The sequence below is a fragment of the Apus apus genome, chromosome 2 (genome assembly GCF_020740795.1).
Source record: "Apus apus isolate bApuApu2 chromosome 2, bApuApu2.pri.cur, whole genome shotgun sequence".
NCBI lineage: Eukaryota > Metazoa > Chordata > Aves > Apodiformes > Apodidae > Apus > Apus apus.
Window position 1 is genome coordinate 22,398,223 of NC_067283.1, and position 288,358 is coordinate 22,686,580.

At 39.7% G+C, this 288,358-nt stretch overlaps 3 protein-coding genes across 4 annotated transcripts; 1 reads left to right on the forward strand and 2 right to left on the reverse strand.

Annotated features, from left to right (window-relative positions):
- Positions 1–695: 695 nt before the first annotated feature.
- Positions 696–133,155, forward strand: ADAM22 (ADAM metallopeptidase domain 22). Its single transcript, XM_051611446.1, has 31 exons — positions 696–730; positions 16,495–16,571; positions 60,714–60,780; positions 72,844–72,926; positions 77,380–77,443; positions 78,073–78,142; positions 82,454–82,524; positions 83,759–83,833; positions 85,841–85,912; positions 86,918–87,084; positions 88,966–89,050; positions 89,503–89,593; positions 91,336–91,387; positions 93,201–93,300; positions 96,192–96,263; positions 96,798–96,890; positions 99,038–99,118; positions 99,346–99,396; positions 99,672–99,735; positions 100,267–100,372; positions 101,397–101,513; positions 102,219–102,387; positions 103,336–103,444; positions 104,410–104,500; positions 105,897–105,914; positions 108,787–108,894; positions 111,807–111,907; positions 112,464–112,530; positions 117,689–117,775; positions 125,307–125,430; positions 125,940–133,155. The coding sequence occupies exons 5-31, from the start codon at positions 77,384–77,386 to the stop codon at positions 125,958–125,960; spliced, it is 2,322 nt and encodes a 773-aa protein (XP_051467406.1). The 5' UTR covers positions 696–730; positions 16,495–16,571; positions 60,714–60,780; positions 72,844–72,926; positions 77,380–77,383; the 3' UTR covers positions 125,961–133,155.
- A 2,267-nt stretch (positions 133,156–135,422) lies between these two features.
- SRI (sorcin) lies at positions 135,423–143,922 on the reverse strand. Of its 2 annotated transcripts, none has more exons than XM_051611593.1 (8): positions 143,597–143,922; positions 142,311–142,394; positions 139,038–139,107; positions 138,241–138,284; positions 137,076–137,223; positions 136,802–136,915; positions 136,319–136,377; positions 135,423–135,681 (listed from the first exon to the last, which is right to left on the reverse strand). In XM_051611593.1, exons 1-8 carry the CDS (start codon positions 143,645–143,647, stop codon positions 135,655–135,657), a joined length of 597 nt encoding a protein of 198 aa, XP_051467553.1. In that variant the 5' UTR covers positions 143,648–143,922; the 3' UTR covers positions 135,423–135,654. The 2 variants fall into 2 exon arrangements, with proteins under 2 accessions (XP_051467553.1, XP_051467554.1); XM_051611594.1 differs by lacking the exon at positions 143,597–143,922 and adding an exon at positions 139,711–139,884 and having other exon boundaries at positions 142,311–142,388.
- Positions 143,923–159,997: 16,075 nt separating this feature from the next.
- On the reverse strand, positions 159,998–177,881 carry STEAP4 (STEAP4 metalloreductase). The gene is made up of 5 exons (XM_051610933.1): positions 177,794–177,881; positions 163,936–164,391; positions 162,159–162,686; positions 161,382–161,546; positions 159,998–160,384 (listed from the first exon to the last, which is right to left on the reverse strand). The coding sequence occupies exons 2-5, from the start codon at positions 164,389–164,391 to the stop codon at positions 160,115–160,117; spliced, it is 1,419 nt and encodes a 472-aa protein (XP_051466893.1). The 5' UTR covers positions 177,794–177,881; the 3' UTR covers positions 159,998–160,114.
- Between the last annotated feature and the right edge of the window lie 110,477 nt (positions 177,882–288,358).

Genomic DNA, 288,358 nt, shown 5'->3' on the forward strand with positions numbered 1-288,358 from the left:
CCGGCGGGACGGGCTGGCAGGGCAGCGGGGCTTCCCTTCGCGCGGGGCGGTGCGGTGCGGCAGCGGGGCTGCCCCCCGCGGCGGGGGCGGCTGCGGGCACTGCGGCACTGCCCTGCCTCCGGGGCTTCCCTCCGCGCTCGCACCCGTCCTTCAAGCCCTGGCAAACGACTACATTTCCCAGCACTTCCCTCTTCCAAGCGGGCTCTGCGGGGAGCCTCGCCAGCTCTCGCCATCTCCTTCCCTCGCAGGGGGCTCGGCGGGGCGGAGCTCGGCATCCCCGGCCCCGCGGCAGCCGCGGCCCCGCAGCCCCCCCGTGCAGGCGCGGAGCCGCCGGCGGAAGCCGGGGCAGCAGACGGCGGCGAGCGGGGCGGCGGGCAGCGTCATGCGGGCTGCCGCCTGCCTCCTCTGCCTGGCGCTCTGCGCCCTGCCCGCTGCCCCAGGTGAGCTCGGGGCGGGGGCGGCGGTGGGAAGGGGGGGGATGCTGCGCCCAGGGCCGCTGCGGGGCCCCGTGGAAACGGAGCGGCCGCTGCAGCCTGCGGGCCGGGGCACAGCCGGGTGACGGGTGCCTCTCCCCTGCCCAGCAGGCGCCGGGCCGGCAGCGGGGCGGCGGGGCGAGAGCCGCTTCGCGGAGCGAGAGAGCATCAGGCCCGTGCGGCTGGTCTCCGGCAGCGGCGGGGCGCGGTGGCCGGCGCTGAGCACGCGGGTGCGGAGCGGCGCGGAGCGGACACAGGTAGGCGGCGGGGGCCGGGGTGGGGGGGGGCGGGCGGTTGCGGGCAGCCCCCGGCACCTGCCGCCGCGGCCTGGCAGCCCCGGCGGGCACGGGGGGTCGAGGGGCCCCCTCCCCAAACCCGGCAGAGGCGGCGGTGCCGTGTCCAGCCCCCCCAGGTGCGTTCCTGCTGCTGGCAGGAGAACGCGTGTTGGCCAGCGCTGCTCCGCGAGACGCGCGTCTTCTTCTCCCGGAGGAGCGTGAGGAGCGGTCCTACTGCAGCAGCGCTCAGACGAGTTAAAATGGTCCCGGTGCCTGGAAATTCCCTCCCCCGGGCGCCCGCGGGGGCTCCGGGCAGGCAGAGCCACAAAATGAAAGTTGCGGAGCCTTTGCGACAGCTGGAGTTGGTCGAAACGCTGCAGCTTCGTTCCAGTTTCTGGCTCAAGCGTGGGCAGGGTGTGTGTGTGTGTCCTGTGGGGTCGGGGGTGTTTTTAAAAATAGCAATTGGAAATCGGAAGGGAATTGCTCGGAATATAACATGAACTTAGCACAGCAATTTAACGTACACGTTACTACCCAAAGTGGGGTATGTTTTCAGATTTCAGTCACGTGAAGACTGATCCCTATAGATTTTAACAAATAGCTACTCTAATTTATAGTCGAACACAGTGATTTCAATTTTGATTGCTAAGCGTCATATCCTGAGATGGTGAATGGCTGTTACATCTGAAGGGAAAACACCGAGTCTGTGCTGACAGAGAACATAAAAACTGCATTTGAGGTAACTGCTGATATCCAGAATGAGTTGCAGGCCTCTCTTTCCTCCTTTCCCAATTGACTACTGTGCATTTAAGAAACAAGGTAGCTGAAAAAATTGTCTCCAATTTATTATTCTTCTTCGTCCATAAAGTATAAGCACTGACAGCTTGCAATATTTTTGTGTAATTAAATAATAAATAGTGTCTCCATAGCATATTTATTTGTCCCTGACTGTAACTTCTACATAAAGATTTTTCAGATGCAAAGGCAAATTGACAGTACACTAAAGCAGGATTAAAAAATTCTAAAATGAGGGCTTTGCTTAAAAAAGAAAAAAAAATGCTCTCAGCATTTCAGGATTCTTTGAAGACCATTGGACACTCATAAGCTCCAACACTTTATGACACGTCTGCTTAAAAAGTAGCAATGTTTGTGTTTTGATCTAGTGTTAGGATTCAAATACTGGCTTTACAGAGCAAACTGTTAATTAAAGTTGTGTTTTTTTTTTTCTCTGAATGTCTCAACTTTGATTCACCAAATTTTACGCTCATTAAAAATTTCCAAGTGATCCTCTGTTAATTAAGTTGTTAGTGTTGTTACTCCAAGCAGAAACAAGTAACGCTAGGGGGTTAAAAAGGGTTAAATGCATTCATTGCACAACAGTTTCCACCCTAAACTGAGTTTACATGTGTAAAGCTCTGTCTGCAGCTACAACCTTTCCCCTTCATCACAAAATTTCCCTCTGCTTCTTAAAGTACCCACAGCCTCTCCCATGGTTTCTGGTGGTTGATAGCCCACTGAAGGATGCTGTAGCTGGCAGGGATTTGGAGGAAGAAAATTAGGGAGCAAAAGCAGAGCAAACGAAGTGGAGCAGTACCCATTTTCAGTGTTTCTCTTACAGGGCATGGTTACATCCTAATTGCAGGATACTGCATCCCTTGCCTGGAGATCTGAGTCAGGTTGGCAATGATGGACTGGCAACGTGACTGTCTTTGCTTAACTGAAGTTTTATAGAAGCTGCATTTAGGAAGGTATTTTTGCAGTAATAGTGTTAACAGTTGCAGTTGAGTAATTTAATATCCTGACTCTTAAGTTCTAGCATCCCATAAAAACCCAACACTCTCATCTCTGCTAGAATGCTTATTGGAGGTAAGGACTTGCTGAGTTAACTTGTATGGTTGCTTTTGGGTGGCTGAGAAAAGTCACATGAAGTGTAAAGATGCAAAGTGCTGGGTCCTGGGTCTTCATGCATGAAGAGACACCCATGCCTGAGAGTGAACAGTCCAAGCTCTGAGGCATGCAAATGGTAGGGGAACAGAGGTCCACTCTCCATCAGTAAAATTTTCATATATATTAGTTAGTTTTATGATTAAATATGCCTTGGCTGTCTCCATGTCCCATTCTATCCATTGCTAGGGGGTCTTTGGGACAGCTGTGTATCAGAGTTAGAAAACTGGTCTTGAATAGAGATTTCAAATCTAAGCTAATGGACTTGTGGATTAGTTTAGGGAGGATGCTCCTTGGAGGAAGCTGAAGCATTCAAGAAGAATCTCTGATGGCTGAAGGACAAGCAGCTCTATCTAGAAGAGCAAAGATACCTGAATGGGATGGTGCAGTCTGGGGACTAGGAAACAAGGCTGCAGCTGTTGAATAGATGTAAAACTCTGTAATTGTGTTTTGAATTGGATAAAGATAAAAGGAGAGAGAGAGAGAGAGAAGCTGGAGAGAAGGAAGTCACATTAAATCGGATTGGATTCCTTTAATTCCTGGATGAAAGCTTTAGCTGCAGAAAGGGCAGAAGTCATACTTTTTTTTTTTTTTTATTGCACAAAGGGAAATGAAGATGGTTGTTTAGGGGAAAGCAAAAGCAAAGCATGGGTTTTGCAGATCAGGAGTTTCAGAACAGGCTTGGAATGGAGTTGAGCCAGAGGAGCGTAATGCAAGAAAAGGAAGTGAAAGAAGGGAACTTGAAGGGGAAAATGATGGTTGGCAGGTTTCTAAAAAATGTGTGGGTTTTTCAGCATTTGTTGAGGTTTTTCTCTATAAATGTCCTTTGTTTTGTTTGTTTGTTGAGGTTTTTTTGCGTCATTGCCATAACTATGGAGTGACTTCTCTACATGTGCACTTTACTCTTAAACAGTAAAAGAAATAGTCTCTGTACTAATCCTAGAAACCCAGAATGTAATTGCTTAAGAAGCAAAATGTGCTCACAGTTGTAGTTGTCCAAGATTGCTGGACTTCAGAGCACAGCACAAAGCAAATGTTGCAGGCTATTCTATAATCGTGTCATTAATGCTGTAATGTAGAGTATATAGTGGACATTGGAGAATTCACATGACTTTGTGTTTCTGCTTTTAATTCTGCTGCAAAATAGAGTCACTGCCAGTATCTGTGATATTCCTGTATTTCAATTTCTCTGTTCCCCAAAGGGGTCCTGTTAGCAGCTGCACAGCACTTAGTCTAAAGAGTAGTCAAGATAAGATATATCTGAGAATATGCTAATACTAATATTATCAGTAATGCAATCCAGGATCTTAGCAATGGACACGTAATTTACTGTTGGATAAATAAGGCCATTAGAAGATGGAAGTCCTCTATGGCAGGGCCATTCAGTGAAGGCTAAGCTAAGATTTTTGTGTTTAAAGAAAAGAAAGTTTCTACTGTGATAATTTATAAGGAACCTTTTAGGTTCATACCTTGAGCTGTATTTTGGTGTTGTAAGAAGCATATGGGAAATCCCAAGTTCAAGAAACTTTCCTGTAGTCAGTACTGGGCAGGCGTGTTCTTAATTAGGATGTGGCAATCTGTAAGCATTCCTCCCCACCACCTGTATTTGTTCTTCCACCAGTGAAGGAGAGGAAAACAAACTACAAAGTATACCTTTACAAACTTGAACCTGATTGGAGGACTTTTTTCTTAATAATTTTCAATAGATCAAATATTCTGGTTGTGGAGATGAGATTAATTTTCTAGCTGGAGATTAGTGTACCAGACCTCTACATGCCTTCACCCAATAGATAGCTTCCTTCAACCCTGAGTATAATCTACTAGCGACCTTGGTCTCATCTGGAGACGGCCAGTCAATGCCAGCAGAAAAGGGCCCCAAATCTTGATGTCAGTACTTTGTGGTCATGCTAATAGGTCTGCACACACAATCCAAGGGACAACACTGAATTCTTTGTGACCAAATTATACAATTCCATACACCAATTTGGAAGCATGGCTTTCAGATTTCTTAAGTAACTTCTTATCGCTAATCATCAGTTGCAGGGAAGCTCTGGTCTGTCATACTAAGCTAGCATAGCTCTGCTTCCACTTGGAGTTGAAACCTTCATTAGTTATTCAGGTTTTTCCTTGTCTTTGCTATTGGACTCTGACTTCTTCGCCTCTCACTCCAGTCTTCGAATAGGATATCCCTGTTCTTTGCAGGAGCTGCTTTGTTTAGAACATTCTTGCTTTCAGTTCTGATGCTGTCAATTTCTGTTGGTATTATTAAGTTCCCATGTTGGGTAGCTTAAGCAATGAGAGAGTGTCATGAGAAGTATTCAATTAAAAAAAATATTTTCTGCCCACTTAATTAAATAACTGCTGGCTCTTGGAGAAACTTGGACACAATTTTCAATCATCCTATCACAAAAGCCAAGAGGGAGAAGGCTAAGTTGGGACTGAGGCTGGAGTGAGAAAGAACATGCATTTGGCTTGCTGCCAGATTTGGTTTTCTTTCTGCCTAGTTGCCTCTTCTCTCTCTTTTCTTAGGCATTAGGCAAAATGTGTGTGATACTTTACTGTATGCAGTTCTGCACTAAGGAGAAGGTACTTCACAAACCTAGCAATATTTTATGAATATGTGAATGACAGTTAAAATAACAATACTCTTGATGCAGTGCAGGTCCGGCCTTTCTGAAGAAGAAAAAAAGTGCTGAAGGCCAGACTTTGTTATAGATTGCAGCATGCTACAAGGACATTGAGAGTGCCCTTTGATTTCTGATGGAGGAACGGCTTTCAGATGCCTCTTTTTATAAAATACTCATATGTCCCAAGCGTGTTTTGGTATTTTATAGGCAAAGAATATTTCAAACTTCTAGTTTTTCCTGCTTTGCAAGCTCATTTCAGGGAAGGTCTTTCCCTACTTGATAACTTATTATGACAGTAAATGAAAATGGCACAAAAATACTCTGGCAAAAAACCTCTGGTAGCTGCTGCGTCAGAGTTTATATTGCAGAAATAATGCATCAGGATCCAGATTTTGAGAGGTGATTAGAAGACATGGGTGTCTTCAAAAATCTTAGTCTGAGTAAAAGGGCTGCATGGGAAGTCTCTATTTTGTGGTATCTTCTTTTGCTTGTGCCATAGCACAGCTGAAAAGAGATGTTTCAAAAGCTATAGCTTCATGTCATAACACAGGCTTGTTATATACAGCCATGAAGGATCTTAAAGGCTCAGAGGTAACAATCCTTATAGAAAGTGTTTATCCCAACATATGCTTGTTGCTGTGATCAGTGTAGTAACTGCAAGGTCTGATTGAGAAGTCCTTTCTGGCTATGGTAATCCATATATCTGTATTCATTCCTGATCTATGTTGATGCTGCTGTGAGCAGGATCAAACTGAACATTTTTTCTGCCACTGTTTCACTGAGGATGCTTGTTTTGGGACCTCTGTTGTGGCTAATGATCTGCTATAGCACATGATGCAGAAGCATGTTGTATTCAAAATAGTGTCTTGATAAAGTTTTCTCAGATTTACCACAGTTGTGGAGAAACTACATATTGAGTTAAGATTCACTCTAAAATGTTTGTCACAAGAGCATTATGGTTGTATGTATTACACCGTCAAGGTAGATCTGGTATTATATTATACTTCTGGTACTCCAGGTCCCTTTTGTTGTCTTCTCAATAATCATATCAGTGTTTAAGTAACTTTCAAAGCTAACAACTGTTCATAGGGCTCTGCTTGTTAAAACATTAGTGCAGTTATCCTGTCAAACACTGCTTAAAGGTCAATCAAACTGTGTAAAACCTCCAAAAGCCTAATAAGGTTTGACTGTCTAAATGGTGGGTCCATTTGGCTAGTGCTGTCTCAGTGCCTTTCTCTTCTCAAATCAGCTCTGCTGAGGTTTGTGATTCTTCCGTTTTACCGTGGCCAGTGCTCGCCAGGTTGCTCTCCTTTGAGAGGATGCAGATCTTTGTCTTTGGCTTCCATGGGTTTGAGCCAAAGCTGCTTCTCCTCTCTGGTAGACTGCCCTTCTGCTTCAAGGGAAGAGGCTCACTGGGTTGTTTTTAGATGATCTGGCTACTAGCCCAGGTCCATGTCTGCTCTCTGAGTCTGGGTAACTGTGGATGTGAAGTCCAGTACTGTCAGGGGATCAAGCCTACTGCTCTTGGACACAGGACTGTGGTGTCTTCCTGTGCAATATCTTTTTCTTATTCATCTACTGATATAGCTCAGTTTTTTGGCCCCTAAATAATATTCTTTTCAGCATTGTTTTTTCTAGAAACAGTGTAATTGTTGGTGCCTTGCATCTTAACCATAACTGCTATATTTAACATCTTCAGAAATCACTGTGACTCCCATCCTGGCTCTCTTCTCTCTCATTTTGACTTATTTATTTTATTCTACATAACATTTGTTACAATTATCTGTAGAAGACTTTCAGACAAGACAAGAAAGCCTTCTGAGCCCTTCTATTCATCCTCTTCCCTTTGGCTTGCCAGTGGCCTCCTGGGTAGCGTATGGATATGCTGTGCTGAGGACATGTCTTTTAAAGTGCGTAAGGGATCACTAAGGCCTGTCAGATGAAGTTTTGCTCTTTAGAGCGGCAGATGCTTCCTGGTAGTACTCCTCTGGAGCCGTTGCAGTATTTGCATTAATCTGAGAAGGAGAAGTCATGGCTGTGGGATGAACTGTGCATCAGCAGCTGTGCTGAGCCACAGCCAAGCATGGAACCACATCTCTGTCCTCAAATGGAGGCATGTTCAGTGCAGAGAAGAGCCTTCCATTAGGAAGATTACATCTGTGCAAGCTTTTTAATACTTTAGTGGGATGACTGTGGGAGGGAAGGCTCATGTTTTTTTCCCAGAAGCTTTATTGTGTGAGCGCTGAGCAGCAAAAGTGGCTGAAGGAACTGCATGGGAGTGTTGAGCACATGGATGGGTTGGGTTCTGCCAAGCTGTGGTGTGCACTTCCATGATGGGAGGTGGCTGGCTGGGTAAGTTCAAGTGTAAAGCCAACATAACTTGAAATTAAATACAGGATTTTGTAGAAATCAAAGAAAGTGCAAATGATGTAAAGCTGTTTAAGTGCTGAGTCAATAGGAGTCCAACTTGAAAATTTTATTCAGATAAAGCTAAGAAGCATGGTATTCCTGCTTGGCACTTGCCATCAAACAGTGAAATTTGGTGATTCCTCTGGTAATTTGACTAGCTCTTTTTAATACATATTTTTTTTTTTAATTAAATGAGTGTTAACAGACCAGAAAACTGTAGCAACTTACAATGCTTTGGAAAAAGCATAATCCAGCATGTAATATTAACACAAGGTTTAGAAAGAAATTGTGTGGATAAATGCATTTTAATGGTGCCTAGATTCTGAAAGTGTGATATATGTGAATGTGGAGGCTAGAGTCCTGACTTGCAAGCTCAAGAATTGCCCAGAAGAACAGCAGTATGTAGGAACACGGTCTGTTCCAGAAATGTCTCCTGGGAGTATTTCAGCTCCTGAAATAATGTTGAAATGAAAAAAAAAATCCATCAGCTGTTTCAGAAAACATATTCAGAAAACATTCAGAAAACAGTGAAAATGTTGATTAATTTTGATCTCCTGGCCTGTATCAAGAGGAAAAGGAGTTTTGAACTTCGCTTTTCTCTCACTTTTCAACTTTAAACTTGATACTTGGATGTAGAGGTTGAGTCACATTTAAAAAGTATCATCTGTGGAGTTGATTGAGCAATGTATGGTGCTGACAAAATGTTAGTAAACTTTCTGCTGCTGCCTGAGAACTGTTTATGGGAAAAGTTAGGCCTGTTGGTAGGCTCCAGGCATCAGGGAGTGCTTGTTAGTTTCAGCGGGAAGAGCTAATCTTTTGGTAAGCTTTCTTCTGATTACAAACTGAGCAGAAGACCAGTTGAAGGTGTTGGGAATGTATCATTGTGTTGCTGAAAAATGTTTTGGTCACCAATACTTTTGTATTTACAAAGAAAGGTGGTGTGCACTATTTTTATTACTTTTGAATGCTTTATTTGTAATGTAAAAGTGGTGTTAATGGAGGATTTTTGCAGACTGCTCTGGTAGTGGAACTGTTGTTTCTAAGCCTACAAGAGAAAAGGAGTCCTTTCTCTAAATGTTATTGGTTCCTTTCAGAGCTTGGAAAACAAGCAGCTAAAAATGACCTCAAGCACCATCTGCTCTGGTGAGGGATATGCCTTCACTCCTCTTGACTGTGAGATCCATCGAGTTTTCCCTCTTGCCTAAATGGTGTCCTTGACACAATAGTCCTTTCTGTAGTTGAATGATACAGTGATCTGGATGGTTTCATCCTCAGGTGCTGCCTGCAGCGCAGGTGGCTGCCCTTGTTTTGCGGTTCTGCCCTGGCAGATGCGCGGTGCCTCGGTTGAGGGGGTATTTCATTGGAGAGAGCTTTTCCTTGTTTCAGTCCTTTCCTTGGAACTCATGCTTCTTCACGAGGAAGTAAGCTCAGGGTGTAGTTGCACAGTCAAGCTCTGTACTATTGAGTGAGATACAGATGGAACATGTTGCTTTGCTGCTGTTGTATCTGGTGTTGCTCTTCGTGTTGTTCCTGACCCTCTGAAACCTACAGTTGCTGTGGGGGACAATGGAAACTGTGGTGTCCCTGTGTCACAGGGTGAGTCCCTGCTCTGCTCCCTGTCTTGGTTTTAGGAGTGTGATCTTAAACAGGCATAAAAGTTTTTGCATGAATTATGGCAGGAAAACTTTCTGAACATTACAAGCGTTCATTCATGACTTTCCTTTGTTTCCTATTTGTAATCCAGTACTTTATTAATCACCCTTATAACAACCTATTTTATCATACTTTTCCTAGCCATTAGTCTTAAATGAAGAACCTTGTCAAATGTGTTTAAAAGCATGACTTTGAGCAGTTACCAATTTTTCTCTTTTTGTTTCAATAGTGATGTATTTGAGACCTCTAGGATGTTAGTTAGATGTAACCTTTTATACGTGAATCTTTGTGGCTTTCCTTTCAGAAAAAGGAAAGAAAAAAAAGGTTATGTTTTCTCAAAAACTCTTGCTGTTCTTCCTTTCACTGAGGTATGAAGATTTTTACAACAGAAGTTAGAGTAATTAGTCTCATAGGAGATCTAAAGTTGTAACTAAAATTTTCTTGAAGTCAAATTAATGTCCTCTATGCATAGAAGCACAGAGAGCATAAGGTCTGTTACCACGGGGTTTTTCTGGTGTTGGAAACAAGTATTGGATTGCCTCATGGGAAGCAGCATCTTGCCCATTCAGTTAGTTGAATTTGTCCCTTTAGGTCTGTGAGATCAAATGATAGATCGTGCTAAATTTACTACCAGTGATAGCCTGATAGTTTTCCTGCCTTCATTGCTCCATCATTTAACCTTGGGTGAATTCTCAAGAAAGATGAAACAGAAGAGATGAAGGAGAGCAAGAAGAGGTTTTCAGGAGAAAATAATTATTATTTTTTCTTAGTCAGTTTGTTGTAACTGTTCAAAGATGCTCATGGTGTTGAAGTGCCAGGCAAAGGTCTAGGACCGGATGTGTGAGCTCAGCATCACACTTCTGCAAGACTTCAGGAGGATCCCTGCTGCTGTCCAGGCATTGGATCTGCAGTAGTGACGTCTGTGTAATACACTGCATTGGTTTCTGCTCAGGACTGCTTTTTCTTGGTGCTGTTCCCCTCAACCATAGTTCTGGGGATGTCTTTACCATATTTAGTAAACTCAAACAGCCTCAGATTTCAAGCCCACAGATAAATAATAAAAGATAATTTATTGAAAATAATAATTACTGGCATTTTAGAGGTACAAGTAGTCCTTGCTTCTGACCCTGATTTCATTGGTACTATGATGTTTATGCAGAGAAAAGCTATTTTAGGTTATGTTTACAGCATTGTCAAGTTCTGGTAAAACCCCACTGAAGTGAACTGGGAACGGTACCATGCTCTGGCTGATGGTGTTTAACTCTCCTTCTGCCCCACCCTTATTTGGCATGAAGAACAGATATGTCATCCAGGCTAGAAAAATGAACACAGGCCTCTTAAAATCTTTTCTTATTTCTAGCTTTTCCTTGAAATAAATTACTTATTTAGAGTAAACAAACTAATAAAGAAAAAAAAGAGGCAGCTGTATCAGCTTTTTCATTAAATAATGATTCTATTCTGCAGTTTTTTCATTCAATAACCCACCCCCCAAAAAAAAAAAGCCCTGTAGATACTTAGATTTATTCAGTGAATAAAAAGAGAGAGATTATATGAAGAATGACAAATAATGGTGATTGGTGTCGTAAATGAGTGACTAAATATTTAGAGAATGCTAGGGAAAGTAAAAAAGAGATTTTTCAATTCTGTAATGTGCTGCGATATGTGTATCCAGTTCAGTGACACTGAAATTTTGATTAAAATTAGATATTTGCAAATGGCAATAGAGAAGACCTGAGGAAATAATGTTGCATTTATATTTTATTGCATATTTTTATAAAAAGATTATTTGGCTTGGAGATATTTGTGTTATTAGACCCAGGCTTATTTCTGGATTTTGTCTCTGAGCAAAGTTGTTGGCTTTTTTTTTTTCCCTCTTCCCAGTACAAGCAAAAAATTAAGTTTCTGAACAAATTTCTTACTTTACTTACAGCAACAATATGCTGCATAACTCTGAATTTATTGCAATGCAACTGAGGCTGAAAATTGTCCTTTTATAATGTGTACGTGTGCTAATTTGCACTGTATTCCTCTACTGTAGCATGAATTTAAGTGTCCTGATTGTTTTCAAAACCACAATTAAAGTTCTTTTTAGGTAAAATGCTTAGTGTGTTTTTCATTAATGCATTTATTTTGATTTTCCATGGATTTATTTGTGTCATTACTGAACTTAAGAAAACAGTAATTTCTTACACACTTAAAGGATTGTTTACAAGCTGAGGTTTCTGTTCTGCTATTAAATATAGGGGGGAAATTAAATTTGTATCTAAGGAATCTATTATTTTGTAAATGTAACTGACTCCCAGAATGTTTGCTATAAAACCTCATATCAAACCTTGTTCTTAAGAGTTGTGAAGCATAGCTTTTAAGGTCTCTTCCTGTAACACTCTGTATTTTCTGTCTTGATTCTCACATTTGATCAGAATCTTTTAATTAGAAACCACAGTGCTATATGTAGTAGTAAATTTAAAACTCTCCACATCAAAGGACAAGCATATAAATAGTTTTTTGTCATTTTTTTTTTTTTTTAAAGACATTCTTCTCTTCTGGTAGAAATTGTTATATCTTCCAGCAAAACTTATTAAAAAGCATCTAAGTGCTTTATGAATAATACTTCAGAAGTAAGAAACTTGTATTGTGATGAATTGCATATTATACCACAATGTATTTTTTATTCTTTTTTTCCCTTATTTTAATGAAGAAAAATACCAGCCAGCATCTTACTGTGCTGCTTTCAGCATCTAATTATACACAATGTGGGGAAAATTTCAAAAATCTTAATTGTCAAATTTCTTGTTAGTTTGATTATTAAAGAATGTGCATAGCTTGTAAATGTTTTACTGGTGATTAAAATATTTGACCTATTTCAAATTAAAATCTTCCAAACATTTAAGGTGATCTACAATACAGTGCAATGGGGCTCAGCATTGATCTGCATTGATAGGCATTGGTTGTAGCCTAGGTAGGTGTGTTCCCTTGGCAGATGCTTGTTCTTCAGGGCCAGTTTCTGGAGAAAGCTGATCCCCAGCAGGGGTACTGAAGGCTCTATATCAGAAATCATAATTTTTTGTTGCATTTCTTTGTAATAATAAGTAGTCATACTTGGAACTGATTGCCCGTCTCCTCTGTTACTGCAGTGGTGCCTGAGGCACGAAGCGGGTGATTTAAAATAATTGGTATCGCATCTCTCTTGGTTTGGCAGCAAGGGTTGCATACCACTTGTTTTTCTAGGATTCAAGCTTTTAATATTTGTTTTTAGGTAAAATGTCTTTGTGCTCAGTGATTCGAAATAATCCTTTCCACCCCATTTATTTTTTATTCCCTTCAGACATTCGCTGAGATGCTTAAACTTCGCAATCTTTGACAAAAGTTAGCTCTCGCATAGTTTCATTAGATGCGTGGGATGCTTAGTATTTTCTGTGGGGAGCTTGCAAGGTAGTACTCATTAAGTGCCACTAGAAATTGTGTCTGAAAGTACTGCAGCCAATTTCAGAGTTGTTATTGATATTTTCCTGCTTCGGTTGGAATGACATTAAATTTTCAGAACTTTTTGATTGTGTTGGAGTCACAGCGCTGTACTCTTCCATTAAGTTGGTATATTCTCCTTTTCTGGCTCTTGTTCATGTTCCTCATTGAGTGCATCTCTCCTGGTCACCAAGAACTCCCCTTTTATGACTCAATTGTCAGCCATCGAGTGTCATGCCTAGAGTTGTTGAAAAGCCTTGAATTTTATGAGAAACTTCTTTGGTTTGAGAACTGAATAGCATAATTGTTTGTCTTGCTTTGGTGGGTTAGAGGAGCCTTTTCAGGTGTCTTGTTACTTCTGCTTCAGTCAGGTGGTATAGATAGAATAAAAATACTTCTTTCGTTTCTTTGGGTGCTTTTATTGGCATGTGTAGGACTGCAAGCTTCCTTTGCAGCTGGCCATTTTACCTATTAACTGAGCAGGCAGGTAGATGTTCTTAAAAAATGCAAAGTCAAGACTTCTAAAAATCCTTTTCTTTGTTTTGTGATTCTTAACCAGGTTTTCAGAATAATTGTTATCCTAAAAATGTACTGGCTTTCACTCTTAAGGTGCAGTTTTTTGTTACTCTGAATGAGATCTGTTGGCAGTCATTGTAAGGGGAATCTGTCTTCTCTTTGTTCTCTCTTGCATGTCCCCTCCAGCGTCTTTCCATCATATCTACTCATGGTGTGATTGTATAGTTTATTTGGATGAGCTTGTTTGTCTGGTAGAAAACGTATCCACACGTAATGGTTAATATTCTGATGCTGATCTGACTTTCTGGGTAGTCACGTGAGCAAATGAGAGAGAGCAGAGGGAAACACATGGATGGAGAAGAACTGTCTGTTTTTGACAGCAGCCCACAGTATGTAGTGTTGTGGTGTTTTACAACCACATATCAGGGTTGAAGGAAGGGCTGTAGTTTCTGGAAAGGACTCAGTCTGTCTGGCTATCCAAAACATGCATCTTGATATCTGAGTAGATTTGAGATTCATTTGAGATATGCTTGATTGCACTTGAGCTTTAACTTAAAGGTGAGCTTCCTGGGTTTGCACCACTGGTCTTGGGGATGGTTACATCTGTGTAATGTTTTTCATCTTAATTTATTAGTAGGCATTTTCTCCCTTAAATCCATGTTAACAGCTTCTGTCAGGGAATAACTGTAATCCGGTGTCACCTCAGAAATACATTAGCCTTGTAATTGTTTATCTTAGAGACATGTTCAAGGGAGGAAATTTCCCAGACCAAATCAATATGATGCGATATACCTAGCAATTAAAAGCAAAACCAAACCAAAAAACCCTCGCCATTTTTGCACTTACAGCAAATGAGGTGAAGACACTTAAAGATAAAGGCTGTGTTCAGTATATGTACATTTTGAAATTTAAGTTAGGCTGTTTCTGTTCTTCTTACTAATGAATTCTCTTTTGGTACCAGCATGTGGTCGTATAGAAGACTTGGTTATACTGTGTACACAGAGCTAGACCGTGGCATATGTAGCTGTGTTGTTAACAAAACAGAAATAATAAAGTATTCTAGGAAGTACTTTTCATTTAATAATATAATGATGAAAAGCAAACAGCTGGGCTGCCGTTTTACCCCTTTGATCAGAAGGTGGTGGTTGCAGTGCAGATCGGTAAATGAAAATTTGTTACGACAAAGCTAGTGTTGGCCCCTATTACCATACTCAGTTTTTGGCTTCCCACATCCTCTTTGTGAGCAGCAGCCTAAAAATTCGCAACTAGCAAGAGAAGATACTATTTAACAATCATTCAAAGTAAACTCTGCGGCCTGAAAGTTGGAAAGGAAATGCAAATGCTAACATGATTATTTGTTGATGGTTATTTTTCCTGTATTTGCGGATATGCTGCAGGCCAGAAACAGCTACATGGTTGCCCTACGTGTAGGTGGCTGTGTATGCTGTGGATTTTCATCCAGAAATTACAAGAACTACTGGTCTGTGGCCTGTGTTACAAAGCAGGTTGGGTATAATGGGGATAGCTGAAAGGATATCTGACTCAATGAATTGAATCTATTGAGAGGCCTTCTAAGAAGCTTTCCAGGCAACACTCCATCCTGCTAAATGGTAATTTATATATCTGGAATTTCTCATCATGCAATTTAGCATGCACATTCACTGTGATGGCACAGCTAGGCATTTTTATAAACTCAGCCTGAGCATCCTCTAATAAGAGAAGCTGTCTTGACTTTTTTTTTTTTTAAGGAATCAAATGTTTGTAAATATGTATTTATAGTTGTTGTTTTATTGTTGTTGTTTTAATTAATGTTCATGCTTATAAATGTAGACATAAAATTCCCATTGTGTTGTAGAACAACTCAAAAATGTAATAAACAAAGAAGTCATGATTCCCTCAACTTCCCATTTCTTTATTGCTGTTCCTTTCCAGGGGAACTGGTATTCTCCACTCTTCTGGATTTAATGCCTATTGAAAGCCTGCCAGTAGTTTCAGAGAGAGTGAATTGGATGATTCACATTATCCCACGCTGTCCTGTGTTTCCCAGAGTTTCCAATAAATCATTTGTTACAGTTGTACTGTCCTGTATTGTATTTATTTAGAGAAGTGTAGTTTAGAGTTGTAAGTGGTTCTTCAGTGTTTCTTCTTAGATTCCTCTGTCTACATGTTTCAAATCTTAATGTGCAGATTTCAATGGAAAGAAAATAAGAACAAAGTTGAAACTGCTCCAAAATGTCTGAAGTAGCTTTTCTCATTAATTAGCTAAATAACATGGCTGTTTGGTTTCTTGAGAGTTTTCAGGTCTAGAAAACCCTCTTTTCACTGGATAGCTGCGTATTTTCTTCCACTACCACCAGCCTAAATGTTCTATTTCTGGCAGATCATGAGTTACAAAGTATGCCTATGTTTGCTCTGTGTATGACTGAATGAAAGCAATTAGTTGAGGGAAAATACATGTCAAAGAAGAAAAGAAAGGAAGGGAAGAGATGTTTCTCTAGCACCCATTTTTCTTTGGTTTGAGGGACTGCTCGGGGGTCAGAGTTTTGGGAGCCTCTTGGAGAGGATGGGTTACAGGGTAATGAGTCAGAGCTTTACAGAAAATGCATCTAATCAGATTTTAGTGCATTGCTATCACCTCACTATATGGGCTTAAATGAGAGTCTGTCTGATTAAGCAGTTTGTCAGGTAATGTTGGTGAGATTTGTGAGTGTATGCTGGTCTGACCAAGCCAGTAACGTCCCAGCTTTTCTCCACTGTTCTGTATCCAGAGTCAGGTTAAGGAACAAGTATCCCATAAGCCGTGGGGAAGTCTTCCATTTTCCTTTGCTCAAGGTTTTGCCCAGGATGAAATTTTGAAGATAAGAGCTGTTCCCTATGGTGTGGATGGGTTAAGATGGAAGGCAGAGCCTCTTTCAATCACAGGTGGTGTTACTGGAAATTTCTGAGTAAGCCTGGCAGATTCAGGAAACAGATCTTTTACTCATTATCATACATGGCTTTGTCCATTTCAATGCAATTGTATTTGGTTAATGGCATGTTATTACTTGGTAAATATATTTACTTTCTGCATTCACAAACCTGTCTGATACATTTTGTTGTGGCTGAGTACTGATTCCAGTCTTTTCGATATTGCAGTCTACCCACATTGCTCGAGCCAGCTTCCAAGTTGATGCTTTTGGATCATCTTTCATTCTAGATGTGACGCTAAACCAGTAAGTAATGACTGTATCTTACTTTACATTTGTTCAAGACTTGTTGCCAGTGAAATGTCATTTTTCAATGGAGGTTTTAGAGGCTGTATTATAGCACAAATTCTATTTCTAGGTATTGAGCTAATCTGTAGTGGTATGTTTGAAGTTCTTTTGCTGTCTTCTCAAGGACCACTATAAGCTTCGATATTTCCATTGTTACTCCTTACTAGCTACTGCAGTGTAACTAACATTTTAGAGTTATAATTTGATTTGCCATCTTTCAGTTTACCATAATGGCAAGTTACTAGTCACGCAGAGCCTCCTTGCATATTAAAAGATGGAGTTGCTGAAAACTAGCAGTTAGCATTTTAATAACCAATTGTAAAGTACTGGAGGTACTACAGATAATCCTCAAAAAGGAATGAGATACATAGTTGTGAATGAAGTTTCTTCAGATGTGTTTACAGTCTTTTGGGAACAGAGAAGCATTATAAGGCAGTAGCACACTGTGAACTTCAGTCTTCAAGGAGAGATTGAACAGTAGTAAATTTAAAGTGAAATCTGTTATGTGGCTTTCAGTAATGAGGTTTTGAAGTAGCCATTTAGCACAGCTGTTTTAAAGTAGGAGTTGCTTTGCTTTTCTGCTCTGAAGTGAAAAGAGGGTAAATAATATAGTAAATGTAAATGCTTTGTTAAGTAATTCAGTGCTTGATAATTGAACATGTTGCATGGTTCCATGTAAGAGTTTGTGCTCAATTGCTTTAAGTTTTTCTGCTGTAAAGATGAACTGTTCAGGTTGCAATGGGAGCCATTCAAATTTCATTTTCTTTCACTTGTAAACACATTTTAAACAATGGCCGTTTCTTTATGTGCACTGACATTAGCTAAAAATCATATGTGAATCCTTGTTGGCTACAGACTGCAGAGATGAGCTTCTGGAAAGAGATGGAAAGAGGCTGGTTTAGAAGTACGATTTTATAACAAAAGAATTAAAAAAGAATTCTAGAGGAAAAATTTCCTGCTGAAAAGCACTGCATCCACAACATGGAAGCATTTGTTGGAAATAGCAGTTTTTAAACCTTACTGAGAGTAGGTTGCAGAAACCTGTTTTTATTTTGGGTGGCAGGTTAACAGTGTGGTCACAGTTGGTTTTTGAAAGGTCAGGATTTAGCTGGCAGTATGAATTTCAGGTCATCTTAATAAAAGTAAACCCATTTACCAATGGTATATGAAAAGACAAGTTAAGGAGGTAATTTTATGAACGGAAACAATTCTATGTAGGTCAGTTTTTTTTTGTTTATGCATGTGTCCATATGCACACAAGCACATACATTTAAAATTTTATTAGAGCTGGATTCTGTTTTTATGTGATTCTTTTGTTGTGTTTAATGACCTTAGACCAGTATTTGTATGAGTAACACTGTCAAAATGTGTTGTTCTTAAGAACGTCAGAATACAACGTAATATGAACTTTTACTAAGGAGCTATGCTTTTTATGAAGTGGAAAAAATTCTATCACAAGTTATACAAAATGAAAACAAGGAAGACTGCAAGGAAAATAAGATATCTGGCTTCTGTAATGATATTTACATCAATATTTATACTGCTTCTGAAACAGCATTTGCAGATCATCAAATAAAAAGAGAGCCAAGAGTATCAGAGCAACGTTTAAGATGTATTCTTAATTATTATTCCTGTGAACAAATATGTTCTGTTCAGAAAGCTGTATAAACTTTTCTTCTCTTGGTATTCTTACTCTCCATATTATATTCTGTAGGTATTTTCTGAAGGTTCTGAGAGCATAGCACTGGTTTTTTTTTGAGCCACAGTAGCCTTGTAATTGAAAAGTAGTTGAATGCTTGAAAGGAGCAAGGTTCAAGATTTTCATTTTCCTCTGGAAAAAATATCAGCTTCCTATTTATAACTGAATCTTTGCGAATATCAGAAGCACACTGAAGGAGGTCTCTATGGTAAAATGAGCTTTTATGCATAATATACATTTGAGGAATGTTAAAGGAAGTGTGGGGGACAGAGAGGGGGGAAAAATAATTTAAATACATAGGTTGTCAGAAAGGAGGGACTCATCCTGCCTTTGTCAGTCGCCTGTTTTTAATGTGTGTGACTTGTACATATGAGTATATCTGAGCTTCATCTCTAGTTACAGTGTCAGTGGTGGACAGTCACGGAGAAAATATGAATTCTTCCATATGGTTTCCCAGCTTATGGAGAAAAAAAATATAAAAAATAAAATTACAGTACCAAACAGAGTGCTTTAAAAAAATTGTAAACCAAAATATTCCCCTGCTCCCTAATGTTTGTCTGCAAATTAATTTTCTTTGTTTGCTGCTTTCTTTGTGGGCATTATTTTCTCTCTCTTCTTCAAATCGGTCTTTTTACCTGACAACCAGTTTCTCTGTCTCCTCCACTGCATTTGCCTTTGTCTGTTATACATCTATGATGTACCTATTTGTATTTCATATTCTGTTGTGTCTGTATATTTTCCGTATCTGTTCTTACTTAGTTCTCTGAAGAGTCACACATATGTTTCTCTTCCCATCAGAAATAATTGTCCACTCTGCCATTTTCATAGATACTACACAACTTTCTTGGTTTTCTTGCAACGTGTCGTGGTAACTTTTTGAACACTGACAGTTGAGGCTGGCAGAAATATTTGTGGTCTCCTACTTGTCACTCTTCTCCCATTACCTGTTATCATCTGTTTTATCTCTTCACTTCACCAAAAGAGATGCTACTAGAGATGGTACTATAGAATCTGGGTGTTAGCTGAAGCAACTTTCCTACTCCCTTCCTCTGCCATCTCTCACAACAGTGGCTGTGACCAAAGGCTGATCTGTTCAATGAAACAAGCTGGGAAGATACAGGAGGTGGGCAGGGAAATAAAAAAAGCTTATCACCTTACTCTGACATTCCGTATATGAGGAAGACTGAAGCCCAGGATGGGATGTTCTGCCAGTTGTGGATGCAAGTGAGAGGAAGGAAAAAAAATACTTCTAGCTGGCTTTATAGTGTGGCAGTTTAATTCAACATTGAAATCTGCATGCTTTCTTCTTGCTCATTTTGGATCTCAACCAATCTTGATTGCCATGTTCACGTTAAATGCAGATGTGAGATACACTGAAACATTACCTTGAATTAAGATAATAACAAAAACTAATAAAAAATGGATATAATTGCAATGTAGTTTCATTATTTCCAGTGTTGCCATTTCCTCCACATACATCACCATTCTTTCTCTTCCTTTTTTTCCCCTGAGTTGCACAGTGTCTCTACAACAAAGTTTTTTATAAGATACAGTGTTTATTTTCTAACTTTATTTTTGCCTGCTCAACTGGCAAAAATACCAAGGAGCGTTCAGATGGAATCAGCTGTTTTTTTTAAAAGATTCAATCCCTTAGGAAAAGGTTCAGTCCCTTAGGAGAAGGTTAGGGGTGCATTAGTTGCATGTGTGTTTTTATGAATCCACAGCCTCGGTGTCCTTGTGCGCTTAGAGCTGCCCTGGTGGAGCTGTGCTGGGTGTTTGGCTGCAGTACCACCCTGGGGGAGCTGTGTTGGGTGTTTGCCTGCAGTACCACCCTGGTGGAGCTGTGCTGGGTGTTTGCCTGTAGTACCACCCTGGTGGAGCTGTGTTGGGTGGGCTGCGTGGGCGGCTGCTGTTCTGCTGTTCGTGGCCTTCCCTCCTCCTTCAGCTGCCTCCAGCTCTGGCCCTCAACCCTGAGCTGTGCAGGGGCTGCAGAGCAATTAATTGTATCTGTTTTATTTATTTTTTAATCCCTTCCCTTGAAGTTTTTAATGCTGTGATGGCATCTGTGGCTCAGCAAGCGGCTGTTTCTTCTTTTGTGAAGAGTGTTTCTTTTTAGATGTAGCCACATGACCATTTGCACTCTCATCTTGGGTTGCAGTTACGTGATTTAACAGCAGAGCTCACCAGGAAATATGGGACATGCTTCCAAAAGCCTCTTTGAGGCCCTTTTGCTCCTGAAGAACATGTGCATCTTTCTGAAGGGACTTGGGCCAGAGCATGCTCATCTACACATGAGGCAGGAAAGACCTAATGGCGTAATGACCCAAAGCAAGCTGTGATCATGGGGTTGCATTGGGAAGGAGCATGCTGCAAGGTGTTTTATCAGAAAAACTACAGTATCTGTGCTTGTCTGGTGTGCAGGTAGGCTCTGCTATAGGGTGACCACCCCACTTTCACTTTGTGGTGGCCACAATGAGCATGAAAGATGATCAGGGCCCTTCCTAGATGTAGCATCATCCTTCATATTAGAGCTCTAGTGTCTCCCGTCACGGAGATGATCAGAGAGCCTTTCTTGAGCCTGAATCTGAATTGTGGTCACTTCTGAGGTGTGGTGTGGACACCAGGTGCCTTTCTGAGGAGACTCTTGGCCTTCAGAAAGCTCCCTGGAGAATTTGGTCACTGGAGCATGCCCTGGCTCCTCATTCTATACAAGAAGAGCCCTCCCTACTCATGGCTTTTTTTATGAGAGTGGACACATTGATAACCTGAAATCCTCAAGTTCGTGTTGATGGGGAAGTGCTCTGAAGGGTGACAAGCACAAATAAGGATTTCAAGCTTATATTCAGCACTTCAGGACTGCTCTGCCCTTAATGGTGATACTGCCACTAGGATGGAGCATAATTGCCACCTGCTTTCTCTTGCAACACAAATTTAATTCCTCTGGTCCATGTCTTAGTGGAAAATAATGTGTAAAGAAGTAGTAGGCTGGGCAAGATGTGCTCAGAAACCTTGCCCCTGTAGAAAGCTCACACATCTTCTGTTCCTATTGAGTGTCTGACCAACCGTGTCCTGGAGGAGTGCCAACACTGTAGAAATCTATGGTCATGATAATCAGTGTTGTTCAGAAGTCTGAAAGGTTTAAAATGAGTCAGTTTTCATAAACTCTGCGATCACTCTGTTCTCTATGTAGAAAATAAATGCCCTCTTCTCTTAGTTTATCAAAAGGTAGGTAAAACCACTGAAGCTTCTTTAGAAAATATTGGTAGGTGTTTTGTATATTTCAGTCTTAATTTACATGATTTCTGGTTAGTGGAACTGGAAGGTTCCTGACACTCCAGAAGTTAATTATTTTACCTTGCCACTGCATGGTTTTTGCAGCTTCTGCTGACAATGATACAGACATTCCTCATGCCTTGTGAGGAATGTTTATTAGGAATGTCTTTTAACTAGAGTTTTGCAATCCTTACAGAGTCAAATCATAAACTTTTATCAAAAAGTCCTGAAAACAGAAGCAAAATTAAAGGCAGCTTGATAGACAAATGCCAGCTTTTCATAAGACAAACTGCTGAAACCTTGCCTGTAATTTCTCTTGGCAAATGGTCTCCAGCACTAATATCAATGTGTCATGTAAGCTGTAAATGAAAAACATATTCCTAAATTTGCTCTAAATTGTAAACATGTGGCTGTGTGGAATTCAAAAGGATCAGCTTCCAGACATGGTTTTAAAAAAATGTTGTTACGCTGTTTGTGACTATTGTAGTTTCTGGTCAGTCTTTCTCCCATATTTCTCCGTGAGTCTCGCGCTCCTCGTCACCCGCAGGATGGGTGTGTGGTGGGGGGGCCTCTGCGTGGTGCAGTGGGACTGGTGGGGCTGTGCTGATGGGCACGAGAGGACCTGTTTGCCATTCCTGCTCTGAAAGTACTCTGTGCTTTATCATCTTTGTTACTCTTGCAATGATGTCTGGTAACTGGATGTGGTGATAGTTACATCAAACCTGAGGAGGGGCAGTTCTTGCCTTAAGTTGTTTTGGGTCGCTCTGAAGTCCAAGTCAATCCCCTACTAGTTATTTTAAGGAATGCCTTGGCATACACATACATTTCCAGGGAAGAAGATTCCACAACCTTTTTGAGCATGCCGTGTGCATGCAGGCTGAGGAGCTCTGCTTGGGTACAATCACATTTTGATAATTGTTTCTTGCTTAAAATAATGCCTTCTTTTTTTTTTTTTTTTTCACCATAGAATGTTACAGACTGGGTTCATGTCTTCTGAATGAGGTACTGAACCATGTTCTGTACTATTTTTTAATTATTTTTAAAGTGATGTGAACTTTTTAAGCTCTGTGAATGGAACCCCAGCTGACCCAACAGGATTGTTCTTTCACAACCCCATTTTGCAAAGTCGTTCTCTCCCCTTCCCAGTCTGAGATGGAAAAATTAGTATGGTTATAATTGCAAACCAGACTTAAGAAACACTTTGTCCCTGATATTGTTGCTTAATTTCAGTGGTTGATTTTATTATCTCGGAGGCAATTATTCTGCACCTCCATTGTGTTAACATACTCTGCTAGCAACATAGTTTGTATGAACTGTTTTTGAATGGCTTATTTTTTTCTCTAATGAAAAAATATCAGTTCTACACAGTTGTCTGCTAACTAATTCTGTTTGGTCTAAAAGGCAAAGAAAGGTAAGATAAGAATTCAGGGTTTTACTAGTGTGTCACTAAACGTATCCTAAGGCTAGGGAGAATGCCTGGGAAAATGCAGTTAGGCCTGTAGCAGCATCACTGAGAGTTCCTGCCTTTTGTGGGGTTTCTTTTCAGTTTTGTGTTGAAGAAATATGGGAGTAAATAATTTACTAAAATGTAAATTGAGTAGTTAATTACCCTCATTGATAAAAGTCTGGACATAAGTCTTAGACTGAAGAAGCCCTGTAGCACTGAGTTTTCTTCCCACCTTGATGTATATAGCATGTCAGCCTTCTTTTTGTTACAAAATAGGTTGAGTTCTTGGATCTTTGATAAAATGACATCTCTTTAAGTCCTTGAATACTTTCTGTGACATTTTGCCGATCTCCCCAGTTTATCAGTATCCTTGCTGACTTACAGACTCAGAACTGCATTTTGGCAGTGTTGCATATAAAGGTAGCATAGCTTTCCCATTTCTAATTGATATACCTCTTTACATAGTTACTAAATTATTTTTCTTTCTTCTTCCTCTTTTTTTATTTTTTGTTTTATTTTTTTTAAATCTTCCTTCTTCCAAGCTTGGAATTGACTGTTTGGTAAATATGAGCTATGTTCTTTAATCTTATATCATCACTATTACTATTATTGAATTTGTAATCCTGTACAAGAAAAGCATCAGCTTACTTTTACAAGAAAAATTTTCCAAAATCCTATGTTGATTATTAGTAAGTTTATGACCTTTCTTTAACTTGTTTTGTATAATGCTCCTGTATGTTTAAGACTTCTTTTGGAAAGGGTAAATTGCTTTTGATAGCTTCATTACATTTTTTTTTAATATTATAATTTAGTTTTAGGTTAACATATTTCTGTTATGATTATTATTCTAGTACTGTCAATACATTTTTTGTTGATTTAGAACCAGCTACTGGTGAAGGTTGTTGAAATCAAGTCACGTTTGCTACTGACATGAGTTGGATGAAGATACTGAAAGTTGAAATGATGTCTGTGAAATTCTTGCAAGTGCTTAAATTGTGTTCTGGTTAAAATGAGAGCAAAAAAGGTAATTTGTTTAATTCATCTATTATTTCCAAGTGTGTCACTGTAAGGTAGTTCTAATCACTTGCAACAGAATTCCCCTGATGTTTTTGAAACACCACTTAAAGCTCAGTGTTTCATGACTTCTATGAAAAATAGTATTTGAAAACATTTACATGTGTATAGAAAATCTGTGCTTCTTCTCATAAAATAGTTTCCTATCACTTTAAAAAAAGTTTTTCAAAAGGTAAGTCCTTTTTTTTTCCTCTTAATGGATGTACAAAATCATATTTTACTGCTTTTAGGCAATTGCATTCATTGGAGACAATATTTGTTGGTTTATATTAGTGTATTTAAAACATATGGGATGATCAGCACTGAGTAAATTGCCTTTATCTGGTCTGAATTTTTATGACACAAAAATAATTATTGAAAATGTATTAATGTGTATTTGTGACTGTGCATGTAGGAAGAAAATGATTAATTATTCTGGAGAGATAATATCATCCTATTACTATAATGGGTTTTCTTTCGTGATTATACTCCTTAGATTACTGGATCAATTAGGAGATATACATTTTACACACAAAAATAGAGAGATAACCTCATGTACAGATCACTCATATGCTATATTTAGCATCTTCTTTAAAGTAAAATGGCTTAAACTAGGAAAAGAATCAAGTTGCTTAATATATTTCAGTGCCTATGAATTTCTCTTCTAAGTATTGAATATCTTGAAATGACAGTAACTTTAACCTTAGCCATTATGAAAGATTCAAAAGAAAAAAATCAATCATATTTTTTATTTAGTCTTTACAAAGAGACTATGATAATTAAAGTGTAATTTCTGGATTTACTGTTGAAATGGAACTATATCCTCATATACAACATTAGTTTGGGCACCAGAGTTTTTACTTGAATGTTTGGATTGTATATACCTTACTGTCACTTCTGTAAATAGAAAACAAATCACTGACCTTTCCAGCTATTACTATGTTATGGTTTAACAGCTGGAATAATATTTGTGTTTACAAAAGCACCAGCAGCCATACAAGTTGGTCTAATAAAAGTGATTATCTTTTTTTACTTACTTTCTGTCACTTAGATTCTCAGACCACTGTGGCTACCACACTACTACTGTCCAATTAATATTTACATATAAGTACTAGTCAGAATAAGACATGAAGAGGATATTAAAAAGGAAAATGCATGAAGTGGGATTTGAATAGCAGGTATTTTCTATGCTGTCCTTTGTAGGGCATCTCCCGTGTGAGTCAGCAGCCTTCCTGCTGATACAGTTCCCTTCATATGTTTTTCCCTGTGTTGTTCAACTGCTCTGCTCTGTTTTTTCCTTTCTCCTTGAGAACTCCTCTGGCATTGTGACCTTCTGTATGTGTGCATGAAAACCAGCACTTACAGAAACAGGAAGTGCCATGGGCCTTTTAGCTTGGGCTCAAATACTTTCCTCAGCTAAGCAGTGAAATTAACTGGAATCCCCTTTTCTAGACAAGCAGTCAAGTGATGCATGGAGCTAGGAATGAGAATATGGAGGATGAAAATAGTAGAAATTATTAGGCTTTCTGGGAGGAATTGGAGGACCTAATGGATGGCTGAATAGCCATCAGCATACAAACTCACGGTCCTTAATTCTGAAAGGAATGAGGAATAGGTTATTCAGCCCTTTTCTCCTCAGGATAGTGGTTCTACTTAAGAAATGTGGTTTTAATCCATAGATTGCATCAACAGGCAGTATTAAAGCAGTATGTTGTTAACATATGGAACATCTTACCCAGCAAATAAAAGCGCTCATCTTGTGCACACAAAGTCAATTATATCATAGACTCATAGAATGGTTTGGATTGGAAGGGGCCTTTAAAAGCCATCTACTCCAGTCCCCCATGAAATTAGCAGGGACATCTTCAACCAGGTCAGGTTGCTCAGAGCCCCATCCAACCTGACCCCAGTGTTTCCAGGGATGGGGCATCTACCACCTCTCTGGATAACTTGTTCTAGTGTTTTACCACCTCATTGTAAAAAAATAAAAGAAAAAAAAGTTCCTTATATTTAGTCTAAACCTACCCTCTTGCAGTTTAAAACTGTTATCCCTTGTCGTATTGCAACAGGCCCTGCTAAACAGTTTGTCCTCGTCTTTCTTACAGGCTCCTTTTAAGTATTGAAAAGGCTGATACAAGTTTTCCTCAGAGTTTTCTCTTCTCCAGGCTGAACAACCCCAACTCTCTCAGCCTTTCTTCATAGGAGAGAGACGTTCTCCAGCCCTCTGATAATTTTTGTGGCCCTCCTCTGAACCCACTCCAACAGGTCCATGAGGACTCCAGAGCTGGATGCATTACTCCAGGTGGGGTCTCACCAGCACAGAGTAGAGGGGCAGAATCACCTCCCTTGGCATGCTTGTCATGCTTCTTTGGATGGAGCCCAAGATACTGTTGGCCTTCTGGGCTGTGAATGCAAATCACCAGCTCATGTCCAGCTTTTTATCTAACAAATCAAAGCAACGGTCTTGTTTGCTTTCTTTGCGGTACCTATTCCAGATACAAGGTGCTACCTGTGAAGTCGATGGCCGTTTGTTTCTGCGATGATGTGAGATTTATGTAGCATTTTTAATTGCATTTTGCTAATAACATTCAAGATGGGTGTGCTCGTATTTCCTCCCTCAGCGGCTGGAAACGGACTTCTTGTAGCAGATTTTGTGTGGTGTGTAGTCTTTAATGTAATTGTTTCCACTTGGTTGGCACCTGCTACTGGGTAAAACCTCATTTACAGACAATTTTGTCATCACAGTTTGTGCACAAAGTATGTTTCCTTGAAGAAAACCACAAGCAAACCAAATTCTGCACTTTTATTTGAAAGGCTTCGCACACATTGTTCCGATTCTCTTCTGTCTGTGTTAGCATGAGAAGCTCACTGTAATGACCTCTCCCTATGGGGAGACTCCTTTCCTTTTCCAAAACATGTGGAAAAAATGAGATTTTCAAACCCTAGAGCACCTATTAGCAAATGCAAATCTGGTAGGAAACTATTTATCCTGCACATAGCCCTCTTTCCCTTTCATCAGGGGTAGTGTGTCCAAGGAAGCCAGACACATCCCTCATCCTTTGGGATTTGTGTCCCATCCCACTTGTACCACCTTGTGGCACCCTGGGCTGAGTCAGGCTCATTGCCTTTTATCAGAGGGTATCCCCCATGGGTTAAAAGTTATTTTTGATAGAGGAGTATCCTACTGGCAAACCTTTCACTTCTTGCATAGAACTCAAAGATACTCTGAATCTGTTGATGTTCTGTAGATCAGGGTTGGCTTGGCTACTGCCTGATACTCTTAATTCAAACAGCTGGACTTTTCTGATAGATTACTGGCCTTCGGACTTTACAGTCTGTGATTCAGTGTTACTGTGATTTTTCTGTAATGCACCATCTAATTCCCTGTTGTTTTTTTTTTCAATGATATGATAATTATATTTTCCTTTTAATCTTATGATTTGAACAGAACTCATTATCTCTCAAATTCTTCACATATCTAATTGCTTCCTATTTAGTTATAGTTCTTTATTGTTCAAGTTCTGTTATGAAATAGTAGTAGATGAATCAAGCAATAAAAGATACCTTATTTATACTATTAATCGAATAGGGCATTAAAATCTGTTTTATGGAAATACGGAGCAATTTACATTGCACAAATATATTAAGAAGTTGTTTCATGAAATGTACTATCAGATAATCCTGAGAAAAGTACTGAGACATGCTTATTGTATGTTACTGAAAATAACTTCTTTTTTACCCCCTTTTCTGTTTCTTTTCAAGTGTTTTAACCAAGGAGAATGCTTGTCTTACCATAAAATACAAACAAATTAATGTAGCCCACAAAAGTTTCCTTTATCAATTGACTGGAGGACTGGTTGTATGATAATAGTTCTATTTCTTAAAAAAAAAAAAAAGACAAAACAGTGTTAGAGAGTATTTATCATGTGTCCTCAATCTGTTCCATTTACTTTATTTCTGCCATCCCAAAGGAAATAAAATGCTGTCATTTGGTGTGATACAGAGTGAGATGAAGGAGAAGAATAATCTTTTACTTTTATTAAAGATGACCTACAAAGAGATACTTCTTCTAAACTGGGATTCTGCCCTTTTTTGAGATGTAAAAGGTCAATTGAAAAAAAACACACATTTTTTTTACTCTTGATCATTCTTTCCTCCTTTCATCAAATAAATAAACCAGCTTAAAATCCAGCCTAAAAGGCTAAAAAGTAAAGCTAAAAGTAAGGCTAAAAGTAGCCAAGATTATTTTTATCCAGTGTTACTTTGTATCAGATATAAATGTACAAATGTATAAATGTACAGGAAGAGTTACAAATGTACAGTATGTACTCATTCCTAAAGTGAAATCCCTCCTGATGACATACTGAAGATTGGCTTCAATATCAAAGATGTGAGAGTTGCATCAGGACAAAACTGAAGCATTCATGGCCAAAGGGTGTGACAGATTTTAAACCTCTGGTTGAGTGTTATCCAATATACCGTAGTGACAGTTCTGAAATTCTAAATCATTTTAGAGGTTACTTAATACATCATTTTAAAAGAAAAAAAAAAAAAAAATCACCCTGTGTTTTTGAAGATTGTAAATTTTTGGTATCTTTTGGTCCTGCCTGAATCAGCCAGTCAAAAAAGCATATATTAAATATTTTTCCCTCTAGAAAGCAGTTTAGTTAGAGCAAAACTGTGCCTTTTCTCACTGTGAAGGTGGTACTGGTTGTGGCACCCATTCAGCCTTCATTTCACAGAACAGCCTTGGTGGCGACAGTAAAATTATAATTTTCTCACTGCTTATTATTGCTCTTATAGTCAGTCACACTTTCCATTTGATCTGTCAAATTTTAATAGTAGTCAATGAAGTTATGCTGAGAGAAAAGGAGAAAAAATGAAGTTGATGTAGTGTTTCTATAATGGAATTATGCATGTTTTCAGAGCAAAGAGGTAAGAAAATTCAGAAGCATCTCCACTTCCTAAAGGGATGGCTATTTCTAAATACCATGGATGGGACAAGAATATTTTTGTTGTGTTGACACCTGTTTTAGCATCACCTCTGTGTTTACATATTTATAAGAAGCAATTGAATTATCCCATTGACTTTAGGGACAGAAATCAATCCAAAGGTGTCGAATTATCAATGCATTTCTCCATATGCCAGTTCCTAGAAATTACCCAAGGAATGAATTTGGTTTATTTTACTTCACTGCAGTAAGTTGCTCAACAGAAAGTGGAAATTGCACAACGGGAAACTGCAGAGAAACAGCAAGATCAAGCTGAATATGATACTGTAAAGAAGCTGCCAAGTCTAGCTAAAGGGATTAATATAAATACATTTACAGTGTTAATGAAAAATGATGGCTGGAGCTCTTCATTTGCATATGCACAGCCTTTGCTTTGGTGTAAAGTTAGAGGTTTTCTTTTGTCTTTCTCTGTTTGGAAGAGTTGTTAAATCTTACATAGGATGTATTTTCTGGGTTAGCTTGCTGATCTTTAGCCTGTACTTATCCATAATCATTCTTTGATCTTCATTTCTTTTTTGGTATAAGAGGATGTAATTCTCTTTGGTCGTTTGCCAGAACATCAGTGCTAATGGATTTCTGGTGCGCTAGGAATTTTACAATAGGAACAGATATAATAACGTTCCAATGGTCTGCAAATATGTGATGTGTTGCCACTTGAGTTAGGCAGCTACGCTGCATTCATGCTTTCCTCTTCACTTTGCCTGTCACCTTAGATAGACTGTGGGCATTCAATAGGTGCAATTCATCACTTCTTATTGAAGGTGTTTATTTTTCATATTTGGTGTAATGACTGAAATAATTTTACAGCTGGGATTCTGAAAGACTAAGTGCCGATAGTAATGAATTTCTGCCATTCTCCTGATGACCAGATTCTTGCATGTGTTTTTTTGGGTTTTGAGCTGTAAAGGTCATTTGATTTCACTTTCATTCTAGTCCTGCACCATCTGGACAGCAGAAATGGAGCACTTCAGCCCCAAGCATACAGGTTTGCTGGCTGATTCCATTTCTGCCCTTCCCATCAAAGTCTGATTTAAGTTAGCCTGGTAAGGTCTTAACCATGTTTGAATGCAGATCTTCGGATACTGTGTATTGGATTTCACATGATCAGTTGCTGCTTGTCACTAATAATTCCTGCTTCATTTATCCCACATATTCACAGTGGATTGTTTCACCAGTATAAAAACTGAAATGTAACCTGTGGGTTTACCTGAAGGACTAAAGATAAGCCTTTCTTTATGATGATGTTTCTAACAAATTATTGGACATTTCACATCAAGTCTCTGTCAGGGTTTACACCCCCAAGCTTTACAGATAAAGCTATTGGTATCAGATTTCAAGGACAGAGTATGAAAGACTGTTGGTGGTAGATGTCTGAAAATAAACAGATGACACTAAGGGTGGGAGGGGTGGTATAATTTTAATCTTTTGCAGTATTGATGCCAATGAAAATATGGTGAGATAATAAACTTGCTCTACTAGAAGTGAATCTTCTGGGTTTGGGGTAGCATTCATCTCTGTACTCAGACACTTACTGTGATCTTCTCACTGATCTGATCTTCCTGAGGGCTGCAGTACTTTTCTGCAGACTGAATACAAATGGGTGCTGAGACATATTCCTCTTCTTCCCTACATGAGGCGTGTTGACCCATTTCAACAATATTTTTCTCTTTCCTGGAGATCTACAGATACTTTGCTTTTGGTCTTTTCTGGGGTGAGAAGAGAGTATTCAGAAGAAAAGGAGAGCATGACCCATATCCATGCCTTTCTCCTGTCAAAGCTGGTAGGATTGTCCCCTCTGCCCAGCCTCTCCCTGGAGAAGCAGCTGTACGATTAGGCTAGAGAGGGGTGGATTAGACCTCGGAGAGTTGGAAATGCATAGCAGCACAAAACTAGTGTCCTGGAGACCTCCTTTGTAATGGCACCCAGTGACTTTGGTATCATGTATGTTGATAATTGAAATACTGCCTGTAACAATGGCATGGGAACAGTGGGGAAGAAAGTGAAGAAGTATAACTTTATCAGTCTTTGGAATTGCTTCATCTTTCTGGGTTTTAGACTTGAAAATTTCATTTGCATTTTCAGAACTTGCAGCTACATGCTAGTGTATAGCATAGCAGAGTCTTAACTATAATAGTAAAGTTTTGGATAACTCAGTTCATAAATATCCCTATGCCAATGCAGGGCTGAATGCTGAGTGGTAGATACTGAGCTTTAAAGGCAGATTTCACTGATGAACTGTTGCATTTCTTCCTAAATGACCTGTTAATTTATTTAATGTAACTTTTTTCTTTGTAAACTTACTCAGGCTCTTTTTCCTAGATGGACTCATCACTGAAATATAGTAACAAGATTTTGTCATTAACTGTTTGAAAAGTTCTATTTTCTTTTCCTCCCTTCATGCCTCATACAAACATTCACTAAATCAAGGTTTTCATGTAAGTACAAACAAGGGAGAAAACTTGACTGAATATCTCCTTAAGCTGCAATGCAAGTGAAATACCAAGGGATACCAAGCAGTCACTGCTTTTACTGACTTTTTAAAAGGACTTTGTGCAGAAAATGATCTTTCATTTAAAACAAACAAACAAACAAAACACAACAAAATTTAGGTAGTCTATTGATACATATTTATCTTTGAATCATATTGATAGTGTTCATGTTGGTCCATGCTGTAATGCCAATGGACAGTTGTACTATTAGCTAATTGTATAGTTCAGTTGGAATAAAGATGGGCTGTCAGACAATCCAAAGAAATGTGTATTATATGACAATTCTCCACAAATAGCACAGTTAAATGTATTACTATCTTTACTAACCTCCTCTGTTCTGTTTTTAATAAACATGAGTATATACACAAACACATACATGCCTGTATATACACACACACACACATACACACACACACACGTACACATGGGTATTTCTGCCCTCTCTCTTTATAGGTAGGTTTGGAATTAAGACTTTCAGTAATTCTTGCATGGGTCCTGTTGCTAATAGCAGCAGAGAAAGACTTATTTATGATAGAAGTGTCTAGACATTGTCTGGGTGTGCAGACAACAGAGAAATGCAGGTAATGCAAATTCTAGTCTTGGCCTCTCATATGAGAAATGTACTTGACCACCTACCTCCTAGCAGGATTCTTTCAAATTTCCTGCTTTCCATTTCTGTCCCACCCTCCACCCCAAATGAACAGATTGAACATGAGGCACTTTGGCACTTCAGATGAATGAAATCTTTAATACTTTTATTGCTTTTGCAGATAAATTCTAAAGGGTGGTTATTTCTTTGCTTTTATTTTGGTTTCAGTTATTGCACCTTGGTTATCATGTAAATAATTCCTGAGTGCAACTCATATTTCTCATTAAATGTACTTGAGAAAAACAAGGTAATTGCTGTCATGCAATTGCAAAACCTGTCATGAGAAGGGACTTGGCTTTAACTACATTGGTTTAGGACAACATGACTGCGATTTCTTTAAAAAATTATTCTCTCTGCTCCTCTTCTGTCATGCATAAATTATAGCAGCAACATGCTGACACTTTACTGTGCCAGCCGAAATAAGAAGAGTATTTAAGCTGACCTTCAACAAGGAAAAAATGTGGATGTTTTCAGTGGTTTTGGTATATCAAAAGCAACCTTAAACTGTTGTCAGAATCATTTGCAAGTCACTGTAAATCACGGTGGATATAATCCCTTCAACCCATGTTGTTGATAACACGAGTTCCTTCCTGTTTGTACTGGGAGAAGGAGAACTACCGTGGTGCTACCTAGTTGATGGTGCAGGACTCGGGGGAATGGCTGGGGAATGAGCAAGTCATGATTTGTTCTCTATACTTTTGGCCTATTATTCCTTCAATATTTCTAGACAGAAATCTTCTTGTGAATTCAGACAGCATAAAGATGTATTTATACTCTTGTGTGGTGTCAGTTGTGTCACCCCAGCAAAACAAGGAGAAGATGTTAATAGAATTTCACAGAGGCTATGGCAAACTAAATTATGCTCCTGCACTTGGACAACTGCTGCCTTTCAGTTCTGCTTTATCCAAAGCTAATAGCTAGTTTTCAGTTACGCATTTCATATTCTCCCTATTTAGACTTGTGTAGAGCGTAACAAAAATGCTATATGTCAAATTTTGCCCTTGGATGAACATCAGTAGTTCTGGTTGACTTCAGCAGGAGCTGCAGGCAAACATCCTAAAAAAAGAACTTGGCCTCGGATCTAATATCCCTTTTGCTGCATCCTATACTCCAGGAATGTGTATTTCCCTGTTTTTGAAGTACAGCAGTTACCAGCATTGTTACAAGTCTCTTTCAGTTGTCCTTGGTAAGCCAAACTGAAGGAGCTAAATACTATATGGGAACAAGAGGCCAGTGTTTGAGCACCTTTGAGATCCCAGACCCTGAGATCAGCTGCCACCTAACCAAAGCATTTAGGGTTGTGTAAGTGTGCATGGACAGTTAACACCGTAACCAGAGCAGAATGATCCTAAACACCAGCTGTCTGTAAAAACTGCTGTTGATATGCTTACTGGAATAGTGTGTTTGGTATAATTTTTAAGCTGCATTTTTATGCATTGTTGATGTATTATAACTATGTAGTCACATTTTCCCTCTGTTTTCTGAAGGTAGCTAACAACCTGGCTAAACAATAGAGCCCAGAGGGTGGTGATCAATGGTGCGGAGTCCAGCTGGAGACCTGTAACTAATGGAGTTCCCCAGGGGTCAGTGCGGGGTCCGGTCCTGTTCAACATCTTCATCAACAACCTGGATGAGGGGACAGAGTGTATTCTCAGCAAGTTTGCTGACAGTATGAAAATGGAAGGATTTGCTGATTCACTGGAAGACTGTGCAGCCATCCAGCAGGATTTGGACAGACTGGAAAGCTGGGCAAAGATGAACCTAATAAGAATAGGTGTAGAGTCCTGCACCTGGGGAGGAATAGCACCATGGACCAGTACAGATTAGGAGCTGACCTGTTAGAAAGCAGCTCTGTGGAGAAGGAGTCCACCTTGGAGTCCTGGTGGACAACAAGTTATCCATGGGACAGCAATGTGCCCTTGTGGCCAAGAAGGCCACTGGTATCCTGGGGTGAATTAAGAAGAGTGTGTCTAGCAGCTCGAGGGAGGTTCTCCTCCCACTCTGTTCTGCCTTAGTGAGTCCACACTCAGATAACTGTGTCCAGTTCTGGGCTCCCCAGTTCAAGAGGGAGAGGGATTTACTTGAGAGAGTCCAACAGTGGGCTACGAGGATGATTAAGGGACTGGAACACCTGAAAGGCTGAGAGATCTGGAGCTGTTTAGTCTAGAGAAGAGAAGACTGAGAGGGGATCTTATTAATGTTTACTAATATCTGAAAGGTGGGTGTCAAGAAGAAGGGGCCAGTCTCTTTTCAGTGGTGCTCTGTGATAGGACAAGGGGCAACGGACACAAACTGGAACACAGGAAGTTCCACCTCAAAATGAGGAAAAACTTTACTGTAAGGGTGACAGAGCACTGGAACAGGCTGCCCAGAGATGTTGTGAAGTCTCCTTCTCTGGAGACTTTCACGACCTGTCTGGAAATGTTTCTGTGTGACCTGCCCTAGGTGGTCCTGCTGCAGCAGGGGGGTTGGACTCCATGATCTCCAGAGGTCCCTTCCAACCCCTACCATTCTATGATCCTATGAACTTTTGCTATGGATTACTATTGTTACTTAAGGGAAGAGGCAGAATACCAGGATGGGGGAGGCATGTCTCAGCTGTCAGCAATGGAGCTGGCAGAGGAGTGTATCAGAAATCAAGAGTCCCTTCCCCTCCTCTTAGATCAGATGACAACCAAGATGTTCCAATTAACTACAAAGGAGCCACAAGATGAAGTAATTTAAATCGCCAGTCAAAGAGTAGGCTAGAAGAGGGAATAATCAATATATAGAGAAATCACCTGGACAACTAAAAGGCTGAAGCTGCATTAGGTACTTCCCAATAAGTACTGATAATAATTTTATGCTGTTACAAGTGGGTAAAGCTGCTTGCTGGTCAAGTGGGAAAACTGCTGTCAGTAAACTGAAGCTTGAGTAAGAAATGTTTCTGTGTTTCTACAAGTTTCCCCATTTCATGGGAAGGAGAATACCCAGTACCTGATGTAGGGTTTGGACCAAATTTTGTGCCTTAGCTGGGAGCCCAGAGTACCTGGTTGCAGATTTGCCTTTCAGGCATGATAGTTGTTTAGTGTATATATAGCAAAACAAAAGCTTTGCAAAAGCCCAGTTTATAGAACATTGTCAGGGGATGTGAGAAATCTGATTTGAGGTTTCTTCTGCAAATCAGCCCAAGTAGGGATTTTTAAAACAGGTCTGCTAGTTGACGTGTTTCCTTATGTGGCTGTTACTGTGTGAGCATTGATATTGGGTAGATGCTAAACTGAGATAGAGAAATGCTTCAGTAATCTGTGCCAACTGTTTGGGGAAAAGGTTGGTGTCAGCGTCAGAAGAACAAAGATTTGCTGGTATAGAGACTTAAGAAAAGTAATGTTAAATTAGTGGGTGTGAAAAGATAAACTCCTGCATATGAATTGCTGTTTTTTGCCTTACGGATACTTCAGATATGTGTTGAAATAATTGCCGTTATGTCCCTCAGCTTCTTTATGGCAAATTTATTTAAAATTGTATTTGCACTTGGAAAGAATGAACTGTCTTCATGCAGGAGGCACAGGGATCTGAGTAACCAGAGGGGTTTTTAGTCTTACCATAAACCTTTGTGGAAAGTTTACCACCTTTTAATGTGGTTTTCCTAATTTATAAATTTGCCTGCTTTTCTTCTCTTTTCAGTGTGTTCCTTCTCTTGGAATTAATTCCAGCCATGACTTTTCGCTTTTGATGACTTTCACCTCTGTTTTTTCTTCCCATTTAAAGTCTTCTGTGTTCCACCAATTGCCAGTTGTGATTAATGATTTTTTTCTTTTCCCCCAATTATTGTTTTGGAGTATTTTTGCACATGTATTTACAGTGTTGTCTTAGTGTGTTTTATAGGACTGATGTCTCTTATCTTTTCAAAACAAGAATAACATTGTTTCTTATCTCTTAGAATTACACAGCTTTTAATGCTGCTGGTTTTTTGGGTGTCTTCACTGCAGACTTATCAGCAGTACCTTCCTTCAGCGACCCAAAATCAATTTGCAGATACCATGTGGTATCTGCTGCACTACAGGGTTATTGTACATGTGCAATAACCCTGTACAGATCTGTATCTGTACAGATAGTACTCCTGTAACATTCTGCTGCAATACTGCAGATCATATTTCTGTATTCAAAAGGAGAGATTTCAAGGTGACCATATAGTAGGTATATTTACACAAAAAGATTGTGTTTTCTCTTGTGTCCTTAGCCACTGTTAAATTGAGAAGCCCTGTGGTGTTTTCACTGCACACTCTCGCAATTACTTATACTGCTTCCCACAGTTTGGGGGGGTGCCTTCTATAACAAGGAGATGATTTCTACAACTAATGCCCTGTTATTTAAGGGGGATAGGTGCCATGCTCACAAACTGGTGTAAGGAAAGGGCTCTTTAGGACTCTCCTCGATGCATAAACATCAAGTCATTATCTAAGCAGCAGCCCCAATGATTTAATCCTCACCACCCCTCTTGAATTGCCCCAGGTTCTTTGTCAGGAGCTTTATACTGATGGTGGGGGTTTCTTTCTCGGCAGTCTTGGGTTCATTTGGGGTTATTTTTGTATGTTTTCAAACTGCTAGAACACTCATTATTTTTACAGTGATTGCTTTGCTTTGTTATGCCTTTACTATATAGGGTATCACCCTTACAGTTTCTCCCTATTACTCTATACCTGAGGACAGGACTAGCTATCCTGTGTTGCATTTTGAGGCATGTGGACAACATGTTATACTTTAAACAATGCAAGCTATCCTGTCACGCCTCTCCTCCCCGCCCCCCCCCTTTTTTTTTTTACCTCATTGGTCATAAACATTCACAGACATCGTTTAATGTGGTGTCTTTAAAACCAGAGCACAGCTGAAGTCTGGAAAAATGTTTTGGATTAAAATTAGCTTTTGTATGCTTGAGTTAGTTTCTCTTGCAGTGTGGAACAGTATTGTAGTTCTGATGCGTACATAGTTCCTACATGAAGATTGCTCTTTCCTTGTTGTAGAGCTCAGCAATGCTACTTTTATAAACAGAAGATTGTTAAGTATTTCCAGGCTTGTCTTCTTCTGGATTTCAATTTACAGATGAAATAAAGAGTCAGGATCATTGCTGATTTTAGATTGGCTTCAGATGCTTCTAATTCCTTCCTGATGCCTCAGGATGTTAATATTCTGGTCCCATATATTTATTTTTTTTTGTCTCAACTACTTGAGGAGGGCCTGGTGCTTGCCCCAAGTAGTTAAGTTATACACTGTATATTCATTTAGTGTGTGCAAAAGCTTCCTCTGAGTTTGAGCTGCCTTGATAGCCCACCCACCCTGCATGTCTAGTGGTTGTTTGCAGTTGAAGGAAAAAGCAAAGGTGATCCAGCAGCTAGAAACACCTCTGAGGCTGGACAGTCTCCTGATCTACCACCTGCCTCACTTAGTGTCTTGGGCAAATCCCTTTGTCCTGCTGTAACTCAGCTCCTGTCTGTCAAGCAGGATAATAGATGATCTGTAACTTGAAAGGGCGTTGCAGGCTTTAGCATATGAAAGAGTTTAAGGTGCTCACCTAAATAGGTGAACTCAGATCATGAGGGCTGAACACAGAACTTCCAAACCCAAAGGCTTTATCTGTATATATCTATATATCTATATCACAGGACCTGTAGCGGTAGTAATTTGCTGTCTGAATAGTGCACAAAGACTTGTAATAAGCACCCTCAGGAATGAGCTATGCTGAGATACTTTGATGGTGAGAATGGGGGGGCATATGTCAAAGACAGTTACTAAATTGAAAAGAAAACGGGAGAAAGCTGTGATGTCTTGCATGCTGAAACAATCCATGGGAGAAGCACTGTGGCTTTCAGCTCACTGCTTTTCCCGTTTTCCCTTTGAGGGTTAGAGCTATTTTTAAACTCAGTATCTTTTAAATAATGCATAAGTTAACAATAGAGACTTATAGTACTGGAAAAAAACCACACGAATGAGCTAAAAAAAAACCAGAAAAGCCTACCCAGGCTGCTTCCAGGAGGGCCTCTGGGAGGAGCAGAGCATGTTTGTCTGTTCAATTTCACAGAATCACAGAATGCTTGGTGTTGGAAGGGACCTTAAAGATCATCGAGTTCCAACCCCTCTGCATGGGCAGGGACACCTTCCACTAGAACAGGCTACTCAGAGCCCCATCAAACCTGCCCTTGAACACCTCCAGGGATGGAACCCCCACAAAATTTTCAGGTGTCTTTTGTGAAATTCCTTTTTTAGAGCAAATCTCCTGTCTTTGAACTGAGTTTTTTCATTTTTATAGCACCTTCCCAATCAAAACAACTGACTAAACACTGCTGAGAGAGGTATGTCTCTTTGTGGGCCATATGTTTTGACATAGCACAGCCCAGTTTGGTTGTGGGAATACCTTAGCATCTTTACGTGTCAGGAGAGGTGTCAGGCAAACCATTCTCATCTGGGAACAATATGCATGAGTGGTTCAGCTGAGCTGTTCAACTGCAGCCAGTCTTGTTTTTCCAAGCAGTGCATCTTCTATGGTCCGTGTGCTCCACGGCTGTCCCATAACAGGCAGCCAAGCCACAACAGCTCATGTATGTATGTGAACATGTAAGACCTGAAACACTAAATGGCTGCCCCCAAAAAAATGCTTTGCAGGATTGGTTATGTGGAAATGGCTTTTGCAGCCTGTTTCCAGTGGCCACACTTTGTGTCTGTAGCTGGCACGTGTTAATGGAGAAGGATCAAGGGAAAGTGGTGGCTGGGAATGTTGTCACTGCCAGACCAATTTATCTGGCCCTGATTGCTCTGAGAAAAAACAAGGTTGCAGGGACTGAGCTGCTGGGCAGATGAATTACCCTGGCAGCTTGCAGATTTGTAACCTCTGCAGTCATGAGCACATCGTAAGGCACAGAAGCCTGTGCGTGCTTCTGAACCGTGCCAGCAGGCAGAAACTGCAAAACTGATTTAAGTTCTTTTCAGGTGTTAACCTCACAGTGTTGCTGGGCCTGAGCCGGAGGACTGCAACCACTCTGCTCTGCCCAGCAGTGACACAAGCGGTGAATTTAGAGATGGAGCAGGACTCTGAAATTAAGAATGTCATGGGGAAATTGGGTCTGTTGCATTTTTCATGTCATCTAGATCTAGTTTAGCTAAGTGAAGGAAAGGGAGAACATCTGTTTTCAGTAATCTCTGTTTGCCTTTACTTCCTAAAAACTGAACTCTAATGATCTTAAGGGGAAAAGAGAGAGAAGCACAGAATATTTAGAGATCTAGAATAAATAATGTAATTTTATTCCCTTTCACTTGTGTCAAATGCTTTTATACGATCGTGTAGACAGCAATAAATATTCATGTGGATGGAAGATGGCACTTTTTTTCCCCGAGTACATTTGGAAATAATTTGCAGTCTGGTTGTCTGAAAAATTACAGTTCTGTGCTGGTTTTCAGACACATTATTTTAATACTTTGTGAGATATTTTGGGTGAAATGGTTGGCTAACTGGAACTGTTTAATTTTAAGAATTCTCTTTTCTCTCTTCTTTAAAGAATCTGTAATATAGAGGATATTTACTATTTATTTTCTTCAGAAGAGAAAAGTTACTAGTGAATGTCTGTTACTGAGACATTAATGTGTTACAGTGTTTAAAGAAATAAATGGTCTACCAATATGTTAGCCATAGGACAGTAACTGACACAAGATAAAAATAATTATCAACCTGATACCAACACAGAAAATGCTTGTAAAGGTAACAGTTGTAATATCTTTTTCTGTCACTGCATTGAATTTGAACTGGGTTTTTGGGCTGTTGATTGACAGTGATGAAAATATGTGGTATCTGGTTAATTTGCAGAAATTAAATACCAAATGATGTGTGTAGTTTTCCAGGATGTTGCTCATGATTTAGTGTCATGGGGAGAGCTGTAAGTTTTGGGATAAATCTGTGTGGAGAGCTGGAGAAGATATTATTTGATTTACATATTAACAATAGGGTATAATTAAAATTGCTGTGTCACTTACAGTGTGCTTTGTAAAGGTTGTGAATAAGGAATCGATTTGACTTCAACCTGCAAAATATGTAGTGGTATTGCACATGTGCACCTCCGCTGAGCAGTACCCATGTGCACTGCTGTGTGTGCTTGGGCACTGCAGACAGGCAGTGTAGGGGGGGTTTCTCCTTTTAGAGTCTCCCAAGGGTGCATGTCTTTCTTCATGTTGCAGGCCTAAGGACATAAAAGGTGGTGCATGCCTCCCGCTGCGCCTCTCATCCATCTTTGGCAGAGGACCACGTTTTAGGATGCCCATATGGTATGCAGATGTTCCCACAACCTCTTCTTTCCCTCCCCCAACCCTTTTCTTGCCATGTTGGAGTCTTTCAGACAGTTGCACAGTCCTTTCCTCCATCTTCAGACTTCTTGCTACAGGTGAAGTGATGCACAACAGTACTCTGGCCTGTGTACTGAAGTGACACTCCAATTTGGCTTTTCCAGGTTCCCTGGCTTCAAGTGAAGCACTAAAGGCTGCTTATGGGAACTGCATCTCCAGGTTATTTGCTATTTGTAAGATTTTATTCATTTTCTGACCCAGAAAGATCCTTTAGACCAACCTTCAAATTTACCTTATGGAGAAATCCTTGCCCTCAGTTTCTAGTCCCAGAATGTGAAGACAGCACAAAAGCTGGAAGAACATGGATGCCTTAATGCTTGGAAAGGTCTTCCCCAAGAAAGAAAACTGTCCCTGGTGTCTTTGGGAAGGCTTTTTCACTCTTGCTTCCTAGACTCATAGACCTTGCAGCCTCATGGCAGCTGTGTCCATTTTAAGGAACCTTCTCCCTGAGGGCATGGTAAATGGAACAAAACTGTGTATCTGAGCAGACCACGCTGGTGATGAGCTGTGCCCCAGCTGTACTTAATCTGCTAGGAGAGAGTTAATGTGGCACCTCACACCTGCTGCTTCTGCTTTCTTCAGTGGTGCTGCCCTGCAATGACTCTCTGAGCTGGGGGGGATTTAATATACATGGAATGTAATTGCCTAGCCATTCCCTTTTTGCTTATGCCACGTTATTTTCAAAGTTATTTATTTTAATTTAGATTAAAATAAAATACACTGTTGATGTATTTATTTTTTAAATGGAAAGCATTCTGATCCTTGAAGATCTCAGAGGTACAAATCCATCTCAGAGTCCTGGCCAGCTCTGGTCAGGTCATGGTAGAAATCTTCCATCTGGAAGACAAATGTTTACATTTTCAGCAATTTCTGTTGAAATTCTGTCTTAACTGGTTTTTGGAGTTGTGTGAACTGTTCTGAACTTCTAAAGTAGGCTTGCCAGTGATAAACTGTGTTCTCGTCAAAACTAAAAAGAAAAAATTCTGTAAAGATAAGATGGGTTTCCATTAGAAAAATAATGTGTGTTTGCCAAAATCTTACCTATTTCATCAGCTTTTCTGACAAAACCAACAACAAGAAAGAAGTTTGGGGTATTTCTTGCCTTTATTTATTTATTTATTTATTTATTTATTTATTTTGCTGATGGATGAGTGACAGTGGGAAGAAAAGAAAACAAAAATATTACTTAAAAATATTGCAAAAGCTTTGAAGTCATGGCTTTTTAAAAAAGCAACAAAACCCACAACATTTAAAACATTTTCTCAAATTTTCTTTTAACAAATAGGTGTACATTGGTGCTTCTTATTCGTTTGGTTCTATCCTTTTCTCTTCCTTGATCTCCCTGGACGAAATACTGCATTCTGTGTTTCATTCATTATCTGGTGTGTTGCTATTACCCAGTCACTGACTTTTCTTCAGTCATAGTGGAGGGTTCTTTGCTGCATAGCTCTGGAAAGCTTGAGTATGAAACAAGAGTGTTATTGTGCTTTTGGAAATTATATTTTGCAAGTCTGGGATAGTAACTCATGTTTTTTCCATGTCCTTTTATAAACCCCTATCAATAGTACTGCTAAAATACGTGTTTGTATCCTGAGTAAATTGCTAGGGCTCAAGTGGCCAAGCAGCAAAGAATAATTGCTTATTCTGAGTTATTTTCTAATGCTTTAAACAAGTTGCTCATTTGGAAAAGATTAATAAGATTCTATTTTGGTCTGTTTCTCTTATTTCAGTATTTTTGAAAATTAAAAAAGGAATTGCTTGGGGGAGAAAACCTATTTGGAAAAAAAGGTTAATACACGCTTTCTCGTTAGACCAACAGATCTGGTATTTGTATGTTGAATTGCCACTAGTGAACGGAAGCTGTCCTGCCAAAAGTGTAAATCATGTGTGCTATTTATGGTTTATTTATGGCATGACAAAGATAGTAATGAAGAAGAGCTTTCTGAGTTTTCACTGTATGGTACTTCTAAAACTTCAGAAAATTCACCGGGAAATGAAAGAAAAGGGCTTCAGGGGTACAAAATTACAATACTTAGAAATATGGCTTGGGCATACTGTGGGTAAAAGCCTTTAAATGCTTGGACTGTGTTTAGCTATCAGGGAGGGAGAATGATTAGATAGCCTAGGAGGCTTCCTTTGGCTTCAGGCCATACGTGGGTCAGGGTGGCTCTGGGAGAAGTTGGGAACGGTAAGCCTTGAAGCACGTGAGGGCTTTGCCCTCTCTCTGCTCCTGCCTTTTGCAGTGTTAGTCTATTTGCAGTTCTACACCTGTTGTCACCTTTTCTGAGGTGATGGTGTGATAGTATAAATAATACTTCATTCTTTCACGATTGGACTTGATGATCTTGAAGGTCTTTTCTAACCTTAATGATTCTATGATTCTATTCTATGATTTTATTTCTGTTAAGTGCGAGGCTGGGGGCTTTCTTCCTTGCTGCTGAAGGAGTAATTCCCATGCTCTACCGCACACCAGTGCTTTCAAGTAGCAAATCTAAGTCTACATTTTCTGAATATGTGTCACCTTCCATTTCATTTTCTGTGAATGAAGATAAAGCACATACATGGACTGGGGCATGGATACGCATCTGTGCATACAGACCCATTCTTGAAATTAAGCTGGCAGGAGTGGTGTCTCTTCTCAAAGGGCTTAGTTCTTCCAGGGACTGAATGCCCTTCCAGTCATTTAAATGGGAATTGGGCTCCTGCACTTTCTGCATGGTCAGGTTGCAAGGACTGAAGTACAAACTTTATGTCTCAGAACAATACCATCATCCTATGTATAAAGGAAATTTCTTAAGCGATATCTGGAATAGCTCTTCTTCAGCTCCTGCTTTTCATTTACCTAATTCTATGATGAAAACATTTCCTCTCTTCACCTTAATGTCCTTAATGTGTGCTTCCTGCTGATATTATATATTAATTCTGAAAATGCATTATTTAACTCTAAAGAGCATTTAAGGCTGCAAGCTGTAAAAAAGTGTAATAGCTTATGAAAGGATGCTTGAGCTAAGGAAAAAATACGTCTACTCTACTTTTAATTTATTTAAATCAATGTTAATTTTATACTATTTGTATGCATGGATTAAGACTTTGTAGAGAATGCATTGTTGCATTTCAGGAGTTTGCTGGTATTTCTGATGTTAAATTGAGCTCAATTTGAGGAGATTTTAAATGCAAATATTTCAATACAAAATAAAAAGCCCACATATATTTGGATAGTTTCTTGGTTATTTTTCATGTCTGCCACAAGGCTGTAGGCTGTACTGTACCAAAATGAAATGAGCTTTGCAAATGCTGGAATTCTTTGTGAGAAATTTGTCTACACCCCAGAGACTGTGCACCTTAGTGAAGAGAAAAACAATTGTATTTAGAAATGGATTCTGTGCTGTTAAAAATTGTTTCCCTTTAAATATTTAATAGGAAAATGTAAGGTCAGTAGATGTTAATGATGACAGGCACTCCTTGTAATGCAGAAGTGGTAGCAGATCTTTGGTCTGCAGTTGTAACCCAAAATACTAACCTGTTGTGAGCTCCATGTCAGGTGATGATACAGATGTTGGAAGAGCTGGAATCCAGCTGTTCTGCAGTGCATCACCCATTGGGTTTAACCATGTTTTTCCATAAAGTAAGTTTTCATGAAATTTGGATGTATTTCCAGGATTGCCATCCACATTGTTCTGAATGTTTTAATGCTTACATATTTTTGGCCAAAAATACCAGTCTCGATTCATATTCTATTATTTAAATAGAAATTATTTTCAGAAGTGGTGCATATTAATACCTTCTGCTTTGTTAATGGATATCATGAATGCTTAGCAGTTCAGAGTATCTCATGTGGATTCTTGAGAGAAAATGTCAATTTGGGAAAAAATCACAGAATCACAGAATTGCTGGGGTTGGAAGGGACCTCCAGAGATCATCTAGTCCAACTCTCCCACTGACGTAGGATAACCTAGAGCACTGTACACAGGACTGTATCCAGGCGAGTTTTGAATATCTCCAGAGATTCCACAACCTCCCTGGGCAGCCTGTTCCAGTGCTCTGTCACCCTCACTGTAAAGAAGTTTTTCCTCATATTTAAATGGAACTTCCTGTGTTCCAGTTTGTACTCATTGCCTCTTGTTCTGACACTGGGAACTACTGAGAGGAAAACTGATAGTAGGGAAGGGAGGTGAAAACTGATAGTAGTTCCAGGAGACTTGAAGCGAAGCCTATCTCAGATATGCTGCATTTTTTAGTTAATCTTGTCTTTGCTTCCCTTGGTCCAGTGAATCCCCTTTATGGCATAGAGTGGAAATGATGAAATTGATGCCAACCCAGGAATAGCCTGAAGAGCAATGATTAGGGTATACATCTTATAGATATTCCACTTAAATGTGTTGATCTGAATCAAGCAAATCAGGACTTTGCATGTGAGTGTACAGAGTTGTGTAGGTCTTTGGTTGTATGGAGATGTGATTTGAAAAAAAGATTTTGTTTAAGCTGTTAAATTTCTCATTAAAGTTTCACTCTGGAAAAGCTGTACAGTTTTTTTTGGTGAAAAGCCATTTGTTGGAAACTCCTGACCAGCACTACTTAAATATATGTTTTCAGGGCATGTGAGGTGTCTGAGACATCTTGCTATATGCTCTAATTCTCTTAATGGCTGTGCAGTGGCCTTTCTACCTCCACATAGCACTGGCCTGTAAGCAAAACAAATGTAAATGGAAAATGCATTTATTCCTGTTAAAGCACTCCTTACATTTAGGCACTTTACTTTCCAATTATCTTTTCTGTAAGGGTATACGTATTTCTTATTATGGCAATCAGTGTTTGAGATTACATCACCTCTCCCCAAACACTCATAGCTGTATATGGAATCGATTAGCTTGTTAGGAAATACACATCAATGTATAAATCTTTGCAACTCAAGAAATAGCTATATGTATTTTTCTAACTTTCAGTTTAATACTACTCTCCAAATTTTAAGGGAGGATGCTGCAGATATCAGTCATACCAGTAGTGTTTAGCAGATGTACTGAAACTATTCCCATGAAAAACATTACAGGATTAATTAATTAGTAGCATCATTTAAATACGTCTGTCTCTAGTTTTGTGAGGGGGAAAAAAGAAGTCTGGATTATATATATATATATAAAAAATAATTATGTATATTTTATATATGTATTTATATACTTTTATGTATATAACCCTCTAAGCCTTATAACTTAAAAACCACTAGCATCCTTGGAGGTTATTTAGCTTTAATTTATAGTTTAACTCAGCATTCAATTCTACAATATTGTGTGAAGTTTTTGGAAGGTTTTTCTTGTTCTGCAAGTCAAATTAACCTCCCTGATGATTGTTCAAGTGCATTGCTCTGTCGAACTTGAGTCTTAGATCCAGTTTTTATTATAAGTAACACATGACATGTTAGCAGGATTAGTTTTAGAAACATAAATAATTTAGCCTATTGAGCAAGATTCTGGAAATAAGTAGTAAGGAGGATAACAGGGATAGCTTTATACATTTTTATACTGTAGAGGGGAATACAAACTTGAATGTGTGCTTGTCAGTGTGAACTGTAGGCATAAGCAGTAGTGACATTTATCTAAATTAATATTTGCAAAACCACACATGATGTTCCCTAAGAACAGATCAGCACTTTTTAAAGTGAAAGGCTCTCAAACCCTCCTCTGAGGTGCTGGTTTGTGTTCCCAGGGGTGTTCCCATCTGATTTTCAAGCGTGATGCACAGAGACACCTAAATTAGGAGGCTGATCTTCAGGATATCTGTAGCCAGGAGGGAGAGTGTGGACTCCTGCAGAGGGTGGTCAGGGCAGGAGGCTGGTAGGAGGGCAATGTCTTGCCTTCTCTCCACTGAGTGTGCAGAGGGCGATCTCACAGTGACCAGCCTCCCAGTTTGCATGTACCATTTTGCGGTGGCTCAGCAGAGAGAAGAAGGGGGGGATGATTTTCTTGTATCTTTAAAATGTTCTTCTATAACTTTGCTTAGCTGCAGGGGTTCCTCTAGGACACCAGGTTAGCTCAGGATGAGGGCAAGTGAGGAGCTGGAGTGGTTCTCTTGTTGAAACAGTGACAGCAGATCACTGAGATGCCAAGCAAACATGACATGAGATTTGAAAGTAGGTTTCTTGTAGGAGTGCTTGGTCAAATTAAAACACATAATTCACTGAATAAAAATTTTAATTAGAGGCAGCTCTACACTCAGATGAAGATCATAGCTAGAGTCATTTGCATATATGACTGTGTCCCTGGATGATGGAATGGCTTTAGAGATGCTGGGTATGCTCCCAGCTGCAGACCCTATCAGCCAGCTGTGTTTCACATCTCAGTTCTGGGTGCATGGATGGACCCTTGGATGGACAAACAACAGGAGTGCAAGACGGATGGTGGCACTCAGAAGTGATGCTGAGCTCTCTATTCCCTATTCCCTATTCCCTTTATCTAGTAACAGTGGCACTTTCAGCTATTGGAGGCTTTATGATGAAGTGCAGTGTGAAAGGAGCCATTCAGGGTAACAGTCAAAGGCTCTGAGGGTGAATATGTTCTACTGTGTGCTCTTTAGGGTAGTTATTTTATTCTTCCAAGGCCTTCTGCCACACTTGCTATATAGCATTTAAAAGGCTCTGCAGCTGTTCAGCAGCTTTAGACCTTCCTTTTTTCTTTTGAAGAAGCATCTGGCTATGCAGTGAAAATTACCTTTTTATCTCAGTTATATTCAGCTGTTTGGAGAGACATTGACTTGAAGCCCTTTGGAGGAAAACAAGGGAGATGCTAGAATGACAGAGTATGTTCCTGCTCTCTTCTGCATCTGCTAGAGTTGCTCTCATGCTAGCATCTTTTAACTCCTCCTGCAAGATGCACTTTGCACTGTCACTGTAGTGCTTTCCTGTGCCATGTTTAAAACCTAACTGTTCAATGCCAGGTAGTAGCCCAATCGCAAAGAATACCCTTCTTTGAGTCCTACAAATCTGAGATGACAGGTGCTCAGCCTGACCTACAGAAAATATGACAGTCCTGGAAAAAACCCACAAAATGGAACAGGTAAGTAATCTCTGAATTAAGAGCTTAGTCCTTTGAAAAGTGATAGGATGCAAGCTCAAGTATGAAGATCCTCTTTCATCCTGCAGAGAATATTTCATGATAAAAATAGATAAGATTAATAGATAATAATAAATAAGATACGTAGAAATCTAGTCTCATTTTATAAATGGATGTATAATGTTTCTATCTATAGTCACATTATGACTGGAAGATGAGAGGCTACAGGAAAAGAGAAGATAGTTATAAAGATTTGCATTATGACAAGAAGAAAATTTTGAATCTTTGCTGGCACCATAAGCAAGCTTTCTGGAGATCTAAGCAGATGGTGATTCAGATTTAAGACCTTATGGGAAGAATGCAGTATACTTGGGTCTGCTTTGACCCTGGCACTTTTTCCATCCTGGGATACATATCTTTTGAAATTTAAGCCATTGCTTGGGTGGCAGCACAAGAGGTTGCAGGTGGTTTATTTTTGAGCATGGCTGAATAAAAGATGTCACATTCTGAAAATATCTGTTAGCACATTAGACACATCAGCAGGCATGCAGGCTAAAGCAATTTGGTTTGTGTTTTTAATAGAGTGAGAGAGAGCATACAGTCTGCTGCTTTCTAATCATAAGAATTTTGAGCTAGAATTCTCCAAACAGATAATTCTGCAAACAAGGCAATGGATTGGTCCCGATGTAGGAGAGAATGGAGGGGAAAGATGAGAATAAAGGGATGGAAAAAGCTGTGGTAAAGAAGCAAGTGAAGACAAATAAGCAAATTGGATGTGTAATGCACAGTGTGTGACAGATGCCACCCAGGGATGTAAAATATAATCTATCAAATTTATATGTATAGATAACATATAGAGGATCCCTGTCAGATATATGTATGCATAAAATAAATGAATGGTAGCAGCAGAGCACCAGTCAAATGCGAACTTCTACCAATGCTGGAAGAGTGAGCAAGATACAAAACTTAAGATTTTGTTTATAATTTTTATGAATCAATGCACCACGTTAGGTGGATGTATGAGATGTTAGTAATGCCATAGATTTCATCCTATGGCATTTTTAAAAATCACTTAAAAACCAGCTATAGTGTATCTTCCACCATTGTAACAGAATTTGTCTTTGAGAGGAAGTGTGAAGATGCAGTTTTGTACTTAGAGGAGTTAAGCTGATGTTGGAATAGGAGGGATGTGATACTTATGATAGGAAAAGGGGGAAATATTCAAACTCTGCAGGTGTCTTCTTGTAGGACTGTCATTATGAGTTCATCATAGTATTATTCATGCAGCAGCAGACAGAAAACTGTCAAAGCTGCATTTTCAGAAATGAATCTGCCTGGTCTGTGTAGTTACAGATGTGGAGCAGTCTCTGCAATGGGTGCAGATAGCAGAGTGCTGCTGACCACTGTTACTCTGTACAGCTATTGCAGTGTATGAACTGTGGATACGAACCATGTATTTAAAAGCAATCCTGTGGCAATATATGGAAAGGAGTTTGCATCCTATAAGCATTAATGTATTTTCTCTGAGTTTCAAGAAATGGCTTTGGATAGAAAGGTAATTTTAAAATATAAAATTATTGTGTAATTGTTACCCTAAGGAGCAGTGGCAGCAATAATCACAAAAGAAGTGAAACTGCATCATACCAGTGGTCCATCTGTCCTGGGCAATGCTGTGAAACAGCACATGGGCTGGGCCACTTTCAGGGTACTTTCCACTCACTCCCCCCATATCCATAGCTGCTTGATTAAAGACACCAGAAGGCACATCCCTGTGTGTGCATTTTAGCATCTGTTTATGAACCCATTGTCCATGACTTTAGTCCCTTTCTGGAATACCTTCTGATACCATGTGCCTGTATACCTCCTGTGGCAACATACTGCAGAGAGACATAGTGCTTTCTTGATCTGTTTTAAATGGGTATTATAATTTCTTCAAGTGCTTCCTTATTTTACTAATATGGAAGTAGGTGTTATGACAGCCTTGTGTTAATTCTGTCTGTGGCCCACATGATGTTGTAAACCTCTGTCATTTTACCCCACCCATGCACCATGCTCTATTTTCCAAACTGAAGAGCCTTTTGAGTTGAGAGAGGATGATTTACTGGGAGGTAACAGGCAGGGAGGCGAAGTAACCTGCTGGGTCATCAGCAATGCCAGAGCTGTCTGGCAGGCCAGACATATCTGACTTGGAACAGCATTAGGAAATGGATTTTTTTCTTTCTTTGAAGCTAGCTGTTCTCTTGATGCTAAATGAAGATTGATGATTGTAAGTTTGGGGAGCTGTGATAATTCCTTGGACTGTGGCTAAGTGATTGGTGTCATCTCAGAATTTGGCTCCTGAGATTTCAGTGGTTAAGGGATTCTTGTCTTCCCACTATTCATTAATTTTTAAGATAAGTAATGAATTTTATTTCACAAAGCTTTGTGTCAATCGTCATATGTGAATGTTCTGTGAGAGTTGGCCAGTAATGAAGACTGCTTCTTCAAGAGATTCCTTTTCTTGTCTCCCTTAACTGTGCATTTGGATTTGTTTGCATGGTTTCAGACTGAAACCTTACTCATCGCAAATGTGCGACCTTTGACTTCTGATCCACGATTCAGTGCTATTAAAATGCAGCTTCTTTATCAAAGTAGAGAGATTACAGAGTGCCACAGTGTGTACCTGTAACTTCAGTTTCTTGCACTGTAATTTGTCTGTCATTGTAGATATTTTTCACAATCATGACATATTTTTCCTTAGTACCTCTACCAGGAACAGGATTTTTTCAGTATCTTTGTAGTTTCAAACTCATTTCTATCTTCTTGAAATTCTAGAAGGTTGTCTCCATCAGAATAATTTATAGAAATTCATTAGTTCTTAGATTTAAGCTCTACTATCTTTTGAACTAAAACTATTTTCAAGTATACCCTTTTCTAAAGTTCACATGTTTTGTGAACAAAAAGTAGTGGTAACCATTTTTTTTTCTGATCTCATTTCTGAAATGTCAGGTACTTTAACAGTTGGTGCATTAATGAGATGAACAATAAAAACAAACTTCTGCATAACTTTTCAATCCATATATGCTAATATTTTCTAATTATATAAAACCACACACTGTTTAAATTAAATTGCTCTTCTTGGTCATTACTGTATTAAAAATTATTGGGGTATGAGCAACATTTCATATTTCAGGATAAAATGGAAGTTTGGAAGTTTTAACAGTAGGGAACTGTGAGTGTAAGGGGATGATGGTCTTAAGTGCTTACAAAAAAAGTGGCAGAACAGCAGGGGAAGCTTTGCTGTCATTAAGGATGCACATTTTAGGATGGATGTGTTCAGGGTTAGTGCCAAAGTGTAAATGTAACCTTGAAGAGATACTGACTCCTTTGCTGGTCTTTCTTGGCATCACGCAGATCCGGGAAGCAGCAGCATGGAAATGCTGGTTGGTAAGAAGGGGGTGATGGGCTGGGGAATAAAGGAGGAGTAGAAATGTGGCTAGGGAGAAGGCACTTGAGGACAGAGGAGGTGGGTACAGTGATAGGGAGTTTGGAAGGAGATGATGAAACAGGCATGAGCTGAAGTAGATAAAAATCTGTCCTCTTTGTATTCCTATTTTATGCAGCTTAAGCTTATTTTATTTGTGTAGTCAGATGCTACTTGTTGCCAAAGTCTGGGAGTGAAGCAAGGCTATGCTGGCAATGAGATTGTTTGCTGGATAGTCCCAGTTTACCTGTTCCTGGGTTTGGAAGTGCTTATGTGCAAAGCAAGTGGTGATGCCTTGTCCTTTTGACAGGGATTTCCTGTGTGGCTCAGGAGAAGCATCCCCCAAATCTGTGCCTTCATCATTTGCTCTAGTGATTGTTACTCTTTGGGCACCCTATTGAGCAGGACACTTGGGATCAGCTCTGGAGAGCTTCAGGAGCTCCAGAGTTGTTCTGACTGCAACACAGGGCAGGACACATCTGAAATGAAAAATAAGTTGTGCTTCTACAATGTATGACTCTGTTAAGTCTTAAACTGGGCACTCAAGTAGACACTTCACAGCTTTCTTTTGTGTTTTGCAAATACTTTGAGAGAGCATAATGGAATTGCCCATGAGTACAAGAATAATTTTTAAATTTGCTCTAGGGCAAAATGATATAACATGTAAGCATTTAATTTTGCAGTTTTAAAATATAGTGTTTGTGGACAATACACAGATAGGAACAAAGAATTGGGTTGAAATGTTTTTGAAATCACAAGGAAGTTGGAAAGTAATGTTGCATATAGTATAAAATGACTATATGAAGAGGCATAATAAAAGCTAAGATTAGACTACAATAGTAGATTTAGGCAGGAAAATGTGTAGCCTGTGCCTCTCATGTGCTTGCATCTTCCCTTTATTATTAATTTACCATCTCTTCAAATACTAAAGTAACCTATGTTTATTCTGACTTTAAAGTAACAAGTGTATGAACAGAATGGCATTGAGGAAACTGTCGTGTAGTAGTGGTATGAACGTGGTCTAAAAATATCTGCTCATTTGAATAGGATTCCTCCTGAAATTTCTGTACGAAAAAGAAGTAATTGCCTGAAGATATACTGGTGTAAATTATTCATCAGCAAAAGCAGAGTGAGGTTTTATTGACACTTTCATTGCCATCAGTACTGTATGGAAAACTATGTAAGGAGCAGAGTAAGTGAAACTTGCCCAGGCTGCTTTCAACTCTGGCCATGAAAAGAGAAGTTTTGAGCTAGAAAAATCCCATTTCGTCATTCTGCCTGGCAGGAGCCTTGCAATCAGCTGCCATCTACTCTTTGTGCATGTTCAAGTCCTTAGTTTATCATTAAGGCATCTTAAATAGCATGGTCACCCCTTGGATTCTGGGAGGAATCTCTGTGTATGTGGGGTGCAGCTTCCTTGTTAGGGTATTATCTGAAAGAGAAAACTGTAATCACCCTCAGTCAGTTCATCATCAGCAGGATGAATTAACTGCTGTATTGAATTTGTGCCCTTTGCAGTGCTTATGCCACAAAATCATAGAATCACATGATTTAAAATGCTTTCTTAAAAATAATAATAAATCAGATGTTATTTACAAATGTCAGTGTTTGTATTAAAATGGTAACATTGATACAATAAATACTAACAATAATTTGGTTATATTTAAGTTGCAATAAAAACATAGAAACTGAAATGGTGATTTCAGAGTTGTTTTATGTTTGTCTTATTCTTACTTTTTTGGGGTAAAGAGCTATATTCAGATTTCCTTAAGACATAATAAAAAGAAATGTGATGATATGACTCAGTAAATTATTAGTTTATGTCTCTCTTCCTAGCTGCAAAACTTACATTTACGTTTTATAATTTAAATATCATTTTCATTGGAAAATACAGGCAGTATCTGCTTGTCATGATGTGCCACATTTACAGTACTTTCTCATAAAATTGCTTATGTTGTCATTTAGATAGAGGAGATGAAGATGAGACTGAATTGCAAAGGTTGAAAAGGATGGGCCAAAAAGTCCATGGCATAGTACCTGTCGATGGACAGTGGCACCAAAAAATGCCAGCTGGCAGTGAGAGCTGGAGGTACTTCAGGTGCAGTTCATGTGCAGAAGGCATGTCCAGCATCAGGATATGGCCACACCAGCCTGAGTGCTGGAACTACCACTGTTGATTTACAGGTTTTCCTTGCAGGTTTTCTCATGTCCTCTCTCCTGTTTTATGCCAGTAATAGGAACCATCTGTGTAATACAAATTTAGTGAAACTAAGCAAAAATGTCTTCAACCTGCTTAAGCCTTTCCCAGCAAGAAATGAAGCCAATCCAGTAAATCAAACATGCTGTTTGTAAGCTGGAGCTGCAAAACTTCATCTCATGCTGGAGGTGGAGGCCCTCTGCAGGGCTGCAGGGTTGCTCAGCAATTTGGTGTCTGCAGTAGGGCTCAGGGCAGTTGCTATTGTGCTCCGCAGGCAAATTAGCTATTAAGGGATAAAGAGACTAAGTGCATTTTTAAGTCAGATTACATTAGAGATTTAAGAGAGGACTCCTGGAGAAGAAAAAAATTGGGCAAATGTTAGTATTTGGAATAAACTTCATAAGACATTCAAGTTGTGTGTCATTGTCTGTTGCTGCAATGTGAAATTAAGCTCCAGGAGACGATTGAGATTGGGTGCAGCTCAGCATTTGTGTATAATCCTTAAGTGCTCAACCCATTCGTAAATCCCTAACTTATTTTTTGGGCAAAGTCTTAAGTAGTCAGTAGGAGTAGAAACATTTAGAAATTACCTTCTCCTTTCTCCCCTTCATATTGGCAGCAACAAGAACAGAAAAGCACAGTAAGAATATTTTTAAAAGGGGAGAAGCTTCAATGTGTGCAGACAAAAAAAGCTCAGTTTTTCCCCAGTGTTTTTTCCTTCCTCTAAGTAGGCAGTGTGAAAACTGCTGCTGTATCTTAGAGAAGCTACCTAATTCTGATTGATTAGTCCATTTGGCTAACTTAACAGATACAGTCATTAAATTAACTATCCACATAAAAAGAAATTCAGCAGTTCTTTTGAGGGGAAGAAGGGGATGAAAGTTTTAGAGCTGCGGCTATTAAAGCAGATAGATTCATGGAGTATGGAAATAGCTAATCCTCCCTGAAGTGCAAGGAAAGATCAGGAATGAGCAAAGAGAGGGTGTTTGGGTAGACATGAGGATAAAGGAGAATTAAAATTTCCTAGCTAGTCAGATACAGAAATCTGCCAGCTAAGTGGCTTTTTTTGAGTTTAACTTGCTGTATTTTTTAGTTAGCTCATGGCTGATCCTGGAATGTTTTAGAGCCATACTGTAATGCCAGGTAATGCTACTTGTCCATGTACTCCTACTTGGTGGCAAACAGAAACATTAGTTCTCTTCCCTCTCATCTATTTTCCCACTTTCTTGGTCCTTGTTTCATCATCATAATCAACCTGCCTTCTCTTCCCTGGTGTACAAGATGTGCTGTTCTAAGAAATTACTTTCATTCCTTCCATACCCGTTAGTCCTGTTAATAAAAGGAGTCTTTCAGCACTTTTCACTAAGCAACATGCTGGTAGTTTCCCACATTCTGCAATAATCTTCTGTATGAATCTGATTCCTTTTTCCCTTATTTTGAGGGGAGTTACTTCCTTTTACACAATTAAGTAATAATTCGGACCTTTCCAGGTTACTTGGTAGAGGATGTATACCACTTGGGGAAAAATCTGTCACTTGGTGGAAAGTTTCTTCATGTGCTTGGTACCCCGCAGTGCCCATTCCTTTTACTGCAGCCCTCTGAGCCGTGATGTTGTAGGAAGCTTCCTTCTCATAGTTTGCTCCTGCAATGTGAGTTAGTGTTAATTGTGCAGCTGATATGGCATCTTTTATCAGCGTCTCCATCATTTCACTGAACCTGTAATTTTCTCTTGAATGTCTCCATATGTCTGTTGACATCTTCCTACTGGCATTCGACCCATCCTGGCCTTTCTGCTGATTTCAGCTAGAACTCTGTCTTCCTTTTCAGTAATGTAGCTCAGCTCAGATCTCTCATTTGATGTCCTTGTCTAGCACTATATTTAATCTGAAATTTCAGGTGTACATAATGAAGAGTTGTGGAGACAGAAATAGGGGTGGACAGACAGAAGAAATAATAAATAATTTCCACAGTATCCAAGCATTTTAGCACTATACTTTTGAACTCCCTTTGTGTTTACCTTTCTTAAGTTTGTGTGTAGTCCCTAAAGAGGTCCCTATTGTGTCAGCTTTTTCTTCTGTAGCTTTTAGTTGTTCCGTCTTTACAGTCTCTTCAATCTGGAGAGTTAATTAGTGTTTTAAGAGCTGGTGGTGGGCATTTTCCCTCTCTTCTTGAAAATGAAAGTTTCTGTTTCATTTCCAGGGATATTTCCAAGTTTGTTATCAGTTCCATATGAAAATACGAGCCTGTTCCCTTTTCCAGGGTGTTCTGTGCACTCTCTTCTTTCAAATTGAAGTGCTCTATAATGTCTTGGGTTTTATCTTTTTCTTTTTTTCTTCTTAAAATGCTTGGCTTGTTCCGTACTTTTTCTCTTGACATCTCATTTTTTGTCCCTCTTTTTGCTTCCTGAATCAGCGTCTTTCTTCTGGGGAACCCATCTATTTCCAAAGCTCGTGTTTTCCTGGGTTCGCAGTCCTGGCTTTGGTTTTGTAATCTCCATATGCAAATGGTATGGTTAATTCAAGGTAGAATTTAAGCACAGGTACATGCATAATCTTGGATAAGGATATTTTTCTTAGTTGGGGCCCTATTCTGTAAGAAAATTCCCCTAGCCACATCCTCCTATGTGACAATTTCAGAGAGCGAGAAGAGCAGAGAGGAGCTTGCTCAGGTTTTGTGCTGGCTCTTTTGATATTGGGTCTGTATGGGATGGACTCATATGGTTGTGACTTCAGATAATGATCAAAAAAATGCTGCTGCTGTAAATAAAACTACATGATTTGTGTACATTTAAAAAATAGCAGAACTCTGAAAATGGAATTGCTATTATTATCATAACTGTTTTTTTCCTTGGAAAAGCCACAGATCACATGTGCTTCTTTCCTGTGAAATGTTTTATTTTTAGGTCATAACACAGGCAGATTTTTGTCATGCCTTTTCAAAGAATTTGTGTCAATGCCAGAGTGAATGTTTCTGAAAATCTCATTCTGCAGTACTGTCTTTTATAGCGTAAATGGTTTTTTCACTGTAATTTTATACATCCTTAGTATTTCAAAGAGTTTTTTTTTCACAATCTGTTGCTTTTTCACATTCAAAAACTACTACTTAAACTGATAAAGATGGCTGTTAGGATAGACTGGCAGGCAAGCTATTTAATCTTCACCATAGGAAAGGGTAGCACGATTTATGTTGAAATACATGTTATTTTAATGCTGAATGCTTTGTGTCTTATGTTGCTTAAATAATTTTCATTGTGTTTCACAAGTGTTTCATGATAGCTTTTGTTTGTTTGTTTTAAAGTAGTGGCTTTTATTAAAATTGCCCAGTTATGTGACTCACTGAAGATGAAACATTAATCCACTTAAGAGGTCATATCATGAGAGAAACGTGTCTTTTCGAATAGGTTTTTAAGACTGTGTATAATTGCTAGGTTGCAGATTAGTTTGTAATAGCACTGATTGCATTATTGGATCTGCAAGAGTTCTGGGTTTTTATGGTGTTTTCTGTGCAGTGAGTCATAATAATAATAATGAAGCATAACATGGCATCATTTGTGGATTTTTCTACTGATATTCCTGGATATATCATGCCTGCCATGTTACTTAGGGTAGGCTTTAAAATGTCTAAATTTTAGAGCTGTTGTCTGTTTAAGGTCTGGACTTGGTCCCTAGTTGCTGTGCAGCCTGGTGACTCCATGGCATTTCCCTTCCCGCTAGATGCATTTCTGGAACCGAGGCACCTGCGACAGACCTTGAGAGGCTGGGGAATGCCAGTGGCCCTTCTGTCCTGAAAGTAGGGACCAAGCAGGAGGATGAAATGGATGAACCTACTTAGGAATCACTCCCTTGGTCTACTTTGAAAGTAAACACAACTTGAACGACCTAGCTAGGTCCACCAGACAGGTGTCAAGTGGGAGAAAGGCAGCTGACTGACCCCTGGCAACCCAGGAGTTGGATGCCGAGGGACCCTACATAACCCCCAGAAGAAATGGGGCCTTCCCTGGGTTGAGGCAGAGCAGCCCAGGTCACATCAGAGAGGTGCATGGCCAACTGTCCTATCCCAGTGGCCCAAGGCAGATGCTGAAAGAGCAGAGCAGAGCAAGTGTGTATGAGACTTCCTCAGAGTCCTTTTCCAGGACTCGCAAGACTTCCTGAGTCAGATGCAATTTCTGTGCATTTGGCCTCAGTTTAGCCCTCAGTGTAGCCCCTCAATCCATTAACTTGTCCATTCCCACCCTGAACAAGCCTCCAGCATCTGTGCTTTCCTGTGGCAAGAGGCTCCATGTTGTAACTAGAGGTTGGGCCAGGAAAGGCCTGTTTTTATTAGTGTTGAGCTAAGTGGCCTATTCTGTTGCTTCCTAGTTTTTGCATTGTACAAGGCTGAGAATGATCAGTCTCTTTGTTTTCTCATGCCAGATGCAGTTTCCAGATCTTTGAGAACATAACATACGATATTCCAGAACACAGAAACATTAACACCAGTATCTTAAAAAGCAAATCCCTCCAAATGCAACTGTAAACTCCCTCTGAGAAATTCACTTTGTTTGATCTCTTTTGTACTGTACACTTACTTCAATACTTTCCTTTTGTACTCTCTCACATCTTCCTTGGCAAAAAAAACCTTTATGGCCATCAGATAAGGAGGATGACCTTAGTTTACTTGCGTCCCCCAGAAACAGCTGGAAGTAGTGCTCTAAGCTATAGAGGTGGCTTTAGTAAGCCCATGGAAGCATAGACATTTGCTGCAAGAAAGAGTAGTGAACGCTGAGAAACTATATAGGTAAACTACGCTAAACTAAATACAGTTTAAGAGAGCATCTGTCTAAATGTCTGTATCTGGAAAGGCATATTAGATGTTATAGGAGTCTTTGAGCTTCTCCCAGGTGGATGAGTCTCCTAAATATTTAATATTAACTTCTAAGAGAGGTTAGAGGATTGTAATCAGCAACTCAAACAACGGCATCTCTTTTAGGTGCTCCTCAGTCATGGGTCACTTGCAGGCTGCTGTACAAAGCATCAATATAGGTATATGGGTCTGGCTGGAATTAAGAGGAACCTGGGGACAGCTGGTCACCCCAGTTCTGCAGTGACTAAAGGAGTTGCTTGCCCTTTCTTCCTATTTATAGCTGCTCAGGTGTTTTCCCTCCCTTGCATCAGCTCTGGGGCTCATTCTACCTCTTCACAAGGGACTTGAATTACCTAATGCAGCAAAAACATGGGTTTGTTGAACCTTCCCAAGGGTACTTGGATGATTCGCAGGCACTGACACCAAGAGTATTTTGATGACTGTTAGTTCTGACACCAGGTATTTTGATGAGTGCTCATGCTGACACAACGTAGGTTCAATGCTTGCTGCTGAGGGGGCACTGAGACAGAAGCATTTAGCTGTGAACTCGCTGTGACTGAGGGGGGCCCCACCTCCATGGACAGTTGTCCATGGATGCTCCCATTCAGAAAGTTACCCCAATTTTTGTTGCCTCTGTCATTTGCAGTTAGATACAAACTTTTTTTTTTTTTTTTTTTATATCTGGTCTGAGTATATTTGAGGTTCTGCCAGCATCTTCTAAAGCCTAATTAGTTACCTCTACATCTTGGTGTATAAAACCTGATGCATTCAGATTCCCTCACAACTCATTTTTTTGCTAGACTTCAGGAGCCTTCCATTCCCTTATTATCTCAGGACCCTCTCTATGCTTCCTGGTAGTTGAACTTTCTAAGGAAAGCTGTCCAGAACCTGTTCGCAATATTGGAAAAGAAGTCTCCTTTGGACAGTGGTACTAATCTTACCTCAGTTTGACTGGAAATACATCTTCGTTGATGTATTCAGGGATGACAGTTGTGTTTTTCAGGAAGACACCCTATTGATCTGGCAACTACTTTTGCCAGAAACAAGTGTAGTCATGTCTCTCTCCCTTATAAACCAGGCCCTTCAAAACAACATAATAGAAATTCCCTCCAGCCCTTAAGTGCATAAATTTACTGTTTGTACAATTGAATTTGATCCTTTTTCTAATACCCAGTTTTGAAGATCATCCAGCTCTTTCCTGTGGGAGTTTTTAAAATCTTCCTTATGCCCCATGCTTTCCAACTTAGCTTTATCAGCATATCTCAATAGAGCGCTTCTGGGTTTTGTGCCTGGGTTATCAATGCAACTATCAAGCTGGCAGTTTGTAGGGCAGATGTGGAAGGATCCATACTACCAACCTTGTCCTGTTTGGGGCTTGCTCTGGGCAGTCATCAATGCCTACGTGGGCACGAGTCTGTGGCCCTGCTGCCTGTTTAGCCAGGGCTAAGCTCTGGAGAGTCGAATGGCTGCTGCCCCGCATGTGCTAGCCCGTCCTTGCCCTCTCACAGTGGGTAAGTTTGCCCCTAGTCTAAAGGTTTTTTTGATTCAGGCAGAAACATTCAGGTTTACTTCTTCTGCCAAGGTTGTTTGGGCTTGTTACCTTCTGTCCTGTCAGTCAGCATACCTGTTGCCATGTTGTCTTTACCAGTCTTTTCTAGTTTAATCATCCTTAGGTAGGACAGTATAAAATATTTATACAGATTTAATCTTGGTAAAACATTGTGAGCTTTGAAAATGTTTAGTGACATTTCCGATATAGTCAATTTGCCAGTCTAGAAAATAACTCCTGAGGGAGAGGATCTGACTGGTTTAGCATGAAGAGTCTCGATAAATACAGCATGCATTAAACTTATATATAATTGCCTAAGGTCTAGTTGATTTTCCCTGCAGTGTTTCTTCCAAAGCCTTGTGTACCTTGAGGCTGGGTTTGCCTTTGCCCAGAGCATTTTCCTCTGACATTGCTGAAGCTGCTGGGCTCTCGGGCAGAGCGAGGGAGAGGGACAGGCCAGAGAGATGCCTGCCCGGGAGCCCAAGGCCAGCGTGGCACCCGCTGCCTGGAGCTGCCCCTCAGCCTGTGTGTGTGCTCCTGTGCCCGGCAGCCTTGCCTGCCCGCTCAGTGTGAGCCTCAGTTCACCTGACATGGTCATTTCATCCTCATGCTGGTGTGTCATCAGGAGTCTGCTGGAGGCAGCTGCCATCTTCCCTCAGATACAGCCTGGTACAGGAGTGACCCTAACTGATTTCTCACCCTTCTGCCTTACTGTTTTCTTTTAGCAGCAAATGTCTACTGAATTTAAATAATTGTCAGTGGCTGTTTCTGAACTTTCTATGAAGAACTCCCTCCTCAGTTTGCCTTTTCCTACCTTCTAGTCTTAAAAATCAGTGTATCCCATGCACTGTGTAACTCCATCGGAGGTGGTTGTTTCGGTGGTTTTTATGAACATTTCAGGAAAAGTATCCTGCAGATTTTGCCCTTTTCAAATGTAAATGTTTAATCAGTGCTTGCTGAGAGGGAGTGCAAGAACAAATGCACAAAGTTTATGGTTCTTTTTTCTTCTTCTTGCAGTGACCTGCTGTCTTCTGAATATCTTGAAAGGCATATCGAGCAAGATGGGAAGACAGTAGAAGTTAAAGTAAGAATTTCCTTTTTATGCTTTGCTTTTTAAAATTTGCTTTTTCTTGAGAGATACCTGATTTTTCAGGTAATTTGCTTTACTCTTATGCGGCAAACGTTTCATGTCTTCTAATTTTTCAGCTTTTTAAAAAGACAAATACACTTTATTGGCAAATTTAGTGTATTAATGTTTGTATCAAATTGGTATCTATGAGAAATACATACGTGGTAGTTCTTTTTACAGTATGTATAATTTATGTTTGATGCCTATTGAAGAAAATGTTTCTGGTTTGGTAGCTAGTCTTTTCTCATTGTACTAAACCTCAAATTGGTTGTTTTTAATAAGCTTCTTTGTCAAGTTGGGAACAGCAAAATTTATTGTATAATATTTCCAGATACCTAATGACTATTACAGATTGTGGGTTTATTTCACTGGATGTTTCTTGGCATGATGGCTACAAGATCCTGTTGGTTGCAGTTGTCCCCTGTGAAATGTCCCACTGCCTTTGCAGGAGTGCTTTGTTATTTGCATGCAACATGGGAGAATTTTCTCAAGGAACTTTGTTTGTCAGACATCAGGTATAAAATGGCTGTAGATTACACAAAACGTGCATGAATGTAATATATATCGTCCATAATAGAAACTCTGAATTTGCCTATCAAGTAAAATTTTGTTAAAAGTTTGCATTTTATTGAAAAAAAAACAAACCCTCAGAAGTCTTTTATTAAATCTGAGGTCATCTAAATACCTTGAAACAAATATGTTAACATCTGCAGTGTGGAAGTGGAAATGGACAAAGTGATCCTTTTAGCCACTGAGTAGCTGAATCCTCTAGCTGCTCAGTAGCTACAGACAGGTGTTTCGTTAATTTATCCCTTTCTAGCATTTGCAAACTTGAAGTCTGCTTTCCTTTTACTCCCTGATAATTGCATATGTTATCAGACTGAGGCAAACACATACATGTTCCATTAAACTGTAAAGACTAATTGTTCAGTCAGCTGTGCTCTGCAGTCAAGAAGTCTTGACTCAAATTCAGAATATGAGTCAAAGCAGAAATAAAGATAATAGCTGATATGAATAAGAACAAACCAATCCATTTGTGTGACTCAAGGTATGTATGCAAGCTAGCTAAATTAATCTGTTTGAGTCTCATCACTGAAATAGGACAAATCTGTTTCTGATGAGTAAGCCTTAATCAAGCAAGGAACTGTTTGAAATCAGTGGCTCTTCTTGTGCAAGTACTGTTTAATTGCATGGGGAGGAGATGGGAGGATTGGGACTTTCAGAGGAACGCTGTCTGGGCAGAATATCTCCAAGTCTCCATTGTTCCAGGCATTATTCCACCTTCAGTTAGCTGCTGTGCAGGCTTGTGGTATATGTTTAGGGATGACTTCCACTGCCTTGCTTAGTACTCTTGAATCTGCTTTAAGCAGATAACCAGTGTTGCTATGTTGACCTTGATGCTCAAGGTGGATTGAATTGGCAGTGAAAGGATCATGAGGTTGCACTGCAAAGAATGGGTGTATTGCTGCTTGGGTGCATGTTTCCCTCTCCATGCTGCCTTCAACCTTGTGCACTTGCGGGCAGGGGCAAAGGGATGGTTGGGGCACATATGGGGACTCTACTGCACCCTCCTCACCCATTGCTCAAAACTCACTGAGTTTGGCAGGCAGCAGTCCTACAGAACTGTGCCAGGAAGGGGGATACTTGTTTTTCTCTTGTTTTACTGCAGCCAAGTGTTGGAGATTGGAGGAGAGGGAAGCAGCTTCTGTGACAAAATGTCCAGAAGAGTCTGTTGGCTGCAGTCATAGGCACATTTTCAGAAAAGTTAAGATATCAAAAGATTTTTGGAAGAGTGCAGGCTGCCAAGTACATTGTGATGCCAGACACTGAGTAAGGCTAATTTCGGTACCCAATAGCTGTTTAAAAATAAATCTGATTCCCTCTAACTAGCCAGTATTTTCCAGAGCACCTGTAAGTGCCCTGGAGAGCCCAGCTCACTGATCAAACAATTTCTGAAAAGCCCAACAGTATCTGTTTTGCATTTGAGAAACTGAACTCTGGTTTTAAATTTACACTTACAATTTACATTTACACTTACAAATGTTTTGAAATCTTAACTGCAAATACAAGAATTCTTCATGATGGTGATTTAGTACCTTCAGTTACTGTGGAAACTGTTTACCATAACCAGTAAATCCACCTTTAAGTTGTTACTTACAACACGCACCAGGCAAACCATAATTATTACACTAGATTTTACAGATTGTGCAGATTGCTTAGGTACTTATTTAAAAGTAGGTAGCGAAAGGGTGCAACTTATAAATAAATCACAAAATACCTGTCCTGCTACACAGCATATGCTTAAGCAGAAGCAGGAGGTATTTCAGAAAGGAGCTAGGCTTCTATCAGTTGCTTCAACACACTACTCTTCACCTACCTCTGTGCAATTTGTCTTTGTAGGCAGAAACAGAGGCGGCCTGGCAACAGCTCTCTTGCTGTTCTGGTGCAAGAATTGGTGACAGAGAGAAAATGTCCATCTGCCATCCACTGCCAGCTGCAGGCTTTGAGCAAGCCTGTTTATACAGCAAAAAGGCCTCCCTTTCTTGGCCTTCTTAGTGTTTCAGATACATGTATATTTCACCCTTGCATTTCTCAGTGCAGGAATACTGCATAAACATGCAAATTGTCAGTGCTGCTGTTGTGCCATCAGCAGTATGGGAGAAGACAGGCACTTTGAGTTGCTGGTGGAAGGCAGCTGGACGTACACTCAGCACTTTGGAAATGTTACGGGCATGAATGTGTCTGGGAAGCAGATTCCTGCCTTGTCTCATACTTTTGCCACTCCTCTCCCTCTCCATCCCTAGTAAAACTTTTTATGCTGTAAAATACCTAGAGGTCTTCTGCCATTACTTAAGATGCTTCAGGGAGGAGAAAGGGGCAGGGAAAAGGAGAAATGTTGCATTAGTTAAAACCACCACTTTGAAGGAACAAAAGGATTTTTATAGTGAGGAGAGGCTTCAGTTTAACACACCTTTTTATTAGACAAGACACTTGAATTACATTTGATTGCTGTGTAAATAATAACTTGGACTATGAAGGTGGAACATGTTACACATGTTTTGTAGGGTGCCAGCATTTAGCAGCTGCAGAAGAGAGGCTTGGCTGTGAGCTGTCCTTGTTCATTTGTCACATTTAGGCAGCACTGAAGACATTCTTACTAAACCAGTAGCAATGTGCAGTGCTTAAGAAAAGCAAAAGGAGGTAGATATTGTAATTATTTCAGTGTTTTCTTCCCCCTGCTTTACTTTAGATCATGTCTCTAAATGCTAGGAAAGCAGCAGTATTGGCCCAAATTCCTTCTGGTAGCAAAGAGAATAATCAATTAATAAGAAAGAGAAAAACCCTTCACACATTGCCTTTTCCTGATTGTATCAGTCCAAATCATCCTATGCTTAGAGCACATAAATACTCAACTTCTATATGCTTTATGTTTCTGCAGTATAGCTCTGTGTCCTTTTATCTCTCTCTTTCTCTTTTTTTGGGTTATCATTCTGTCACTGATGCTGTCAGTGAGATGAAAGACAAAAATCAGCTACAGTGCTGAGTAATTCACACTAGTGGATTTTTCTCCCTCAGAAGAAACAACTTATATGTATTCAGTGACATTTTCTTGTATAAAATGTTTTAGTTTTCCTCTTTGGAGAGTGTAAAAATAAATGTTTCTGCCTGTATTCCCTTAAACCATTGGACAATTCTGTGAGTTTTTAGAAGATCACTTTTTGAAAAAAATTAAGCAATGAAAATAATTCAGCTCTCATTCAGAGAACTTGCACAGGTAGAGTTGTAAATAAATGACATGATTTTTTGATGGCATGTTTAAATAAAACTACAAGCAACTATATTTCACAGGCAATCTTAACATTCTCAAGTGTGGTGGTGTAAACACAGTATCTGTATTATGGGCACAAAATTACAGGAGTGCTCTCAGCGTAAAAGAACATTGCTTTTTGCTTCTACTTTACAGCACGTTCATAATCGTGATAGAGTCAAACATAAATGGAGTAATATTAAATGCTAGATACTGTTTTCCTCCATTGCAGTGTTGATGGACAAGCTTTGGCCAAACTTTCCTTGTGGCTTAAGATTTTACTGCACTGAGCCATAGTGCTGGCCTGCATGGGGCTCAGCCTGGTGCCTTCCTTCCCCACTGCCTGTCACCCTTCCCTCGAGCTGGAGTGCCCCAGCATGGCCTTGTGCCCTGTGGTGCCTCTTGCACAGATGCTGTCGCTGCAGTTTAGGTAATGAAGGTTAATGGGCCAAGAGCATTTTAATGCTTTGTAGCAAAGCAGAGCCCCGAGTTTGCAAAAATAGTCATTATTTCCTCTTGTTACGTGTATTGTTTGGCTAGTAATGTGTGCGAAATGCCTGTTACTGAAGCTTATGGCTATTTTAATGCCTTTGCACAAGAGGGAAAAATTATTGTTGTTCATTGCCTTGCTGTGAATAAAGTTTTGACTTACATGTGCTGCGATGTGTCTTTGAGGGGCTTTTAAAGTGCTCTTTTTGGAAAATAATCTAGAAGGGAGAAAAAGATTTACATTTTGAAAAGTCAGAGATAGGTGGGGATGCCTGATGTGATGTTAAATTCCCTCCTTCAGATCTGGTCTGCTTGAGGAGTTAAGGTACAGTCCCTTGATGCAATGTCTGTCTGTCACATCTTAGTGCCTCTGTTTGATGAGGCCTTATTCTAAGTAGTATTTCAACATTTCACTGTATCACCACAGGTATGCACTGATCATAAGGCTACAGTAATTTGTGGTGCAGCCAGAATGAACACTGAGTCAGTGAGCAGGTCATTTTTATCATTTACTGGTATGTTTCTGGTCTTACAGCAAGGTACTTCCACCAGCATCTTCCAGTCTTAAAAGCAGTCACTCTCTGAGTTCTGTAGAAGAATCTTTCAATTTTATTTCAGATTTTGATAACTCACTGTTGTGTAACCAAAGAGGAAGGTGTTTCAGCTTGCCAGAAAAGCCCGTATGCTAAACAGGCTTTTCTGTGACGGATTACATTTTCTTCCTGAAAACTGGAGCACCAGTTCTGCTGGTGGGAAGGAATGAGAAGGAAGTGCAGGGAAGCTCTGGCTCTGCCCTGAGAGGCTGGAGCCCAGGGCTGGTGGGGAGCTGTGCGTTCATATACCTGGAACTTGCACAGCCTGGTGATGTTCCAAGCCCCTGGGGGAGAAAAGAAGCTGAAAAGGAACAAATCATAAGTAATGCAGGAATTATATATGCCTATTTTTGACAGGGCTTTTTCAGCTGTGTCTGGGGACTAGAGAGTCTGTTAGTACCAGAAAAATCACTCTCTTGCTCATTAGAGAGAAGATTTTGAATAAGGGTTCCCGTAATGTCGTCAGAGCTCCTCTTCCCTCCTCCCTCAACAGATCTCTGCTTGCCCCCTGGCAAATTATTAATAAATCTAGGCCATAATCTACTTTTTAGTGATAGCAATAAACTAGTCAAAGATGAGCTGACAGGGAGTCTGTGAGTCTGACAGAGTTTAGCAGGAAATTCCTGTAAGGTTATCTTCAACTGCTCGCGTCAATACTTTCATTCATGATTTAGATTTTAAAAAGTGTGTATATTAATGAAATTTGCTAGCACTACAGAAATGAGAACAATTACAGTGCACACAGAAGGATCAGATGGACAACTGGCTATCTTTGACAAATGCAGTAAATAAAAACAGGATGAAATTGGATAGAACCAATGTTAACTTTTTTCACTTAGGGAATAATTAGAGGTGGTTTTGCTATATAAAAGGAATTCATAAATTGAAAGTTCCACAAAAACAGGTAGATCAGAGTGTAGTAGGGGAGCAGGGTATGACTGTATGGTTCATACCTTAGAGGATGCTGCAATTGCAAAGAGAACTGGGGTCCCAAAATATACTGGTCAAATTACTTCCAGTTGATTTTGCCTAGAATTTGTGGGTTTTGGTTACTATGGACATTTTTTTCAGCAGTGTCATGCTGCCACACTATGTTGATGGCATTGAGGAGTATCTCATTTTCCTGTTTTAGCATTCTTTGAATTGTGGAAGCAATTCCCTTGGGCTTCAGTACCTCTGTGGGGTACCAGGGCAAAATAACCAGCCATTATATATAATGCATTTGCCTGACTAACAGTCATGAAGACTGGCACTTTTAATGTACATTTGCATTAACTTTTTGGTATCCCTGCAATTACTAGCCTATTTTCTACATGGATCCTGCTACTGAGGAGGAGGGAATTAAAAGTGGCATCTTTCAGTACCAGAAGTCCTTCCCAGGCCACATTTTTGAATATACCAGACTATAATGGAGCTCAGATTGTGACTCACATAGGATCTTGCAGGTTTAATTATCTTGTCTTCCTTTTCTTTGTGATGTAAAAAAATAAATCCAGTGTGTTTAGCTGGAGTAGTTCCTTGTAGGGGAAAAAATTGCCAGAAAGTGGAAGCCATGTAAGCTTAAATCCCATTGTGGATGTGTGTTCCAGGGATGAAGTCCTGGTTCTGCTGAAGTGAAAAGCTGGGTGACTTGTGACCATCGGGAGTCACCTCTTGAGTACTCTCTGCTGTGGCTTTCACACACCCAGAGTGCTTGAATTTGTGGGAAAGTCCTGCCAGACTTCGTGCTCCTCATGAGTTGTTTACCATGAGCTACATGATACAGCATACATAGGCAGAGTGGCATCAACCAAGGGTTCTGTAAACTCAGGCCCTGCAAAGACTGAGTATAGCTAAGAGAAATTAACCAATGCTACAGCATTAAAGAACATTAAATCCCTTTGTAGATGCTCTTACGAAAAAATAAAAGTATCTTTTTGGGTTTAACTTAATCCCTTTGAGGGGGAATTAAGCTAAGCAAACTGAAGCTGCTGTACTACTTGACTTACTTGATCTTGAATTCTGTAAATAGTTTTGCCTCAACACATCTGCTGTTCCCTATGGATACCAAACTTACACTGTATTGTATACAGTAGGTGAATGTTTCTAGACACAGTCTCAAGCTCTGTGAAGTCTCACTTTTAAGAGGTATTTCTGTTATTCAGAAATAATGATCCAATAAGGAAATCTGATTAGTATTTTTTCTCCATTTTACTTAGAACTTGTTCAGACAGATTGGAATCGATGTAGGTGTGTGCAAGCACCTCATCTTCTGTGTTGTGTTTATATTAATCTTGCACATCATGTGCTTGTAACTTGGCTTCAGACTTGGGGTTGGCTGATGAGCTAATGTGACAGATTATTATGGGTAGACTATAAACAGTTTTCATATAGTCAGTTAAAATGTTTCCTCCTTTTTCCCTGTGTAGGGGTATGCAGGAATGGGGCAAAATGCCTGTTATTAAAATGACACGTGTGCCATGACTCAGAGACATAAGGCACTGCTACAAGAGTGGGCTTAAAGACAACAGAGTAGGCAGGAAGAGGTAACCAACCCTGTTCTCCTTTGCCTCAGCTTCATCCAGCAGCTGATAATTAAAATAATTTTCTGTAACAGCAAAGTAAGGCAAGGGAGGTCAAGAGGCTGTTTCCCAAGCAGATGCCAAGGCAGCTTTCAGACCAGATGGCACCGCACTGGCATGAGTTCTCTGTCCACACCCTGCAGCCACGTACATGGAGCATCTTCTCTCATAGCTATTGGGCAGTAAACAGAAGCCTCATTTGGCCTCTGAACTGGGGAGCTGGGCTGAGAGCACAGGCCATCTGCTGAAAGTGCCTGCTACGAGTCGTGGCAGTTGGAGTTGCCTGTGTGCAGAATCCTGTCACGTACACATTGTCTATGTTTTTTAAGAGTACTGCCAGCAGTCTTTAAACATGGGCATTTTGTGGAGAAGCCCCAGAAGTGGTGATGTTTTATCCTAATTTTGGAATCTGTATTTCTGATTTTCGAATCTGAAATAGCGTTATAACCTAATGTCGCTACAGCATGTTGGCTCTCAGTTGTGTGAGTGCATGTGACACCTGTCCTCCTGCAAAGGGAGGGTACCATTCACATTTTCAGAACAGTGGGCTTTCCGGAGTCTACAGTACACTGTAGCTAAGTTCAGAGACCTACTCTGCAAAGAGGTGATGCCAGGGTCCCTAAAGTTGTTACTGAGCTGTGTAAGGGCTGAGCCCAGGGCTCTGCTGCAGGACAGCATAGCCCTGCCAGCTGGGCTGCCTTTGCTTAAGCATGTCAATTAAAAGAGATTCTCTCCATTCAGTTACACAGGTCAAAGTGCTGTTTTCACTATTCTATTTATAAATATAAACCCATCCATAACAAGTTTTGAAATTAGGAAGAAGTTCTTCACTGTGAGGCTGGTGAGACAGTGGGCCAGGTTGCCCAGGGAATTTGTGGATTTGAGCAACCTGATCTCTAGTGGGAGGTGTCCCTGCCCATGGCAGGTGGGTTGGAACTAGATGATCTTTAAGGCCCCTTCCAACCCAAACCGTTCTCAGATGCTATGATTCTAAGTTGTTTTCTGCCACAGAAGTGCATGGGAGGGTGTGCATTTTTTTTTCTCCTGTAGCTCTTTCCCATGCAGTCTTAGTTATCACTGGGTCAGAACTTGTGCAAGCATCAATAATTTGTAAATAGATCTAATTGATTACTAAGGAAGCAGCTTTAAAGCTAGTGGCCCCACAATGGGTAGTTCTATAAAAAGCTAATCATTATCTGGCACTTCAGAGAACAGTGGCAGGGTTGTTAGCTGATCTTTTGGGAGCTTTCTGCTGCAAGGAAAGAGAGAGCTATGTTATTGGGATCTGAACTAGACCAGCAATCTCCTTTCCTTTGGATTAATGAGTGTTAAAATAGGAATATGTAGCTTCTGGAATTGATTCATTTTAAGGTCGGTGCCTGAGTGTAGCATAGTTTCAATGGCTAGCACCTACCTCTCCTAATTGCAGACAATTGCTTACTTGAAGATCCGATGGGTGTTAGTTGAAAGCAGATAAATGTGCATCCTTAATTTTCCTCCCCTGGGAAGGTCATCGTGTCTCTGAGGTGAATAACAAACACTCTCAGTGTGTGGTCAGCAGATGCTTTCTTCACTGAGACTGCAGAGAAGAGTGAACCATTACCATCACTGACTGTCATGGCTGTTCTTTTGCTTATTTCCCTCCTTCATTAGGAATAACGATTAATGTGTTTTTTGTCTCTTTTGTGTTTACTCAGCAGCTGCTGCCTCTCTGGGCAGAGACAAACTACCTTAAAGGGTAGAAATGGGGACAGATTTTACTTGCATTTCTAACATCTCTGCCTTCTCATTTTTTGGTATCTTTGCTACGTTACCTGTCCAGAAGGGTTGCATGCTGGCTGGCTTGGAACTGTAGCAGGTCACAGGACAAGATTCAGGATTTTGCTAGAATTATCCAAATTAAGCATCAAGATAAAGTCATAAACTGACTACTGTCATAATGATTAGTTTGTTTTAATTGACCCTGGAGCTACTCTGGTTTGGGGTTTTGTGTGTGTGTTGGTTTTTGGTTGTGTTTTTTTACCCCCGTTGTTGGTGTTTGGGGGTTTCTTGGGGTCTCTTTTTTTATTTTTTTTTTGCTAGGATGCATTACATTTTTAGGTCTCCAAATCAACAGACTTGTTACTGAATATGTGTATGTTCTTTATTGTTCTTGGAAATCACTGCTAAGGCTGAGTTTTTGTGAAGGAAGGAGAACTTACTGAACCAAGGGAATGGCAAGTGCATGCCACAGGCATTGGAGGAAAACTAGCATTGTGCTAACCACAACGTGAACAGTTGCTATGTGCCTTGGGGAGGCAAGAATGTTGAACTTCTCTCTGCTGTAGCCTTGGACTGCCTTTGGAGGTGGTGGAAGCATGTGTGCATGTGTGTTTTGCAGGCTGGTGTCGCAGGCATTGTCACCGGGCTGACCTTGTCTCACGGGAGATGATTATTTAGCCTTATTTTCTCCCAGACTGGACACTGGCCAGGTTCAGTTCTAGAGCAGAAGGGGATACATGTCCTGCTCACGCTGATGACTGGCATGTCTTCATACTAAACCATTCCGCAGCAGCTGACAAAGGCCAGAGCGGAAGTTTGATTTGCTGAGATGGGCAGTTTATTGCCTGCTCTTGAGAGAGCAGAGAGAGGCTCTGATAGCCACAGGAGACCAAAAGCTCTTCACAAAGCACCCTTGATGCTCTGGACTGAACTGTTGTTTGTAATAGTGCCAATTTTAGCTTTTGGGAGAAGTCTTAATTTTCACCAGAATATTTTAAGGAAACAACAAAGATTTTTTTCCCAACTATTTCACTGCTACAGATGGCAATAAAGAAGAAACACAACTCCAGTCCTTCAGTGAGTGTTTCCAAGAGTAAAGTAGAAGAAGATGGTTGTAATTACTATGTTTAGTCTTTTGGTAGTCTTAAATCTCTCAAATACTGTGATTTGGCTGTAATACAGCGTATTTTATTACAGTACCTGCTGTAAAGGAGCTTTAGTACATGTCAAAACCAATAGGATTTCAGCCTCAGCTCTACAGGGAGTTAACGACAGTAAACTTCTTGTCCAAAATTACATGTGCTCTAAAGGAAACGTTGATATGTAGGGTCCCTTCAGTTGTCCTGACTGGTCCTGTACAGAACCAGTCCCAGACTTTGTAGCATTAAGTACTTCTGTCTTCACAAGTCTGTGAACTGTTGGAAACAGAAAGAATTTCTCCAGATAAGTTTTTGAAAAAGAACAATGATTTCCGGTGACTAGGTTGAGATCAGGTCTCATTCCCTGTGAGCGACCATGCTCTGACAAACAGGTTTCTGTACTTACTTAAGGAGAGCACCTCAAAACAGAGGCTCTCTCATACTTTGTAGTTGCTTTCAAAAATAGTTTGCATGTCTGGTAGAAAACACAAGAGGTTTCCTGATCAAAACACAAAACAACCAACATGTTATACCAGAAACCTTATGTACAAGAAACCTTTTGCCTGATGTTGATGAATATTTTTTTTCCATATATGAAAAAAAATAATCCAACAGCACTTAATGTCAGACATTGAAAATGACTGTGCTATGCATCATGACTGCTGGCTTCTGAAAAAGCAGTAGTTGTAATGCCTTTCCCTCCCTGCAGTAAATGGACATAAATATTCACATGGCTGGGTATATTATGCTAGGTAGATTATTCATACATTTGCTGGTAGGGAATAGAAACAGTACAAGTGTTAAGTCCTTTAACCAACAATACTGTAGTAATATGTATGACATAGCTGAATTTGGCAAGGCACTAATAATAAGTAAGTTCCTGTGCAAGGTAGAGTGGCAGTGAGAATTTAAGGGATGTTGTAATTGTTTTTCTAATTTTGCATACACGTATTGATACTGGGCGAGACTGAATATCTTCAGTGCATGTGCAGTAAGGCTTACTTTGCTATCAATGTGATTCTGTGAATCAAAGGGGGGGGGGAGAAATTTTTTGAGTAAGGTCTGCTGGTTTTTATTTGAAAGGTGTATATTTTATTTGCAGAAGAGGCAAATACTAATTTTCACAGTATTCCTTTAATGCTTACTGAAAGTTTCCATTAGTTTTGGAGCGCTAGTGAGCACTTATTATTTGTCCTCTTTTTAAATCAAGTATTATTATTATTTGGTATGCATACTTTTCTCCTCAGAAGTAGGAAATTGCCTTACCCTCAGAGAAGAATTCATCTTGTCTGATGTAGCAGTGTACAGATGAGGTGTTGGGTCTAAGTGCCCCATTTCCAACTTCTTTCCTAGTCAATGAAGAAAGGTGAGCACTTCTGGAGTAATTTGTATCTGAAATCTGTGTCAGGATGCTAGGGTTTTAACACTGTAAATACATCTATTCAGTGTACAGCATGATGGTGTTTGTCTAGGTACCAAACCATTGCTGAAGGGAGATGGGGTGAATACCCTTATGAATGATAGTCAATTCTTGGTGCCATGTCAGTGGGTTGGCAGTGGATTAATGAAAAAGCAGTGTTTGACAGTGTGTCAGTGGGTGTGTGTGTGGATGGAGTGTGATACTATGGGGCATCCTGTGGATTTACAGTGTCAATTTACAATTTCAGGGAGGAGAACATTGCTATTATCAGGGAGAAATTCGAGGAAATCCTGTCTCGTTTGTTGCCTTGTCAACATGCCATGGATTACAGTAAGTCTGCAGTTTTGTTTTTATTGGCCTTTGCTTATTAGTCTTTTAAGCAAAATAAAGCTGTTTATAGTAGAAGTGTTATTTATTTTCTTACTAGTGTGTCACCAATGTTAAGTACTCAACAATCTTTAGAAAAAATGGGTGTAATTTGAACCTTGCAAAAGTCTTGTTAGTTTGTTTTCAGAATTCACTGACACAGCATGGAAATTTCATTCTTTATCTTTTTTAAACTGAGGACATATGACAGTGACCAGACTTTAAGACAATTTATTGTAGAAAAAGAAGAGTAAAAGTAGCTGAAAACACCCTATACTTCAAGTATAAAAAACACTGGCAGTATTGCTGTGAACCATTTGGAAATTGTGTTATTTTCTTGTTGCTACAAGGGTGTATTTTATCTTTCTTTTCTACTCTTTTTGCAAAGGAAGGTGTCAGTTTAGACTTTATCTTGTGCTATCCATTTTCTTCACAGAATTGCTGTTCCTGAGCTGTGTGCATGGGTAATACCTTTGATAGTAAAATCTGATAGAAGGGATACAAAATTGTGCAGTAATATTTTTTTTAAGTACATTATTTAAGTGTTAATATAATTAAAGTGTCTGTCATCTGGAGGTTACATGGAGCTGTGTGTTGACTGTACAGCTTTTGGACCTACTAGTCAGATTTTCAGAGCAACCAAGTAACTTCAGTGTTTTCAATCTGGGAATTTCAGGTTCTCAGCACTTTTGATACTGAGATCAGCTTGAAAGGTGATGGCAGCAAGTGAGCCTGTGTGGAGATTACTTAAGCTTTGCCTTTGTCTGAAGAAGCAGGGTTCAGCTGATGGAAAGCTTCTTCAGCTTATTGTCTATCTCCCAACTACTCTGTAGTTTTGGTATCAGCCATATCAGTACACACATTTAAGTAGTGTCTGTCTTTTGTATTGATATATATTCTTTGTTAGGAAGGGGAAGAATGCATGCAGAAGACTTGCACTTACACAGCTGTGTTTATCTCAAGCTCAAGAAACCTGCATCTAGTTTCAGTATGGACAGTAAGCCTAAATATAGTAGCATCCTAATGCATCCTGAGCCACTGCAGGCTTCCATTAGCAGTGATCCATTACGTTTTGGCCCCTGCTAACTCCTAAGAGAAAAAGCAGAGAGGAAGGAAGTTTGTGTATGTCCTTTCCTGCCCTCCATTTGTGAGTTTGTTCTTAAGACTTACCCTTCTGCTCCTCTGTATTCTTCAATTTCCTGATAATTGTATTGGTCCCATTTAACACAGTTATGTGATGAAAGATGTATCGTTTCCCCTCCCCCTTTTTCTGATAGAATAACATTTCAGCATAGTTATCTTTCACACAAAATGCCATACAAAGGCTGGTAATTCCAGCATTAATATGAGAAAGTCACATTTTCTTGAGCTGTATGTAAACTCACATTCTCTGAACCTGCATTTCCATCATTACAGCTAGCTCCTCACCAGTCAATTTTAAATGCTAAGTAATTACTAGAAACTCACACCAACAATCAGAGCTCCTTATCTCCAACCACAGATTGGAGTGTCTTGCTGCAATAAGGGAGGCTGGGGAGAGGTATCTTCTAGTAAGATCGGCAGGGCAGGAGCTTTGCTTTCATGAATTTTAGGAAGTGCATAAGACAGAGCAGATACCTTTAATAGACTAGCAAGCTGCATGATCTTTAAAGTCCCTTCCAACACAAACCAATTCTATGGTTCTGTGATTCTATATTACCAAAGTTATCTCCAGTCTCTTCTCGTACTTATTAGCACCCCTAGGTCTTGGCCAGTATCAGCAGAAATTTTTATACATGTGAGGAAAAGGTTGTGGTTTTTAAATAATAAATTATAAGTTATTATTTTAGTAATGTCTATTGTCTGGTCTTCCTTTTATTAGTTGAATTAATCGAATCACTGGCTGACAGAATACTTAAAATTATGAATTTCTTCTCCTAATGACTCTGAAGAAAAGTGCAACCTTAATTCAGAGCTAGCCTTTTTTTTTCCTCTTCCCCCCCCCTCGTTTTCTCTGGGATATGCAGTAACCACAGTTTCCTGTGCGTTAACACAGAAACTTTGAATGCAAACCACGCTGGTTGCCGGGATATAAACAAGCCGTAGTCAGGCACGACTTGCAGTCCCGTGTTGAAGGCGCTGAGGGCTCGGTGGCCTGTGATTGTGCTGCCCACTGGTGGGGAGTAGAAAAATTGCTGTTATTGCCGCACATACACGACTACACGTTTGTTTGTTTGAAGAATAAACATGATCAAAATGCAGGCTTTTGAAATGGCCCGTATTTTGCTGTTGCGTTCTCTATAACACATTCGTAAGCGTGTGATTTCTTCACAGAGCATGGGACTACTGAAGTCAGTTGGAAAAGATCTGTGAATGCTTTGACTGAGCAAGTCAGAGCTGTAGGTCAGCTGTGACTATGGTCACTGTTATGTGACTTGATCAGAGGTCAGTGCTGCTGAGTGCATCTGACACACGAGAAGCCATTTGCTGATAGTCTTGCAGACTTAAGTAAAATTACAATTACGGGGAAGAAAGTTTTGCCTGATTAAGAGCTGCAGGATGTTCCCAAATATCATGTTATTGCCAGGCAAAGAAGCTTCAGCAAGTGCTAGAATATTCATATTAAGCTGTGTAGACAGTATTTATATCTGAAGAACAGGCATAGGTAATTTGAAAGGTGAAACAGGTTTTAATTGTGGATACACTCACAATGACACTTGGTGTATGTTTTACAGTCAGTAACTCAAGCTGCTTCTGTGAATGCCACATGGTTAACCCCTTATTAAGAGAAGTAAACTCATCAATAGCTGTAAGGGTTTGCAAGCTTAGTGTATGCTTACTGTTCTTAATAGTCAGGAAAATAATGACAGTATTTTACTGACTGCATCTGGTCCTGCGCAAAACCAAAATATGTTTTGCTGATTAAAGAAAAGAAGCTACATAAGAAAAAAACAAAACATCTAGTTTTGTTGTTTATGATTCTGCTGTGTTTTTTTTGACGCCTGAAAGTTTGCTCAAGCATAATCTAAATAAATAAATGATCTTGCTTTCATGCTGCTGTTGAGTACTACTATGTGCCAGCTTTGAACTTACAGCTCATATCTCTGGCTGAGATTAAAGCCCTTAGTAATGGCCCTTTGAAAAGGACATGCTAATGCAGTCTAATCCCAACCATGCATGTATGCCACTGCAATAAAGGCAAAATTATATATTAAAAAAAAAAGCTGATTTGATTGAAGATTAGAATGGTAGTCATGTAAGAAATGAATGCCCTTTGGTTTTATGTTCATATAGAGTAATGTCTGTATCCACACTTCCTTTTAAGGTGCAATTCAATGACACTTGTGCATCCTACATTATGTTAAAGACTAAACATCAGTGCACTCTTTACCTAAGTAAGTTTAAGATAACTCTTAATCCTTGCAGGAATGGACCTCACCTTTACTCTGCATTTGAGTGGTAATGCAAAAGCATGTGGTGTTACTGTCACAGACTATATTAATCCATTTACAAACCTTAACAGTTTGATGTGTTTTTTATTTAAGAGTTGAACTGTGTGTTGGAATTTAATATGGAAAATTGGTGATTGTGACTGGGCAAGCAAGGTGGCACATGTTCTGAGATACATAGCAGTGTGCTTATCATGAAAGACCTGCAGATTTCTGTGGTTTAGAAGATTTTATGCCATTAAGAAAGAGACCATTAGTGCCTTGCCAGAACTATCAGTACGGCAGAAGGCTTGGTCCTTTGTATCTATTTTCACCATAACACATTGGAAGCCTGTCAGATCGGGTTTCCTATCTCCTTGTAAGCAACATCATGTCATGTCATGTCCATATTGATATGATAATACCTATAGCTATTGATGTTTCCTGGGAATAGAATCTTAATTTAAAAAGAAGCACCATCTGTCATAACTAATATTGCTGAAATGCCCAAAACATTATGGCCTTGGTACTGGGTACTGTATGAAATTACTGAGGAAAGAGTTAATAAAACCAATAAAACCTAAAGATCAGTTCTATTAAGTAATATTTTTATTATGGGGAAAGCAGTGTGCATGTTCCAAATAAGCTTGTTCCTAAAGACAGGTCCCTTATTTATCTGTTGCAGGTAGATCTCTCTTGAATGGGAGCAAGGGCTCTGAACTGGATATTCAGTTGGCTAAATTAGCTGATGTCGGTGGTGTTTATATGTGTTGTAGAGAAGCTTTGGGGAAGAAAGATGAGTCTGTATCACCACAAGAGAGAGTATCTTTCTTTCTGAAGCAAAGAAACAAGATTGACTAAGAATTATGTTCAGTTCCTGAAACCATTTTTTTAACTACCTCATTTTTTAAGCATCTAAATTATTAAAATATATTAACTTCTTAAACTTACTTGATGTTACACTAGTGTTTGTTCATTAAATCATTATTTACATTTCCTGCTCTTAACAGTGGGATGTTCTATGATGGAAATCATACTTACCTGATTGAGCCGGATGAAAACTACACTTCAGATGTAAGTAAAACTTACAGTTGTTCTGCTGTGTTGTTTGTTGAATACATACATTTGTTGTTACAGGGTGTGTAAGGCTCTATGGCCAAGGTTATCCCATCATTCCCAACTCATTTACCTCATCTGTGAGTCCCCATCACCACAGACAAAAGTAGATCTCAAAAAATGAGTCAGTGGTATGCTGGTATGTGTGTAGTCTGTAACACTTGGATGCAGACCAGTGCAGCACCAGAGGGTGTTGAAGGTCTCATGGAGCCAGCAGAAGCCTGTGAGTACCCTGTCGTCCTCTCTGACACTTTCCACTCTGGATTTGTTACACCCCTGTCCTGGTTTGGCTTCAACTTCCTTCAGGAGCTCCCATGATGCTATCTTATGTTTCTTGAGCAGCTTTCTTAAACCCAGCTCTAAGTGTGCTCAGCCACTCCATTTGATGTACTTGGATATTAATTGCGGCATTAGCAATCACATCAGAGGAGGGAAAAGGAGAAAATTGTAGAGTAATGGTGCCTTGCAACTTGCATGTTCCCTTCTGTAGGTGTTGGATAACAAAGACCTTTGAAACTGTCTATTTAATGCTGGTGAAATTGATTAGTTTATCCAGGTTTAATACATGTAGTTATTTACTATTTCAGGATGACTTCCATTTCCACTCTGTTTACAAATCCAAGTTGTTTGAGTTTCCTTCGGATGACCTGTCACCTGGTATGATTTTTTAATGTTCAAGATTTATTGACTTGCTTTAGTATAAGGCCAAATTTGTTAATCATATTTGATAATCTTCTGATAGTATGTTGTTTATTCATATATCTCTTCTTTTTCTGATTAAATAAAAAAACACTGGAAAAAAATCTGAAGTGGTGAAAACACCCTGAGTCCAATGACCTCTCCTGACCTTCATGTTGTGAACTATTTCTCTACTAGACATGTCATGTGGTCTGTGGTCTGCAAGGTGTGCTAGTAGTTGTAGAGAGGAAAGCACTGAGGTAGCCTAAAGATGATGAAAATAAACCCCATATTGCCAGTGCTTAGTAACTCTTCATGGATCTTTTCTGTTTTGAGATCCAGAGTACGTACTATGGTGTGAGCATAAGTCTGGGAGGCAAGAACTTGCCAAATATCTTTGCTGTTTCCTGACTCTCATCTCCAGTCTGTTCAGCCTTTTTCACAGTGCTGGTTGTAGACCAGGTCATGTATTTCAGTACAGATGGATTTGGAGGCTAAGTGGTTTCAAATGCTTGTAGTGATGAATCCCCATGAATAGTTTATATAGTGTGTGGAGGGAGAAGAGTTTTGTTGTTTTGTTTTTTTTTTTTAAATGAGTTTTCGTCTGAGAAGTTGGCTTGTTAATTAAAGCAAAAATTGCAGTATTCATGACATATCCCCATTCTGTCAAGGATCTGCCAGTTTTGCATTTTCCTTCTCTACAAAATATATCCTAGATAAACAAAACTGTCCTTCACAGACACTATCATTTTGGTAGAAATCACATCTTGACTAAATTCTTCAGGAGAGTTACAGATATCCAGTCATCTTGTTGCAAACTATTTGTCCTGTGGTTAATAGTTGGATCTGGGATCTTACGGTGCTGGACACTGCACATGGATCCTTCCCTAGAGCACAGTGTGTGCAGGTTTGCTAGTTGTTTAGCCGTGTAGAATTGTTCAGAGAGCTAATCAGAAAAAAAACAGGGAAATTGCTACAACTGGGTAACCTTGATTTCAGTTCTGATGAGGTAATCTTTCTGAGTCTACACAAAACAGTATCCCAACTTGGTGCCTCACATCCTCCACTGATGATTGCCCAGGCAAAGTGGAGGATGCATTGGGGTGGAGGGGCAGCACAAAAGGCAGGGCAGGACACTGGCATCTATATCATGAAGCATGCACATGAACCTTAGACACATAACATGTTTACTCCCTGTACTTGCAGATATGGTAGTGTAATGAGAACAATTTATTGAACAACAGGCCAAATAATAAAATGCATCTTTTATCACACTTTCTTGTGGATATGTAATTTGAAAGGTTGGAAATAATGCAACCGCTGCTGAGTTAAAAATAAATTTTCAGTGTCAGGTTGTTAAAATAGGAGACTACCAGAGCTGGTACTTAGTAGCTATCTGTCAACTGTCTTATAAGGTTTCCTAATTGTGAAATTTTTCTGTCTTTGAATTGTCTGCCCCACCTTCTCCTATGTTTCTCATACATACTGTCCCACCAGTGTCCCTGTTTTACACTGCCTCTTCCCTGCCAGCCTGGAAAGTGCTGACTGTTGTCTTGACTTGTCTTTTTTTGTTTTCTTTAAACAATATTTGCAATTAATTGCTGATAGTATAGTTGTGATTGATTGATTTATTTTTTTTAAGTACTATAGCAGAATCATTATTAATAGTAGCAAGCACTCTGCTAGGTTATGTCATCAGTATTTCTTATATTCCTTACTGCTCTCAGAATTTATCAATTTGCCCAGCCTAAGGAGATCTTTGATGTCAAGATTTTCATCTAATCTTTAAAGGAGTCTGTGTATAAGCTAAGATTTGCACTCAGCACTGTGTTGGGAATGGACAGGATGTATAATCAGCTTCAATATTGATGTCAGAAAGGAAAAAAAAAAATCAAGGAATAGGGATTACTCAATATCAGTGATAGTAAAACCACACACTATTATACCACAGTTTGGTAACAATATACCTTTTACATTTTTTTGCTTCTTGGGTATTAAAAAAATAAAAGAAAAGAAAGCTATTGCAGGAAAGAATAGCACTGCACTTTGCAATGGTCTGATGAGGTAATGAGGACTTTAAATAAGGAAAGCTTGGATGGATGACTTGTCATGCTTAGAACATTTGACTTCATGATTTAGTAAACTGTATTTTTTCTCACAATTTGTACTGAAACATATAGTGCCCTGGCGTGGTCTTAGACAGCACTACATTATTGAAGGTGTTCTTTTTCAAATACTGCATGACAGATGTCCTTTTCTTTTGAGGCCACTTTGAATCCTCTCTATACAAGGTAATGTGGTCACATCAACATTTTCCTGAGGCTTTCTCAGCAATCTACATTTCCTGTGATTTTGCTGGTTATGTTGTTTTGCCAGAGGGTCCCTGGCTGGAAATGCACCCTTTGTGAATTCATCTAGCTTGTGAGTTATGTCGCAGCTTTAATGTGTGTTAATGTGTTAACATTAATGGCCCCCGTCAGTCCCCTCTAGAGATGGCTGACTGCCAGTGGGGAGGCAAAATGATCACATTTGCTTGTAAAGTTATCTGAGACCCTGCACACATATTGTAAATTATTATTTTGTCAGTGGAAATGTATTTTTGCCAGTTCCGTTAATGATGATGTAAAACTTAAAATGACAGGTCGGGAGCCAGTTGTGTGGCACTAGAACACGGATTAAATTAATCAACATATGTAAAGCATAATTTAAAAACAGTTTGTAAAAAAAAGGTCAAGATTTAGTTTCTCATCATTATGAGCTCTAGAGACTGCAGTCTTTAAGCAAAAACAGGAACCTTTGGATGTGATTTAATTTGTTAGGTCCTTTTTGTGAAGAAAATCCTGAAGTGCACTAATGTAACCATGAAAACATTTTTAAGCAAAGAGCCTATGAATGTCCAGTCCTCTCCATAAAAAGGTTTCTGCAAACTTGACATATCAAAATGGCAGTATAATCTCCAAGATTTCGCCAAGACAATACCAGTTAGTCATACTTTGCTTTCCTGATTTCTCTATCAGTAGCTAGCCAGTCCTGGTTAATATTAGCAGTTACACCTAGTATTTTTTGGTCAGTTTGTGTTTTAAGGTTTTGCTGATATAGCAGCCTTATCAAATTCCTGTCATAATGGTTTTTAATCCTATTGTTTGAACCTTGTGCAGAAATTGGACAGTTAATATACAGCAGGTGGGAGATGGAGTTGTGAGAAACTTTCGTGTCTCAATAGTGAATCTGAACTGTTTAGGATTTTGTAACACAACCAAAACTTGTGTACAGAGGTATGTGAAATGAAAGTCCTTTGGTTTACAAAGCTTCTATAGTACTGTATAATTCTCTGGATTACTGAATGCAGTTTTCACTTCCTGGAGACTGAAAGGATGTCCAAAGTTGCAGGAAACATAAAGGAGGCAAAGTAGTCAAGGGAAAAAGACGTTACAACCTAAGCAGCTGCAAAAAAAAATAATTTATGTGTCTCAAAGAAAAGTCTTATTTGGGTTATGTGAATAGTAAACATTTTTATGCAAGATAAGAAAATAGATTTCTGTTGTATAGGGAAAAGTGAGGCAGGGCCTGTGAGTCTAAAATTAAAGATAGAAAAATACTTCTTGGATATTTAAGAGGGTGAGAGCAACTATTGTCTTCTGCTTAGTTTAAAATGTGTTCCTTTCTGTGAGTGGCTAAAGTATGTTTGGTGAAAGGAATTTGGCAAAAGAATAAACTATTTGGTGCTTATAATTAATGGTTTAAGAAAGAGACAGCGGGATTAGCAGGGAGGAATATTGTATTGATAGCAAGTATTGCCAAAGTCTTACAAGGTTTCTCCCAACTCTAACATATTTTACTTTGTGAATATAATCGTCTTAAAGTATTAATTCTGCCTTCCGTGCTCTTCTTATTAATTTAGGTAGCTATTGCAAGAGCTCTGTGAATGTCTGATGCATTCCCGAAGATGTGATTTGCTCCATGGAAGCACTGTGTTAATAATATTACATGCCCAGTGCTGGTGAAGTTTTGGTGTAGAACATCTGCTGTGCTTTCTGAAGCGTGACACCCACAGATTATCTGTTTCAGCAGACTCAGATTTTCGCTAGTAGAGTCTTTAATAAGAACCCTGTAACTGGGCAACATCTGTAACATTTCCTCCTTTCTAGCTGAAAACATGAAAAAAAGGAGTTGTAATCTCATCTGCTGTGTGGGAGATTGCCATACTCCTGTCACGCAGCATCAGGGTCACTGATTGTTGGGCTATATTCTTGTAAACATTCAATGTATTTGCTTATGTTTTCTGCTTAGAGTTCTGGCAAATGAATACTACGTCACCAAAGTTTGTTGTAAAGCCAAGACACAAAAGACGTAAAAGGCAGGTATGTGCCAATGTGCTTGTTTGTAAGTCATATGCCATCAATTTTGTTTTGTGTCTGCTGGATTAATTTGTCCAGATGGACCATTGCTACTGCTGCTGGTTTGGCATAAGGTCTCAATATCAATAGAGCTGTTAAGAAAAGTGGTATCTAATGTTGATAAAACATTGTTGGGTTTTCTTGGACGTTGCCTGCCTGAAGAGTGCGAAATTGGAAATTAAAAAGTAGCTAAAATACTTTCTTTCATTTTGCATATAGAGTTTTATCAGAAACTCCCAACTAATGAGTAATTTACAAATATTTTTATACTTCAATGGTGACAAGTAGCTGCTTTGTCTCACTTGACTTTGATTTAAAGTAAGTATTTTAATCTGAGAGTTCATTTCCTGTTTATTAAAGTGGGGAGCCACTTAGTGCTGATGTTTGTACCCTGGAAAGACAGCAACAATTTGTTGGATTATAGGAATGGGGCTCAAATGATGGTACAAGTCAAAAGAAAGCCAGGTCTGCAAGACTGAGCAGTGTAGACAGAAAGGAACTGCTGAGGGCAGTGGGAGGGAAAGATGACTATAACATCTCTAACTAATGCAAGCCTTTCGAAGGCAAAAGAGAAGTGAGGAAGACGTTGCAGAAATCCCAGAAGTCATTCTTAAGGGTCTTATCAGGTGGTTTGTTACCTTTCTATAAACTAGCCATTACTGTGCATTTTCAAATCATGATGTATTAACTATCCTGGAAAACCCAGGAAAACAAGGATCCCATGAAGGAGCACAGTTGTAAATGTTTCTAAATGCAAAGTAAGCATAAAACAGAGGTGGGTACTGTGTTCACTGTGTAATTCGAGCAGTGTGTGAATAAATAATAGAATTGTTGGAGATTGTGAATGACAGATGCAGGAGAGGGACCCCTTTCTCTGTGGCAAAATAGAAAAAGCCATTTTTAGAGATACAGGCCCCACCATGATTCTCTTTCTTTAAAAAATCTTAAGCCTGGAATTTAATGAGTTGAAAGATGTGATTTCATTGTTTGAGGCCATGTGAATGTCCTGGTGGGGGTGAAAGAATTTTTAAAATTATGCAGCTGATCACCAGAAGTTTCATCAATATCTGTTACCAGAATTAAGACAACAGAAAAAATGTATGTGTGAGAAGTTTCGTTTCTGAAGCCCTCTTTTAGTTACCAGTTATACTCTCTCTATGCTTTGTTAGACCCTCTTACAGCTGTACTCTCTTTGTAGGCTCATCAGATTCCACATAGTGTTGAAGAGGAAACAAAGTACATTGAATTGATGATTGTAAATGATCATCTAATGGTAAGCCTGAGACACTTCACCATCTTAAGATTGTAATTAACATAAAATTGTCTTAGTAGCTCATAAAAGGATAGCAATAAAGAAAAACATATGGCCAGATAATTTCAGTATGCCCTTAAGAGAAGAGATTACAGTCTTGTTAACCATTGATGAAGTTGCTTCTGAATTTTGACAAGTTAATTTCACCAGGAATGCAGCCAGGCCTGACTATCAGAAAAAGGGTCATAATTAAAGGTTTGTGTTATAAAGCAACTAACATCAGTGTGACTTAAGCTGACTAGATTTTTTTTTATTTGTCCAGATCAGCATAGAAAAAATGATTTTGTTAAGCTTGTGTACCTTCTCTGGGATAATATAAATCAGCTTTTTAATGTAGTGGAAAGCAACATTATAAAGTATAGTGTATTAACAAAAAACTAGGCTCATTCAAGTGGTAAAACACACAGATTTATGTCAGTGATGATGATTAAGAGTTATTGAAAGGAGTATCAAAAGAAATGGTGAATTCTCTGTCACTTGCAGTCTTCCAATCCAGACAGTGTGTTTCTCGAAGATGTGGTGGTGCCAAACGCAGATGATAGGATTCAATCTTGAAGTAACTGGGTAGAGTTCAGAGGCCTGTGGTGCCACTATGACTGGTGACATTAATTGATTTTATGATCCTTTATTACTTTAAAATCAAAATGTGTCTATACAGTTTATCTGCCCTTTGTGTAATGTGCAGCTTCTCTCAAACTGGCAAAATTGAACATAAGACCATACAAGGGATGTGCCACTCACTGCCCTTTCAGCTGCTTGTCCAACCATTGCTTCCAGTTGAGAAATAAAGCTTTTAATACCCAAGTATTGAAATAGGCTTATAAATTACTACACTGAAAACATTTTCTCCATCATCTCTAAGCATCCTGAAGTTTGAGGTTTTAGTTGCAAATAGAGAATTGAGTAGTATACTTGTTTCAGTTCGTCCTTGTGCTTAATTTTCAATTTATTTTTGTAGCTTTTTTTATTTAATCCTTTCTGCTATTTTTAACTTCACAGTCTTGTCCTTCTGGATTTTTAGTAATAGTAATTGCCTAATTTTTAATGGGTTTTTTTCCCCTCATTTCTGCTTGCAAGGATGCCTTTCCCAGCTGCTGGGCACTTTCTGCCCACTAGAGATCTTAATTTCCAGAAAATATGGATAACTTTCCCTCCAAAATCAAGTGTCATAGGGCAAAAAATTGTTAAACTTTTCTGAAAATCTTGTCCCTTTTGTCCTAAGTTCTTCTAAGATGCTTGTGACTTTCATACCCATTATGATCATTATTGTGTTCATACCCATATGCCCACTGTTCAAGTGTTTTTTCCTGCAAATAGTACCTGGGCAGCTCTCTTCATTGTCATCTTTATAGCACAGCATTACAAATTTCAGAAAAGGTGCCCTTGTAGTCTGATTGCTGAAGTGATTTGAACCTGTTACTGTAGCATTAGGAAAGTGTGAAATAGTACATGAAGAAATTCAGAAGACCACTTAAAAGAGAGAATTGAAAAAAAAATAGGAAGTCTGATAGAATAAAACACAGATGAAGGCACTCTTGGGTTAACATCTCTACAGGAGTCTCAGCTATAGAAGCTGAGTTACTAATTTCTGTGTTGGCATTTGGAATTAACTTTAGAATTGTCCATAATAAAGATTATGAAGTGAGTAACAATATGTTCCTGTTCCTATAGCACTTTTCAGTAAAGATCTTAGACTACTTTCCAAACAGGAATGAATAGATCCTCACAACAGCTGTTATAAAGTGTATCAGTAATGAGCAATTTTCTACTATAGCTAATTAACTTTACATTCAGCACAGGAGACGAAACCTTGCACGGGGGTTTTAATGTTGATGTAGTTGCTTTTTACTTTGTGCTTGTTTGGAAATGGAGCGTATTTTTCTGAACTCTGTATGTGTTTGAACTCTGTAAATGTTTTTGTGGATACAAAAAACTCAAACACAGAACTCCTTGTGTTTTGTTTTGCAGTGTAAAAAGCACCGCTTGTCAGTCGGTCATACAAACAGTTATGCTAAATCGGTTGTGAACATGGCAGATCTAGTAAGTGTCACTCAACTCAATGTTCTTGTACCTGTGAGATGAGTCTCATGATTCTCCTGCTGATAGATGCTGTCAGTTTGTGGTATACCTACAAATCACATAGGTGAAGATCACAAATTTTCATCCAGAACCACAATCAGCTACCTATAAATCCGTTGTCTAACTTAAAGCATTAGAGGGTTTTTGTGGCTTTTAAAATATCCTTCCGGATCAGTCCCTTGAGTCTGAGTTTTAAAAAGCACCTTAGATATGACAGTTTTTAATTCAGGGACCCTATGTTGACAACCTGAAACCCAACATAATCTGAAATTGTAATGCACTAAAATTTCTCCAGAAAAAGTGCATTTGAATAAACAAGTTAGAATAGGGATATAGAGGTGGGTTATGTGGATTATATTTGTGATGCTGAATTGGATGAGCTGCTGGCTTTTGCAGCTCTCCCCAGAAAAGCATTACTAGAAAAAGAAAGCTTTGATTCCCACTGTTTAAAGTATTTGATGTGCAGTATTAAAATGTGGAGCATTATAAGGATGGCCCTTTTTACGTGAGTCAGCCAGCATGAGGTTAAATACTCCTGTAGAGGTGTATAACAGTGAAAACTGTTGTTTTATAGGTCACTGTTTGTATAAGAGAGCCCCTGTGTTTCCCTGGGGTGAGCTGGATGTTATGAAAGACCCACTGGTTCCAAATCTGTGAACTATTTTCAGTAGTAATTTTTCAAAAATCCCATCTCCCTTCTGTGCACCTCTGCCTGTGTAGGACCTGCAACGGATCTTTTTTGCAAGCAGAGAGAGTGATTGAGGAATTAGGCCTAACATGTAGATTTCACTTTGTTTTCATGTTTGTTGGTTGGTTTTAAGGGAGATAAAATAACCTGGAGAACCTAAAGTGTGCAAGAACAAGCTAAATAGTTATGTAAAAATGCAAGCTATTACACAACAAAGGATAAAACTCACCTTAATTCTGTTTGTCATAATGTATTTGTTCATTCTGTTAATGTACTAGATATATAAAGAACAACTTAACACCAGGATAGTATTGGTTGCCATGGAAACCTGGGCTACTGATAACAAGTTTGCCATATCTGAAAACCCCTTGGTGACCCTACGTGAGTTTATGAAATATAGGAGGGATTTTATCAGAGAGAAAAGTGACGCAGTTCACCTTTTTTCGTACGTAACCTTGTGTGATGTTTTATTATCGGGTTTCTTCTTTCCTTGGGGGTTGCTTATCTCAAGTGGCTGATGCATCTCCTTTCTTTCGTTTATGTAAACCACAATAATTCAGAAAATAATATTTCTGATGGGAAGGTGGGAAAAAGTTAATAGACAAACTGTCTGCCAGTGCAACTAGAAGTTTGAGTCTCATTTTAATTTGAATGTAATAAGCCTGAGCTGCATGCGCATATATTCTTGCTTATTCTGTGCAATTGCCTACTCTGCAAGCACAGCTGCCTGGAAAATGATGCAGGGTTCCATGTCTGAGGTTGGCTTCTTCAGCAGTAGAGCATGGACAGCCCTGTTGTATTATTTAAAAGCAGAACATTGGCTTTGAAACCAGTGAGGAGTCCTGCTTAAAAACCGGTATGGCCTGCTATCCTTTGTTTAATGACCTGCATGCTGCAGGGTTACTGAAGTGTTTCAGATCCTCAAAACAGTACATTCTCCAGAGAAATGTGCTATAAGAATAAGATAGGAGGAGTGTTATTTTCTATAAATCTCTTAATGGTTGACAAAATATATCTTCACAAATAGAGGAAAGGTTCATGGCTGGGATTTTTCATCCACATGAGACAGGCCAGCTGAATTGCTCTGCTGGAGTCCTTATCCCTCTCTGCTGACTTTTGTAGGAGCCTGTGTGAATAAACCTAACACCTCACTTTCACATGACTCCAGAAGGGTGCCAGAGTACCCAAGCCCAGTGTACACCCTCTCAGAATTATTGCATGTCCTTAATTAATGTCATTGACTTCTGCCATGAAGAGAGCTAGTAAGTATTGTTAAGTTGTGCTTGCAGATTTTGATTTCTCATGTTTCAATTCTTCAACTGTAAAATGGGAATCAGGTTTACTCACATCCTTCATGTATCTTTTCTGGTGATATTGTAAGGTCTGTGGGGGGAAGTCTAGTTCTTATCAATGCTTGTGGATGGGATAGGACAAGGAGGGCCCGTGGCTGGGAGTATAACTACCATTGTAATGCTAATTCCAGTGCTGTCCGTAACACTGTCACTCATGTTTGAGGTATTTCATTCACAGACCATTTAGAAATAGCGGTTTCTGAAATTGGATCTCTGAGTGAGACATGGCTAAGTTGGGAGGTGAGGTTGGCTGGTGTCATGGTACACTGATTGCAAATGAACTTCTGCCTTCAGCAGTTAGCCCAATGTATTGCTTCTTGGCATTTATCTGTTTTCCTTTGAAACAAATAATTTGCTGCAACTTGGGTGGGTAAGTACTCTGAATTGAAGCAGAGTATATTTGTCTGCAGCAACCAGCAGTCATTCACGCCGATGTGGTCAGCACCAAATAAATTATTAGATTTAGGCTCAGAGTGCGTCTGTCCTTTGGATGAGACTGACTGCAGTTCCAAGGAGTTTTCACCTACCTCTGCATCAGGGAGCCACTGATGCTTCTTCCTTTGAGTTTTGCTACATCGGCATTGCCCAGTCAAGTACATGTCTTTGTACTGGTCACCCATGCGATGGCAGTGTGGTGGCCTCTCCTACACTCCATCTGCAGCACGTGCCAGCAGAAGCCATGTGCTGCAGTAGTGTGTCAATGAACAAAAGACTGGTACAACTCTGCTGGTTTGGCAAAATAGTGCCTTTATGCTTTCTTGTATTAGATAGTCTGTGAGAGGTTAGTTTGTGAGTGGTTATCTGTTTTTTCCATTTTGTTTTTCTTAGTTTGCAGTGTAGTGGTGGCAGGCAGCAATTGCAAGTGCCAGTTTCTCATTTGAAAATCAGAAATTCAGTAAATAGTGGGATGATAGGTGCAAAACTCATGGGCTGAGCAGGGTAAACTTTTTTTTTTCTTTTCCTTCTCGTCAAAGGGGGAGTCGATTTCAGAGCAGTCGGAGTGGTGTAGCCCACACTGGTGGAATCTGCTCCCTGCTTAAAGGCGGAGGTGTGAATGAGGTAGGTGGGGATACTGGTATGAACAAAAAGTAACAGCAATTTATCTGCACAGAATTTATCAGTGCAGACGTGTTCCTCAAAATATCTTGCTGCTTCTTTGCTGGTGCAAAGTCTTAGTGCAGCTCTATAGAAGGGGTTTCTCAGTGAAGTATGAGGAGTGAATAAAGTCAACGATATGGATTCAAATACACTTTTCAGCAGATTCTGCAATATCCTGTCATTTATGCTTCCAGCCAGAATGGCAAGAAAGAAACAGACTCCCTCTTACTTAACTTGTCCATGAACCAGCCAGTTTTCCTCACTTGTCCATTATTTAGCTGCTCTGAAGTAAGAACTATAACACTGTTCATGGGATTTTTCCTTTTATTGCCTTGAAATGAGAAAAGCTTCACTTGTATATGAGATATCTGTATCTAACTGATTACTCTTCCTACCTTGTTTGTTTTTTTCAGTTTGGAAAGCCAGACTTAATGGCAGTTACTCTGGCACAGACCTTGGCCCAAAACATTGGCATTTTCTCAGACAGAAGAAAACTTGTAAGTGGTAAGTTTGTTTGCTTTTTCACTTTGTCTGATGAAAAAATCTTAAAAGGTGGAGGATCTTATCAGTGTCTCTTTGATATGTATTTTTTCCCCATGTTTCTCACAGTGTTGGATTTTTTTATTTTTTATTTTTTGGTAGCAACACTGAGCACTGAGAGACTGACATATAATTAATTTTCCTCTATTTAAGTGCTGTGATATCTGCCCATCCATAAGTGCTGGCAGCGCTGGTGTCACCATTTCATTAAAAATAAATCATAAAGGTGTCTGCCACTTCTTTTCATTTCAAGGAGAGTGATGTCACACCCACAGACTAGATGGCTACTGAATGGCCTCAGTAGCTCTATGCTACTGACATGTTCAATATTAATTTTCTAGCTGTGTATTATTTACCTGATATACGGGCAGTGTATAAGTGAAAATTATAATAGTGGTGATTCCCTTTCCTATGGCTGAGCAGAGGGGCAGGACATGGTTTTGGTGGGGAAGGAGGAGAATCACAGAATCATTTTGTTTGGAAAAGACCTTTAAGGACATCAAGTCCAACCATTAACCTAGCACGACCAAGTCCACCACTAAACCATGTTCCTGAGCACCACATCTACGTGTCTTTTAAATACCTCCAGTCATGGTGACTCCAACACTTTCCTGGGCAGCCTTTTCCAGTACCTGACGACCCTTTCAGTGAAGAAATTTTTCCTAACATTGAATCAAACCCTCCCCTGGCACAACTTGAGGCCATTTCCTCTTGTTATTTGGGAGAGAGACCACCTCACTACAACCTCCTTTCAGGTAGTTGTAGAGAGCTGTAGGTCTCCTCTCAGCCTCATTTTTTCCAGACTAAATATCCCCAGTTCTCTCAGCCACTCCTCGTAAGACTTGTGCTCCAGAGCCTTCACTAGCTTTGTTGCACTTCTTTGCAACTGTTGTGCAGAGCCTCATTTCCTTTTTAATTCTAGTTTTAAGATGAAAGCAACAAACAGATGTTCCTGTATTACAGTAAGGGAAATACAGAAAGAGAAAGATGAAAGTATGCGGGCAAAGCATGTGTACAGAAATAGACACATGACACATTTTTGAAAGTGGAGGGCTGAGACAAAGCAATTCCAGGCAGCCTGGCAGGGCTGAAAGGAAGGCTGCCCTCTGCCTGCTGGGCAGTTGCGTGGGGAAGGAAGGCAGGCAGAGAAGGAAGGGACAGCAGAGGAAGAAGCTGCTAGATCCTGCTGTACTGGCTTGTTTTCACAGCATTATATGTATTTTTCTTTGCATTATTGCTGGATGTTTGTTGGGGTTTTTTTTCAAGCAGTTTTCCCCAGTCATATTGGCATAGTAATAGAAGAGAACTTAAGAGTTACAAGAAGTGTTAAAATGACCTTTTTTTCACTCTGAAAATTTGGGAGTTAAATATCATGATATGGGGGAGACGGCATGGGAGCTGTCTCATGATTTGCAAGTGCTGGAGGCTGACACTGTAGTTTCCTCTAACTTCCCTTTAAGAGACGGAAATAAAAACAAGACATGTTTTCAAAACTCAAGAGATTGCATAGAGTTGTGTATAATTTTTTAAAGAAGGTTTGTCAGCGTGCATTGATACACTTAAAAAAAGATGTGCAATAAACCAGTAAATTATTCTTTTCAATTTGTATTTAAATATGAAATTGAATTAATTAACTCTGGTGTTTTTTATTATGAGAAATGTGTTATTTTGCACTCACGATGTGAATTTTTTGTTGTTGTTGACAGGTGAGTGTAAGTGTGAGGACACGTGGTCTGGATGCATAATGGGAGACACAGGGTAAGGCACTTTCACTGGAAGTCATGTCCATGCAATGACATAAAGGATAGGTGTGAACATGTTTGCCTTTCAGGGTTCAAAAAAATATTTTCTTTGAATAATTTTTCAGAAAGTAGGATATTAATTGTACAACATATATAGAAAAGACACTTTCAAAGAAGTGTGTGAATAAGTTGTGTTAGTGAGAGGACGTGAGGATTTTTAGTGACTGCTGGTTTAACTCCAAGCACAGGGCTCAACATCCAGGCTGGGTCATGCCATAGACGCAGAACCATGCTTAGCTTCTTTTCTCCTGTGTGTTTGCTGTTGAGCTGTGGGAGCAGACAATGACACATCCTAATTCTTGAAATCAAATTGCTTAAGTATGTAACATTTTCAGTTCTTCTGTTGGAACTTTTCATCTATATCTGTCACCTTTTATCCTCCAGCTTATGTAGTAATGTTAGAAAAACTGCGCTCATTGGATAGAGGTTGAGTATGCTTATATCCATGTATAACATTACTGGAGAGATTTTATCTAAAGATTAGTGAATCAGCAAATTTTTGCTACTAGATGAAATGTGATGCTTTGTAACATGTATTCAGACCTTAATTCTTCATATTACAGACGTGTCTTTTGTCACGTATATGAATTATAGTCTCCTGTTAAGATTTAGACAGTGCTTTTAAAATTAATTTCAAATTGGCTTGCAAATTTTCACAATTGCTTTGTGGTCAGAACAATATAGAGAAAAGAAGAGTATTTCATGGAAAGCTCTTTGGAAGTGAGAATGTGTGGCTTTTTCACCTTATCTACCTAAAAACGTACTAGGTAGAATTTATTTTTTAAAAAATTTTTGTATATTTAAAAGCCAATCTAAGAAGCATTATTGGTTCTTGTAAAAGTGATTCCTCTTTAAATTATTTATCTGAAATCCAAACCTTTCAAATGATTAGGTATACAAAAAAACCTTGTATTTGCCTACCTTTTTGATGAAGAATGGTGAATCCCACATTCTCTGTAGTCTTTAGACCTAAATTATAAGCCATAGAAATGGAAATGACCAATTATGTCGTGACAAGCCATCACTCCTGGCAATGCAGGATTATTGTGTTTAGCACTTCTGCTAATATTTTTTTATCCAGTTATGAGCTGCTTCAGGAAAATCCATAAGACTCTAAAATCTGCTTGAAGCATTAGTACTTTCATGACTAAGGACCTAAATATAAAGATCACTTAAGTTACTTTAGGAGAAATTCTTTCCCTGTGGAAAGGATCCATGCAAAGATTCTCTGGATCAGATTGGTTTTGGGTGGTGCACTGTGCCTTAGTTTGGCACTCTGTACTGGAATGACCTTTATTCAGTGGGGCATGTGAAAGAGGGAAGCCAAAATGTTATATAAAAATTCTATGGGGCAGAAGAGTAATTTTATCTAAGAGGGAAATGAACTATGTCTCCATCTTTGTCTCCTGTGGTATGTATGGGAAGAAATTAATATGTTTCTGAGATCAGGCCTGTTAGTGGAACATGTCATGTATGTGAGAACTACATGCTGTGTAATCTGATTTGTGATATTTGGCATGAAATAACTTAGTGAAGTGTTTTAGACCTCTCACTTTCCATGAGCTCTGTGTCATTGTTGAACCTTCTTTTTCACTTACTTAAATGATTTACAAATTAGACTGAGTTACAGCAGAGTAATTCTGATTCTGAACAATGTGGCTTTGTAATTTTTCTAAAGTATAACATATTTCTCCTCCTATTTTGAAAAAAAGAAAATATGATGCTAAAAGTACTTCAGAAAGTAACCCTGCCATCTTTTTCCTGTGCAGGTATTACCTTCCAAGCAAGTTCTCCAAATGTGATATTGAAGAGTATCATGAATTTTTAAACAACGGAGGGGGAGCCTGCCTTTTCAATAAACCAACCAAAGTAAGCATTACCTTATTATTGAGAATTTTTTCTATTCTATTTCTAACTTAGATGAAAGCAAGAATGAAAGTTCTGATGTTGGGGAAAAAAAACCCTATGATTTTGATAATTCTAATTCCAATTTCTAATTTTTCTGGTGACATATGAGTGAAAGTATCTGATTTTAGTTCACAGGTTGGAAATTATACTTAAATACATTTTTAGTAACTGATTTCATGTACAACAGAGTTCTCACAGGCTTTGATCTCTAACCATCCCTCCCACAATTCGTTCTAAATATTATAAATACAATATGTTGCTGAATTAACTTGCTGAGTTTTCAGATATCATTGTAAACTTTTTCACAGCTTGAATTCTAATTTACATTGAACCAATGTCTTTTGGTACAAATCCCTGGAAGCTGTCTGTCCCAAGACTTTTATTTCACATCTGTCCCAAGATGAGGGTGCAGCTCCTAGAGCACCACTGTGCAGCCCAGTGGCTTTGCAGTCACCAGGGGTTACAAGTAGTTGTGATATTCTCCCTGTTCAGAGAGGCAAAATTTTGACAGTGGCTCTCAGAACAGAGTTTGAAAACTGGGACCGGTTTTTCCGAAACTGGAGGAGGCAGAGCAGGAAAGAAAACCCTGAGGAGTAGGTCAGAGACACTAGGAGAGGTGGTGGCTGCTGGGTGCCCATCACACTCATCATTCCCCAGGTGCTGCCCACATGTTCCCCATCATTGTTCCCGGGATCTGTCATCCTCTGAAGCACATGTGTTGGGGGAGAAATGTGTCTGGTGAGAAGTGCTCCAATCATCTTAGTGCCGGGGTTAGCTCCTTCCAGGCCAGTGTAAGTGGCTCTGCACAACCGTGGCTTGTGCTGGGTAGTCCCCCAGATGGGGAAGGCTGGTGAATCCCTGTTGGATCCCCATCCTCAGTGCCACTGTACCTCGCTTCATTTAGCAGGTTACATTGCTTACCTAAAGGCTTGGGGGCGGGAGACCCACTTAAATGACTGACCCATCCCCTCCAAATTTGCCTCTGGTTTTAGTCATTATGTTCATTTATACATCTGTCACTTGGAAAAAAACAACTATGCTCATCTCAGTTTTAGTTGGCAACATTCACAGTTTTTTCTAATGACATGTGGAAATGTGAAAGTTGGATGTGGAAGCCAGAGCGATTTGGACTCATTTATGTGCTGTTGTTTGGGTTGATTTTAATTTATTGTCAATGGATGTCTGTCTAATTCACAAGACTGTCGAAGGCATATGCTTCCTAGCAAAGGTGGTGAAATACAAACTTACTTTTGCTTTCCAAGAAATATGAGATAAAGGAAAACTGATGTGACTAGGTGCAGTGCTTGACAGTGCTCCGGTGTGAGATGAGAAGTGATCCTGAAAATTAAATCACTCACTTGTAGAGCAGTTTGGGCATATGCTCTTTTCAAATGAATGGGTGGATTATATTACTTTTGGGGAAAAATGACCCAATTTGCTTGTCATGTTTATTTTTTTCTTCCATTACATATTTAGCTGTTCCTGTTGTACTGCAGCAAATTGGCCCAGTGTTTTAAGGCAGGACCTTCTGTTACTGCTGTCTAGTTGTCTGTATTGTGCAGCACACCTAGGGATACTGAAGAATTTTGGATGTCTGGGAGAACATAAAGGAAAGAAACTATTAACAACTCTTCAATAATTGTAAAAGATCGTTGCTTGCTTACATTTAATGTAATGATCTACATAAGCATTTCATGCTGCAGTGAAATTTCCTTCTGAATAGGAGGATCTAATAATAGCACATCAGCCTCAGGCTCCTTTGTGGCATAGAGAAGTAAGCAGGATGATGCTCCATCCTGTGGTTTTCTGGCAGAAAGGCAGCAACCAGAGAAAAATGCACTGTACTCCATGAGCAATGTGCAGATGGCTGTAAGCAGAGTGGTTTCTGGAATGATCCTAGTTTAATTGGATAACTTGGAGGACAATTTGCAAAATTCTAGTCTTGGTTACACACTTACATGCCTTCTTATTTATGTAACAAAAGTGCTCTTATGTTTCATTATGCCCAAAGAAAAAAAAAATATTTGTTTTTGAAAAATTACATCTAGAAATGTTAGGAAAACTGAAATGAAATTGGAAAAAACAGAGCATAGGTGTCCATTAAAAGATAGCATAGCATGAGTCCTGTGTGAAAAATGGTGAATTCATCTTTCCTCTGGGGAAGGAGAGTACGACTATAAATAATGTAGATTTAGATATTTTTAAGTTACAGTTCAGTGGGGAAGCTGAAGGAAAGGAGAGGAAACCTCACCAGCTATACTTTCTCATCTGCCTGTGACACATGCTTAGGGAAAACTGCTGAAAGTTCCCAATTGTGGTAGAAAAAAAGGGTAGGAAAAAGCACATAACTGCAACAAGAACTGGCAAACTCAGCCTTTCCCTGCGTTTCTGAGCCGCATGCTCCCAAAGGACAGTGTGGCTATTCCTGCTGAAGATATTACAGAGATGTCAGCTTGGGGGACCGCCCTCATCACTTGAATTCCAGAACAAAAGGAATTTTAACATCTATGATGATAATGAAAATGTCATCTTGTTCCAAATTTGTTCTTTTATTGTCATACCTTTTGGTTTTTATTGTGGCTTCTGCTCAAACTGAAAGTGCTGTAAAAATGGCAGTCTTACCTTGAAGACACCCTGTGACTCTACAGAATTGCTGATTAGATCACAACATTGTTCCTTCTCTCCCATTTTGTTTGAATTGCTTCTAGTCTGCTTCTTCCTGAGTTGCGAGATGCTTTTATATTGGTTGATGTGTTTGGAGTGCTAGCTAAAAAGACATGTTGCACAGAATAAATATGACAATGACTCCATTAGGAGAGGCCTGGTCTTTGATTTCTGCTTTTGCCCTTCAGCTTTTGGATCCTCCAGAATGTGGCAATGGCTTTGTGGAAGATGGAGAGGAGTGTGACTGTGGGACAATAGCGGTAAGTGCAATGTGCTCTAGCTTAGTAACTAGATTCTCCAGGACAGGGTGCTGCCCATCCCTGTTGCTGACATGAAGTGGAGGAAGACAGACAATGTTAAGGTCCTGCAGCAAGGGATTAATCTTTTCTTACCTTTTTCCATCACATTTAAACACAACGTGTGCCAGAGTTTTTTATTTTATCACCACATAAATTCTGAAGAGTAATAGCGATAGATACCTGTATAGAATCAGGCCTTGAAAGATGTTGAAGAAAGTATTTTCCTCTGTGGGAACATAACTCTGGTCAGTGCTAAAATGTCAGTATTTAATGATTGAAACGGTGAAGTTAGGAAAATTATTTCCTATTTTGCATAGCAAACAGCTGTGCTGGAGTGTCAAACTTGACAGTGCATGCTTTTTTCCCTGCCTTCAGGTGCCTAAAAGCCTGGTTAAAAATCCATTCAGGTAGCATGCTATGATGAGAAGTAATACGACAGCTTGAGGCTCACCTGCTTTTCCCATGTATTCTGTTATAAGTGTGTGTGTTCCCCAGGAGTGTGCCAGCGAAGGCGGAGAGTGCTGCAGTACGTGCACCCTGACGGCAGGTTCCCAGTGCAGCAACGGGCTTTGCTGTCGGAAGTGCCGGGTAAGGGCAGGGACCTTCACTGCATCCAGGTGGCTGCAGGCACCATAGCACATCTTTTTCCTTGCAAAACTTGTGTTTCCTTTTCTGAAATATTCTCTTTTAAAATTGGCTGAAAACTGGTTTATCTGAGGCTATTCTCTGTCTTTTAGTTTGGGTTTCTTGTGGAAGGGATTGTGATCAAATGCAGATGTGAATTTAAGCCCTCCAGTTTCAGACAAGTTTGAATCAGATTGAAGTTCGATGAGGTTTCGTTAGATGTCCTTGTTTAAACATGAACATCCTTAACCATGTTTTGCTCCCAGCACCTTACCTGTTGCTCTGTATTTGCCATGTGAGACTGGACAAATCGTACCACAGAGGCCCAAGAGAAGGCTATGATAAAAACACCCAGCAAACCCACAGCTAGCAGAATTGTTCAGAAGTGTTAATCTAAAAGACACCTGACTTCAGTTTAAGTTAGGTCTGTGTGTGTCTCCTTATGTTTGGACTGACCGAAATCCTGCTGAGTATAGGGAGTGAACCCTATATTAACTATAAGTTATTCTTCCTGATTCATCAATAAATAGTAAAAGGTGGTTTAGCCACATCTTTGCTGGAAAAGAGCCTAGCTAAATATAAGTTCAAATAGTTGTTTATACTCATTTAGTAATGATGATAGTTGTTATTAATGTTATTAAACTGTGGTGTACTATGTGTGTTATTTTTGTGTTCATCTTTGGGCATCTGATGGTTTAATTTCCTTAGGAGGAACATTAGTAATAACAGTGGACCACGTTCTTAACTTTGTGCTCATCCTACTGTTCAAAAAAGAAAAAGCACACTTTAAGCTGAAACTGATCACATTTCCCTGAGCACATTTATGTGTTTTTTTTTTTTTTTTTAAATATAAAAGATTAGCACATTGCCAGTGTGGGTGAATTTTTTTTCAAGTATCCAAGTCACATAGGCACCATATTAAAGACTCTTAGAAAAAAAAAAAAAAGCTTCTGTGTAACTACATTTTTTTTGCAAATGAGACAAGGGTTTGTCTACATACAGAGTGGTGAGGATGAGCCAGTGAAGACAAAAGCAGAATTTTGCTAAACACGTGTCCCTGGGAATGTAATCAGGTCAATGCAAAAAAACCGTATATAACAGTTCCCAAACTTGGGGTTACTTTTGCCTCTAATACCCTGCCTAAAAGCAGGAGTGAATGAGGGATTGCAAGCAAAACATGGTTTGTGTGCATTCCATCATCTGTAGTGTTTCTGACAATATGCCTGTCTGTCTGCATTTTTCCAGAGACTGACAGGGAAAGATAAGCTGAAAACTGAGAAAGTACCAGAGTTGAGCTCTTCCGCTGACGTGTGCCTGTTCACACTAGCTGTGGAGCTAGCAGTTCTCCTCCAAAAAAGTATGTGCATTCAGAACCAGAAAAAAAAGCATAGAGCTGTAAAATGAACAAGGCATCACAGAATGAACAAGCATATTAAGTCTAAGAAGCCTTTCAAGGAAAATAAGGGGTCTGCACTAATAATTGCCACTAATGGCATGTATCCCAGGCTTTACAGGTCTTGAAGACTGCACACAAGTCTTTAACCAAAATGCCTGTGTTAGGTCTCTGACATTTTTGGTTGTTCAGTATCTTGTCACTTAGAAAATGGTGTCAAACTGAATGGAATTCAGTACACTTATTAATAGTTTCTGTTCTACAATGGAGCATTGTAATAACCGTAGTGTTAATACCTAGAGCTTTGCCGTGTTCTTCATCTCTAGAAAGAAGATCAGGAGTACTCTCTGTGTTTTATAAAGAGTAAAATAGTCACAAAATGGCCCAGTGACCTGGTCTAGATAATGCTGCAAGCCACTGCATTATTGGTTTAATAGATGCCAGGGATCCTGTGTTCTGGGAGAGCACTTGTCCTGCTCAGCCCCACACTCAGTGCACTCAGGAAGGGATGCCTCAGAGAGTCATACCACTTGCACCACTAAATGGCTGGTGACTTGATAGGTGCAATGTCCAAACCAGGAAAGGAAAGTCTTCTCACTTGAGTCAGCACATTAAAATTTGCCATTTTTTATTTTATCTAAAACTCTTAGAAAGCATTGCATTTAAGGCATGGTATGGAGAAACCAAGACACTAATTTTCTGTCCTTTTTTTCCCCAGTTTGAACCTAAAGGAGTTTTGTGCCGAGAAGCAGTCAATGATTGTGATATTGCAGAGAACTGCACAGGAAATTCCAGTCAGGTGATTTTTTTGTCTTCTATCCAAGAGATAAAAAAAACACCTGTAATCTCTCAATCACTATGAATGTTGCCATTTTGTATAGGAAGGTATATAAAAATTGTGTTATAACTGGTCATACTGAAAAAAACAGCATAATATTGAAATAATTTTCAATATGACATTTGTTGTATGCTTTGCTTCCATGCTTATTTGATCTATGGTCTATTAGTTATTTTCTCTTTCTGTAGTGTTCTCCCAATATTCATAAAATGGATGGATATTCATGTGATAACAAGCAGGTAATTTGCATGCCAAATTATTTTACATATTTTCTGATTTTATAGAGTGATTTTTATAGATTTTGGTTTAAGATCTTTGGAAATCACCTGGCACAGTTCTGCTGACTTTCTTCAGTTTTGGGTGCTGGTTATGTTTTGGAGCTAAGTATTTAAATGAACAGAAAGTAGAATCACATAAATAGTTGCTTCAATAGAAAGCAGGTGAGAAATCTATATATTAAAAAAGTAAATATTTTGGAAAATCAGGTTACTTGAAACTTTTTCTGTCTTTCTAGGGTATTTGTTTTGGAGGAAGATGTAAAACCAGGGACCGGCAATGTAAATATATCTGGGGTGAAAGTGAGTGGATGTTACTGTTTCTAAGTTGGTTGTCATTCATGTGGCTTGAAAGATTATCTTAGCTGAGAAAAATAATGGAAGAGACATATTCATAACCATTAAAAATAGATAGGATTGTATGTCGCTCCCCCTCTTCCCTCCTCATTTTGTCTTTCCATCCACTTTTCCAGCTCTTTCTCTAGTGTTAGTTAACTTACTGGTTATTACTCTGAAGTCTTAGGTTTAACTTCTCATTAATAACCACCTAGGGAGCCTATACTCATGTTTATTGATTTATTTCAGTGTTTTCTGGATATTTTTGACCAGTAAACCCTGGTCAATCTGAAGATAATCTTAAAACAGTCCTGTGGTGCCAACAGAAAACTTCGCATTGACAACACTATTCAGAGTTCCACAGACCACCTGCAGACTATTGGTACTGCAGTTCACAGACTGGGAAGCTGTGCTTGCTTTGATTGTTCATTGCCATTTCCCAGGACCTGGCTTTTTGAAGTCTTCACCATCTTAAAAGATATTTGTTTCTTTCTCTAGAGGTGACAGCTGCTGACAGGTACTGCTATGAGAAGCTGAATATTGAAGGAACTGAGAAAGGAAACTGTGGAAGAGACAAGGACTCTTGGATACAGTGCAATAAACAGTAAGTTGGTCCCTTTAGAAAACAACTGTTATGAGATTTTTATCCCAGATCCAGATCTTTAGCTGGCACGAAGAGGCTCAAAAAGCCTCTGTACAGAGCAGACTTGTGCGGGCCTTAGTCCAGGAAATTCTGGAGGGAGAGGAATGTCAGCAGGAGATGATTTCTGTCAAGCGAGTACTATCTGAGCTGTGGGGGCACTTGGAGCAAAAATGGTCCTAGTACTCTTGTTGAGGCTTAGCAGTGCAGAGGAGAGTGGCGTGGTTTCGTGTCTCAGTGTGGTGTTCAGCTTTTATGCTGTGCCATTGCATTGATAAGTTGCATTCAGTTTTCATCTTATTGTAACCCTCCACATCTTTTCTTGCATGTTGCTTCCTAAACCATTGTTCCACATTCTGTATTTATGTAGTTGAGTATTTCTGCCTATTTCTGAAACTTTTGCCAGATGAGTTCTCCATTCTGTCAATGCCATTGAATTCTTATTCTGCATGTAGGTAGACTGATGTCCTTAGCAACCCTTTTGTGCAGATTTGATAACCTCTCTCTTGTTCATGAGTAAAAATATTAAGTAATGTGGGAGAGGCCAGACAGTGCACAAGTCTCCACATATGGGTTGTGAAATTCCTTCAATAGGTGAGTTGAATTTGATGGCTCTAGTTCCCTTGCATGAGTGTCATAGGAGAGTCAGTTTAAAGCCATCTATTGCTTCTCCTCTACAGGTCAGTTACTGTATCTTACTAGGATAATAAATCAGTTTGATGTGGTTTGTTCTTGACAGCTTCCTGCTTGCTATTACTCAAAGCTTTTTGATAATACATCTTAAAAGAGTCTATTTTCCCAATCTCAGCTCCAAGGAGAATAATTTTCTTGGGAAACAAAACATTATTTGTGGAAGTTACTGTCAGTGGGAGAAAAGCAAGGAGTAACAACCAGGTTCCAAAGCAAGTGAAGAAAAACACATTTCTTTGATTGTCCATTTTAATTGAATTTTCTTTTCAATTAGTATCTATTTATTCTCTCAATGCAGGGATGTACTTTGTGGATACCTTCTGTGCTCAAATATATCCAGTGTACCCAGACTTGGAGAACTTGATGGTGAAATCACATCGTCAATCTTGCAGTTTGGAAGAGTCTACAATTGCAGGTAATTGGATGTCCTGAAAACAGAACAGAGACAATCAGTATCCATCTTGCATGGAAAAGCAGCTTTCTTATTCCAAAGTGGAGAACAACTGTTTCCATTAAAATATTTTTCCTGTTAACACATAACCATTATTCTAGCTTAGCCTCTGTTAAGCTTCAGGAACTTGACTGCTTGTGGGGAGCACAGATGTTTTACAGTCCCCTCTGTGTAGCAATTCATTTTGCCTGTAGAGACATAATGCTCTTCTCTGGCCTCTTGATTTTACATTCTTTAGTGTTTGTGAAGTACTTAATGTACTCAAAATACTTAGACATATGCCTGCACTGCCAGAGCTAACTGGCAGCTTATTATGTTGCCATATGTTAACTGAATCCCAATTATAGACCTGGTGTGTTCTGATAGCTTCACACAGCTGTAAGATGGAACAAAGTCTTACACAATTAAACTCAATGTTTTATCCAACACTAGCTCTTACGCAGGAAAAATGGTCTGTGGTTTCACCATTATGTGTGTTTGATGCAGATATACTGCATTTTGGTTTGTTTCATGTTAGGGCCAATGAGATTAATAAGCCAATGCTTACTCTTTCCTGGTCCTGGGCATTGTATGCAGAAGGAAATGAAGGCAGAGGTTAAAGCCCAGTTTCTCAAGCAGTCTCATCTAATCACAGCACAAGTCTTCAAGATCCTCTTGGTTGTCTTACAGTGGCGGCCACGTGAAGCTCGATGAGGAGACTGACCTGGGCTATGTGGAGAATGGGACGCCGTGTGGGCCGAACATGGTGTGCCTTGATCATCGCTGCCTCCCCACTGAGGCCTTCAACTTCAGCACCTGCCCAGGCACCACAGACAGCCAGATTTGTTCAGGACACGGTGTATGTTCTTGTACTTTTTAATCCTTTATTCAGTTTTTGTTGAGTGTCTTGTGTTGTGTAGTGTACTAGCTAGATGTTTCAGCAACATGACTCTAGAAGTGTTTATACTGGAAAATCTTTTGAAAAGGAAAGGGAGAAGAGGCACATAAATAAACGTGATGCACACCAGTCAAGGCATCACAGTGCTTATTAGTTTTGCAAAAATTTTATCAATCAATTCTTTTGCTATCACTTCTGCTAACTTGATATTTCCTCAGGCAATATGTTGGAGAATATAAAGGTTTAAGAACTGAGAAACTTGGGTCTTTGTTCTTCCAGATGCTTGTTTTAGTACCCCCTGCATTATATCAAGAGCCAAGAAGGTTCATAAAATTGTTGAGGGTTGTTGGCTGAGAGTTCCTTTGCTCTAGAGCAGAGGCCACTGAGCTGGCTTTTGGCTAGTGGCAGCTTCTCTGCTTGGTGCACAGCCTGTGGCTTTGGCCAGCCCAGTAGTCCCACAGTTTGAAACAGTGTCCAGGTTCCTATGGCTGATCTCAAGGCTATGGCTGAGATCAAAGGAGTTGTTCTCTCATAATGTCTTTTGTCTTTTGTACTGCATTTAAACTCCCTGTTTTATCTGAAATTAACTACTTTGTCATACTTTGAAAAAATAAAATAATTGAGGTTCAGAGTCACCCTATGCAATTAGAAATTACTCTATTAAATCTATGACATTAAAATATATTAAGGTACTAAATACATATTACATATATTTCAAAAAAAATATAACAATACATATAATACTTTTATACCTAACATAAACTAAAAGTTGATGTGTATTAGAAACATTATGCAAAATTTTGCTGACAGTCAAAATCAGTTCTGTATGACTGTACCTATAATATAGATATTAATTATTTGAATATATTGTTTTTGTGATTTTATTCTGAGCTACACTTTTGGCTGCAGGTTTGTAGCAATGAAATAAAGTGTGTCTGCGACCGATTCTGGGGAGGAGATGACTGCAGTTCTCGCATCAAAGATGTTAACTCTTTTGATAAAGATGGCATGAATAAAGGTATGTTGTTATAACTTTTACCAATAACTGGAAAGAGCTTGGATTTGAGGAAGGTTCATGAAGCAAAATCAGCAAGGGTCAGCATACAAGATGATTACCACTAGGAGCCTCATTCCCTTCCCTTCCTCCCACAGCAGAAGCACTCAGTGTCTGTGAAAGAGGTCCCAGACATGGGGCTGGATGCGAGCAGTGCCGCTCACAAGCACTCAGTAAACCTCTCAGAACTGGTACCAGTGTGTCCAGTTGTACCTTGCTTGTCCCAGTCATCTGAGTGGCCTTACTAAGTACATGGATAGATTAAGTCAAGCAAAATGTTACTGGGACTTCTCATATCTAGATGGAAACATAATGTTGCTTAAATGATTGGTTTTTTTATGCTTAGAGTCAATTTTTTATTACATGGGCAGTATGCAGAATGCTGGCACACAAATTTTAGACTTTTACATTTTTTAAGTGAAAGCTTTTATTCATCTTTAGACTTGTATAAAAAAGAAAGATACATTGTGAAAAAATGAGGGTGTAAATGTTTTTCCTTATAAAACCTTGTAGGGGGACAGTTTTACCATCTTCCAGAATGTCTCTTTTGGTTAGTTTATTCAGCTATGGGAGGGATTAGAGCAAAAACAAAACCAAAAAAGTTACTTTTGTTTCAGTGTAAGCATATATTTGCCAGGCTGGATGTAAGCTACAGCAGTTTAAAACTGATAACATTGTATTGGCACACATGACACAACTTTCCCATGTAGCAGGTGTTCAGTTAAGGGAAGTGGACATAAGAGGTCAAAGTTTGGTTTACAAGTGTTTTTTTTTATGTCCATGTTGCTCTTCAAGATTATATCGCTGGTTACAATTAATCAGCATAGTGCAAGTTGTCCAAGGAGATTTCTGAAAGACCGTGTACTTACTGGTTTTGTATATATTTCTCCTAAAACCCTGTATGTTTTTTCTCTTTCTTGTGCTTCCAGGTGTTGTTAGCACAAATATAATAATAGGGGCTATTGCTGGCACCATTTTAGTGTTGGCTCTCGTTTTAGGAATAACTGGTTGGGGTTACAAGTAAGTAAATTTTATTCTTCCTAATACAGTTAAAAGTACCTTTATTTCATCTGATAGCTGATTATGTTATGAAAAGAACAATTCAAACATAATCTAACCAATAAACATTGGATTTTATTTATAAAGTAACATTTTTATAGTATTAGCATTTTTCAAGCAATTCTTACATGTCTATGTGGTCTTGGAGAGCTTGATCCACTTTTGAAATTTATTTCCAGTTTAGTTATTTTCTTTTTGTACATGATCAGACTATGATTTTACTGTATTTGACAAAGAAAATAGAAGAATACAGTTTGATTCAGTTGTGAATCTTCCCTAATGATGAAGTAAATTTAGAAAGACTAGCCTTCAGCCAGTAAAGAATTTAAACATAGGCTTCTTTAAACGGATGTTTGTATTCAGTCAACTTGACTGGAAATTATTGCAGGCACATTTCTTGCTAAGAGAGAGAGATCTGTAATTTGCAGGTAAGTTGCAAGTTTTTTCCCGGTGTAGAGCTGTCGGTTTTCCACTCACTGAAAGGCAAAATGGATTATTTTAGCCTGACTGATATTTTTCAGTTTTTCTCCTTTTGTGAATTTCTTCTATAAAGAGAGGATTTAGGATTTTTGCATATATTAATAAAAGATTTGTGGTACTTCCTTTGTCACCTATGTTTGGGTGAGACTGGCTATTGAAGTTGTTCTTCCATAGGTCCTTGGTGTGCTCGGAGGGCAGGGCAGGTTCAGCTGCAGGCAGTGTCGTAGCGGGGGGACATAAGGAACTGTCACATCCCCTGCTGGTTTGTTAGACTGAGGGAGGCTGAGGGCAGCTCAGAGATACATAGGAAAAGAAGTATATGGAAAAAAGCATGAAGATTAGGGTAGTCAAAGGGTCGGTTGTGCTGTCTTGGTATACCACATTTAGTTTTAGACAGTATCTGAAAATCTGGACTTGCATTTTGAGTATAACTCCAAAAGTTAAGAGCTCACTTTGAGATCACATCTAGCCAGTGGGGTTACTTTTTGGAGGTGGAGTGCAAGAGTGCACCTTTCACTAGCAGCTTCATAGTGAATAGACTTACAGTCATCATTAAGTGCACCGCCAGCTCAGCTCTGACTTTAGCCATCAACATGAATATATTTAATTATTCTAATTTTGCATGTTTATGCTTATGGTTACTTTGGAAGTATTTTCTGTACAAATATTTTGAGAAAAAAATTCCAATCTGTGTACATTGCTTTTCTCTTTAATTTTTTTTTTTCTCTTAATGGCCATGTTTACCTGCATATTGATAACTCAGTCTTCTCTTCTCTTCTCTTCTCTTCTCTTCTCTTCTCTTCTCTTCTCTTCTCTTCTCTTCTCTTCTCTTCTCTTCTCTTCTCTTCTCTTTTCTTCTCTCCTTTTTTATGGGAAGAAACTACAGAAGACAGAGGTATGTGATAAAAGTAATGGAATGTGTCTTAGAAAGCTCTGGAAATAGCTTTTCTTTTCTCTTGCTTGTTGACATGCTATGAAGACAATATCGTCATCACTGTATTTTCTATAAAGAAAATACAATGATGATTTATCATATTTTAAATAGTATTTTTTGAATATATTAAATTTGTATTTATTCTATAAATGCTTTGTTTGAAATCCTCATTTCACTGGATTCAGTAGCAAAAATAACATTTATTTCTGAAATAGACTATTTTATTTAGGAAAAAAGGAGAATATTTCCAATAAAAGAGACTGAAAATCTGCTATTAGAGATGAAAATGTTCTTGGGACACTGGGTATTGAATAATTAATATTAACATGATGTTCAGGAGCCTTTTGAGACATTCATTCCTGGAGCTTCTTTGCAGTTAAAAATACAATGCAGTGAAATAGCTGTGTGAATGAAGAGCCCATTCTTTCCTGCCAGCCTACTTGATTGATTTGTACCTAAAGCATGGTACTGTCTTCAGCACAGGGCTGAGCTTTAACCCTTTCAAGCTTGTGGCCCAAAACCAAACAGTTCCTTGTGACTGGGGTTAACTCCTGTAAGGCCATCTCTCTTTGATTAGCCATCTGCCTGGCAGGTGGGTCTTCTGGGAAAGAGCTGGATCCTTCCTCTTCTAATCCCCCACAGATCTGAGGGTTTCTCAAATTCCCATTTTCTGCTTGTATCACCTCTTCCTTTTCCAAGCTGTTGCTTTGTTTGTTGCTGCTACCTGTTGTGCTTGTTCTCCATTCCACTGTGTAGTGCTTTCTATGCCAGGCTCAAAATACTTGCAAAAAGCAGAAAAGCTCAGTGAAGTGCTGATTGTGTCCTATGAGGTCAGATAGGTGGCTGGAATGCTAACAGGAAAAAGGCAAAGCTGTTGAAGCCTTATGGAGAGGTGGATCACCCAGCACAAGGAAGGCAGTTTCAGGGTTTGGTGCTGCTAAGTGCAGTATAAGCACAGACTAACATGGTCATCAAGTCACTCTACTGTGGGTATATCAGTGTTGGCTGAGATCAGAGTAGCCAAAACCTAAAAATACAGAAAGAAACTGCCTGATGTGTGTTCTCATTGAAATATTAGAGAATCTAACTTTTTCATATTTCCTCATCTCCAGGAATTAGTATGTGGTCAGAGAGCTGTGAGTATGCAGTCGGTCTGCAGCTGTGTCTGTGGACATGGGCAGAGTGAAAACCAGCGTAGGCTGAGGCTTTTGTAGATGATGGAGGGCTCCATAAATTTAAAGATAATAGAGATATTTAGCAACTAAATCTCCTTCATGCAGAAAATCAAGTTCTGCAGGCTGACTCCTAAATAGAATAGTTTGAGATATGTACAAGGAGTGCTCCATAATTGGAACAGACATATATCCGAGTGTCCAGAGTGTAATTTTAATTGTTTATGATTACTCATTAAAGAAAGATGAAAACAAGCTATTGAGGTACTTTTGAGCATTACATAAGGAATGATATTTGGTAGTGCTAGGCAATTGAAATGAGTAAACTAAAAATAATAGAGTGAATTAGCAAGGACTCTGTGAGCTGGGATAGTGTGGCTTAAAGGGCACAGCTACACATGGGGGAAGTTATGTCTGACAAAGTTTCAAGAGGGCAGTTTGCTGGAGGAAGCCTGGAGAGCAGAGCTGCCTATACTGAATCAACTCCCAACACATTGATGTACCAGCCAAGGAATGGGACAAGAACTGAGACTCAAGAGATACTAGAAGAAATAATATGGAAGTGCTATGTTACACTGATGATTTATGCACCATATAATACTACATTTTAAATACTTAAAGAGCATTAGAAATTCAGATGTGAAGAGAGCCTTGTTCAGGTCTATAGTTGGACACAATCTGAATGTGAATCAACTGTCTGGTAAATTGACATCTTAATAGGGGCAGACTGAAGCAAAAGGCTTTCGGAAGTGCAAGGCTGAATAGATAATGAAGTTGCTGGTATGATGATATAGCCACATTTCAAAGTAGCTACTGGTATTAGGGAGAATTTTTCAACTTGGTGGAACTGTAACTGGAATATTTGCACAACGGATTTTCTGCTGGCAATGAATTCACCATCTGCAAAAAGTTGTATAACTTGATTACGATTTTCAATGCATAGATAGATTCATGCACCATAGATGAGCCTAAGCCTCTAGCACTGGAAAAGGATAAACTATTGTCAAATGTATGTGGCATTATTACTGTGTGTCTTGGCAGACTGAGTCTGCTGCAGTAATCAGGAGTAGCTGAGAACCGCTGACACTGGCATTAGTTCCTTTGTGTAATAAAACAGTTAATAAACTGAGGTTTTTCGCCTCTTGAGGTTTAAACAACTCAACAGGTTGCTATTCTTGAAATCAGTAATGATCACAAAAATTAAATGGAAAGCATCTACCTCAGAAGCATTCACTTTTCCTGAACTCTTTTTTCATGCAGGCATGCATTCAGCTCAGGCTGTTGTACTTGTAACTGCACCTGGGGATGATTTTTGCAACCAACACAATGAGCCATTTGCAATGTCTGAACTTGGTTATCTAGTGTCTCAAGAACCACAAACTATCCACTTTGAAAATTGTGATCAGAGTTTATCAGTAAAATGTTCCTTGTTTTCCCTTACCAAAACCACATAATCCACTTTTCTGCACATTTCAGAAGCACGTGGGAATTTTCTTTCAGATGTTTGAATTATTTATTAACAGGCTTATTGTGTGTGGTTAGCAGGTTTCCTCAAGGATTGCTATCCTCCCCTCTTTCTTTTAAGCTAATATTTGTGCATGTTTATGTGTGTACTGGTGCCTGTCATGTTTTCTGACTCTACAATGTTTGTTATGCTTTAGACAAATACCCCAGGGAGATTATGTAAAAAAGCCTGGAGAGGCCGACTCTTTTTATAGCGACATGCCTCCTGGAGTCAGCACAAACTCTGCGTCTAGTTCTAAGAAGAGGTCTGCTTTTCTGTCGCATTTTCAGATTTCTACCTGTTCCATCACCCATTATTCCATTAGTCAGAACATTTCATTGTTTTGCAGCAGGTTTGATTCTTTCTTCTTTCTATGTGAAATGTGTGAAATAGAATCCTTTGTGCTTTGATTACTGATTTTTCTCACAAGCCCTGAGTTGCTAATTATTACAATTAGTCCAGAATAAACAAGTTTTCCATTGTAAACCAATTTTCAGTTAATAAAATTTTCACCATCTCCCTGCTTGAGAATTATTTTCAAGTAGACTGTAATAAAAATTGCTGGCTCCAATAAAACTAAATGAAAGAACCACAATTCTAAAAATCATGGTCATGTAATCAAAGAAAATGAACATTGTCTTGTTTCAATAATAGTTATAAACTGTTCATTATAAGTGTTATTTTTATATCTTTATTTGTCAATGTAATTAATTCACGGAGCAGACCTAGAGTTCTGGATAATATTCTTGCTGTCTCACATTAAGAATGATGGTGCTTGCATTTTATTCCGCTTGCTAGATTAGTATACTCCATGGTCACCAAGTGTTATCTTAGAAAATAATTCTACAAGGACTTTCTGTAGTCTTGTGCTTGCCTATTATGAGTAATCAAAGAGGGCATTAAATTTTGCTCTTCATCAGATTTCTCTAATTTTGATATTGTTCCGGTTAATTGAAAAACCCCACGACATTTTAAAATGGGAAATTCATAGAAAAGCATTGAGAGCCATTTTTAATTGCTAAGGTCATTAGGTCAGGATGCTCACTATCCCTCTGCAGTTAGAGATCCTGTAATTATGAAAATTTCCAACTAGCACTTTAAAACAATTTATGAGAAGCACAGTGTTGTAGGAGGGTTACACAATCCTGAAACACTTCCTAAGAAAACTGTGATTCTCAGTTCTTGTATTGCTGAGCAGCCTATAGCTGTGCAGTCGATGAAATAATTTTCTTTGTTGTTATTTCAAAGAAAATAGAGAAAAGTGTATGGAAGGCATAAATTTGCACTGACATTTGCTATTTGGGTATAGCAGCTATGTGTAACTTTATACAGTTTGTTCTAGTGAATATGCTATTAAGAAAACTGTAATACTATATAATTAATTAAAGATTTCTATTTTTTTTAATTCAGATTTTTATATTTGCAAGTGGATAAAATTTTTGTTTTAGGGAGCAAGCATTATTCTTAAGTATTGCATGGTTTGTGTTTCCCATTTAGATAATTTTTTTTTTAAGTCTTGGGGAAGCAAGTTTTTGTAGCTTTAAGCCGGTGTAAATACCAGCTAAAGAAAAAAAGTTTGTTTATAAATGAATAATCATTTAATGTCTTTCTTCTTTCATTCAGTATCTGTGTTTTTTTTCATACTTCATTTCTTTCATGTGTCTGTGTTTCTTATTTGTTCCAAAAAGCTAATGGCTTCTAAGGTCTGTCTGTACTAGAGAGTTTTGTTGTTCCCCACCACCAGTTAAGGTATGTTGTGCCACTGTAACCATCTGGAAAAGTAAGTCTGACAAATGCTCCATTAACACTGTGGTGGAGCTGACATAGTCGTCCCATTTCAACGCCCAGAGTGTTACTTCCTGCCTTTCAAGCTGGTCTTGATTTTCTTCATGTGCAAATATGGTTGACATCCTTGGGAGACATTAGAGTGACCAGGTCAGTAGCCCCAGGCCAGTAGCCAGTCACCTGGGCTTCTCCATCCTGGAAAGTGATATGAAGTGTTAGTATTAGGATGTTAAAGGATTAAGAGATAACTTTATGATAGCTCTTGCTATTATGAACCAGCAAAGACCAAAATCAGCATATAGCAAGATATTCTTGAACCTGAACATAGACCACACTAGGAGAGAAAATTATTAAAATATCTGTTAATGGATCAGTTCTTTCTCAGACCTTTCATGCTGTAGAGTTAGTGTGACTTAATAAAATCCCAGGCCTAATTCAGTGTGGTTGTGATTAGTCTGGTCTTCTAGAAACTGAAGAGCATCTGTCAGATGCCAGCCCTCCAAGGAAAGCAGAGACTGAAAAATGCAGGAGTATTCAGACTTAAAGGAACTATTTCTGTAGTTTCTAAGAAAAACTTATTTTAATAAATAAGCTATGTATTCTGACCAGTTTTCAACTTCCTTTTGTTTTCTTCTCTTTTGGTAGTAATTGTAGATCAACAATTGTGGAAACAGCTGAGCAGCAGCTCTAGTTTAACAGGAGGGAGTCTGTTGCAAAACTCCATTTGTTGGACCTCGACACAAACATCTCTGGCTCTTAAAGAGAGTAGAAGAAGAAAGACTTTAGTTTTCTCCAAGCACCTAGATATAAAGACTGGTTTTGGTTTTGAGTTTGGCATTAGAATTATATTCTGTAGTGACTAGCTAACAAAATATAATAAAAATTCAAAATTAGCAAAAATGAGACATTTACCCCTCCACTGGAGCTACTAGCTGTGGGTAGGAGGATGTTCCTTGCAGACTCTTGGGCCCGTGAGGCTTGTTGCGGGGGGTAGATGGAAGCAGTCCTGCAGCAGCATGAGGAGGGAGTGGGAAGCCTGCGAGTGAGTGTGAGGAAAAAAACCAACTTGAGGACAGTTGGAAGAGGATCTCCAGCTCAGAACTGGGCAGAGCTGGAAATCTGGTGTGTGCTGGTATTTGTGCTTTACACAGTAGACATGGGAGAAAGCAGCGCTGAATCCTGGCTCTTGAATGTGGACACTCCAAACCACTGCAGGGACAGCTGGCAAAGCGTAACCGCAGGGTTTAACCAGAAACCCTGGATGCTCTGCTAGTGCAGACAGACCTTAGGCTGTGTTATGTCACCGGGAATGTGACTCTCTGAACTGCTGAGTTAACACTGATGTGAAATGATACCCTTAACAATAACCATATCTATGCCCTCCTGTTCCAGGTCAAATGGATTATCTCATTCCTGGAGTGAAAGGATCCCAGACACAAAACATATTTCAGACATTTGTGAAAATGGGAGGCCTAGAAGTAATTCCTGGCAAGGTAAGTGTGAACCTCTGTGCTGGCCACAGTGAAGACCAGCCTATGGGCCACTGCTGCTCTGCTCAGCAGCATGATTCCTTAAAATTGTGTAATTGTTATTAACCTGGAATTGGGATTTAGAAGCGCTCTGCACCAGCACCTTTCTTGCACAATGCTTTGGCATATAGAAATGACATTTGATTTCTCCCATTCCTCCATTGTGAGCTAAAATGAAAAAGAGGAAGAAATCTATTCAGTCTTGCTAGCTTCTGTGACTTTCAGGTAGTGTTTAGTGTTTTTCTTGACATGTAGTAATTGTCTCGAATGAAAGCTGAAATTAAGGAGTTTTCTGCTCTGTGGAGTTGCAGAAAAAAGTAGAGAAAGATCACCTAAGTGTCTAGTTTACGTGGTCTGAGGTAAATCAAGAGGGATTGGCCTTTTACTTTTAAATGGTTAAAGCTAATGAGGTAATAAATCTTTTGCTGGGGATGCAAAAAGAATATACACTTTTGCATGAGACGCAGATGAGTTTCAGGTTGTTTTTTATCATCTGTCTTTATCCTTTGATTTCTTTCAGGTAATATAGGAGGAAACAGAAAGAAAGTCAGAGGCAAAAGATTTAGGCCACGGTCTAATTCAACTGAGTAAGTTTGAACTTACAAAAGCAAGGCCGAAAAGCACAGTTTTCATATTTGTGTTTTGTAGATGGAGTTAACAGTACTGAAAAGTAGACAGCTGCATTTTTGCTCTGTGGCCTATTCTGATTGCTGACTAATAATCTGGTAAATGGTTTGGCTAATATATTTCAGCCTCTTTCTATGTATTTTAAAAAATTAACTATCAATTTTCTTTTTTATATAGGCTTCCTCACAGTCGTTTCCATAGCAATTCCCAATGATGGTGGCAGTCTGCACCATCACTGCAGGCTTTTGTCTACAGTAAACTGCCATTGCTGAGTGTATCCTGGTTCAATACTGAATTTCTGAAAACCTGTTTCCTACCCTTGTCTTCACCATGGGTAGGGCCATTGCAGAGTTAGAGATTTATATCTCTGCGTTTCTGCCTGGAGGTTTTAGGAGAGGTATCTGTCTGCTTTGAGAGTGCCCTGAAGTTTATTTTATGTAACAGCCAGTCTTGAGTAAGCCATGCAATAGATGGATAATGAGAGTCCTTACCAGGCAACCAATCCCCAGAGCTTTCCAGTTTGGCTTGGAGTTGCTTTCTGTATTGATTGGTTGGTTACATTTACTGAAGAGCCCATCTGTGCAGTGCTTCCCCATGGAGAAAGAGCCTTTCTTACTTCCCTAAGCCTGATGGTTCAGACTTTTTTTGTGAATGAATGGTGAATGGCTGGAAACATAATCTCTGGGCTTGTCAAGCACTGGCCTGCTCTTATAGCACTTATGCCACACAGGAATGACCCCTTCTTTGACCAGAGTGACAAGGACAGTGCCCTGTATCATTTCCCTGTACTAACTTTGCATCTCTATGGGCAAATGTGCTTGATACCAACCCTGCTGGAGACTAGTAATGCTAACTCCTCCCTGAGCCCTGCTTTCTTCAGTTTGGGGCTTTTGAGTTTGTTTTGAAACTGTTCTTCTGCCTGCAGTGCAGTGTCTTGAGGTGAGTAGGCTCAGAAACGTTCATAGAGAAGACGCTGTTACAAGTTACAGAAGCAATAGTTTGATGCACATTGTAAATATAACAGTGCATGGTCAAAACGGCAACAGGGAACCAGAAATTTCAGCCCCAGATCCCTTGAAGGAGTTAATCTGTCAAGTGCCCCTGTGCTTTTGGTCTTTGTGCTGATAAAGTCTTACTGGAATGTTATTTTGTTAGTTTTCTTTTCTCTTTGCATGAGCCAATTTGATAAAAGCGAAAATAGTTTGACCAAACTGCCCAAGAATACAATTGAGATTGTACAGCTTCTTTAGAAACTTGTCCTGTGCTTTCCTTCATTTTCCAATTGTATTTCTTAAACAAAATTAGCTAAAAAAAATTTTTAATAATACCATTATTCTGTCATTCAGCAGAGGTGTACACTGGGGCTTAATTGGACCCTAAAGCAAGAAACCAGATCACCAGAGTGAACATAGCTGCATGCGAAGAGTATTGTTTTCAGTAAAACCAACAAACCCCAAGGGGCATATTTTTTCCTCTGTGGTGTTCAGCTTATGTATTATAAATTTGCTCTGAAAACTTTGGAGTAGACAGAGGGTAGACAGAGAGCATGTGAGTTGGAAATATTTTTCCCTGTAAACTTTTCTCTTTTACAATTGCTCCTGAATTCTTTGCTTTCCTTCTGCTGCATGTTAGTCTGTCAACCCAGTAGCAGCCCTGGTGCTAGAGGCAGGAGACTTGTACTTCCCAAGGGCTGTGCAGCATCCTGTTAGGGATGAAGCACAACCCGTGTTCCTTGGAGACACCTGTGGGTAGGAAAATGCTCCTTCTTCTGCTGGGGTCTATCCTGGATTGCACAGGACTGTGTGGCTTGTCTGAGTCTCCTTGGCAAGCCTGTCACCCCTTAGAGAGCTCCCACTGAATTATCCAGGTGCCAGTTTGGTAGAGAATGCAGAGAATTGCTGATGGCCCACAGTGGCTCTCGTTAGAGAGAGAACTTCCTTTGAGGACAGAGAAAATTGACTGAGAATGATCTAACTGTGGCCAGCATTTCCTCATTTAGGAAAACAAAAAGCAACACCAGCTGCTTTGAGGCCCTTGGGAGTCCAATGAAGCACACTCGTTGAGGTGGAAGAGAAGGGTCTGTTAGTAGTAGGAACAGTGTAGTTAACCACTAGAAAATTGGATTAATTTGTGTCATACCTTGTGCAGGTTCCAGGTTTGGGTTTTTTTAAAGCAGGTGTGCACCAGTACAGTTGTCTACAGAAATATTTGACATATGCGTGAGTCTGCAGTAACTGCATATTTTATGCACAAGGTTTATTCTGAATACAGCCAAGCACCAGATGGAGACTCACGCCATTAATAATTTAAGCAAAATTTCTTAAGCACTGAGCAAGGTTTGAGCTCTGCAGCCCTCACAAGCAGCACTATCAGGAAGGATGCAACAGCTGGGCAGTTCCTGAAAAATGTACTGCTCATGGCTTTGTGTGACCCCTTGTGCCTAACAGATACATGAACAAGCTTCTGCTAGGGGTATAGCTCTGTGGAGACTGCTAAAGCTCTTCTGGGGTGTTTTAAATTGTTTCTAGATGTTTTAAAACAAAATTCTTCTTTACTAAAGGCAAATGGTTTAGTTAAAACAGAAGGCATGCCAACAAGCCAAATGTTTCTGCAGCTTTTTCACAAACAGGGTTGATGAAATGGCCTGATAAAACAAGATTTCTATTAAAATCAATTAGAGTTGTCCAGGAATTATAATGAGATTTTTCTGAATAAGCTGACAGTTTAATTGGGAGCTTGTGTTAAAACAGGTCCCAGGGAACAGGCTTTTTGCCAAACAGCGAATCTGACCTTTGTTAATTTGCACTTCTTTTCCTATAGGCATTTGTCTTCCTCGTTGTTATAATTGATACAAACATCTTTGGCTTAGACTTTCTATTATATATTGTCTTTTTGCAGCAGGGTAACCCATGCATCTGAGCCTGGGCTTTCTCTCGCCCACCAAATCCCGGCCCAAGGCATAAGCCCAGGGGGTTCTGACCACCCCCAAACAGGGAGTCGGGATCACAGGTCAGTCTCACCTGCCCCTGCATTCTGGGCTGCTGTTTTATCCCGTGAAAAATCCCTTCCCTTAGTATACAGTAGTTTCACAAAACACTGTGACTGCTTGGAGGTGCTCCTGCTGATGCAGCGCTAGCTAACCTTCCTCCTTGCCAGCCTGAGGAGTCTGAGTAGTCTTGAGCCCAGGTCTTTTGCCTTGTTGCATGTTGCGCTACAAGCCAAATGGAGCCGTTGGTCTAGCGATAGGCTTGCGTGTAAGGACACCTGTGTTTTAAACTGGAATTTCTCACTCAAAGAAAATGTAGATTCTGGCCATTGCTAATGAGCGTGTGGCCAGGAATATCAACCTGAGAGCTTTCTAATGGTAGCACGTAGTGGTCTGCAGTAACCTGAGTTTAACCTTTCTGTAACAGATTAATTGAGATGGTGAACCATTGTTCATACTACATACTACAGCCAGACCCAGGAAACCCTGCAACACGGTTGTGCAACAACTGCATGCTTTGATACCATGTTACCCTTTTTTACCTAATACAGGAAGCCAGGTTGGGAGTGTTTCATGGTTACCAAAAGACCCTTTCAAATGAACAAAAAGCAAGTTCTAAGTATTGCAGCAAGTACAAGAAAATGTGTAATTGCACCTACAATTAAAGCTAAAGCAGAAGGTTATTAGTTTCTGGTGATGCTGGCATCAGCCTGTTGCTTCACTTGCATTTCATCTGTTGCTGCACTACCACTTTTGATGTTTTCTTTCTCTAAGACCCCAAGCTGGAAAGCATAAAGCACTCCTGATTCCTGATAAGCGAGCTGAGGAAGCTACTTAGAAGCACTTGTGGCTGAGGGCGAGTACTTTCTGAGAGCTGTGGCTGTGCTTGCACGGGGTGGGGAGGAGAAGTTCCAGAGCAAAAAAGGAGCAAAAGAAGTTGAAAAAGTGCTGCTGCTTTTGTCATCAATGTGGTTTGAAATATGGTGGGGGTTTAATGACATGATCTGGCCCAACCTTTACTCATCTGAGTAATCCCTTGCAAGGCCTGTTCCCATGTGTGAGGTCATTGGAGTAACTCTCTATAAACAAGGGTGGTAAGAACTGGCCCAGAAATATAAAAAAAACTTAAAGAGAAATTTAATTTCCCTTTTTCTTTGTTTGCAACTGGTTTCCTATTTCAGAATGTGCCAGTCTCTGTTCTAGAAAAGTGGTGATCACAAATCATTAAACTGTTGCTATTCTTATGCATCAAGAGCAGATTTTAAATTGGACCAAGCAAGCACTCTTTACTCTGTTGCTATTTTCTTAACATGGCAGGGGGAGAGGAATTTATTAATCTTGTTATTGGGGGCTGAGAGAAACCACTTACAAAAAAAAATTTCTTCTTCCCTGGTAATATGACTGTCAGATAATGAAACACCATCTTTATTTCATAGTTTTCATGTAATTGAGTATTCAGCTCAGACTTATTTTCCTAAAAAGTGTGGTTTGATATCAAGATTGCTTCCGTGAAATGTGAGATAACTGTGCAGCCCACCTCCATTAAAGCTTCTTGTGGTCTATCAAATTAAAAAATAATTGAAAAATCAGAGGGTTACTGGCACATCAGTGTAAAAGTAGCCATTGTAGTGCCAATGTGTTCAAGCCTTTTAACACACTGAGGCTGAAATTCATTCCTGTAGAAAGGGCCAAGCTCAAGTTCTTGTGCTCATTAAGCTATTATCTTGCAATTTATTCTAGATGGGTGCAAATGTGTGTCTTCAACAAGCAAACTGCAGGATGGGAGCCAAAATACCCCTCCCTCCATATTCTCAGTTCTTGAGAGTAGTTCCGACCATGAGTTTACTGCTGGCCCTCTGCATAGGAGTGAATTTTACCCTTAAGACATTAAATGAAAGATGTATCCCAAAGAGTTTCTGTATTAATCAAACATATGAGTCTTGTTGTAGGTCAGATTTTCTCATGCAGTTGTACACGTTGCCTAGTCCTCACCCAACATTCATACTGATTTATTTGCCATATTCACTTGCATTTTGGGGATGAAGACATCCTTGCTAAGCTTGTGCTGTGTGTTCTCAGATTTTCTATTCTTGTTCTTCTGCTTTCTCTGTTCCTTCCATTGCTTTCTGCAGGTATTTAAACCCATGGTTCAAAAGAGAATATAATGTAGCTAAGTGGGTAGAAGATGTGAATAAAAACACTGAAGGACCATACTTTAGGTATTTTGTAAATTAATTCTATATATATTTTTAAGAGCTGTTCCAGCATATACAAATATCTTGGGACTCCTACCTTGTATAAATCAATACAAGTCACTGTAGGTGCAAAGGGCCTCTCTTCTTTTCTGCATTTTGATGTCTGTTTTTGGCTTCATGTGCAATTTATGATTATTTTTTCTGAATGTTTTTATGAAGCCATTGAAAAGGGTGTGTGTAGTGCATGCGTTCCCACCATCATCTACAGCTTGTAGCAGCTTTCTCATAATTTTATGCCAAGTAGTGTTTTATGGGCATGAGACGTATTTATCACTAATAAAGTAGTATTAACTTAAATAGAATGTAATTTACTGAAGCAAGTGGTTTCATAACACATTAACTCTACCCACAGTCTTATAGTGCATACTAAATTTTAAATGAAATAAGAGTAAAAAGTAGTGGTATTTTACCATCAGCATACAATGAAATAATTAATATATTTTAATTGGAAAATTAAATGTATGAGAATATACTCTGTGCTCTATTTATCAAACCACTAATGAATCTGTTACAAGTGAGTGTAGGGCTCAACCAAAGGTATAATTTGTTTTTAAAAGGGGAAGGTGTGTATTATTTGATACATTCCAAGTTACAGAGAAGCATGCATGAGGCTGGCCTCCCTGCTGGACATGAATCAGGACACTGAGAACATTTTAGTAGACTCACAAAAGACACAGTTCCACAGCTGAGACAGAAGGTTGTAATCAGCTGAAAAAATCAGTTAGTGTAGGAGAAAATGGAAGACATTTTATGACAAATAATATAAAACATGAAAGAAATTGATGAAGCTGTAAGCTGACATATCAGAAATGAAGCTGAAAGAAGAATTATAGAAACACAAAGAAAAAGAATACAAAGCAAAATCTTTAACCAAAACAGTGAAGGATGGTAAGATGAGTAAACAGAATCCTAACAATAATTTGGTACAGTAGTAGACCTAATAATAGTTCAAAAGGGCAGAGACATTCACTAAACATGTGTCCAGGTGTGTATTTGGGGAAAAAAAACGTGATGGAGTTGTATCAAAAGATTCTAATGAACCACCTCTATTCCAGTACTAGAACTGGCAGATGTTAAATAGCAGAGTTAGAATTTAGTAATTTTTAGACCTAAAAATGTCTCAAAGTCTTAAAAAAGCTTAAAATAGCCACTTCTAAAAACCATTTGTGTTTGTTTTCAAGAACCTTTTTAAATCACAGAGTAAGTTGCAGAAAGGCTTTTCAATGAACAAAGAGGGCAAATGAGGTAAATTTAACAACTGTCAGTCCTGATCTTGGTCCTGAACAAGGAGTAGAAATCCCTGACACTAGACTCTAAGGCTTATGTTGCCTTATGTTGCTGTGATTGTGCCAGCTGGTATCAGCCTGCTCTCTGTGTTGGTGCTTGGACATTCAGGCAGGGTATGTTGTGAGTCTGGTAGTTTTACTGTTGCTGGTTTTAGCATTGGGATAGAGGGTCCTGTTCTGGTGCCTGCAATTCAACAAGCATGTTCAAGAATGGGGGAGGTCTAAGCACAGAGAAACCGTAGGTGGGACTGCAGGGCCCCAGGCTGTTCAGTTGAATGGAGCAGCTCAATGCTTACTTGATCATAAATTCTGCATATCCGCCTGTGGAGCAAAACCTTTGTGGGAAGTCCTTTAAACTAGCAGACCACGACTGCTAACAACCAAAAGCCACTGGAAGGTGAAATTAGATAGACTCACACTAGAAATAAGGTGTGTTTTTATTAACAAACCTTTTTCCTAAAAACACCCTCTCAAGCTTTGTTGTTCAAGGCAAGGCCATCAGTTGCCCACCATAACATAACCTCCTAACTGCCTTTCAGTGTATTTGGGTAACAAGTGCTGTGGTTTCAGTGAACAAAGACATTGATGGAATGGGAAGATAGCACTAGTTTAAAATACGTAACTTGAAATGGTTTAGTTAAACAGGTTTAAGTTCCTGTGTGGATACTCCTAATTTTGTTTTCATCTCTTAATACCAGTATATCTTGATTTAGTAGCTAGATTAAATCGATTGGAGCGTACCCCACCCCTAAGGGTTTTCAGCTGTTGCACTGAGTCTTATTTCTAACTGTGGTTTTTTGTATGTAGATGAGGATTAAGCTGACCCATGTGAGTTTTAAGGGACATATATCAGCAGATTTGAAACATAAATTAAAACATTTATACCATAGAAGCTTAACAATCATTGCCTGCAGCAGTAGCTTTAGAAATGAGAGAGAAACAAATACAAATGTAGGAACTTGTATATTCTAATTAATTGAGGTAACCACAGGGAAGTACTCTGCAGGCACATTATGGAAGGCAATGAGTCAAATCCTCTCCTGGGATTAGTTGCCATGGGCTTGTGAGAGGTTAAAGCGAACAGTTTGTTCCCAAAATTTAGGTGCAATTTTGTTTAATCTGTCACAAACAGGAAAACATTGCTCCTAAGAATGGTGTGTCAGAACATAATATAGCTGGGTTTTGAGCTTGTAAAGTGGTTCAGGAACAAAACAAAACAAATCTTGTTTGATAAACCAGAAAGTCAGGCTGAAGTCAGACTGTCCAGCTGATATTACATTTTAGGAATCATAGCTCAGTGTGTCATCACAAAGAGTTTCTCCATCAGCTTAAAAATCCCCCAATATAAATAAAAATGTGTCGGTCCTAGTTATTTTTTTTCCTAGTCTAATGGGTATTTCTATATAATTACTTCTTATTAATGTTAATAATAATAGTAGCTGGTGTCACTGGTGCCAGAAAGCTCCCAGCTGTGGGGTTTCCTTCTGTAAGAAAAGAAGATCTGTAAAGAAAAATTTCACTTTCCTGCTCAAAATGTAGACTAGATTTTTATTTTACATTCCAAACCATATCTGCATAACCCCAGCAATAAACCCAGGCAGGAAACGTTTTCTTGATTTTGTCTTTGCTGCAAGGGACACTGTTTTACCAGTGTGATACTACTGCTTATTTTTCTTACTGCCAATTACAGAGGCTACTGCACAGGCTGACCTTATGAAGAATGGTTACAGATTACTCAAAATCCTCACTGAATCTTGAAAGACTCAGTAAACATGATAGTATTAGAAAATAAACTGTCAGAATCCCCAAAGGTGGCATTTCTGTAGATAATGACAGACAAAAAAGACTAGAAGGCACCTTCTGAAGCACTGAACTCTCTACACTTGATTTAATGCAAATACTTATAGTAATTTAGGTTCTATGGGAGTTGCTTAAGTATAAAAATAGTTTACAAAGAAAACAGATTTATTAGATGGAGGCCCAGGACTCACACCCAGAAGGAGAATGGCCATTCCATGTCAGAAGGGCACTGGCAAGGGGCATGGAATGCAGGAGACAACAGGCTATCATTTCCCTCCTGTTTTTAGTGTGCTTTGGTGTTTTGGTGGTCTTGATTTCTTCTCAGCTCCTCCTCAGCTGATCAGAGTCAGCTCTGCTAGGTCCATTGCCTTCCACTGTGAGTATCCAGCTGAGGCCAGAGCTGTACGAGCCTTTAGCTCCCTGCTCTCACTGAGGCAGCTTTAAACCATGCTTAAAGAAAAAAAAAGAGTTTTCCCCATTACAACCAAAGTGAAATTTTGGCCATGTTGGCAGACGAGGAAAAAAATGCCTATGATGTCAGTAGGATCAGGATTTCATATCAAGAGTGGAGAAGAGGTTGTTACAGTATGTGAATGCCTGCTCCTGGGGCGTTGCCGTGTAGTTCTTGAAGTGGATGGCTCAAGTGTCAGCCTTTGCCTCTTCTGCAGCCCCCCATGAGCTAAGCCTCCTCTCTGCTGCTGCAATCTATGAGGAAACTTATATCTGTGGTTTCAAAAGGAACTGCATTAAAAATGTTAAAACCTTTAGTCACATATGTGTTTTTAGAACATCCCAACTTCCTAATGTAGGATACTTTAGGCTGATGATGTTCTATAAAGAGTTGAACCCATGGCAGCAGAGGTCAGGTTAGGCTGACAGTACCTACATTTGGAAATGCTTTCACCAGATTGAATATTGATTGAATTTCATTAAATAATTTCAGTCTGTGAAACAGAATCAAGCACAGCTTATGAACAGTTCAGATCTGTCAGGGCCACCTGCCCTGAGTTCAGCTCAAATGACACTCAAAGTCGCAAGATGTTTAGTTGTGTGATGAGGTGACACGTCATACCATCTCTTGTGGGGCAACACTCCTGGTTCGGGTGACGAGAAGGCAGAGCAGCAGGTGCCTGGCTGCAGGAGAGTGCATGAGATGTCCTCCCGCTGCCACAGTGGTTTGTTGTGAATCACAGCATGGTCTCCCCACACTCTTAGTTTCAGCTTCCAGGACAGAAAGACGGATGCCACTACATCTTGCTTTCTGGTCAGAAATAAGAATTTTTGCAGCGTGCTGAAGTGCATGGCTTCAGTTGGGGTCAGCAGTAAGACCTCTGAATCTCTTTTGTGGTGTGTACAGGGCAGAATGCAGTCCTAGTTTCTTGTATAAATTTGAGCTGGAAGCAACATTTGGCATGAAAGCTAATGAATTTGATAGCAGGAGAACTAAAACCCAAGTGAAAGCTAAATGGACCCTGCCCTTGACCAAAACTGCAATGTATTGCCTACCCTTAACCCCAGCATTACCTGCAAGTGTCCCTGAATGCTGTCTTTCTTCCATCCTGTAAATGAGAAAGGCTGCCTGGCTCTTTCTCATTTAAAGTATATGTAAATCTGGGATACACAGCACATACACAATTGCAGGGCATAACCTGAAAGGTGATTGAAACTTCCTCAAACAGCTATGCTTATTGCACAAGATACATCCTAAGCTCTGTGAGCATACACTGCGTGGTGATCTGTTTCCACAGTCTCAGTAGATGGGACTAAAGATGGCAAAACCCAGCACGTGACTGTAGCAGAAATAAGGGGTGAGGCCCTGTGAGGGGAGGGCAAGGTCATTTTTTTAAGTGTGCAACTGCATTCTTGATGTATTTGGCTGTAGCTTTGCACGTGCAGGTGAGCAGCAATGTGCACATCAGTTAGGCATGCAAACGAGTTGAGCAGGCAACTTAAGGTATAGTTGAGAAGAAGGAATGTAGGTGGCTACACTGGAGTTCTGGGCTTCAAAATCTTTTGAAAAGGCAGCATTGTGTTTGAGCTAATTGTGCAAAGCGGCCTGGCTAAAGGCTCAGTTAGGGATCCTGGTCGGAGGACCTGCTGTGCAGGGGAAGTGTTCAAGATGCCCCATCCTTTGGGGGGTTATTGCTCCTTCCAGGCTCGACTGCTCAGGCTGATGGACTGGTAGATAGGCCATGGCTTTCCCTCTCACCATAGCCTTCTCTTGCAGTGCCCAAATTAACCCATGGGAAGAGCCTGTGGTGTGCAGGAGACAATTTTGTGCCTCTTTGTGGTGCAAGGGATAGGAGATACCTTCATATTGCATGCCACCTCCTGGCTGTGATACCTGTATAAACAGCATTTAATAGGACTTGCCAAGGCAGATCTAACACACTCAGCTCCTTGCTCCACATGCATTGTTACACATTTAAACCTAAAGATTTGAAATTCAACTGCAGTTGTGGAGCAAAATTGATGAATAATTGGATTACTAATAATATGTAAAATCTGCTTTCCTTATCTTTCCCCCTTCCTCTTCTCATTTTTTTTTCCTTCTAGATCCACTAGTAGTTTATTAGTGATCCTTATCAGTCCAAATGTGGGCAGAGATGAGGGGACTTGTATGGATAGTGAAGAGCAGGGCACTGTTGAGAACCTTTCTCTGGATTATTGTTTTTTTAAATAGCCTGTTTTCTTGCATGTGCAGTTTGATGCCTAAATCTGTGATGCTGGACGTATGAAACCCTTCCTTTATACTGCAGTGGCTGTTTGAAATTTTCTTCCTGAAAACATTCATACATGTCCCAGTTCACCTTAATGGGTGATCAAAGTGCATGTGCTGAAGGTGCACTCTTCCATGATGGATAATTGTGCCAACCTAAATCTTATAAGTGCTGTGTGACTTAGAGGGTACCATATGAGCATTGTGAGTCAGACTGGAGAACTCTCACCATATAATTTCCATTGACACCTTGTTGCTTGTGGCTACCATCAATCATTGTTTGGATGGGAGACAAGAGAGTGTGCTGTTACAGGGAGCTACAGACACAAGAAATTGATACACTAGTCCAAAATACAAGAATAATTATTTAAAGGTAGATCAATTTCACTCAGTAATAGACATACAAAACAATTCCAGACACAAAAGAGTCCCTGCCTTGTCTGTAATCCTCTCCAGATGAAAGGACCTGATCCTTTAAATCCCAGAGATGTGGGTGGCTGTCTGTTAGGAGTGGCTCATGTGGCAGTTCACTGGGGTCCACAGCTGCACAACACGCAGCCTCCTGCTGCAATTGAAGGGCTTGGAAGACCCGTATGTAGAAACCAAGGGAAAATTTCCATCTTCAGGGATGTGTTCTATTTAGAAGACAGTAGGTAGCAGTGCTCAGGGAGGGTTTGGGTGATGTGCCTGTAGTAGTGGGAGGCCTCCTTTGAAAAATGCCCTCAGTATGCAAAAGAGAGCAAGAAGGTCAGGGTAGCTCAATGTTTGTACTTTGAGGCTTTTTTTCCCTTTTATTCTGCCCAGATTTAGAGCCAAATAGGAACCTCTCAAGTGGGAAAAGTGCAGAATCTCAAAACAGACGCATAAGAGTTTTTCTTGGGTATAAAATTCAGTCAATAATGTGCTGCTGCCTTATTGACATGAAAATAATGCCTTTCATGTGATACAAACATTTACTTGCTCCTGCTTACTCTACTCACCTTGTACAGAAATGCTGATTGCCATTGACTAATCAGTCCATTTTTGTATATTCTCATCAGACTCTTTCTTTGGCTGGAACAATATGCACTGTATGATGCTTGCATGTCTAATAATTTGTTATTAGCACTTTGTATATGCCTTTGTTACTTCACAACTAACAGTTTGGCCTCCAAGTGCATGCTTTTATGCAAATTAACGTGTTATAATGTAATAGATTTATTTCCTATGTTTGTATCCATATAGAAGGTGTGTAAGATATGCATAAAGACACTGATAATTGCCATTTAGTCACTGGCAGAAGACATTGTTCAGCTTGTATTTATACAATCACTGTTTCTATTTATGCTTCGCAATGCCATGTCTATCTTTTAGTTCCATATTTATTCAATTGCAGATTTGGTTTGTTAATTTTGTAATGATTCATTGTATTACAATATAAAACATTTTAAGAAATAATTTTTGTTATGCAAGACAATTCTAATAAGACATAGGACATTTTATTTTTCTTTCCAGTGTTCCTGAAAGCTTAAAAATACCTTTATTCATATAATGAATTAGACTACTGATCGAACAACTTTATCCCCCCAATATTGAGCTAATAATAAGCAAAATACTTGGTTCTGAACCAAGCTTCAGAGTAATGGCAGTTGCTGTTGCAATGCTAGGACCCAAAGACATCACATTTATTTTGTGTGTTTCAACATCTCAGGACACTGTCTCCTGCAAAGTCTCCATCTTCATCCACTGGATCTATTGCTTCCAGCAGAAAATACCCTTACCCATTGCCACCGCTTCCTGACGAGGAGAAAAAAGCCAACAGGCAAAGTGCCAGGGTATGTGTCCCTCTTCTCTGTCCAGTTGGTCGGTGACTGGATTTACTGGTGGTTTTTCAAAAGGAAAGGGAGGCAGATCAGCATCTGTGACTAACAGTGACAGCAGCAGTGACATCTCCTTCACACAGTGATCAGGGCAGCCTTCATGGCTGTGTTTACAGATATCCATTCAGGTTGCTCTTAAACCTGCCCTGAAGCCCAGATTTCACTAGTTTTCTTATTTCAAGCTGAGAGTTTGCCGGGGGCAGCCTTTGGGCTGGGGAGGACAGGCAGCCCTGGAGCAGGCAGCATGTCTGCCTCTCCTCCCTCACCCCTCCCTGGGCGGCTGATGCTGCTAGCATGGTCTGAACAGACACCACCAGGGCTGGGAGAACACCTAGAACGTAGCCTGTGATGTAGTGATGTGATGTAGATGCAGTTCCCCCAGCAAGCTCCTCACACTGTTTAGGTAACAGCCTGTTTTATCTTGGTGTTCAATGTGTGTTTGTGTTCCTTTTCCCCCTCTCCAGCTATGGGAGACGTCCATTTAGCTGCACAGTTTTCCTGGGGTGACATCAGAACTGTTCACTTCGGATTTTATAGAAACTCAGTATCACTGAGTCATCGCACATTCATCTGCTCTTCAAACAACTCAAAAGATCAACGGAGGTGCCCGTCATCACCGTGAGAAGCTCCTCTCACCTGGAAGGGAAAAAAGCAGTCTTGTTTTTTCTTTCTTTTTTGTCGACTAGTATTTTATGGATTTTATGAACAACCAAAATCATAACAAATGAACAGTGGATAATTAGCCCGGACGTGACAAGGCTATTCCGCATGATGACAGATACACTTTCCTAGAGTCCCAGCTGCAGTCCCTTTGCCAGTCCTGTGTAAGAGAGGTTTTTCTCTGCTTTAATTCAGTCCCGAGTCAGACTAGAGTGGAACTGGGAATGCGCCTCCTGGAGAGCCCAGCCGATGTAAACTTGTACACTGTATGCATGAACCTTGTGTTCTTTACTTTTCACATGTAAGGGATAAACAACGTACCGTAGTAGGAATTAGCATGCAGGAGTAAGAAATACAGGCTTTTTTTGTGACAGGATTTCAGTGTTTGGAAGGCAACTATTTGACACAAACGTCAAACAAACAAGAAATATATCTTTTTTTTTAACCTTATGTGTTTATAATCTCAGTATACAGGTTGTATATATGTAAACATTTGATAATGTCAAAAATAGCTGTTATACATAAGTGTATTTTGCCAAATGCCTAAAAACCAGTCATGACTAACATAATCACAATTCAAATTTTCTAATATTATGAGCAGACATCTTTGGAAATACAGAAAGTACAGTACTTTAAAACCGTGTCTTTCAGAAACTGGTGTTTGAAGAAAATCTAGACTAACTTTTCAGTATCTTAACACTGTCTTGACAATCTCAGTTGTATGGTAGACTGCAGAAACCAGTACAGCAGCACTTTGTTTTAAGACATTGTCAGAGGAGCCAGCCAAAATCCATTGTTAGGTGAGATGACTAGGGCATCCTCTACAGATGTAATGAAAAATTATTCAGCATATGATGGAGACAGTCTTTAAGTGATGTGCAGTCAAAGCTTACTGGACATTTGGTAATACTTCTATGTAGTCAGTTCAGAATGTGGTGATGTGATGTCCTTCTGGTGAGAGTTGCTGTGTATTTTTGATAGAGCATTTCAGACACTGTTTTAGATGGCAAGGTATAGCTTATGAGAACCATAACCAGCTCACTAGATAGTAACAGTGCTGGGCAACTGGCCAGTTTCATTGCTGTCTTTTCATTTTTATTTGTTACTGGGATCGCCTTTACCAGACGCTTGAATACTATGCTTGCTGCCCCTGAAGCGCCCTTCACAATTTTTGGGGCCTTACACTGAGTACAAGGGAGGTTAGCCTAAAAAAAAATGGGAAGGGGGCACATAGGACAAACAAACCCTTTACCATGGAGATATTAATCTGGTGTATAAGTGGATGGTTAGATTTCTAACGCCTGAGACTTCTAAAGGTTGTTGTAAACCAAATGTCTTTTGATGGGAAATGTTCAATCAGTAAGAAACTGGACCGTGTTAAATAGGTTTATAATTCTCCACCTTTCCAAAAGTGACTACGTCCTAGCTTCAGGTAGCACCATTGCAGAACAAAACACCTGATTCAGTGTGGTGCTGTTGAATACCTTGCCCAACAGCCATATGGTTGATTAGATGTTATTGTGATGGGAACATCTGCGGTGTTTCTGAATCTTCTACCTCTTTTATGTCTTTCCTTTAATAATGGAACTCATCACTTGCAGCCTTTTAATATATTTTTTTAACTTTTAAGTCTCTTGATAAAGTCAAATATATGTAAGATTAAATAGAGAAATGTTTAAGGATGTCAGCAACTGTAAAGTATGTAAGATTTTTAGAAGCACTATATTTTATGATTAGACTGTGTCTAGGATTATGACAAAATACTGGCCTTGGGAGTTCAAATTATTTTCTGTCACAGTCGACAAGTTCTGGTAAGTATTTTTGAAAAATATAAATGAGTGCAAGTGGGTGCAGACAGACCATCTGGAAGGACCCAGTCACTTTTAATTGCTTTAGGAAAAGATTCTGCACTTTTGTGAAGAGTAAGTATCTGTCAGCACTGAAGAGTATTTTTCGCAAAGATTTACTTTGAGTGTAGATAACTGAATTAAAGATAGCTGGTAGTGTATAGTTCATGAAATAAGGGCCTGAGCCACAATTGAAATCAATATGTGTTTTATTGGTTTCAGTGGAATCTGAGTAGGACCCTCAGGAGTTCACCCACATTAAGACATGATGCTAACTCAATGGCCGCTCTGTTACTCTGTCATCTGGAAGCTGTTTTTTCCTCCCACATTAGTATCTTGTCTCTAGTAGCTGGACTGTTCATCATGTGCCTTTTTTTTGTATTTTGTTTAGATACAAACTAGCATGTAATTTTAAAGAATCTTGTTACGTTTCTAGGCGTATTTTATGTTTACCACTGTTTACTCTGCCCTTTTCATTTTGCCTTATCAGGAAGCAGCAAGATTGGCAGACTAAACTGGATGTAACATACTGGCTTTTGTGTAATGTTCATAGCTTCTTGTTCTGCAAACAAATTGCTCTTCTACCTGTATTTCAATGTAGTATGTACTTTCAGCTACACTCTTGTTTTGGTATAATTTATTTGTAGCATATGATGGTAGAGTTATGTGTGTAGTGTAACTTTAGCAGTCACTTTCACATTCGGAGATATGTAGTGACTGGAAGTCTAGTTATGAGCACTAATTTTAAGTTTATTTAAATAAATATTGACTTTCACTTTGATGGTCTAGAGTGAGAACATCACAGGACATGGGTTTTTGTCACATTCTTGTGCAGAGAATTTTGCATCTGCTTGGTAACTCTGAGACTTTCTCATTGCACAAAATCTGAACTGGCAGGGCTGTGTGAGACTCCAAAGCCAGTGGAGGTCGAAGAGGGAAGCTGTTTGCTTGCATTCTGTGGGTTCCTACTTCTAGAATGTAGCATGTTGGAAGCTGACAGATTAATCACCTCGAAAATTGCAAATATTTGTATCCACTGTACTTAGTTACACTGGCAATAGCAATATAAATTGCCGCATAATACCTCATCCAGTCTAAAATAGGGTACTTTTATTGTCGCTAAGATCTCTTAATCGTTCTGACTCATTGAAACCCATGCTTTTATTTTGTTTTTTATTTGTATTTTAATAAATTAACTAGTTATTGCCAGCTATGCTGTAGATGCCTGTTGAAGTGGGGAAGTTATCAGTTCTTCTGAGTACATTAAAAGTAATGGTCCATATGAACGTTGGACCTGCCAGATGAGAGCTATGTATTTCAACATGTGGGAGAAGAATATTGTAAATTGAAAATAAAATTAGTATGAATAACTGATGAAGACTGGAAAATAGAGATCATATCCAAATAATACTTCTGCACAATGATTCCACAGCTTAACAAGTAAAAATTTACCTGCTAGTTCTGAATTTGTTGACATAAGAACTGCAGCGATCCATACTATAGACTTTTGGCAAACATACTCAGGCAGTTTACCAGAAATGGTTGTCACTGATTGATAATTTACATATAATTTTACTATATTTAAATAAGTAGATTTATAGATGTTCTTCATTTCATATAGCCTATTTCTGTGTAAGTTGTGAAATTAAGTCATTACTTGCCAGTTATCTGCTTCAAAGTGTGACTTGACCTTAAAGGTCACTACTGTTAAATGACTTAAGAGTTTTGTTCCCAATTTATAAGATGTTGAACCTGCTCAGCTGATGTACTCGTTAGGTAATTTTGATTGTGCTAATGAACAAATGGACTTTTGGGTTATAGCCTGAATTAAAATCAGGAAGAAATTGTGTCCCTAGCTAGTGTACTGAAGTACTTACCTGAATCCCTGTTGCTGGGTTTAAATGAACTGCGTGGTCTTAACACCAATGGGACAAGAAAACAGAACTGAGATAGGTACATACACTGTTACAGGCATGCATATATTGCAAATTCTGACAAAATTTGTAGTAATTCATTGCTTAATGAAGAGAATAGGATGTAATATGAAGCAATGTTGAATCCTATACCTAGCTGTGGTAAGCAAATGTGCCAAACTCCAGCATAAAACTCAGCAAGTTCATTTTCTCTTCCATCCCCTTTCCACTCCTACTGAAAAGCATTTCAGTTAATGTTTAATATATCCACTAACAGCATCATGTCGGTCGGCTAAGATGGAAAAGCTGCTAAGTTAGTTCTTTTCCACACAACAGCCTGGATAAGGTCTTTCCAGAGCTTTCAATATGTCTTTTACTCATTACACTGTAGGTGATGGAGCCTCGTGTCTCCTGTGTGGTTTGGTGGCTCAGTCATCCTGTGTCTTTTTCACCTTCTAGCATTGTTGAAGGCTAAGCCTCTAATTAGAGTCTGTGAACCTAAAAGTTGTGCTGTGTCATATTTCTCTTGCTCCAAGTCTGAAGATCATCCATTCTCTAGGTTATTTGAGTAGCTATAATCATTAGCAGACTCTTTGGGCCACTGTTACTAATAACAGTGTGAAGTTATTTACCTCATTTTTAAGAAGATTGAGCATTCTGGTCATTTCTGAAGCCATTTTTTGCCCAGAATGGATTACCTATCAGACTGCTGAGCTAATGATCCCCTATTTGCGTGGCTTCCAATCCATATTGCATTTAATAGCAGTGTGGGATTTGACTTTGATCAGATTCCCTGAAGACAAATACACATAAACTGTACACAGGTACAGCTTGTCTTCACATGACTGTGATGTTCTTATGTTAACTATTAGGCAACAGAGCAGGAAAAAAGAAAACAGTTAACACTGATTGTGTCGGCACAGTAGCAATACCATATAGGCCTGTTAGGGTGATTTCACCAGAAATAGGAAATGAAGTTATACCTCCTATCCTCTACGCTAAAGAACTCCTTTGACTCCAGTATTTTCCAAGTCCACTTATGAAGAATATTTATGGTGCCTCAAGTATGGATGCTGATGTAAACTAAAGCTTTGGAAACATTAGCTTGTACAGCCAGCACGTGGTATCCCATCATTCCACAAGTTTTCTGTAACTGAAAAAGCACTACAACAGTCAAAACTGGTATGTTCTCTCAGCCAGGTAAACCAAAACAAGCCCTAAAAATAAGCTCAGAACACAGAAATGTCATTTGCTCATACTTGAAAAACTTTATACCAAAACTGACTCCAAAATTGGCTCACCTAGCCAGGTCTGGTGCATTCAATTCTCTAAAATCCAATCTACACCAGTTTCAAAATCACTTTAGTTAAGCCAGTTTGAAACTGTTTGTAATTTCTGCTATCTAGACAGGCAGTGATTGCAGTATAACTCAGAATGAGATGAGGAACGTTGGGGAAAGTAAGCACAGAGCAGTTAAAAAGAAACATTCTCTAAGGGAGAAATAGTAGTGTCTTACACTATTTTTAATTACTAGAGCATAAAATGTCAAAGCAACAAGATATTTTTTCTTCTGTTTCTGTATTCCTCAATAAAAAATAAAGTTTTGGTTAAAAAAAAAAAAAAATATGAGGCCTTAAGACCTTATATAGTATAACTTTAGCATTGAGAGTCTATTTTTACAATCATGTTAAAAATTCTGTATATAGGCCTGACTGACCTTGTTAAGTATAGTGGTGCTAGCAGCTAATCATGCAACATTTTAAGGCTCAGTGTAGCAGTAAATATTGATTTATTTTGATTATTGGTACAAGGACTCCTGTTCACTGCCTGTGTTGAGCCTCTGCATATTTTATGCTTGGAAGTACAGTCCAGAACATAGACAAACTGTGGATATAGAACCTGTTTTTTCTTTTCTTAAGGGTAAAGAAGTATTACAATAAGTAGTGTTTTATATAGAATACAGTACTTATTTTTATTGTTGCATAAATGCAAAATATTTTTTTCAGAATAGCAAAGCATTACAGATTTTTTAATCTGCTGGAGAAAACAGTATTTACAGTATGACCAGTTCTTTCAGCAAAGCTTTTGGGGTAGTATATGCCAATTGGCTCTGCCAGCTTCATTTTGTGCTAATGTTTATCTATCTTCAGCATTGCTGTAAAAAAAAAAAAAAAAAAGGCTATTTTTGCACTCAACTTGCCCTTCTTGGTAAAACATTTACATAGGCAAGAAGAACTATGTTTAACCACTGGGGCTGGGCTAGTATTGGCAAAAGCAAACAATGCATAGTATTGTTATCTTTGCTAGTTTAAATCCTTTAAAAATCATACCTGATATAACAGAAACATAAGATTTTTGATAAACACCAAAATGAAGCATTACAACTTTCTAGCTTTTAGTGTGATATTTTTGTCATAAACATACAGGCACTGGGCTGTTCAAGTGAATGAATCTGGCTTTTATGTAGCAAAACAAAGTGTTGCTTTTTATAAAATCAAATAATTGTAATTTGACGTTCTAAATTCCTGCTCACTTTTACTAACAGCATCACAGTATCCAATTCTATGGGAGTAATACAAATGCCTGTGGTTTTCAATGTTACTAACATATTGTAACATCAGTAAAGTGACTTTCAATGACAAAGACTGTTTTGTGTATTTTTTTTCTCGTAAGTCCTTGTACCTGGCACTTCCTGATTTATAGGGCTCTGTTAAAAAAAAAGATGCTGCATGCATGGGAAATACTAGTAGTAGAATATAGATGCTACTTTTTAGTGGAATACAGATGTGACATTTCAAATTCCAGGGTTGAAATTGATCCCATGACCTTCACAGTCTTTGTCTTAGGGTCCTACTGTTCTCCAAGCAAATCTAAAATTCCTGTTCCTTAGGTTTGCATGTCTGAGGGCAACCTAGAAAAAATACCTGCATTCTCAAGTATGCTGGGTTGTTTGCACAAAGGTCAAGAGCAATCGCTTCACTTAGTATCATATCAGCATCCTTCCCAGAATACCTTTTGGGAAAGAGAAACCCTTAATTCTGAGTTAGAGATAACTGTTTCTCTAAAGCAGGTAACCTGCGTATTCACATTGCCCACTGAATCTGCTCTGAACAGGGAAGCAATTTTCTCTTAGGTTTCAGGTATCCTTTTCTTTTAGCTCGATGACAGCAAACTCTGTAGTCTCTCCTTAGCAACTGTATTTATCTTGGTTTATGGCTAAACGTGAAAGATGATTTATCCTATCAGCCTTTGTGAATACCATGGATTTTGGAAATGCTGATGAAGAATAAAATGCAATTCTTTCTTGGGTAAGCTAGAATTTGTTCCTGGTTTTGGAGCAATTTGTTTCCCATTTTTCTCTGGTTTGTGTTTACAAGAAGATCCCTGAAGAAAACTATTGGTTCACACTGGTTCTTGCAGCATTTCATTGCCTAGTACCTGGCTGGTGCCAAAACAGTAGTTTGGCCTGGGAAAATAAACTGAAAAAGACTTACATGTTTGGTCCTCCTCTTTCATTGCTCCAGACACCCATTATACCTCATTAAAGAAAAGTAATCCCTCCTCAAAAAAACAACCCCTCAAGTATGCAAAATAAGCAGAACACATATTTCAAGCCAAGCTTTTATTTGCAGGTGCAATTTTACTCCCACATATTATTTCATCACTAATTATTATGATTTATTGCACAACAACCTGTATAGCCATGTGGAACTTCCAGGAGGTCTCAGATCATTTAGTAAGTTACATTTATCTATAAGAATGTTACATTCATTATTGCCTGATGCTTTCTTTCATTAGTAGTTGCAGGCCTGTGGTGGGTGCAGAATTTGAAGAGCAAACTGTAGCTCAAGATAAAACGACACAATGACAGAAGGAAAGTGGGGATGAAAAACAAAGCCAGGCAAAGGCATCATTCACCACCTCCCGTCAGCAGACGAATGCCCAACCAGTTCCCAGGCAACAGCTGCTTTGGAGAGACTTTTCCACCTCTGCCCCAGGTTTATGCTTTGGGGAGACTTCACCTCTGCCTCAGGTTTACTGCCCAGCATGACATCATGTAGCACAGACCATCCCTTCGCTCCATTTGGGTGTGCTCCTTCAGTCACAGAAACCTTTATGGACTTTGGTCATTGTGTTGAAAATGGTTTCTCTAGCATTCCGTGTCTGTAACCCAACTCCATGTGCAAAAAGACTATGTACAGTTATCATAATGTGGAAGTATAATCATGTCTGTGTTAATTTTTGAGAGCAGAAAGAACCAGCTTCTGAAATTAATCTAGAAGCAATATGCAGTGGATTCTGTATTTAAGTACTAGTTGCTTCTTCATGTGAGACCAGACAGCTTTGAATTTGTAGCACAGAAACTAGAGACCTAGATTTTATAATATTCTTAGCAAGCTAGGGTATAAAATAGTATCTTCAAGTCATATTTCTGCTCCAAGGATTATTTCTGTTGTTTGTCCAGTGACATACATGTTTCTATAAAAACACATGCATGCACAGTTCTGCATTCAGTCCTTGGGGCAAAGGCTCCTCCCAGAAAGTGCTCTAAAACTACTACTATAAGAAATATACTCCCTTTATCATTCTGGCATTCTTTGTGTTTACAAGGCTAGCAAAAGAAAAAGTATCATTCCTCTGTGGTACACAGAGGTGACCAAAATTAACTGAAGTTTCATTAACTTAACTGGAAAAAAGTTTGAGCTAACCCCATATAGTTATACTGCTCCCTCTTCCCATACGATGTCAATCTTCCCCTAAAAAAAACCCCAAACAAACATCCAAACAAAAAACCCCTTAAAATCTCAGGCAAAGAAGTTGCTTTTCTGTATCTGCTTTCATGTAAATTATACAGCACTGGTATACAGATCACTGCTGTGATCTGAAATAGTCATCTGTCAAGAATTTTTCAAAGTGGACTTTGGCCCTTATGTGTTAGTTGGCTTGTAGAGGCAGGAAAGGCCACTTTTTAGGGCTTATGGTGGAGGGGACAGAAACATTAATTTACACATAACTGAAGTCTGGTAGCTTAGAAGTTAATTGCTAAAGGGAAAGTTCATGTATAAACTGACACAATATATTTTTTATATGTTTTAAAGTTTTTTGTATAGTGACACAAAGAAAGCAAGAATCCTACTGGAACAAAAGCCCCCGATAAGAGCACACTGCCAGAGTTCTCTGCTATGTTCTGTCACATCCCTGGAGCTGTAACAGGCAGCCTTGCACTCAGTGCATGCTGTCACAGGCTGCATAAGCAACTTGAACTTACTGGTATTCTAACTGACCAGTGCAAAATGACCATTCCAAAAGTCATTTCAGTTTGTACATGCGTCTTATACTGTCCAAGACAAAAGAATATGTATCATATCATGCATATGATCCTGTTTAAGAGAGAAAAAGATAAGTTGCACTCCAGGAGCAATTGTGAATACTCCAGGAGTATTTGTGAATCATAGGACAGAAGTAAACACACTACAGAAAAAAATTGGTATCTGCTTAATTTGAGTCATACATAATGAATTCCAAGTTTATGGAAATAAAAATATTTTAATAGTCACAGGTTAGAAGTTAAAGACAACAGTACATGATTAGTTTATAGTCATTGTCAAAACTAAAAAAACCATGCAAGTGTGTAAAGCAACACCCTCATAGAACAGGTGATTTCCAATACAGAGATAGACAATCATGGGAAGATTTGGCAAAGCAAAACACAAGCTGGAATGTTAAATGTGATCATCCACAGCTTCCTTCCTTTTGATTTAGATGCTCATAACACACTGTATGAACTGGAAAAAGAATAACCACGCATTAGATGTACGGTGGAGAACAAGCTTTCACTTTTTCTCCTAAAATATCCAGTGTCACTACACCACCCTCTTCTGCAAATTAGTGAACAACCACCTTTGAAACTAAATACGAAATTTAGCTAACAGTTAACTAAAACAAAACATCTCCTTAATAACAATAAAAAATGCAGGAATACTTCAATCTAGTGTGATCCTTTTTCTGCACAGATACAACCAGGAAGCCAAGATCTACAAGCCTGACTGTGATGTATACCAGTCCCCACTGCACTTCCAACCTTTCCTGGGAAAAATGCCTACCAAGCCTTAAACCAAAAGAAGAAGGAAAAAAGTTCACAAAGTCATGTTGGCAAGCAGTGTAGCCTCTTAAGATATTCTTGGACCACTCAGGTAAGAAGTCCAGACAAAAATGCACAGTAGCATTTTATAGACCTCTATAAAATACAATAAAACTTTTTGAGACAATGCTTAACAAAACTCAGAACTCTTGTGCTCTCACATAAAGCTATAAGCAGAGGGAAGACAGGTACAAATTCAGATCATTGCTGTCTGTCTTCAGTTTTAAGTTTTTCTTTAGTTTTACCCTGTAACTTTAGGTTATTCATTAAAGTTCACTTACATCATCATACTGGAAGTTCACAAAACCCTGCTGGGATGCATCCCTTCTTCTAAAACATTCTGCAAAAATGCGTTAAGAAAACAACAGAAACCAGGTAAGAATTACAGTTAATCCTTTTTTAAAAAACAGGCATTGTACTTTCAGTAAATTCTCCAAGTCACATAAATGAGAACCCATGAAGAACACTGCAATTCATTCCAAGACTTCATTTTCAGTTCTTCATTTTCATATACAAACCTTTGTTATGTTCATAAGTACAGCTTCCCAATTTTGATAACGTAACTCTACTAGTCTCTGGAATAAACCCTGCATTAGTTTAAAGTCCATTTTTCAATGCAAATTAAAAAAAATCATAATCTAGAATTGTTCTGGTTCTGCCTGTTACCTAAAGGTAAAGTTGAACTTCAGATAACTGAGTAATCAGATTTTGTTAAATAAAAACATATTATGGAGATGATAAAACAAGGCTGTAATCCAGCATACCAGTAAGAGCTCTGAGTTTCACACAGCAGGCAACGTAGTCATCAAATGTAATCTTGCCATGAGTGCTGTATCGCCTTGTGATTGCAGATACGGCCTGTGGGCTCAGTCTAAATCCTATTTGAAAATAAAAAGCATACACTGAAAACACAGGTAAGTTAACAGAATCCAACACATTTTTAGTTGGAAATATCACATATTGGTTACTGCGGGATGACAACTGGTGCTGGGAAATGCTCTAAGTCAGTGGCAGAAGAAAGAACATTTCACAACTTACCCATATTCATCAAGGCTTTCTCCAGTTCTTGACGATCCACTGTACCACTTCCATCATTGTCAAAACTTAAAAAGTGTTGCTTCCAGCCATTGATCACAGCCCAGAGTTCTTTAAATTCATTAAATCCCATTGTGCCAGACATATCCCTCTGATTCCAATGCTAAGAAAAGTGTTTAACTTAAAAAAAACCTAAAACCAAAGCCCTCTCTTCAATGGAAATTTGTATTTTTATAATCTGTAATTAAAAACTCTTTCTTGAATACCAATATTAACAATATTTTACTACTATTTTTCCTGGTAGAAAACTAACTCCAGCATCCCACTGCACAGAAATAATACTACTCAAAGAACTTGCTCTCCTCACTTCTTAGTGAAACTAGATAAAACTTTTTGCTCTTTCTGAATGAACTTCATTCACACGCTTCTCTTTTACCTAACACAGTGTAATTGTTACCAATAAAATACATATCCATAATGAAAACAAATGAAAAAAATCACTTTTAAGTTAGAATAGTAACAGTTCTCTCACATTCTAAGCAGCTTGTTTAAGGTGAGCTGACAGCCCTTCCAGTTTAATTTCTGATTTTTTCTTTTTAAATGACAAAACATTTGAACGTGACAATTTAAGTTTTCACTAAAAATCTCTAAGGATTCCAACCTTGCACAGTATACCCAGGTCTTCCACAGGTCCTACTGCTGAATGCCACATCCACCATCTCATTAGATACTCCAACTTGATTAATTCAATGAACAGGATTTACAGGGACTCAGACTGTATTCAGGCTGTGCAATACAAATGCTTAACTCACTAGAAAGGACATCGCCAGTGATGTCCAATTTCAAAAGCACAACAAGCCATTTGCACAAAACTGTTCTCGGCTGCCAGACGCTTCTTCCATTCAATGGAGAGAAAGTCCCCTGGGCTTAGAGGGATACCACTTGTTGTATGGAGATAAGTCACTGAGAGCCTCCTCATTTATCAGAATGATTATTTCATCCAGTAAAATCAGTAAGAACAGAATTTTGTAGTTCCCCAGTTGCAATCATCATTGTACTTATCAAGTAAGAGCTGAATGGGAATTACAAATTATTTCCCAGACTTTGTGTAGCCTCTCATCTTTGCTTACGTAATGCAAAAATGTTTATATTTCACAGTAAAGGATACGTCCAGCATTGAGATCATGAGTCTGCAAGTCTCTAAGTTGAAAGCTGTTTAAATTAGAAAAAGGAAAAATAAGTTACATTAAAATGTTACGTTTAGACAAACAAAACTACAAATAATTACTTTATTTTGCTTTTTATTATATACTAATAATATATTACAATGTATAAAATATTATATAATTACTTCCACTGTATACAGTCATATCATATTTTGGCCAAAAACTTGATCTTTTATTAATTACTTGCTAGAAAAACTGACAGCAGACAATCTGGAGGCAATTCAGTTATATTTGAAATTAATTTACTTTCATCTCAATTGATAAAGGTCTTGGGTTTCAGTCAAAGTGGTCATTTGTATTTCACCATAGACAGCACTTGAGGAAGCCAGTTTTACCCACAGAGGCTCAATTTTGTAAACTGAACACCAGGTATCCTGACAGAGGAATCTTGCCATAGAACTTTTTGGTCAGTATCAAAGCTCAATGTAAAAACAAAGCAAAACACCCTTAAATAATTGGCTGTCCATTGCAAAACAAAACACTTCAACTCCACATTTCAGCAGCAGGTAACTAAGGAGGCTGCGAAGAGAAGTCTTTACATGCACAGAACTGAATATAGAGAATTTAGATTTTAAAGTGGCCCATATGGAAAGAAAGCCCTTCCATCATGCAAATAAATAAAAAAACCCACCCAACTCTGCAGAAGGCACAATTACAAGGGATTTCTAGTAGATGGCATCAGAATTAGTAGTATGCTTTAGGACTAGGGTTTTTTTGTTTATTTATATCATTAACTTACGTTTATATGCTCCTGCAATCCCCGAGTGGGTGAGACATCTCTGTAGCTCATCAGCATCTATTTGTCCGTCCTTTCAATAACAAAAGATGGATCAGCTATTGTTTTAATTCCCTTTCCCAGGCTGGTTATTCCCAGTACCCACTCCCTTTTCAGTGGCAAACAAACTGGTTGCCTGTCTGCTAAGTAACAGAAACTGCCTGTTGTCACCCATATCTGTAATTATGTTTCTTTGGTTAATATTTTTGCACTATGCATTAGCTTTTCCACCCAGTGATGTACAGGATGGCAGGTTTGCTCTAAACATAACTTAAAAAACAAACCAAACAAACCCACATCAAATACTGGTAACGAATGCTTGAGACCCAGCTGCACAGAAACCAAGGTGCAAAATTTTGGACAGAAAGACAGCTTTTCTTAAAGTACTAGTTTTAATTTATTGGGTATTGTAGCCACTTTAGATTATCTCACTGCTACAGCAGGAAACCTAGAATCCACATCACACATACCCTCTTCTCAAGACAGCCTTAAAACTTACTATTCCCAAAAAAACAGGTTGTTTTAGATTTTTAAGTTGTTAGCAGAACAAGCAAAAGCAGAAAGCAAAGAACTTTGAAAGAAAAACAAAACAAGCCCAGAAAAGATACCTATCTGCAAGGTTTGGAAAATGACTCACTTCCAGTGCATCCTGCTCAGGGCCAAATAGAGAAACAGCCAATTCATGGAAAGCAATGAGCTGTCAAAAGTAGAGCTGGAATTCTAGGTCACATTCCTCACACACCCAACATGAAGTTCGGTTCACAGAGAGTTTGAGTATAATTTAACCTCATTCAAGGATGGCACATTTTATCTGTAGATATAAAAAATGATGTGACTTTTGTAAAGCATTAAACAGGGAAAAAAAAAGTTGCTTTACATTTAAAACAAATTTATTTGCTGCAGTGTTTTCCTAATGTCTTTAAATCCGTTACGCTTTTTTTTTTCTTCTCTTTTTTAAGAAGAGATGCTACTAAATGGCATGGTGGGAATGGCACAGCCAGGGAACTTTCAGAAATGAAGTGTCATTATTCATGAGACAAATAGTGCTTAGTATGTTAAATGATATTTAGCAAGGTCTGAAAAAAGATGAACAGTGTTTTGATTCAATGTAAAATCAATGGCAGGTAAAGCCAAAATTGCTTCAAATCAACTCCATCAGTCTTACTACACAGAGGTATTTAAAACTTAACACTTACAGGAAAAAACAAACAAAAAAACCCCAAACAAACAAAAAAAGAGATCTGAAATAGCCATGCATATTAAGCAACAAATCTCTTCAAAGCCTTTGTGCCTCTGAAACAAAGGTAGGATGAGTACACCTTTAAAACAGGCAGGAAGACAAAAAAGCGTGATATGTAATAATGATTAAGATTACTCAAAAGATGCCTGTTTTTTTTCAGTAAAATGTAAGCAGTTCAACTAGGCAAGGCACAGGGGCTTTGCGAGCAGACTATTAAAAGAAAATTATTACTTCTTACAAAGACTCAGTTAATTTAGTAAAGATTTGAAACAATACTTTCGACATTCTTCTGTAAACAAACAAAACTAATTCCCCAAATCTCAGACAAGATCTCTGTTGTGGGCTACTTCAAAGAAAGCTCAGAGTTAATATATTACACTGGCATAAAAGGAACAGAGAGAGCAGCAAACCACAGCCAAAAACTTCACTAATTCTACAATAAGTACTGATGGAAAACTGTGAGATGTGGCTTTTTACAGAGTTTGCACAGATGGCTGTAAAAGCAACTGATAGTTTATCTGTTCAATTTCACTGTCTCCTTACAGGGTTTTTACTTCTGCACAGCCACTGGTCTCTGAAATTGACCCTTCCAATTCCAAGGAAAACATATTAAAAGCTACCCAGTTTATTTCAATAAAATTTCTGCAAATGAAAAAGTATTTAAGAGTTCTAACTTAAGTACTTCTAAGCACTAACTTGATCATACCCATTAGCTCACTGGTTCCCCAGCTTTCAGGAACCATGCTTGAGTAGCCTAGGGATGGTCTATGCTTTGCTGAAGTCCAGCTCCTGCCACCTCCTCTCCACAGGGCTGCATCCTGTTTACTGTTACCTCCCTTTCTCTTTACACTAGGAGCTCACCCGATTTTTTCCAGGCAGACATCCAGGTGGCACCTGGATGCAGAGGCACTTCAGCACGTTCAGCAGAATTTAGCAGGGGCTCCACCTTACCAGAGAAGTCTGCATCACCACACACAGCTCATTCCAGTGTCCTTTACCACAAAAATACACTGTCTACTTATTTTCATAATATATATAGTATATAGACTGTAAGATACTTAATTCAAGGGAATGATGTGGAGAAGAAAAATAACTCAAATTACAGCTAGTATTGCTGAATTCAAACTTTAATGCTGTGGTTATGTCTACCTGTGGATAACAGACTGAGGAGCATAGCTGCAGATTTGCACATACCCTAGAAGTGTGCAATAAATAGTTATACATATGGCCAACAAAGACAGAAGTTCCACTCAATAAACCTAACTTATTTTGCTCCTAAATTTTGTAATATAGTTCAAGAAACACTTATTTCTAGTACCATCCATAATCACACATAACCAGTATATGCCACAAAATTACAGGCATGCAGTGCAGAATCCCAGGGAGATAAAAAGAAAGGCCTAAATTAAAGTTGTGAATGCCTTTTCCTATAAAAGAATAACCCCCCTATCCTACCTGCAAACCCAGATATTGGCACAACTCAAGACTCCTCTTCCATTTGTGGGTCTTTTAAGACCATATAATGATGTCTTTCTTGATTGTGTTTCCTTCTCGCAGCAAGGCAAGGCCATCTCCACAGCACATATTTCCCAATGTTTCTATCTTCCTCCTCCTGAAACTGACAGCATTGCCCAACCCAGAGCTGAGCCAGAATTCAGTTACATTTCAATAACTACATAGTCCCTGTTATATGGTTGCACAGGAAATACAGCACGTACCTGAATATGTGTGTGTCTATGCACTTACACACAATATAGGACTGTTCAAACTGTGTAGTTACTGCATCTGTAGAGCTACACGGTACAGCTGTCTGTAGCTATATACAGCATTTAGGCTGAGTAAAACCATTCTGTTTTCATATTTTTTTTCTCAACTTGAAACAACAGTTTTCCTCAATGCAAGTACTAGCATTCTTCTTTCCAAAAGCTAAGACAGGCACTATTCCCCAGGAAAAAAAAAAAGAAAAAAAAAAAAGTCCAACAAATAAATAAGTTTACCTGCCCTGCTACTGCAGCAAAATAACCATACAAAGGATCTTGAGCTTGTCCAGGGAATGCTGGTCCTCCTGGAGCTCCTCCATACTTTAGAAATCAAGAAGAAAATGAATTTTAAATCAAGAATTCAGTTAACTGTTAAGAAACTGCAGTGCTTGTACTTAAAAATCAACTTGTGTTTTTATACGCTCACCATGCAAAGAAGTCAAACCAACCAAAAAAGAAATTTCTTAATAAAAACCAAACAACCCCCGACCCCAGACACACTCGTGGTACTGGTATGTATATAAAAGGACGGTTATTAGAATTTAAGCAGATCAGCGTAAAACTCTGCACATGAGCAATGCACTGATCTAGATCCAGTGAGGTGTATCTCATGAAGGCTTTTACTCTACTACAAGCAGAAAATGGGGTACTGGAAGGGCACTGAGGCACTGCAGTTATTTCTTTCCATTTCAAAAAAGTTGAGCAAAACAGGTGTCTCGGGAAAATAGTTAGAAGAATATGCATTAACCACAGAAATTTTTAAATGAAATTGATTAAGTGAAAACCCTGGAATGATAGAAGATAACCCTGTTTGACTAAGCTGAACCAATAAACATACACACCGTGTATGTACCCATTGTTTGCTGAGACAAGAATACGCCTGTTTTTGGCCACAGTCTGGTCAGGAAAAAAGGAAGCTAAGCTCTTTGAAGCCGCTTATCTATAGGCCCCATGAAGCAAAGGCGGCGTTACACAAGGTCCCAGCCTCAGGGCTCGGGGGATGCCTGGGGAGCCGGTGCGTGCAGCCGGCTCGGGGAGCGGCACCCGCAGAAGCCACCTGGGCCACCGGCAGCCCCCCCGGGGCACCTGCCTCCTCTGGCCCCTCTCCCGCGGGACCCCCGGGCCGGCCCCAGCAGCACCGCCCGAGCGGCGGGCAGGACGCCAGGGAGGGCCGGGCGGAGCCCCGTCTAACGCGGCTCCCATCGCTTCCCTTTCGCGACCCGGGAGGACGAGCCCCCTCCCCGCCGGAGGGAGCCCGCCCGACACCCCTGCCTGCGCCGCGGGGCCGGGTCCGTCCCTTCCTGCCCGACCTGGCAGGGCCGGCGGGGGCTGGGACCGGCGCTCCGCACCGCGGCCGGGACGGCCCGCGGGGCACGCCCGGCGGTGCGCAGAGGCAGAGAAGCGGCCGTCCCGCCCCGGGCGCCATCCCCCGGGCTGCCCCGCTGCCGCCGCCACCCCGAGCCCAGGCCGCGCCCCGCCGGTCCCCGCCGCCCCCCGGTGCAGCCGCCGCCAGCCCCGCTCACCACGCCCGGGTAGAAACCGCCGCCGGGCGCCGGCTGCCCGGGAAACGCCATCTTCAGCTGGCACCTGTCCCTGCTGGCCCGGCCTCGCCCGGGCGCAACCACCCGGCCGGGAAGTGAGGGCCGGGACGGGCCGCGGGCTCCCGAAGGGGCCGGGAGCTCTGCCGGGCACCCGTGCGGGGCAGGCGGCTGCCTCCAGCCGCCGGGGCCGCGGGCAGCGCCGGGCGGTGCCGCCGGGAGCTGAGGAGCCGCCGCCTCCCCCCGCCGGGTGGTACGGGCCGCTGGCCCGGCGCTGGCTTTTCCGCCCCGCGGCAGCCGGGCGGTGCGGCCCTGCCTCAGGGCCCGCCCGGGCGGGGGTGCGGCGGCCGCTCCCCGCCCCTTCCCTCCCCTCCCCGGGGTTTGCCGTGGCTGCGGGCGCAGGCCGGGCAGGCGGCTGCCGGCCGGCTGCTCCTGTGGAAGGCCTTCGGGAAGCGCTGGAAGCGGTTCTCGGTCAGTCGCCTCTGTCGGTACTAAGTTATTTAAAATCACCCATTCGTGGTCTACGAAAAGACCTTAAATCCCGTAAACTCGGTAGTTTGTGCATATATATAATCTGTACCACAGCATGCACCCTTCTCAGCTTCTGAGTCAGCCAGCAAATGGGGCTTTCAGGCAATATCTGTATCCATATGTTTTTATTATCTCAGCACCAGTTACACTGATGCTGTTAATAGTGGCCAGTAGCATGAAAACAAGTACTGTGGTGTTCTGTGGAATTCAATATTCAATGGAATTGCCAAATGAAAAAAGGCAAATCATTAATGCCTTAAGCTCACAGAATAGCATAAGTGAAGCCCATTTTTCCAGGGCAGCTGAGAAGCAAAAGTAGTGAATATGGCTAGTCTTTCAGCTTCATAAATACCTATCTCACACGAGTATTTGAGTAAGTGTCTGCTGATACCAAACTGTGCAGTGGTCAAATAGTTTCATTTACCAGACTTAATCTACCTGCAGTGTAGGTTATTTGAGACGCTGTGCTACACCTTCCTAGAATACATATATTAATGTCTGGGCAAGAAGCCTTCCTAATTAACGTAAGATATAGGTACAGTAATAAAGATATAAAAGGCTAGAAAGATTGAAAATAAGTGGCAAAGAATATAAGTGATAATATTTGAAGAGTTATTATGCACTGATAAGGAAAATGTCCAATAGTGTATATGTATGGCCAATAGCTTAAAAATAATAGGAAGGAATTTTTAACTGCTGTAGCAAGAAAAAAAAAGCAGGTAAGGTGCAGATCAGTTGGTAGATAAAGATACTAAAACTGTACAATTGTAGCTGTATAGAAAAGGTAGGCATGGTTCATGAGTTTGGGGTTTTTTTTGTACTTGAACTCAGCATAAATAGCTCGTAGTCTTCCATCTGCAGTGCTTCTGCTGAGACTGCTGGTAATCGGCACTGCACTCGGTGATGTATCTTACATGATGGGGCTTTGTGGCACTGGTGCATTTGCTTACTCAGTTTTTATGTAAGGAAAAGGAGGGCTGCATAGGAAGGCTGAGCTTTGGTAACCTTTTAAGTTACAATAAGATGATAGCATTAGAAATACAGCAGTGATAAATCAGTTTATACTAAATAGCTACTGATTTTGCAGATCTCAAACATTATGTAATCCCTCTGGTGGGAAGACTGAAGCCAAGGAACACAGAATGCTAGTACTGTTGCCTTTCTTGGAGATAATTCAGTATGTTTTCCCAATAAAAGAAGCTTAAGTAATATGATTTCATTTAGAAAATGAAATTAATGTGTGCAGTTTACATTCCATAGCTTTTGCTGGATTCTTTGCAGTAGGATGTTAAGAAAGAATTCAAAATGGAGTCATAGCATCACTGCCTCAAAATATGATCACAAGTCACATCCATTGTATGTACCATGCCTTCTGACAGAGTATAAAGGCCAACATAAACCCACTACAAGCCACATGCTCTCTGCTTGCCCTTATTCTCTCTCTCTGCCCCACTAGGTCTGGCTTAATTTAATGCTGACAGGAGCTGACACATGATGTGGGAATTCATCCACCCTGACCTGAAAGCCTTGAGCCACGCTGTGCTGCAAGTTACATCCCCATCAGGTGGCAGCATGCTGAGGCGTCATGCTTTCCTGGCAAGCAGGGTGTGGAATTTGTCCTTTCCAGAACTGCAATAAAAGAAGCTAGGGAGGAAATAGGGACTGAAAGCGTAAAGTCCAAATTTCCCAAAGTGTTTACTTAGCACCTCTGAGGGGATAAAAACTTAAGAATAAGTATATTACTTAAGGAGGGACAAAAATTAATCTCCTTACCCTTTTAATGGCTGTAACTTGAGAAGAGGCATAAATTCAAACACTGGAAATATAAATTACAGACCAGAAGTCTTTAATATAGTGCCTTACTCAGTGCCCAGAATGAATGGTGCTCCACTGTTCTGCTTTTTTTTTTTTTTTTTTACACCACCCTTTCTTTTTCTATTTACTGTACATTAAATATACTTAGTTCTGCAGCCAGTTATTTTGCACAAGGATTTTTTGTAATAGCCAATTTTATCTTGGCATCATCAAATAATGTACTTGCAAGGACAAGGGGGAGGCATTTCTGTCACTTTGTAGGTATAAACAGTATGGAAATTAGAAGTTCCTATACATTTTCATTGTCTAGTTTGAGCTACCTCTTTATTCTGCAACCCTTTGTGACTTCCAGACTTACTTTTCCCTCCCAGCTCCAACCTCTTTAGCAGATGATTCAGGGGTGACCAACTTCTTTACTCCATAATCCTTCCCTTCATTGTTTCCTCTGTGTTCAGCATTGTGGGATTTTTTCATCACTCACTGGGCATCAGCAAGAGTCTCACTGAGGGCCTAAGACAAGATAACCTTAACTGTGGATAGTGCAGCTATGGAAGTTTTGATACTGAGATTTTTGAGCCTAACAATCAGCTTTTATTCAGTGCAGTACAGAAATGCAACTTAACACATCTATTTAATTATAAATATAGCAGTTTGTGCTATATATATTCCCCAGGCATGAGAACTTTACAGAATTAAAGCTATAATATGGTTTTTCAGTAACATAATTAATTTCTAAGATCCCACAGCTTCAAGTCATGTAGTTCCCAAGATGGTGTTTAACTAAAGTTGTAATTATGTTATAAAGATATCTGAAGGTAACAGTGACACGTCTGTGACTTGAAAAAGACATTTACAGTTCTGCTTACTTTGCCTATTGCTTTAAAACCGATCTTTATTCCTTTACCACATACCTTAAATCAAAACCTTCACTACTGAAAACCTGGATAATTTGGAGCAGATTGATGAGAACTAGAGCAAGTCATGCAAGCTCCTTTAATCCTTTGGTTGAACATGGGGTCAGGATCCGAATCTGCACTGTTTTTGCCAGACAGAAGCCAGAGAATTGAAATGAGGTGCATATAAATGATTGCAGCACAGAACAAGGTCAGCAATAAGGCATCTGATTCCCCGTGTACAGTACTTTTTTACAATCGTATGTGTCAGCATATATGTCCTGATATAAACCAGAATATATATAATGCTACTTTACCAACTTGGCTGTATGGACTGGAAGATAAGTGTTAGCTTGTGAAACTCACAGTTGCAGGTGGATAGAAAGTGCTGCAAAGCATGATTCTTCTGAAGCAGTGCCATGGGTATCCAGCTACAAGAGGGTATTCCTGGTTCCACTTCCTGTTTTCTGAATTATTTCTTTAAAAACCTGTGGCTATCTGATGAAAAATGGACAAATATTTCAGGAGGCAAAGCCTGAAAATCATGATCTGTGGGCTAAATAAAAATATCCCACTTGTTTGTTCTCTTAATTAATTTTCAGTTGCACAGTAGCTTTGTTTTATTACATGAGCTAAAGCATAATATTTTACAAAGTTCCCTTGAGCTTCCTTAGTTCCAAAGTTCCTTAGAGCAGTAACTTGTTCTCAGGTAGCCTAAAACACATTTTTGCCACTTTGTGGGTGAAATCCCTAAGCATTAGGGGTTATATATGCATTAATTATGCAATAAATTGGTACTGTGCTGTTCTCCCCACCATATTTCACCTGGTGCTCAGTTCTGCCAAGTGATCCAGTCCGACGATTTAGGAATTATGCTCTGCTTGAGTACCAAAACAGTGGTAGGTGGGAAATAAGATTATAGCTGGTTAATCAGTCCCTGGGGAAACCAGCATGTAGAATACAGAAATGGTGTTTCTGGTGTCTAAATTCTGTGTTTGCCACCCATTAGATGCCTGATGTCCATTTGGGCTCTCATTCTTACCTCCTAGGTTTCTTGAGAATCTAAGCATATAGCTTTTACTCTTTAGTGCTTGAACTCAGTTGACACTACTGCAGTGCTATCAGAATTCATCTTCGTTTGCTGATCTGTAATTTCCATGAGACCGGAATAGCTACTGGGGAAATGTCTTGGTTTATGTGTGACTCACCCAGTAGTATCCAAATACATGACCCCAGGAAAAAAAAAAAAAAAAAAAGTTTATTTTTTATTTGCTTGTGTAAGTGCCCTACTATCACAAATGATGCAAGAGAGTTTCTAGCATTTGGGGAAATCACAAGTTTCAGCATGCCTGGAGTGAAAGAGATGTGCTACACCCTGCAGAGAAAAATCACTCTCCTGATTATGTTTTCTCCTTTTGATTCCGTTTTGGTTACTGTTTCTGTTACTATGTGGGCTGTGTTTGAAAATCCCTCAAATATTGCAACACACATCTCCAAGTGGCCAACTTGACATATTTGCAGTTGCTGTCACAAAATTTTATCATACAGAATCTCAGAATCACAGAATGGTGGAGATTGAAAGGGACCTTTGGAAATCATCTAGTCCAACCCCCCTGCTAAAGGAGGTTCACCTAGAACAGGTTGTGCAGGATTGTATCTGGGTGGGTTTTGAATATCTACAGAGAAGGAGATTCCACAACATCTCTGGGCAGCCTGTTCCAGTACTTTGTCACCCTCAAGATAAAGTTTTTCCTCATGTTCAGATGGAACTTCCTGTGTTCCAGTTTGTTCCCATTGCCCCTTGTCCTGTCACTGGGCACCACCAAAAATAGTCTGGCCTCATCCTCTTGATACCCACCCTTTAGATATTTCTAAGCATTGTTAAGATCCCCTCTTAGTCTTCTCCAGGCTAAACAAACCCACGTCTCTCAGCCTTTCCTCATAAAATACATTATTCAGTCCCCTAATAATCTTAACTCTCACTGTACTCTCTCTAGTACTTCCTTGTTTTTCTAGAACTGGACACAGTACTCCAGATGTGGCCTCACTGTGGAGTTGCTAAAGACTGAAGGAATGAGCCTATTGCTCTCCCAAAAAGTGCCCACCAGGTGTCACACTGGTACTTCTAATACGGACACATCAGCCTATGCTTAATGGCTTTCTACCCTGTACCAGGTTTTTGCCATATATAAGTATACGCTTTGCAAAACTTAGAAATGGAGCCCACCTGACAGGTGTCAGGAACCTGCTGTGGGAGCAGCTCCTTGGGTCTCAGTGCTGATCTCTAATAGGAGCAGTAATATTCTTGAGCCATTCTTGGTGCCAAACTGCCTTTGTAAGTATCTAACTGTAGTTTAGGAGTTTATACATTGGTTTTTCTATTGGAAAAAAAGTTAGCATAGGTTCATGCTTTTTTATTATTATTATTTCTTTTTTTCTAATGCCGCTCTAATGTGTTTGTAACTATAACTATACATTTGCATATGGTAGTTCCACATAACTAAGTTGATTAAGCAGTATAATTTCTAAACTTAGCTATATGTCTGCACTTACAGTAGTAAAATTTGCCATATGTTTTATTAACTAGGTCACAGGGAAAAATTATCCTCCCTCTGTTGGGGTTAATATGTGATATAGAAAGAATCCTTTTGTCCAGCTGGAAAGAGTGAGCATTATCTACACGAGGTCATTATTAGTAAATAAAGTCTGTAATAATCAGCTAGCTATGTATAATAAAGTATCAAAACATATTAATATTTTATAGAATAGATCATAGAATTGTTTTGGTTGGAAAAGACCTTTAGGGTCATAAAGTCCGCCACAAAATCACATCCCTCAGTATCTTTAATGCTCTATTTTAGAGCTCTTTAATGCTGTATTTTAAAAATGCAGCAGAACCCTATCTATCTATCTATCTATCTATCTATCTATCTATCTATCTATCTATCTATCTATCTAATCTATTTATTTTCTGTTCTATTCCGTGTATATTACCATTAACAATAATACATATTTTTATATAATGTAACTGCTCTGGGAATCTTTACAGATGCTAATAATCAGTTGCTGTTTTGCATTTTTGTTGTGCATGCTTGACATGTTACATCCAGGAATTAATTGGCTTTGAGACGTCAAAGAGCATTCCACAAGTTTACATCAAAACTTTCTGATTCCCTTTGAATTTTATTTAAGCAAAAGTTAGGGCAATCAGTTGGTGGCAGCAAACACTAAAAAAAACCCAACCTCTCTGAAGCTTGGAGCTGCTCTCAGTTGTGAGAGTGTAGTCTGGGCAGTGTGCATATGTGAGTGGGCTCCCACGGCTGGTTAGAGCTCTTGTGAAACCAACAAAGTTGTGGATAAGCACCAGTTGTCTCCACACTCTTCTGGATTGGGGTGTTTGTATAACTCTCTGAGGATGTTCCCATTATCTTCCCTTTCTGCTCTCATCCACAGGTTTTATTTCTTCATTAATTCTTGGTGTTTTTCAACACTTTTTCTATTAGCTAGTATCTAGTATGGCTTTCTGAGGATTTAATTTAAGCATAATACCTCCAAATCTAACACAACAAAGCACTGTCAGCCTTTCACATATGTATTTCACATACATACTTCACAAAATTGAACAAAACTAGTGTTCTCATGTTCATCATGTTCTAGGGTAGAGGACAATGAAAATATTAAAGATTGGGGGAAAAAATCCTAAAAGTCATGGTCTAATGAAACTGTGAATATATTCAGGTCAGAGGCAACTTCATAGTTGTTATGACATGTGAAATGATTATATGATAGCTCATCACCATCATTATCTTGGATTTTAGGGGCCTCAGTTCTTCACTGGTGGCAGGCATAGTCAGTTGCATCTGCATAGTCCTGTTTTGCACAGGAGTTTGCAATGATGCAAAGGTCTCTGCTGAAAACATGCTTGGGAGAGGAGGTCACAGATATCTATCTTCATGCTTGTAGAAATGGCCAGGTTTTTTCTATGTAAGAAGTAAAGAAGTCTGCTTCCTCTGGAGATTTACTTTGTTTAAGAAGTGAGGGGGAGCGGAGGGAGTATAAATATGGATTAAGTGCTTTGTTTCCTCATGAACTCTGTTAATAAAAGTATTCAGAAAGCAATTTTCTGCAAATACTGCCCTCTTCTCTGGAATAAAACATGGAGTCATGGTAAGGGGTATCATTGTCCTGGCTGAAAGATCCAACTTTAAAATTTGCCTTCAAAGTAGGTATGTGTTAGGTAAGAGTACTTTGTGCCCAAAGAGAGTGACTTGATTTTCTTTTGATGCAGAAGTTGGAGCTCACAGTGTCCACAGGGGTGTGGGAAACAGTTCTTCTTCCCCACATAAGTCTAAACAAAATGCCTTTTAAGTCTGGAAAGGTTAATTCATAAACTAAACATTGGTCTCAGTAACAATTTGTGAGCGTGGTGGGGGTGTATTCTAATGTCCACTCTAAAATAGGGTCCCGCAGCGGCCATTCCTCTGTGAGAGGCTGCGCCACGTGTGAGTCCTCAAGTCCATTCAACAACCCCTCCAAACTGGGGGGAGTCACAGAAGCCTCCTGACAGCCCGTAGCCCCCCTGGCATCAGCTCTTAGCAAGGGGTCAGATACCTGTGATTCTGTCTACCTTTGAACACTTTTCTTTACCTCTGCCTCCTTGTAAGCAAGACTTTGGTTGGTATTTTTGTTTTGTTTTATTTTGTTGTTTTTTTTGGTTTTGTGGGTTTTTTTTCTCCTCTTGGTTTTTTCACTTATTTAATCCATAAAATCTTTAGGTAGAGCTTCCATAATTCAACTAATTGCAGCATGAATATTCAGCGGAAGTAATATTATTTAAGCTTTTATCACATCCAAGACTGGGATTTAAGGCACATTCACAGAGTGCATTAGCACTGCACCTTGTTCTTTTACTGTGATCCCTTTTTAGCTTGCTGCTTCTGCCATAGATAACAGATTGAATTTAATTAGTTTCTTTTATTATATGTATTTTCTGAAAACTACACATTCCTACTTAGGAAACTGCTGTTACTCAATTTCCCCCTAATTTATTTTTACTGTTTTTTCTGGCACATCTCTGACGGGAACAGTGTTTGAACTGATCTCTGAAACTAGTCTCCAGACAGCTAAGGGGAAAATCCATGGCTGTTTATTTACATGTACTCTCTGGTTGTGCTAGAGTGACCTACTTAAGGAACTCTTCATTTCCACCCCCTCGTAACTCTGTAAGGAAAGAAACAGATGATGAAACAATGTGATGATTTTTTTCATTTGTCTGTTTTTACGAACTCTCAGAAGAATAAGCAAAAGATATGCAAGTGGCAGTGTTCACACACTCATTCCCACATTTTCAATAATAAACATGCATTTTTCATGCAGTGTAACCTTCTGTGTTACATATACAACTAAAATTTCCTCTAATGCTGGTGTCCCTAAACTCAGTGATTTAGGGTTTGGTCTAATGTTTGCAAGGGACAGTGAATCCACCCATGCTAAAGAATACTCACCTTATAACATGAGGATAATTATTGTAACTATTTTTGTCTTCAAGGCATAACCAGAAGGCTTTGAATCTAAATTTGTAGGGCTTTAGATCCAACCATTTTTTTGTTGCATCTTTCTCATGCTGGGATAATGGTGTTTTGTCTCTCTCGTGGTTCTGATACTTCTCCTACCTTAAGCATTTACAGCCCATTAGTCTTCATGTTCTCTTCTTTGGGAAGAGAAGTTGTAATGGAACCATGTGTTTATGTTTGTTCTTTGAAAATAAGTGCAGCAGCATAAAATGTCAAATACCTAAACCTGGGAAAAATTGAACAAGTTTCTTTACTCAGACTCTGAATAGATTGCTTTAGGGTTGGAGCTTTAATCCAAGTGAAAGCTTCCTAAATACACTTGTGGTTTTATCTAAAGCTTATGTGATACTCCCGGCATACTTCTCTCACACCTGCTGCTTTGTTAAGCAATCCTAGAGCTGCATATGTTTGTATAGTTGTTTCATAAAAGAAAAGCTGCTTTCCCTCTCTTTTCCGTTTACTGGATGATGAAATTTCATTATTAGCATGATAATTTTTTTTTTTTTTTGCATTAACTCTAACTTCTTTTGCAGAATTCAATTAATTAAATTCCTGTAGTTTGTAAATGTAAGGAATATTTCCACATTCTTACACCATTTTTTTGGTGTTACGGACTTTTCTCCAGTGTCTTCATTGTCCTTTTCACAATGCTTCACAATGTGAAACAGCCACTGCTCTCTGGAGCAGCTGAGTAATTTCCCTTCTCTCTATCTCTGAAAATCACAAGACCATGTTAGATCTTTCTCCTGTCCTCCCTGTCCTACTCCCCCAGCATATTTGAACATGGTTCATAACCCTTCCTAGTAAGTCCTCTGTGAATGGTTTTCAGGCAATGCTTTCCAGTCTACATCTCCTTGGGCTGGAAGTGTGGCATGCAGTCTTTGTTCCTTAACAATGACCTTCTGCAAACCTGGGTTCAATGGTGCCATGGCTGAAAATTCACCATACATCAAATCGCTTCCAAGTGCATCTGTCCTCATTGCTCACAAGGATTTCTAGGGTGAAATAGCTTGCAGATTTCCTCAGCAGTGATTTTGTGTTTGTTTAGACTTGGTACGTGTAATGTTGAGCCTCCGTTCCTGAGAATCTCCCTAGAAACCTTCTTATGTGTTAGTAGACTAGGCTACAAAAACTGTAGTCCCGCAGGTACATACTAGCTATTTTCACAGTGTTATTAACAAATTTTTATTAGCATTTGGTTGGCTTTTTGTGTGAAATTATGTTCAACTTAGGGAGTATTAGCACTGATGGCTAATATTTTTAGTTTTTTACTTTATTTAGTGTTTTAAATTTTAAAATAAAAACTATTGTAGTTGGAAATACCTTTAATCCTTCATTGTCACCATCAAGAGACTTTAGTGTGTGGTTGTATTTCCATGTGTGCAGTAGGACCAGTATGATTTATATTTATCCATATATATATATATATATATATATATAAAATAACAATTTTTCTTCTTACACCTGAGCTTGTTCTCCGGGATAATATATATATATTCCATATATAGCCACTATTCCAGACACTTCAGATAAGTCATGGAAATAATAAATTATGTTGGCTGAATGCTATAGTTTAAAAAAATGCAGGCAATTTATATATATTTTATTATATATATTGAAGTGAGGTTAATCAGCTGTCAAAATAATTTGCCAAAAGTTGTGGTGAGATTTCTAATGTTTAAATCAAGTTCAGCAGTTCTTCCAGAATATCTTTAATTCAGGAGTTTTCAGCCGGTTTTAATGGATTACCTGCCAGCAATAACAAATGGTAACTAGGATAAAACTGCATGTTGTCAGGAAGCTTAAATTTTACAGCAATCTGCATTACTGTTGGAAAATTTGTAGGGGTCTGTGAAATGAAAAATATGACAACTTGTGATAATTCAGAAAGGAATTAATTCAGGCAGTGTCTACAGCCTGTGTGCTGCAGGAAGAGAGAATAGCTAATCACAAGGTTGCCTTCTGGCTCTCTAATCTGTAAAGCTCCTCATAATTAGAGAACTATCCTTAGCTTCAGAAAACTTATGTCCAACTCCTCTCCTTGCCTCTGACTTCCTACATGAGGTATGAATCACTGACACAGTGATCATTAAAGAAACTTGGGATATGTCTGTGATTGACAGTTGAGTGTGAATCTAAGTGTCAGCTTCTTCGTAAAAGACAGGGAAGATGGCTTTGCCAGGAACGATGGATGTTAGTCTGTTTGAAGAAGAGATGCTAGAAGGTATTTAGTGAGTCAAGGTATTCAGTGATACTTGGGTATTCAGTATTGTCCCAAAAGCCAGCATGTAGCTGCACAATCCCCTTCAATCCTTCTCAGCCTTCCTTAACTGGACAGCTGGTATCCCTCAGGGGATATCAAATTCCAAGGTTTGATATCTTAAATTGTTGAATTACTTATCAAAAAAATGCTAGGCAGGCTTGATAGTAAAACAAAACTGTAGTTTCTGCAGTGACTTGAGGTCTGACCTTTAGACCAATCCAATTAAAGATGAGATTTGGTTTCCAATCTTTACTTACGGGATTGGAAAACAGAAACTACAACCAAAACAAACAAACAAACTATAATCCTGTATGCATTTAACATAATTCCCTGCAATTAGTTCTGCACCCATCCCCAGTTCTGAGGGATGGGGATGCTGCATCTGCCCTGTCCTGGGGCTCCGAAAGCTCTGGTTCATCACTAGCCAAGTGGGGAAAGCTGCCCCATCCTTCCTTCCAGGGACTACCCCTCCACCCACCACCTCACATTCTGCTCACCCTGTCAAGCTCTCACTTGTCCTCTTCATCAAGTATCGTAGGGTTTCCTTTGCTTCAAGTTTTCATGCCACATCAATAGTTTACCCTACAATGAGATCCTGTGTTTGATTTTGCTTCAGTTCTTTAGCTATAAAATAATGATGATGGTGTCTTGCATTGAAACAGAGCAGTCCATTAAGCAACCTCTGTCCTGTCTCTGGCCAGTTACATGCTGGCATCTCTCTTGCTTCTTCTCCCCTGGGGAAACAGTTTTTCAGCTGTATTCCCTACTGAGCCATGGAAGTCCTGCGACTGATGCACACACAGATGGGTTTGCTACCACTCCTACTCAACAGTCAGTCATGTGCTGTGGAGTGGCAGCTACCTATGGAAATATTGTTGTAAAGGATGAGAAAATAAGCTGGTTTCTACCAATTTGGACTGGGGCAAGAAGGCTATGGTGGGATCTTAAAACCTGGGTTGGACTTCAGGGTGGCCAAGATCAAACTCTTCATTTAATTATTTATAAGGTACTGAAATATTTGGTACCTTGCAGCCAAAAATGTGTGATATTTTATGTGATGGAGGCAGTAGAAAAGAAGAAAAAAAGGTTTGTCTTTATTCTGCTTTCCTTCTTTCTTTCTCTCCCTCATTCTAAGTAATATTTTACTTTTGATCCGTATACTTCCCTCTTGAATGATTCTTTGAAAATACCTCCCTCCTTCTATGCCAGCACTCACTCATAGACAATCTGTCCCAAATATGCCTGTTTTGGGACATTGTGTTTTGGTTCAGTGGTGTTCAACCACTTGTGTCCTACAATGATAAGCATATTACAATAACATATTTTTTCATTTTTCATGTATATATTTTCTGAAGTTTCTAAATAGAGATTTATAGACTCTACACTTTCTCATCTTCCATAGAACTGGGGAAAAAAATGAATGGATAATAAACTAGGACAGGCCTCTGCATTGATGTTTAATAGCTTGACTCTACTGATTGCAGTTAAGCTTTTCCTAGTTTAAATCTGAGGAAGTGTGAAGACAAGGAAGCACAGTGAAGGGAATGCATATGAATGAATCTCAAATAATAAGCAGATGTGGATGTGGAAGCAAAAAAAGAGACAGGAATAAAGCATGTGTATGAAGCCATATACGCAAAAAATTACCCGTTCTGATTTGCAGCATTTGGAGACATTAGCTGACTTTCTTGCAATTCTCTGAGGTCTGTACATGTCCTCTCAAGGTTCTGCAGTGTGGGGTTTTTTTGGTAGCACTGCAGCTTCTTGTAAGAAAATATGTCAGGGGTATAGTCTTGTCAGAGCTATGATTTATGTCAATTTGGGATTCCCAGATTCAAGAACATTAAATTTTGGCAATGTTCAACAGTAAAGAGATGTGCAGTTTTTTTTAAAACACTGTGATATACTTAAAAAAAAATAATATTGAGGAATGTCAGGTTTCTCCAGGGAGCAAATCATTCATGTTAATGACAGGAATTAGAGATGCAAATGGAGATCCACAACAGGAACATGTTTAATGCAGGGGGAAAAAAAGTCTCTGTAGGAGATAAAAGTTTCCATAGTGTGTGGAAGAAAAGCCATATTTAGGCTATTACGGGAACACTGAAGATTTATTAAATCTGTTAGTCAGAGTATGGAAGAACAGCTGAACATATGTTGCATAGTTCCTGTGACTGTTCAAGCTATTTGCCAGTTCAATATTTGGACTAGTGAATCAAACAGGCTTATCAGCATTTGAGACAAGAGATGCTCTTGTGAAATCTTGTGTCTGATAGGACGTAAGAAGAGGGAAGCCAAGAAAGCCTGATATGTTGGAAAAAAGGGCCTTTCTAGACTGGGTCATGAAAAGTCATGTCTTGGAGTGAGAAGTGACAGAGAAGGCTGATACAAGGTCATGCTGCAGAACAAAAAGAAGTTGCAGATCTCAGGACTTGCCTCATGGTGTGGTGGAACTAAAGGGAATTGCTCAGATCTCTGTGGTTCAAGATCCAGCAGTATCTGCTGTGTCAGGTTCTGCTGTGTTCATCCCCTGGGGCCAGTGTGGGTCTGACATCCCATTAGTGTCTCAGGTAAATCTAATTAATTGAAATACTTTCTTTTCACTAATAAGTGCATTTTTTTGGTTGAAATGGATATTCCCTAGGTATAACAAAAAGGCTAAAGAAAGTTAAATTAAACACATCATGCAGGAAGTAGAGGTCTAAAATCTTACTGTGTGGAAGTGCTCTCCATCAGCATAAATCTTTCTTACGCAATGAAATCCAAGTTCAGTTGTTACCGTGACAGTGTCCATGTGAGCATTTATTTAAAAAGCTGTTATTTCTGTTTTCTAAGTGCTTACTCTGATTTAGAAGTAGTAGATTTGAGAGTTAATGCTTTTATTCCTGCAGGAATTCTTAGAATTACAGTATATACATATGCACATAAAGGCTCCTGGCTTCTGGGTACTATATGGAAAACACCCTTTCCAAAATTAATTTAATGATTTTTCTGATGTCCTCTCCGACCAGACTTTCTCAGGAATATGAAGAACTTGATCATGAGAAATGTATACAAGCTACCAACAATTTTCATAGCAATGGCTATTGTTTCCAAAATATTGTCATTGAACAATTTTAAGTGTTGTAAGTGTATGTGTGATGTAAGATCACTGAAGAAATTTATTTTCTCTACAATGTTAAATAAATATGTAAATTTGTGAAGCAAGTACTCCCCATTTGCTCAAGAATAACATGATATGAAATCCCTCACCTAGACTGGAAAAACGAGTGCTGCTGGAGATCTGACCTATTATTATCTACAGAAGTCAACAAAGATCCTACTGCTGACTTCAGATGTGACGGCTTTGGGTCAGCTCCTGAGAGCTGCCACATGCACCCCATGCAAACAGCAAATGAACAGCATTGGCTTCTCCGTTTGTACACAGCAGATAGTGGCAGTTCATTTGTAAACAGTAAATTGCAGATCATGCCCAGCTGCTCAGCGCTTCAGTAAATCTCAGCCTGTGTTTTAACGTAATGAAACAACATGATGTCAATCCCTGGAGAAGTTCTTTTGTCTTTCCTGCAGGAGCTACAGTCCTGCTCATGTTTGGGATTGTGGTTTAATAGTGAGCGAACAAATATTCAGGAGGTATCTAGTCAGGCCAGTTACTTTGCAGTAGTTCTCAGAGAGGGTAGAGAGGGCCTGGTTTGGCCTGTCCTCTAACACAAAGTGCTCAGAAACACACAGGAGCCTGTTCGCTGAGAGGAAAGGAGGCAGAGCTTTTGCAATACTTGCGTTTCATAAGGCATAACCTTTAAATGGGTGTTACTTGATATGACTGTGGCAGTTTGGGCTCCAACACGTAGATTGAGCTGGGAGAGAGATAAAAGGGCAGTTTTTGATCTATATGGGGATAGGCAGAAAGCCTGAAAAGAAATCCTTTAAAAAGTAATGGAGCCTCACAGTCTGTATCAATGTCTTGGAAATGTTACTATTTGTCATAACATAGACCCAGAGCAACTCTTTCACTGGCACCAGAATTTGGCCCCAAAATGGCAAATCTAGAGCATATTCACACAGGCTGTGGATACTTATTTTCTGCACTGTCTGTCCCTTTCTTTTATACCTACACACACACTCCCTCTTTCTATCTTGCTTTCCTTCCCGCCAGGGAAGGTGCCTCTATCACTTCCCTGGGCAGCCTGTTCCAGTGCCTCACCACTCTTTCTTTGAAGAATTTTTTCCTAACATCCTCAGCCTACTTTTATGACTAAGCAAAAATCTGCTTCTGTGAGCATCCAAGGAGCTCAGGCATCTGGCTGAAGATAGGATCCCTTTTATTCCTTGAAGCAAGGCTTTCCAACACCTTCGTGCAACTGACCATACCAAGCAGTTGCATCTTATCAAAAGAGGTTCCAGAAATCATAACAGAGCTCCACACTCTAGAAAATAAACACTTTATTGTGGTTAATGTATGTATATTTTCATACAATACATGTAATATTGCATCCAAATATTTATTTTTTGAAAAATCAACAGCATTATCTTCTTGAAATGTAACCATGACACATAATTCAAACCCTTGATGTACAGGATTTTTCTTCAGTTTCTTTCCTTACAACTCACTGCTTACACAAAAAATCACTGACCACTTTTTGCCTATACTTAAGAAGCTTAGGCTTGTGAGCACATCTCACATCTTTCCACCATTTTGGCCTTGCCTCCATCCCTTTGCCACCTGGGTTTCTGGTAGAGCAGTACAAGCAAGGATTCAGTAATCCTCAGCCCATACCCTTTGAACATTGGAGTTCCTGTACCCAAACCAAACAAATCTTACTCAGCTCTCTCTAAGGTATTAACATTAGATCTTTTGGGTCAGTTGTTAACGGAAGATAAACTAATGCTGTGAGGAGGAGGGCTCTTCTTCAGCTGCCATTCATCCTGCAGCTGCTCTATGGGTGCTGGCAGCTTCTGGTGTTGGAAGCAGGGCGTGTGTTCATGCATGTGTGCATGTGGGTCTGTCTGGGTATGCGTAGGTGCTGTAGACCTGAGTGCCAATGGGCAGGATAGGGAAGAGGAGCAGATGCCATCTAATACCAAAGGTTACTCTGGTTCTGCCCAGCCCTGGAGGAGGTTTGGAATTAAAGAGGTGGGGCGTGGAGCACCACTACTTTCTCTCGTACCCTTCTTAGGAATTGAGGGTGAATAGACAAGGTGGAATATACTGAACAAGAGAAAGGGCCTGCACCTATGTGAAAGCATGCCTGGGGTGCAGGAACTCAATGGCCTTATTTTTTTTTTAATTTTATTTTAAGCTTGTCATTGAGGTGTCTTTATTAGAGTTTTTCACTTTTACTGTCCAGATAAAGGAGGCTCAGCACTTAATTTTGATATGCCTTCATAATATTTTTTTCCTTCTTTTTGATAATGTAGGTTAGTCTAATTATACAGCAGACTTGTTGATAATGTAATTGGACTGTTCTGAGTACGGGGGATTCCTTTCCCAGCCTTGTCGAATTCGTGTGAGAGGTTTGTCTAGGCAAGGAAATACCAGCACAAATTTGACAACCAGTACAATGCACGGAATAATGAGAGCAAGCATATAGGCACTTGGAAGATACCATCTGTATGATGATGGGCTCAGGAACCATTTTCCACCATAAACCATTGTGTGTGCAGTACACAGAATCAGTGTCAGATATCCCAGCTTGGACTAGGGGAAAACAGAGGAAAGAAAGCAAGAGAAAAGTGGAGGTTAAAACAGTATATTAAACCAGAACAAATGTAGTTTACAGGACACATTAAGCTTTGTGGAATGTGCCAACTTTGGGACTAACTGGGGACTGATGAAATGAAACGGGTTTATGCAATATAAAGGCTCTTATTTAATAAAGACACATGCAAATGGATCTAGGTGAAACACCCTTCTTTGTTTTTCTTTCTCCATCAACAATCCTGATAATTTCTGCTAGCTCACACATACTGCCTAGTGGTTGGCATATTTGTGAAAATGCAGAGAAAATGCTGAAATTCAGTGAAGAAATCCAAGCCTTTATATGCTCTAGTGCTAATCCATCCAAAGCTATCATACTGTGCAAATATTTTGCCTTGATAAAACATTCATTGATAGTAATATCCCTTTCCCTTGCCTCCCCTTCCTTGCCAGCCCGGTTCCTGCAGAGGCATGGCTGTTTGCACCAACCTTCCTCCAAACTGGGGGCTGAGATGAAAGTGTTAGCAAGGGCAGCCTGCTTAGAGTCACAGCAGTTTTTAAAGCCTGCAGAAACTGCAGATTAGATGCTTGGCATCAAAATTATCTGAGTTATACAGTCATCCTTGAGACCCATTTTAACGGAATTATCTTGTGAACATACCATAAATGGCTAAAATATTTTGTGGTGTACAATGATTGTGAAATTTGATAATTCCACAATGTTAGCTTTCTAATTGTAATTTAGGAGCTCCCATCTTCCACGTTTTCTCTTTTTGATGCAACAATCCCACTTGTACCATAAGCAGCCATCAGAGCAATATATTGTTTTACAGGTGAACTGTAGAGCTGTGTAGATTTCTTTAACCTGTGTGATGGTGGATAGTGGATGCATCACATCTGAAGATACTCATGGAGGAAAGCCCTAAGTCACAGGTAATCCTCCCTGTGGTCATAGTTAATAAGTAAAGAAGTTTTTTTAAAATGTCTTTTTTCTTACCTGTACAAATCGGAATTCTCGCCAGTTGACACTGTTGCTGACTGAAGGCAAGGAAGTTATTCCCAGAAGAACAAAGAAAAAAAATCCTAAAATCCCCAAAGCCAAATAAGAATCACTAATCCAGGCATTAGTGGTGTTGAGTGGTTCTGTTTTATTGTTCAGTGCCTGAAGAAAAGAAAGGTACATCTTAGCTATAGCAGTTTTAGGATCAATATGCAGAAAAAAATATCCTTTAAGTTAATTGGAAGATAAATGTTATACATTAACACTCAGAAAATCATGGTATTTACTTTGAACACCTACAAAAAAGCAGAAGCATCTTATTACATATAGATTATTACATATAGATACCTATAATTTTTGTGCATATTTTACACTGCTGTAGACCTATTGTTGAGGACAGGTATGTGTTCCTTTGTCAGAAAGTCAAATATCTGCCATTTTTTAAGTCAAAATATGTGCCATTCTTAAAGATATACAGAGAAGTTGGAAAATTCAAGTCTTCAAATTATTCTTAATATTTACATTTTCCCTGCTTATTTTATTAATATTTAAAGCATCTAGGAGGAAGACTGAGGCCAGAAATCCCCTAAACCAAACATAAATTCGACAAAGTTTGGATAAACCAATGTTCTAAAAGAAGACAGAAACCGGGAAAATAACCATATTGTAGAGAACATTAGCCTGTCCACATGAATTCCCGAAGCTAAAGACAGAAGGTAGTATTTGTAACAGGGCCAGAAGAAAGGAAGACATAGAGCAGGGAATGAAACTTACCTGGGAGATGATTTGATTGTTGCTTCTCCATCTCACAAAAGAGCGAATTGGTATAACTAGTGTGTAGACAGCGTGCAGAGAAGCAAATGCCAAGGCCACTAGTCCGAGCTGTTTCCTACACAGCATCCATTTGTCCAGCCAGTCGGGGAAGCGGCGGTATTTGGTACCTCTGTATAACTGAATAATTGCAGCAAGTACACCAGGAAGATAAACCAAGGAAAGAAGGATGAGTGCCAATATAGGGCAGATCCGATTTGGAATGGAGATTGCAATAAAGAATGAAAAGTCTTTGTTTTCATAAATGTAAGTGTAAATTACATCACGAGTCAAACAGTAGAAGAAGAAGAATGTGACTAGGCCAAGGGACAAAAGAATGGGAAACTTCCACATTGGAAAGAGCTGCAGAGGGTAATTTTCTATTTCCTGAGCAGCCAAGAGGGATCCCTGATCTACTGGAGTGAGACCCAGTGCACGAACAATATCCATCACCATTTGTTTAGCTTCCATATCATCTCCACAGACAAACACCTGCAGCCAAAAACAAACACAAGTTTTAGTTAGACAGACTTTTGTGACATTCTCTACTGCCATCCTTCCTGGATATGGCTGATGAGCACAAGCTTCCAAGCCTACTTTTTGGCTTTCCTGCTGGCCTTAATTTATAAGGCAGAAAGTAGCCTTTAGGTACTTTCTTGGCCAACAAGTCCAAGAATTAAGAATATGAATATTTTCTTTGGGGAAGGAGATTTTTTGAAGTGGCAAAATTTTGTATCTGAAGAGAACAATGGATAACACACTTAGTACAAGTCTTTGCCTGGAAAATTTGACATACTCTACTGAAGACCTGCAAGCAGATTGTAAGCACAAGATTTTATAGGAGAAAATAGGAGCAAAATTTTCATTTGTTACTACTGCAATCCTTAAGTGCTCTGGGGCACTGGGGGCAGAGATCTTTAAAACATGATTGCCCTATTACAAAAGTAAATATTATTTCTTTCTGAGTCTAGTAAATTAGTGAAGAAACTGTCTGTTTTGTTTGTGTGCAAGAGAATGCTCCTTTTGAAACTATGAGAAAGGAGGCAATTTCTGCTCTTGACATAATAGTGGCTTGTAGAACTTAGGCTTGGAAGTCTTTGGGTTTTTAGTTTACCCAAACCCATTTATCCAGCCTCAGAGAGCAAAGCTAGTAATGGTTTGAGTAGCTGGCTGATTCTGTGCACTGTACAGAGCAGCAGAAAACAGGGTAATAATAAATGATTTGTCTTCAGGTTAGCTGCTGGGTAGCTTCCTATGACCAATTCTGTCCTCACTAGCCTGTGATTAAGGAGCTGTTTAAAATGGTCTGCACATGCTGTTGCTGTGTTAAGCTTCTGTGGTGATGAACTCAGATTTAGAAAACTTTATCAATTTGTTCACCTTCCAGCTCACTCCTATCTGCTTTCTGTTTGACTTTACAGTCCTGGTGAACAACTGATGCAACCCTAATTTCTTGCTGATTCACTGTCTCTCTCTTTGTAGCTCTGCTATCTTTCTTTCCTTCCTTCTCTAGTGTCTGCAAATACCTTCCCTAGTTTGCAGGCTAATGATATTCCTCACCATACCATTTTACAAGCTACAAGTAAATTTTAGCTCACATGTCATTTGAAATGGGTGATTATAGTGAAAATACCAGCTCAACACTCTGTTTCATATGGCAGGTGTGTGTTTTGTCTAGCTGTTCAGAAGCCAGATGCTGTGTAACTCTGTGACACAAGACTGACCCATTGCTCAGTCTTACCTGCCGGCTTGCATCCAGTGTGCCTGACTGCAAGGCCCAGGCTGACACGGTGTTAAAGGCTTTCACAACCTTAGCTCCAGGCACCAGCTGAGCCAGGTACTCTGCATTGGATTCAGGATACTGGTTTATTTTTAAGTTGTTGCTTATGTCCACCAAGACTTTTCCATGGAGAACTTCTGCTAGCGATGTAAGGAAGTTGTAATGTTGCCTCTGGATTGCTATGATGATGATGGCAGATTTCTGAGCTGCCTCTGCGTGGCTCAGCACTTCTGCATCCTTGGGAATCAGGCTGGATGCCTGTTTGCTTCGGCTTCCAAACACGACGGGGTAGCCAGACTGAATCATTTTATATCCCAGAGCTCTTCCAAAGTCTCCAGTTCCAAATATACAGACTGTTTCTCTTTTATTAGAAGTGTTAGGAGCCAGAGCCATTATGTTGGAAGAATTTTTATTCATCTGTTAAAAAAAAAAAAGGTACCAACTAAGCAAAACATCAGTCTCTTGACCATGAAAGATTAGCATCCACTCTGGCTATATAAAATATATATCTGAGTTTTCTTGCCTCCTAATATGCATCCTGCACACTCTTCTGTATACACACTCTCAGAAGATTTCTGTACAGTTTTTAAAAAACAGTTCTGGATATTCACCTCTCCATCTCTTACAGCACCCTCTGTTCCATCCATCTTACAGATTTTAGCATTCAGCTGAAATGTTGCAGTTTTCCTCTCTCAAGGGAAAGTGGAAGGAAAAGATATAGGAGCACAGTGAGCATATGTTTCTTATGTTTCAGAGTAATTTGTGCTTAATTATGCTGTAGAAAAATACTGAGGAGGAGTGTGTTTCTAATCAGATTAGAACCTGGAAGGTCTTTTGTGAAATACTTGAAGAAGAGATGCTATAAAAGGTAGCTACTAATCTACCTGTTGTCTTCAGTATTTCCTTAATATGACTAGTTGGTTCCAGTTTGTTTTATTATTGTTCTTCAGTTTCCTGAAGAGTGTCCTGTGAAAGGTTTGGACAGTAGAATTGGAATATTTCATTTTGAACATTTTTTTTTGACATTCATATATTACTCATAATAAAATTCTCTTTGAGGTTTTTATCTATCCTTCTTTATCACTGTACCTGGAAGCTTCAAAGTCTGTAATGTATTATCCATGCCATAGTGGTATGTATGCTCTGTACTTGCAGCGTGAGCCCCATGATAGAAATACAGAATCAAAAAGTCTGCTCCAAAGGTCTTTCGGTAGGTCCTTGTGTTGTTGTTCTCACTTTAGAAAAGGTGAATTCTGACCAGAAAACCTAAGGAAGACCTTCAACAGGAGAACCTGAGAGACTCCTCTCTTGGACTGGCCAGCAATTCAGTACTTAGAGCAGCCATTTAATTTGCAGGAGCCCTGATTCAAATTCTTCACTGCATCACAGGCAACTGTCTTAATTACAGCTGTGGGAATAACATTTTCCAATTTGCAGGAAAGAAATGCATGAAATAGTTAGCCAGACCCAAAACAATTGCTTTGCTACTGCTGTTTATTAACCCTTTGCTTATATTTTTCTGTGAAACACATTCAGAACGAAACTGCTGTTTAAAAATACTGAGATGATGTTCACTTTCTTTTATATTTTTCAGAAAAGTTTTTGCTTTTTAAAAATCTGGCGTGGTTTTAAATTGTTTGACCCAAAACTTGAATTTGTTTGGTAATAAAAAAATAAAGCCTGAATTCCCTCCTACCCAGCTGTGATGTAGAGTTAAGGGTGTGGGTTGGGGATGCACACATCTTCTCAGTCTGTGCTGTTGGGTGTAAGCTTCACTAGCAAGATGGGCAGAGAAATGAGGGTCTTGAGAATCGTATGTGAAGATCTGGGCCTGACCTAGCTCTGCACGTAGCTGGCTAGCCCTCAGTTGGCCTCACTGGCTGCTCAGCACTGTTCTTGGTATGAGCTGTGGGAGCCATGGGATTTAGAGGGCTGCCAAAGGAGCTTACTTCTGCTCATTAGGGGAAGGCTTCGATTCAGGCAGAGAAAGGCCTGAGGATCTCTGTGCCTGTGGCCTGTGTGGCTCTGCAGGTCCAGAGGGGGCTTTGCAGCACAGCAGGGTGTTAATCCCAGCTCTCTTGAACCTGCAGTCCCAGCTTTCCAGCTGGACTCTGTGTGCGTCATCATGTAACACACTGAGCATGAAAATAGATCCTCAAAAGGACCCATCTGAATGTCCCTTGCATATTTGTGTGCTCTGACACATGCATGCAAATGCAAAGTCCTTTGACATATTTAAAAATCATTCTATGAGGGCCTTCTTATTGTCCCATGAGGATGTGACTAAAGCTATGAAATTCCTTTTTGGGAATAGTCTGTATCTTCAAAAACAACAGAAGAGTTGCATTTGTAATATTAATGAATGGTCCAACCCAGTACCTAGTAAGACTCATCCTTTCTTCCTTAAATTTTCCTTTTAACAAAGTAGTCTCCAATCTACAACAAAAAGTAAAGCTTTGAGGTTTGTATCGGTGCATAATATTTTTGCTTATATCCATTCCTCTAACATTGGAGCACTAGTGATGCTTTTTGTTCTTTGAAAGGTAATCCAAGTAAGCTTCTGTACTGATCATATGTGTCCTTTCTCTTCTGCATTGTTGCTGTATTCTTATACATGGAATTACCCTATTTTAAGGAAAATGGTGCTAATCTCTTGAGTTTACTTGGTTGGTAATAATAAAAGGAAGCACTGAAATAAAAAAAGGAGCTAACTGCAAAACTTTTACTACCCGCTGCATAAACACAAAAGGAACTGAATGAATGTACAATGTTTAGTTCAGCAGTTATATCTGAATACTTTGTTTATGTAGGAATTTGACTGAATACAGGCACATTGCTTTGCACATGGGAAAAAGGAGAGATTTCCTAGAAGAAGTAATGCCACAGATGAAATACAGTACCAAAAGCAGAAAGCAGAGGTGGGACTGGGACATAGACTGGGATGGATACTGGGAATATCAGAAAGATGTAACATGAAATGGCAGATGGGAGATCAGTGGAATGGTTCAAAAGGTAAAAAGACAAGATGAAAGGAGCAGGAAGGAGTGATTTTACTATTTACATTTTTAAAAAGAAGCAAACCAAATAATTCTGGTAGTGTTCTCAAGAGATCGTCTAGTGCATCTCCCTTCCTAAGACAGAAATAATTATGTTTAAACCAAGCCTGACAGATGCATGTCTAACCTGTTTGTAAAACCTTCCTGTGTTGTGGAACCTGAAGTCCTCCTTGCTTACTGCTTTCTCAGCCATCCTACTAAGCAGATTTTTGTATGTGTGATCTATATCACCTCCTCCACAGTACACACAGGTGTCAATTTATCCCCATTCTCTGCAGCAGCCTTTGTTGGACATGAAAGCTGTTACCGTTTCTCCCTTTTCTTCTATAGATAAAACAACTCCAGATCCTTCCCTGCAACCCATGCTTCTGAGTGTGGTGATCTTTCTCATGGCTTTTTTCCAATCTTTCTAAGCTAAACTGCTCCAACTGTTAATTAGAAGTATGGTGGTAGAACTGAGTGCAGTACTGTTGCTGAGAATTTACAGGATTGAAAAGGATTGCTTCACTTGCCTTATATCAACACATCATCCCACTGTCACATTTGTCTTATTTACAACACACCTGATTCATAGTCAATTTGTGGGGCATTAAGGCTCTGAGTACTTTAACAAGTACGGTGTGGCAACAGGAACCAAGAAGTGGAGTGAAACACTTGTTGCTGAGCACACCATGTTAATCCTATCCATGTGTCAGAGACTTCCACTGTGGACTAATTTTGGTCTGGTACCACAGCCCGAGTGCCCATTAGCAGCTGCAGTGCATTGGGGTGCACCTAAAGTGTGTTGTCTGGCTCAGCTTCTGTGGAAATAAATCTAGTTTCATATGCTCTAAAAGCTCTCTGTGGTGTAAAGCAAACCTTGTAAAGTGGTGATCTGCTTCTACATCCAATCATAACTGGAACAGTAATGTAGATGCATCCTGTTACACCCAGTCCTTCAGTTGGATGCTCCCATGCTACTTGCTCCATCCTTGGTTTCTGTAGTGTTTCTGACTCAGAGCTGTATCAGAAATCATCCCTGTTGAATTTCACCATATTTTTTCAAAATGTAGCTTCAATTTGTTAAGATAATTTTTGTTTCTAAGCCTGTCCTTTAATGTGCTTGCAGCCCTTTTCAACTTTGTCAGATTGTCAGTGTTGGTTAGCATAGTGTCTATTCTGGCATCTACACCATTTAATGAAATTCTGGAACAGGACTTTTGCCAGGAAAGAACCCTTGTATACCTACAGTAAATGTAGCCTTCCATTTGGACAATGATAAACTGAGACACTGAAAATGTTTCTTTCACTGTTTCTGCAGGAGCTTAACTTCTATTAGTTTAAACTAGGCTGCATTATCCTAGTATACTTTTGGAAATCTCTAACACCACACAAAAAACTTCACTCATGTCAAACTATATATTCTCTGTGATTCACAAGGCCTGTTATCCTGTATAAGAGGAAATGAGGCTGGTTTGGGATGATTGGTACTTGATTAATCCAGATGCCTATAACCCGTTTCTTTTGTATCTTCTCTATTCTTCTATATCTTCTTCCTCTATCCGCTTGAGAACTGTACTTAAATGGATTGGGCCATAATTCTGCTCCTCTTCTTACTTTTAAAGATAGCTGTTATTCTTGCCTTTCCAGTCTTTTAAAACATTACCTCTTCCACACTGTTCTTTAAGATATTGATGGCTGTGGAAATGCTTCAGTTATGCCCTGAACAATGTGAGGTGAGTTCCATCAGCCTCACTGATCTCAGGTCATTTAACTCATCTTGAGCATGGCCTAATCTCTCTCTTCCATCATCTAGCTGGAATTTTCAGCTCTTTGCTACTGATGTAAACCCTTTTATCATGGTTGACTCTTCTAGTGAAGAAGGAGCAAAATAGGCATTACAGAGTTGGTTTTCTTGGAGTCATTAGTCAATAGCTTTCTCTCAGTTGAATGGTGGATCAGTTCTCTCCTTGATTTTCTTATTTATCTACAGGAAAATTCTTGTGATTCTAGATGTACCTTGCTAAATACATTTATTTTTGTGCTGTGACTGCAGATCTTAGCAACACTTTACTAATAATCTTCCGTGCTTGCCTACAGATTTTGATTTTATGTATGCTATTTAAGTTTGAAGTTTCTGAAGAACTGAGGAGTATGAATAGTGAGGACTATGAGAAGATAAATGGCCAAAGCATTGCCAGGAGTCTGATCCACAGCCATGTAAAAGAAAGGTCTATAAGTAGAATAAGAAGGCAGTTAATGGTCAGCACAGCTGTGAACCAGGTAGGTTATGGTGTTGTCTGCTATAAGAAGTAGTCTCAGGATTTACAACACTGATAATTTATCTATTTCCCCCCCCTCTTTTTAAGCTCATTGTAATCTGAAGCTGTTCATAAATATTATATGTAGAACAAATATTATGGGGACATAACTTTAAAAAGTGAAGTATCAAAGGCCCTCTTTCTATGTTACTCAATATTTTGACTCTACTTCCTTGTAAATAACAAACAGCAGGGACACTGTTACAACATGCAAATAATAAACAGTGCTGAGTATGGCCTCTCTGGAGCAGCTTGCCATTGTTCTAGTCAACATTCTGGAGGTAAATAAAAGTTGTGACATAACACATCTGGCTGATTATGCAGCATGCTGGGGATAGATTCACCTGTGTGAATTCATATATACTTATACATGAGTCACAGCAGCAGTATTGGCTGCATATTCCAGTCATTCAGATGCTAGAATATCTGTGTGAACAGTCTGTTTTCTAGGTTGACCTTTCTAGAAAAAGCTTGCTTCTCTGGATTTCAAAAGGGTTATTTTTCTATAACACTTGGGTTGACTCTTTGGAGCTTATTAAATTTAGTGAATTGCACAGCTGAACTCTAATAGTATCCTTCATGAAGAAGTTAATTCTTCCCTCAGGTTCACCAGCCTTCGGTGTTCAACTCTGCTTGTATTCTAGTGAAACCTGGACATATCGGATAAGTGGTTTGGCTTCAGACTATGCCCTCCTGTAGACCTAATTTTAACCTGCTAACATGACTTCTTACACATCATCTTAGCTTCACTGCTCTTTTAACATGGAGGATTTGTCTGTTTCCATTTTCTTTTTTTTCCAAATCTCGCATAATCACAGCAACGATCGGCTGAACTTTCTCACACAGCATCCACATATATAAGTCCTCAAGCCTCTGCTAAAGGTCTTTTTCAGCCAAAGCTGTGTATCTTTCTGGCCAGTAAGTACATGAAAAGATGCAGTTCCTTACATGGATTCAAGAACTTGTTTTGAACCACACAGGCAGGGCTGAGCACATTGTAACTCCTTTCACCAACAGAGATTCAGAGTGTGTTTCTTCCAAAACACTTTGAAAGTAGATTCTCACCACCACTACAGAGAGAAAGTCCACCATGCTGCTGGACTTGACATGATTACATGTCTTAGCCCTGCTGAACAACTGTGAACTGATATTGAATTGGCATTTATGGCCTAAATGGTGAAAATATATCCTTTGGAGGTGTCCCATGACCTCCAAACCTTCCTCATACCTCTTTGAACAAACTTAAGCAGGTTCAGTCAGGTTTGCTTCCCCAGTGCCTCTGTGTACACCTCATCCTTCCTTACCTCATAAACATACATCCTTCCCAATCATGGGTGGGCTGCACCCATGTGCTTTGACACAATGCTAATGACTTGTAATCAAGCTAGAGGCAGTGGAGAACAATGCCTACAACCAAGAGTGTCAAAGGCAGCAGAAGGTGAGGTGTTTTGTTTTTATATCTATCTATCTATCTATCTATCTATCTATCTATCTATCTATCTATCTATCTATCTATCTATCTATCTATATCTATATCTATATATATCAAGTATCTTTTTCATTGTTTCCTTCAAAGCCCTGTATATCTGTGAATGGGCATGGTGGATTTCAACCAAATAACTAAATGAGTACATTTTTAAAAAGTTATACTCTCTTCATTGGTAATTTTCCGTTTCCCATGCTGTCCAGTTCTCTAAAGTTAAATGGTTTCTTTCAAGAATAGAGTTAATTCTCATTGTCTTAGCTTTGTATTGCATGGACTGGCAGGTAGAAGTCATGCCCAACTGGTTTTGGTTTATTTTGTTGGTTTTGTTTTGGTTTGTGTCTTTTTTGTTTTGTTTTGTTTTGTTTTTGTTTTGTTTTTCTTTTGTAAATGAGAATCACTCTTTGTCTTGTCATCTATGATCAAAAGGTGTATATTAGAGCAAAGTGCCCTAAAACACTACAATTACATACAGTAGCCCATTAAAAATAGTAGAAAAAGGGAGTAATTAATGCTTAATTTCTTGCATATGTAGTACTGCAGTTTTGGAAGTATCTTTAGGAACTATTTCACACATGCATAATATTCAGTAATCCTGCTGTCGCTTGGAAAACATGAAATGCGATTTAAAGTCTTCTTAGAAAGACACGTACACTACTCTGAGGCAATCTCATTTACTTAAAATTTCATTTTACCATTCACACAGAGAGAGAGAGAGAGAAAGAATGCACTCTATAACAAATACTGTTTCTTATAAGCTGACAGCTGTAGAACTAAATCTGCTCTAAATTCTAAACTGCATTTTCTTTTGCTTGGTACACCTAAAACTGAAAAACATGAGGCTAAACTACTCTCCCATGATGAATCTGGTATATAACGTATAACGAAAATAGCAGAATAGCTCCTAACAAATATATTACAACAAATTATTTATGAATTTTCTTTGGAGCAAATGAGTATGTGCTGTTTTTCTCAGCAGAAAATCCTGGACTCCAAGTTTTGACAAAGCTGATAAGAAGTAATTGTTTGAGACAATAAATCCTCCTACAGAGGACATTGCATTTCCCACATCTTCACTTTTTATCAGGAGAACACTAAAACTGCCTGGAGGCTCTTCAAACAGATGAAGTATAGGCCTAAATAGATGTGCTTAATGTTGTCTAAATCATAGCGAAGTACTGAGAGGGCTGGAAATCTCACCACCTCCAGCTGCTCACATAAACACGTAATTCCAGCTACAACCTGAGTAATTTTCTTAGTCTTTTCAGGGCTGTTGTACTGTTCTGAAGTGCGTAAGTATTAAGCTTTAATCCAGCCTAGTCAACTGCAAAGAGAATGAAAATGTTTCATAAGACACCTGAAGGTGAGCAAGGTGAGAAGGAGAAATAGACCTGCCTATGGCACAGAGGGCACTGGATTTATCCCAGTTGGCCCAGGAGATGTCCTGAGACCTCGCAAAACATGTTTTTGGATCCACCGCAAGTGGAGAAGCAACTCCTGGATTCCTGCTGAGTCCTGCCCTCACTGTGAAGCTATTCTTCTGAGCATCTTTTATCTGCCATTTAGGGACATTAACAAATGGCTCTGTCTCCCAGAAAAATAACACTAGAAATAATAAAGCCTGGCTTCCTAGGGGTTTGTGTTTCTTGGCTGATTACAAGCACTGGTGGAAGCTGTTTCAAATCACAAGAGATGACTCCTATAACATTTCTTCTTGTGGATTTGTAAGTCTTTTAAATGTATGTAGTCATCATATAGTCTTTCATTTTTCAGGACCCTTCTGTGAGGTCGTTGGCTGCCTTTGTCATGCAACATAAGGAAAACAGAGCCCTCTGTGCTCCTGGTATATTTGTTTGAAATTGTCACTAAAAAAAATTCTGGAGGAACACACATAAACATACATACATTCACACATCCCTGCATGATCAGATAAATCTCACTTCCTACAGAAATCAGGTTAAAGTAATGAACACACTAAAAAATTCTGGATGTACACACACCCACATGCACATCTGTACCTCCAGAAGAGAAGGAAACAAATGAGAAACAGCTCTTCAGCTGGGACCCTATGTCACTGTGGCCTGTTGAAAGACAGAGGACAACACGGGATATTATTTGGGATCCTTTTACTGATAAGCCCATCAGTAGGATACACTGAGACTGGAATTATCTGGCATTACACCAGCAACCAATAAAAAAATGGACTTTCAGAGTGCTAAAATTCTAAGAGTTCAGGCCACATATTTATAATGAGCTCTAGGAGTGCATGACAGGCCTGACCCTCTTCCCATTTATAGTAATGTAATTGTTGATTATCAGTTCGCTTGCTTTTGGACCAGGTTGGTACAAGTGGGAAGAAACTGAAGCCCTGTTGCTTCATAACGCCTGTGATAAAATCAAAGGTGAGGTGGCTGCTGTGGCGTGGTGACAATGTTCTTGGCTGTCTTAGGCTCTCAGAAATCTGAAGAGAGGGAGAGTATGAGGAAAGATTTAAGAAAAAAAAGTTTTCTTGCCAAAATAAATATACTGTGGATTTGCAACATATCTGCAATGGGGCCAAGCAGATTTTAAAGAAAGTTTGTTCATCTGTGATTGCTTGCAAAAGCCTATACACTAAAATGTTTTTAAAGACACATTATCAGTTATCCACTTATTTAACAAGGGATAACTTTATCAGCTCCCTTACTCACTTAATATGAAGCACATTAAATGTAGTTTCCTTTCTTTCTTTTACATGGACTTGAACATTTTTCTCTCCTACTTGACTGCAGTGAACTGGCACCTGCAGAGACATACCTGCTTGCAGGATAAAATGAACATTGATATTTTCAGAAATAAAGAAGTTATGTTCCTCACAGAAAATTTTTATCAGGCAATCTTTCAAAAACTAATTCTTTCTCAAGATGGAAGAAATTCCCCTTCTTACTGACTCTATTATTTCAGGACTCTTTAAGCAACAACATAAGCTACAAGCTTTGAAAATTAACTGCTGAGAAGCCTGAATTTAAAAACATGCATTTAAAATAAAAAAACACAACAGATATGACACTAGTAAAAAAACTGCAGAAGTGCTAAGGGCATCGTCCTATACTGAGAAATGGAAATACCTAGTTTCCTATTTTTTTTTTTTTTGTCTAAAGCTCCCTTTTTGTTCAGCTCAGGTTTTGCAGATACCTGAGCTGCTGCTGGTAGTTCCCTAGCTTGGGAAGCAAGATAGGTGTGTGCCTCAGTGGGTCATTACCTTGGCTTCTAGCCCAGGTGTTGGTAGGAATGAATCCTCTCTGCCAAGGTATTTTCTGTGATCTACTGCTCCTGGAGCATAGTGTTGCAGTGCAGCACAGGGCAGCCAGCCTTAGCCCCTGTTGCAGCCCACTGCAACAGGGGCATGGAGAACCTTACACAAGATCTCTAAGAAATCTCTGCTGCCTGAGCCCTCTTACGCAGAGGCTGCCATCTTCAGAGAGAGGTCACCCTGGTTTCTGCCTGATCCTGGGTCTCAGTCAAGGCTACTGGGTATCTGTTGTTCCTGTCACTCTGAAATATGTGAGATCAAGGCAGAATTTACTCAGTTCAAGACCATGAAATAAGCAGGAAAGGTGCACATCAGGCCCTATCTATGCAAGAGGAGTGAAGAAAAAGGCGGATATTTGGGACATGATAATGGAGCAGAGACAAATGAAAAGCTGATGTATTCCTAAACTTTCTTACTTCCTAAACTTAGCTGAAAAGGAAATAAGAGGGTGCCAGGAGGTAAAAAACAGGAGTCGTGCTGCCTTTGTAATTGCCTAATTGAAAAAAATCATTCCCTCCTGTATGGTGACCATCCCTTGCAGCTCCAGCAAAGAAATGCAATACAAGATGAGGAACTGGGTTTTCTGACTAAACCCACTGTCTTTATTGCATTACTATTTTATGCTATTACAATTATTGCGGAATTGCCTACTTGTTGTGAGTAGTCATGTCTTTTTACATATTTCCTACTCTCACAGTGCCTGTAGCATGAAACCACCCCAGAGAAATCCTTGGTCAAACATTCCTGTGCTTTAATGATGCCAGACAGTGATTTGTTCCTTGGCAGTCAACCTTCCCATTAAATTTCTTAGCACTTAAGGCTTGTTTATCTAGAGGCCTACAGAAACTTGCTCATGTAGTTGGTATCACTAATACCTTGGTGACAGTAAAACAGTTCAATCCCAGTCCTCAGGTGCTGTAACTTGTCTGGCGTGGATGGCTGAGCTACTTCCACCATTCATCAAGCAGTTTGTAGCAGATTATTATAATTAAACACTTTTGAAGTGCCAAGTTATGTGAAGCTCTGGTGCAGTCCAGGTTGTAGAATTCAAACTAAATGCATTCATGTTCTAATTTTTATGGGATATCATGTTATTTATGGAAATGGTTTTCCTGCAGTTTCAAATTTGTTCTGGTGATACTGCCCCACTTAGGAAAACCACAGGGAGGGAAATAATCCGGAGTTGAAACCTTTCCTCACTCCAGATTTAATCGTAACCTCATGTTTCCCTAAGCAAGTCATGGGATCTGCATCTCCCAGTCGAGGTTTAGACCTAGCCTGGTCACTAAACCAGGGTTATCTGCAGCACTTTGCCAGCCCAAGACACAAAGCAGCTCAGCCAAGCATGCAAAGAGCATGCAAAGGCTACCTGAGCCAGGTAGCCTGACCCTGTGCCTCCAGCACACCACCACAACTAAAGTTAGAACATTGTCCTGCAATCCCACCAAGAGAGGGTCACCTTCAACAGTTTAGTAAAGTAAAAAAAACAACTTGAAGCCACCTTTGCCATTTTGTCTCCAGGACTGTAGTCACTATGAGGTTGGGAGGCAGCTTTGTCAGTCCTCTAATTAGCGCTTTTGCTGGCAGCTCTTCCCGCTTCTCCTCCGTTTCCAAGAAGCACTGATATAACCACCACTTGCCCAATCTGCCACCCACTGCCTGCTGCAGCCCTGCAGGAGCATCCTGCCCAAACCATGGGAGAGGACAGGAGAGAGCTGTTGTTGGCAGCCCAGAAAATGCTCTACAAGGACATTTGAGAGTGCATCCATTTCTCAAAGCCACATCTATGACATTAAGTAAGTGAATTTACTGTCATTGCCCATGCTCTCACTAAGAGGAATACATGCTGGAGAAATTTTGAAAAAGAAGAGATCATGTGAGTGATATCAAAAGAGGAAAAAACCCTCACATTTTTTTGTTTTAGAGCATGCAGTGTCAAAAAACACCCACATTTGAACTGCAGTAAACATCTGTAAATGTTACCTTCAAATATCTGTCCCTACTTCCCAAAACACATCTTTCAAAAACCAAAATCAATATACATTAACATCAAAATAGAATAAAAATTAAGTAAAAATGCCAATATCTATAAAATGTCCTGCAGAAAATAAAATGTTTAAAATGTTGCAGTTCCACTCTGCTATTACTGTAACTAAGAACAGAATGGGAGAAATGGTTAGCTCAAATGTTGAAGTTACCAAATAAATAAGTTTTAATAAAAGAAGACTGGGAAATAGTGAGGGAGGCCTTAAATCACACAGATTGCAACTACTTTCCCTGAAAGCCTCAGCTACGGTCTCTACTTTTGAGGGATTGGGTTTGTAGGGATAAAAAAAGGGGTTCTGAGCACAGTGCTAGGCACATTGTTGGGGTTTTTAGTTTGAACTGGGTCTGGTCTAGTCCTGTGAGCTTACTTGCCATCAGTGGTGGGATTGCTTTGTTTCACCCAAAAGCAGCCAAGATTGCATATCCCCAGCCTGCCCTGTGATGTGAAACACAGCATGGTATGTGGCACAGGGCAGCTGAGTCAGTTCGCAAGTGAGCTTCTGCTCAGAAATAAAACACTAATGTAGGCAACACACTTTGTTAATATTTTCTCAACACAAAGTAGACCTCTTACCTGGTTATCATTTCTGCCTGTAACTAAGAGAAGTAATTTAAAAACATGTCACCTGCCTAAAATTGTACAAATATGACAAATGCTTATTATGTTTGTATAAGAAAACTCTAATATGGAGGATGAAAGTAACGGGGTGCTTGATTTCTCAGTGACTATTGGAATATTTTGGCATGTAGTTACATTTGTACTTCATTTTAGTCTAAATCCGTGCTATTAACAAGTATAGAAACTTCAGGAAAGCCACATCTAAAAAAAAAAAAAATAAAAATTTCATCTTCCACTGATTGCATCATTTTATAAATCCTCAACAGTCTTGAAAAAATTGGCCTATGGTCTGAGTGATGGTTTGTGTTGCAGATTTAGAGGGGACATGAAATCTTCCTGTATCAAAGCTGAAGAACAGTTCTGACAGCTGCACATGTATTCTGACTTAATAACGTGGAGCTGGTATAAGACAATATCTAAGAAAAATCCATTTCTTTCTGCAGCATTTAAGTCCCTTGCTTATAAAATATTAAACAGGATTAAAACTGGTATGCTGCTTGAACAGGAAGAGAGAACATGAACTCCACATATGAATCCAGAAGTGAAAAGAATCATTACTCGTAACTGTTATTAGGGACAACTTAGGATTTGGGGTAAATTAAACACCCTTGGAGTATCTTCACTGCTACTAAAATTCAAACCAGAATTTTCCTGTTTTGCAGAAGCTTTCTGCACTTCTGTAACTATAGCAAACACCTCTGGAAAATAAACTTCTTATCAGCTATGTAAACTCTCGGAATACCAGAACTATGAAGTTCTGGTTTGTCCTGACTTTACAGACACAAATCCTTCCCTATGACTCAGTGCTTACATCAGCTTAAGTGACTAACTGGTTGTATAGCATCAAAACAAAATCAGGAGACTTCTTTTTTTTTTTTTTTTTTGGTCTAGAAGGGAGAAAGGCTGGGGTAAAATTCAATCAGAAGACTTAAAAATTTAAAGCCCTGACAGTTTAGCCATTCTGTTTCTCATTACCACTTGCAGAAGTGAGAGAAACCTGTGTCTTGTCTGTGTAAAACTCACCTGCGCGACCAGTATGCTGCAGTCCCTCTAGACGAGTCCTTGCTTTCCCAGTTGGACAAGAGAAGACTCAGAAGCTGTAGAGAGGTCCTATTGCCTGGAGCAGAGTGCAGAAGCCTTGACAGCCTCACTGGCATTTATGTAGTGGAAGCCAGGGCAAGAACAGGGGCCAGGGCAGGGGGTGGAGGGCGAGACAAGGCGATGTTGCAAGCCTTGTCTTTGAAGGGTGAAAGAACTTCCCGTCAAAATCTCAGGGAAAGTCCCAGCACTTGTATTTACAGCTGAGGTGAAGCTGTGGTTGCTTCTGTCATGCTGGTACTGGCTTGCCCCTTGGCTATCGGCCAGAGCTAAGGTTTGGCTGTGTTCTCCTACTCTTGGAAGACTAACCTGAGAAGTGCAGAAGCCAAGAATGTTACAGAAGCACAACAGCAACTATTTGCCTGGAAGGAGAGCTGGGTTGTTGCTTTTTGTCACAGCTCTCCTGTTCCATTTCAGCTGTGGATAGGGACAGTAAGAATGTCACAATGAGATGAAAGGGATCTGGCATGGAAATGGTTGAAAGCACTTGATTCTGAGATTCTCTAGAGATTTTTGGCAGCTACAGTGACCCTGTGGAGCCAGAGCCTGCAATGAATACATATTAAAAAATGACTCTTTAAGGGATAAGCCTCTGGGAGGATGCAAATATCTGGATGTTACACATCTGTCTGGAGTGGGACATAATTCAAAACAGATGCCTTGAGCATCAAGAGGTCACTGGACTGGATAGGAGAAAGTGACTAATAGAGTCCCACTAGCACTGTGATTTTGTAAGTTCAGAAAATTCATTGAAGTGGATTTAAATACTATTGCAGTCTAGATCTGCAAGCAATGTCTGCTTTTTGAAGGAAAACACACTAAGAAACAATGCATAGAGAACATAAAACATAGAAATAATCTTTTAAAAAAAGAAAGGACAAGAAGTTTCATTCAGAACAATCTGCCTGCACTAGGGCTGAAGAAACTATGTTTTAGAACTTTAGTTCTAGAGAAGAGATCAGACCCTCTTTGAGATTTGGGACAAGAACAGCCTGTGTCACTTGTGCACTGTCCCAAAGAGCACAAGCCAGCGTGATGTCTGAATGACTGGAACTGAAAAGGGTGATAGCACTTTGGAAGAGCTTGCAAGAGTCAGCAAGGTATGCATGGCATGGGCAAAGCAAATGACCTGGCTTATAATTTCTTACAGGAGCAAAGGGCACTAAGTCAATGGAGATGTTGGTACTTAAGTGTAGTATTCATTTTTAGCTGACCCGTCAACTAGCATACTGCCTAAAATAGTATTACACTTAAAGCCTACAGAGAGTGGAAAGGAAGACAGTTGACTTACACAGTTTCAAATCACCAGGCTAACTCTGCAGAAGATGTATGAGAAATAAATGTACAAATTCATAATAGATGGAAAAAAAAGGGCAAGTGCTGTACCCTTGAGAGCACCAGGGTGATCTAAGCATTTAGATCCTCTGCAGAACTTGAGCAGAACAGCTGAAAAAGAATTTGAAGCCATTTCCCAGTAGATCAGTACCTCATGAATATTAAATAACATAGGAAGGGGTTGAATTGTTGAAGAATTCTTACACTTGTGTGAAACCCTCATATTTTAAGGTTATGGTTTAAGAAGGAGCTAGATACAGTCATTGCTCTGGTATGAATGGAGGAACTGACAGAGTATTTCTTGTAGTTATAGAAAAGATGGATGAAATCCTGTGTTGGTCCATAGACAGACCTGAAGAAATAAAACAGATCTGTTATACTACTGGGGGAAGACAGAGACAAATACCTCTCTGTCCTTAGAACATCACTGGGCTCCTGGTGAGTGTTCATAATGGGAAAAAGAAAAAAAACAGGTTTTTTGAACTTCCAGAAATCCTTTGTGAACTGCACTGTTCTGTCAGATGTCTGTTTAGGCTGTGTTTGGCACCTGATGAAAAACCTGATAAATTTTTCATGCCTTTCAGGTTAATAAGATTTACACAGATGACATTTAGATCTGATGAAAAACACTGGCTTGGAGCAGCCATGGAAAGAAACTGTGCTTCTGGGCTGAAGCTAGACAAATAACACTGTAAATGCCATGTAACACAAATAATAACATACTTGAAGAAAAGTTAGCACAAAATTCAGAAAAAAATCCACCAGAAAATATTAATCAATTTGTGTTCTTCAACAATAATTCAGTGTTGGATTGTAAAGAGAATTATGTACCTAATGTGGCTTCTTGAGAGTGCTGTCACAATGATCTTGCATGTAATTATTGAAAAAATTGAGAAATAGAATGAATTAATTAGATATTTCAGATCTGAGAGTAAATGGAGGATTTTGGGACATATGTTGATGTAGTCCTTTTAAACATCAGGGAAAAACAAATGGTCACAGGAGCTTATGAGTTAACAAAAGTTATGTATACTCAGAGGAAAAAAAAAAAATTAATCTTAGTCATGGAAATAAACAAACCCATACATTTTTGTTTACTGAAAGCCAGTGCTATTTGAAACTGATTATAAATCACAGGGAATTACAAAACAGAGCCTAGCCAATGGTTATTTTTCATTATTTTTCAGTTATGGAGTGTGACTTGCAGCTTCAACATAACCTTGAAATTGCAATCAGGATTTCCAGAGCATTTGACAATGGAACCAAATCCAGGGAGATATTTGTACGTCACTCTTATTGCAACAATAGTTTCTGAGCCCGAGATGCTTCAGAAAACAATTCATATAATGAAAGCAATATTAAATTTAGCTGGAAAACCTGAGAGCTGTGAACCTGACAGTACTACTGGCAAAGATTTTCCAAAGCATACATGTGGATAATTTCAGGATTCAAACGTATAAGGAAAAGGTCGGGGACCTTGTACATGAGTCTCAGCTGAGCACTTTTGCTTAAAAAGAGACTAAGGTGTATCCTATGTACTGTGGCCATAGTGAAGGCTGCAGCTAGTGAAAGAGTTTTGCAGAAAAACAGGACAAAGCCTGAACTGTGAGAGGATATGGCTCCCTGCACTTGCTCTGTGTTTGTTTCCAAACCACGATTCTCCTTTTCCTGACATAGCCTTACTATCTACTACTCTTCGCTCCTGACAAGAAGACTGCAGAGGACTGTACTGTGTGTAAAATTTATTTTTGTTGACCTAGTATACCTGACAGTAGGCAACCATTAAGAAAACACCAGCTTAACCAGGGAATTGTCCAGTCCAATAAAGCCATGGAAGAAGGACTCAAAATACCATGCAGAAGTACAGACACAGGTGAATTGTTCCCTCGTAGACCTCACCTGGAGCCCTGTGAGCTGCTGGCACTTCAATCACTGTGATGCTGCAGCAGGAAACCTGGCCCCAGCATGGAATGAGCCCTGGGCCATGGTGTCAGAGCAGTCCCAGGGTCCTGGCCTTCAGGCAAGGGTGGTGGTAATTGGCCTTTTAGTCCTTTACCTGCTGTGGCCCTGGAGTTCCTCCTCTGGCTTCCCTGGTATTTTTCACAGCTTCTGGCTCTTCTCCTTCTCTCCATTTTTGCCTCACCCATCCAAGGGTCCAGTAAACCACAGGACCTGCTTGCTGATATCCCCCTGGCTTTAGCTTTTCTGTCCCTCTCTGCCACCAGAAAGTTGGAGCGCAAGAGGGGATGCTGTGGCTGTGGGGCTTGCTGCCACTTCCAGATGACCAACAATCTCAGCAGTCCCCAGCAGCCTTCTGGGAGTGGTGTGTTCCACTCTGTGTCCCTCTCTGGGGTCCTTGTGATACATTTTTTTTTTTCTGCCCATCATCATCCCTCGCCTGTGCTGCTTTTTGTAGGAAAAAAAATGAAAAAAAGAGCAATGGTGTTACAAAGCTGCATGTTGTTTGTAGGAGGCTGTTTCCCCACTCTCAGGGATATGGTGGAAGACAACATGACAACATTCTGAAAAAAAATCAGAAGGGAAAGAGGAAAAAAAAAAGGCACAGAACCTGTCACTATGTGCTGCAAAATTTCCATCAGACAGCAAACACACACTGAGACCAGGGAGTCTCAGGACACACAGCTAGGATTGCTGCCCATGAGAGAAGCAGCCCTGGTGCCCAGGGGATCCAGCATGCCCACACAGTCACCATGCAGCACCTCAAAGGAATTTACTGGTAAATGCAATCTGAAGGTTGGTGATAAACATTTATAACTCTGAATTATATCACTGTTTGAAATATGCTTTTTATGTTTTATTTGGCAGGGGAGGTGTAGTCTTGGAGTTGCACCTTAAAGTTTTAGCATCTGAAACAAAAATTCTGGCTACAACATTGCAAAAGCCTTTCTTTTTCATATGCAGCCCTCAAAGATTGGAGGCCATAATAAATGAGATCTCACTCTGGGTCCTTATTTTAAGATCCAAAATTGCAAGGGTATTCAGAATGGAGGTTAACATATCTTTTAGGATTCATAGACTAGATATCATAAAACACCATCAAGCACACTACTTAACCTAAATCTCAGTGATGCCAGAGTAGGATGGATTTCTACCTGAAAATAAGACAAGCAGTAGCATTATTTAAAAATAAGCTTTGTCCTGTATATTCTGCCCCTATAATGGTATTTAAGCACAAAGCATAGTTTGTTGGGAGTGAAACACTGGGTTCTTAGTGTTTAGGGGTATCCTGCTTGACATCAGCTTTCTCAGAATGAGTAATCATATGATTCTTGTATGCTTCACTGTGGGGTTTCTGTACAATAACTGACTGGAAAAAATTCAGAGTAACTTCATGCTTCTTTGCCCTGAAGCTATTCTATGAAACCTGATTAAAAAAAAAAAAAGAAAAAAAATAAGGAAAAAAAAAGTGTTTAAGAAGCAAATTAGATAATATTTCCCTTTCAAATAAAGCCAACAAACTTACAAACTTTCTTGTAATTTGCTTGACACTATTTCATGTTATGGTTTGCTTTCTTCATGTGCTCAGGTTGAGTGTAAATATTTGCTATCAATTTCTACAGAGTGGGAACATTCAGTCTGTGGCTGGCATAAGCTCTAGAACTTTTGACAGCTTTTGTTTTCTTTTGTGCACACTGATTTTTCTCTAAGACTCTGAGGGAAACACTGGGCATGTGAGCAGGTGAGCAGCACAGGTCACTTGAAGTTGTAGACCAAGATAAACAGCATTTCATAAGGTGCTCAGCAGGTGAAAACACAAGCCAAAGTATACATGCAAAATGAGCTGTAGTGTAATCAGATGTTCAAAGCTGAAGAACTGGTGAATATTTGGAGGAGGCAGCCATTTCTGGCTTCTTTCTTCCAATATAAATCACTAACCACATCCAGCCTGTCCACATAACCAAAACATGTTTCTTTTTTGATCATCTGCTGAAAAAGTGTTTGAGAAATGAGCAGAGTGAGAAGAAGAGAAATAAATTTTCTTGACAGAAATGAGACTGACACATGTGAGGGCTGGAAGTTGGTTCTCATTGAAGCATTTTTCCATTTGCTTTTCCTAACTTGGCCAAAGCTTTATTGGATTCCTGCCTATGAAGTTAATAGCTGCAAAGGAACTACATTTACATACATATGTGTGAGATATCTCAGGTTTTCATTGTGTCTCATTAGTCTTCAGTGCACATGAGTGGATCAGTAAAAATGATCCTAGAGGGATCTCTTAATTATAATAGTGTCAGTAGGAGATGGGAAAATGCAACTGTATGAGCTGTTCCATTTTTAGTGCTATTTTCTATTTTTGGCTGGCTGCCATTTTGGCTTTTAAGTGGGGATTAAAGGCACTGAAGACATATGCAGCTAAAATATAGTATTTTCTATGCTAAATGAAAGTAATTTTGTTCAGGTGGTGTTTGTCGTCTATTCACAGAGTGACACTTCCATTTCTGAGATAATAATACCATTCGGTATCAGCCTTCCTAGCTGTTCCAGCAGATAAAGCTACCCTGTGACCAAAGATATCTCTTGTGCACATATTTGTGAAGGCTGCTCTGGGTTCCTGCTGCATTAAAGCTTGTTGCTTCATTTCTAATTAGTATTTCTTTAAATTAAAACTAATGTGACACTATTGCTCACTGAATTTCTGTATTTTTCTGGATCTTGATTTTCTCTGCTGATTGTAGTGCCTACCAGGAGCCCAAAACTTCCTCTAACATCTTAGATTTAGTTATTGTCTGATGTGGAGCAATATGCAGGATTTTAGTTTTCTAGCATTTCACAGACAAGCTCTCCTGTGATTTTGTGTGAGATGAAAAGCAAAATACTTGCAACTGAAGTATCCTGGGAAGAAAATCCTGGTATAGTGAAATTTGGACCAAAGCAAAACCTAGATTCTGAGCTTCTGGCTGATCCTTTCTGGAGTTGGAAGGGTGTATTTTTCCATGGGATGTTGGGAGTATGTATGTTGCACAAATATGATGGTGTCATACTGGAAGTTCTTTATTTCTGTGGGGTTCTCAACAGCTAGAGCCACCATACTTTCATCTTCAGAGGAATGGGTGCCCTATTTTAGATTGTGTGTTCATGTCTAATACAACTTCAAAATGGGGCTAGGGAAAAGGGCTCATTTAAGACTTATTTATTTATAGACTGTAATGCCTTTGAGCTGAAACCTCTCTAGGTTACTCTGAATAGTTCCTTATGGTCTACAGGCCACATGTGTACAATAAGCCATTCCAGTATGTCTCAGTGATGTCCAATGATAGGACAAGGGGCAGTGGGTGCAAGCTGCAGCATAGGAGGTTCCATGTAAACATGAGGAAAACCCTTTTAACTGAGGCTGACAGAACTGGGGAACAGGCTGCCCAGAGAGGTTGTGGAGTCTCCTTCTCTGGAGACATTCAAAACCTGCCTGGACACATTCCTGTGTGATCTACTTAGGGGATCCTGCTATGGCAGGGGGATTGGACTAGATGATCTTTTGAAGTCCCTTTCAACTCCTACCATTCTGTGATTCTGTGATATTGCTTTCTCTTAAGGGTTTATTTATGAATATTCATAAGTCAGGGATGATGATTTCCCCCTGCTTAGTACTTCTAACTGGACTTCCTTCCATTCCATGAAGCTGAGCTGTCATATTTAGGGGAGTCAATATGTGTTTGGTGTATTCTGGAAAGCTGAATTTATCTTCTGAATGTCTATATACCTGCAAAATGTTAATAGGTCTTTCACCTGAAATGATTTTTTAAACTTCACTTTTAAAAAAAATATATTTTGGCTTTTTCCCACATTTGAGTTGCAACCATATTCTGATATCTATAATTGCTTGTGAGAGAGCAAATAAGCATTTGGACTTCTTCTGCCCATAACCTACCAGACTACTGTATCCTGTGTATGTCTTTACAACTATCATCTAGCTAATTAAAAAAATGAGTTGCAAATAACCCTATTAATAATAGCATAGAAAATGTAGAGAGATCAACTGGTCAATGTGGTGGACTCAGGAAGAACACAAAAGCCCCAGATGCAGTTTGAACACCTCACTCCAGCAGCTAGGTAATCACACCACTGGCATAGTCAGACCTTTTGCAGAGTTCAGTTGCTGGCAAATCAACCCTACTGCCAAAATACTCAAACACTCAATCAAGTCATAGCAGCTGAAGGAGTTACTACATCTCAGTTGAGCCACACTATCTCTTCATGTCCATGCCCTCCACTTATTCCAATGAATACTACCATGTTAGTTTAAATCTCTTCCTCTGAGCTCTGCAGGGGCTAAGTCCCCCATCAGGCTACCTCTGACTGCATGTGCGTGGTACTTGTGTCCTGCATTAATCCTTCCTGACAACTTACAAAAATACATTTTCCAGACACACACTTCTTTGATAGATATTTCTCAGTGTCATCCAGCACAGAAAGAGCTTGAAGAGCATAATTTTTCTTCTAGGCTAGTGAGACATACAGAATATAATTTTGTTTCTCTCCTTTTTTAAAACAGGAACTTCTTTATCATGTGAACAATAACCAACAGACACAGACAGAAAGAAAAGTTAACATTTAGCCTAGGAAAAATTATATGGTTATCTTTGTAGCTATGCTGCTTTGAGAAGGGTAGAACTTGTCTAATTATACTTTTATGGTAATACAATTAATCAGAGAAAAATAATATGTACTGGATTCTGACAGCAAAAAGAAGGGGACATGGAAGATGAATAGGCTACTGATGTGAGTAAATGGCTTGTGGTGCCAGCCTGGCAATGACAGAGAGGACTTGGATGTCTGTAATGTTATCAGGTTTCTGAGACCTCTTGGTAGTTTCACTCAGGGTTTTTGAGTCCTTACGGTATCACTGGCCATCATTGCTATGCTTGGCCATCAAGCAGAAGACAGAAGAAAAGCAAGTAATTTGAACAATGCAAGGTGCTTGTTTCACTGGGTATGATAGCTGTCCAAATGACTCCTCTCATTTACTTAGCAGGACTTGAGCAGTGTGGCTCAGATTAAGGAAAGGAAGGTGATAAAAATTTATTTAAGGAAGCCAGGTTGCACTTGCCAATGCTACGTGGAGAGTGGGTTGTGTACACAGCAGCTTTAGCCAGTGCTAATGCTGTCACCTGGAGAGCAAGTGCAAAGCTAGCATTGATTCAAAGGGGAGCAGATACAGGTAAATATCCCATCGTCTGTCTCCTCTCTCAAAGCCCAGAGATATAACCTTGGCTGGCTGAAGGGCTGGTGCTCAGCTGTCTTCATCTGGATTAAGAACATGAAGACCTCTGACCTGTCTTTTTTGTAGAGAGGGTAATAACACCTAACCCACTGGAAAGGATGCATCTGAGTTTTTCAGAAGCTTGTGAGCTCTTATTAAATAACATAATTCTTCTGAAAGATCTTGCTTTTTTTCTTAATAGAACAACAAATGTTCTGTCCTCAAAGCCTCTTCCCTTCACGCTTTCCCCTTATTGACCTCGTAAGACTGACCATGGTCTCTCTGCTCCTCTTTGTTCTAGTTTCTCTGTTCTTTCAACTTTTTTGTTAAATTACAGTTATTACAGCTTTTCTCTGGTTCCTTTCTTGGATGGTATCCCAGACACATGAACATTATTTTTGTGCAGGTAGTTGTTTACAGGTAAGTCAATGAAGAGAGAATGAAAAGTCTCCCAGAGAAAGTAAATATGCAGACTTTCAGGTTTCACAAGTAGCACTTCAGAGGCAGGTGTGCTCTGAAAATCTGCTGGCAGCACACCCAAGAGACTGCATGTGAAAAAGAGAACAATTTCTACCCAGTTCCATCGAGCCTTTTGTCCTCCAGCCCTGCCCTGTCCTCTTTGTTGTTTAGAAAAATTAAAAAGCAAGCAGGCAGAAGTTTCAGGTAGACTGTGTGAGAAGCCAGTAATGGAACTGGAAACACGCACATGTATTATAGTAAAGCTATTGTTGTCTTGACCATTTTGTTGTTTTTGTAAGAAGTTATTTAAATGTGTGCATATACCTTGGAGGAGTACTCTGTGTTTAGCATTTTTTTAAAGAATGTCAGGAAGTTATAAGAAATATCTCCATGAAATTTGCTTAATAAGAATTTTCAGAAGCATTTGTCATATTTCTGCTAGCAAAGTCAACTGAAAGACTAATTTTAGCAATGTGAAAAGCTGCTTCTATTGTGACAAAAATTATGGCCTAAGGGGCAGAGCCACCCCCTTTAGAAATTAATATTTGCAAAACCACATTTCTGTCAGCAATTGGATGGCAATGCCATGGGAAGCTACTAATGGGAAAACAGCTGTCAAAATAAAAAGTATTAATCTTCTCTAAACCAAGGAGGCTTTATTTATTCTTCCAAGCAATAAGCACAACTGAACTGTCTGAATACTGTCTCCTGTAGATAATATGCTTGATTTAGTACTAACTCATATGCCAACTGCTGTCCCATGCACTTGGTATTTTTTGTCATCAGGTAGACCATATGCATCTAGGAATAACAACTTTCTTTATGTGCTTTTTGTGTTGTATCTACAATTAAGCTTCACGAGTAGAAAATGCGCCAAACGAAATGCACCGTTCAATTTATGTAGGCTAAAAGCCCAAACTTTATGTATCAATCCATGAATTAATCGAGGTATTAGCTGTCTAATCAAAGAGTTGTTATTAGTCCCATTTTGCTAAAACCAACACTCCATATTTTGCAATTATAGCTCACTCCCAGTCACAACACAGTTGAAACTTGTACACAGCAACTGTTAATCTCTCCCCCTTTCTCTGGTGTTATGCTCACCTTTTTGTCGGTCCCCCTGAAGCAGGAGAGAGGATTATGGTGAGTTGGTTGTGTCCTGAGTTCTTCACTGGAAGAAGTCTGATGTTGCTGAGGATTCCTCCCACCTTACTCCAGGATCTGCTTCGGGCTATTTTTATATGTTTCTTAGCACGTAGTGCACTTTGTTCTTTCTTCATCGGTTCACAATTCCACTTCATATCTAAATATACTGCATATAGTATGCTTTAATTACGTATGTTGAATTTTTGTTCCTTGTTCCTTTTCCCCCTTTGTTATCTCTAAAGCCCGCCTCTCACAAGCTTAATGACCAGTAATTGATCATTAGTAATTTGTTTATAGCTGAGGAACCTCTGGTTTCATCCTGTCTCCACACTTATAAACCTCTACTATAATCCGTTACTTCCATAATCCTCTATACTAGTTTTATCTTAGGTCAAAGTAACTACTGCTTCTCTACTATCTATTATATACAGAAATTTTAAAAGTGTTATGACAATAGGTGTTATAATACACAATTCTACAAAGCTAAGCTGAAACTTAAACAAATTAAGTAGTATTCACCTGGCAGGTGAATAATTGCTGTTACAGCCCAAGTAGCTAAAAAAAAGCTCCAGAGAAGCTGAGACAGTCCAAAGAGAGCTGTCCTGACATGTCCAAGCTCCAAGACTTTGCAGACCTAATAGAAAGGTTATTGGCTCTTACTAGCAATGGCTTGGTGGGCTGTAGGGCTCTGCTCCGTGGAGCCTCATTCCTTAGCTACAACTTGAGGCAGCAAAGAAGACTTGGCCAAGGACTTCGTCAGCCTTATGGGGTGAGATCTAAAGGAGAGGACTCCTGGTGTTCCCAGTCAGGTGAGGAGGTGGGTTCCTATGTTCTAGATTAGTTTGTATTGTCTAAGAACTGATAGCTCTGGTTCCTCAGTTGTACAGCACAATGCAGTCAACCAAGCCACGTACTGGCTAGTAGTACCTTCATTTTCATGCCTAAATCCTTCTGAGATCTGTTCTGAGCAGCCTGATCTGAATGATGCATAAAAAGAGTGAAGGTAGTTGTCATGGAAATGAGAGCACAAGGAGGTTTTCTAACCGCCTGCTTTATGGGAGAGCATTCCTTCCAGGCTGGAGCTTTGTGTCCCATTTTGGCTTCAGGCTGGTTCAGTGCCTGCCTTGGGAAGCAGGAGGTCAAATTTCAAATGGGAAAGAGGGAGCATGAGCGACTTTCTCCTTACTGACTTTTCATTGGCTCCTGTCCAGAGGCATTGTTTGTATTAAGCACAAAGTAAAGTACAGCACTGATTTTTAAATTTTTTCCATTTGTTCCTTCTCAGGGTTTGTGCTGGTTTAAATGCAGCTTCCTTTTCAGTGGGTGTGGGTGAGAGCAGGAGCAGACGAGACAGAGGCATGAACGTTGGCTGGACGTAAGATATGTTTGTGCATCCCCTGGTTGTTTGGATGTGTGCTGACTGGGGAAGCAGACTGCCAAACTTTCCTCATAGCAGTGAAAACCCTTCTCTTTGCTACGGTGCTGTGAGCTAAGAGCACTGTCTGGGAATCCCCAGGCGGATTTCTTCCCTCCAGATGCATGTTGTGGCCTTTCCTGCAATATGCAATAGGACTACACACTAAAACTCGGGGATAATAAATGACATGAATCATAAAACATCTGCCAGTAAAGAAAATTAACTGTCCCACATAAATGTTGCAGGCATAGGGAAAAGTCCTGCTGGTTTATTATAGCCAGTTTATAGGATTTATTTTCTGTTTCCTGTGACACCAGGAAAAAAGAAATTCTCAAAACATCTCTAAACCAGAAGAAAACTATTAAATATTAAATTACTCCTACTGTGATAGTTAATATAAACTTCTAACATCAAGAGGAGAGGTTGGATTGTATCAATTTCTTAAATTCTATCTCTAATCATCAGAACTGCATGTACCAAGTATTCTTTGTACTAAATAGAAAAATATGCAGTTCCCAAGTAGATTTTATGTTCTGTTTCTCATATGAAATAAGCTTTGTTTATAAGAGCCAGGACTATAAAATTATCAAAGAAAAAGGAATTAAATGTTTAGAGCAATAAACATGCTTCTTTAAAAAAAGACAAAGGGCTTGGTAGACCATTTGTTTACCATCCCTCTGGTCACCTACCTGATAACTTCCTGATAGACACCAAAAAATTAATGGTTTTGTCTTGTAGAATTCTGTATTGACATATCTGTGGTTGCTTGAAATGAAATCTGTAGCAATTTTTAAAAAAACTGATGTGTTATTACATTTTAGTCCTATACTTAAGTGTACACTTAACTGATGCCCACTTTTGTCATGTTGACACGGAATTTTATTATGTAGACTTGTTTCACAAATGCCACTAGGAAATGATGATGAAATATATTTTTCTCAAAAGGGTTTTTTCCTGCCTATTTTATCAGTAATTGGGAAAAAAAAAAGGGTGGAAAGTTAAACTATCTAAGTAGAAACTATCTGGTTACAATAGCTAAAGTTCAATAGGTAGGTGGTTGTTGGATGTATGATCTTCACAAAAAGTTGTTAACAATCATCATCACAAAAAATATTCATTTGAAGTGTGCTCAGATATAGAACACAGAAGAGACATGCCTTTTAAGTGACAGTGATTCAACTGGAGATTAAAAAACCATTGTATTATATATTATTAAATAATAAATTTTGCAATGAACAGTTATACATTCTGAAGTGTACATGGGAATAACTGCAAACGGATGCACAAAAGGGAGATAAATGGTATGTTTGTAATTTTATTATAAGTATGGCATCCTATTTTACAATATATATTTAGATATATCTAGCCAGCCATCGCAGAACAAAAATGTCAATCATCTACCTAAATATCTTGCAAGTTGGTCACAAAAACATGCTTAACTGAAGTGGGACTTTACAGCATACAAAATATATTGCAAACTGGCAGAAAGCATGCCAGATTGCACGGGTCTCTCACTCTCTCCAGAATTATTGTTCTATCATAAGTAGACAGAAAGCAAAACTAGAAATATAAGCCAGCAGTGGAACTGCAGGTGTGTGAGGTAGCGGTGCCACTGAAGTAAAAGCAATAGATTCTTCAAAAGAAAGCACACTGTGCACATACATGCAAATATAATACAAAGGAGGCAATGTGGATGGTCCATGAAACAAGTATAGAGTTCTGCAGACCCACTGAAAAGCATTATGAAATACATGTTGTGAAAGTTTGTGTAGGTGCAAGTAACACATTGTTAGATTTAAAGTAGGAAAACAAAGGACTGCCAGAAGATATATTTTCTGTAAAGACAGAAAAAATGCACCATATGGCAGAATTTTCTTCATTTACTGATTTTTTTTGCTGCTAATATCATAGAATGATAGCATGGTTTGGGTTGGAAGGGACCTCAAATGTCAAATAGTTCCAACCCCCCTGCATGGACAGGGACACCTCCCACTAAAGCAGGCTGCTTAAAGTCCTGTCCAACTTGGCCTAAATATATAACTTTGTGTTGTAGATAACTCTGCTATCAAATACTCCCAGAAAAACTCTTTGAAAGGGAGTCATCAGTGCTGCATCTCTTGGCAAACCAGGAAGAAGTGCTTTGAAAAATCATGTGAAACAACTGAACACGCAGTTGTTCTGGGAGCCTCATGGTGCTCACTAGCATGGCAGGTGGGGAGACTTCATTTTCTTCTCAGAAAGAGGCCTTACGAGAGATCAGATGTGCAATCCAACACAATATACATTTCCGGATCAAGAAACACTCTAAATAAAAAATTATTTCCATTTTCTATGACAAATAGAAAGCTAAACATTTTGGCTCCTAGTGTTTTAATTGTACCTGTTAACTCTGAGCACTTAGTGACAGTGTCACCAGTACTTAATACTTTGGTATGCATTGGCATAGTGAAAATTACATGAATCAGTAACCTGTCAGGGAAAATCACTTCTCACTTTCCTCTGTGCCTTGTAATATTCCACAAATGACCATGTAAGAATTGTCTTTACTTTTAATTACATAGATATGATATATTAATATTGTGCTCGTGGACTACTCATGTTTTAATTTTGGCCAAGGATGCAAATTGCCTAGAGGCCTAATTATGCTCCCATGAAAGTTCCCATCAACTTTGGCTGTGTTAATTTGGAAACACTAATTTATGTATTTCCCCATCACACTGCCTGGATTTTTTTTTCCTGTGTGTTATTCAGTGCTTCCTGAGGGATTTCTTTTTGTGCTCACAGGTGTAAGTAGGGCTGCAAGATCCAGCTCTTGGTAATTGTGTCATTCCAGCTTTAAACTAGCAGGTTGATATTACTCAGGAGGTGGTTTCACACAAGAGATAAAATCCTACAGGATTTTACTGGGTCTCTGTTAGCAATCCAAATTGGGATAAAGGATATATTCTTAAGTCATACAGCTGTGTGAGGAACTGAAATTGATTTGAGCTGTTGTTGAGCTCACTTGGATCCCTAGTCACACAGATATTTTTGGAAACGATTACACAGCTAAAGTAGCAAGGAAAGCATTAAGAAGGATTATGCTGATATTCTAGTTCCACTGTCTAGGGGTGAAACCACGTCTCTTATCTACTCAAGAACAATAAAACCTCCACTTTTAGGGGGAAAAAAAAAGGTGATCAATATAGAAAAGATTTCCTTGTATAATGTGTTTGGGTGCAACCCAGAGATTTGGAGTGAAACCATGCAGTAGAAAACCTCATGACTAATTAATTATAAAAAAGGACTAGATATTTATTTTAGAAAGTTGGCCAATTGTTCATTTGGTTTTAAAATGTAGGTGATTTCCGATTTGCGTATGCTCTTCCATTAATCCCCCTTAACCCCTTTGATGGGAAGCTGCTGTTCATACTCCTGCTTGCCCAGTCCCAGTTGCTGCTGCTGTGAAGCCTTCTGTTTGCTGCTGACTTCAGCCGTGCAGCTCGCACTAGTAGGAGCAGGTTTGGCAGCGTTTGGGCAAGGAATGCAAAGATTTGAAAATACCCCGTGTCAGAAGGTCAAGCACACATTACAGACTATTTCAAGTTTCAGTAATCTATTTAAGATGCCATTCTGGTGGCTTAAGAGACTCTTATTACCTGCAGCTTAATAGACCTGCTATGAAAGCGTTTGATTTCCATTTATGGCACTGTGATAGCTGGATATTAGTTGAGCTGTCATTATTGATTAGCAGCGCTGATGTTACTAATTAAGGCTGTTTGCTGAGAACACTCAGCTGCTCCCAAGAGTGGTTTGTGACCAGAGGGGAGCGAGGGGCAGGTGGGTGGCCCCGCTGCCAGTTCTGCCAGCGCCGTGGCGGGGCATGGGGACACGGGGCGGTGGCCGGGCGTGCCCTCAGGCGCGGCAGCACTGCGGCTGCTCTGGTTTCACCTGAGGGCTGCACGCAGAGCTGCACGTCCACACAAGCTGCCTTGTTCCACACGGGAGGACCGTGCACCCTTGAGGATGAAGGTAGCACCAAGATACCATTGCAACAGGATATTTAGTAATACGTGTAGTAAGGACAATAGGACAAGGGGTAACGGTTTCATTTTCATGCTGAATGAAGGTAGAGTTAGTTTAGATATTAGATAACACTTCCTCCCTGGAAATGTTCAAAGCCAGGTTGGATGGGACTTCGAGCAATCTGATCTGGTGGAAGGTGTCCCTGCCTATGCATGGGGGTTAGAACTAGATGATCTTACAGGTTCCTTCCAACCCAAACCATTCTATGATTCTGTGATATTAAGAAGTACTTACTTATTGTGAGGGTGGTGAGACACTGTAACAGGTTGCCCAGGGAAGCTGTGGATGCCTCATCCCTGGATGTGTTCAAGGCTGGGGTGGATGGGGCTTTGAGCAACCTGGTCATGTCTCTGCCTATGGCAGGGGTGTTGGAACTAGATGATCTTTAGCATCCCTTCCAACCCATACCATTAAATTATTCTGTGATAATTAGAGAAGGTCTTCTGCATCTCAGTGCTGTTGCAGTCAGCCATACTTTACCAAATGCCTTTGCAAACTTGCCAGTCTCCATCTCCACTTGGCTTTGGATTTCTGTCTGCAATTCCCCATTTAAGGAAGATAGTACAGTACCTTAGTTTCTGATGTTTGGGAAATCTAACTCTAATTTCTGACCTATACAGGCCAGAGTGGCTTCTAATACTTAATACTACCACTTGCTACGATATAAAACTAGGAGTTCTTGTACGTGAGAAGAAGCATCAAAAGAGAAGAGGATAGTAAAGGGCATGTCCGTACCTGTTTTCTTTTGAGAAGAAAAATGCTGATACCTCTGCTGTGATTGATAGCAATACATAATACATAAGTATCTGTGGTTCCAATAGCTGTTGCTAACCATGACAACCTTGCCTGGACTGATGAATGTTCAATTTCTGCAGAGATAATGTAATAACATATTAGAAACATCCTTTAAAATAATATTGACTGACTCCATTTGAATGATCTTTAAACCTTAAAGAGGGTACAGGTATGTACTGAAAACAGTACAATGCTTCTGTGCTTGGTAGTTATAAATATTTTTCAAAATCTCAACTAGTTGCTTGGCTGACAATTCAATTATTCAACCTTGTGCTGGAGAACAGCATAACAAAATTTGTCTTCGTAGTGACACTGTAGTAAATCTGAAATAAAAGATGTCTTTGGAATGAACAAAGAATCTACTTGTTAGTTTTATTTATGTGCTATCAAAGGAAAAAAACAACCAATTCACCTACTCATGTGATACCTCTTGTTCAGCAGTCTAGCACACAAAAAAGTAGGAATTTCACCCTACCATCTTAAGAACTTCCTCTTTTCTCACTACACAATAGTTCTTTGTGTAAGCTTTGTATTAGATAAATATTGGGAAATATTTATTGGATAAATTATTGGAAAATAAGCCCAGCCAGGAGCAGCATGGCTGTGATACCACAGATGTCATCAGTAAAATGTCAGTCGTGCCTGGGCTTCCCTCTACAGACAGATCCCTGTGCCTTTTCCACATGGAGGGCACTCAGCCACTGACAGAGCACCTGCTTTTAAGATTTTTTCCTTCAGTGAGCACCTTCAGGAGAACTGGTCATTGTCACCACACAGCATGGGATACATCCCTGAGGACGCATTCCTATGAGCGTCAAACCCCAGGAAGTTTTACGGGAGGCAACCCAGGTGTCCTGATCAGATTTTGTTTTACAGCAGGCTCTGAGCAGTTGACCCTGAGGATGTGATGGCTGCAGGAGACAGTGTGGCCCAGCTGGGAGGAGAGGTTGGGCCATGGACAGCCTCAGGTTGGCATACACTGGTATGTGCAAGGCAGGTACTACAGGTCTGATGGAAGGTGGGAATTCTTCTGACCACACTCACCTGGTAAATCCAAGCCTGCCCAAGGAACATGTATCAGAGCCTGTGTTCATGGAGCCCTGTGTGTCACAGTACAGCTCTCAAGCTCCCTATAGTCCAGCCCTGCTACCAGTTCACTCTCCACTAATTGCATGTTCACCAGAAATGACACTGAGTCATATACCTTGGAAGACCTTCTGGATGACTGAGACATGTTTCTGTCAGTATAACATGCAGCCACCGCTCTGGGAACTCCGGTAGTTTAAAGTGGCTATGGTTTCCTGAGCAGGAAATAGTGCACAATCATTACTGGTGGCCAAACCTTCACCTGACTGTTGGTAGTCCACCTCTAGGTTCCTGAGAAAAAAAAAAACAACAAATAAAAAAATTCACTTTTAAATGATTATTCTCTTGTGCTTTTGACTGTAAGGCTGGGAGGAACATCTGCACAGACCAGGGAAGGGCTCCCTTTTCTTCCTGTATTTCCATCTATGTGGAAAAATAAAAAAAAGGTAAAAATAACTTCTGTATAGGGATAGGGCTTCTAAGGGAAAGGCCATAAACAATGATGGAGAAAATTAATACCTTGGGTGTTACTGTACTGTATTGTTGCTCAGATGGATGCCCAAAGGCCATAAAGGGAAGAAGTCACACCAGAAGAGAGCCAGAAGAGAGCAAGCAGTTCTAGTTATGTGGCTAACTGGTGGCTGCAAAGAACACAGGACACATCTGAAGGTTGACACCCTTTGTGTGCTGCTCGTAGAGGAGCTTGTTTTACAAAAGGTAGCACCCTGCACTTACCAGGGGGACAAGTATGGGCAGGTTCGTGAGGTAGGATTCACAATATGAAAGGGTTTTTGGAAAACTCATATCAGGGGGATCTTCACAGAAAGCTTTGTCTTTTGACTTTTAATCACACATAACACACAAAGTTTTCTTTCTACATGGGTCAGGTTTGCAGAAAATGAGAGACTTGACACATTACAGGGGTAACAGTTCATGAATTTAGCAGCTACTGACATGAAAATATGGCAACGTTTCTTGAGCTCTTGCAGCACTTTGTCTTCTCTGGTATTACTGTTTCACTAGAGTCTCTCTCTACAAAGAGATTTTATTATTTTAATGGATGTAACTCTCATAGAAACATTGTGTTGACAAAGATAAAAGGATTACAGTGTAGATAAGACAGGAAAAGAGAGTAAAAGGCGCGTTTGCAGAAAAATGCAATACTTCAGTCAAGTGCAGCATGTTTTCCCGGGCTACTCTACTCTTACTGATAATTTATATTTCTTGTATGCATAGCAACAGACAATTCAAAATAAAGTTTCGAAAAGTGCACTCAATGAATGGAAGTTGGACTTTAATATTCAGCAATAAATGAAGCAGCCAAACACTGTGTTTATATTGATTCCTTTCTGTCAGCTGGTGAGAGAGCTCCTGGCGGTTAACTTTACACACGCTATCGACTCTCCCTTTGCCAGCAGGGCTGGAGGATGGAGCTTGTGATAAAGGCTGAGCAGGAAGAGGGCTCTACACTGAAAATCAGGAATGAGCCAAAGAAAAAGCTCACATCTTGACAGGTGACGTTTTGGTGAGCACGTAGGTCTCAGTTCACCTTTGTAAGCACCCGTGAACTTTGTGAGCACGGTGAGGCGAGGGCAGACGAAGGGGAACTGAGCACCACTTGATGCTGCCGCTGGCCTGCCCTTGTTCTGGGGACGTGGTTATGCCCAGCAGCAGGATCGTGGGGTGCCAGTAGTGCAGGGGAAAGACTCACTGTAGTCACTTCAGCAAAAGTATGTAGGTACAGAGGGCCTTGTTACAGCCTTTTTTTTTTTTGGCTTTGTGAGAAATAGCAGTGCCTATCTTCAGTCAGTACTGTACAACAGTGCCCTCCTGTGCAGGACAGCAGGTCAGGCCTGGACAAGCAGCAAGGAGTAGGGTCACAGACCTGTGAGTTTCTGGGCTGTTACCATCGGACTTCTGCGCTTACAAGTGTCTTTGAGTGATGGTTAATGTGAGTGGCATGCATGGGGAGATCAGTCACAAAGAACAGAGGATTAGCAGGTCAGCTGCAAAGCGAGTTTGGTGGTGCCTGTGGAAACACACTGGGTTTCCCACTAGTTTCCTTGCTCTGTGAATGCAAATTATTCTTTATAAAATCTTTGATGCACCATGTAAGGGCTAGTGTAATTGTTTTTTTCCTTCAGTTGATTGCTCATCGTTATAGCAAAAAAAATGGGGGTTTGCTTAGAAGAAAAGATCCCATTAATTCTTTCCTTGATTTTATTAGTATGTTCTTTATTCAGGCTTTAGTCAGAAACACAGTTTTACTACTGCAAATACTACTACATCCTCTCACTATTCCTGTTTTATTGAGCTCTATGACATTATCTTTGTTTTGATGGAGGTTGTCATTATGTATCAGTTCAAACAAGTCCTTAAGGAGTATTGTGCTCAGGTTGTTCCTTCTCAGCACTGTGGGCAGCAGCTTTTCTTTTCTATTTTCTGTTAAGGTGCCATTTCTTTCAGTCACAAGGGTGTATTTTTGCTGGTGTGGATAATGAGTGCAAGATTAACTCACAAGGCAGACACTTACTGGAAAGCTTAGCATTAGCTTATGAAATAGGAAACCAAACACTATAACTGCCTATCCTGTAAAAACTGAAATTAAATGAGCTTCCATTGTTAAGAAGTGAAAGGACCATAAATTGTCTTGAGAAGTATGCATTCACATTCTAATAAATGTATCATTCATTTAATAAAGATATCATGATACATATACATATGAATAATCTCTTTTTTAATATATATATACACACATAAAAAAATATATCAGAACCCTCTTAAATTTCATGGACAATTTTGAGGTCTCAGCGGTTTTGACTTCTCTGTGTTCCTCAAAAGAAGCAGCTGATTTTCAGGAAACAGAACAAACCCAGCAGTCCTGTGCCTAGTTTTTGGAAAATTTCACCTCCATATTGGGAGGCAAGCAGCTGATAATCTTGACAGGGAGTAAATGAGTAATTCTGAAATTAATATATACAGACTAAAGTCTGAACTTTTCTTTATAAAGTAGGCAGTCTCAACCAGCAACACATTACAGCATATTTCCAAGGCTTTTGTAAATATTTATGACTAAGAATAGTGATAACAGAATAGAGATAAAATCAATACAGATAAAATTGTTATTGCTATTGTTTCTCTAAAGCATCTGGTTTCATAGTTCTAAGAGGCTGGAAATTTCAGCGATTAGAAGACAGATCTGTTCTGGCATCAGGTCTGGTGCTGTTTTTATCTGATTCTTTCCCTACAGGGAAAGGAAAAGACAAAAGGTGTTTCTAAACTCTCCTCACTAGCCAAAACTAACTGGGTGCTCGCTCAGAGACAGAAGCACATACATCCACAGAGGAAAACTAAAATGGGATATGGATGCTCAGGCAGAGTCTACCCTTCCTCCTGAGACTGTGGTGAATGTGGCACAAAGAAGGGAAGCTGTGCCCTGCTGAAGGATATCCTACCCCACCACAGGAGTCCATCTTCCAGGTAAACCCAAATCAGAGTCCATCTACCTCTACTATGCTAGGCTGCAAACTATGATGCTACAGTCATTGATTTCTGTTAACACACCTGTCAGCTGGGAGACACCAGTGTATCTCAAAGAATTTGAGCCACAGGTGCAGGTAGTAGCTTCAGCACTTCACGTCTGTCATGATGCCTACCATGGCATGGGCAGAGAGCCTCCTGGGTGGGGCCCATGGTGGCTGTGCAACCACTCCAATTCCCACCATAGTGGAGGTGAGTGCTTAGTGCTCCAAGAACACCAAATATAGAACAAAGCACAGTTAAAATGACTGTTTTTGGTAAGAGACATGGCTGGCAATGGAGTAATTAATAGAATCATAGAATGGTGAAGGTTGGAAAGGACCTTAAAGATCATCAGGTTCCAACCTCCCTGCTGTAAGCAAGGACACCTCCCAGTAGACCAGGCTGCACAAAGCATCATCCAACCTGGCTTTGAACACCTCCAGGGAGGGGTCATCAGCGACATCCCTAGGCAACCTATTCCAGCACCTTCCTGCTTCCAAAACAGCTTGTGAATTTTACATTGGAGGAATAGTTGGATAACATACACAGATGGTTTTGGGAGATTAGTGAAGGGTAAAAATGGTGAAAACATCAGCATCCCATGTAGCGCTGTCCAAGTGAAAGTAATTGTAGCTATCATGGTATTTTTCTGAGTTTCTGAGTTGGCTCTTCCAGTCTCATGTATTTGTAAGTGTCAACTGAAGTCATGCTGACCTGTTTTCGTGGGGCTTAGATGCTTACATAAGACAGACGCCAAGCCTGTAAGGTAATTACAGGACTAATTACTACTTTTGACATATATTTCTAGTGATGAGGGTTGTTTCCAGAGCGTCTTTGATTCTAATTTTGTAAGGGCACTGAGCTGAGACTTCCTTTTCCATATAATCTTTCAATACTGATATTTGCTTGTTCTGTATTTTTAGATGTAGAAATAGAGCAGTAGACAGAACAGCGAATTCAGGAAGAGGTTCTACATGTAATAGGAGGTGTCAAGTAAACTGAGCAATAGATTTTTGCTATGGGGAAAAGATATTTCTGGTTTTCTCAGTAGTTTTGCTATGCAATACCCTTACTTAATTTACTGTTCTTGTATCTTTAAAAACAGGACGAGAATCACCTGAAGGTAAAAGAATCATTGAATCATAACTAAACATAAGTGTGGCTCTCTTGTCAGTTTCCAACAGCAGCCTCTTTGTCAGTAGTCCTTTTTTTTTCCTTAGGTTTGCTCTCTTTATTAAGGAAAAGAGAGTTTGCACACATGTATGGAATGTATATCTCCTGCTATTCAGTTAAAGAGAAATAATGAGATAATAAAAGCAAATACTGTAAAAAATGCTAACAAATGTAATACATTTATAACAAATGCTGAGGTTTGCTAATGAGCTAAACTTGTTAGACTGCATTTGGATTACTGCAGCCAGTGTTGAGGCCTCAGCAGAAGAAAGATATCAATGAATAGGAACACATTCAGCAGAGGGCCCCTAGAGTGGTCAGGTCTGGAGCACTTGACCTATGGGGAGGAACTGAATGACCAGTGCTTTTTCAGCCTGCAGATGAGATGACTTCAGGAGGGACAAAAGCCCCCTTCTACTAACAAGGAGGTTATAAAACCACAGAGCCAGCCTCATCACAGAGGTGCATGGTGGGAGGATGAGAGACACAGAGTGTAAATCGAACAACAATAATCCAGACAAGATGCAAGGAGAAACTTGTTCCCCATAGGAACAGTCAAACTGTGGAACAGTTCAACCATAGAGATTGTGCTGTCTCTGTCCTTACAGGTTTTCAAGATCTGACTAGACAATGTCCTGAGAAAGCTGTTCTAATCTTACTCTTGCCCTTACTTTAGTGGGAGGTTGGACCAGAGACCTCCTGGGGCCCCTCCTGCTTGAATTACCCCATGGTTCTTTAATTCTGTGAGATATACTTGATTCCCATTCAGAGACCTGTTATTTCAGGGAAGTAAGGAAAGCATTGAGAAATCAAGGGACCAAGGCAGATGGGGAGCATGTGGTTAATGCAAGGCTGGCTGTCTCTTTTAGTTTTTCCTTTTTGAAATGGACCTGACTCATCTTACTGCTTCAAGCAGCCTTAATCCTTACAGTGTTTGTTCTTCTGCAGGACTTCATAGGCAGGTGAATAAGGAGTGCCAGATGCAGCACAGTTTCTAGTGGAGCTGGGTAGAAAAGCAACAGATTGCCCAGTACTTATTATTCTTTTGTGAATGAGCGATGGGTTTCCTAATGACTAACATTTCCTAATGAGTCTCATGCAATATCATTTCCTGTGCTTTGCTAACAGTGCTGGAACCCGTGGCCTAATTGCAACCAAATCTGGTAGACCAGCCTCAAATATTATGTTTCCATGTGTTTAATGAGAGGAAGAAACTAGGTAATGGATATAGACCCTGTTGGAGTCTCTACCATCAGCTTAGGCATTAGCTGGGAAGAAGGTCTGTGCAGGGGACATCAAAGGTAAGTACAGGGAGATGTGAGTGCTGCAAGTGAGCTCAGGCAGAATTCATGCACTCACAAAACTATAGGGAATGGTCCTGCAGCACTTCTACAGCTGGTGAGGTAGACTATTTGGATGTAGAAGGTCCATGATCCATCTTCCAGATAGGAAGTTCCTTGGAAACTGCGTATTTCATGTTTCTGAGTTTTCTGTCCCTCCTGGCCTCTCTCTGTAGTGAGGGCTGTAGCTGAGGAGGTGTGTGTTAATTCACTGAAGGAGTTTCTCATTAACTGCAAGCATATTTACCATTCTTTTGTCATGTGTCTTGGCACGAAGGCTCCCAGAAAAGACTTCCCTTCCCTCTCCTTGACCCTAGATGGGGTCTGTGTGCCACTCAGTGCTAGTTGCTGGGTGTTCCCTGTTCCCGTCCAGATACAACTGGGCAGCCTGATTTCTGATCAGCTGAGAGGCTTCATATGAGATATGAAGAGTAAGAAAGAAGTCAGTATTATTGGCTTGGAATCAGAAGTTCTGCAAATGCAGAACCCTTGAAGGTTCACTATATAGGAGGGTTACTTCCCACTGCTACCTCCATGTGGGACCTGAATCACCAGATACACTCCCCAGGACAGACCCGGCACCATACCTAGGGAAAGGCTGTCTTTAAAGGCCTCCATCCCACTATAGTTTTAACTATGTTGCTTTTCTCTGGCACAAAGATAAGTGGGAGTCTCAGTACTGACACCTCTAGATGGCATGATGATACTATAAAATGTTCAAGGTATTTTATATATATCAAGCCATCATTAAACCATTGTCATGATAAGAACATGCTCCAAAGACCAACACCCAGGACCCATGCAAGATCATGATGCTAATACTGGAATATGGATTTTAAATGCCAAAAGAAAATTATTGGACATGTACAATTGCTACATTTGCAAATACTTATAAATTCACTTTTGAAATACTAAGAGCACATAGCTCACAATTTATGAAAGCATCAGTTCATGATTCAGTTTTTTGTGGCAGTCATGTTTGAGTTGGAAGAACACAAAATAAGGCTGCTGTTGCTGAGCTTCTGTTACCAATTTAATTCTCTAAATTTACTTGCATTTGAAGGGGAATAAAATGCAATAATGTCTGCACATAGTGGTCATATGGATTCTAGCACATCTGCAAATAAAACATTCTGAGACTCTCAGAAAATGATTTACCCTTCACCAAGCATATGGAATGCTTAGCAATTTCAATGGGAGCTGTGCGCATGTGTTTGACTGCTTTCCTAAATTTTGCTTATGGGCATGGAAAAAGTCCAAATGATCATTTCCAAGCAAAAAAAACCTAACCAATCTGGGTTTTGAGGTGTCTTACTATTGAGTTATTTTCAGGTTTGTGCCTTCTCTGAGCTTTTCAAGTCATAGATACAAGAATGCCCCAAATGCTGGATCCCAAGTAGTTTTCAGTTTTCAACCATCAATTAAATTAGTTCCATAATAAAATGAGAATTTACACTAGCTCAGGAGATCCCCTTCAGTTCTTTGCCCTGAAAAACAACAAAAATGGAACCTAGACAGGTAGATATATATATTATTTGACAGATCAAACCCTGTGCTGGTAAGAAATTGCTTATGAAAGCAGTTGAAGAAATGAAAAGTACTTATTTGCTGCACAAGAAAGATTAATTCCAAAAATAGCTTTCTGCTCTGCAGTCTCCTGTGACATTAGACAGACTCTTTGGGTCCTGTCATGTTTTTCAGCAGTCACTCAGTCTGCTCCAGCATTTAGATTGGCACTTTTTAAACCAGACCTGCCAGGCTGGAGATGAGACGCCTGGCTTTGCAGACCACTCAGTTCTTAAGTCTCAAAAGCGACTGCACCTCTCACCAATGATGACTTTGCAGATGAAGGGAAGTGTTTCCCAGCAATGCTTAAAACTGGGGAGCTCGTAACTTCATTCTGCAGTAGTTAAATAACCGAGAGAGGTGAGGATATGACCCCAGTGGCCTGTGCATCACAGTTTGCATAATCCCCTTATTCCACTACCCAGTAAGGTAATACTAAACTTGGGAAAGTTGGAAAATGCTAGATGAGAAGTTTTCTTCACAAAATAAATCCATCTGCTTTGAATTTATGCAGCATGTAACTTCCTTGAACTCCATCCTCCTTTCTCCCACAGCAGCCCTTGTTCATCCCGTGTACAGATAATGACTGAATTTTTTTTGCTTTCTTTCTGGTCTTGTTGGGTTTTTAATACCTAACCAGCTAAACAAACTAAATTGAAAACCCCACCAATCTGAAGACACAGAAATTCAGTCATGAAACATTGTATGTAAATTGTATGCCAATGTAAATGCATCCTCCTTTGTCCTTTAGCCATCGTAAAATCCATTCATATTCTGAGTGCCAGGGTGATAGCAGACCCTCACAAGGAAGAACCGTGCAGTGCAGCTCCCAGACACTGGCTGAACTCACAGTTCTGTGACAGATTTCAGATGACTGGCCTTCAGGTTAGACACACATGGTGTGGTATGGCAGACTTTTTGCTTATCTAGCCTGGCTAGGAAAAACGATACAGAAGAGAAATGAAAATACTCAGAACAACTGTGCATGGTTCAAGCTTTCAGAGGAGTATCCTGTGCTCTGTGTCTTGCTCTGCTCCCTCCTCCCATCACTCTGTAGACTTCTACCCTGGCACTCTTCACCACACTGCCTCCAACCTATCCCTTTGCCATCCCAATGGATCTCCAGTCCCCTAGTTCTAGACCTTCTCTATGTTTTTTTCTCTACCTCAAAAATCAGCCACCTATTCCACTCTATATATAAATCACCTTTTTTTTTTTTTTTTTTGTCTCCCCAGCTACTTTCCCTGTTCTTCCCTGCTCCCGTACAGACATTTTTGTGCCCTGAGGTCCTGGCTTCCTCTTCTCTGAAGTGCACAGAAGGTGTCTCAAGAACCAAACAGAGCAGCCTGTAACTCAGCACTCTGAGTCCTCAGCTCTTTCCTCCCCCAGATGGATCCTTCCCAAGGTTGTCTTCACTTTTTACCCTGGGTCATTGTAATTTTATGGCAAATAAGATTTACCCTGAATTGGTTAAGCTTTGTGTTCTCACAGGCGTACTGTCATTTTCAGTGGCTCCCCCTCATGCTTGTTTTCAAACATTTGTGATCAGATCTGTGGAGCTGAAGGTTTTATTGCCTTATCATGGCTGTGTGAGCCTTCCTAGCAGTAGCTGATGGTGCAAGAGTTCTTTGGCTGCAGCTGTGGTAACTGAAACCTGTTGGAGTGGTGACTTCTCAGACTGTCTGAAGCCAGTTCATTCACCTCACTAGCAGTGCCCTTGGTCTGGAAACAGTGGAAAACAATTGACCTGAAACTTTAACTATAGATAGGCATCTGGGACAGAAAACCTCCAACCAATGACTAAATTAAACTATAAGAAATCGAATCTGGAGCCTGACACAAGATCTTAACTGCAGGCATTGCTTCCAGTTCATCTCAGAGTATCTTACTTTATGTTTGGCATCCATAAATCCCCCTGCACCTTCTTCAGTGCTTGTAACTACAGTTCAGTGCTGCTTTGAGTTGTAAAAAGCTGCTCTGCTGAGCTGCAATGGATGTAGAGTTTTCTATAGTGCTCTGTAGGAAGGTGTCTGTGAGTGCGAAAAAAAGAATTTGTTGCAATTTGAAAGACTTTTAGGTCCCTGAGACTGGACAGAGCAAAAGGTCTCATTGTAAGACACTGTTAGAATCTGTTGCATGTCTCTGATATATTATTATCAGTTATTTTTAAAAATTGCATATACAACAATGTGAATTTCAAAAAGAACTAATGTTTATTTTTGTTACAACAAAATCTCTGGAGCACTAAAACCATGAAGAAAACTCTGCAGTAAAGGATGTCAAAATTCAGGTTTTGTAATAACACCTAAGAAACGGTGAATCATTCATATTGCCTAACTAATGCATCCTGTTGTGCTTCTGCTGGGAATGTAAAAAATTATGAAAGCAGCCAAAACAATAACAATACAGTGTTTCTCACTATGAATAACGTAGATTGAAGGAGCAATTTTCTTGTTCAGAAAGTCAAACCTTAACATGTTGTCAATAGAAATATATTGGTCTGTGTGGTACTCTGAGCAGATTCAGCACTAATGTTAGGGAGGGCACAAAAGAGCATGGAGAAAGACTGTAAGTCTGGTGTTTCCTTCCCCCTCATTTAAAAGGGATTATAATGGGATTCCCTTTACCTATCCGAGAATGTGAATGTTGGTTTATCTTTCAAGAATAACTGCAAATGGATACGTAAATAGCATTGCTCTACATATTTCCCCTTGATTTATATTAAAAAAATCTTGTTTTTACAAGAAGTCTGAAATATTTTTATATCTTTCATAATTAATAAGAAGAGTTTGCAACTACTACTGTCTTGTGAATGCATGGGTTTGTACACCTTCCAGTGGAAAGGCTTCATGCACCAGAGAGAACATGGAGGTGGTGATAGTTGTCCAGCTGCTTATCACTGTCCAGACTAGAAGTTGAGAATTTTTTTTCTTACAGACATTTCTTCATTATCCAGTCTTTCAGAGAATTGTAAGGTCACAGTCTTGTGATACCTAATTCCATTATACTACATTTTTTCTGGCATGAGGAGAAATTATAGGCTTGGAATGGATTCTAACTCCCATTCAGAATAATTAGTTAAAATCAATCATTGACTTCAACATGGATTTTCACTATTGTAAATTAGGTCTGACTCTGGTTATATTTCTTTCGAGCAGAGGTTGCTAGAGTCTGAAAATAATGATACCCCTCTGTGCTGAGGCTGTATTTTTGTGATGATGTCCCTGTAATTTTCTTTAGTTGACGGACATTTGTTATCTCTGCATTGCATTAGTGATTTCTGTATCAATGTTTAAATCTAGAGGGGTGTGAGCAGAGAACGGTGCTTTGAGTGCATTGACCACCTTCTTAATTCCTTAAAGAAAACCTTTATCCTCATCCTTATCCTCATTAAAGACTAAGGTCTTTAATACGGCAAAAAATATGGCAAACATAAAACTCTCTTCTTCAAATTTTCATCTCACATTACTTTTAATTGAAAAAAGAGAAACAAAAGGGGCACATGATCATTTTTTTCTCTTGCTTCCTCACAAAATCTCTAAGGTATCTATTTGATCCCATTTGGACAACACCACCCTGTCCTGATCTTTCAAAAAAGCCTCCTCCAAAATCATAATCTTAGTGCTGTCTCTTCTTCACCTTCAACTAGTCATGGCTGTGCAGATTGGATGCTCCTTAATTTGAATATGTATTTTCTGTTTTACCTTAATTTTGCCCCACTGGAGGTCAAGGCATTAACTGGACACTCAATAATGTAATCTCATAAAATGTTAGAAAATTTACTGCAGCCTGTGGGAGTTGTGAAGAGTGTTTGCATTCTGTATGTGCAGTATTCCTTATTGGGGGTTGAGGACATCATTTAACCTACCTGGAGTTCACTGTGCTCTGTCAACATGCTACTCATATGGATATCATGTTCACTAAGAAGAGCACCACTTTAGCTATTTGTTATCAATGCTTAATCAAAAAATTATCTGATATATTCAGTAATAAATTGAGAGGCCTGTATTTTTTTGTTGTTTTGTTTTGTTCTGTTTTAATCAATGATAAGCAAACGTGGTAAAAACTGAAATTAAGAAAAGTTGAAAAAAATTATTTCTTCAGATCCAGCTTTTGATTTTATTTCTGTGGTAAAAAAACTGTACTGGTTTTGCCCCTGTAGTGTTGATTGTTGTCTAGGTCTTTAAATTTCTGTCATTAGGAAAATGCAGTAGGCAGCATACTTATGCATTTATGGGAAATCTAAAAAGAAGGGATCCAACTGTGAGTGCATCTCCCACTGAGCCAAAATTTACTGTGTTCTCCTTTCTTTTCAAATTGGTCTTTTTGCAACATCAAGGAGAAGTGGCAAAGGAAATGAAAGTAGCTCTATTTGATACAGTCTTCATTGAAATCCAAAGAATAAAAACTATTCTTCCTTAAACTAATGTAGGACAGATAAATAATGCCAATGGAGCAATTAGCACAGGCGAAACAGCTTGCAATTTAGCTACTGTGTAGCACTCTTAGTGTCACTGTTAATTAGTTGGGACAAAACTGTATCTTTGTTGTAAGATAGTAGACCTTAAAGTTTTAATATTTTTAAAATTCTGTCTCTGCCTGTTAATTACAGGATTCTCTATGTCAGTGAGCCCACGGATGGCTGGATAGTAAAGGACTACAAATAATGTACTGAAGATTGAAGAGCTACAAAATACAGAACATTGCTTGGAGAGAAAGTTAGTAAGAGCAAGTGAAAAGTAGGGAAAAGAAAGTGAAAAGTGAAAAGAGGCCTGAGGCTGTCATGAATTTTGGACTGTAGAAAAAGTTTCACGCTAGGACATGGGGAATTCTGAAGAGTCTAACTGGGTTTTTGGTTCTCAGAGACGCTGGAATTTCCTGCAGTGAATAAAGACACACTGTGATGTCATTTGGTTTATGTTTATTGAAAAGATTTGTCAACAGGAATCAACATATTTCACACCGCTTGCAAAGTAAGAGGCTATGAGGTTCTTTCCTCAAAGAGAACATCCATTCAGGAGGGACAATTATTAAAAAAATGTGGAAAGTTATGACAATGTTTATCACAATTCTTATTGCTTGATTAAAATGACTGAAGATATTACTTGTGTTTGAAGTAATCCCTTGAGATCTTACATTTCTGCAGCTCTTTCTGTGCTGCTACTACAGCCACCTGTGCCCCCTGAAAACTAGAAGGTTTTCCTTATCCTTAGGAAGAAAAGTCAAACATAAGTTACGTGGTGAGAGTAGGATGCAAAGGAACCTGAAACAGAGGGAGAAAATGTAGAATTAGCAAAAGGTTCAACTAACCATTACATTTTAAGTGAGTCGTTTGAGTAAGACAGTTTAATTCAAGCATCCTGCAACCCAAAGTACTGCTTATCCTTAACTGGCAGCAAAATAAGTAACCACACATTTAAGTAATTTGTCAGTTATATACAGTTGCATGTTTAAAAAGCATAAATCCTGCAACAGAATTGAGAGAAAGTTAATGCAGCATAAAAAGAGTTTCAGCTGGTGGATATCATGCATGCAATGTACTCATCAGCTGACCTTTATTTTTATGGCTTTGCTATTTCAGCCTTATAATATTATATTTCAGCCTTTGCCTTGTAATTCATGTAGGTGTTTTCCTAGTTGCACAAACACTCTCCTAAAATAATTGGGTGGTGCTTTTATTGTCTTTTCCCTGACATGTATTTGTAGTGAGGTTGCTGAACATCACTCTTCTACAAAGTTGGACAGTTAAACAAAGTACATTTCCCATTACTGAAATTTATTGATAGGATCAATGTCACCACCCCAGGAAATCATATTTATTAAATTTATCCATTGAGGTTATAAAGAAGAGTAGGAATGGTTTCTGTAATCTCTGTTTTATACTGCTCCAGTCTGTTCAGACTTAGTGCCTGCTTTATCCTCCAAGCAGTAGCCAACTGCTAGTGCCCATCTAACCATATACAAAAGAAACACTGAGAATCCTGAAGGAGGATTAAATAATGCTGAAGAAAGATGGGCTAGAAGATGGGGGTCAACTGTGTTAGGTGCTGTGATGTATTGGTATCTGACAGCATCTGCTATGGTTGCATTTGGTGGTTGTTTTCTAACTAGACTTTACTGTAGTGTTTCCCGTCAATGGGTGTGGATGTGTGGGTCTATTGTCACCAGCTGCACCTTCGTCTGTGTCCACCAGAGAAGTTTTAATACTTCTCTCCCTTTTGGAAAAGCTTTCTGCTACAAAAGTTATGAACATCCCAAAACACTGGCAAGCAGAGACAGAACCCCCAGTGGGAAGAGGGTAAGAGGAGAGTGCTGCTGAAGGAAAGATGCTGGCTAATTTGGCTGAGCAGGGCCCTATGGACAGCAGGAGAATGTAGGCTGGAAGCTCTCACACCCAGAGGTAGCTATAGAGGAACACAGAGGCTTCAGGAAAAAAATATTCCTCAACAGCACATACTTCTTTTTACACATTTGGATTTTATTGAGTGATTCACCACTTAAAAGAGCAAGGATTGCAAGCAACATGTAGATCTTAGGTTATCATATGTTCAGGACACTGATCTACAACACAAGTAGTACACCAGGCCCTCCTTAACCAGGAAGAAAGAATATGAAATTTACAAATTGAAGTTTGTAAAAACTGCTGGGAAGCTTATGCAACCTCTGCTTTTGCTATGAAGGTTAGGTAATCCCTCCTTCTCTGGTGATTGCATAAACACCAGGTTCACAGCTCATTTTACAGCAAACTTCCCAAGAGAGGGCAAATTACAATAATAAAAACAGTATTATAAGGATATCATGCTAATCCTATGTATCCATTGAATAATAAAGTTGAAGGGGATCTCTGGAGGACATCTAGTCAAAACTCCTGCTCAATGCAAGGCCACCCTTAAAGTTATATTAGGCTTGTGGTGGACCTATACAACTGACTTTGGAATACCTTCAAGGATGGAGATTCACTGTACTTCCATTAATAAGAACTGCAAGAGTATCTCTTTGTGTAGGATGAGAAGGGTCTTTTTTCTGCAAACATTTACCTATAAAACAACTCAGAAATGTTAAGATTGATATATTTTTATCCAAACTCCACATCTGAATAAATATAAAAGTGAAAAACTGACACCTATTTAACCAGGGAGGTGACTAGCCCACTACAATTTGAACCTTAGAGAGGCTGAAGACTTTTGCTGTATGTATGTATGTATGCATGTATGTATGTATGTATGTATGTATGCTGTAAATGTATGACAGATAAACAAAATAATAAAAAAATATCTGGGACAGGAAGGTAGGATCAATGTGAAGGTTGAGGCCACAAAAAACCAGCACATCTATCAAACCACTCAACCCCAGGCAGTGACTAGTATTTGCAACAGACATCCAAGAACTAAATTGTGTTGATTTGCTTTGCACGGGGTTGCCCAGGATAGCAGCAACAATATTACCTCAGAAAAGATATCATAAGAATCATTGTCAACATTGTAGCAAAAGCTTAAAGAACTGCCAGCATGAAAGGAAACGGGATATTTATTAATTTCAAGCTGGATACAGATATAGAGCCAGCAATGGAGATAATACTTCTGAAAGAAAATCCATGAACAGCAGAAGGTGAAGAGGTAAAATTTGTGTTTGCTGAGGTGACCTAACCTCCATAAGGGAATATATGATTTAAATTTACTACTAAATAAGCTGAAACAGATGCAATTTTTAATACTACCATGAAGTAAAATGCCCATTATTACTTTAAGAACATACAAAATCCTTGCTTTCATTTGAGGGTGTGTTCACTGGAAAGGGAGTTAAATAGGTGATGGGGAAAATCTTAAAACATCTTTCTTGAATATGAAAGCTCTCAACAGAATATGGAAGAATACACAAGAATTGTGATACCTTGATATCTTTCTGATGGTTTTAGAAAGTTCACCATGAGCTTAAGACAGAAAGAGCTTAGTAAGTTGCTTTATCTGGAAATCATAGAGCTGGGGGGGGGGGAAAGATGTGTTGGTACTGTCATTGATCTCTGTAGTAGCATACGGGGATCCCTTCTCTTGAAACTTTACCTCAGTCTAAAAAAAAAGAAAATTGAAAAAAGAATAAACAAAGCTGCAGATGCTCAGAAATTTGTAAATAGAAGCCAAAAGCACTTTTATTTAAGTGGTGTTGAGGTGTTTGTTTTGTTTTGTTTTGTTTTCCTGCACTGATGCATCAGAGGGTCTATGGCAAATTCCATTAGGGCAATCAAATATATTTTAATGCACTATTAATACTTGTTTGGGCAGACACATTTTCTGCAGACACTGTTTTGTAGATTATGGTACCTGAGATACACCACAAGAAGATGCTGGAAGTGCAGAGAGCAGACTTTAAAGTTCTGCTCAAAAGGCATTGGATAATTGTATACAAAGTGGAGAAGTTCCAACAAGAGACACGAATATATGATCTAACAATCAGGATATTCTTGCTGAAAGTCTAGGTTTATACTGAGATTTCTTGTGAGGTGTAGGGGAAGGATTTGGATCTGGCACTTCTACATCAATGGTGAACTGGACAGTAAGCACCAGCCTGCCTGGTGGGCATAAGGGGGAAGTTACTGCCTCATCTTTCATTTTTTAACTAATTTGTTTTTTTTTAATGAAGCCTGAGTTGGCTGATGCTTTCTGAGAGTCTGATGGGTTCATTTCCCAGTAGGTGGAAAAGGTGGGAAAAGCAGAGGTATCTGTGTGATGGTGGATTGGCTGCATTCTGGCAGCATGCACGTGAGCACCATGGGACAGTGTTGTTCAAACCCTACCAAGGGAGCACAGATGCCTCCATAATTCTCTGAGAATTCAAACTGAAGACAAAACTTTAGATGGAGTACTTCCATATTTTTTCTGTGTCTGATTCAGTGTCACAATTTTTCCTCCAAATGGAAAGAAGTTAGATGGGCAGGAGGAGTTTAATTTGAGGTAGGTTAGACAAGTAAATGTACACTTCCTATCAGTACTGAAGGTTCACAGGAGGTGTTTCAGAATGTTCATCTCTAATTTAAGCTCAGGATGAAAAACTGCCACTTATTTATAGAGCAGACTTGTCAGCTGCAGGATTTGAGCTGCTGGGAAATTCCTCTCTAAGCCTACAACCTGTAGCCATGAGCTGTGTCCACAGTTGCTCACAATCTTGAGGAACTGTGAGAAACTGAGGATGAGAAAAACAAAGCTGGTGAAGCCATGCAAAAATATATCTGTCTCTGCTTTTGCCAGGCTGCTTGCTTTGGTTGGGCTGTGACAGGCAGAGCAGTTAAGAGCAACCAGCTTCAGCCTAGCTCAGCTGCATGATGAGGTGGATACACCTGAAACTCAACGCCTGCATCACATGAAGTCAGTCTGCAGCTGTGTAGTAAGTCCCTAGGGCTTTGAAGTGTCAGATGTCTCCTGTGCATACACGGAGGAAGTTAGTCTTGTGAGGAAGGCACGGCATAAGGCAAGGCTCCTTTACTGGGTATCCTTGAGCTCCACAGTGCAAAGGATTCAGAGCTGCTTGAGAAAGGTGGCATTTAGCACTAAACACTATTACAGTCTCTAAAATGTCCCTGCATTCTTGGACAGTGTCAGTGCCTGGCTCTCATAGTGATTTCTACTTCAGTGCTTTGTCAAGGCCTGTCTTGAGTGTGTTACAGTTTTAGAGGATATGCATGATGAAGTACTATGGAGACATTAAATGGTGTGCTGCTTATGCAGAAGGCTTGGTGTCTTCAGCTTGAGGGGTTGCTTTCCTTGCCACAAAGGTGATTTATCACTCTTCCTTGCTTCTTCAACTGCATCCAGTAATGATCATTTAGTTTGGTCACTGTGCAGGGTAGATTACAATTTCTATGTACTCAAAGGATCATACTTAAATGACAGCTCATTTAAATAGTTACATTCTTTAAATGCATGGTGCAGGGGAGTTGCTATCTAGTTGTGTGAACTTCATTCTTTCATCAGGAAACCCGCAGCTTTGGAACTGCCAGTCAGATCTTAAAAACAGCATAAAATTTATTTTTGTACAAAGCCTTAAAGAGCAAAAGCCATTTAAGCATAGTACGTGTCTCTTCATTCATCATAAGTTATCAGTAGTGCAACAGATTTGTTGATGTCTGTAACTGCAACCTCTCAATAAGTAAATGAATAAAATAGAATAAAGACATCCTTAATGCTTTCAGTGACTCACAATGAAAAACTTATTAACTTAGGAAAAGAGAGAATGTTTATGCTCTAGATTTCAGAAGCAGCCAGAAGTTAACATCTGGGGCTTTTCACAGGGGAAATACTGAAGTTGGACACATATTGACTCAGTCTGGAATTGATCCACATATTGTGTGACAGTAATGGCCGAAGATCCTCATTGTCTTCTTTATTGCTTTTAAAATGGTCTTGTGACAACACAGTTGCATACTTGGCGTGCCTGCAATCTGGGATGAAATAGAGTAATAGAATCATAGAATGGTAGGGGTTGGAAGCGACCTCTGGAAATCATTGAGTCAAACCCCCCTGCCAGAGCAAGACCACCTAGGGCAGATCACACAAAAACGCTTCCAGGTGCATCTTGGAAGTCTTTAGAGACTGAGACTCCACAACCTCTCTGGGCAGCTGGTTCCAGTGTTCCATCATTCTTACAGTAAAGAAGTTTTTCCTCATGTTGAGGTAGAACTTCCTGTTTGTGTCCATTGCCCCTCATCCTATCACAGGGCACCACTGAAAAGAGACTGGCCTATTCTTCTTGACACCCACCCTTCAGATATTTGTATATATTAATAAGATCCCCTCTCGGTCTTCTCTTCTCCAGGCTAAACAGCTCCAGGTCTCTCAGCCTTTCCTCATAAGACAGGTGTTCCTGTCCCTTAATCATCCTTGTAGCTCTCCATTGGACTCTCTCAAGTAAGTCCCTGTCCCTCTTGAACTGGGGCTACAAAGTGGTCCTAGAGACACTAGGGTACAAGGCTGTGCTGACACCAGCTTTCCTTGGTTTCTGTCTCATGGGTTTTTTTTCTCATCTGTCCTCAGTTCCTCTGTCCCTGTGCTCTGAGTGTTGTAAGTGCCAAAGCAACTATTGAAGTAATGAATCTTCTGTTTCTACTTTTTTGTAGTTATCAAGAGTCTCTCTGTTCTAACTGAAGCCTCCTTTCTTGGAATTTATTGGAACCTAATCTTGTAATCTCTCCTGTTCAGAAAAAAGGCACAGCATCCTAGTTAAAGCAGTAACTATGGGAGCTATGGGAACAGAGAGGTGGCAACATTCTTTTTGAGGAACTGTTTTCCCAAACAGGAGTGGCTGTTCAGAGACCAAAGGAGAACACCAGCCCATCAGCCCATGAGACTCCTCACTGCCTCCTTTCTTCTTGTTTGATAAAAGGAGAGCGACAGCTTTTACCAGAGATCAGAGGCAACTGTCTGATCCCAGTAGGCTTTGGGGACCCACGAGTTCTTGCTGAGGGACCTATCACTAGTTAAAAGCACACAGCTCATCACATAGTGGGGAGAGATCTGCAAAGGCACATAAATGAGGAGGGATTTGGATGAGAGCAAAAGTAGTGAAGAAAAAATGACTGGAAAAAAAAAGGAGGAAAAAGCAATAAAATACAGATGGAGGTATGAAATAACCACAACCCCAATCTGTGCAGACAATCATTGTAAACTTCCAGGGCTGCAGTCCCTTTTTAAACTTCCTCAAGGATCAGCAGTCAGTTTGAGCTGACAGTAAGATGCAGAGCATTCCCTGACACTTACAGGAAGGGTCCCCATGTGAGGGGCAATCTTGTCCATAGATACATCAAAACCATTAATTTGCTGGCTGTGATACTTCAGCACATTAAGGCCAGATCCTCCTCTCACCTTCTGCTGATGGGAATGCTTTTTCCTGGATCTTGTGTTCAGGTGAGTGGTCTTTCACTGCTGACATTTAATATTGTTCAAGGCTGATAAAGAGGCTGTGTGACCAGACCTCTTTATCAGCAAAAAAGTAAACACATTTGCAGTGTTACTAAATTTTGTTTGGCTGCCTGAAATGAAAACTAGACTGAGTTATTTCACAGGCTGAAATACCCTGAGACTCAAACGAATCAAAGACTACTTTAATGGGGACCATGAAAAGTCTTTTGGAAAAATTCCAAGGGCAAAATACTACAGAGTGGCAAAAAGACTGTCTTGAGGGAGTTACTTAGTGGCTTTTCCCCTCATTTTTTTGAGGGGAATGTTAATACAAAGACACCTCAATCTTCTGATTAAAAAAAAGGTGGACAAATATGTCTCTGCTCACAACTCTGCTGAGCCCCATACATTCTTACAGTATTTTTCTAGGGCTCATCAGCTAGTGAGAGACCATCTGGCAGACCTTCAGTGAAGACCAACTATAGCATTGCCTCTTAAATGTGGCTGTGGAAGCTCCCTACCTGCAGCAGAATGGAAGGACATGTCCAGAAAGCCAAGTTCTTCCTTGGGTAATGAGATTCACATCACAAAGCTTCTGCCACTGAATTATATACACTCCACAAGAGTTTTCAAAAGAGCTTTTAGAAAAGTTGAGTGAATAGATGTTTTCTCTCTCTTAGAGAAAACACTTCAAGGTAAGACTAACAGATACTAGTTCTGTACATTAAGCAATGCTCCCTGACAGTCCCTTTCTTTTGTTGACACACCTACACCCACTGATGTCCTTCTTTGCTATGGGCTCCCCCATGACAGCCTCTTCTCTCAATACTTAAAAAAAAAAAAATAGCATCCAAAGGATGCTCCGTGCTACATTAAACATCACCCTTACAAAACACTGTAGATGTGTGCAAATCTGCCCTGCATTATACAACGGCTCTTTTCACATGAAGCCCAGAAACAGATGTATCCACCCTCTGCCCTTGCCATCCATTGCCATCACTTTGGGAGCTTCTGCTCTGTCCCTTCCAAAGCCCATTCTGATTCTGTTCATGATTGCCGATGCAGCAGCTGTCTCTGGATTGCTCGCCTTCTGTTGCTTCTGTTGCTGAGGTGAATATGTCGTTTCTGCTTCTGAACAGTCAGCTTGGATTCAGTAATGGGTACTTCGTCTGGTCCTCCCCCACCATCAGTATTGTCTAATGCAGCACTACATGATTTGCAAGCTAGTTGGAGCAGCAGCTAAATGTCCTGGTGCTGCCCATGCATTGTCCCCACCACCAAAAGCAATCCATCTGGTGTGTGTCACTGTCCTTCTGTATCTCTAATATGCTTGATATGTCTCTGGTCACAGTGCAGGCATGAAGAGTTGCAGACCTCTGAATTTCCCAGATGAAACATACAGGACCCCTACAGGTTTACTGCCCTGGTTGCAGTTGTAGGATTGTGCCTATGGTCTCCTTGTCCCAAGGCTGCTGTCACTCCAATGGACATGTCACTGACTTCATGTGAGAAGGTAGCCCCTGACCATGGACTTGCAATGAACGATGGATGTTGCCCATTCTTAGCAAGGAAAGGTAAGTGCTGCTTGGAGTATTTTGACATGGACATTCCTTATTTTGCATTTCCAAGAGCCCATTCCAAATAGAGAAAATAACTAATATAAGAATAGCTATTTTCAGCTCCAAAGCTACCATTTGCTGAAATCTTGTCACCACCCAGAGAAGCTGGTAAGCATCTAACAACCTTGTGTTACAGGAAGGTGAAGCTCAAAAGCATCAATTTGCTTGACTGCTGAAGCTGGAACTAAAACTCAGCTCCCAGCCCCCAAGTGGTTGTTCACATGACTTCTCTCCTAAGACAAAAAATCTCAGTGGTCAAATACTAAGTTCAAGTCATTGTTCAAATAGAACCTGATCCAGGTTCAGCATATCAACAGGAGCATTACTCCTGTGGACAATTTGCTGCATAGACAATGAAGCTGCTTGCAGAAAGTAAGTGTCCACAGCTTCTCTCTGTGAATAGATGGAAGGCTGGAGCACATTATGTTTTCTTTAAAATGGGAAAGAGAAACTGTCAGATGATTTTCCAACTTCAGTATTGTTAGCTGTTGCTAAATTAACAAAACATCCAGTACGTGACCAAATTATCAAACAGCTTAAATACAACTGTAGTGCATTTTAAATATCAGTTCTAATTATATTTTCCTTTGACAAAGTAATTACACTTCAAGAAACTGCAATCAGAACAATTTTTCACTGCCAAATCTGAGAACAGAAGGTGAAAAAAGGTGCATTTAGATGATTTTATAAATGACTAGCTTAATTTTTATATAATAAAAAACCCATAATAGTAGAGCATTTAAAAATAGCTGAGAGAACTCACATTTTAATCTTATTTCAAGTCATTCAATTACTTGTAATTTAATGAGCCTTAATACAAAGCTTATATTTACTTTTCTTTCCCTCCATTAACTAGATTTCTTGATATTTAAAGTTGCTGGGCTGCCATGGAGAGAATATATATTTTTAGTGGGAAATTCACAAAAGAGTAAAATTAACCACAGCAGTTTCCTGTTCCACCCCAGTTCCAGCAAGATCTACTGAACGGCTGTCAGAGAAGACTGCAAAATACCTTTGTGAGAACTAAGAGGCTATTTGGCTTGTGAGAATATTGGTTAAAAGGGCTGTTGAGCATAAAGGATTGGGACAAGAGTGAGGGAGAGAAGCAATAAATTAAAAACCCAAACACAGAACTAACCCCGAAGGAACAGGAAAAATGAGAGACTACATCAAAGATCAGAGGTCTCACACTGTTTATTGATGGGACATTGCAGGAACCACTCAACGCTTTGAGGAGCTTGAAGAACTTTGTAATTTTTGAGAAGGTTATAAGGGCAAGAGCAAACTTATTATGGGATGTTTGAGGGAAATTCTGGTATGTGGTAAACTTATTATGGGATGTTTCAGGCAAGGGGAAAGACAGAAAACGAGATTGGAGAGCACCAATAATGGTGAAAAGGAGAGGAGGGAAGATAAAAGTGGCCAAGCCTTGTGTCTAGCTACTGCAGTCTGACACTGTTACAGTCCATTTATAAATTATAGCCTGCCTGAGAGTACTCTCCAATCCATGCAAGTCTACACTAGAGAACTTCCAGACAGATTAATCAGTGACTAGAAGAGGGCTAATGGGAAGATATGAGAGGTTTCATCCCAACTAAACAGCAATAAAGGACCGTTTATGTTTGTCTTTGTGTCAGATGGCCACTGCAGCCTGGAAAACAACTCTGAGGCCTGTAGCCTCCTGGGTTCAGCTTCCCTCCAACAGTGCTTCCTCTGTGGTCCTGATATCTTCACATGCACAGGCACATGCACACCTCTCTAGATGAGCAGAACCATTCTGTCAAGGCAACGCTGAAAGATTAGACATCTGTTCCTGTCACAGGGTCCCAGTGGTTTTCCAGCCTGATGCACAGAAAAACTCCCAATTCCCACCAAGCTGACTTTGATGAATTGCTCCTTCTGGACTGACAACAGCATGAGTAGAGTAAGAAATGTTGTTCTTCAGCGGTTTTCTCATCTTCTTCTCAAAATGCAAAGCATGGAAGGGGTTTCCAGTATACAGACTTAATGATGTCTATGGGGCCTTCTGTGAGAGATTTCCTCTGAAGGCATCTCTGCATGGACTGCATTTACAGGGGAGCAAGGTAACCTGGATGCAGTACTTTTTTAAGCCGTACCTCTGTCCCAAAAAGTATCACTAAAGTCTGAAAAAGTTTCAAGTAGCACTTGATATAACTCCTTTACTACTTACCTCCCCAAGGTGCCTTTGAGAAAACAACACACCCAAGGTAGCTCACAGAAAATCTTGGTAGAGATACAGGTAAACATTGGGTTCGGTACAAGTTTATCTGCACAGTCAGTCTAGTAGTAGACTGAGAGAGGGAAGATAATAAGCAATTCTGGGATGTTGGCAACATGCAATTTGAGACAGAAATATTTGCTTTGAGGCTCTGACTTATGTTTTTGGTAGCATTTCTGTTCCAGTCTTTATATCAAATGCTAGAGACTGCCCAAGTTCTGGCTAACCACTGTTTTATCTCCTGTTTTGTTCTCCCACAAATAAAGTATGTTACATGGCTTTGGAATGTGATAATTTTGTTAAAGGCCTATTTTTTTTTTATTTTTTTTTTTCCTGTTAATGAGCATCACAGACAGTAAATTTGAAATTAGTTTGCTGGTTTTCAAATGTTACTCACCTTCAGCTGCAAGGTTCAGGGCTTTGCAAGCGCTCAGCAATTTCTCACATGCACCCAAGCAGCTCACATTTATTTTATTCACAGAATCACAGAATCCTAGGGGTTGGAAGGGACCTCAAAAGATGATCCAGTCCAACCCCCCTGCCAGAGCAGGGTCACCTAGAGCACATCACACAGGAACGCATCCAGGTGGGTTTTGAATGTCTCCAGTGAAGGAGACTCCACAGCCTCTCTGGGCAGCCTGTTCCAGTGTTCTGTCACTCTCACAGTAAAGAAGTTCTTCCTGATATTCACATGGAACCTCCTATGCTCCAGTTTGCATCCATTGCCCCTTGTCCTATCACTGGTCATCACTGAAAAAAGCTTGGCTCCATCGTCCTGACACTTGCCCTTTACGTATTTGTAAACATGGATGAGGTCACCCCTCAGTCTCCTTTTCTCCAAGCTAAAGAGATCCAGCTCCCTCAGCCTTTCCTCATAAGGGAGATGTTCCACTCCCTTAATCATCTTTGTGGCTCTACGCTGGACTCTTTCAAGCAGTTCCCTTGAACTGTGGGGCCCAGAACTGGATACAATACTCCAGATGCGGCCTCACCAATGCAGAATAGAGGGGGAGGAGAACCTCTCTTGACCGACTAACCACACCCTTTCTAATGCACCTCAGGATGCCATTGGCCACAAGGGCACATTGCTGGCTCATGGTCATCCTCCTGTCCACCAGGACCCCCAGGTCCCTTTCTCCTACACTGCTCTCCAGCAGGTCAGCCCCCAACCTGTACTGGTACATGGGGTTGTTCTTCCCCAGATGCAAGACTCTACGCTTGCCCTTGTTAAATTTCATTAAGTTTCTCCCTGCCCAACCCTCCAGCCTGTCTAAGTCTCGCTGAATGGCAGCACAGCCTTCCAGTGTGTCAGCCACTCCTCCCAGTTTAGTGTCATCAGCAAACTTGCTGAGGGTACATTCTGTACCCTCATCCAGGTCGTTTATTAAGAAGAGAAATATCCCTTGAGCAAAACTGCATAGTAATTCCATTGCTACCCTGGCTCTTCTTGGGGCATTGGGAGCCACTTTTTCAGGGAAATCGGTTCCTCATCCTTTTTCACTGCTCCACCTCCTTTCAGTATGGATGGTTGCATCCAAGGGGTACTGCTAATGGCTCAACATCCAGATGGAAAACCGTGGCAAGAGGTGTCCCTCAGGGCTCCATATGGGGACCAGTGTTGTTTAATATCTTCATTAACAATATTGACAGTGGCACTGAGAGCACCCTCAGCAAGTTTGCCGATGACACCAAGCTGGGTGATGCTGTCCATATGCCAGAGGGACTGGATTCCATCCATTCCAACCTGGACAAGTGGAAGAAGTGGGCCCAGGTGAACCTCATGAGGTTCAACAAGGCCAAGTGCAGGGTCCTGCATCTGGGCCAGGGAAACCAGAGATACAAATACAGGATGGGGGAAGACATGCTAGAGAGCAGACCTTGGAAAAAGACTTGGGGGTACTAGTGGATCAAAAGCCGGACATGAGCCACCAATGTGCAATTGCAGCCCAGAGGGCCAACTCCATCAAGTGTGGCCAGCAGATTGAGAGAGGTGATTCTGCCCCTTTACTCTGTCCTGGTGAGACCCCAACTGGAGTGCTGCATCCAGGTCTGGAGCCTCTAACACAAGAACAATGTGGACCTGTTGGAGCATGTCCAGAGGAGGGCAATGAAAACTTTCAGAGGGCTGGAGCACCTCTCTTATGATAGGCTGAGGGAGTTGAGGTTGTTCAGCTGGAAGAAAAGACTCTGGGAGGACCTTACAGCAACCTTCCAATATCTGAAAGGAGCCTTTAAGAAGGCTGGGGAAGAGCTGTTCACAAGGGCATGTAATGATAGGACAAGGGGTAATAGTTTCAAGCTAGAGAATGGTAGATTTAGGTTGAACATTAGGAAAAAGTTATTTAATGAGGGTGGTGCATCACTGGAACAGGATGCCTAGAGAGGTTGTGGGGGCCCCATCCCTGGAGACATTCAAGGTCAGGCTTGATGAGGCTCTGAGCAGTCTGTTCTAGTGTGAGATGTCCCTGCTTACTGTGGGGAGGGGGGGTGGGCTAGATGACCTTTAGAGGTCCCTTCCAATGCAAGACATTCTATGATTCTATGTCCTCCCACAGTAACGCCAGAAATTGGGTCAGTTTTTTCTGTGTGTACCAAGTGCTCAGCACTGGGACCTGAGAGGCTGTGAAAGCTGCACAGCAGAGCCTTAGGAGTGCAGCACTGTGGGGTTCTGGACACATCAGACCTGGGAGTGACAATCCGCTTGTTAATAAGGTAGTGGGAAATATTATCCATCCTCCTTGCTGTTGGATATGTCTGGATCAGAAACAAAGGTTTGTCCCCTACCAGCATTATGCCTGAGACCGTGCAGGCTAACTGGACTAATCAGGCCAAGTTTTTACTCATTTCTCACTGGATTAAAATCCCACTTCTTACGTGAATACTGGAATATAATGGATAAATCCACCCATCCAGTGCTCAGTTTTAATTCATAGCCAGGTTCTGAATATGAACAATGCCCAGAAGTAATTTCTTAAAGGCCTTTTTGTAGCAGTGATTGTGATTAGAACAGAGAAAAAAACAAATTCAGGCACACTGGTATTCAGATCCAAGCAAAAACCATTAGTGTAGTCCTAAAAGTCACTGGCCTGATTTATGGCCGGAATTGTTATATTCCTCCAGGATTTCAGAGATGACATACTTGCTGCATGCTGTCTATTTCACACAATTCTTGGTCTTTTTTGGTATTTGTGACGGAGGCACCCAAAACCACACACAAGCTTGTTAGGAATGAATATTTATTCCAAGCACCACAATTTAGCCCTCTGATAAATCATAAATAATACCGCAGATTCAGATGTTGGTCAGGAATTTTAAAGCACTACACCACAACTTCTTAAGAATTACTAAACAGTCTTATCATAGATAATCTTAACATGGATAATAATAATAATAGTCCCACGTGTGCACACTCACTCAGACAAAGGGAAAATCCTCCCCCTCATGAACTTGGAATCACTTCCCCCACAGGGACAAGGCTCAGTCAAAGATATATCTAGAAGAAATATATCACTTACCAAAGATGAAGTAACTCAGTCTTGAGAAGTTTCCTTAGGTGGTGTCCTGACCTAAGGGGTAGGCTTCCTGGCAGACCCGATACTCCAAGGGAAAACTAAATCAGCTTCCCATCAGGGATCTCTGTTTTTATAGACTAAGTCAGATCTGACCTGTGGTCATTCATTTGTTATTCTGCCTGGGTCAAGACACCCCACTGGCTGGGGACACTGTTCATTGTCAGAGGGTTCGACCCTGGCAATCCCCAAATTGCCTGTGAAAACCAGGTGCCACACTGTCTGCTGACAGTTCCACAGCCCAGCAGGGGTGAAGACCAGAGATGGTCTCAGCACCACCCAGGTCTGGCCTAACAAAAGTGGACCTATTTGGGATACTTTTGGCACCTCCAAAGAGCCTAACAGATAATATAACAACCCCCAGCACTGGCAGTAGGAGGCGGGGTGTAGGGGGACAGAAAGTTCTCTGCCACAGTATTATTCTGGAAAAGTCATCATTTATGCAAAAGAAAGCTAAGGGAAAATTAGAAAGGCCAGAACGGTACAAGGCCCAGCATAGAAATCATGCAGTCAAAATGCCTTATGTGTTGTCACCAGTGGCACAGCTGTCTCTTTTGCTCTCCACCTCCACTCATGAAGCATCTTTGTTTTCCCCTTGAATTGCACAATGCTTCATGAAAAAACACATGAGCATAGACTTGAGCCTGGGGTTTGCAGCAGCTGCACTTTGGTGTTGATTATGAGCCATTCTGATGTTTTCAACTGATTACCATTCATGTTTCTCTCCTACACAACATCTAAAATGACTCCTCATGTTTTTATTTTCCTCTCATATGAGAAAAGAGCATTCCCTAATACTGAAAGGCAGATAAGGAACACTGTTCTCATTCAAAGCACAACTAGCCTGTGGCCAGCCTCTTCTGCAGTATTCCTCTATGTCAACATCTTTCCTAGATCCCCAAAATGATTATGCATTTGTACTGATAAGGAAAATATCCAGAGATACCATAATGCCAAGAGCTTTAGTGGGAATGTATCTCCTCACTCTCCCTTCAAGGTACAAAACAGCTTCTCACTCAAGGAGACAAAAATAGAAACTTGTGGTACACTCAAAATATTAAATAACTGCCAGCTTTGTATTTCTCTAACAGTCCTGTTACTGGAGCTAAATAGATCAGCATTTGAATACCAAGATTATTGTTTCTTTATTAATATGATAAAATATATCCACTGATGACTAGGATGGAGCTGTATTTGACAGCAGACCACTCAGACTTTTCATAAATGCATGTCAGCTCTTATGGCAGTTGTGAACAAGGTAAACAAGTGCAATACCCACAACTTTTGTCTTATTTTCCCCTGTTTTTCATTTGTTTCCAGTATGTCTCACTAACTCCCATTTGCAATCAACAATTCAACAGTCTCACAAGGTTGCCTTACTCAAAGCAAGAACTTTTAAACTTGGCTTACCTATTCCCTCACAAATCATCTACTGAAGCAGAAATTTTACAGCTTTAAAAATACATTAATGCAAAGCTGGAGGCAAGAGTTAATGACAGTTATTTCTACCTTTCTCTAAGTACTGAGTGTACATGCAGGGACTCAGAGAAACTCTTATTTCTAACAGTGTGTATCCTTCATTACAAGGTGAGAAACGAGGCAAGTTTCCTTTCTTTTCAGGGAAGACAAAATAAGAGTACTACCTCGCTCAGGAGCACAGTGAGCAGGGCGTGAGGCGGAATGCGCGGGGAGAAACAGCAGCTCTTCCCACTCGACAAGTGAGTCCTAGACTGGTAGAGCCAGGCTCTGGCCTCCTTGAAACAGAGATGGGAGCACCCATCAGAAAGTACGCAGGATCAGTAGACCCCTGTATCTCACACCTGCCAGAACAGATGCAGTAGCCTGGATGAGGGGAGGGAATGGAGGCAAGTCCATGGTCAAGGCAACAGTCTAAGTCCTTCATTGCCCACCTCACCTCTCCAGGTGCCACTGAAAAACTGATTTGAGGCTCTGGTTGAGAAAGACCACCCAAATGAAGATGTGGACGTTGGGCAGCTTTCACCAGAGGTATGTCCACAGTCAGAAAGGCCTATCACCTTTATTACAACAACATCCGCAAGAAAGAAAATAAGGGTTATAGTAATTGTTTACTCCCTTCTGAGGGAAAAAAAAGGGTCTAATATCCTGCGTAGACCCTCCTCAAAGAGAGGTCTGCTGACTCCCTGAAGGCTGGGTTAAGGATGTCACTAGGAAACTTCCTAGTTTGGTATGGTGCTCAGACTATTACCCATTACTGAGCTTCCATGTAGTTGGAAAGCAAGCTGAGACTGGTGGTCTAAGCACAATCAAAAGAGACTTTAGAGCCCTGGGACAGGTGGTGAGGGCTTCTGGGGCACAGGTTATCTTTTCTTCTTCCAGTTGCAGGCAATAATACATTCTGTTAATACATGTCTCTGTAGCTGGTGTCAACACAACAATACGGGCTTTTCTGACAATGGGGTGGTCTATACAGCAACAGACTTGCTGGAACCTCATAGGAGACACCTTTCCCCCCCTCAAAGGGGGAAGAAATTCTTTTCACAAGAGATTGCAGGGCTGATTGACAGAGCTTTAGACTAGATTTGAAAGGGGAGGGGGATGTAATTGTAACTGGGCTTGCTAGTGAGGAACCTGTATGTTGTAGCCCAGCATTTGTGGGGCAGTGTGCTAGCATTTTCGAGAGTCAGAAGGCCTACTAACACTCGAGGGCGAAAACTATGTGCTCAACTTCCTCTCTGAAATGCTTATACACCAATGCATGAGTATGGGGAATAAGTAGGAAGAGTGGGAGATCTACGATCCGTCGCATGACCTCCTTGCAATTACTGAGACATGGAAAACTTGTCTGGAAACTTATCATGGATGGCTATGTACTTCTTAGGAAAGACAGACCAACAAGGCAAGGCAGTGGTGTTGCTTTCTATGTGCAAGAGCAACTGGAATGCATTGAGCTCTACTCAAGGGTGCAGGAAGAACGTGTTGAAATCTCATGGGTAAGAATTAAGGGGCACGCAAACATGGGCAAAACTTTTGAGGGTGTCTACTACAGACCAGCAAACCTGGAAGAAGATGTCAAAGAGGCCTTCTACAGACAGCTGGAAGTAGCCTCTAAATCACATCCTAGTGCTCATGGGTGACTTGAATCACCCTGGTGTTTGTTTGAAAGGCCACACAACTAGGCATACTCATTCCAGAAGGCTCTTGCAGTACCTTGATGATAACTTCCTGATGCAGGTGATGGAAGAGACAACAAGAGACGTGTATTCATGAACAAAGAAGGTTGGGGATGTAAAGGTTGTGGGCAGCCTTAGTGGCAGTGATCATGACATGGTAGAGTTTAGTATCATATGAGGAAGGAGCAGGGCAATATGTAAGATCACGACCCTGGACTTCAGGAGGAGGGCTAAATTTGTCCTCTTCAAAGACCTACTTGGAGGAATCCCATGGGGTCAGACTCAAGAAGGTAGGGTGGCCCAAGACGGCTGGTTAGTATTCAGACATCACTTCCTCCAAGCTCAAAATTGGCACATTCCATGGACTAAAAAATTGAGTAGAGGAGGAAGGAGATCTGCACTGATGAGCAAGGAGCTGGAAAAAGTTATGTGGAAGAAAGAAGTTCACAGTATGTGGAAAAAAGAGACTGGTCACTTGGGTGAATTACAGGAATGTTGTCAAGGTAGGTAGGAATACAACAAGGAAGGTCAAAGCCCTCTTAATATTAAATCTGGCAAATTCCTCCAGGGATTTATTGCAAATGTATCAGGAAAGCTCCTAGAACTTGGTTATTAAGATGTTTAAGAGCAATTACTAATTTTAACAAGGATTAAGAAGTCTTTTAAATTTCAGATGTGCTACATTGTTAGTCAGGCTGCAAATATAGCAAGGTGGTTACTAAGAATGAAAGAGAATGGGTCACACAACTGTTTGGATGTGTGTGGGAAGGATTGTTTAGGGAGGAAAAATTGGGAACTAACAGTCCTTACTTTTGATCCTGCGAAGATCTAGGATTAAAATATTATTCAGGCCTCTGGTACCACCAACACGATTGCAGTGTCATGTGGGGTGGCACCGAGTGCTCTGACTCCTCCACTTGTACAGATGTGAAGCAGTCCTTCTTCCTCTGTCAGTTTTTCCTTGAGCACCACTGAAAGTGGTGAGGGAGCTGCAGGGAAGTCTCCTCAAGACAACCAGAGCATCCACCTGGCAGTGAAGCCAGCAGTTGCACACACCCATAGCAGCAGCAATCTCTCCTGATTAAGCAGGGGTAGCAGTCACGCAGCACCACTCCCAGAGGCAACCCAGAAAAGACACAGCAGTCTCTCTGGGGCTGCTCTTTATAGCTTGCTACAAAATAGTCCTTGGTCTCTGGTTGGCTCTTCTCTCTTTCCTTTGAGCTGTTATCCAATTAGGATACAGGATCTTGGGCAGTTTCTGCAGGAGATAGCAACAAAGTTGTGGTTTATCCTGCCACAGGTTCCCACCTTGGAGTCTGTCTCCCGAGTATGGTAGGCAAGTTGTTGTTTAGTCCAAGAAGAAGGGGAAGGCAGGGAACATGAGGAGCAGCCATACTGAGGAGTTCAGATCACTGCTACATGAGACAGTTATTTGTTTTACAGAGGGGAGAGGCACCAACCCTCATAGCCTGGCTGCCCCAGCGTATGTATGTGGACCAGCTCTCTTCTGATCTGTGGACCCATCAGTTGTTGGAGCATGTCAGGCAAGCTTGTGAAGTTCAGCTTTTCATTTAGGCTTAAACAAAGAAATGGAGCTTGTGCTCTCAGGTGACTCTGAGATGTGAACCAAAATGGGGTAAATGGGAATGGCAGGAGATTTGAAACACAAGTGCACGCCTGATTCAAGCTATCACATTAATGCACAGTGTTAATTAAGTGGTAATGGATCAAATGGACTGAAGGGACAGGGAACACATAATCAATACAGTAATTCCTTGTACATTATGTAAAGACTTCTATGTTACTACTTTTTAGTCAATTTACAACACTTCATATTTAGTACAGTATTAATTACATAAAACTTAATGCAACAGGAAAATATCCTCTGCCTGTATTTTCTAAGAATCCCTTGATCTTCAGTAAGGTTTTCTTTGAGTTTCAAGAGCTGCATATCAGTACTTTTACAACCTCTTCTCAAAATATCTTCTACAGCTCTTAAAAGATAATATTTTTTACAAGCAAACAGTCAAAACAATAAACAAAATGGTCTTAAATGTCTTCTGATAAACAGTCACCTTAATCAAAGCGAATCAAACTGACTTCAGAATGAACTGGATGCTTTGAGACTGTTGTTTCTGCAATTTTTCTAGGTCCCCATGACTTCTCCTCCTCTCTCTCTCTCTCTCTTCCTTCCCCTGTAGTTTGTTTGAGTCATGCAGTTATTTGGATCTACTGCAAAATTCCCCATAGGCTGTATTTACTTTCCAGAGGGAGCATAATATGAGGCTGTTACCAGATGAACTGTTTGTACTTTTATGATTTCCTTTTCAGAACTCGAAGGCTGCAGTTTTTTGATGCTATTTTCTGTATTATCTTTGCCATGCTGTTGACTGAGCCATACTGAGTACCAAAGCAGCATGACCCTCTGAGCTTTGGGACTGTATGTCTGAGCTGGGAATATTCTCTTGGGTAAACTTCAATGAAGCCACTGAAAAGCACAAACCTGAAGTTTCCATTTGGTAGGAATACGTTAGTTCCTTGAAAGCTTTTAATTTTGTATTTGTGTAATGAATTTAAAGGAAGCAATGTGTAAGAAATGTAATGAATTTAAAAGAAGCAAAGGGAGCTGTTAAATGCAAGGGGTGTATTTATCAGGAAGACAGCAGCTTTTATAGGTCTCCTCTCTCCCTTAGCAAGAAACTGGTAGCATGCTCGTTTCTGGAGCAGTCCCCATGAGTCCACTGTAGCATAGCAGCCCACAGGACTGTGGGTTTTCAGGACAGCTGCAGAGAATAATACAATCAGAATAACTTTGATTGGAAAAGACCTTTAAGATCAGCAAGTCCAACCTAGCACAGCCAAGTCCACCACCATGTCCCTAAGCACCGCATCTATGTGTCTTTTAAATACCTCCAGGCATAGTGACACTACCACTTCTCTGGGCAGCCAGTTCCAGTGCTTGACAATCCTTTCAATAAAGACATTTTTCCTAATATCTAATCTAAACCTCCCCTGGCACAACTTGAGCAACTTCCTCTTTTCCTGTTGCTTGTTACTTGGGAGGAAAGTAGCCCACCTCTGTGGGTTCACTTCTGAGCTCAACCACTCGGGCAGGCAATCTGTTAAAGAACAAGGACAAGGAATGTCTGCAAATTGGATTCACTACACTGTCTCCAGGGAAGACAACAATTGTCACCTCTCAGGCAGCTAAATGAAAATAATGAAATGTAAGTTACAAACAGCAGCAAAATTGTGTGTGTCATTCTAGTTATACATGTAATTGCATCTATAGGTTCAGGTGTCTTGAAGTTTAAAGAAGATTGGTTCTGTTAGGTGGTTAACCAGGTTTTCTTGGAAAGAGTCTTCCTAGAGAAAGCAGTGTAGAAAGCATCTCTGTCAGCAAAGTTTAAACAGCTTGACACTGTATGCCAACATTCAAGGGAGTTAACGCTGCAATGCACATGTGCACATACCTTAAACAAGCAGAGCTGTGTGACCAAGGTGAATGACTGCCAGATGAAGCTGTGTTTCCCTCCAGTGCAGCTAATGAACATTAACTGAAAATTGACAAAAGGAGGTGGAAAATACTGAGGACAAGTGGGATCTCCTCTCTTCTTTCTTTGAAACCCTCAGAAAGACTTAGGGCCCTGGAAGCTTCATGTAAGGATGTATTGCATATTAATAATGTATAAATCACAACTAGTACACATAGTGCTTTGCAGGCACGCAACTCATTCTTGATTCCAAACTTCATCACAGTATTATGGGAGGATAGGAAAGAGCTACATCATAAATAAAAGACAAGGTATTGATGCATTATTGAAAATTTAGTTCAGCAAGTCTTGTCAGCACAGATTTGAAAAGAACAAAAAATAGCTTCTGTGAGATATTAATGCAAATAAAGTAATGGGATTTTGAGAACAGGAAAATAGTTGCAAAAGGGTTGGGGTTTATTTTCATTGAAGGGTTATAATTTTTTAAAGTAAAAGTTTGTAGAGTAGGAATTGTTTATTGATGGAGAAACAAATAAAATCTGTCAATATTGGTGTTAAAGCAGAGTTAGGACAGTGAGCTAACTCTTGGCACAGGCACCCAGGACCTCTGCCCTTCAGTATCTACATTATCTTTTCTATTATCCAGGGCACCTGAGAGTTTGCCACTCTTCTATTCAGAAGATCATTGTCTATATGCTCTGAAAAATATGCAGTTTCGTTTGAAAAAGCAAATATAGTGATACCTGAAGAAAAATGAGCAAAAACAGGCCCAAGGGAAATACAAAGACAGAAAGAATGCTATGGTGGGTGTAATATATAATATCAAAACAATATAAATTCACCCTTCCACATGAAAGAGTAAAATACTGCATAACCCATGTTATAAGACTGGAACCCATCACCTCTCAGAGTTTTATAGAATCATAGAATGGTTAAGATTGGAAGGGACCTTAAAGATCATTAGTTTCCAACCTCCCTGCTATGAGCAGGGACACTTCACACTAGATTGGGCTGCACAAGTTGTCATTCAACCTGGCCTAAACACCTCCAGGGAGGGAGCATCAACAACCTCCCTAGGCAACCTATTCCAGCACCTTACTATACTTCTGCTGAAGAATTTCTTCCTGATATCTAACCTAAATCTCCCCTCTTTCAATTTAAAACCATTATCACTTGTCCTGTCACTTCCCTCTCTGATGAATAGCCCCTCCCCAGCTTTGCTGTAGCCCCTTCAGGTACTTGAAGGCTGCTATAAGGTCTCCCCAGAGCCTTCTCTTCTCCAGGCTGAATAGCCCCAACTCTCTCAGCCTGTCTTTGTAGGAGAGGTGCTCCAGCCCTTTTGTCATCTTCATGGCCCTTCTCTGGACCCTCTCCAACAGCTTCACATCTTTCCTGTGCTGAGGGCACCAGAGCTGGACACAGTACTCCAAGGGGAGTCCCATCAGAGCAGAGCAGAGGGGCAGAATCACCTCCCTGGCCCTGCTGGCCACACTTCTTTTGATGCAGCCCAGGATGGGGTTGGCTCTCTGGGCTCCAGCTCACACTGGCAACTCACATTGAGCTTCTCATCTACTACCACCCCTAAGTCCTTTTCCTTAGGACTGCTCTCTAGCCATTCTCCCTCCTGCCTTTATTTGTCCCTGGGATTGCGCCGACCCAGGTGCAGGACCCTGCACTTGGCCTTGCTGAACTTCATGAGTTTGGCATTGGCCCACCTCTCAATCCTGTCAAGGTCCCTCTGGGTGCCATCCCTTCCCTCTAGGGTGTCAACCACACCACACAGCTTGGTATTGTGAGCGGATATACTCAATCCCACTGTCCATATCTCCAACAAAGATGTTGAACAGCACTGGTCCCAATACTGACTCCTGAGGAACACCACTTGTCACTTGCCTCCACTTGGACACTGAACCATTGATCACAGCTCTCTGGGTGTGGCCATCCAGCCAATTACTTATCCACTGAGTGGTCCCTCCCCTGTCTTGTCAGTTGGCAGACCAGGATGTCATATGGGACAGTATTGAAGGCTTTGCACAAATCCAGGTAGATGATGTCAGTTGCTCTGTCATTACCCACCATCTTTGTAGCCTTGTTGTGGCAGGCCACCAAATTGGTCAGGCATGATTTGCCCTTAGTGTAGCCATGTTTGCTATTGCCTATTGCCTCCTTATTTTCCATGTGCCTTAGCAGATTTTCCAGGAGGATCTGTTCCATGATCTTTCTGGGCACAGAGGTGAGACTGACCGGCCTGTAGTTCCCTGGGTCTTCCTTTTCCCCCTGTTTAAAAATAGAGGCTATGTTCCCTTTTTTCCAGTCGGTGGGAACCTCTCCAGACCACCATGATCTCTCAAATATGATGGACAGAGGCTTAGCAACTGCATCCTCCAGCTCCCTCAGGACCCATGAATGGATCCCATCAGGTGCCATAGACTTGTGCACTTTCAGGTTCTTTAGATGTTCACAAGCCTGTTCTTCTACAGCCGGAGGTGCTTCATTCTCCCAGTCTCTGCTTTCACCTGCTGTGGCCTTTGCGATGGGGCTGGCGCACTTGCCAGAGAAGACTGATGCAAAGAAGTCATTGAGAACCTCAGCCTCTCAATATCTTGTGTCACTACGTCTCCAGTTTCCTTCTGGAGAGAGCCCACATTTTCCTTGGTTGTCCTTTTATCCCCCACATACCTATACAGGCATTTCTCATTGTCCTTTACATCCCTGGCAAGATTTAATTCTAGCAGGGATTTGGCTCTCCTTACCTGCTCCCTAACTGCTCAGACAACCTCTCTGTAATCCTCCTAGGGTACCTGCCCTAGCTTCCACTCTCTGTATGCCTCCTTCTTAAGTTTGAGCTTTTCTAGGAGCTGCTTGTTCATCCATGCTGGCCTCCTGGAATTTTTACCCGACTTTCTCTTAGATGAGATGAATTGCTCTTGGGCCCAGAGAAGGTGATCTTTGTAATAGTGACATCAGAGGGCTGACATATGTCTTATTTTGGGTGTCCATTATAGTATGGTGATTCTACTAACATCTGAAGTGCTTTAAAGCCCTGCTAGTTACCACTGTAATTCATGGTGCATCTTAAATATTCACTTGCAGAAGTTGAGTATTGGATGTTCCTGTTCATATAACATGAATTTTTAATGCTTTTTGAATAGCTGAAAGTGAGCCTGTGTGGCACTTTATTTTGGCAGTTTGTATAATAGATGTAAAAGATATGTTGTGGAGCATGCTTTTAATGTCCATTATTGTACTTAGGAGTATATGTGTTACATTACAGATGCAATTTGTCAGCTGTAGCACACTGCTGCTGTAAGGAGTTGCTGAAGGACTGTCAAGACCATGGTTACCAATTATAGGTCTTATATTGTGTCTGTTGAAAAGATAACTGCAGAAATTCATTAGTAAAAAGTAACATAGTGACAGGTTGTCATATGAATATTTGTGGAGTTCTGTTAACTAGATTTGACTTTTGCTAAGAAAACGTCTAGCTACTTAGATGTCTGTTTGAAATGTGTATTGCTTCAGTGAGAGACAAATATGGTACATGTTTCTTTTCAGCAACAAAATAAAATATGGACTGGCTGTCATTACTTGCACATACTAGCAGGTTATCTGTGCAAGATCATTTGTGTATTCGTAATGATTTTACCTTGCAGAGATGTTGAGCAAAACTCTCAGTTCTTTAATTGGAATAATTTGCCAAGTCAGCCTCTGTTTTTATGACTTTGAATCTTTTTTTGGTGACAAATAGCATCACATTTGAGAGGTCACAGTACCATTGCAAGGTTGAATGGAATTCACCAGGTCCATTCACATGACAAGGTGCTGGACCTTAGATGGAGATGGTCAAAATAAGGAAATATACCAGCAAATCCTGTCCCTGCGATGGTATCTTCCCTAACATTTGTCCCCTAACTATTTTATAGTATTTTACCTTCCAGGTGGAGCTTCAGTAACTCTAGTCACACAGATCTTTATTGTGATTGATGCAATATTATCTCACTTCATGTTTAGAGGTTTAGACTAGAGAAAATTCAGTGCGCAAGCTCAGTGCGGGGTGGTCGCACCTTTGGAGGGGGGTAGCTTTTGGGGTGGAGGTGTGTTTTGGTACTCTAATGAGATTATAATGAGCAAATTCACCTAAAGGACAGTATTTTGTCAAAAGTGAACAGGTTGTTGGCCCAGGGTATCAGACATGCAGCTGATTTTTTCCATGGGACCACTGAATCCCATTGCTGCCACAGTGCGTGGCTGCGGTGCCTCCAGTCCACTCCAGTTTCTATGCAATTTCTTTTAGAGTTAGTTCCTCTGATGTTGCCAACATCTAGGGCTGCCTAGGGAATTGCCATGGTACAAACCTATTGCACATTAGCTGTATTCCACCCTGTGTTAATGCTGTGCCTTTCCTTAAAATGTGAACGTAAGTTTAATTTCTAAGTCACCTCCAGCAATTATTCCACATGGGTTAATGCAAATTGTATTTATAATTTTATATTATAAAAATAAACATTGTGATAGAGCAGAATTACTGTTGAAGAATTAGTAAATTCCCTTTTGCCATTATTTTGACAATAATAAACAGGTAAACATTTGTGTAGCTGCTTTTACTGGATCTCCAAAAAACATTTGTCTCCTCATTTAGCAGCCTTCCTACTGCCTGACCTACTCATTCTTCTGAGGAATCAGATGAAAATGAATCAGTCAATGCTTATATTGGGGGACTGCAGCAGATTTACATTAGAAACAATCTCAGGAATGACAGAAAGGCACATCAGTCAATCTAAGAACAGTACCTAAGAGGGCTCTCAGGTTCTGCATTAAACCAGAACTTGCCTTTAGCATATTTTAAAGCTCACCATCATATTGTATCAAGCAGGCTGAGTGGCAACATGGGGAGGATCAAGATTTTGAAGGCACACTTCTTTTATTTCTGTGCCTTTATTTTTTAGGCAGGTAGATATTTGCCGCACTTGGCAGCCTCCACAAAGCCAAGTTATTAAAGATTTGGACAGCAATATTTCACAATTACTGATGTTGAAAGCTTTCTGTCAATGAAAAAATTGCTCCACATTTTTCTGTTTAATCAACAGCTACAGGAGTTCACTCTACAGGGTAAGTGTGTTTAACAGACTGCCTGTAGGTGAATGTTTTTTTCTTCTGCAACTCATGGTACTTTTACATAAGTTACAAGCTTTTTTGTCATATTGGAATATTACAAACTCACAGGAAACCTTCAAGATTCAAATAATTTCTCCCACTGCACATCTGTCAAGCTGCTCTGGCTAATGCTTAGCACCGACAGATACCACCTTCAAATCAATACCCAGTGTTTCTGGGTCCTAGGCTGGCCTGTACAGTTTAAGGGAGGAGCAGCCTGCTACTTCATAGGAATACTTGATCTTATATTAAATTGCTGGTCATGTGGGAGTGCAGCATGTGACAAGTGCAGCAATGTAAGCTCACTTTCTCCTTGGGGGTCTCCTAAAATTCAGATCACTTCTCCTTCAGCATTTCATAGGTTTGATATTTAATTCTCAAAATCTAGCACTTAATCAATACATCAAGTTTTAATACTACCCCCAAACCATTACTGACTGGTTTTACACTGCTTAGGCCTTTGACCTCTGCAAGGCAGAAGGATCTGGGCTTGGCCATATAGTAAAGGAACTGCAGTGGTGAATGGCCAAATAACCACCCCATAAACAAGCTGTTTGCCTATTGTCAAGGTAATGTTACCTCTCTTGTGTCAGGATGTGATCAGCCCTGTCTACGTGGTAGGAAACTTGTTGTGTACAAACACACAGAATCATAGAATCAGAGAATGGTTTGGGCTGGAAGGGACCTTAAAGGTCATCTAGCACTAATCCCCCTCCATGGGCAGTGATACCTCCCATTAGACCAGATTGCTCAAAGGCCCAACCAACCTGGCCTTGAACACTTCCAGGGAGGGGATATGTACAACTTCTGTGGGCAGCCTGGTCCCATGTCTCATGATGCTCACAGTAAAATTTTCTTTATAATATCTGATCTAAACTACTCTCCTTCATTTTAGATCTGTTACACCTCATCCTATCACTTCTGTAAAAAGCCCCTCCCCAGCTTTCCTACAGGCCCCCTTCAGGTACTGGAAGGCTGCTATAAGGTTTTTCTGGAGCCTTTTCTTCTGCAAGCTGAACAGCCCCAACTCTTTCAGCCTGTCTTCACAGGAGAGGTGCTCCAGCCCTCTGATCATCTTCTGTTTGTGGCCCCAGAGCTGGACATAGTACTCGAGGTGGGGTCTCAAGAGAGTGGAGTGAATCACCTCCCTTGACCTGCTGACCACTCCTCTTTTGATGCAGCACACCACACTGTTGGCTTTCTGGGCTGTGAGCTCACACTGCTGGCTCATGATGAGCGTCTCATCAACCTACACTCCCAAGTCCTTTTCCTTAGGACTGCTCACAGTCTATTTTCCATCCAGCTTGTATTTGTGCTTGGGATTTCCCAAACCTATGTGCAGGACCTTGCGCTTTGCATTCTTGAACTTCATGAGGCTGTCATGGGCCCACCTCTCAATCCTGTCAAGGTCCCTCTGGATGGCATCCCTTCCCTCCAGTGTGTTGACCACACTGCACAGCTTGGTGTCATTGGCAAATGTGCTGAGGGTGCACATGATCCCACCATCCATGTCGCCAACGAAGATTAAACTGTGCTGGTCTCAAGACCAACCCCTGAGGAGTGCCACTTGTCACTGATCTCCATTTGGACATCAAGCCGTTAACCACAACTCTTTTCAGTGTGACTGTACAGCCAATTCCTTATCCACTGAGTGGTCCATACATCAAGTCAATTTCTGCTCAATATCGAGATGAGGATGTTGTGTCAAATGCTTTACTCATACACTGACAATCACAGTTTACATTAAACATCATGGCAAATGCTACAGTTATCTGGACTACCTGGAGTCAGAAGGTAATTATAAGGTAACACGACATTGGTGTAAGTTGCTTTTCACTCTGTATTGGGGGACACCATGCAATAGGTACCACACTAAAGCTAGTTCTGTAGTTACTAGGAATATATAATTTTGGGTCTCTGTATGTGTTTTTATAAATATAATGGTTAAAAGTATGTATAGGAAATTGTGCTCTGGCTGTATAGGTCTAAGAAAGGAAAAAACTGACAGATGAGCAGCAAGTATGTGTGCTTGTGAAGGAGAAAGTGTAAAGTTAGAAAATGTTCAGACAATACCAGCTGCCAGAAGACAAACATGTATGAGAAAAGTCACACAGACGTCTTTCTGACAAAACGGTGTCTCATTAGGTACTACTCTCTTTTATTCCGTATTCATACACTGCATCAGACTTGTGGTAATTTTTGTACTGTCTCAATCTACCAAACATATTTTCCAATTTTTAAATGTATATACTTTGATCAGCACCTGGATATCAAAATTGCTGCTAGATTACTATATAATAAAGTCTCAGATACTGTTGTGTGGCCTTAGTTCTAGTGAAGAAATTAGTTGATTCCTTGATCAATGTTGCCTTTTTAATAGTAAGTCCTAGAAATACTTAAAGAATGCAGAGTGTGATTGTGAGCAAAGGCTATTTTAATATCTAACAAAACAAATATAAAATAGCAGAGAAGCAGTAACTATCAATGTAAAGATCACTTCCACAGGTGCAGTATTTCATGTTAGTTACATCTCATTGTATTGTATGCTTGTTTTTCACATTGCATCAAGACAAAGGAAGAATTTGAGTCATTTTTGTGCAGGTAGTCATTTTCCCTTGCAGCTTCTCAATAAATCCTTTGAATGCATTTCAGTAAGCAGCATAGGCTCTCTATCGGTACATGAGAGACAATGCAGGTTGCCGGAAAGTCAAAATATTTTTTCCTGGGTTTTGTCCTTTCCAAGTCATATGAAGAAAAGAGTTTTCAGATGCTTATCCCGTCCATTACCAAATCCTGTGTTTTAGCTGAGTCCTACTTACGTGTACTCCTAGTTCTAATGAAGGCAATTGCAAAATTGCCATTGGCTTCAAAGCAGACAGAATGTCACTCAGTGTTCCTCAAGAGGAGCACCCTTGAAGTCCAGGTGTATTAGATCAAGACTATAACCCAAAAGGACTGAAGAATGGAGACTTCAGTCAGGATGACCGGAGCTTTTCTGCACTTTCACAGCTGGTGGTTAATGAAGGTGTATTTTAATAATATCATTCTGATTTAGAGGCACTTCTATTTCAAAATTCTGTGTGAGAATCATCTTAACAGTATTACTTTTCTTCAGTTGCTGGGAATTTTTTTTCATACATACATTAATTTCTCTTTGTGTGGTTTTAATTTTCACGAAAAAAAAGGGAGGCTAGCTGTCACAATCCAGTATTCGGATATGTGGAAATTTTTTATGATCTTGCCAGGACGAAAGAAAGATAACACAACATCGGGTGCACAAAGAGGCACTGGGGCTGGCGTGCAGTCTTATGAGAGATCGGGCAGAACCCCCTTGCTTTCTAACACTCCTCACTGGGATTCTGCCTTCCCTCTCCCGGGATAAGCCGCACGGCAGCTGCACCCTTTGTTGTCTGGCAGGACCTGAGAGAAAAGGTTTAAAGGTGATCCCAAATGATGAAATTAAGACGCAAACGAGGTCAGATGTCATGCGCACAAACTTTTATTAGAGTAACACAACAAAGTCCCCTAGAGCGGATAGGACAGGGAAGAAAACAGAGACAGAAAAGAAAAGAGAAAGCAGAGATACAGAGGACAGCAAGCGAGAACATAGTTACCACCACGGTCCAGCGATGTCGTGGGTGGGGAAGTGGTTCCTGGTGGGGAAGTGCTTCACTGAGCCCATAGTGTTCCAGATTGTTTAACTCTCAGATGCTACAAGACAGACAACAGATATCCTGAGTGTCAAAGTCCATCACTTATCTCTTGGATTGTTCGAGACAAGCACTGTACATCCTGAATGCCACACTAGCTCTCCATGCTTTCTAGATTGGAGAGTCCTTGGAAGCCCAAGGTTTATTAAAATCATTTGTGATGCACCCCCATGCACATACATGCTCACCCACACACATATCTCAGGCAAGAGCTGAAGTGTAGATGTTGATTTTCCAGTTAGTAGCCTCCTCTGTACTTCATAAAGGCTCTGGTTTCCTGAGGCTGAGATATCCAGATCTTGTGAAGTAATTGTGTTATTTTGACTAATACATTATATTAACCTGCACCTCTCTGTAGTCTTCTCTTAAAACTTGTTGACAAATACATGCCTCTTAAAGTGGACACTAGATAGGAACAAATTCTGATGTAATGATAAAAAGAAAATCCACAATAATTCTAAAATTGTCTGTACCCTACTCAGTTTTCTTATTTTTATCCTCTCCTGAGGCTTTATGTAATTTTCTCCTAGGACTTTTTATCCTTTTCAGCAGTTTAGCTATTTCTCTGCTCTGGAAATGCTCAATGTATGCATTTTCAAAGCTATCAGCTCTTTCAAATGACAAGTGCATGGCATCCACCAGTGACAAATTTAGGCAGTAACTAATAAGAATAAATAAACCTGGGACTTAGTGGATAACAGACAGCTGGCTGATAACTGCATATGCTTTTGGATATCTATCTGTCCTTGACATATTTGATTTCTTGGACTGACACATTTTGACATACAGCTAGTAGATTAATTTGTGGTTTAGTGTTGTTAAAGTTTCTATTTTCTGATACTCAGTATTTTCATGTAGGCTAAAGCTGCCAAACAATAATAAAAGACTTTCTTGAAGTTTATGTATCCAGCCAACAGTAACCTTAATATACATGAATTTTTTTGTAGTTATATGTAAATCTGGACATTGAAAAGCATGTATGGCATAGTAAACTGGTCTTTATGGGCAGACCTTTTAGAGGTAGCTAGATTTGGTGGGCCTTGGGACCTAAGGGGTTTCTTCTGTCCCAGCTGTAAGGTCATACATAGACACTTAGGCACACACACACTATGCATATGACCCACTACACAAATCAGCATAGCGAGAGGGAGACATCCTTGAGAGTACCCACACAACCCCAAGCAGGTGGATGGCTCCATCCTGCCCTCCTCTCCAGCCGGTGAGGACTGAAGTCTGCTAACTGCATATACACACACACACACACACAGACCCAGTGACACACAGGCACACGATCTGTGGGTCCCTTTGGCAGCAGTTTGTAGGCACTAGCTTGGGGCAGGAGCTGGCACCTCCACCCTCTGGTGCTTCCTGGGTGCTGAGTCTGGGCCCCTGAGTCCCCACGGTTTATGATTCCTCTCCACTCTCTGGCACTTAGACCTCTCATCCTACCCATGGACTGCTCTGACTGAAAAATCACTGGCATTCACACACACATGCATGCAAAGAACAGGGTGTGTACCCACAGAGAATATAGAAATTGGGTTAAATTAAAAAATGGGATAGACTGCCAGACAGTCAGTCAGACAAGTGAATTGATCAGCAGCCTGTTAATGTGACTGACCACTTTAATGCACTTTTCTCTGTTCTGAGCTTTTGTTCCTCCTGTGTTCACTCAGATCCCTTCCTTGCCCCACATTTAGTCCTTCCCCTAAACATTCTGTAGGAAGTCTTGCACATTTCCACAATCCCCTTTAAAAAACCCACAGTAAGTTTTGCATAGTCCCCAAATTCACTTTCCTAACACCCCACAGTAAGTTTTGCAGCCCTGTGGGCAGCCACCCCTTAGCTTCCATGGCATGACTAGGGGGAGAGATCATCTCCTTGACCCATCTCAGAGGATTTCACCACACAAAGGGTGATCTCAGCATCCTCAGATGACTTCACAGTAGCCAGTTTGAAGTGCTCTCTTTCCATAGATTAGGCTGCTCGGATTATTCCACCTCTTCATTTTCCTCTGAGTCTCATTTCCATTGGAGTTTGTTTTGATTAGTTTGTAATTAGAGCACCTAAGAAAACTCAACAATCCTACATGTATGTATGTTTAGCGATGGGCAACCTGTTTACTGTGCTACATTCCACAATGGTCTAACGAGGTTGCAGTGCATAAGCAGTGCTATTTCATAAACAGGTTTGCTCTTCTAATCCGAACTGTCACCAGCCTAAAACTTCCCTATGACTGAGAATGTCTAAATTGCAGCATGCGATATTCTTGCTTCCAAGAGTAAGAAAAGAGGATCAGCAAAATAGCCTTTCCCTCTCTCACAGAAAACCTCCAAGCACAGACTTGACACATGTATGTGGGAACAACCTAACTGTAGCAGGTTACACTGTATAGTTCAGGAACAGACAAGATGACTTCCTGAGGTCCTTCACCACCTTGTGGTCCTGCAAATAATGATTCAGTCCACATGAATTCCTCATGCAACTTACGGTTTGAAAGTTTGGATGCAGATCCAGCTAAGAAATCTGTGGCATTTTAAAAAATAACCAGAAAGATATACTATGGAGTGGACTATGGGCATCTAAAACATACTTTAAAGATGCATGTAATGTCTTAATGAGTTATATTGCATAATCAAGTGGTTGTCTGTACTCAGAACTTGAGTACTTTGTACTTTGACCAAGAAATCTGGAACCCTGGAGATGCCATTGAGAAGCAATCAAACCCGCAAACTCTACAGTTTTTAGATGCGTATCCAACAAACTCAATTAGACTGACTTTAACAATCCCACTGACATATTTAGGCTAATGTTTCCATAGGAACCAAAGCTCAATTGTTTAAAACTAAATAATGTACCTGAAAATCTGCTACACCTTACATAGTTTGTTTTGCTTTGAGACATGCTTTCTCTGTCAGGCAAAAAAAGTAGATGGCAACACTTAGGGAGCAATTAAAATGATTAGTTATCTCACTTTAAGTTTATTTATATGAAAGAACAGTAAGTACACACAGCATATAAAAACCGTTTCCACATTTGTAGCATAGCTTAACTGTCTGGAAGTCACGACTCACTAGCTGAAATTTGTTTATCTGGTTTCATTTAGGCACATACAAGCACATATAAAGGCTTCTTGGACTTTTCTGTGTGCTTGTACATGATCCTACGTAGCAGGTACGTAAGATACTTCCCATTCATACATCTTGATTTAAGAATAAGAAGGGTAAGAGTGAGAATGAAGCTTTGGATAAAACCAAGTTAATAAACTACCAGAACTACAGTTTCAAGGTGACCTCTAATTTTGAGTGTTCAGTGGTGGCTGTTTGTGACTTGTGTGCTGCAGCACTGAACAGCTACAGACCTCCCCAGGCCAGAAGAAACCAGCATGGCACCACTGACTTTGAAGGAGTTAAGCTGATGCAGAGCAGGCTGGTATAAACAAAAGTTTATTTGTGTGTGTTCTTATCATTTTAGAGGCTGTTGCTGACAAACTAGTCACATTTCTTATCATTTCTGCATCACCTGCAGGTAATTGTGCCAGGGAAATCAGTTAATTGAATTTAGCTCCAAATTCACCTCACTGATCAGAATATGACTCACAGTGTCCACAGGTATGCTGAAAAATTACACTGTCATAGATTTAATTTTCTCAGCATTTGAGGATACTTTTAGTAACCCTTCCATAAAAGATACAATAGCCCTAGAAAAGCTTGTAGTATATCAGTTCTGACACACTGAAAATGTGCTTAGGCTTAATAGAGACTTTATAGTTTCTTCTCTGTTTTCAAAATGGACAGTGGTTTAGGCTTTTTTTGAGCCAGAAAGTGGCTAAAGAAGCCACAGCTGCTATAAACCAGGATTAATAAGTACCTGTAAATAAAGTGAAATGTTAGATGCAGGGATGGCAGCAAGTGAGGCTGTGTGAGTGGGGACAAACATCCTTCCCCTCTCCCGGGGAGACAGGATGCTGGATCCCACCATGGGAACAAAGCTCCCATTTCTCACTTTCTGACTATCCTGTGCAGTCTCTGACAGACAAAGCATTTCTTCCTGGGGGAACATGGGGCGTTAACAAAACCTCAAAGAATGTGCATTTAAAGCAGTCCATAATTTTTTTCAAGCACTTATTGTATACATTTTTTTTAGTGTTTGAAAATGAAACTGTACCCAAGGAGAACGTATTATTACCGTTATTATTTGCAGTCATTATAATCACTTTAAGTGGAACAGATGCATGGCAGAAGATTTCTGTAATGGCAGCTCAGCCTCTCCCACAATTATCCTCATCTCTACTGGGTTATGAGGCTTTTTGACACAATGAGAAGGATTCCAGTAGATGTACAGTGGTGCCACTAAGTGCTGCCAGTGAAGAGCCCCCTCATTTGTGCACTATACCTAAACGCCATTAACAGTCTTTACTCCCAAAAGCTTTCACTGTGTAGTGCCAGTCTTCAATGTATGCATTGTAAATGCACTGACTGCACAGGGTCAATGTAAAACCACTTTATGTATCAAAATTGTCCCAGTGATGATCTTTCTTCTAGTCATTTGTAGACTAAGAGGACAATTAGATTCCTTTCCTAACAGGCTGAAAGGGATAACAAGTTAGAAAAGTTAAAGGACAAATGTCTAATTTTAGGGCTTAGGAGATGAGCATGAAAATATTACTGGAAATTTTTATTAAGGATTCTGCAAGGTGGTGTGAGAAAAAATCAAAGGTTTCATAATTGGGCTGAAAGTGTCATCATGTTCTTGGTTTTCTACTGAAACATAAAGTGAAAAAAAATAATCATTAAACTTATTTCTGAATCATATAATAGATTATTTTCCCCTTAGGTCAGGAAAACATTATGAGTCTTAATAGAAATAAACTTCTGAGACTCCTGTTGAAGTGACTGTGACTGCTTTGCTAAAGCAGATGAAGAGGAAGAGAGAGCACTTGCCCACTCTATCAGTGGTCTCAACAGATCTTGTGTCCTGGTTTGGGCCAGGATGAAGCCAGTTTTATTTCTACTGATTTATTCTTTTCAGTGGACTCTCTTTTCTACTAAGCAGCACACTTGCTGAAATTAACAGCAAGTTTTTCAGCTAGTGGACTGATAATGCCCAAATGTTTATAGTTACTGCTGAGAGACCAAGGACACTTTTCTCCACTTGACGAATCTGCTGCTTTAGACACCTAAAAGAGCAGAAGGGTCATATCTAACACCCTCCCATATAGAGGAGTGGACTAGACAGGTGATCAAAATTGGCCAGAGTATTCCATCCCATACGTGTCATACTCAGTACAAACTGAGGGATCACGGAAGTCAAGCTTTCCAATCCAAGAAGGATTCCATCTGTCCATCTCCCTTGATCCTCTGTCAAGCCCTTCTCTGTAATTCTGATAAAGACCTCACTCGACCTAACTAAAGGGTCACTTCTCTATTCAATAACATTGTGAAACAACTGCAGCCCTAAATCCATTTTGGATGTACAACTATTTGCCATTATAATAATTCCTCTTTGCAACTCAAGTATTTACCCTAGACCAGTCTAGGCAGCCCATGTAGAGGGCTCTTGTGATGCAAAATAAAAAGACTTGTGTGTACAAGAGAGGGAAAAATTGCATGGAATATGTGCCAGATGTAAATGATTTTGTTTAAAAAAATAATGAAAGAGGTTTATAGCATTAGTTTTTTTGTTTTTTTTTTCCCCGTTCTGTTGAGGAAAGGGAGAGTTTGTAATAGTGCTAGAGCTGTTGCTACAGAAGCAGGATGCAAGACTCTGAGTTAAACTGGCACACCTCCAATGTGCTGCCCTGCTCTTTTTCCTCCTATTTGCTAAACACCCTAGAAATGCCTTCAGAAAGATGGCACATGTCTCTACTACTGTTCCCAGTGCAAAATCCCCTCATCAGTGAATCTGTATTTTTCCAACACTGAGGAAAGGAAGTAGTATTGTCCCTCAAAGCCAAGAGAAGAAGTGCATGTGTGCTGGCCAGTCCCCACCATGCTTAGTCTCAGGATGCCAGCGTCATGTGTTTCAAGAAAAACAACCAACATACAGAAAAAAAAGTTTCAGCTTAGTTTTCATTGTTATATTTTTGAGACTGCCAAATTCACTAGGGTGCTACGAAAATTTATTAAGCATTTTAGTATTTTCTTTTATTTGTAGTGGTACTTTTTTCTGTCCTATTAACCTTGTCAGAAAAATGGCTTTTACTTGGATTTTCCTGAGGCTGAGAGATTCTTATTCAGTTCATTGTTGAAGACAGCATTATCTCAGTCAACACCTGGTCAACCTGACTGGTGCTATGCTTTTTTTCTTTGTCTGCTTTAAACATCTGGTGCATAAAATCCTGTGATCTGTGACCTCTTTTTTTAGGTAAGATCTCTTTTGCTAATTGTTTTGTATCACGTATACCACTACAGATAACATTTTGATACCTACCACATTACATGTAGTAATAATACAAAAAAATATTTTTTGTGATAGAATTTCTGTTACTTTAATTCACTTATTCTCAGTTTAGGATCATGTTGATTTATCAAGAAGATGCAACCTACAAGATTCCCATCACCTCACGCCCTATTCCTCCTTCCTGTACTGTCACTCTCTCTCACTCTCTGTCTTACAGATAGTTTTTCATTCATGCCTCTAACTTTTCCACTTTCTTCAGTAACCTATTCCTTTCCTTGTGTGTTGATTTTCTCTTTACATTCTCTTTTTCTTATGCTTTTTCCCCCTTGCAACAGAATCACAGAATGATAGGGGCTGGAAGTGACCTCTGGAGACCACCTAGGCCAACTCCCCTGCTAAAAACTCTCCCATTCTAAAAAAACCTCATAAACAGAGAAAAAAAAACACCCATCAGGAGCCAAAACCTCCTGATCCTGTCCTGCTCTCACCCAAAATGCTGTTGAAAATATCATTTTCTTTGCCTCTTTCTTGATGTCTCTCCCTCTTGTTTATGTCTTTCTACATGCTGTCTCTCTATGACACCAAGCAAATGCTCATGTTGTTCAAAGACCTTTGATAGCAGTCCCCGTTACTTCACTCATTAGATACATGCTTTCTCATATTTTGCCTCATATTTTTGTGGAAGAATTAATTGTTCACATCTGCAAAGCTACCTCTTTGTTGTCTATTGAAAAGAAAAATATTTTTTATTCCCCCAACCACAATTTGTTAACAGATGGGTTAGCCATCTGTTGATTCTTGCTGACATACTGACCAGTACTGATTGCCTCATCATTTCTGTTGTTATTCCATCAGCTTTTATTCCTTTACTGTCTATGGTCTTATGCTGATGTGTTTTTCTATATGGTGTGGTGTAGCAGAAAGATATCCAAGCCATATCTCTAACTGATATCTCTAACAGATATCCTGGGAACAAGAAGATGGACAGTGATGCTAATAGTCCTCTCTTCATCCCATTTTCTCTTCTGTGAAGTTGACACAGTTGAGAAGGAGGTTATATTTGGTAGGGTAGTGCCATTGGCACCTGGAGCTAGGCCAGTGCTTGGGTTGGCCAACTCAGATTTAGCCTGGATATACCACAAATGCCTCTTGGGAAGGTAGAATGTTCTTATTTCTAACTTGGAGTTAATATGTATTAACTGAAGGCTTAATTATTTTAGCTTTTTTCAGTATATTCTTTTCTGTCAAGGTAATTTTTTACAATCATATTGTGGAGTTCTGGAGACATCTTGTTTGTAATAATTTGTCATTATTTCTAGAGGTGCAAAGTGTATTTTCTGTCTGGGGAGGTGAATCACTATCCTTTTGAAAACAAATCAAGAAAAAAATCATTAGAAGTCTCTGCCCAAAAGACCTTGGTATTTTTTATACTAGTTCTAGGGAACAACAGCTTGCCAGTTCTTTTCCTTGAGAGAACGTCTTTGATTAAAGAAAAATCTCTGTTAGTAACTGAGCTCACAAGTGAAGTGGCTGTTTTATCTCCGTTACCATGGTAGCTTTGTCTCAAACCTTTTCCAGTCCAGTGTAACTAATGTGGATATTGCCATTGTAATTTATTTTGGTCTTACCTGAGTGGATGCCAGCTATATAGTTGTTAACTCAGTGAGATTTTGTTGTTCTTTACTTGAAAAGATTTAAAACACCTATGGCCCAGACTGAAGTAAAAGGGGATTTCACATACTTAATTCTCAAAAAAATGAGCAAGTATGTGGGTCTCAAACTAAGTACTCAGGATGCTTTTCTAAATACTTTTTTTCAAAAAAGGTATTAATGTTATCTGTATCCTTCCCTTATGGTAGCTGCAAAGGAGGAAAAAAGTAAAAAACATTTAGGTCTCATCACTCAATTCAGTGGCTTGTAAATGGTGAGTATTTTTTTCCCCAACACTGGTGATGCTGAAATATGCAAAAGTGTGTACCAGCATAAGTACCTGTGAGGTTGCAAGTTGATTTGCTTAATTTCTACACATCATTTCCAGGTTGATAATTTTTAAGAGAAGAAGAACTAGGATATTGATTTAAACATCACCAAGATTTTTTGGTTGGTAATCAAGGAAGTTTAGAAAAGGTGAGAAGAAACATGGTATTCCTCTTCATTTAAAGCTGAAAAGCACTGCAGCCTTGAAGCAGATTACCCAACAGTAACAACAACTTTGTGACCTCTTCACTTTTTTCGAGGGTTCCTCGTTGCTTGCTTATACTATCATCTCATGTGAACTATCAGTGAGACATGTATACAGTCCCATGAAGGCAACTTCATTCCTCACTGACAACCAGATCAATCTTGTTGACATTGGTTTAGCCACTTCCGTATCCTACAGCTTCACTTAACCTGTGGGACAATGAGACACTCGGGCTGAAGAATTTGTCTTCTCCACACCTTGCACTCTCTGCTCGTGTCCAAATTCATCCCTTTGACATCCAGCATTGAAGAAGGATCTCCCATTCTCAGTCACAGAAATACATGTCCAAAATTGAAAATCCATGTCCTAAAACATACAGGTCTTTTTCCTCTGCTGTTCCCCATTACATGCTTTAGAGCTCTGTATATCCATATGCACTGACTTGGTGGTAAAGCACCAGCTATAGAACACGGACCTCTGCACTGCAGGGTTAAGCAGGAACAGATGCAGTGTTTTTGTCTCCCTGCTCATTTGACCTACCCACCCCCAGGCTATTGCTGCTTTGGAAAAACAGAGCAGATTTAGCAGAGAGTTAGGATGCAGGTACTCATGGCAGACAAGTTATCAGCAAACCTTACTACTTGTACTGCTGAGAAAGAGACAGAAGATCAAATTGCATGTCTGCTTCAACATTTTTCCTCGAGTAGGATGACAGTACTTGGATGGATAAAAGGGTCAGAAAAATAACAGATATAATTTAAGATGTTCTAGAGAAGAACACCCTTTTCTTCAGTAAATGATGCATTTTTCCTCACATGGATATTGCAACTGCCCTCCAATACACAATTCAATTATTGTTCACTTAAATGCACTTTTTCAGATGGTGCTTATAAGCAGCTTTGCTAAATACCAGTGCATCCTTAAAAATATTTTATAAAACTTCTTGCATGCATTATTCAATATAACTATTTTGAAGCCTCTTGTTTTTTTCAGTCTGCCGGTCTCTTTACACACACACAAAAATATAAATAAATAAATTCTTTCCACTGCTACATTTGTCATGGGTATAGGCATAATGTATTCTGCAAATTTTAAGAAATCAAGAGGTCTGGGATTTGAAAGCAGAACAGTAGATCCTAATTTTGGTGTTTTGTTTTGTTTTTTTTTTAATATGGTATTGCTAAAGCATTAACACACAAAGTACTGACTATTCAGTGCACTGTATCCTTCACTAAAAGGAAACATAACCAATCTTTCCTTAAACTTTAACACTTTTTTATTGTTTATAAATTCTTGATGACATTTTCTGAGAAAAGTGGCAAAATCAAGCTATGGTAATTTTATTTGTTGAAATTAAAATGTGAAATAAAATATGTGAGAGCTAACATCTACCACTGTATGAACACATTTTCTTTTATTCTGCTATGGCATTGATGTTTTTAGATAATACTCTGGTGGGCTTTGAAGGATCTTTTTGCAAATACTTTAGCAGCCACCTTTTAACTTTCTGTATTTTTGAGTTTTCAAACAACCAAAAAGGTTTAAGACTTGTGCTGAAATGTTGTGAAAGTGTTGTTTCTACACTTGCTTCATTCAGCTGTCTTCTAACATCCGTTAGCCCACCACAAACAGCTTCCTAGGTACATTGTTACAAGCCAGTTTAGTGGATGACTTTTCAGATACAAGGAGCTACATACAAGATGTGAGAGGCACCATGTACTTCCACGGACAGTGTTTGATAACATGACCCTGTGGCACTTGACACCATCTTTGCTGATCTGTATAAAGTCACTTCTCTGCTTACTTTGGACAGTGTGAAGATTCCTCTTATTTTTTTTCTAACTGGGTAGTGGTAAAAGCAACGTGAAGTGTAACATCTGCTTCTAAAGATCTGATCTCCTTTTTAGGGCATCATGGCACCACCCTGAGAAGGTTTCTCTGTGCCACTTTGATTTCAGTTATACAAAACTTTCTGTCCATAGAAATTAAGCAAAGAACATGATAAAAAAGGAAAAAAAAAATTTTTTTAGCAGTAATACTGCAATTTTGGTTAAACAGGCAGGAAAAAGCCAATGTAATTCTTCCAGTGATTTCTTAGATGTTCCCCATTAAGGCTGACACACGATTGGTATTTTCGGTGGACACATTCTCTTTCTAATACTTCCCTTAACAATTACATGAATTCCATGTGTGTTGTCCACATAGACACATTGCTGACACATTGATGAACCATGACTGTTACAGAGGAGTAACAAGGAAAATCACAAGTGAGAATAATCTTAATTGGACTTTGTGTCACTAGGAATGAAATACTGCCTTGTGTATTTGGAAGTAGTGTGTGCTATGCTCATTCCAATAAATAAAAAAAAAAGTGTGAGGTCCATTTTAATACAACATGCAAACAACTAATAGAATATATTAATTTAGTCTTACATGAAACCAGTGGGATTTTTTGCTCTTTCTTAAACACAAGTGTAATATATGAGATACATATATATATTATATGATATATAATATGCTGTTCTAATGTTGACATGAGGGAAGTCTGGATTTGCTTTTGAAAGTAATTTTTTCTTGAAGGAACTGCAGCACGAAGAGATTCAGCTGAAGATTAATAGAAAGGTTCCAGAATTTAGATAAATGAAACACCATTAATTTTATTCTAATTGGGAAAGACAGTCAGCTATCTTTCCACTTAATATTTATTATAATATGATTTTGTCTCAGAAATGAGCTGCAACATTTAATTGGAGTGCAGTTTCTACTAAGTACAGGTGTGTGCCTGCAGAAGAATGGAATCATTTGTGGTGGGAGAGATGCCTCTTGGGTCATATCAGTCCATCAGGTTTTCATTATTCGTAAAATAGCTTTGAATATCTTCTGTGATGGAAACGCTGTGACCTTCACTGGCAAGTTGTTCCATGTGTAACTGTTCCTATAATTATAATTTTTCTTCTGGTTTTAATCTACTTACTAGTATTTCTTGATCAACCTCATTGACAAATGTGACTAATTAATCCTTATTCTCTTTATAGTGCCCTGTTAGGTACTTGCATATTCTTTGTCTTGCTTCAACCTATTTCTCCTTATTTTTGCTCACTCATTTCTTTAAATCTTTTTCATACGTCATACATTTGTATGCTCTTTTAATCTCTCCCTTTTTTTTGGGGGGGCGAAGGGGGTGGATGGGTCTTTTTTACTAAAATAAAATTCAAGAGCTCCTGTGGAGACTGTAATAGTGTCGAATTCAGTAACATATCACTAATAATTTAGCCTAGGTATATGATATATCTAATAAAAACAGCTTAATCGTAGGTCTGGAGATACTCGTGGCAGCCAGTGAATCACACAATTCTGTGAGATGGGTAGTCCCATTCATAAATCTATCAAGAATAATTTTAAACCCACATATGTTTCTTGCACCCTTTACTGCTACTGAAAAGCTGCTTCATCATTTCTGAAACACAAAATAATAAAAAAAGAAATTCAACCCGTAGGTAGTTTATAGCCATTTGTTCTGCCAACATTACCCAGTAGTTTAAAATACCTTTTTCCTTCCCTTGATCGTCCTTCCTCTGTCTTTTCCAAATCCCCTCCTGTTTATCTCCCACATATATATACACACATAAAAAAATAATCCATGTATTTGAAACTCCACTTCTGCTGAGATCTTTCTGCCTTGTATTGCAACCTGGTCTGCCCGTTCACCCTGTCATCCAAACATCCCCCTTTGTGTGTATTGCAACCAAATTCAGCCTACCTCAGTCCGAGCAATAGGAGCTGTGTTACACATTCCTGATGAGACCACACTGTTTTTTGTGCAATGGCAGTAATAAGTCTCTCTCCCAACAGAAGGACCTCACTTGATGCTTCTTGGAATCACTGCTTTTATTTCACAGCCCCACTAGTGAGGGCTCACTGTGATCATGGCTCTGCTTAGAGCCAGTCTTCCACTTTGTGCCAGTCTTTCACCTTGGGCCAGTCTTTCACCTCTTCCATTATTGCTAGAGGACAAGTTTCTCCTGTAGTTCAGAAATTCTTGCTCTTAGATTTCAGTGCATGACCTGACACTGCACGCTGTTAAGTTTCATCTTACTCCAGATATTCCACCTAACTCCACATATGCCAATCCTGAATGTCTCCTTGTGTTTCAGGCATGAGGTATGAGATGGCGGGTGACTAAGTCTGGTATCTGTTTGCAAAACAAGTCAGTTCTTTTCAGTCCCTTTGTCTTCCTACAGGGATTTACTCTGCAGCAACAGCCACAAAGATATGGTGGGTTGACCTTGGCTGGCTGCCAGGTGCCCACCAAGCTGCTCTCTCACTCCCATTCCTCAGCAGGAGAGGGGGACAAAATAAGCTGAAAAATATTGTGGGTCAAAATAAGGACAGGGAGATCACTCACCAGTTATTGTCATTGGCAAAACAGACTCAGTCTGGGAAAGATTAATTTAATTGATTGCCAATTAAAAATAGAGATAAAGAAATTCAAAACTAAAAGCTTCTCCCCATTCCCCTTTCTTCCAGTTTCACTTCCAACTCCTCTGTCTTACCCACACCAATCATTGTAGGGGAATGGGGAATGAGGGCTTGGTCAGTTCTCTCTAGTTCCTCTTATAGCTGTCCAGCACCATGCCAGGATAACTTAAACCATAACAAGTCTGTGTTACAAAGATTATTTTTTAGTTTCTTTGTGCTAATATACTATGTCAAGAAAAATAACCCAAAAATAATATTTTATTTGAGTTCTCTAAAAAGTGAGAGAGATCAGATGAAGCATGGTTTACAGCCTGGTTTTTGAGCTAAGCATCATCTTCTCTTACTGTCTTTTCAAGAGGTGCAACCTTCTTCTGAGTATGTGAAGGCTCATGTAGTTTATGCAACTAGAGATGTTTCTGAGCCTTAGCCTCCCTTCAGCACTCAGCTAGCAGTGCATGCCATGAAATTCTTGTACAAGTGAGATACCAAATTGCTCTCTAAGCCACTGAGTTCACGAGAAGTTCACAATTTTTGTGTGTTGTGGGGAGGAGGATACTGATTGTTTGTTTATGTTAGTTATGAACAATTTCTGGGGTCTTGTAAATGAAATGTATTTGAGGAATCAGTTTTTATCTTACTGAGAAAAACCGTATCCTTATTAGCAGTTTGCAAATCATTGTAGAAAGTAGCCTGGCAAAACTGGCAGAATGAACTTATCCAATTAACCCAAGAATATTTTATTCCTTCATTGTACTCTGCTATTGCATCTGACAGTTTTGCTGCTACTCTGATCTAATTATGGATTTTTGGCAAGCATCACGGTGTTATAAATGTTGAAAATGTGAACGAAACCTGGCTCACAGCTCTTGCTTCAAATTAAGAGGAGAGCTCAACTTTCATTTGCTTCTTGCACTGACAGATGAGTTTTCATGAGAAATGTTGACTTCTGTTTAGCTTGTATATAAAATACATTTATTTATGTATTGATGTATATGCACATTTATTTACTTATTTATTTATTCTTCCATGGCTATGTTATAAATACTTATTTCTCCCTCAGTGGTTATTTTTCCTGGCTATATTAATGGGGAAAACACTTTACGATGAAAATAAAAACAATTGGCAGATGTAGCTTTCAAATTCATATGCGTCAGAACACAACACTTATTCTTCCACATGGCACACTAGACGTTTGTGACTGGGCTGTATGAAGCCAACCAGTTTGTCTGGGTCAGAGCATGGCAGGCATGAGAACTGGAAGTGTAGTGTTCATCCCTTCTCTGAGAAAATTGGGTAAAAACTATAGTTTTAACCTGTTCTGGGTTGCTTTTCTACTCTGCTGTGTACAGTTTCAGTGGCATCACAAATCCAGAGGTTTTCCTGTGATATGAGCTTCTAATGTCCTCTGTACTTTCAAGAGAGAAATCTTAAACCTGCAGGCTGGATTCTGCCCCAAATGATGGCAGATCCTCTTGCTGCTGCTTCTACAGCCCCATTCCTTCTTTGACTCCTATAGCTCAACCAGAAACAGTTGGAAGAGTGAGGTATTGCTTAAAGTGCCTTTTGAGGTGAGGTGGATCCACTGCCCACCCCCTGCTGCCAGGGCCCCCGAGGCCAAAGGCAGAAGGAGACTGACACCCTGCTCAGGAGTGCAGGCCTGACCAGCACCTTGCCAGCTCCCCATGCCTCAGCCCCATGCAGCCCCTCCACCTGCTGGAGCCCACTCTGGGCCTGCAGTGCTCGGCTGGCATCAGGCAGCCGAGTCCTAGAAACCCCCGGCTTCATGTGTCTTACTCCCTATTGGGACTTGGAGCAAGTGAACCAGAAAAAATCTGCACAGCTGTGATAGAGATATATAGCCAGGTCTTTTAACACATGGGCTGGCCGCTGCAGTTTGAGACTAGCTGGCATCCAGCAGGTCTTTGATAGCTGGCTTCGGCTTTGGCAGAAAACTAGGCTCCTTATCTTCCTTTTATCCTGCAATTCAGTTGAGGCAGAAACCATTTTTTTTGGTGTGATACAGCGCCAATACATTGTTAAGGTTTATCAAACACTGATGTTACTCCTCTGTAAGTATCTACCTGTCACTGTATTCTAGAAATATGTTAGCAAGCTACTCAGTGAAGCTGTTAGTGACAGCTATTGTGTAATAGTGACTAGGAGTATGTTCAGGTTACCTCTCCACTACTCTGATTTTAGTTAATAGCTAGAAACTTGAGATACTTCTCATATCTGGCTGTACAAATCAGGGGCTCTAAATATTTAATTACAGATTACAGCTATGTGTAAAATATCCCCCCTCTTATTTTCTTGGATCCCAGTCCCTAAGACACCACAGAGGCCAGGCTGATCTGCTGTGTGACATTTAGAACAGCAGCTGACAGCTGAGTCATGGCATTGGGCAGTCTCTAGTATTAACCTGTGGCCTCCACAAGTGGTTTTACAGACATCTTTCACAATGTGAAAGCCTTTGATCTTTGTAGTAAGTGTATTTAATAAGCTAGAACTTCTCCATGAAAATGCATCTGTTACTTTGACACAGAGAATTCCCTAAGAGACTCACTGTCTTCTGTTTCAGTGGAAAACACGTGTTTGTAAAACTCTCTAAAACAACAAAGAAACTGGAGAAAAGTCACATCTGCCACAAGGGGGAAGTCACAAAGAAGAGAAGTAATTGCCATAGAGCTCTGTTACTGATGGTGTTCATGAGAACAGGTTGTGTTAATGTACAGCATTGTACAATAATTTTAATGTCAGCAATGTGGAGGAGACCTTCCACAATTTTTCAGAGTGATACCATCTTCTAATTAGTAGTGACCTCAAAGAAGACCTCCAGAAGTTTGTCACCCAGAAAGATAAACACTGTTAATGGGCATATTCAAAAGCATTTAGTACTGATTTAACACTAGTCGCTTGTGAGGCTTATAGAGTTTTACCAATTATTTAAGTGGAAGAAGATTAGGGCCAACAGCAAACCTTAAAATAACATAATTATAAGCAGTTTTCTGAAAGAAAATATTTCTAAACAAGAAATGAGGATGATTTCAAGCACATCTGCACAAGCTGTTTTTTCTAATTGGTGCACTCTTTTAGAAGGCTTTTGCTTTTTTTTTTTTAAATAATCCACTCAATCAGGAGGAGCCTCTTACTTTTTAATATCTGTATTTTCTTGAATATCTCCAATTATCTGTATTCTGAGAAAGCAAAACAAATTAATTTTAGGGCTGAGATGTTCTCATTGTTGGTATAAAAATACATCTCAAGTTTAGTGCTTTGTGGCATATACACATCTGTAATCAGTATATGAGGTGCTCCATCTTAGTGCTTAGAAAGCAACTTATTTTTATGTTTATGAAAAGATAATCAGATATTTAATATGAAGTGAAAAAATAGAGGACAGACAGATGAGGTTATGGCAACCTTTTATCCATGTGCTTTCATCTGAAGTTTGCTAGATCTACTAGTGAACTTTCCTGCATTTTATAAATATTTGCTAAAACTACAGTTGCTAAAAACTGCAGATTCTCTGCTGTGACACATTCAGTTCTGGTAAGAAGTAAGAATAGGATTTTATCTTTACAAAGTGTCTGTTTGAAGTGGGGAGGAGGAGGAGATTTCCTCATAAGTTAGATATTGGAAGACTGCACTCTACAGCAGCTGTGCAATTACAAATGCAAAGGCTAGTGGTAGATAAGCAGAATTCATTAGACCTTGATGGTCTACATGGAGCAAGACTGAGCTTGATGACAACAGAATCACAGAATCACAGAACATTAGGGGCTAGAAGAGACCTCTGGAGTTCATTGAGTCAAACCCATCAAGGCAGCCGCTGGTCTCTGTGCATCTACCCATTCAGTCACAGCATCATAGAAGGCTATCAGATTAGTCAAGCATGATTTCCCCTTGGTAAATCCATGGTGGGTACTCCCGTTAACCTTCTTCTCTTCCATGTGCTTAGAGATGACCTCTCCTGTTTGCCATGAACAACATTATAGTTTGAGTAGCAGCATACTTTTTTCTTCTCATCAATCAGAGGAATTATCAGTGTCAGACAGAAGAGCTGTGTTTCAGTGAACAGCAAAATACAGTTTTGAGACTGTATGGGAGGAGTGGCTTCATTGCCAGAAGGTTGTGCTGGCATCCTGAGGGACCTTGACAGGCAAAGTCCTGCACCTGGAGAGAAAAACCCCAGGAACTACTCAATGCTGGAGCCACACAACTAGAAAACAGGTTTGCATCAAAGGAGCTCGGGGTCTTGGTTGACACCAAGTTGAACCTGGGCCGGTAGTGTGCACTTGCAGCAAAGAAGGCAAAAGGTATCCTTAGTTGCATTAGAAAAAGTATTGCCAGCAGGTCAAAGGAGGTGATCCTTCCCCTCCACACCTGGAGTATGGTGTTCAGTTCTGGACTCCTCAGTTCAAGAGAGACATGGGCATACCAGAGGGAGTCCATAGAAGAGCCACTAAGGTGGGACTGGAGCATCTCTCCTATAAGGAAAGGTGGAGAGAGCTAGGACTGTTCAGCCTGGAGAAGAGAAGGCTCAGGGTAATCTTATTAATATATATAAATACCCAAAGGGAGACTGCAAAGAGGACAGAGCCAGGCTCTTTTCAGTTGTGCACAGTGACAGGATCAGGGGCAACAGACACAAACAGAAGCATGGGAGATTCTGTCTGAACATCAGGAAACACATTTTTAGTGTGAGGGTGAAGGAACACTGGCACATGTTGCCCAGGGAAGTTGTGGAGAGTCCATTCTTGGAGATACTAAGAAGCCATCTGGACGTGGTCCTGGGCAGCTGGCTCTAAGTGGTTCTGCTTGAGCAGGGGAGGATTGGAGCAGATGACTTCCTCGTGTCCCTTCCAAGCTCAACTATCCTGTGCCTCTGCAAAGACAATGCTGAAAGATTTCACACATCAGCTGTGCACTGGGCCCAAGAAGTTGTGAAGCAGCTGTGGAAAGCCTCAGCCATCCTACACAAATAGCCTTTGTACTACATTAGTCCCAGCACTCATGGTAGACTGATCTTGTAGGGTATTTCAAAGCAGCTTTATCATGGCTTGAGACCTATACGCAAAACATCATGTGAGATGTTATAATGAAGGGAACAATCTACTTCTTTTTACCTGACTGGAAGATACCATACCTTCACAGTGGTCCTGCAAGCATGAGATCTAGTCCTGCATCATGTGCATAGGCAGAATTCATCTCTACTAAAGTTAATCACCTCTACACCACCTCCAAGCTTGACATCAAGACTCCATCATTAATCAACAAAAGAGATAAATTCCCCCCAAAATCCCTTGATCTGTTCTCAGAGTGGTGTTTGAGGCAGGCAGGATATACAAGTCTTTGGTAGTAACTGTTGTATCAGACGTTTAAGGGAAGTGAGCTAGATCATACTCTTGAAGTCTCCAGCCACCATTGCCTGTCCCTTCTCAAGTGGAGAAGTACAGCTGTGTCTTTGGCAGACCTACATTATTTTCCACTGATTACTTTTGATTCAGTACTACTTACCATTTAAAGACACATTTGAAGATTTTTTTTTCCAGATATGCCACTGTTTTTCTGGAAACTTTCTTTCCCAACAGAACTCAGGATCATGAAGCAAAACATTTATAGCTGGATAAATACACAAACTGTTCAATTTAAAGCTGGGTAAATCATCTTGGCTTCATTTATGTTTATTCCATCTGCTTTTATCATCTGATGTTACAACAATTTATAATTCCCTCATAATATTAAAATATCAGTAAATTAAAAAAGGAACACATCTATGAACCTCTAGTCACTAATAGCGTTGCATTCAACAAGTGAACCAAGTCATGTCATTAATCATATTTCATCACCATAGATGCTTGTAATTGTGTAATTAATGTGCAGTTGTATAATCACATAATGAGATCTGTATGATTCATGCTTTATTATAATCTGGATGCATGAATTTCTATCTCAGAATTATAACCACTTGCAAAGCTGTTATAATTTCTTTTTTTTTCTCATTGAAGAAACATGAAGACCCAATGAACGATCTGGTCTTATTATCTCAGGCCTCTTTTGTGACTTATCCATAGAAAAAACTTTCCATGCTCACTAGTTACTTACAATGACATTTCTAATGGTAAAAAATTTATCAATTATTTGAGTGGACAAATCTATTATTTAGATTAGGGAAACACATAATGTAATTTCACATGGTTTCCCAATTTTTATTAACCATCTTATGTGTTTCCAGTCTTTTTCAATAATTTAAGAGAGGATTTTCGTAGTAGATCAAGTTTATGGGAATATATGTATTTTGAATCTACAGACTTCTATCCTGCATGGTAAAAATTGATTCTCATTAACTACCTGAGACCTTCTTATTGAATATAACATTCAATTCATGGTGCTTAATTACATCTCGTTTCACACAAGATGAGCCAATCTGGGCAGCTGTATGGTAGTCAGATAAATGTAACTACCTTAAAGTACCTTTTTCCCAAGATTTTTTTTTTTGGTCAGGATTCAATCTGAAAAAATGTGTTTCTAAAGCAGTGTGTAGAAGAGACAAAACATGTTCAGCTTTTAGAGAGATTTCATACAGCTGTAAACGTGTATTTATAAATAATCCAAGTTGCTAAGTAGAATAAAAAAAATGGTCTAAATCACTATTACAATAAAGACTTTATTCCTCAACAACTTACACGAAGCAAAGATCTATGGAGACATATGTGGTGATTGTGAATGACAACCATGTGGTCAGGAGCACTAAAGATGACAGTGTCTCCATGCATATACAAAGAATGACATTATTGATTAATGGCAAATCTCTTTTTAATTGCAAAGGAATGTAGACAAACTCAGAGCTGGATTTGGATTTTAATGCTGGCCTCTCTGTGCCTGGCCTCATTTTCCATGTGTTTCAGAGGGAGATTTATTACAGCAGCCAAGAATCACATAGATTTTCCCTGTTACCTTTGAACGAAATTTTGTTTTGCCTACCATACTTTTGAAGGTCTTTTGAATTTTGCAACAAAAACAGTTTGGAGTTTTTTGTTTCTTTGGACTCAGAAGACTCATTTTCAAGCTGATACATGGTCCAAGATGGTGGTTCTTATACTCCTTGTTTGTGGAGACAATGACACAAAAAAGAAGAGGACAGGAGTTTTTGAGAGGAGGTTGCAGATTACCAGTGTGACAGCAGTAGGGTGTCACTGCACTTAGCTGTGTTTAACACCAAACCAAACCCAAGGAGTTTCAACATCTACAGCAGAGATTTAAAAGGTTTAGATTCTAATAGCAAGGTATTAAAACTCTTTTGCTGATTCATAATGAATATTTTTCTTCTCATCAGAAGGACATGATCCAAATAGAATTCACATTCTAAACAATTTCTCTGAGTATAGCCAATATAATAAAGGAAAATTAAAAGAACTGCAAAATCTGTTTTTCTCAAATCTTCTATACACTACTCAATTATTACTCATATTTGATTTCAGTCCTGCCAGCTACTGCCACCAGATTATCTTTTTGTTACTCTGTCAGTCCATCCTGACTCTCTGTCATTTGTACAATATTTGAAAGGCAAGCCATAAAATAACTTTCTGCTCATTAAGGTCCAGAAAAGATGTATCTTAAAATCACTGGAAAGATACCAGCTGACATCAGGAGCAGCCAGTACAGATCCTAACTTTGGTCAAGCCAAAGTTTTAATTATGGGGTTAGGCAAAAATTCTAGTAGTGACATTTTGACCCACTTCTCATTTTAATTACAGGGTTGTTACATAGCGATAAAATGTACTTTGGGAAAAGATGTGTGACCGTAATTAAAAACAAAACAAGATGGGAAAACTCTGAGAAGGCAATGCTCAAAATTATTTGGGCATAAAGTGAAGATAAATTCACATAAAAAAAAAATTTTTTTTTCTTTATCACAGGTGTACTGTTGCACTTTCTTTTTTTGGCAGTTCTATCTCCAGGGTGTTATTGGGTCACTTCCTAGCAAAATAAAAAAGCAGCAGACATCAAATCCCTCAGTGAAAAGTCAGATGACTGAACTACTGAAGATTCTGGGGACTTAATGCACAAATCTGTCAAGACCTGCACTCACAGCCTAGCAAAGATTATCTTTCTTTGGCACCTTTTTTGATAAGCTACCAGACTTAGATTTATTTAACCCTGACACAGTCACTGTCAGAAGCCCATTTTACACACAGATAAATTAGGCAAGCAATAACTCTGCTAAAACTCAAAAAGCCTCAGGCTCAGATGAGTATGACACTGGTTTTTTGTGTAACAGTCAGACTTCTTCTCATGACACCATGCAATCCTCAAAGTCCTGCTCCTTTAGTTCCACCTCTCATAATATCTTTGATCTAAGGCAAAGCAATACAGACTTTCTGACAAGTATTAATATTTAACATTTCTCATCTGTAGATGTGAAAACAATTTATAAAATAGATAAGTACCATCCTCCTTTGTGATAAATCTGGGGGCAGCTGGTATCATGAACTCTTAAAGAAATTAAGCTGCCTGTGGGAGAGAGGTACTATTATTATTTACTACTATTATTACAGATTAACAAGTTAATAGGTAAGAAACAAAGAGAAGAAATAAATTATTGGGCTTTACAATGGAGAGAACCATAGATCACAGGGATCTTTGCTGTGTCTGTTATACTCAGAGCATACAGAAATGAAAAAGAATGGAGAACGAGGAGACTAATGATTACGCCTAATTATTCAGGGTAATAAAAATGAAAGCTGATTGCAAAGAGCTGGGGAGAAGTGGTATCAAACAGACAATAGGGTGACAGATGAAATTCTATACAGTAAATGTGAAGTGATGCACAAGGGGAAAAACAATCCATGACAATGGCTTCTAAACTACCTATTTCCTTTCAGGAAAGAGAACCTTTGGTTATAATAATAGGTCTTTTCAAATATCAGTCCAATTCTCAATAGTGGACAAAAACCCAATGTAAATTGTAGCAATTATTGAGAAAGAAATAGAACAGAAAGCAGAATAAAAATTCTTTTGCTATTAATGTTGTTAATTAATGTTGTGGATTATGTTGTTATTACATTGAAATGTGATGTAGAACTGGTCCACTTAATCTCAAACAGGACTTAATGGTACTAGAAAAAGTTTGGAGAGGAGAAATTAAGTTTTGGAGCACTTCTTTATGAGCAATGAAACTAATCAGGGAGCTGTGATAGGAATCCACAACTTTAGAGATGACACAGGTAAGTGGAGAAGAAGTTGCTCATTGTTTCTTGTTGTCTCAGAAAAAAAATATGGCAAAATCAAATGAAATTGAGAGATTGAATATTCAAATTAATTAACAGGAGGCATTTCTTTCACATTGCTTGTGTTTAAAACATATATCTCCCTGCCCCGAGATGTGGTAATACAGAGTGGACTAGACAAATTCATGGAAGAAACATCCATCGACTGATATTAAGAACAAATATACCACATTCTGACTCAGAAGCCCACTACTTAGGGTTCTCTAGAGGTTGGGAATATGTAATGGCACCTTTTTGGCTCTTACACTGACCTTGTCAGACAGGACAGACAGACTTTTAGCCTATTGTTTTAGCCTAATGAACTGTCCTTCAGGGCTGTATGTTTCCCAGAAGGATTATGGTTTAGACCAACAAGCAAAATCTCTGAAATTCAAGACTGGCAATGCAAACCTTTGTATTGCCCCTTCAGATACATGGTAGATACACTTTTCCTGAAGATATTAATATGCATCTCAGCTGCCAGGTTCTACAAAGAGCAGTTAGTAAGTCCTGCTTTCTCTTAATCTTTCATTTTTACAAAACCAACATTAGAGATTATATACCTTTGCTCAATCAAACAGCAGGAAATCTTTCAGCTGAGAGGTAAAATGAAAGATAAAATGCTAAATGTTTAGTTATATAGTCTTAGAAGTCTTCCCCCTCCAAAAAACCACCAACCAGCCAACCAAAACCCAACAACCCCAAAAAACCTCAACAAAAATAAAATTAACCACCTGCCCCCCAAACCCAAAACAATCAAAAGCACTTCTAGGATATACTTTGTGCTAAATTTCTTCTATAGCTGCTTTGGAGCATTGGTGAACAGACAGCTGCAATGTACCCATTCCTCTGTCCCTCCCATCCCTACCACATGGTGATTTACCCTTCTCCTCAGTTTTCTGAAATGAAAACATTATAATCTCTACATCACTATTTTAAGACTCTTCCAGAAATGTGTCTCTCTAATAAGTAGTTCAGTGTCTCACACTAGGAAAAATGCTGAGTAAAAGTGATTTTTCAAGAATTGCTCCTTCAGCTGGAAAGTTCTTAATCTATGGAATGTTTCCAGCTGTTTTAGGAAGCAACAAATACCTTTCAGATGCAATATACTGCAGTTCTTAAAAGAGGAGTTACAGCATAACTGAAAATATGACAAGACTAGAATTTCCTCCACCACTTTAAGTTATATTCACTCTTTCAGCACAGCCCTGTGCTAAAAAGATATGCATTCCTTTTCCTAACAGTTAAAAAACTTTTATATTTTCCTTGAGTGTGATGCAAACTGCACATTGAAAGAGTGAGATAGTAGAGAATCATCAATTACTGAAAATAAAGAGATTTATGGAATGGTTCTTAAAACCAAGTGTCAGACTATTTCTAATTAAAAGAACAGATCCCTCAGGGTACTGTCTGATGGTGTTACTCATCTTTACTATTTGCAGCAACAGCACCTAAAATGTTTCAGAGGTATTTTGTTGTAAAATTACTTAATATACAAGGTACCACAGCCAGTAACATCACCTTCTTTACCTCCTTAGTTACATCACTGTGGTCTAGGCCTCAGTGTTGAACTACTAGAGATAAACAAATACCAGATAAAAAGAGCAAAATAAAATTTGTTAAATTAGACTTTGGGCACAGTCATGACCAAACAGGGAGATGAAGGCAAAATTCAGAACGACCTTTCAAAATGCGCACAGGACTTTAATCAAACTACATCTATAAAAGCTGACACAAATCACGGAACTTAAATCGTGAAAAGCTCTCTGAGCCCTCTCTGAGGGCCAGATTCAAGCTTATTCTGAGGTCCACCCACCCAAGGAACATAAAGGGACCTTGAAGCAGCTTTTAAAGTGCAGCAGAGGATTGCTCTAGAGTGGAGAAATCCACAGCTAGTGTAAAACTGATGTAGCTGTCTCTTCATCAGTCCCTCTGGCCCACAACATATAAGAGACATGTCAAGGACAAAAGGGAGAGCAGCAAGAATATATTGTGCACTGCAGAGCCTTGCCAGTGTAGTGGGAATTTTGGATACCAGGCACTAAAGAAGCACAGATGGGTGTTATGATGGAAGTTCTCTTCTTCCTCATATTTCTCCCTTTTAAGAAATACCTCTGCTTCAAAAATGGTCCCTTCTGCTTGCTGGGGAGAAAATCTCAATGGTTAAATAACAGAGGTTTACAGCTGTTAAAAAAAACCAACTTGTAACCTAGTGGAGATCTTTAACTATATAAAAATCAGGCTCATGTTTTAGTTTTGCTGTTGTTAATCTGATCATTCAGACAAAGTAATGATTCTACTGCTATCATAAACAGAGGTTTCAAGCAAAGTGAATTTAGACACAGCTGGCCAGTGGTGGGGGTCAGGATGAGCTGGCTAATTTGGCTCTGTGTGGGGTCAGTTGGGAATTCATCCTTCATTCCTCTGAGAGCACACCAAGGTCAAATGGCAGTGCTAAAGGCCTTGGCCTTGGTTTATTAACGTTCTCAGGTCTCCTGGCAAGACAGACTGGATTCAGATCAATGGCCAGTCTGGCTGTACTTCACAGAACCACAGAAACATCATGGTTGGAAAAGACCTCTGAGATCATTAAGTCCAACCATCAACAACAAAAAAAAAGCACACAAAAAAAAACCAAACAAAAAACCACAAAACAACCACCTTCCCCCCCTCCAATACAACCACCTACAAAAAAACCCCACAACCTCAGCCACTAGAGCATGCCCTGAAGTGCCACATCTACATGTTTCTTGAATACTTCCAAGGATGGTGACTCTACCACCTCCCTGGGCAGGATGTTCCAGTGCCTAACCACTCTTTCGATAAAGAAATTATTTCTAACAGCCAATCAAAACCTCCCCTGCCACAGCTTCAGGTCATTTCCTCTGGTCCTATCATTATTTACTTGGGAGAAGAGGCCAACACCCAATTCCCTACAACCTCCTTTCAGGTAGTTGTAGAGGGTGATGAGGTCGCCCCTCACTCTCATTTTCTTCAGACTAAACAAGGCCAGTTCCTTCAGCCACTCCCCAGATGACTTGTTCTCTAGACCCTTCACCACCTTGGTAGCTCTTCTCTGGACATGCTCCAGCACCTCAGTGTCCTTCCTGTAGTGAGGGGCCCAGAACCGAACACAGCACTGGAGGTGCAGCCTCACCAGTGCCGAGTACAGGGGCACGATCACTTCCCTACACCTGCTGGTCACACTATTCCTGATGCAGGCCAGGATACTATTTGCTTTCTTGGCCACCTGGGCACACTGCTGGCTCATGTTCATCCAGCTGTCAGCCAGCACCCCCAGGTCCTTTGCTGCTGGGCTGCTCTCCAGCCACTCCTCCCCAAGCCTGTAATGTTGCCTGGGATTGTTGCGACTGAAAGGCAGGACCCTGCACTTGGCCTTATTGAACCTCATACACTTGGCATTGGCCCATCAATCCAGCCTGTCCAGGTCCCTCTGCAGAGCCTTCCTACCCTCAAACAGATCAACACTTTCACCAAATTTGGTGTTGTCCGCAAACTTACTGAGGGTGCATTCAATCCCCTCATCCAGATAATTGATAAAGATATTGAACAAGACTGTCCCCAAAATTGAGCCCTGAGGGACACCACTGGTGACCAGCTGCCAATTAGATTTGACCCCATTTACCACAACTCTCTGGGCCTGGCCATCCAGCCAGTTTTTTACCCAGTGAAGAGTACACTTGTCTATGCCATGATTTGCCAGCTTCTCCAAGAGAATGCTGTGGGAGATGGTGTCAACAGCCTCACCAAAGTCTATGTAGACAACATCCACAGTCTTCCCCTCATCCAATAGGTGGGTCACATGGTCATAGAAAGAGATCAGTTTGGTCAGGCAAGACCTCCCTTTCATAAACCCATGCTGGCTGGACCTGATCCCCTGGCCGTCCTGCACTTGCCATATGAACTCACTGAAGATGAGCCTCTCCATGATCTTCCCTGATACTGAGATCAGGCTGAGAGGCCTGTAGTTCTCCAGATCCTCCTTTTAGCCCTTCTTGTAGATGGGTGTCATGTTAGCCACCCTCCAGCTGTCTGGCAACTCCCCTGTTGAACAGGATTGTTGATAAATGATGGAGAGAGGCTTAGAGATTTCCCCCACCAGCTCCTTCATTACTCTAGGGTGGATCCCATTAGGCTCCATAGACTTGTACTTATCTAGGTGTTACACTGAATAGAGAAAATAGACAAATAGACCTACAGATTCACAAATCCATGAGTGAATGATAAGCCTAGAAAAAAGTTTGAGCCTTCTGTTATGTTTTCCTCAAGGATCTAGCTCTACTGCTGATACTAATTTAGATGTAAGTTAGAGTAGAGCACAGTATTTTAGTGATAATTATTGTGATAAACCTGAGAAGGGTTTCACTTCACCTGATATAATCTGTAAGGTGTTACATCCCCAGCTGGAGCTCGTTATCAAGACTCCTCTTTCATTCAGCAAAGAGAGACACACATCCAGCATGAGTCATTCCATATCAAGACACTTGATAGGAAGAGACATGTCCTCTGGAGTTGTTTCCATCCCTTCATTGGGTCTGGAGAGAGGCTAGACAAACAGCTTAGACTAAAATGTAAATGTTAGACAAATAGCTTAGATTTACTTTAAATGGTGGAAGTTAGGAAAGAAATCCTACAGTACTCAGTTTCCCTTTGTCTTCTTTTTGTCATACAATAATTTCTTTGTGTCTCTTTTCACCAAAAATTCTTTAAATCACAGTGCTGAAACTCATTAGTGATGGATGCCTGTAATTACAGATGTGTCTGAGCTGCGCAAACACGCACGCAGGAGTCATCCAACTCCCCAGAGCCCTTTCCTGCTCTGAAGCAGGAGAAAGAGTCCTTCAGCTCTGACAGCTTCTTGTGAGCAGGGAGGAGACCTTCAGGGAACAGACCATGGCCAAAATTTGTAATATGTATTTTAATTCAGATGGCTTGCTGTTGCCCCAAATCAAAGTCCTGAAGGGTGTTATTCAGAAGCTAAAGCCAGCACTTAATGTGTTTGCCTGCCTAGTGCACAGGTTGTTATTGTACACAACTCCTCAGGAGTGCTGCGCTAACCACTGTTAAGGCAACATTGTCACTGAAATCACTTCCACCGAAACCACCTCTTTAGACCAGTTAGTTTCTCATTAAAAATTGCTTTTTGATGGACACTTGCATGGTGATCTTCAATTTATTGCTTTGGAGTAGATTTTTTTAAATTTGGAGGAAAAAATATTTTCTTTTGACTTTTAAGAATATTTTTATTTGATAGCTATAGTTTCTTGGTTTTCTTGAATTATTTTTTAGGGAAAATGGTTTTGAAAACACAGTTATCTTTTAAATTCAGATAATGTTTCCAAGAAATTGAAACAGGATGAATAAATAAACCTCATTTTTTTGTGAATTGCAATGAGAAATAGACAAAGATTTCTATTTAAGTCAGTTTTGAGATGTACAATTAATAAAAAGAATAGAAAAATGGATTGTGAGATGATGTTTTCAAATTAGGTCTATTAAAATTTCATAAAATATCCCCCCTTTCCACAAGTGCTTTCCAATGATGTATAAAACCCAGCAAATTTTACGTATTATTATCATTATCACATAAAGTAATTTATTTATTGGCTAGAAGAAAAGGTAAACACAGCTAAGGAAATGGCAGGAACTTTTTTCTACTGCTGCCAGCAGAGCAGCTTCTAGGTAATTGGAGCTCTGCTGCCCTCAATATAAGAACCAAGTGGGGAAGGATGTTCCATAAATTTAGGGGGGGGGGGGTTGGAAAGTATAGTAATTTCTTCAGAAATTATCTGAATTAATGACATTTTTGGAATTCGTACACCAGGGCTCTCACCTCTGCTGTGATGCAGCACTACATCTTTCAGAATAAGGTTAAGATTTTTTTGTTTCCTTCTCCAGCGCTATGACAACTTGTGTTCTCTCTTGATGTCAATCAGCTGAAATGCACTTCAGATTCCATTAGGAAATCGATATCGTTAGTTAATTGAATCAAAAGAGGCAATAATTCCAGTATTTTTACTCTTCAATGAATACACGTGGGAGATAAAAATTAAAAAGCAGAGCTTCACGCTAATACACGGGTAGACTGAATGCAGGCATTGAGCTGCTACCCCTAGCTCTTTGCTGCTTGACTGCTACCAGATTTCACTCAGGCCAGATGAGATGTAGGTTCAGGTTTATCTTTTTACACAAGTGTAGATGTGGGGTGACTCCAAATTTGTGATTTTCTATCACTTTTCTAGAGTGCCCATTACTTCAGTAGTGAAGCATTCACTGCCAGCAGAATTTCGATGCATTTAATGAAACATGGAAATCAATAACAGGAATTTCAGTGAGAACATTTTTCTGTCAATAGATTTCTTACAGATTCCTGGGATGTGAAATGTGGTTTGCATTTCTAATGGCTTATTTTGGAAAGTAAAGAGTTACTGAACACATTAAGCTCCCAGTCTTATCTGCACTGAAATTATTTCCAAGATGTCGTTGATGCTCATCTGTTATGCTTAATTGGAAGTTCTGAAGTGATTGTCTCCCTCTCTCCCCCAGTACATATTAAGAAAACACAGTTATTTGCATGATAAAGTACAATATGCAATTAAATTTGACTAGTTTAAAGAATTAGTGTAGTTTTAATGTAAATTAAAAGAGCTCTTGCTGTATTGACTACAATAGTGGAAGTCTAGCACATTTATTTGCAGAGGCATTTGATTAATTCTGTTCCTGGAGGCTCATTCTGCTCTCAGCAACTTTGTAGCAACATCTTTGGACAAATCATATACACTTCTAATTTGCACAAAGCTGATCCTTTCCTAGGTTGGATATTGGCTCTGATTTCACAGTAACCTGGAACAACCCAGAGCACAAACTGGTACGACAGCTATTTGCACTGGAGAATTTATATTGGTTACAAGCTGCAGCTGGACTCAAACTCCAGCCTAGACAAGACCTTAGTAGAGTATCTGCTGACCAGGCTAAAGCTTCTTTGTATGCCTAAAAACACTTCCTTTTGATTTAACCCTGAATTTTCTGAAAGGCCTCCCTGTCCTTGCATAATATCCTTTTTGCCCTGTATTCCCCTAGTTCTTCCTCACCATTTAAAATCTCATGTCATATTTCATCATGAGTTAGGATGTCACGATCTGAAACCATCACAAAGAATTTGCTGGTGATATTCCCATCTGTTTTAGCTTTTTTCTCCTCTTTAAACATAGACTTCAGTTCTTTTTCTCCTCCTTCTGTGTGTAACCAACTGGCTTCCTGAGTCCAAGCAAGCAAAATGTTCTCTTATCATTTTTTCTCTTCCCCATTACCAGCAAATGTCAGCATAGAAGCTGCAACTCCAAGTGCAAGGCAGAAGAATTCATAGCCCTAGAAAAAGGAAAGGTTGCAGGGAAAGCTTGGTCCATGCCAGACAGGGAGAAAAGAGGTAATTTTCCATTAAGAAAATTCTGCCTGATTGTACTTCACAGGAAGAAGAAAAAGCCAGGCTGGCAACAGAGTTTGAACCCTTTTCCTTGTGGAGAGACCTGAAGCCTCCAGCCAAAGTGAGAGCCCCACAGTGCTGGCAGCCCTGCACCTCCCACTCATCTCTCAGTAAAATGCACTGAGGGGCGAATTGATACCCTTTGAAAGATACACTCAGGGCTCAGGGCAGCAGATGCTTTTCTTTAGCGATGGTGTACAAGGTGATATAAAATTTTAAATCTGCAGATGCTTTTCTTTAGCGATGGTGTACAAGGTGATATAAAATTTTAAATCTGTATCCATAAAACCTACCCATGCAAAAATTCCAGTCTTGCTAACAGGAACTTTGAACAAATAAAGCTGTTTTTGTTTGGACTAATACAGCCAGTCACGCTGAGAGCAGATTGAAGCTTCCACTCTCTTCTTTTAGTAACTCTAAGACTTTTAAGGAAAAACACAAAATTTTTACTGGGAGAAACTCATTTGAGTTTCATGATTCTCCTCCCCTTGAAAACTAATTTCAGTGGCTTCTTACATGTTAAGAATGGTCACTTCTGCCTCTGCTGGCACTGTGGGTTTGATTACCATGGCAAGCTTCGCTGTCCACAAGGAGAAAGGTATGACATTAGTGTGGTTGTATGCATGAGGCTGACTTAATGATTTAATGAAACTGCTAATTCATCTCATTATTCAATTAATGATGGAAGGCCTGTGAAATTTGATTTAATTTCCCTGCTCCTCGGAGTCAAATGGATAGGAATGTTTTTTATTGCCAAGAATCATCAATATTTACAAACATGGATATTCACAAATATCTGAAAGGTTTTAGCCTCAGTATCCTTCTGCTTGATTGTTTGCTCTTACATCTCTCAGACATGAACAGAATGATTGATGTTTGGTCTTCAGAGAATAAAAATCACAGAATCACACAATGTTAGGGGTTGGAAGGAACAGCTGGAGATTGTTGAGTCCAAACCCCTATAAAAAATATGGGTCACATTTAAGGCTCATTCTGGAAGTTAAATACCATTTTGGCTGCCAAAGTGCCCTTCAAGGAAACAATATCATCCACTTCTACCCCTGTGGGAAACCAAATCCACAACAAATACCTATTAGCTTGGTTGGTTTTCCCCTGTGTTTCCAGCTCTTTCTACTCTAAGTAGTACTTAGGTGCAGGCACACACATGGGCAGTTTCAGTAGTTTCCTGACTCATGTCCTTGTCATTTGTGCACAACATGCATTTCAGAGTTTTTTGAGTGCTCAGCTGTTAAACCTTAATGCAGGCTCGATGAGCAGATAATAAAATAATATAATTTGCACTAAAAGTCAAAATATATGAAGCGTGTTCTAAGTAGGTTGGAGTAATTAAGATAAATTACAGAAACACACGTAAATTCTAGATGAGGGGGGAAGTTGTGAAGGTGTGACACTGATTACTGTATTATTATTATTATTTTCTTTCACTCTTATTTCCACACAGGCAAAGCTCCCAGAGACTGAACACAAGGAACAGGCTATTGCCCTAAATGAGGAGAATCGCTCTCAGGAACAGGGTGAGCAAAAAATTACAGTTTAATGGTTATTTTTTCACCTGTGAACTCAGGGAGTGAAAACTGCATTTCTGGTGTACTTGAGTGAAGGGACATTGGGAGGAAATTCCCTGTAAATGCATGAGAAAAACAGGTCTAAGTCAAAGCTGTGCTTTTTCTTTCCTTTTTTTTTTAATTTAAAATTTTTTATTTTTTTTTAAGAAAGAAATTGTGATAGCTACATGCTTCATCAAGAGATGAGGACTAGAGAAGGGCCTGTGTAAATACAGTGTAAATTGTTTCTGAGAAAATCCATTCTGTGAAAGTATCAATGAAGAAAAATGTGTCTGCATGAAAAAATATATGTCATTTATTGGACTCCAGCACAAGCTGAATCTGAGTTATGGTGGTTAGCAAAATATTCTAAAATTTCTGTGGTTTATATCTAAGTAGATATGAATTTAGGGGTCAGTTCAAAGGACCTTGCAGTTACCCCAGGTAAGAACATATATATGGGCAATTACTATGAAGTAGCTGATAAAAGCTACTGACTGTCAACAACATGTGTCCCATCACATGGTCAATGCAATGTAACCTGAAGATCATACCAGACGGCTGACCTTGTACACTGAGCCTGGAAATACATGGATGACTTTCTACTGTGTTCCTTTGTCTCAAATGTTTGTAAGCTCCTCTGTATGAGAACAGGACAAGAGGAGCATCTTATGATAGAGAAAAAGCTTTACTAGCTTCTACTGCTGAAAGTCCTTGGTGAAAAGGGTGCAACAGAAATGAATGGAAGGAGCGTCTCCAAGTGAATAAGGAGGGGATGGAGTTCAAAGGGAAATTGCCTCAACAAAGCTTGCTTGTGAGCATAATAGCTGCTTAGGCTGTGAGTTCTTTACATCTGTATCTGTCTTATATGTTTGTTCAAGATCATTCACAATGAGCTCTCACTAAGAGCTTCCTCTTCAGTGGGGAGAGATCATGTTTTATCCTGGTGTATAATGAAATAACAAAGTTAATTTCTCTGTGTATGTATTATTTTATGCTTATTTGTGTTAAATTTGAGTTCATAGTAGTTCAGTTCCTTTTTCACAATTTTTAGACTCTCTTCAAGTTCCTCACTCTCTTCCATTATTTTGACTGCCACAAATAATTTGCTTAATATTACCTGTTGCCTAGTAGTATAAGCCTAATTATGACACAGCTCCATGGCAAAGTTATCTTACACAGCTGAGAAACAATCTAGCAGAGGTTTTTTTATCCTGTCATGTAGAAAACACCTAATGATTTTATTGAGAAAGGCCACATTTAGACAGATAAATGACCTTTTAATCAGTTGAGAAATGTTTTAGTGTGAGTGAGGTCTTCATCAATCTAGCATTTTAAAATTATGAGACACTGCAGAATTACCTCATACCTCTTCTAAATTTTATTTTAACTATTGTGTTCCATTGTAACCATTCTAGCATATCTCAGCAGCAGTAACCACGTACAAAATTTGGTATGTTATACTTTAAAAATCCTGAACAATAGTTTCCTATTGAAAATTCTGTTTTCAATATTAGCATGTAATGTTTCCATCCTTTTTGAATGAAAACTTGGTTTGCGTGCCCAAGTTTGTTTGGGTTTAATAAGCATAGTAGTTCTCTTGGTTCCCAGTGTGAGCACACAGTCTGAGCAGCCAGCTTCTCTATTTGGTTAGTAGAGAATGTGGAGATGACTGTACACATTCTTCCTCTCTATTTCCTCTCCCATTTGCTTACAGGATGAGACAATAGAAAGGGACTTGACAGAAGTCAGCATTAAAAAGTGTAGAATCATAGAATAATTTTGGTTTGAAAATACCTTTAAGATCATCAAGTCCAACCATTAACCTGGCACGGCCAAGTCCACTGCTAAACCATGTCCCTAAGCACCATATCTGTACGTCTTTTAAATACCTCCAAGCATGGTGACTCAGCTGCTTCCCTGGATAAACATTCCTTTCTGTGAAGAAATTTTTCCTAATATTTAATATAAATCTCCTCTGTCACAACTTGAGGCCATTTCCACTTGCTCAATCTCTAGAAGTGGGAAGGAACTGCTGCACCCCATCCCACCAGGGTGTGGGCATCCTTCACATTCACTGATACATAGCTGGAGCTCATGAAAAACTCAAAGTTCGTGCATCACGCCTTCCTGGTCCTAGATGCTTTTCCTGTCTCCTTTTATCAGGTCACATATTTGGAGACAATGGATTTCCTAATTAATGTTGACAGCTAAATTTAGAATAGTTAATTAGCAGAGGCACCAGACTCACAGCCTGGGCACAGGTTCAAGGTTTGGAGGACACTGGCATAGTGTGATTACAAAGTTCCCATCAGGCAATAGTGCCTGCTGCTATGGGTGGGAATATGAGAGAGAAATTGATTGAGAGGTGGAATGTGTACTCTGAGCTGAAAGAGAAGGTGAATATTGTCAATAAGGTCAATAATCTCCCCATAAAGTCACAAGTGAACTGGGTCTTGGAACTGCCCAAAATTTACTCAGTAGACAGTGAGATTTGGGGTCTTAGGTGCTTCTGACAATCAGACCATTTAAGTTATATTTTTTTTTAATCTTATTTTTTTATTTACCTTCTCAACAGAAACAAAATCCACCAAACAGTTATACTATACAGTTGACTGCATAATTTATCTGTATTATATATACAGTAATATTTTTTCTTCCTATTAACAAACTCAACATTAAAGAAATGTATTCCCCAGGAAGAATAAATTAAACTAAAAACATCCAGAGAAGACAAAACCTATAAAAAACAGATGGTACCACATATAAAATGTCATCAATTTTTATGCATCTGTGTAAGAAACCTGAGATGTTCCCAGCCTTGTCATAAATTCTACCCATCCACCCCATCAAGATATCACAACTATATTAATGATTGCAACAAATTATTTTCTCCTCACCAATCCAAAAACAGCACACTCACCTCAGCAAAGAGCCTGGGAGGAATTGTGCATATTCATATATAACAGTAAGCTATCAGTAGATCTGATCAAATAAAAACTTTTTATGCCTTTGCTCATGTTTTTTACCCCTGTTGCCACTGAGCTTTCTTCCTTATACCTGATTTGTACTTGGGAACCAGTTGTTCAAGTAGGTTGAGCAAAGAGTAAGAACCCCTGATAATTACCCCTGAGTTCAGTTTTAACAAAGAATCTTTAAGAAAATTTTGCCTTTCCCCTTTCAATTAATTTTTTCCAAAAGCCATCTGCCACAGTCTGAGCTTTAATCTAGATTCTTGTTTCTCAGTTCAGTGTTTAAATAAAAAATAATTAATCCTAATCAGTTTGGGCAGAAGAATGCATTAGCACATGAAATATGGGGCCAAAATCAGGTTCTGATACCCCCACATCAGAATTAGCACCTGAGACTGAATTCCAATGTGCTCCAAACAATTCCAGTGGTCAAAATCCCATTCTGGTACACCAAAACCAGGAGCTGATGCAGGTTGCTAACTATCCAGCCTGAAATTAGCACTTCTGGGCTATATCATAGCATGACTTTAAAGAGATTTCAAACTGAAATCTCCAGTAAACACTCAAGATAAACTTGCTCATGGATTTAGAATTAACAGTTAATGACAACTTGCTCCCAGAGGTGGAGCTTCTTAAAGAAAACGAACTACAGCATTTAAACATAAAATTAACAATATGGAAAATAAAATGCATACATAAATTCTGCAAAAGTAGAGAGATTCTAAGTGGGAAGTAAAAAATATTACTGGGAAAGATAATTTTTGAGTAACTGGACACCGTGGGGGTTAAACTAACTTTTCTCAGTTACAATTTGAATCAGTAATCACTACTAGAAAGACAGTACAGATCCACTCATCTGGTGTGATTTGTGGACACCTTCAGCTTAAAACCAATGAAAAGAAAACTTTCTTCTATTGTTTTCATATTCTTAGCTGCAGTGATTTTACAGTAGTTTGCATACAGTCAGTTTCACTTCTCCTGTGTATAATAAGGTATTTCTTTTATTACTGTGATTCAAAGTCCTGTGGTAGAGATAAAGACCTTTTTAAGGTCTTTATCACAAGCCACAACTGAAGCTGCTGACCCATTTAGTTCTTACAATACTCTCTTCTATTTAGACTGTTAAAAGACAGTGAAAGAATTCCTGTATCATAAAACTTTTTTCTTTTTTCTTTCTGTAGAGATGATGTCATCAACCTCATTTATTTTGTTATCAAGTTCTGTTGCACACAGGTGTTATTGCAGGTATCTAGGGCTTTCTTTCTTGCTATGAATAGAAAACAAACTTGGATGACAGGAACAAACAGTAAAGGAATACTAACATACTCTGCTATTTCTAATAGAAAGGAGGAACTGCAGAGTTCCTAAGCAGGAATGTTCCATGAAAAAATGGAAACATTTCAAATGGAGGTTGACAATAAGTATTTAAGATCACAATCTGTCCACGTGACTGGTTTTTTTGCAGTCTATGTAGGGTGACAAATCCTGGGTTTTTACTCACCTTTGATGTATGTGAACTCACACTGAACTTCAAGCAAATAACTCATCTTTTCCTGTGCCAAGTTGCCTACTTGCCTACCACCATGTATTACATGTGCAAACAGGAGTACATATCCACACACCTAGTTGCACATCTGACCTTTTGATAACTAGTCCTTAAACAATTTGCCCAAGGACACAGAATGAATCAGTGAATCATGTAAATCATAATTTACTGCCATTTCCATTTTGGTCACTTCAGCTTTTTTGTATGCAATGCTCCAGTCATAGTGCAATAACAGCAACCTAACATTATGTTGGATTAGAGTACACCTAATTTTATTTTCTGTCGTCTGTCATCCATCTGCGAGGTTTTAATGTCTTACTCTTTATCACACTTAAAACAGAAATCCTACATCTCTTTCTATAATGTAATTATAGCTCTCTTGTCATTCCCTCTAGTATAATGTCAAAAGGAATTTTCTTCTGCTTCATGTGCAATTCAATTTCCTTTTTGATTGGCATTGTGTAGTATTCTCTTTGTCAGGAATCTCCACATTTACATTTTTATACCTGCATGTGTTTTCAGAACGAGAAAAATTAAAAGCCAGCAAAGTGATTAATGCAAACATTATTGGGCTGGGAGACCTTTAGGTCTCAGACTCTGTCTTTCCATACATGGTGTCAAAAACTTAAAAAACTCCATGACCCTGGCTCTTTTCTTGGTAGGCACATGAGGAATTAGACTTGCTTCGCTTTCTTTTCTGCGCTGGCTGAGTGAACCACAAGCTAGTAACGTATCTCAGGCAGGCTTGATAAACTGTCGTTATATTCAGTTTTTTATCCTCATTAATCTATATACAGAAGGCAAAATGCAAAGCATATTGAGTTAAAATATGCTAAACTCCAGCTGTAGTAGCTTTTCATATCAACACAAAATGATGCATCTTGTATTATTGCAAAACTCAAACATAACTATGGTCTTGGATACCACTTTTCTTCCAAAAGAAGCTATTTGGTTGTCTTTGCCTGCCATTGAAAACCATGCAGAGCAAAAGATACTTCTAACTCACATTAAGGATCCTTTATTTCCACTTCAGTTCTAGGGTCTGAGCTTGAAGTGCTAAGAGTGGGGGGTTCCCAGGGTTGGTTTAAGCCCTTTTTCTCTCAGGTGTTTGGTGGAGGCCTGGGTTTGTCTCCATGAACTGAACAGGTGATGTGGGGACATCTTGTATCATGACAGTGTTTAAAGCCCTGTTCATGAGTCACAAATTTGGTACTTACTTCCTTACTTCTGCTGTCTCAGCCAAAGCTGTTGTGTGCCATGAGGATCATAGCTTGAGATGGGCTGGAAACTGTAGCGAAAACATACCTAACTTCCCACAGCTGCAAGCAACAAGGAATCAGCCAGGTGAGTCATTTAAGAATCAGTCCTTGTCTGGGCCACAGCATCCAAGGCAAAGGGCTGTCTTTTGTGTCTGGTTTGGTAAGGGCTTTGAGGTAAAAGCCATACTTTTTCTGGGATGCCTTAGATATACTTTCTCCATTATCATGCAGATGGTCACAATCCTGTGATTATTATTTATGTTTTACTTCACTAGTCTGGTTTCAGACTACTGATCTTTTGTATGTTATTTCAAAAATGTAAACATAGAGGAGAAGCAGTGAAAAGAAAAAGACAGAAACAAAATTCTATCAACAGGTTCTGTAGCTGAAGCATGACCAGTGCCCTTTTGGTCATATCTGGATGCTAACATGGAATGCTAGTTTTCGAACAAAGACATCTGGCATCTGTTTTTGAGCCTGAGAAAATGAAAAGGGAGAATAATAATGCTGTCTACAGCTCCATAAAAGTGTGAGGTAATTCAGTAAAGTTCTGTTTCATTACCATACCTATTGAGTTTTTCATGTAATTGTCTTTGCTTGTCAGGTGAAGTACTACATTTGAGTAGAACACCTCCAGCTGGTAAGAGAGAAGAAAGCAAGAGAACCTATTTTTACTAGTGAAATGCAAGTAATTGAACTAAATAATTAATGCAGTGCAGACTAATTTCTTAGTCCAGAATATCAGCTCTTATATCTTGTGTAAAATCCAAAACTCATCTAACTTTCATTTTGGAAATGAATATGTGTGTTAATTGTAGATTGCAGATGTTATAACTGGAAGAAATTCCAGTATAAAAAAACAAAGATGTTGATATTCTATAATTAAAAATGTAATTAGTTTCCTAGAACCTAAAGAAAAGCTTACTTACATAAATAATGAAATAATTTAAGTTCCCAGGGTCAAACTTAAAATGTGGTGGGTGTGTGCATTTGTACACAACTATAATTAAAAATCTGTCTTACTGACAATAAAAGGGTTTTATTTATTTTCAAACTAAAAACACAATTAGTAAAAGAGAAAAAATAGAAAATACCTTTATTATTAGGTTTATTCTAAAGAAGACATTAATAAAAAGGAGTTATCTTTTAAAATAATGATACTAGAAATGATAATTTAAGAGAGAGAGTTTTCTTATGCATTAAAGTATAAAGTAATTCCATAACTCCTCATCAAACCTGTTAAAGTGGCAGTATGGAGCAGTATAATCCATGGTCCAAAAGCTAATTACATTGACTCTCAAATTTCCCCAAAGGCAGAGAACTTCTGGGTGACTTGGTACTGCTGCTGTGACCCTTTACCACATCTACACATGCACAGTTCTGTATGTGTTTCATGTAGATAGGAATAGCTTATTATATCAGTATGCATTTGTCTGTTGATCACTCTGTAAAGGCTCCTGGCAATAAGGATAAATTAGCATGAGCTTTTGGCACTTCCTTTCTGTGAACACAAATGTACCAAGACAGCATGTCTCAACAGTGGGAGGATACACAGGGCACACTGTCTTATTCTTGCTTTGCCTTACTTGGTCTCTAGATCAGAACCAAAGAGTAAACACGTCACTCACATACAACATGAAGGCCCTGCTGTAAGGAAGGAGAAGCATGTCACAGGCTTCTGCCTGAGAGCACTTAGGGAGTACTGGTCCTCAAAGGATCAGGACCAAATGCTTTGCTTAGTATATCTCTTTCAAATGGTAAAGATAGATCAGTGGTAATTCTGGAATTGGTAGAGAAAGGGGTAGAGAAAGTGACATTTATTTGGGCTATATGGAAGATGTGTTGGTCTAGTTAAATATCCGGTGGGAGCTGTGTCATTACTGGACCATTAACTAACATAATCTCCATATAGCAGAACTCAGTTTCAGGGATAGACAGGTCATCTTTGTATGATTTCATCACATTCCCACTTTACTGTTCATTTGATTTAGCATGGGGACATAAAACCAAGCAAAAGATAACAGGGGAAGATGCCTTTCTGCTGAGATCCACTGGGAATTTCTCTTCTACTTCCTGCAACTTTTCCAAACATCCTCAAACCAAAAAAGTTCTTATTACTAAAGACATGGGGACAAATCATGGTAGTTCTCAGGTCCTTGTCATTTTTCTCCTGGGGTTGAGCTGCCTGTGATCCAAAACCAACTCCGATTCTGCACAGCTTATAACTTTGGCTTATACTCTTAAGTAGACTGCTGTGTTGTGAGACAAAGCACGTAGCCTGGAGCCATGGGAGATAAGAAAGATAAATCTGCAGACAGAGGTAAGATTGTTGGGTAGGGATAGGCAGCAGTTCAAAGATTCAAAGGAAAAATATTGGCATGTAAAGGTACAAAATCCTAACAGAGAAAACAGAATAGGAAGCTGCCAGCTCAGCAACATCAAGGGTCAGCCCACTCCAAGGAGCAATGAAGACCAACCCTTCTCCATCTGGCTGACAACTGCTTGTCCAGCAAAGACTCACTGGGTGTGGTGAGCCTATCAATGCCTCTCCTAGAAGTTCTTGTCAGTTCTAGCTATTTATTAAGTCTAGGAAACAAATAGCAATGGAGTCTCTTTCACATGGCAAAAGTTACCTGATCAAACCTGGGAGGGCTATAGAGGAAGTTTACCCCCATCTTCATTTTCATTTTCCTCAGGCTCTCTTGCCAGAGATACTTATTTATCAAAAGCTGGCTTTTCTCCTCCAAACACAGACTGCTCGTTTGGGTTTGAGCAAGACTTGGACTCTTCAGTTACGTGTAAGGAGAAACAAGGAAATGTTTCACCTTCATGAGCCCCTTTCCTTGTTTTCATAAATTTTGGGCATAAGTATTATGTAAGCATTTCTATGTGATCCCTTAATTAAAATGATACTGGAAAATACATGAGCTATAACCTGGGTAATAGTGCCAAAACGCAGATGAAAGAATGCTCTCAGTTTCAATACCTTATACGAAGATTTCCCATCTTCATTTCCCACCTTAATTTTTAAATGACATGTTTACAGAGAAGGTGCAAAATGGGGTCAATCTATTTGCTAGATGTTTACAATAGAAGAAACTTAGAAACTCAACATTTTCTACTTGATTTTTTTTTTTAACAAAAAAAAAAAAATCTATTTGATGTGAATCTTGCAGTCAATGTCATTAAAACCGGTATTCCAGTGATCAGCAATGATCAGAGATGTTGGGCTGTTGATATGGATAAACATGAATATAACATACATTTTAGGTACCTAAAGAAATTGAACCTGATTTTTAGTTAATATAACAAGTCCACTCAGTCTTTATTGGGATAGGAAAAGTGAGATGAAGGGAATATATCTGAGGTTAGTCTCACTTGGCAGTCTGTAAAATAAGCACACACTTCACTTGCTGGGGGAAGGCATAATCTTACTTGTTAATGGATTACTAAAGAGTGCCCCTTCTGCTTTGCAGCCTTTATGCCTCATTCATCTGTCAAATAAGAATGCTAAGAGTAGATATGAGCACAGCCTACAGAGTTGCTCTCATCCATCTTACTCTTTAATGAATGAGCAACAAACTATACATACAAGATGTACACGGTATTGTGTCCAAAGTACTGTATCATTTCCAAAAGTGCACTTGATAAGGCACAGAGCATGTTATAAATGACTGCTGAAGGTGTGAATAGATGAACCTGCAGGGATTTGCGATAGCTTTCCTCCTCTACTTTTTTTCATGCTAAGTAATGTACATCATCTGAATCCCTAAGAATACTTCCGTGGCAGGCCATTGTCAGCAGTCCTGAAGCATCTGTGGAATACAATAGCGACCTTGAAAGGTGCCTTTGGAAAACATACCATAAAAAGCCAATTGAGATGATGCAGGATTCTCACTATCAAATCAGGATTTCATAGCCTTCATGGGAAGGTGTCATCTGCTTATGTGGATATGGAATGAGGAATTTGAATGTTATTGTACACATTTAGCTACAGAAAACTGCCCATAGTATTTAAAGAAAAATATGTGGGATAATTACTTTGTACTGTTTGTTCCGGAGACTTAATTCAAGACTGGGAACTATCAGTCACATTCCTGTGAGAAGAATTAAAGTACAGCCTAGTTTCTTTATTTTTGAAATAATTTGTTTTTAAAATTACTTCCCAGTTAAGTACCAAGGAGAAGCCCCTTTTAGTTAAAGAGGAAAATTTATGGTACACTGGATACTCAGTCAAAATGTTAGAAATTTATGTCAGGTTTTCTAAGACTGTGATATCCTTCACAAAACAAAAACTACAGACATGACAACAAAACAAAAAATCAAACCTCACCAAATACACAGTTAACTATCATATGAACTTGATCCAAAGCCTTCACTGAAGACAACAAAGACCTCCCAATTCATGGTATTTCTACATGACTTTTGCAGACAGACCTGCATCCTGAGCTCCTCTTCCAAAAGCAGTTTAGCTAATAAATCCACTGATAACACATTGACCTGGCTTCTGGCTTAGAAGTGGCCTACACAAGACCGCCTTGGAGCCTGGTCAACTTTCTATTTGCAGTTATACATATAAAAGCACCTGGCCTAACTCTGAAACACTTGAAACCAGATTCCTGACATAAAATCACAGGTATAATATTGATAAAATCACAGGTATAATCTTGTGCCTGCTTTAAGCAGGGCAGCCACACACCTACTCTGCAGAACGTGTTGCTTACAAACTGTATAATAGAACACAGCTATTGACAGTCCTTAATACCTTCCCACAGCTCCCACTAGTACTATGTTTTTTCACCTTTGCATCTCTTGATTCTGCTTTTCCACATCTTTCCAACTGTCTTCCAGTTTACCTTTCAATATGTAAATACTCAGATATTCTTGGCATCTGTGTTTCTACCTAGCATTTGAAGCAACCGATGCTTGAAAATGCTGCCTAGAAAAGCTGAGACTTCCATGTATAGTTGTTACACATAGGAACTAGTTCTTTGGGAGACTGCTGAGATGAATCAAATAAGTAAATCTTGAGCAGGAATGTCTAAAGATCAGCAGGCTACTGGATGAGGGAAGTATTTCTATGCAGTACTGTTGGGTAAGAATAATTTCAGTTCTGCTAATTGAGAGAAGCTAGAAGTTATTGGAGCTACTTTCACTTTCCGCAGTGGCTAGGGTATACTGGGAGCTCAGCACATGCCAGGGAAAATGCTGAGCCCGTGGTAAGTCTTAGCAAGTTATTGTGACAAAGTTATTCAAAGTCTGTAGCTGTTGTGCAGGAAACTTGTCCTGAGTTGGGCCAAACACAACAATGAAGAACCATCCCCATGGCCGCTCACTCAACTTCCCTCCCCCCCAGCCCCACACACACTGGGATGGGGAGGAGAAAGTTCAACTAGAACCTCATGGGTCAAGACAAGGACAAGGAGGGTTCTTTATCAGTAAAGGCCATGGGTAAAACAGACTCAGTTTGGGGGAAAAATTATAATTTTATTTAACACTAATGAAATGCACCCAGGACACAGACAACACAAAGAGCAGGGCTTGCATACTTTATCCCCACCTCTCCATTCCTCCCCAGACCAAATTAGTTTATCCTGGTTTCTCTCCCCTCTTCCCCCAGGGGCACAGGGGTACAGGGGATGGGGTTTAGAGTCAGTTCACAGTCCATTGTTTCCTGCTGCTCCTTCCTCCTCAGGAAGAAGGATTCTTTACAGTCCTTCCCTTCTTCCCCATGGGGTCCCTCCCATGGGTGAGAGTCCTCCACGACGCTCTCCTTCCTGAGTCCTTCCTACGAGGTCAGGAGCTGCTCCAGCATGGGCTTCCCACAGAGCCTCATGCTGCTTCAGGAACAGTCACCTCCCCTGGCACCAGGGTCTTCCACAGCTGCATAATCTAAATCCACTGGCAGCAAATCCAAGCCCACCCCTCCTGGCACCTTCAAGGAATGTTACACCACATTCCTCCATGAGTGCAGGGGGACAGCCTGCCATCTCACCATGGGCTGCAGGGAACTTCTGCTTGGGCACCTTCTTCCCCTTCTTCCTCACCAACCACAGGCACCGCTCTGCCTCTCCATTTCAGCTCCTTCTAACTGCTCTCTGCTGAGGCCTTATATCAGTTTTTTCTTATGATAATCACAGAGACGCATTTATGGTCCCTCTCTAATGGCTCCTTGGCTTGCAGGTGGAGCTGGGGGAGCTTCTCAGCCTCTTACTGGAGGCAACTTTACCTAATATAACTGACTGGATTGAAGAACTAGGTTGTATTTCTACAACTGTACCAGAAGAATGAAACTACTATAAACTTCTCAGTGGCATTAAACTAAAATTTTAAATAAATTTTTCTCCAGTCATTCTGAAAAACAAAACAAAACAACAGTAACAAAAGTTTTCTAAGCTTCTCATAAAAAGGAAGACAAGGAGAAAATCACCTTGGTGACTTGGGTACTAAATTTTTGAGTGTGATTACTTAAAGATGGGTTAGATGAACATTTTTCTTTGAAACTTTCTCTAGCCTTTGCCTGGGGAAAGAAGAAGAAACTCCCACAGGTATTTCACAGCATGTAAAAATGTCTAGGAAACTCCGATGGAACTACATCAATCCAGGTTGCTGAAACAAGAGCTTAGACACACTTACAGCTTTAAGAGAGACAATGACCTCTGGGTCAAGCATGCTATGTTAATCTACAGGAATTTATATCTCTAATCTGAGTTGGAAAAAAAGAAAAGAAGACTTGGCTAAATACAGGATCTTCATTTAGCTTTGACATTGTTCTATTCATGGTATTCAATGAATAATTCAAATGAAGATTTTTATCAAGTCAGAGTATTTAGAAAGTCAACAATAATTATAGAACTCAATTTCTTCTACTAAACCTTCAAAAATCATTGCGGCAATATCATATAAGGTGGTGATATAGACAGCAACTTAATTGTGATATCTAGTTTTTGTCCTTTTTACAGGAATATATGAAAGCACGGTTGCTGGACTTTGGAATATATGTTTTGAAATGTTAGGAATTTTATTTTTTTTTCAAAGAACATTGCCATTATCTTTAGTACAGTGAGTGTCAGTACAGTGTTTTAAAACAAACCTATTGCAAAGTTTATTCTGAAAATCTTTTACATGAAATTGGGAATTAGCAAACAGCTTAGCTATAGTAAAGTGTCCAGAGGGTTTGTTTTGTTCCAGTGAGTACACTGCAGACTTCCAAATTTTTAAACCACTTCTTTAGGAATAGTTGCTGGAAATTCAGAAGGGGAATGTAAGATAACAGAAATCAGGCATGGTAGATACAGGGAAGAGAAATTATGAATCTGTAAAAATCAGATGTCCAGGAACACTGAGGTTCTGAAAGGACTAGTGATTAGGTTGGCAATAAAGCAGTTGGTTCTAGAGCAGTCGATTTTGCTAAACTCATAGTCTATGTGTAAAACTTAGAATTAGGAACAAGAAGAATTGTCTAACAACAAACCATTAGATGACAATGACTGATGTCCTGATGATCACAGGACAAGGCCCCAGTGTAGTCAGGATGCTCTTTAGGTTACATAATTTGATTATCACCTCTTCTAGAATAAAGAAAAGACCATGTTGCTGTCTCTTAAGAGGTTGCCTAGCCTGTGTCTGCATGCTGCTGTGACACACTGGCTCTTTGTCTCCCTCTCTTGGCTACAATTAATATTTACGTTAATGACATTATCTATCTGGAACCAATTTCAAGCTATTTAATCTGGACAGACAGGGCAGGAGTGCTCTGCAGACAGCGTTGTTCTCACTGCTTTTGGAGATGTCACAGCACTTAGTGGCTTGTAGGAGAATATCTATGACTAGCTATAGCTCAACATTGTCCTCTTTGTCCAGGACTGGATATCTATAAGGCGTGTATAGCCTTCAGATTCATAAATGTAGTCTTACCTCTAAACAAGTGAGTTTCATCCTGAAACTAAAATAACTTTGTTTTTTTGTTATGAAAATTGTGAATCAATTCTCCATGCATAATCTGACTGATTATTGTTTTTCTTCATTCTGGAAAATTTCCTTGTACCTATATTCAGTTCTTTGCCTGCCATTCCTGATTACTTGGCTAGTATTGTCTAATTAAATTGGAAAAGTTAACGTGGGGAGTTTTTAAGGTCCATTCTTTGAGATAAATTTTGTGAAGTGCTGAGTACCCCAAACCATAATTAGCATGGCTTTTTAAACCTTAAATAATGGCAGTTTGAAAGCACAAGATGTGCAAGAAACACCATATTTTTCTAAGTGTCTTTCTGGTGATAGTGCTTAGTGTCAGGTCCCTGTTTCAAAGAGTTAAATAATTATTGCAATGGCTTGTCAGATATATTTAGCCTAAGGAGTTTCAATTTCTCTATCAATATATTACCTCCCTGTTGATGTATTATTACCTTATGACGAGTCTCCCAGTGATGCACTTAATAACACAAATGATGACTGAAGACAGTGGAAGTTGGTGAAAAATGACATCTTTCAGGATTTATATTGGAGAGAAAGAAACAAGAGAAAAATAACTTGAAACAGTTATTCTCGGGATGACTCTATATGTACCAGGGCATGTGTAGGTATAGACAGATAGATGCACACACTAGTCATATACTTTTAAATATATTTATATTGTCATGCAAGGAATCATTGGTTAAATATATGTAGACCAAAGTGTGTTTAACATGTAAAAAAATACAATTTCATGTTTTGGAATCAGCAGTGCCTGTACCTTGTATTCTGTTCAACTCCAAGAATTTAGTATAATACTGGAGTCTGTGATAATTTGAATGTTCGATGGGCTGATGATGTAGCATGAATTTAATCAAGCAACAGTATAAAGAGGGTTGGGTAACTTGGCTCTCAACTCATGTAGGCTTTTACTAATGTAATCTTCTGATTCTATCCTCTCTTTGCCAATTGCACCAACAATTTGGCATGCATAGTAAGAAGTTATTATGGATTCTGCAGCAGCCTTCCTGTGGCATGGAGCAGATAACAGAAATCTTGTTAACAGTCTGACAAAATATAAATGGCTTCATAATAAACTACCACCCTTTTAATATCTCAGCAACTTCAAAAATGTTATCTGGCAACTGCAGGGGACTAAAGTTATTCTTTCATAAAGCTGAATTTTAGCACCATACTTGCATACATTGCCCCCATCCCAAGAATGTTGATCATTGCACAAAGCAGTAATTAATCTTCTGTATTAAACACAGGCATGTCCATCACTGTAGTTAAGGTTATGTGAGGAATGTGATAAAGCATATCTTCTAAAACTGATAATATTTTACAATTATTAGAGGAACCAGCAAAACTCAAACTCCTTCTGTATCTCCACACTTCCATGACTAATCGTGTTGAAATTATCTCATAATCTTATGCACATCTTGACAGCTTATATCCTGTTGTGAGGTACCTTCATCAGACAGGTCTGGGCCCTCCAGGCACAGGCAGGGTGTAGGAGAGCTGCACGCTGGGGAGCACAGGCATGCTCAGGTGGGAGGAAGAGCTGAGAGTGCCTCCTGAAATTGCTACACTGAGTATTAGAAAAGGCTCTGGGAAGGGAGGAGAGGAAATCTGTATTGGGAGAGAAGACAAAAGAGATTCTTTAGCTGTAGCAATGCACAGATGTAGGCTTTTTGTGGGCAGTCACTCTGCCTGCTAGAGAGGTAAGCAGGACCAGTGGCAGGTGCAGTGCACTGAAGAGTGAGGCTGCAGGAGGAACCAAAGGCTACAGAACAGGGAGGCAGATACTGAGAAAGGGGGTTTATAATCTGTTTCTTCAATTTCAGAAAGAGGAAAACAAGATTAGAGATATCAGCAATCACTCAAAATTTTATTTACTTGGCTCCAAATTATAAACTGAAAACTACAAAGTGCAAACCTGACTTTTCCTTAATAGTGTCTATTTATATGCAAACTATTTTGTCCCTAGGAAGAAGGAGACTGTAGTCTTTGCATTAGAATGTTGAGTAGGGAATGAATGCTGAACTAAGTAGGAGGTTTTAGATGCCGTGCTCCTTTTCAGAATCAGATCCTAGATTTCTTTCACCATAAAATGAGATTTTTCAACAGGTTACATTTCAAATTCTGTGATTTCCTCACTTGCATTGTTTGTTTAATGTTTTTAGTTTTGTATAAACTTCAAGTATGACAGAAAGTGACACTGGTGCTTTAAGGACTGATGCCCCTTGGGAAAAAAAGAAAAGTAAGGATAACAGAGCTTGTGATGTTATTTATGGCAGGTTAATGTCCTGTGAATATACAAAGCTTCACTGCTGCATAGAGCCTGCTTAAAAAACGAGACTGAATTTTTGAAAAAAAATGTCCTTAGATATTTACCACAGAGCTTAAGTGGATGCTTTTTGCATGCACTCTACAGGTTTTTTTTTTTTCTGGTATGGGCTTGGTTCTGTGGCTTTAACTGGTGGAATACTATTTTATTTTGAGTTGTCCCACTGAGGTCATCAGAGCTGTTCATGAGCAGCAGTGCCAGAATCTACTGACATTTTACTTTTGGTGTGTGACTGGCCATCTAATTTCCAGGCATTGTTTTGTAAAATGCATGTTGGCAACTTTTACAACATGAGAATAAGAATCAGCAAATAGCAAGAAGTAGCAATTATTCTTGCTCAGAGTGAATTCTCTTGTTTCATTCTGAGAGCAGGTATTCATATGAAAAATAGCCCTTCGGCATGCTTATGTGTGAACAAAAAGCCTGTTTATATGAATGCTCATAAATAAAAAAATCATAAGAATTGTAAACATGATTGAACTGAATAGTCACTTTGCATTCAAATGAGTGTTAGCAAACACCAAGCAAAGGGGAAGATGCTCTAAGAGGTTTCTTGCTCAGGGAATTTCTCAGCAAGCACGGAAGTTATTTCAGGCTAGGCTGTGAGGACTGAGCAGTCTGTCTTTGAGAAGCGTATAAAGCACTGTAGGCTTCTGACCTTGAACGACTCAGACAGTCCTATTGTTTTCTTTTGCCACAGATGGGTGGAAAATTCACACTCCCATCTGAAGTCATCAGTGGTGGCTATCCAGCTCCAGGAGCCAGTCACTAGTCAAAGAGGGTTCTGACTGTGCATTTTTTTATCTAGTAGATAGCTGACTTGTGTCCTCTCCTGCACACCTGCACCACAACTTTGGAGTTGGTGCTGAGGAAATGGAATTATAATTGTGTCACCTTAGGAGATGTCTTGATCAGAAGGTAACGTTGTATGTTTTGGTTCTTCTTTAAGAAGTTAACATTTCTGGTAGCTGTGTTGCCTTTAGATCAGAAGTGAGGTAGAATATCTCTGATTTAGTTTCCAAGGAGATAAATACATTTCAGACTAGGAGAATGACAATTACTGTGCTGGAACTAAAGGATGGCTTTGACTCTTAGCAAAGGAACTTCATTTATTTTACAAGCCCTACTAGATGTGATAACAAGTGTGTTAAGCATGTAACACAAGCTTGCCAGACCTCCTAGAATTCCTTGGTTTCAATAGGCCATGGCTCTGTCCAGTTCCCTTGGACTGGGTTGATACTGGTGAACCAGCAAGTGGAAGGACTTACTTGTGACACAGTCACCTATGCAATTAATTATTGGCACATTCTTCACATTTCTGATCTAGGCCAACCAGCCATTTGAACCCTGAACCTTGGTTCAAGTGCGTTAATTCAGTCTGGGGATTATTTCCAACAGGACAATGTGAATGAATTGGACTTGGAGAAATACGTCAGCAAAGGCTATCCCAAGTCACTTATTTTAAAGGCCAGAGGATGGCTAGATCTTAGTGTGATTTATTACTATTAAAATAGCCTTCATAGATATTCCCTAAACATCTCTTTTCCTGCTGGTTCAATTCCCAAATTCCCTCCACCAGAGTTCACACAAACTATTCTAACTGGTATCTGGCCAACAGCAGTCCCAGAAAGACAGTGAATGACTTAAAGGCAAGCAGGAAACAATGGCCTCTGTCTTCAGCAACGTCCCCTGAGAGAACTTTTGACCTAATCATAGTGAATATGATGCAGTTCTATGCTTTTGCTATGCAATTTCACTGAACATAATTTCTGAATAGAAATGGAATCAGTTTAGAAGATAACTAAACTTGCAGTTTTTAATTATTTGGGTGGGGTTTGTTCATCTTTAGGTTAACTGCTGCAGAGGTAGAAGCACCCTAAACAGAAGGAAAAAATACCAGTAGTGTTTTTTATACTAGAATTTATACTAGATGAAGTTAGAGAAGTTGTATTTGCTGGGGAAAAAAATTTGATTTAAAATATTTGCCAATGTTTTGTGAAAGGAAATGACACTCTGTTACTCTTCTTTGTCTCTTAGCAGGTGACTAAATAGCTTCGATTTCCGACAAAAAAACGTGTATATGCAAAATAAGTACCTAGTGATGGTTTTGAACCAGCACATCAACTACATACATCCTGCAGGTATTGTAGAGTGCTAGATTAAAATGTTAGTTGTGTTGTCAGGAAGCAAGTAATGATGCTACTTTTCTTTACCAATAAATTCAGTCTTTGAGACTGACCTGTTTACTTAGGGTGTTGAGAGAAAATATTGCCCAAGAGTATTCCTCTATCTATTCCAGCAATGGTTACATATCAACTACTCTTCAGTTTGCAGTGGGAAATTAAAGAACGTTGTCTGTAAATTAATCTCTTCATGTGTTTTTTTACTGAGCTGGCTGATCCTGGGAGCAGGTTGAGGAGCCTCAGGAATAGCCTGTAAATGCATCAACCTTGGCAATGCCCATCTATTTACAGGCATCTATAGGTTTTTCCTCAGAAAGATGCTAGGGTGAACTTCATCTGCAGAGGATGTCTACAAGAGCAGATGAAGAATTTGGAGGTGGGTGGCAAGAGTAGCTGGGGTAATGGGAGAGGAAGTTTTTGGGCTCATTTTGGTGAGCAGGTCACATTTGGTGCCCCTAGGAAAAGTGTGACCTGCAGATGGTGGCTTCCAGTTGCTTCTACCAGCTGAACAATGGGCAGAGAGGAAATTTGGTCTCCTGGCCATGTCTTCATGGTTCTATAATGTTCTAGGTGCTAATGAGAAAAGTGTATTTTCAATTTACCTACAACTTTGTATTACAAAATTAAAAATTATTTGACCAGGTATTTTTGTGGATAAAGAATGAATTCTTAGGTAAATGGAAGTTGTGACTAATTCCAGTCCTGTCTGTCTACTTATTAATTAGATGACTCCGATCCAGTTTTAGCTCCCTCAAGTCTAGGTTCCTGCTAAAAATTCAAATAGAAAGAATCACCTTCTGAGGGTACTAATCCTTCCCCATTTCCAGAAGCTGATGTGATTTCATTTAGACAGCTAAGACGAAACTCCCAGTGTCAGATAC

What these genes read in the sequence shown, in the direction of transcription:
- STEAP4 (XM_051610933.1), bottom strand. Translation starts at nt 164,391, where the DNA reads ATGAATAAAAATTCTTCCAACATAATGGCTCTGGCTCCTAACACTTCT. An exon ending in CACTGGATGCAAGCCGGCAG is followed by an intron (nt 162,687 to 163,935) that starts GTAAGACTGAGC and finishes TTTTGGCTGCAG; the next exon opens with GTGTTTGTCTGTGGAGATGA. An exon ending in GAGAATTCCGATTTGTACAG is followed by an intron (nt 160,385 to 161,381) that starts GTAAGAAAAAAG and finishes GTTTTCCCCTAG; the next exon opens with TCCAAGCTGGGATATCTGAC.
- SRI (XM_051611593.1), bottom strand. Translation starts at nt 143,647, where the DNA reads ATGGCGTTTCCCGGGCAGCCGGCGCCCGGCGGCGGTTTCTACCCGGGC. An exon ending in GATTGCAGGAGCATATAAAC is followed by an intron (nt 138,285 to 139,037) that starts GTAAGTTAATGA and finishes TAATTTAAACAG; the next exon opens with CTTTCAACTTAGAGACTTGC. An exon ending in TCATGATCTCAATGCTGGAC is followed by an intron (nt 137,224 to 138,240) that starts GTATCCTTTACT and finishes CATTGGAATCAG; the next exon opens with AGGGATATGTCTGGCACAAT.
- ADAM22 (XM_051611446.1), top strand. Translation starts at nt 77,384, where the DNA reads ATGTTCTATGATGGAAATCATACTTACCTGATTGAGCCGGATGAAAAC. An exon ending in ACAAAAGACGTAAAAGGCAG is followed by an intron (nt 82,525 to 83,758) that starts GTATGTGCCAAT and finishes CTCTCTTTGTAG; the next exon opens with GCTCATCAGATTCCACATAG. An exon ending in TAAAGATGGCATGAATAAAG is followed by an intron (nt 103,445 to 104,409) that starts GTATGTTGTTAT and finishes TTGTGCTTCCAG; the next exon opens with GTGTTGTTAGCACAAATATA.